The following is a 288,358-nucleotide window of genomic DNA, read 5'->3' on the forward strand; positions in this document are numbered from 1 at the left end:
TCTCTGAGCACCAGCACCACAGTTGGAAAGTTGTCATTTTTTGAACAAATCAGCAGATACAGGACTTCAACCCTTTTTGTGATATTACTGCATACCCTGTTCTCAAAAACATTTTTTCTCTTTGAGACAGGGACTCTCTATGTAAACAATGCTGACCTCAAACACAGTCCTCCTGCCTTTCTATGCATCACAATATTGGACCAAATGTCATATTCTTAAACCTTATATCTGTTCTTCTGAGAGCACCCAAGTTGAGTGGGTCCTCATTCGTTTTTCTTAATTGAATTGTGAGTTTGAAGGTGGGACTTCATAGGCTAGCAGTTGGTCCTTGTTGATTGGTGCCTAGCACTATACTGAACACTCATTAAAGCCTTGGAGAAGGAGCAAGCAAAGGGCAGTGTTGGGTTGTAGGCACACAGAAATGAGGAAGGCAAAGTCCCTGTCTTCCATGTCTATGGTCATGCAAGGAAGCTCATCACTTACTCTTGGGCTAAGTCCTAGTTCACTGGTCCATTATGACCACGTATGTCCCTGGATCTCTCTAATGAGAGATCCATTGAACAATGGTTTCACAGATACCATAATATCAGAGATGTATCCAATGAAAATGGTAGTCCATGGTACTCATGGGGGATGTCAGTGAGAGGTAGGTATTCTAAGGGCAAACAAATAGGTTGTTCCCTGTCACCCAAAGATAATTTGGCTCCATCTGGGAACCACTCTTTTCTCCTTAGATATTGGGAGTCTCTGCCTTTCACATTCAGTGCTTCAGACTCCACTGACGGCATTCTGAGCCTTCAGCTTCTTTACTTAATTAAAGAGAAGCGCAAAATCTCTGTTTTGGCATTCAACTTCATCTTCCTGCCAGGGGAGGCGGAGCTGCCTGAGAGTTTGGTGTGAACAGGGAGGGGAGCTTTTCTCTGGCAAAGTTCTACATGTTTTCTGTTCTCTGGACACAAAGTTTCCTGTTTAAAAAGGCCTGAAAGACTATCACAGTTGGGGACACAGTACTTGCTGAGCTCCCACTAAATCCAAGCTGTGATTAAATCCTTTCAGACTCTAAGGAAAATATTTTTAGAATAAAACCCTTTGGGAGTCATGTTAAATGCCAAGTACACTTTTTTCAGTAAACACTTGAACTTGACCCATCTTTCTGAGTCAGCTCATGCTCAGCTGTGTCCATCCTGAGGAAATTTGGGAGGCGATCTTCAAAGCTGAAAGTCTGGGTCAATTTCAGATACCTCCTGAAGATAAAGTATCTTGGTGAGTTGACTCATGGCGTGGCCAGTGCTTTTTGTTTATGTTGCTGTCTCTTCTTGATTAACTCCTTAAATAAAAGTCTCTTGCGTTATTGGTTTGAAATGGAAATCTACCATGGGAGTAAATTTACAGAGGAATTGACATCATGGTCCCTTTACCCCACCATCCTCTAAATGTAAAGCATCTAGAGAGGTGGAGTGGGGGTGAGCTGGGAGGCCATGGGTTTCTTGATCTTCCCCAGTTAACGGACAACACTGTTTCTTAAATCACAATAGTCTAAGATAGATTCTCATTTCTTGTTGTCTAGAAGCACAGACTTTCAAAACCCATTCACTGAACTTTACCACAAGCGAGGTGCTGTGATTGGTGGGGACTTGGGACGAAGCATTTAATTGTCCTGGGACATTTCTCTACCCTCCAGAAGCTTCTGGAAGGAGGATGGTTGAGATAGGTACACAGTTGGCACATGTTTCTTTTGGCCAGATCAGCTGTAGTGTCCTTGATGTCCAGGGCCACACAAATGGCAACTAGAAATCCTTTTTAATTCTAGATTTGGAACAATCGGTGGTGCATTTGATGGCAGGTAACAAAACATGAAAGAGAGCCATTCAAACAAAAGCTGGTACCTATTTTTCTCACAGTCTTAAAAGTGTGAAGATTTAGCAGCTCAGTGGTATCAGGCTCAATGCTTCTCTCATTCCTTTTTATTCTCAGGTCACAAGATGACTGTTGGAGTGCCAGACCTGGCATCTACACTGCAGGTAGAAAGGAATAGGGGAAATGCACACACCTTTATCTTTTTCTGGTCAGTGGGCTTCTGCTTATGTCTCATTGATCAGAACTGTCACATGGTTTCACGTAGTCCCATGTGAATCTGGAAAAGCCATAATTACGGCCATAGTCTTGTGAGCTCAGCTTTCTACTTTACCATCTTTTCTGAAGGTTTTTGTTTTTGTCTACTGAAGTCTGAATTTTTAGAAACCTGGCCAAATAGTTCTGTGGGCTAGATTGGAAGATAGCACTGCCTCATGCAGAATGAGGTTTCTGGGGTGCTCCTCGACTTTCATCCCTCAACAGAGATCCTCAGATTTGGCTCCCGAGCATGACTTCTCTTGGTGCAACTTCTTTTCCAATGGGAGCATTATTTTTGGAGGTTACGGGAGGCCCAGGATTTGCGGGAGGGATGAATCTGTTGTAAGACTAGATGTCTTTCCTTCCTACTGCAGTTTACCAGCCTTGGGGAGTGCAAACAGAGGAGACCAGGACAGGCTGGCATAGACATGGCTGAGTTCTTATTGAGTACCTCACTTGTGCATTTATGCTGGGACCAAAGGAAGGAAGGAAGGAAGAAGCAAAGGGGGGGGGGGAGGGAAGGAAGGATACAAGGAGAGGTAGAGGGAAGGAGAAAGGTATGGCAGAGGGAGCAAGGGAGGGAAAGAAGGGAAAGAAAACAAAGAAAAGATAAAGGAGGAGAGAGGAAGGGAGGGAAGGAGTGGGGGATTCAAGAAAGCCAAGACCTGTGAAGTATGCTACAGAGTGGCAAGTGGTGACTGGGTAACTGAGTCACCACGTGTGCTGTGGGAGCAGAGAAGAGACTCCCACGATGGCTAAGTGTGTTGACTGCAGGCAGATGAGTAGGAAGGAAGATGAGGACAATGCATGAGTCACAGAAACAAGGATGTCTTTTCTATTGTTCGTTCAGTCTTTCCATTCGTTCATCCATTTGTTCATTTTACAAATACAATATTATCTTTCCTTGGCTCCCTGCCTTGTGGGTAAAGACCTACCCTGTGACTATTCTGGGCCTTACCCCATATCTCAGGAAGACAAAGCTAACAGAATAACCCCAGTGGAACGCAAGGTTATGGAACATGTAGGGGAGGAGAGGTGGCGCTGAGTGGATGGAATCAGAGTCTTCTACCCTCTCCTGGGGGTCGTAGAAGGATGTACAGGGGAGTGGGGTGGAGAGATTTCAGCATACAGAGGGAGTGCATAGGCTCTCATGGAAAGGAATGACGAACAGTACGGAGTTGGGAAAGGATGGCCAGATGTGGGGAAAGGTGAATTCTTTGGGTAACCCGAGGAGGGGAGAGAATGATCAGATAGTGCAACAGTTGTGCTTTGGGCTTTATTTGGTGATTAAAAAAAAGTTCCTAACTTCTGCTAGGCTTAAAACAATCTTATGAAATGAGACTTTCCCCGTTTTGGTTCCCAAGAGAAAGAGAAAGAGACAGTTCCAGGAGCTGGACAGAGGCAGATGGGAGAGAGGGTTGGGGAATCAAAAACCCACGGTGTCAGGAGTGATCATGGAAGTCACATCCATGGCTGTTGGAGCTCAAGTGCACCAGGATGATCTTCTGGAAAGCACAGATGGGCCTCCGTTTATGTGAGACCCACGGTGTGGGATCAGCCAAGCAAGGAGCAAAAAGCATAGGTTGGCTAAGGATGGTCACATCTGTACTGACCATGTGCAACATTTTATGGTTGGCTTTATTTCCTAAGCAAACAATACAATGTAATCACCATTTACATACTGCTGGGTAGAGTAAGGATTCTAGCAATGACTTAAAGTAGACAGCAGGATGTGTGTATGCTCTATGCAAATGCTCTGCCATTTTATAGGAGAGACTTGACCATTTGTGGATATTGTGTCTGTGGGGAAGGGTTTGTTGAGCTGATCTCTTGCAGATACTGAGGGGATGACTGTATACACAATTTATCTGCATTCTTTTTTCTTTTTGCTTGAGGAAATGGGCAAAGATCAAAAGTGAAGCCCCCTTGAAATACTTGTGTATTGGTTGCAGGGAGATGAATAGGAAGAAAATGAGGACAATGCAAATGTTGGGGTGCAGGGTTATATTCATTTGAAACCTGAGGGTCAGAAAGTTTCAGTCTTTTGCCCAGAATTTTATGGCTGGTAAATGATAAAGCAGAGATCTAAACCAAGGCAGGCTATAATTCCTGCCATCACACTCTGCAAACCTCCCTATTAGATGAAAACATGTAATTATCAAAAACAATAAATTTTAGGGGACCTTGATATTGGCATCCCTTTTAGTATATTTAGTTATTAATATATTAGTATATTTAGTACATATATCCTAAAACTCATGAATTCTTCAAGCCTTACCAGTGGTGCTAAATTTCAGATTCTGTTGCCATATCTAAAGAGATGATATCAGTGGCAGTGAAGAGGCAGCATCACTTTCTTACTGGTGCGGGGACAATATAATCCAATCACACAATAGGGAAAGGAATATCAGTAGAGGCCATGGTGATTTAAAAATGCTTATAAACATATATCTGCTTAGTCCATCCAGAGCAGCAAATAATTTGCTCACAGGATTTCTGCAGCTTGGAACTCTTGTTTTTGTTTTTTTTTTTTTTTTGAGGTGTTGCTATTTGCTGGATTCAATTTAGGGTTTTAATGCTTGCTAGAGAAGAGCTCTACCACCTAAGGCCTGCCCCTCCCGGTGTCTTACTTTTTTAAAAATTTTATTTTATTGTAAAGATGCTGTACAGAGGGGTTACAGTTACATGAGTAAGGCAATGAGCACATTTCTTGACCCATGGCAACAATGACACCCACAAGACAATATATTGGAAATGAACTTCACAACTTCCGGTGGGTGGGGGAGGAAGTGGGAGGGAGGTGAGGGAGGAAAGGGATAGTGGGAGAACAACAAGGGAAGGGATAGCAATGCTTGACAAGAAATGCCTTGCTTTTTAAGTTTGTTTTGCCCAAGCCAGTCTTGAACTTTGATCCTCCTCTCTGTTTCCTGAGTAGCTGGGAGTATAGATATGCACCAATCTGCCTGGCTTCCAATTGGCTTCCAGAATGGAAAGTTGGCTCTGGGAGGCTCAAGCAGATCTAGAAATAGCTAAATGCTCAAAGGGACCATGCTGGAACAGTGCTTTTGCTGGGTATAAGTTGGGCTCAATCTCCCAACTGTTTCCAAGACACCAGATGTACAAAAAAAAACCAGTCTTGTCTCTCCCAGAGGAGTGCCACCAAGTAACCTCTGTCCTGCCACATGGAACAGATGATGAATCATGCAGGCTGAGCCCTACCCATGTTCCCAACTCACCAAATAGCAAGCTAAATAACACACTTGTATCAAGCCTCCAAGTTTGAGGATAGTTACTCAACATCTATAATTAGAACATAGCTTCCCACTATGCTCGATTTCCTCTTCTTACTATAGTAGTACTCCTCTTGGCAACATAGCTACCACCTTGAAATTTAGGAATTTAGCACCTTACCTTCATTCTGGCTCATTACTCTCTCCATGACCTCACATATGCATTATTGGAATAACAATAGCAAAAAACCCCAATCTACTGTTCAAATATACCTTTTCTTTCACTAATTATTGAAGCATCTCACTGCTTTGGGGGGAAAAATTATGGCATGGTTTTATATTTTCAGTCACTATAACTGACAATCTTCTGATGAATTTCTTGTCTACTGGGTGGTGGATAATGCCTACAGATTTATTTTTGTAACTTTCCAATAATGTTAGGTTATTAGTAGAGTCTGGTTCTGATTTTAAGACTTAGTCTTACTCACTTTGAAATTTAATCTCATCGTCTATTGCTTACTTTTTACTTACTGTTGTGTGCATGAGCATTGGGGGTAGAGTATGTAGTCTCAGACCTTGTGCACACACCTGTGGGCTAGCTGGGGGCTATAGAAAGGAAGAGTAACTCTTCAAAGATCCCATGGATAACCACTGTTGCATCTCTATTGGCCACTGTGGCATCTCTGTCTTTCCCTGACTGGCATGGGGCCATTTGGTGCTTCTCACCAAGTGCTGGCTATCTGGAGGTGGGCATGGGCTGGTGCCTTCTTGCCCTGGATAGAGTAATTTTCATTATATTCCACTCCTTATGAGAAGAAAACTTGCTGTCCTTTTGGATTCTCATGACATCCAATCACTGTGCAAGACCCTCCTATAGATCTACTTCATCAAGCTCTTTTGACTCAAAAGGGAATCTAGGCTGAGAAAGTAAAAGGCTACTTAGGGTGACCTATAGTCAAGAGTCTTGCCTTTCCTTTCTTGTGGTTTAGAGTTTATTCTCTACATCATATACGCATCTCCACAGTCTATCATTGTGCTGCTCAGAATTTCCTTCAGCCTCATTATATCTTCTTTCATATGTGGTAATCCAAAGTTTATGCAGTTTCCAAATACGGCCAAAGCTGGGTTTGGGATAAAAACAGAATGACTGTTTTTGACAGCAATTTTTGCTGATCTTTGACTTGGTTGGGAAAATGCTGGGGAGCTGGGTTAGAAAGGGATGTTGCCACTGTGGCTCTTGGGTTTTTTCATCAGGGCTATGATAAATAGATTATGAACTTTTATCTCACAAAAAGTTATAGATGACTTTTGTGGAAGATGCTTTTAAGGGAAAACTATAGTCATAAGATACTCCCTGAGAAGTACAGCTATCATTTCCTCAAGTGACTCATTACAATTTTAGATCATCTTAAAATTTATCAGCTTGTCATTTTATTATCTGCAAGACTTAGGAGTCATCCTCAAGGTTAGAGATTAGTTGATTAGTTTTAAGACTGAAATATTCCAGTAAGTCCTTTGTTTTCCATTTAAGATGTTTAAGTTGGTAACATCACTTAGCATAGTGCATTTTATCCTGGAATGCCAGGCTCATCATCGCTAAGATTATGGAGAGGTTGAATGTCAATCTCACATCCCTCTTAGTCTACCATGGGCAAGAGAATCTATCACTTCTTGTTGATATGGCAGACACTGCAGGTCTTCCTCTGTTGGTGTAGACAAGTGATAGTTTTGTTATCACCTGAAGTAAAAGCAAGAACTGGGATTCAGACAGATATCTCATGGAGCCAGCCATTTTGATCAGGCTGCATGAAACCTTCTGGAATTTTCCATCAGATAGAAAGTCTTCTTGCTGGACTCTGGTACCAGTCAGTGCTTTGGGATTCATTCTTAATGACTGGTCATTCATATCCTTCAGTAAACACTTTTAGAATGGAAAAATCTATTATTACCAAAAATTATTACCAAAGCCAAGAAGCTTAAGCAGATTGCTCTTCAGTGGAAGAATTGAACATGCTGGAGCATATTGTTAGCTGCCAGTGGTGTCAAGAAAACAGAATATGGTCAGTTTTGGAAGGTCTGTCCATTTCTTTGGTTGCAATACACAGACAAAATTTGCCTTTCCAGGATCCAAAGAGAGAGGGTCAGAATATGTGAAGAGCCTGTCCAGTGTCCCAGAAAGGACCTTACTTAGAGCCAGTGACTTTGTGAGACTGAAGCCATTAAGATCTTCCAGAGGCCTTGAACTGAGGTCAGGAACTCAGCTTTGGTAGCGTTCAGAGATGTCCAGGCTGCCAAAGATGGACACATCCTAGTCAAACTCAAGAGGCCACTGGATTCCACAGTGCCAAGTTGTCAAGTAGAACAGGGTTATCTCTTTCCATTGATGTAAGAAGGGGTCAGTTAGGCTTACAAAGGCATCATGGAGAGCATGAGATTAATGACCACCCCATGCGGGGCTTCATGGGATGGATGTCTAAGCAGTAGGATGCAGCCATTAAGAATGTGCTTCCTGGACCCAGTCTGCTCAGACAAAGGTTCTTTCCCCAATTCCATTGGTTGAGATTGAAGAGGAAATTCCCTTAACCTTTCTTCCTCCCTGTTTTCTTCCTCGATAAAACTGATATAATTTGATTGGACAAAGTTCTGAGAGATGATTAAATGAGTCATTACAAGCTAAGCATCTAGAACAATTGTGGGCATGGGGAAACAGAATGTTAGCTACCTTAACACCTGGATAATTTGCTGAGAGATTCACAGATTCTTGGAAAGTCACTTTATCATAAAGCCTGCTCCCTCTGGCATGCATGTATTGTCTTCACTATATTTTGATGTATCATGAGGCCCTTACCAGTTGCCAAGAAGATACTAGATCCATGCCTTCCAGAGCTACTTGCCAAATATGTCTATCCCTTGTAAATTTCTTGAACAAAGGTATTTGCTTTTAAAATAGTAAAAAATAAGGATCTAAGGCATAGATATAGGGGTTTCTATCTGGGATCTCATGCTCAGTGCTCAGAGATAGTTGAGTTAAACCAGACCTCACAGCCAGATCCCCCACAGAGACACCAACAACTTGGGCTTTGGGACCACATGACTTGACTTTCCTCCTTTGTTCTGTGAGCATGTTTCCTTTTCATCAGCTCTGGCTAGTCCACACACAGACCTCTACCTTCAGAGTGACCTGTCCTGTATCGAATTTACCTATTTTATATAGGTCTAAGTAACTTTAAAAGTCTCACTTTTAGTCCATTACTATTATAAGTTTCTTTACATATATATATGTATGTATGTTTCTTTCTCCCTCTCTCCTTCTCTCTCTCTGTCTGTATCTACATATATAATTTTGTTTTCATTTGTGCTTTGAAAGTTGAATTTTGTATTTTTAATTATTTTTTTGTGGCTATTGTTGGTCATGGGGCTTGAACTCAAGGCCTGAGCTTTTTTTGGTACAAGGCTAGTCCTAAACCACTTTGTGCCACAACACCACTTCCAGTTTTTTAGGTGATTAATTTGAGATGAGTTTTATGGACTCTCCTGCCCAGGTTGGCTTTGACTGTGTTCCTCAAATATCAGCCTACTGTTGGGTGCTGGTGGCTCACACCTGCAATCCTAGCTATTCAGGAGGCTGAGATCTGAGGATCGCAGTTCAAAGCCAGCCTGGGCAGGAAAGTCTGTGAGAGTCTTCCCTCCACTAAACCACTAGAAAACCAGAAGTGGTGCTGTGGCTCAAGCAGTAGAGAGCTTGCCTTGAGCTGAAGAGTGCAGGGACAGAGCCCTGGCCCAGAGTTCAAGCCTCACGACCGCCCCGCCCCCCCACCCCCCCCAAAAAAATCAACCTACTGAGTAGTTAGGATTACAGGTGTGAGCCATTAGTGCCCTACTGTGTTTTCTAATTTTGAGAAGGGTAAAAGAAGCATATATGCAGATTAAAAGAAGCAAAACTTTCCCCAGTCTCAAAGATTGAGAGCTTTGCTTCATAATCAGAATGTGTATTCAAGGGGCTTCCTATCTTTCATCTCACCGAACCATTTTAACACCATTTTGTTTTGGCTTTTAATGTCTTTATTGTAAAGGTGATGAACAGGGGCGTTACAGTTACATAATTAAGGTAATTGGTACCTTTCTTCTTAAACACTCTTATCCTAATCTCATTTTCTCCTGCTTGCTCCTCCCTATTCCTCTCTCCCCGACAAATTGTAAAGTTCATTTCCAACCTAGTGTGTAGTATCATTGTTGCATTAGTTCATCTTTTGTCCTACTGTCTCTGTGATTCCTTTTCCCTTCCACAGATTAGATAAACTTATATGCAAGACAAAGGATACAGAAAACTAAAGCAGAAAAAAACCAGAAATAGCTGCATACAGGACATAATAAGAACCTCTAGTTTCTAATTCTTGGAGTTCCTTTTGATACGCTTCGTTATCTATGGTCTTATGCATTTAGTGATTGGGCTATTGAGATCCCTTGCTAAGAATATCATAGACATATTCTAGTTATTACAAATGGGGGAAACCATGCAACCTGCACTTCTTTGGGCCTGGCTTGCCTTGCTTAATATAATTTTTTTCCAGGTCTTTCTATTTCCTTACAGATGGGGCAATGTCATTCTTTCTGATGGAAGCATAGGATTCCATTGGGAACACCATTTTAAAACAGAATTTTAAACAGAAAAAGGAAAATATTATTATTAGTTCAAAGATAGGAAATGGAAGTAGCCAATGTCTAATGTTACAAAAACTTGCAGCTAACTAAACCTTGAACCCAGGTCTTTGCCTCCTAAATTCAGGGGCTTCAACCTCTAATTCTGCAACCTCTTTCCATTTTTTTTTCATTTTAAATTTTACTTTAGTCTGTATTAGAATACTAACAACTAACCAAAACTTTTTTCACACCCAAGTTGCTTATTTGCCACTTTTGACTAGTTAGAATAGAGTGAAGAATTTGGAATGAAGCTCCTACACAGCTAAAATAGATGTGTTCAGTACTTATTGCTGATTTTCCCCACATTTAGTGACTTGAACAGTGGTGACCACTTGTTAGCTGGTGACTTGTGAAGGCTGGCAATTTTGGTAGGTTCTGGCTCAGGTCTTTCATGAGGTGCCACTGAAGCTGTCTGCTGGTGCTGCTGTCATCTGAAGACTCAGATGGAGAGATGAATGGGCTTCCATGGTGACACACAGCTAATACATTAGGGCTGGCTGTCAGCACAAGACCTTACTTCCTTACCACATACAGTGTCAGCATCTGCACAAGAGAGAAGATGCCTTATGCTGTGAGATCCTAAGTTCATGCAGGGGGGCTGCAGTGGGTTTTGAGACTCAGCCTTGAACGTTTCTCATTTCTGTAGTTGAGTTCTGGTTTAATAGTTTTATGTCCACATATATTAAGTAAGGACCATGTGGGCCAGTGGGAAGGGTCATCCTAGAGACTGATTTGATGACACCCCTGGATGTGAGGCAGTGTCATAGACCTGTTGTCCTATCCAGGCCCTGGTTTTGAGGGGGCTTCTTCTGTGGACTGCCCTCCCTTTATATGTCCTGCTTTCAGATGCGGGCTTTAGTTATACATCCTAACTAACACCGAAAGACCTACATGGACTCAGACCTTCGTCATAACCTCAATAAGTTTCTCGCAGAACCAAATCCTGACCGGCAATTCAATATAAATATGGGTATATCCAATGAGTGATGAATCACAAATGTACACATGCCTTCCCTCTCGCATTCACTACTGACTCCTGCTCATTGGAGAACTGGTGACATTGGCAGTTCTGCCATGTCTGACCCATCTCTCTTGTCTTTTTCTTTGGTAGACTTCAATGGGCTTCTGAATTCGACAGGATTCATTTGGTTTCATACTTCCCATTCAGTCGGTGCAGGAGTGCCCTTCTCTATTGCTTGAAGATCATCTTTACAAGGCTTCTTTATTTGAAGAGACCCTCTAGCCCTATTTCCAGTGCTTGAGATGTTTATGTTCTCCCTCACACACTTATTTACTTACTCATATTTACATTTATTAACTCATGACAGTGCACATACTCTTATCAGGAGGCCTGGGGATGGATTCCTTTGCTTTTATGGGTTATTTTCATCATGTGTCAAATACAACATGGCTTGAGGCAGGCTTTGCTCCATTAGCTTAGGTTCCCACAGTGCCTCCTGCCAAATGCCCTTCCACAAAGTATAGTGGAACCTGCGTGTAGCCAAGACCAATGGGATTTGAGAGGCAGTCAGCTCTCTTGTAGGTGAAGACGTTTCTGGGCTGGAACTGCCAGTTGGTCCCTGCATAGACCATTCCTGTTATCTTCTCTGCTGTTCCCTAGGTCCCACTGTCTCCTCATGTCAAGATTTCCAAAGGCTGTGGTGGTTTGTTTCTTTCCTGATTGTGTGATTTCCTCACCAAGGCAGAACCCTTTGGTATTCTACCTACCAGAAGCCTGTTTATCCTCTGATAACTTGTGTATCCGATTTCCTAATGCAGAGATTAAAATCAGCTCTTTTCAAAGGCAAAGTAACTGCTAGAAATAGATTGTCAGTAATATGGAAACCCAGGAAAAGTCTACAATGCAGAGCAAACGGAAATGTGGCTTTCTGGTAATAGTCAGACAAGGCAGGCTGTCCACATGTTTTGGTTAAGAAAAGCAACAGAGCTCAAGCAATCCCTGGGTTGTTCATCATCCTGCATTTCAGGATGTGCAGAGCATCTGCTTTTACCACATCCCATGCCACCAGAAAGATGATCCCCTCCACATGGGGATGGAGACGGGGCTATGCGACTATGATAGCTAGTGCTCTCTCATTTCTATGACCTTGGGGGGACGACACCCCAGAGTTCAGAGATGACATCTGCTTGTTCATTTGAGCTAGCTCAGAACTGCAGAGCTAGTTCTCGGCTAATCTACCAAAGAATGGGGGAGGAAACAAAATTTCAGGGCCATCCACATTTATCTTTTATTAACCTGATCATTTCTTGGGTGGTTATTAGTTTTTCCAATGTGCCTGCTATGATGGATGTTCTGCTATTGGGCCAAGGGAGGTGTGGTGGTACACACTTGGACTCTTAGCAACTTGGAAGGGAGAGATTGGGAGGGCTGTGGTTCAAGGTCACCACAGGCATAAAGTTAGTGAGACTTCATTTCAACCAAAAAGTTGGATATGATGGTGTATGCTTGGAATCCCAGCTAGTGGGAACAAATATAGGGGAAATCATGGTCCATGTTGGCCAGAGGTAAAAATCCTGAGGCTATATCTAACAAATGACCTAAAGCAAAAAGTTCGGGGGGAGAGATGGCTCAAGTGGAAGAGTGATTGCATAACATGTACAAACTATGAGTTCAAACTCTAGTACTGCCCCCCAAAAGTCTCCTACTGAGGTGATGATTTGGTGTGTATGTACATGCCTTCAGACCTGTGTGTCTGAAGTCACTCTCTTGCTCTTTACTTTGAGGATGATAAAGATTACCCGCATGCCTACCTGCTCTGATTTGCAGCTTTCCACACAGCCTCTGAGGCCATCTCTATTCTTTCTTGTTTTCTCTTGGTGCTGGGGATTGAATCCAGGGCCTTGCACATGCCAGGCAAGTGCTCTACCACTGAGCACAACCCCAACTCAGCCATGGTTATTCGAAGTTAAAATTTCCAGGACAGTTATTATTCAGGGATATTTTTTAAATGTCCCAGCTAACAGAGGACAGTCCTTTCATGTTATTTTAAGCTGCTGATCATTTGAAAGTAATATAATGCACAGAAATCCTAGAAAACATTCTATAGCCATGGTTGGCCTGGGCTTAGTGGCTGGCAGCTGGCTCTGCTACTACTTCCCTCCAGTACATTACCACATTCACCGTATGAGCTACAATGGAATACCAGCACCAACCTAACTTTATAAAGCCAATGTTGTAGGCTGAAGGGTTGGGTGGGTGGGGCCGGGCTCAGACTTTTGTTTCAGCCCTCTCTGAAGAACTGGGTCACAAGGGATCACATAATCCCTTACCTCTCCCTGCAGCCTACTTTCTAAATGCTCCAGTCACTTCCCAATACCACAACCCTGGGGACCAATCTTGAAGTGATTCCCTAAAAACCATCTGCAAACCCTGGCAGTCACACAGACTGAAGATGCCACATCTTCAGAATGAGTCACAGAGGGAAATGGGAGATATTTCAAAGGCAAGAGCCATGGCTGGGGGAGGGGTGGCACAGAGTGAGAGGCGTGGCTGCCTTTCCTTGACATTTGGTCTGCTTTGCCTTTCCCCCCAGTGTGTGCATGTGTTTATTTGTGCATAGTATATATATATATATATGCATATACATTTATTTATATATACCCAATTGTAAAAATTAAGTAATTCAAGCTTTGCTATAAAAATTAGACCTTTAGGATTGCTTACACAAAACTTTCAAGGTTTTTAAGCCAGAAGAATAGGAGGATATCTCTATCTCTATCTATCTATCTATCTATCTATCTATCTATCTATCTATCTATCTATCTATCTATCTATCTATCTATCTATCTATCTATCTATCTATGGAGAGAGAGAGGGGAGAGAGGGGGGGCATACATACACACATCTGCTGCTTTCAGGTGTCCTGGAATAGTGGGGCACTCGTCAGAAAACAAGAACTGGGGAAGCTAGAACAGCCAGACTTTATACGATCTTGGACACAGAAGTGTCATATTTACCCTGTCAGTTGTTTCGCTATCAGAACAGCCGTTTGCAAGGTTCCCCAGCACCTGGCTTGGTGTTGCTCAATGGCTCGTGGTTACAGTTACTTTTCACCTGTCCCACTATGAGCTGGGGATGACATGAGAATTGATTCTAGCCATTTGTAGGAGCTGTGGTCCCTGTGCTCTTCGAACACAATGTCCTAGTGAGGGCAGAGGGATAATTAGATTGCAGAGAGCATGCAATTTCAGCTTCTCAGAAGTCAAATGTTTCCGTCACTGTCCAACGTCACAACACTCAACATTTTTCTCTCCTTGAAATGGAGGGCTGAGTGGGCCTTTGTACTGAGTACTTTCTTCTTGGGTGTGTTTCCCTTGGATAGCATTCTACCCAGCAATGTCCTATATATAACCTCAAAGAGAAAGGGCTTGCTTTGGCTACTTGACTAAGGATTCACATTAGATTTAGTAACTTTCTGGTTCAACATTAAAAGAGTAATATTGCAAAATTTCTAATTTGTATGTTTTTTTATCTATGTTACTTTTGTTATCTTTTTCCTGAATCACAGTCAAAATATGCAGAGAGAATCAAAATGTACATATTTTTATACACAATCCCACTTCTTGTCAATGAACATTTGTATTAGTAATATTTTATTTGTGACAACTTATCTCAAAGTAGAGAGACAGAGAGAGAAAGAGAGAGAGAGAGGCAGATAATTATCCATAAAACTAAATCTGAGTAAGGTTTAGAAACAGAGCAACAGCTTCATGACTGGATCTATCTTATTTGGAGGCTTTGGGACCAGGTCTCTTTATATGGTGAGCAGATTGACCACTTGTAACTCAGGGTATACTTCATATTTTCACAACAACCCATGTGACAAAAAGAGAATCCTCCTTAATACTTCTAGCTGAAAGAGTCTGGGGAGGAGTCTGACATGTCCAGCAGGTGCCCTGGGCTCCTGTCTGGACCAGTGATGATAGTTGTAAATTGAGGAGTGACATGTCCTCACCTGTTTTAGTATAATTAAATTGAGGAGGCCCAAGTGACATGCTCTCATCTGTCCTATCTGTCTTTGTATTACAGTTTTCTTATTCCTAGCAATAGTGAGATTCACTATTCCTATTCACTATTCTGTTATACAGAAGAATTGTTTTCCATCCTTTGTGTGCTTGGTTTTTCTGGGGTCATTGCTGTACTAAAAGCTGAGTGTTTTGGCTTCTGCTGTTATATGCAGAAGGCTGACATCTGAGGATCATAGTTAAGCCAGACTGGGTAGACAAATCTATGAGACTCTAATTGCCAATGAATCATCCAAAAGCCAGAAGTTGGGCTGGAAAGGTGGCTCAGTGGTAGAGTGCTTGCCTTGTATGTATGAAGCCCTGGGTTCGTTTCCTCAGCACCACATAAACAGAAAAGCCTGAAAGTGGTGCTGTGCCTCAAGTGGTAGAGCACTAGCTGTGAGCTGAAGAGCTGAGGGATGGAGCCCAGGCCCAGAGTTCAGGCCCCACAACTGACAAAAAAAGCCAGAAGTGGAGGGAATGGCTCATGTGATAGAGCACCAGCCTTGAATGAAAAAAATCCAGTGGTTGCACAAGGCCTTGAGTTCAAACCCCAGTACTAGCACTTACATAGATAAATAAATAAATAAATAGCCTCTGTGGATATGTTATGTTCATGGATCCAAAGGGAACACTGACTTTTCACATTGCCATGGCAGGCTTGATGAAGGGCTTTCCAACATGGAGGCTGCGGGTAGCTGCTTCCTTTTCTCTTCAGAAACACAGGGTGAGATCACATGCAAGGCCCCACCTGGGTCAGAAAAGCCCTGAGGAGCTGGAATGATGCTGTTACTCCCTCAGGACTGTGCAGCCCCGGAGCATCATGAGGCAGCACTCACCGAAATCCCCCTTTTTGAGGGATTTTTTTGAAAGATAAGCTAAAAAGAGGATGAGGTGAATACTCTGAAAGCTTAATCATTGAAAGGCTTAATTTCACATATGTGACCTTTACATTGACTGTAGGTTCTAACTATGGTGCAGTGACTGAGACAGCTGGGGTCATTTGGTTCATGTCTCATGCAGGCTGGGGTTTACCTAGCACCATGACTGTTTGCTTGTTGGGTTGGATGTCTCCCATATAGCTTTTCTTGTAAGTCTGTTTTCAGATCCTCCTTAGGAAACTAGACCCTTTACAATCAACAGAACTTCACAATGCACAGCCTAAAATTTTGCTAAGGACAAAGATCTGACAGCTTTGTTGTCTTGAACAAAGGAGCTCCATCTCTGGATGGATCTTACAAGTCCTGTGCCCCTGTGGACTTGGGGACAAAGAGTCACTCCTGTGTTTTCAAACGTCCTTTGACCTCCTTTCAAGTGATATTGCCCTCTTTCCAAAGACACATAATCAATTTTCTCTTTCAAAAACAACTTTGAAGTTCAATTCCTGGAACCTGCCAAGGCCTTTCCTCCCCCGGCCTTGCAGAAATTATACCTAGTAATTACCAGCTCAGGCAAATAGTCAATAAGACCCCATCTCATAAAACAAATCAGACATGATTTTTTTTGCATATTATCCCAACTATGTGGGAAGCCACAGGATCATGAGCAAAGGTTATCAAGAGCAACACATGAGGTCCTGTTTGAAAAATAAATCAAAAGGGGATAGAATCATGGTTCAAGTGATAGAGTGCCCACCTATTAAGTCTGTCTACCAGGTAGAAGGCCCTGAGTTCAAATTCCAGTACTGCCAATTAAAACAACAACAACAACAAATCACAAGTACAGAGGGCCAAGCAGTGGTGCCTTAGGCCTGTAATTCTATCTACTCAGTCGGCTGATATTTGAGGATCAGGTTTGAATCCAGCCTGGACAGAAAAGTCTATGAGACTCTTATCTCCACTTAACTGCCAAAAAGCTTTCAGTTGAGCTATGGCTATAGAGCTCTAGCCTTGAGCAACAAAGCACAGGGACAGCACACAGGATCTGAGTTCAAGTCTCAGGACTGGTGCACCCACCCACCCACACCCACACACACACACACACACACACACACACACACACACACACAGAGGGAAAAGTGGTAGCTAGCCAGTAGGCATGCATTTTTAGAGACAATCACTTATTCTGGGAGGGAGGTACTGCTTTCTCTTTAAATAACTCCTAAGGTCTCTTCAAAGTTGGTTTTGATTTCAGTAAGATCTTCCAAAGAAACTTACAAAAGACTTAACAAAGTCATCCAATCACTCTAAATCACTCTTTTTAGGTGACTTAGTGTAATATTAAATTTTTCACCCAGCCACATCTTACCAGTTTTTTGAGCAGGTAATGTAGGACTTTGCCCTGAGCATGCTCAGAAATGTGTTCACTGCATATGCCAAGTCTTCCCTATACAAAAAGGCATTTGTTTCTCTGTTCACAGAGACATTGCTTGGTGAATAACAAACTTTATTACCAGCTCTGGGTTAAGCAAGGGTTAAGCCTATCACATTGTTACAAAGAAACTTCTCACTCTCAAAGCCTTTTTTTCCTTTATGGTGAAACCATAGATAAATAATCTTATTCATAAAATGAGTTCCACAGGAGAGAATTGAAAATGAGTTTAGCTAGGTGCTGGTGGCTCATATCTGTAATCCTAGCTACTCAAGAGGCTGAGACTTGGAGAATCCTAATTCAAAACCTGGCAAGAAAGTCTGTGAGATTCTTTTTTTTTTTAAAAAATATTTTTTTTGTTGTAAAGATACTGTACAGAGGGGTTACAGTTACACGAGTAAGGTAATGAGTACATTTCCTATAGAGCATTGTTACCCCCTCCTTTGTTTTTCCCCTACTATCCCTTCCCTCCCCTCCTCTCTAACTATGTTGTCAAAAATAGTATCTTGTACATCTCATTGTTACAATGGGTCAACCTGTATCCTTGTTTCAGCATTTTATTTCCCTTCCCCTCCACAAATTAGAAAAATGTATAACAAGATGCAGGGCACTGGAATCAAATACAGTGACAACAGGGGTTATACCATGGGGGAAGAACATACAAAAGAAACAAAAAAATCACATAGTGCATTAAAAACAACAGTGACAAAGCAAAAGCCTCTTGTGTTCCCATCTTGGGTTCATTTTGCTTAGTATCATCTTATATGGTCATATGTACATAGCTTTTGACCTTTTCTGCTTGTCTGGTAAGATTATCTGCGAGACTCTTATCTCCAATCAGCCACAAAAAAGCCAGAAGTGGAACTGTGGCTCAAGTGGTAGAGCACCAGCCTTCTGTAAAACAGCTTAAGGGACAGTGCCCAAGGGCTGACTTCAAGTCGTGGTATCTGCACTCCCCCTCCCCCCACCTGACTTTGAGGCTTTACAGAACACTAATTGCACTATCTTCCTTGAAGCTAACTGTAATGAGAAGGGTTCAGTCCTTTCCTGAGCTCATCATTTTCTTACAGGGAACCCAGAATTCAGTGCTCCCATCTGGTGGGGAGACACTGAAGGAGGTTAGAGGTATTCCGGGGGGTGGCTTTCTTGTCAGAGGTGATACTGATGCCGACCTGGCTAACATCAAACACAATCATGTCCTATGTCTTCTCTTCAGGGAATATCCTGGGTTTGGGTCCAAACCTCAGCCCTGAGGCATGACAAGAAGAGTGAAGAGATCAGCAAAAACATCTTGGAGACCAGAACTGACATTTAATAGCCCTGTGACTGCAACTGTTCTCCACGCTCTCACGGTGTCACATTACTCTTTTGTAAAATGGTTTATTGCACCCACATTGCATGATTATTGTGAGGTTTTTAAAATAAAAGTTAGAGAAGGCAACTGGGTTGGATGAATACCTTCATGAGCTCCAATCAAAATGAAGTTACTCATGCCAACATTTTCTTTTCGGTGGTTGTTAGTCTGTCCCTGCTTTGCCATGCAAGTAACTTTGAAATAACTGTATTCACTACCTTATGTGTGTAAGTGTAACCCTTCTGTACATCACTTTGTCAATAAAATTAAATTAAAAAAAGAAATAACTAACCTGCTTTTTTTGGTGCTCTCTTCTGGGTATAAAACTAGCCTACTCTGGCTGCCTTATTGGAATAGCCATTCTGTTTTGTGTAATACAATTACTTCATGGTAGATTAAAAACAAAAGCCAGGCACTGGTGGCTCATGTCTGCAATCTCAGCTTTTCAGGAGGGTGAGATCTGAGAACTGGTTCAAAGCCAGCTTGGAATTAGGCTTAGGTGGCTCACATCTGTAATCCTAGCTCTTTAGATGCTGAGATCTGAGGATGAAAGTTCCAAGCCAGCTCAAGCAGTTAATCAGCAAAAATCCAGAAATGGAGCTATGGTTGAAGCTGGAGAGCTCTAGCCTTATGTAGAAAAAAACTAAGGGAGAGCTTGAAGCTCTGCGATCAAGGCCTACTGCTACAAAAAGAACACAAAACAAAACAAAAAATAACACACACTAAAATCAATTTAAAATCTTAAATTTTAGTAACTTGACCTTTTGATAGAATAAAATAACACTGTCATTTATTGAGGCTCAGAAAGGTCAAGTGAGTTGCCTAAGGTCACATACCTAATAAGTTTGGGAAGAAACTAAATAGCAGACTTGAATCCTGGCCATGGAGATTCAAGTGGCTCTCGGCCTTCAATTCCAGCCCCGGTTCCCCAGCCAAGTGGCTCTATTGAGGGGTGAGGGGGTCACCACTCCATTATGGAAACTCTCCTGGTGCAACTACCAAGGTACTGAGCTTCAGAATCTCAGTCTGGGAATTGAGACTGTATAGTTACACAGCTGGTCAGTTGTCCAAGAGCCAACAAGAGGGGTGGTCAGCTGGGGCCTAGCAAGGCAGACAGGACCAGCATGCCCAGACTTTTCTCTCTTGTATAGAATTACAGTCAGCTATCACCCACAGAGGGATTGTTTTCACAATGTCCTCACAAGAAAAAATCCACTAGTGCTAAAGTCATGCATACAGTGTAGTGTTTGCATAAACCCTATACACAGCCTAGCATATTAAGTTCCCCTGATTCCTTGTAATGTACCATATAATGTTTTGTAAATAGTTGTACTGTTTAGAGATAATAACAAGTACATATGTGGTATAGTGTGTGTGTGTGTGTGTGTGTGTGAGGGGGGGGGGGGGAGGGGGGAGCAAGATACTTGGGATTGAACCTGGAGCCAAGTGCATGCTAAGCAAATGATCTATCAAGCCTCATTTTTTCTCTCAGTATTTTAAAAAATCTAATAGCGGTGAATCTTTGGATCTAGAATCTGTGTATTCAGAGTACCAATGTATAATATATGTAATGTAATGTATATATTTAAGAACATCATATACATTATGTACTTCCTGGCTCTCAGTATGTCCAATTTTACTCTTTATAGAAAGTTAGCTTACCCTGGTTATGCATTCAATAAGTCTACAAAGACTCATTTTTTTCTTTTTTGCTTTGCTTGTTCTGGGACTTGAATTTGATACCTCTGTGGCTCTTAGCCAGCTGCTCATGAATGGTATTCTACTGCTTAAGCCTCACCTCCAGCTCAGCTTTTTGATGGCTAGTTGAAATTGAATCTTACAGGTTTTCTTTCTGCCCAGGTTGACTTTGAGCCAAGATCCTCTAGATCTCAGCCTCCTGAGTAGCTAGGATTATAGGTATGAAGCACTGGTGCTCAGCTAATCTTGGTTAGTAGTAATAAATGGCAGTGCCATTTATTGAGGCTCAGAATGGTCAAATGATTTGCCTAAGGTCACATAAATAATACGTTTGGAAAGACAATAATAGTAAGTTTGGGAAGAATAAGTTTGGCAGATTTGATTCCTAGCTATGGAGATACATAGCTTCTCTAGGGGCCCTGCTCTCTTCATTACTAGGTAACTCTGTGACTCTACCCTTCTTCACGAGATCACTCCTGGACAGATGGCAATATTTCTTTTTAATTATTATGACTCTGCGTGAGAACAGTGTGGCCAGAAGCTTCTATCTTTCTGTCATTTTCTTTCTTGTATGACCTGGCAGCTTTAGTGATTCCTTTGTAGCTTGGCAAGCTCCCATCTGGAAATGGAGACTTCCTCTTTCATTTCACTCTCTGGGTGTAGGAAGGAGACCATGGCTACCAAATGGTTCCGAGTTGCATGCTGAAGCTCAGGGCCTGTCTCTCACTGCCAGCCAGCAAACACAGCCCATTGCTGGGGGCTCATTGCTAGAGGCATTGTTTAGGAACCAGACTCTAAGTGCATTGCCTGGGGGAAGACTTCAGGGCTCTGAACACTGGACTTCAGGAACTAGTAACGAGTACTCATATGGTCTTTCTCTTTATATGTTTCATCTGTAGTTGTTTGAATCTGCAGATGCAGAGGAAGATCATTGCTGCACAGATCTTGTTGGGATGGAGGACAGGATGAGCTAAGTCACATCCAGTCCTGGTACCATGGCAGACACACAGTGTGCCCTGCTATTGGATGACTGCTGTGATGTTTCCAATATTACCTTTCCTGGCATTGCTTCTAAATCCTGGCAGTGTGCCTGGATCTACAGTAGAAATTTAAAGCTGTTCCTCATGGTTCCATGTCTTTGGGGTGGGTGGCTGCTGTTGTGTGTATCATCTGCACTGATAGTTGATGCTCTTGAGCTCTGCCGTCAGTTCCACTGTACTGAAACTTCGAAGAATTCACATTTTCCTTTTAGAGATCTGCCGTCAGTCCCACTGAACTGAAACTTTGAAGAATTCACATTTTCCTTTTAGAGATCTTTTTTTTCTATCTCTTCCTCTTCTATTGCTCATAAGAGTAGATGATATTTATAAGGGGCTAATATCTCAGAGAACCTTTGTGTGTGTGTATGTGTGTGTGTGTGTGTGTGTGTGTGTGTGTGTATGTGTGTGCTTATGTTTGTGTATGGTACTGGTGTTTGAACTTAGGACCTCAAGCTTGCTCAGTTTGCTTGCTCAATCACTGGAGTCACACCTCCAGTCAGGATTTTTGCTATTTTTTGTTGTTGTTGATGGTCGTGGGGCTTGAACTCTGGAGGCCTGGGCACTGTCCCTCAGCTCTTCAGCTCAAGGCAAGCACTCTATCTCTTGAACCACAGCGCCATTTGAGCTTTTCTGGTGGTTTATTGGAGATAAGAGTCTCACGGACTTTCCTGCCCAGGCTGGCTTTAAACTGCGATCTTGATCCTCAGATCTCAGCCTTCTGAGTAGCTAGGATTACAGTGTGAGCCACCAGCACCTGTTTTTTTTTTTTTTTTTTTTTTTAATACACTTAAGGCCTGGGCTATATCTTGTAGCTCTTTTGTTCAAAGCTGGTGCTCTCTCACTTGAGCCATAGCTCTGCTTGAGTTTTTGCTGGTTAATTGGCGATAAGGGTCTCATGGAGTATTCTACTGTGGCTGGTTTAGAATTGCAGAGCTGGGCTGGGAAGTTGGCTCAGTGGTAGAGTGCTTGCCTCACATGCATGAGGCCCTGGGTTCGATTCCTCAGCACCACATAAGCAGAAAAAAGCTGGAAGTGGCACTGTGGCTCAAGTGGTAAAGCGCTAGCCTTGAGCTGAAGAGCTGAGGGACAGCGCCCAGGCCCAGAGTTCAGCCCCCACGACCGACCAAAAAAAAAAAAAGTGGTTAGAATTGCAGAGCTCCTCAGCTTCCTTGATAGCTAGGGTTACAGGCACCATTGGTGCCTGGAAATCACTAGTTACTTTGAAGAGAGATTCTTGTAGACTCTATCTTTCATTTTTGCCCAGTCTGGCTTCAAACAATAGTCCAGGTCCCAGCCACCTGAGTAGCTATGACAGACAGGAGGGCCCAGGTCCTGGACCAGACAATCATCCTATGAAGTGCTCATCCTTCTACCTCAACTTCCTAGCTACATGTGTGTCATACTCAGAGTGGCACAGGAGCTCACGGTATACATACTGATGCAGAAGGCTTTCCTGCACTGGATGGCAATTTACAAACAAAGAAGCTGGGTTGGGGGGGGATTAATAATTTTTTTTAACTTGCCAGCAAAATAGAAAAATACAGTGTACCTAGCTCTGGGAAATAACTACAATCTCCAAGGAAGGAATGGATTTTAAGGAAAAACCTACGGGTTGTGGGCTTCAGGGCTCCTTACTTCCCCTTGGTGCCAATTTCTGAGGTTGGACGAGTTGCTAACAAGCTATTTCCTAAGAAGCAGAGAGTCTGAGCGCTCAGCAGCAGCCCATAAAATGCTAATCTTGAACTATACAACCTGTAGGAAAGTGAGGAGGAAAAGACTAACAAAGCAGAGAAAAGCAAAACAGATTAATTAAATTTGAGCAATTGAACAAAGCAGGCTGGCTAGTGAAATGATTGAAATATCAAGCTAAAAACTTTGGCCATTAGCATGCTAGATGTCCCTTCCTGTAGCAATACTACTTTAAACTTGGGCCTTAGTAACTGCTTGCAAGGCCTGGCTTTGCTTTTTCCTCTGTGGTCTTCAAGTTGGCCTTCATTTGATCATCTATTCTGAATAATCACTCAGAACTATGGCATCCAGTAGATGCTCATGAATGAAGCCTATGTTCCCTACAGAGAGCCTGGCCTCAGACTCTGCTCCTATTCATCATTGCTCTTTCACGCATCAGGAAACTGAGGCACAGAAAAACTAAGAATGTTCCCAAGATTGCATGCATACCTCAGTCCAAGAAAACAGGCAGCACCGTTCGAAGAACTACACGAGAAGCAAGTCAGCTCCGAATACCTAGGGAATCTCCTTTCCCTTCCTTTCTCTACCTGAGCTGTGTATTTTCCAGTAGATGTTCGTTTTCAGCAGATGAAACTGAACTGTTAACTCAGGATCTCTGGAGTTTTCTCTTGTTTTCTTGTCATTCAGTTTGTGTCCCTGAGTTGCTACAGAATCCATCTTGGTTTTTTGAGCCCCCAAGCAAGGTGAAAGGAAACAAAACTATTCCAGAGAAGAGTTAGGTCTCTAGAGAGGGGGCGGCTGCTGCTTCTGGCTCACAGGTACCTGATAGGGATGAAGGCAGGGCCAAGCTATAGACAGCTCTTTCATGGTACTTGGCCCTTGCTTGTAGAGTGTATGGGACTCTCTGCAGAGTTGAGTGAGCAGTGAGCAGAAAGCCCTTGGTGTGACAGTTTTCTCCGGGGACCCTGGCTGGCTGCAGGCTGAGGGCCATTTGGCACAAGAGAATGCTGAGTCAAGGGAACAGAGAGCCATTGCTCAGAACTCAGAGCAAAGTATGACTCATGTCACCCTTTGGTTTTCTGTCAGGTATCCTGTTGGGCCCAGCATTCAGGACCAGCTCCACTTGCTACCTCCTTACTCCCAAACCCATCTCTTCTGTGAAGGTAGACATACTACCCTGAAGTGTGGGTTGTCTATCTACCCCCACAGCACAAGCCCCTCATAAAGGTACCCAGACTCCTGGGCAGGCAACTGACTGCAAACTGTACCTCCCTACTGCTGCTCTGCTGTGCTGTCTCCCCTCTGAGAGAAATACTTTTCTAGGTTACTATAAATGCATCAGTGAAGTCACCTATGAGCAATAGTCCAGCACTTTCTATTCGTTATCTCTGACATAAAGATGGCAGGCTCATAGTGATAGAGAAACAGTGACATCACTGTTGGGATATGGACTTAGTTTCCAGGAAACCTAAGCTCTATTCCAGCATGCCAGGCTTTCTGTTTGTTTGTTTGTTTGTTTTGACAACATGGTCTCATTACGTTCTCCAGACTAGTCTTGAACCTAGGCCTCACTCTCCTTTGTGATTACTGGCTTGCCCCTTTCAATGTGGCTCAGGATTCATTTGTATCCATATTGAAGCAAGAACCACATGATTCAGTATTGTATATAATTGCTTGTCTCTAATCATTGGGACTCCTTGCAGTAAGGTGAGCAAATTTAAACCTTATTACTGAATTTCTCCAGAGGCATTAGGCAAAGTCTATGTGGTACAGAGCAGGTGAAAAATCTGGGTTAGGCCAAGCATATACAGTAAGTAGGTGAACTGACCACAGAGAAGTGAATGACTCTTTTTCCCCATGGGTGCCTCTCCCACCTAGTCACAGAGCCTCATTTCATGGTCTAGAGGAGAGATCATGGGAGTAGAGAGAGGGGAACACTTAAAAAGAGGTTTAAGTTTCCACATAATCTAGATGTGTCATGCAGAGGCCCCAGAGGAAGGCTACCGAGACAGAGAAAAGCTGTGAACATGGGTGCTTTTTGGAGTGTTGTCAACTCTGAATTTCTCCTCTATGGCCTTCTCTCCTCTTGACGTTGTCCTGAGTGATGATTTGGCTGTTCAACAAGTCAGTGCGTCAACATTTCTTTCAACTTCCTTGACCATTGCATCTTACTGACTGCTATGCATCTGCTTCCTGAAGTGGAGGCTGAATCCCATCAAAGCCCAGGGGCCATTGTCCCAGCTTACTAACTAGTCTCCTCTCCTGTATCCTCAGGAAGAGTGCTCTTCTGAAGCACAGAGTCTTCTTTGGAGTACAGGAATAGTCACTCATTTTCAACACCAGGTCCTTGACTCTTACCCTGCAGCATGCGGCAGGGTTTGGGTGTTTGTTTGGGTGTTTAGGTGTTCTTCACTCCCCACGGCTCCTCCTCTTCAACCTGTGCTACCTTTGAGAAAGCACAGCAGAGTACAGACCGCAGGTGAGGGACAGGGACACCATGTAATAATCCTGGTAGAGTCCCAATTGGTAACATATTACTTGGACCACATTGTCTAGGTGCTTTCATGATAATCCAGGACATGGTGATTGAGCAATATGAGTCAAAGGCTGAGTGCCGTGTCCCTGGCAGGACATAAGAGGCCTTTTCAACCTTTCCCAGTGATTCCTTTCAGTTCTGTTTTGATGGTGGTGTCTTTTGCTATCCTAAGAGTCCCATTGGCAGCTTCCTTCTTGTGCATTGGGTGCACACTGATGGTTACCAATAGCCTGTGCCATCTCTTTTCCTTCTTGTCCTACTGCAAAGCTCTCCTTCAGTCATGGGCACGTCGTGGACTTGTTTGTTATCGTGTGGATCATGTGGTATATAATCTTGATTTTTTGTAATCAGAATTTTTTAGTATAATTTACAAACAAACACATTCCCTGTGAAAGTGTACAGTTGGATGAATTTTGGTAAAAAAATATATTCCTGAAACAACCACTGAGGGTCAAATAGAGGATATGTCCAACACCACCAGAGATTACCTCCTGCTCCTTCCCGGTCAGTTTCCCTCATCACTCCTGTGAAAACACTGGTCTGTTTTCTATGAAATTAGATTAGGTTCTCCTTGGAAGTTTCATATACATGTGTGGACTCCTTTTGGATTTAGCTTCTTTCATCCAGTGTAGGATGTTTTCAGATTTGTCTATGTGGTAGGTCATCTCATTCTAGATAAGAACTATGACAGTGTGAGTATGCCACTGTTGGCTTGCCAGCTTTCCTGAAGTTGGGTGCTTCTCTGTTTTTGGCTACAAGACAGCTCTTTAAGTTTTAGTCATTCTCACCCATCAGAATTGACAATTGTACTCTTTTTCCCCCTCCCCCCCCATATTTTGTACTTGAAGAGTTTTTTGGTATCCATTCCTGATTTAATGAGCACAATCTGAACATTACTTGGTCCTTACCCTCACTATAAGGTTACCTGAGATGGAAGGATTTTCCAGGCTACAGGCCTTTAGGTACTAAAACCAGGTTACTACCAAGAAAGTGGGTCACCCAGGAGATGTGGAGGCCAGCCCAAGCAATCAGTGTGACACTGTCACCAAAACAGCATTTGATTTCTTTACAACTGATTTTAACTTAGCCCATGGATCTCTACTTCTGCTTGTGGTGGGAAAATTCAGGATTTCTAGTTCAAGGTCATTCAAGCCCTTTCAATCTTACACGTGCTCACTTGGATTTAAACTAGGTTAACCTCTGCTTCCTTTCACCCTCCCTTCCTTTTCCTTATCCTTCCCTCCCCTCCCCTCCCCTTCCCTTTCCTTCCCTGATGTTTCTCACACAGGGACTTGCCCAATGAAGGCTGCAGTCCTGGCCACTGGGCATTGTGTTGCTGATTTCCCCATGTCCTGCCTTGTGCCAGGTCTCAAGTGTCATATGCTCTGAAGAGGTAGCCCAAGAACTTTTCAGGACCCTTCTGTAGCTTGCTGGGTAATTTAAACTCAGAAGCTTCTCTTAGATCCATTTCCTTAAATATCTACCCCCTTCATTCCCAGACTGCCCTTGGCTTTAGACAGTCCAAAGTCTTTATTGTGAAGTGACATTGTCCGAAGAGAAATGTACTCTTTACTCCACTTATGGAACTGTTACCCCTCTATACATCACTTTTATAACTATATATGTGTATATATAATAAAGAAAAAAGAAAAAAGAAACTGCAATCTGTGTTTGTTTGAGTCTATTGTGACTAGCCAACAGATGAGCAACTGAATATATAATTCGTAAGAAATATTGTTAGGCATTCAGAGATTTAGATAAGATACAATATTCCTTACAGATTTTCAACAGAAGGAAATCCTGATGGGTAATTTGAAGTTTTTTATTAAGTTAAAAAAATGTTTGTAGGGCACTTGCCAGACAGACGAATGGCACATGGCAAATATTTTCTGACTATAACAGAACTTTGGCTCTGGGTTCTAACCAAAGAGCTTGCCTTCATTGGCCTTGATTTCTTCATCATGACTAGAGGCTATTTATTCTGTGGAGTGGAGGTGAGGCTGGGAAGGAATGCCTCCTAGGGAAAATTGCTTTTGATAGAAGAGGAAGAATGCTGGGAGAGCCCAACCTTGGCCCTAAGCTGGCCTGTCAGAAACCCTTGGGTGTTCTGGGATCCTCAGCAACCACATGCCAATCTTATCTGGCCTGAATCACACATCCTCCCTTGTGGTCAGGCTGCCTGATTGATGTCCCTGCCTCCAGTAGGCTCAGCCAGCTTTGTGCTACTTCTCTAGATGAACTTCCAGCTCCTGTATTCTCTTAGCCTAGCCTCTCCCCCTTTAAAGTCAAACTTTAGATCCACCCCCCTCCCCAGCCCCCAACCCCCCGGCCCACCTGCCTTCCAAGATCTTCCTCCCCAGTGCCTGCTGACTCGGCTTCCACATGGCAGGCCACATTCCCATTCTCTGGGAACTATCACTGCAGGAAGGTTTTGTTGAGAAGCCAATACATCCACCACCATGTTGATTGTCAAAATTCAAATCTTAAAAGCCCTGCTTTTTAAATCTTCTATTTTCAACCAAAGTTGTATTTTTACAGAATACCTTTGTCTTTGTGTTGAAATTCTAGAGCATGTTCTTCAATGTGAAGATCAAACACCTAGATGTCTGCTGTATAGTTTATGCCATAAACCAGAGAGGTTCTAATTTCTGCTGCAGAGGAATGCACATCTGAGCCAGCATATAATACAAGAATGCTGGGGAACCCTAGCTAGATTCGGGGGAGCTGCAATGGAGTAGGGATGGGGGACTGGAACATGGAGGAACCTGTGCCTTTATTCTCAAGACAATATTATGGATGCTGTAAACTTCATGTTAAAAGTTACTTTAAGGGGCTGGGAAGGTGGCTCAGTGCTCAGAATGCTTGCCTCTCATGCCTGAGGCCCTGGGTTCGATTCCTCAGCACCACATAAGCAAAAAGAAAAAAGCCGGAAGTGGTGCTGTGGCTCAAGTGGTGGAGTGCTAGCCTTGAGCTAAAGAGCTGAGGGACAGCGCCCAGGCCCAGAGTTCAGGCCCCACGACTGGACCCCCTCCCCCCAAAAAAAAGTTACTTTAAAAAAGGTGGCGTATAGTAGGGTCACAGTTACATAAATCCAGTAAATAGTACATTTCTTTTTGGACAACGATACCCCTCCCCTTGCTTTCTCCCAATTTTCCCCTCCCATCTTCACCCACAAGTTGCATAGTTCATTTTCAATATAGTGGCTATGAGTACCACTGCTGCATTTGATCAGCCTTTGCCTCTCTATGTCTGTGGACCCTTTAGCCTTCTAACAACAGACAAATGGATAAATAAGACACAAAGAAAAGAAAACAAAAACAGCAACAAAGAACCTCATTTCAATTTCCTGGAGTTCATTTTGATAAGTATTATTTTATATGATCAGAGGCACATAGGTATTGTACCTTTATGTTCTTCCTCTTAGAGTATCCTCCATTGGTCTCACGGGGTGTGAATGCTGAGAATCCAGTATAATTTTCCATGTTCTTGTGTATTTTAAATCTAGCTTGCTTTCTTTGAGCTTGGCTCACCTCATTTAACATATTTGCCATCCATTTCCCTGCAGATAGCATAATATTATTCTTTCTAATGGCTGTGTAAAATTCTATTGTGTATAGGTACCATGAAAATAGATTTTAAAAATTGCATGTGTTGAACATGCACATACTATTTCTATGTCAGTTTCTCTATATGACATAACAGGTATTTATGCAGCATTTACATTGTATTAGGCATTATTAGCACTCTAGAGATGATTAAAATATACAGAAGGATGTGTTTAGCTTATTTTCAAATTGTATATCATTTCATATAAGGGACTTGAGCTTGTAATAAAATGGGTATTCTGAGGAGGTATTGGAAACAGTACTCATCAGGGGATGACTATACTACTATAAGTCTCTCTCTCTCTCTTTCTCTCTCTCTCTGTCTCTCTGTCTCTGTCTCTCTGTCTCTGTCTCTCTCTCTCTCTGTTATAAGCTACCCTTATAAAGCTAAGTATCTTCAAGGCCCAGCCTTGTTCAGCATTTATTTAAAAGAATTGTTAGCTAGGTAACTAATAATAATTGACAGTTTAAAGTTTTATGAAAGACTTTTAAAAGACATCAAAGGTGTGTGTGTGTGTATGTGTGTTTGTGTATTGTGCATTGTGTAATTTTTATTATTGCAAACTGTAATGGAGCCAGGGTGGGAATGGAACGCAGAAGTGGGGCCCAGAACCTCCGCTGCTGCTTATAAATACTGCTTAGAAGATATACTTCTACTATCCATATAGGACTTATTTCTGCAATGTTCTAGGTAGAACAAACTAGAAATAATATTACTGAGTTAATTGAAATGTGAGATATATCTCATTCAGTATTGACACTGTATCCTTCAAAAATGGTTTAAAATTTTGTATCTACAATTCCTGTGTCTCTTTTTATTTTTGATATATTTCCAAAAATTAGAGGGGAAAGAACACTTGCAAATTCATTTCATGAGGTCGTTATTGCTCTGACATTTGAACCAATCACATCCTAGAAAAAATAAAATAGAGATGTTTGTGAGTACAGAGAAAGAACCTCTGACTTCATCCATAAATATTTTTTAAAAAACCAAACCAAGCAGAACAGCAACATGACTAAATGGGAATTAAACATGCGAGGATTTTCAACATCTCCAAATCAATCACTATCATGCATTATATTGACTGAATAAAGGAAAAAATACATGATCATCTCTATTGATGCAAACAAAGCATTTCACAAATCCCAGCTTCCTTCCATGATTAAAAAAATGGCAGAGTAGGAATAGAAGAAAGTGAGCTCCCATGAAAACCCCAAATCTAATATTATCTTTAGTGACAGAATACAACAGCTTTGTCTCTTCTATCAGCAATGAGAGAAGGGTATTCTCACTACTTCTACTTAACATTGTACTGGAGGTTTTAGCCAGAGTAATCAAACAATATGCCTCCATCAGAAAGAATGACATTGCCCCATTTGCTAGGAAATGGAAAGGCCTGGAAAAAATTATATTAAGTGAAGTAAGCCAGGCCCAAAGAAACATAGGTCCCATGTTTTCCCTTATTTGCAATAGCTAGTTTATGTCTGAGTCAAGCAGAAAAGGTCAGATAAGGTGATGTTAGGGAAATGAACCCTAAGATATGTATTCAAATGTTTTTTTTTCTTCCATGCGATTGTTTCTAATGCATTTATAAGATTATTTCTTTGTTGCTATGTATGTCCCTCCCCCATAGTATAACCCCTGCTTTCACTGTATTTGATGTCGGTATAATTTGTGGAGGAGAAGGGGAAAAACAAATCATTTAAATAGGGATACAGGTGGACCCATTGCAACAATGAAATGTACAAGTCGTTATGTCGAAAAAGAACTTTACAACTTTGGTGGGGGGGGAAGTGGGGAGGATTGGGTGGGGGGGCGGAGGGAGGATAGGAAGGGATGGGAAGGGGAAACAAAGGAGGAGGCTGTAATGCTTGATAAGAAATGTACTCATTATCTTGCCCATCTAATTGTAACCCCTCTATACAGTATTTTCACAATAAAAATAAAATAAAAAAAAACAAAAAATCCTCCAAATAATCAAAAACAAAGTGCCAGATATTGGTGGCTTCTGCCTGTGATCCTAACTACTCAGGAGGCTGAGATTTAAGGATTGCAGTTTGAAGACAGATACGCAAGCCAATCTGTGAGATGCTTATATCCAATTAACAAGCAAAAATTTGGAAGTAGAGGTATGGCTCAAGTGGTAGAGCACTAGCCTTGGACAATGTCCAGGCCCTGAGTTTAATCCCCAGTACCAATACCAAAAGAAGAAGAAGAAAAAGAAGATGAAGAAAAGAAGGAGGAGGAGGAGGCAGAGGAACAGGAGCAGAAGGAGGAAGAAGAAGAAAACTATCACATTATCACTGTTCTTCAATGGTTTGTCTTGTAAATAGAAAATTGTAACTAAGTCATACATACAAAGAGAATATTAAAACTAATAAATCCATAAGGTTACAAGACACAAGACAAGGTTACAAGATTACAATGCAAAAATCACCTGCATTTTATATGCTAAAATAAAACATTAGGTGTCATCTAAGAAACTATTGTCTAATCCAAGATCACAAAGATTTATACCGATGATTTCTTCCAAGAGTTTTACTTGTGTTCATACATTTAGGTGTATTATTCCTTTTGAGTTAATTTTTGTATATTATCTAATGTAGAGATGTAAATTATTTCTTTGCATGTAGATATTCAGATTTCCAGCATCATATATAGACAAGTTTTTCTTTCCTCAATGAATTATCCTGGTACCCTTGTTAAAATCCATTCATAAGGCCTGGTAAAAAAAATTTTTTAAAGCTGAGGAATAGTGCTCAGGCCCTGAGTTCAAGCCCCAATACACACACACACACACACACACACACACACACACACACACACACACACACGAATCCATTGATGGCAAATCCAATTTTATTTTGTGACTTTTATCTTTATACTTTGTTTTTTGTTTGTATATGTTTACATATTCAAGGTATCACATGATCTTGAATTCTGTTGCTTTCTAATACGTTTTGAAATTGAGAGGTATCGGTCATTGAACTTTGTTCTATATTTATATTTTTTGGGATATTCAGAGTTTCTTTCCCTTCCATATGGCTTTAAGGATAAACTTCCAAATTTCTGAAATGAAAAGTACTTGTATTTTCATAAGGATTGAGATAATCTATAGATCAGTTTATGGAACATTGCTGTCTTTAAAAAATTACAGGTGGACCCATTGCAACAATGAGATGTACAAGTTGTTATGTCGAAAAATGAACTTTACAACTTTGGTGGGGGCGGGGAAGAAGGATGGGGGAGGGGTATGGGAAGGGATAGGAAGGGGAAACAAAAGAGGAGGCAACAATGCTTGATAAGAAATCTACTCATTATCTTGCCAATGTAATTGTAATGCCTCTGTACAGTATTTTCACAATAAAAAAAATTTAAGTCTTCTAATCCATGAACAGAACATGAATTGCCTTATAATCAATTCAGATCTCTAATTTTTCCCAATAACGTTTTATATCTTTAAGATTTTACAAATATTGTATCAAGTTTATTGCTAAGTATTTTGTTCTTTTTGATAAATGATTAGTAGAATTGTTTCATACAACAAAAGAAAAATAAGTCAATTTCACTTACTCAACATTTAAGACTTTACTGTTTGAATCATATTCTTAACAAGATACCAATGCAGCCAGTGGAATGGAACAAATTATTTGCTAGTTATACATTGAATAGAGAACTAGGATATAATATATTACAATATATTTATAAACAAACGATAAAAATAAAACCTAATTTAAAAGTAGGCTAGTAACCAGGTATTGGTGGCTCATGCCTGTAATTCTAGTGACTCAGGAGGCTGAGATTTGAGGACCTTGGTTTGAAGCCAGCCCCGGTGGGAAATCTGTGAGACTCTTACCTCCAATTAATCTAGCCTTAAGCAAAAAGTTGCTCAGGGACAATACCCAAGCCCAGAGTTCAAGCCCTAGGACCAGCAAAAAATAAAAGAAGAGGGGAGTCAAATAGAAATTTCGCCATAAAAAACATTCAAATGGATAACGAGCACATGCAAAGACAGTCAACATTAAGACATTAAGGAATTCAGTGAACAATATAAAAATGGAAATAATAAATGCTACTGCGAATTTAGAAAAATTGCAATACTCGTTCATTGGTGTCAGTAATGTAAAATAGTGTAGTCACTTTGTTTTGATTCATTTTTAACATGTTCAATACAGTGTTATAGTATGACTGAATAATTTCACTCCTACATATATATAAAAAAGTGTAAGTAAAAGAAAACAAGTATACCAATGTTCATACCAATGTTAATAATAATAGCTGAAAAGTGGAAAGTACTTAAGTGTCCTTAACTGATGAGTGGACAAAAAACTGTAATAGAATATTATTTGGCTAAGAAAGCAGTGAAACACTCTCAATACCTAGTACAGCATAAATGAACCTAGGAATTATTGTGCAGAGTAAGGAATGCCAGTCTAAAAGGCCATATGTCATATAATTCAATTTAGGCAATGAAGGTGTGTCTCAAGTGATAGAGCATTAGCCTTGAGCCGAAATAAAGCACGTAAGAGCATGAGGCACTGAGTTCAAGCCCTGTACTAGCACAAAACAAACAAACAAATATTCCATTTACATGAAACCTTTAGGATAAGAAAGTATTTCAGAGGCTGGAAGAAGAGGCAATGAGGAATGACTAATGACCATGTGGTTTATTAGGGGTGATGGAAATGTTCTGAAATTAGATTTCATGGTTCATAGAATATGTTAAGACTGGCTTCTAACAATTTTTATGTATGTACAGGGGTTTGAACTCAAGGCTTAGGTGTTGTCCCTTAGCATTTTTGCTCAAGGCTAGCGTCTTACCACTTGAGCCACAGCTCCACTTCTGACTTTTTTGGTGGTTAATTGGAGATGAGAATCTCACAAACTTTTCTGTCCAGGCTAACTTTGAGCCAGGATCCTCAGATCTCAGCCTCCTGAGTAGCCAGGATTACAGATGTGGGCACATTTTAGAGGTGCCCAGCATTTAACACTTTTAAAGGCAAGAATTTATAGTATATGAATGACATTTCATTAAAGGTAATTATTTATGAATTCTATTTCTACATATTCAGATTTTTAGAAAATTCTGAAGAATATGCTGAGTTACTTGAAACCAGCTGAGGGAGTTTGGGATGGAGATGTTGAATCATAGCCAGCAGTTTGCTTTCAAGTCTTTCAGATAAGAATCTTCTAATGTACAACATACCACAGCATCAACTCCCCAATGTTTTTAGGTATTTCCCTAAAAACCGTCGTTTTCATCAAAGCATAAGGATGAGGATTAACTGGAAATAACAACTCTTTCTGCACCCTTGGGTCAGGGATTTGGGAAATACCTTGCTGTAATGAGTAATCTGGCTTCATTCCAAGGAACATGGCTAGAGGACTTCCTACTCCCATTTAGGATGTCTAGGGCAAATTGGGCGCCAATGGTAGCTGGTTCCTCATGGTTGAGTCACAGAAACACCTTTGTTGCAGGCTTCTGGTACACAGCTGTAATGGCCTCAAGTTGTTTGCTTCCCTAGCCAGACTGTGGATTGTAGTAGCTCTACAGTTTTATTTATTTATTTATTTGTTTGTTTATTTTTGGTGCCAGTACTGGGGCTTAAACTCAGGATCATGTGGTCTTGCTTGGTTTCTTTTTCTGCTCATAGCTGACACTAGATCACTTGAATTATGTCTCTAGTTCTGGTATTTTGCTGGCTAAAGATGTGTCTCTTGGATTTATCTACCAAGACTGGCTTTGAATTGCAATCCTCAGATCTCAGCCCATTAAGCCAAAAACTCCTTTCTCATTGGCTCAGTGACTTGGATATGAAGCCTCCATGTCAGCCCATTTGTTTTTGGTTATTTGCCTGGATTGCTTTGGAAGTGCACCTATGAGAAGATGCAGTTATTCAGCCTTTAAAAAAGCCAAAATTTAGGCTACAGGGTGTTTTAGTTCAGTGCTTCTCAAATTGAGAATCATCGAACATTCCTTTCCTGATTATTCCAGGCTGGGGAATGTCATTCAGTAATACAGTGCTTGCCTAGCCTGTGAGCAAAGTCCTGGCTTTCATCCTTACCAATGCAAAATCAAATCAAATCAAACCAACCCCCAAACTTTAAGCCAGTCTCAGAATTATTTTCAGGGTACAGACTGTTGGATTTGATTTTCTAACTTAATAGATGTGTGCACCACCTCATATTTTCCTTAATTCCTGCTTTCTTCTTTCTTCCTTTTCTTTCTTTTTTTAAAGAAAAGGTTTAATCATTTTTATTTATTTATTTCTTGTTTATGTGGTACTGAGGAATTGAACCCAAGGCCTCATGCATACTAGGCAAACGCTCTACCACTAAGCCACATTCCTAGCTCTCATTCTCACCTTAATTTAATTTTTAAATTTCTTCTTCATTTGCTTCTTGTTTCTGTACATTTTCTTTACTAACTGTTTAACTTAAATGTTACTTCTGGATTGATGTTTTTCCACATGTGATCCATCTTGCTAGAAAAACTCAGGAGAAAACAATATTAATGGTATTTTTTTTCAGACATAGTTGAGTTTATCCGAAAGCCAAGAATACATAGCAATATGTCATAGATTAAATGAGATAGTTGTTCTTAGTCTTCAAACATCATTATTTTAGTTGCTATAAAAGCATTGGAATCAGAGTAAAATAGTTTCTTTCAAATGGTGTGATAATTCCAGTTATTCTTGCACAAAGTGTAAAGAAAGCAAAAAAAAAAAAAGTGTAAAGAAAGCATTTAGTTAATTTTGTGTTACCCTAACAAAATCTTTGAGATGGGTAGCATGAAGAAAAGAGGTTTATTTTGTTCACAGCTTTGGAGGTTGGGTCAAAAGGTCAAACAGCATGGTACCAGCCTGGTGAGAGTTCACCCTGGTTGTGTCACAGAATGATGGATGCCACCGTGTATGAGAAGGATCACCTAGTGAGACAGGAAGCCAGAGGCTGGGGTGGGACCAGTCTTCTCACTTTATTACACCTTCTTGTAAGAATTAATAAGAATTTCAACAGAAGTACATTTAAATTTCTTCTAAAATCAGTTCCCCTCATGATCTAATGACCTCCCAGGGGCTCCACCTCTTTTTGTTGTGTATGTGCCAATACAGGGGCTTGAACTTCATACTGTTGCTTAGTATTTTCACTCAAGGCTGGTGTTATATCATTGGAACCACACCTCCACACCTTATGGCTTTTGGTGGTTAACTGGAATTCAGAGTCTCTTCAGATTTGGCCTGCCCAGGCTGGCTTTAAACCTGAGTCTTCATATCTCTGGAGTGTTTAGGATTATAGGTCTGAACTAGCAGTGCCTGGCTTGGCTTTACTTCTGAATTAATGATTCCATTACCTTCCACCTACAGCTTCCAAGACAGGTGCCCTTAGGGAACAGATTCAACCATATCCAACTGCAGTGCAGAGGTCTTGGGTTCCTTGCATTTTCTTATTCAATTTGCTCTTGTAAAAGATTTCCTGGTGACAGAGTCTTACTACTCCGAGTCAAATCTCTTTCTTGTATTAATCCTTCAGGAGTATATGCCATTTACAGGGCTGCCTCTGTGAAGATGTTTGGAGACATTGAAGACAGGTGTTTGATCAGTCAGGTAAGAAACACCATATAGGACATAGGATGGTCTAGCTGAGAATGCTCAGATAATGTTAGAATTTCTTAGTGTTTTCTCCTAAGCAACCATGTTATAAAACGGGAGTTCTGTGTACAAAGAATAATTTCCTTTCAGGAACTACACTACAAGCTGGGTTTGGACGTCAGCCAGTTTTCTAAGTGAACACCAGTGACATTAGGAGCACCAGGATTCCTGGTTATAAGAATGAGAAAGCCATGCTCCCAGGGAACTGGAAGCTTTGAGCAAGTAGGCAAGGGACAGAGTACCTTCAGCCTTCTCTGAAAGGGGCATTGTGCACCCAGCCAGGCACTGACTAGCTTCCTGAGGACATCTAGTCCTGCTTGAAATGCCAAATTCTTCTACTGCCCCAGGAAAGTAAGCTTCATGGACTGACTCATACTTTAGAGTACACTTGCCTTGATCGGGTGTTTGGAAAGAAAATGCAAATTCTATGGAACTTTCTTCCTTTCTCTTTTGTTAGGTGTGGAGTGTGAACTTAGGGCCTGGGCACTGTCCATGAGCTCATTTGCTCAAAGCTAGAGCTCTATCAATCTGAGCCAGAGTACCACTTGCATTTCTTTCTTGGTGGTTAGTTGGAGATAAAGAGACTCAAGGGGACTTTTCAGCTGGGGCTGGCTTCCAAACTGTGATCCTCAGGTCTCAGCCTTCTGAGTAGCTAGGATTATAGACATGAGTCATCGGTGCCTGGAACTTTGTGATGACTTTTTATAGACAGAATCTAGAATAGAATTTTCCTTTTCCTTTTTAGATAGCTTATCTTCACCCTGGTGGTTGATTTGTTCCCCAAATGCTGAGCCAATCTGGATAGATAACCCTCCCATTTCCCAGAGCTGGAGAGTCTGAGGTGGTCTTGACTCAATGTGTACAGTTCCACCTAGTTTCAGTTTACTGATTCATTTAATGTATTTCTTAAGTACTTTTCTCTCTCTCTCTCTCTCTCTCTCTCTCTCTCTCTCTCTCTCTCTCTCTCTCTCTCTCTCTCTCTCTGTGTATGTATGTGCTAGTACTAGGGCTTAAACTTGGGGCACGGACACTGTTCCTCAGCTTTTTTACTCAGGCCTACCATCACTCTACCACTTGAGTCACAGCTCCATTTCCTGCTTTTTGGTGGTTAATTGGAGATAAGAGTATCATGCTCAGGCTGGCTTTGAACTACAATTGTCAGATTTCAGCCTCAGTAATAGCTTGGATAACAAGTGTGAGGCACTGGTGCCTGGCATTTCTCAAATATTTAAAATCGACTATTATTATTTTTTTTTGGGTCCAGTCATGGGGCCTGAACTCTGGGCCTGGGCGCTATCCCTCAGCTCTTCAGCTCAAGGCTAGCGCTCTACCACTCGAGACACAGCACCGCTTCCGGCTTTTTTCTTTCTGCTTATGTGGTGCTGAGGAATCAAACCCAGGGCCTCATGCATGCGAGGCAAGCGCTACCATTGAGCCACCTTCCCAGCCCTGCAACTAGTTTTTTTTTTTTTAGTATAAGAAGTTTTATCAGTTTATTATGCTAGTTCATGAGTATCATATTCTTTTTTTTATTATGAAAATACTGTACAGAGGGGTTACAATTATATGGGCAAGATAATGAGTAGATTTCTTATCAAGCATTGTAGCCTCCTCCTTTGTTTCCCCTTCCCATCCTCCCCCGCCCCCCCACCACCAAAGTTGTAAAGTTCGTTTTCGACATAACTTGTACATCTCATTGTTGCAATGGGTCCACCTGTATCCCTATTTAAATGATTTGTTTTTCCCCTTCCCCTCCACAAATTATACCAACATCAAATACAGAGAAAGCAGGGGTTATACTGTGGGGGAGGGACATACATAGCAAGAAAGAAATAATCTTATAAATGTCCGCAACTAGTTTTTTTAATAGCAACGATGGTTGTGCTAATGCTTTACAAAAGTAGAAATGTTTATGTGGACTTTTAGCTGGATTCTATTTTTTGTTTTAGCTCTGCCACTTAGCTCTGTGGCTTTGGCTGAGATCTCATTGAGATTATGAATCTCCATTTCCTTTACAGCAGAAATGAGATTAAACAGCTGTAACATGAGGGCTCAAATGAGAAAGGCCATGAGAAGGTCTTAACCACAAGAAGCCATTACAATTCAGCCCAGTTAAACAAGAAGCACAGGTCATTGAAGTCTTGTGCATTTCTGCCTTGGTTCCAAGAAGGCTAGAGAATGAGATATGTGTTTGAAATATGGTAATACAGTTAAATAATGGCCACACAATTCATTTAGCACCATGCTAGAACATTTTCTATGAAACCAACCACGTTGTCTGCTTTGTCATAGTAACTTAACCTGGGGGGTTAACATGAAATAATGGACTAGTATAGCTCCTCACTGAGAAGTTACTCTCAGAGATAATAGGATTTTTTCCGTCGGTCTGTACAGCTAACCAGTCTTCTATACAACATGGATTCAAATAATCTGCTAAAATGAAATAGAGTTTATATACAGAAATATGAATCCTGGTTAACCCAATGGACTTTCAGAAAAATCAAATTTTGTGAAAAATTTGTCTATTTTACTGCTGCTAATGGACAGTAGCTCAATTTCCAGTTTCATGCTATTAAATATAGAGCTGCTATAAATAGTCTTGAACATGTCTGTGGATAAACGCATTTCCCTTGGCTACAAACCTGGGAATGACAAGTCACAGGATCTACACGAATCTGCCGGTAGTAGATATTGCCACATGGTCTCTGAGAGATTGGATCCACATGGGCTCCTACCTGAAATGCTTCAGCGTTCTAGTTGTTAGACATTTTCACTAACATTTAGTATTTTCTCTCTTTTTCATTTTCACTCTTCTGGTAGATATATTTTGATACTTCGTTTAGGCTTGGATTCTATTTTCTTCATAGCAATAAAGTTTTGGAAGCATTTTAACTTCTTCAAATATTTATTGGTGTCATTTCAGTGTTCTTCTTTTAAAGTATCTATTCAATATTTTGTTCATATTTCTACTGAGTTATTTGGATTTTTCTTACTGATGTACAGGCATTTAAAATATATTCTGGCCAGGCACAGATGGCTCATGCCTGTAATCCTAGGTATTCAGGAGGTTGAGATTTGAAGATTGCTGAGATCTGAAGCCATAAGACTCTTATTTTTAATTAACCACTCAAAAACTGGAAGTAGCATCCTGGCTTAAGTGGTAGAGCACCAGCCTTGAGCACAAAGAGGCTCAGGGACAGCCCTCAGGTCTTGAGTTCAAGCCCTACAAACTGACATATATATACACACATACATATACATATATATACACATATATGTACACACACACACACACACACACACACACACACACACACACACACATATATCCTGATGAGCAGGTACCTGTGGTTCATGTTTGTAATCCTACCTACTCAGGAGACTAAGATTTGGAGATTGAAGTTTGAAGCTGCCCGAGGTAGGAAAGTCTGTGAGACTTATCTGAAATTAAGCATTAAGCAGCACAAAGCCAAAAGTCCAGGTGTAGCTCAATTGATATAGAGCCAACCTTGACTATAAAAGTCAAGCAAGAGCATGAGGCCCTGGGTTCAAGTCCTAGTATACTCTATCACTCTATCTATCACTCTATCACTCTATCACTCTATCTATCTATCTATCTATCTATTGTGGATAAGAATACTGCTGGCTGTATCTTATAAGCACTTTAATCAGTTCTGTTTTTTCTTTTCTTTCCCTTGATATCTGTGGGGTTGACTAGATCTTGATTTATCAATATTTTGTCATTTAAAGGATGGTATATTCTATATTATTTAACAAGTATCTATATCCATTTAACAAGTACTTCAAAGCTATGAAGATTTTCTTTAAAGGCTTTACTGTTTTAGCCTTTATATTTAGTTAGGGAGCCCATTAATAATTAATATTGTGGATATTGTGTATGGATGTTGTAGGCTGGGTGCTGTGATAGTAAGCGTGAAAACCACATTGGTATCTGGGTGCTGGTGGTTACAGCTGTAAAGCTAGCTACTCAGGAGGCTGTGATATGACGATTGTGGTTTGAAGCCAGCCCACTAGCAAACCAGAGGTAGAACTGTGGCTTAAAATAGTCGAGCACTAGCCTTGAACATAAAAAGCTCAGGGACAGCTCCTAGGTCTTGAGTTCAAGCCCCATGACCCACAAAAAAGAAAAAGAAAAAGAAAACCACATTGGTGTCCTTGTCCATCTCCTTCAGAGTTCTTAGGTAATCAAGTGCATTGTCAATTAGCTGCATTATTTTAAAGGGAAAATCTATTCTTATCAGTAAGTTTTAACAGCTGGATCCAACATTTTACATTTACCATTCTAGATACCATTAAAAACATGTGTGACTTTACAGGAAGAGGGCAAGATGCTAATAATAACAGGAGTTGGCACAAAATTGATTAGAATTCCTACGAATGTATTAGGGGGCCTCACAACTTCAGTGGAGGACAAGAAACTAGTGATATAATGAGAGAACTAGAATTAGAAATGGAGTCTGCAGATGTGACCAATGGCTGCCATCTCCTATAAAATTTCTACAGATGTAGAGTAGCTTCTTGTGGGGGAACAAAGAATGTGGTTTCTTTAGCTACCAATGTGGTTTTCATGAGGTGTGAGAATGAGATGTGCTCCTGGTGAAGATGTGGCTAATATTGGGGGAATGATCACAAAGGGTTTGAAATGTTGCATAAACCTAGTTGATAACGCAATGGCATTATCCAATTTTAAAGACGTTACACTTCCCAGAAAAATGTTATCTGGCAGCATCACATGCTGCACAGAAACATTTCATGAAAGAAAGAGTCAACAGTTGCAGCAAACCTCACTGTTGTCTTCTTTCAAGAAATTTCCAGACACTCCAACTTAAGCAACTGTTGTCCTGGTCAGCCAGCAGCCATTTTTATCCAGGCAAAGCCCTGATCCACAGAAGACTTACTGAAGCCTCAGATGATCATTGTGTTCTTTTTTTGTGTGTGCCAGTATTGAAGTTTGAACTCAAGACCTGGGTGGTGTCTCTGAGCTCTTTTTGCTCAAAGCTAGTGATCTACCCCCTGTGCCATAGCTTTACTTACAGCTTTTTTAGTGGTTAATTGGAGATAAGTATCCCACAGACGTTCCTGCCTAGGCTGGCTTCAAAGTATAATTCTCAGATCTCAGCCTCTTGAGTAGTTAGGATTATGGGTGTGAGCCAACCATATTCGACTTTTGGCATTCTTTTAGCAAAAAAATATTTATTTTACTTTTTTAGTTTTAGTACTGGGGCTTGAACTCAGGGCCTTGGCACTGTCCCTTAGCTTTTTTCACTCAAGGGTGCTGGTTGATCATTTTAACCACACATCCAGTTTCAGCCTTTTGAAAGGTAATTGGAGATTTAGAGTCTCACATAATTTTCCTTCCCCAGCTGGCTTTTAACTATAATCCTTCTTTGAAATATGAGTCTCTTGAGTAGCTAGCATTACAGATGTGAGCCACCAATTCCTAGTGCAGTAAAGCATTTGAAATGAAGATATATGCTTTTATAAGACATATGATATTACATATTTATTAGACTAAACGTAACTTTACATAGACCAGGATACCAAAAACATTAATGTGACTCACCTTATTGTAATTATCAACTAAAGTGGCAGTCTAAAACTGAACCCTTAATATTTCTGAGGCATGCTTGTACAACATGTTTGTTGAGTGAATTATTTTGTAGGTGTGCTATGCAGTAACCTTGTTAAAGTCACTTGTTAATTCCAGTCATTTGTGGGTACTTTTGAATATTCCAGAAATACAACCATACCATTTTGCAAATAAGAATATATTTAAAAGACATTTTTGCTGTATACACATTCTCTGTTAAAGTTAATTTTGGTTTCCTAGCTACGGATGAGAAGTCAGGTTAATCACTTTGTTATTTTCCCTGAATGTGATGTATCATTTTTCTCTAGCTTTTTTCAAGAAACTTCTTTTATCACTAGGTTTTAAGTTTGACTATCATGTTCTCAAATAGGATTTCTTTGCAGTTTATTTTGCATTGGATTTTTGAGTTTGTTAGATACGTAAATTATAGTTTCTTAGTTGGAGAAGTTTTCAGTCATTAGCTCTTTAACTACTTCTTTATTTCCCATCTTTCCAGTATTTCTGGTAACTTAATACTTTACAGGTTCCATCTTCCTTATTTCATCATCATCACCACCACCACCACCACTTACCGGATACCATGTTGACCATAGGAGCCTGTCAGAAAGTCCTCCTTTGAGAAACCTAAGACCAATGAATATTGAGGTTATCAGACTGAGGGATATTTTGAATATTATTTCTTCAAATTCTGCTTCCAATTTGTTCTTTCTTTTTCTTTGAGTATTAATTGTACACATATTAAACTTTTTGAGTCTTTCTCAAGTGTTTCTTGTGCTCTTTTCTATTTTTTAATCTCCATGCATTAGCTTTGATATTTTCTGTTATTTCTGAATCACTGTTAAACTATTAACTTATTAGCCTAATTTTTATTTCAAATATTCTGATTTTCAGCTCTAGAATGTGTATTGAATTACAATTTATAGATTCCCTTCGTTCCTTTGTTCCTTCATTCCTTCCTTCCTTCCTTTTTGTGTGTTTTGGTACTGAGGCTTTAACTCAGAGCCTGGGTGTTGTCTCTGAACATTTTTGCTCAGGCTAGCACTCTACCACTTGAGACACAGTTCCACTTCCAGGTTTTTTTTGTGGTCAATTGAAGGTGAATCTCATGGACTTTCTGGTCTAGGCTGGCTTCAAACTGCAGTCTTCAGACCTCAGCCTCCTGAGTAGCTGGAATTAATAGGCATGAGCCACTAGTGCCTGGCTTGGATTTCAATTCCTCAGTATCTTTCATGGATTTACTATTTAGTTTATATTTTTCTCCACCTTTTCCTGTGCTTAAATTTTTCTATTGCATAAGTTCTGAAAAATTGCGGAGACTCATATATACTATCCTGAGAGTCATAGCTTTTGGCATATTCAATTCCATAGTGATTAGGAATATGACAAATGTCTTGAGGAAAAACAGACTTTGTGCTTGAGGAAGGGCCTCATGCATGTTTTTGATCTGTAGCTACTTTAGGACTTCAGGAAGTTAACAGCATCTCCAGAGCTTTCAGTTGTCTTACCTTAGCTACCTATTCTACCTGAGAGCTCAGGAAATGCCTCATTTTGCAAACTAATCATAGATTTGAGATCTTTCCTTTGTCGAAGTAGCTACACATAGTCACTACAAGCCTTGCTCATTTCTCTCCCTAGCAGTGGCTCCTCTGTCTTGACCAAGCCCAGTTGTCATCTTGCATCCAAACTTGGTAATTGTCTACAAACATAAAACAAAGATTATAATTGTCAAAGCATTTTCTGATGCTTTCTTAATTGTGACTTCTTATATTTATTTATTTGTTTAATTATTGTGGCAAATTCTAGTATATCCGTTATTGCATTCTCCCCTAGAATTACAGCTTATTTAGACACTCATTTCTAAGTAATTATTCAGATCTATGTTTCTCTAGTTGTCTTTTTGTTTTACCTATTCATTCCCTCACTGATAAGTTATATAATATAGTAAGTTATACAATTCATTAATCTTCTTAATAGAAAGTATTGCTTTGTATACCTCACATGAACTCAAGAGGCCAGAGCACAAAAAAACATGTTTATAGTGGGACAAAATGAAGGAGGGGGTAAACATGGTTCCCAAAGAAATGTACTCATTACCTGACTTACGTGACTGTAACCCCTCTGTACATCACTTTTACAATAAAAAATTAGTTTCTTGGGGCTGGGAAGTTGGCTTAGTGGCAAAGCACTTGCTTTGCATGCATGAGGCCCTGGGTTCGATTCCTCAGCACCACATAAGCAAAAAGAAAAAAGCTGGAAGTGGCGTTGTGGCTCAAGTGGTAGAGCGCTAGCCTTGAGCTGAAGAGCTGAGGGACAGCGCCCAGGCCCAGAGTTCGGGCCCCACGACCGGACTCAAAAACAAATTAGTTTCTCTTAAAGTGGGGTTCTTGCTATTTAGCTCTGGGGGTTATCAACAAAGCAGGATTAGTAGCAGGAAAGTCAGAAGACTGACGTCAAAGCTAATGTTGAGAGGCTAGTGGCAGAGGTGCTCATGGTTCAACATATTTCTGTTCTCCTGTTTGATGACTATGATTGTTTTGTAGTCTGAGTAAACATGTCTTGCCAATAGAAATTTATTCAGGATCAAGTGAAATTTTGCTCGGATTATCTTTAAAAAATAAAACTTGGAGTCCAGAAAGAGTGAGATCTCAAAACTAAAAATTATCCTGGGATGTTAAAACAGAGCTACCATTCACAGTTACATAATTATTGGGCCAATATGAATGGATTTCTACTTTTGTTCATTAAGAATGACAAAGCTATACCAGTTCACCTAATGAGCTTGCCTGTGATTTAAAGATCCCAATGTGGAACCTTTGTGGAGATTTAGCCTCCGATAGCCCAAACTGTCCAAGGTGGGAGAGGAAGAAAGGAAGGGGTGGAAGTCAAGTGGACTAAAATGAGCAATAATTTTAAGGGATAGGAATGAAAATGCAACCAATCGAATTTGCTAAATTAAGAGAGCTAGCAAAAGTGCTTTTGGGAAAATCCTTGTTCAAAGAAGTGATGACATGGTTTTCTTCTGGTCAACATGGGTAAAAAACAGAAGATAACCCCAAGCTTCTATTTGTGGTGAAAGAGGTTGCCCCAAAGATGGCAGAAATGTGGAAAATGAACCCAATTTATCTGTCAGGAAAAGAAAATATCACTGGTTTATAAACTCTGAAGATTACTTGAAGATTTACTAAAGATTTTAAAAGATTTTAAACACAAGAAGACAAGAGAAGAGCATTGACAGCATTTAATTTTTAAAAAATGAATAGACACTTGAAAGTTAATCAGAGCTGGGCACAGGTGGCTCAATCCTGTCATCCAAGCTATTTAGGAGGCTGAAATCTGAGGATCATAGTTTGAAGCCAGCCTGGGCAGGAGAGCTCATGAGACTCATATCTCCAATTAACCACCAGAAAACTGGAAGTGATATGGCTCAAAGTGATAGAGTGCTATCCTGGAGCAAAAAGAAAAAAAGAAAACCCTCAGCAACAGTGCCCAGGCTCTGAGTTCAAGCCCTATGACCAACCAAAAACAACAACAAAACAAAAACATAAAATTAATCAGTGTAACAAATATGACCTTAAGTTAAAAAAATCACCCATGAGTTTGCAGTCCTTTGAAGATTACCCATTTCCCATTCCCTCTCATAGAGAGCTTCTCTCCTGGACACTAACATTTCCACTGCTCTATCTGCATGCATACAAAAATGTATTATCTTGTTTCTTTGGTTCTTTGGTTTTCAAAAAATATATTTTTTTAAAAATTATCTTTTAGTACAAAGGGATCCAAAAAGGGAAAGATGAAGTAAAACTCTCCCTCTGCAGATGACACGATCTTGTATTTAAAGAATCCCATGGACTCCACTCCCAAATTACTCAAGCTGATTCAAAACTTTGGCAAAGTAGCAGGGTATAACATTAACCCTAAAAAATCAATGGCTTTTCTGTATGCCAACAATGAGAAGAGTGTGGCTAAAATCAGGAAAGCAATTCCATTTGTAACAGCACCACAAAAAAATACCTAGGAATTAACCAAAGAAGTGAAGGTCCTCTATGATGAAAACTTTAAAAACCTGAAAAAGGAAATCAAAACAGAACATAGAAAGTGGCAAAACCTCCCATGCTCCTGGATTGGAAGGATCAACATCATGAAAATGGCAATACTTCCCAAGGCTATCTACAAATTCAATGCAATGCCTTTCAATATTCCAGCTGCATTCTTCAAGGAAATAGAAGAGGCAATCCAAAAATTCATATAGAACAATAAAAGACCCAGAATAGCAAAAACAATACTTAACAGAAAAAACAGGTCTGGAGGAATATCAATACCAAATTTTAAACTCTACTACAAAGCCATAGTAATCAAAACAGCTTGGTACTGGCACAAGAACAGACCTCAGGACCAATGGAATAGAATTGAAAATCCAGAAATGAACCTACAGACCTATAGCCATCTAATCTTCGATAAGGGAACTAAAAAAGTAGAATGGAAGAAAGACCGCCTCTTCAGTAAGTGGTGCTGGCAAAAATGGTTAATCACTTGTAGAAAACTAAAACTAGATCTTTATATATCACCCTGCACCAGAATTAACTCCAAATGGATCAAAGACCTTGGAGTCAAGCAGATACCCTGAAAACATTACAGGATGGAATGGAAGAAACCCTAGGTTTCCTTGGCACAGGCCAAAATTTTCTTAATAAAGACCCAGAAACACAACAAATCAAAGAAAGGTTGGACAAATGGACAAGGGTCTCATATCTAAAATATACCTGGAACTCAAAAAATTAAATCCTCCAACAACAAATCCTCAAAGATACAACAGCCCAATTAATAAGTGGGCTAAAGACTTAAAGAGAAGCTTCTCTTTAGAGGAAAAAAGGATGGCCAATAGACACATGAAGAAATGCTCAACCTCCCTAGCCATAAAAGAAATGCAAATCAAGACAACATTGAGATTCCACCTCACCCCAGTTAGAATGGCTAGAATCAAGAACTCTAATAACAACAGATGCTGGAGGGGATGTGGACAGAAGGGAACCTTACTGCATTGTTAGTGGGAATGTAAACTTGTTCAACCACTTTGGAAAGCAGTATGGAGGTTCCTCAAAAGACTTCACATAGAACTCCCCTATGACAGAGCAATCCCACTTTTGGGCATTTACCCAAATGTTTACAAACAAGACCACACTAAAGCTACCAGCACGACTATGTTTATTGAAGAATTATTTACCATAGCTAAGATATGGAATCAACCCAGATGCCCCTCAGTAGATGAATGGATCAAGAAGATGTGGTCTATATACACAATGGAATTCTATGCGCCCTTCATTCGTCTATCTCACGCTCCTTGGCCCCATCCTCCCCTCTTGTAAGTATTCATTTTCTGGTATCTATTTTGTCGGGCTTTCATGTAGTCTTTTAAAAGAATACTATTTGTGCTCTCCATAGAGCCTATTATTCATTTGTAACCCCTTGCTTACCACCCAGTGTGTTAATTTGTAGATTTATAGGCACATTCTAGCTACCACAAATGAGGGAAGTCAGGCAACCTATGTTTCTATGGGTCTTGCCTACTCTTATTAGAATTGTTTCCAAGTCTTTCTATCTCTTTACAGTATCATTCTTTCTGTTGAACCAGTAGGATTCCATTGTGTATATATACCACATTTTCTTAGTCCATCTGTCTGTTGAGGGATATTTGGATTGATTCCATATTTTGGCTAATGTAAATAATTCTCTAATGAACATGGTTGTGCTGATAGCTTTTGTGTGTCCTTGTTTGGGCTCTATTGGATAAATGCCCAAGAGTGGGATTGCTGGCTCATAGAGAAACTCTATGTTTAGTTTTTTGAAGAACCTCCATACTGCTTTCCAAAGTGGTTGGACAAGCTTGCATTTCTACAAACAGTATAATAAAGTTCCGTTTTGGCCACATCCCTGTCAGCATTTGTAATAATTCTTTTTCTTGATAATGGCTATTCTAACTGGGTAAGGTGGAATCTCGGTGTTGTTTTGATTTGCATTTCCTTTATGGCCAGAGATGTGTGTCTTTTGTCCATTTTTTGCTGCTTCTTTTTAGAAGTCTTTCACAATAAAAAAAAAACCTTATTAATTAAAAAAATAAAAGAAGTCTTTAAGTTGTTAGTCCATTTATTAGTTGGGTTGTAGTTTCTTTGAGGGTTTATTTTTGGGGGTTTAATTTTTTGGGCTCTAAGTATAGTTTGGATATTAGACCCTTGTCTGATATATAGCTGGTGGAATTTTTCTCCCATTCTGTGGGCTTTCTAATATTTTGTTAGCTATGTTTAAGTTTGATGCAATCTCTTTTATCCATTCTTTGATTTGTTGCAATTCTCTATCTTTTCTTAGAAAGTTTTGACCTGTACCTAGGTGTCCTAGTGTTTCCCCTACCCCTTCCTGTAATATTTTCATGGTTTCTGGTTCTTTGTTTTTATTAAAATGCTTCATCATTCTTGCATTTTTTATTTCACATTTTGCTTTTAAGAGGTTTTATATCAGTGAACTTTGATTTTACTGTTGCAACATGCTCAGTAGTGTGACTATATTATGACTGATGTGCCCACTCTCCTTCCACTCTATCTGATGACTTGTTTTCTATTATGGAAAATGTTTTCAAGTAGCCTTCTTGTGTTTGTCTCATAAAATGTTTATGTATGATGTTCTTAATATAAAGTATAAGATGAATCCTAGGATAGGAATGTTCAAATTGTGTACCAAAATGGTGGTTATATCACATCCAATAGTATGTGTTTGTTGCCAACATCTCCTTTATAAGACATTGAGTCTTTTTTTAAAATAACATTTTACTATCATATTCTCTTATTTTAAATAAATTTACCATCTTGGTTTTTATTCTAAAAGTTAAGAAGTTTTGTCATTGATCTATTTGAAATAGATTTTTTCAGCTGTGTGATATGATATAAGGAACTAATTCTATTTTCCCAGCATAAGCATACTAGTTCTCCCAAAATCCTTTACTGAACCCCTCATTTCCCTCTTCTATGTAGTATATGATGGTACTTGTCAGGATAGCAAACATTAAAAAGCCCTAGCAGCCAGACACTGGTGGCTCATGCCTGTAATCCTAGCTACTCAGGAGGTTGAGAGCTGAGGATTGCAGTTCAGAGCCAGCTCAAGAAGCAAAGGCCATGAGATTCTTATCTCAAATTAACTCACAGAAAACCAGAAGTGGCACTGTGGCTCAAGTGATAGAATGCTAGGGGAATGCTAGCCTTGAGAAAAGGGGCTCTGGGGCAGTGCCTAGGCCTTGGGTTCAAGACCCATGACCAAAAATAGAACAACAGTCCTCCCAAAGTCTGAAGTCTCAGTTACATAATAGAATAAACATGTATTGCTCACTCTTGCTAAGCATGATATTGGTGGCTGTCTTACAAAGGCAAATCTCTCAGATTCTCTGATTTAGACTACTTTCTTCATGGAGTCTGAAGTTAATTCAACATAGTAATTTAAGAGCGGTGTCTCCCATTTTCATCATTCTATCTCATCTCTCTCCACCCCAATCATTCCTGAAGTTACCTGGTTCCATTTTCACACATGTATATTAAATGTTATGACTTATGTATATTGAATACTGTAACTATATTCACCTACCCTACTTCTCTCCATTTATATGCCCTCCTCTTTGTTGGCAAGCCCAACAACATGTTTTAGTTTTCTGTTATTCATTGATTAAGCTATTAGTTAGTTGGTTGAAGGAGTTATACCATTGCAAACATCCCCTGCATATACCATACTTCAAACAATATATTCATATAAATAACGCATATGACCCTGTATATGTTTCTGTATATGTTTATTATATAGATCAAATTTCCACATGTAAGAAAAGCATACAATTTTTGTCTCTCTGAGCCCAGTTAACTCCATTTAACATACAGTTTTCCAGATCCATCCATTTTCCTGCAAATGACATAGTAGTATTCTTCCTGATGGATGAATAAAGTTTTGTTGCATGTATAAATCACATATTCCTGATTCATTCATCCTTTGTAGGGCATCTGGGATGTTTCCTTCCTTCCTTCTTTCCTTCATTTGTCCCTTCTTTCCTTCCTTGGCTTTTGTGCTCAAGATTGGAGCTCTAACATCGGAGCCATACCTTTTTGCTGGTTATCTGGAAATAAGAGTCTCTCAAAGTTTTCTGAATTTTTCTGGCTGTGCTGGGATGGTTTCAAACTAGAATCTTCAGCTCTCAGTTTCCTGTCTAGCTAGTATTATGGGCATGAGCCACTGGCTGCTGTCTGCGCATTGCTTTTTGAAAGAACAAAGGAAATCACACATAATAAATGCTAATTGCATATGCCAGGTACTCTTGTGATCTCTCAGTGATGTGTATGTGTGTATGTGTGTACCAGTACAGGGGCATGAAATCAGGGCGTAGGCCACTGTCCCTGAGCATTTTTGCTTAAGGCTGGTGCTCTACCACTTGAACCACACCTTTCCTCATGGCTTTTTCTGCATAATTGGAGATAGGAATCTTATAAGCTTTCCTGCCTGAGCTGTCTTTGAACCTCAATCTTGATGCTTTTATTTCAGTTTCTTGAGTAGTTAGGATGTGAGCCATCAGTACCGGTTCTCTTGTGAGTACTTTTTATGTATTATCACACAATTCTCCATAGCAGAGAGAAATTCATAAAAAAAAAAAAAAAGCATTTGTTATCATTTTGTGGATTAAAAACCTGAGGTCCAGAGAGGCTCTTGGGTGGTAAGAAGTCCGCTAAGCTGTTTACAGAGACCATCTGTGAAACTAGAGCTCAAGGCCTAGGCCCAGGATTGTATCATCACCTGACTTTTCTCAGCTTGGAAACTTCTATGGATTATTTAGTGTCATGCATCATTTCATGAAAGGGTGGCCAAGTGTGAGAATAGGGTGTAAACATATCTCCTGGGTCTCCTGACCCTATTCTTCCTTCCAGGTCAAGGACTTTTCTCTCTTGGCAATCAACAGGGTTGAGGATTATGAAAAGGCCTTGTTAAAAATAAGCATGTTAAAGGCCTCTGGGATGGATCAGGTAGCTTTAGGATCATCCAAAAGGATGGTTTGAAATTCAAATTTTCTGAAGGGGGCAGGAAGTGGAGGATGCAAGAATGATGTTGAGGTGACCTTTTTAAAGAAGAACTATTTGTTATGAAAGAACAACAATGTCTGAAATCCAGTAACTAGATAAACATACGGCCTCACAAGTCTTTTGTTAACTAACCATTGTGAAAAGCGAAAGAGATTTTCATTTCTGTGATTTCTATAATTGGAACCATGTTTTCAGTAAGTTGGAAAATGAATTTGTTTTCTTATAAAGTCTTCATTTTCAAGGGTAGAGGTAAATAGGCACGGAAATGCCATTTTCTTCTCTTTCCACCTGCCAAAGCATCTGATGATAATGCCATTCAAAATTAGGATAAGTAAAGCTATTTCAAAGCAACTTGACTGCAAAGTTCCCTGGACTGGATGCAATTGTATTTGTGGCCCCTTGTGTATTAGCTATAGAGGGAAAGGAACTCATGAGTTTCAGTGTGTAAGGACTGAGCCTTCATTTTCATATTTTATAGAAATATTTCATTCATACTTCTGGTAAAGTATTCAAGGGAAAAATAGAGAAAGAAAACAGCCCTATATTATTTTTATAGTTTTTTAATTGTTACATGAGCAAGGTACATTTCCTAACAAGCATTGTTGCCTCCTCCTTTGTTTTTCCCCTACCATCCCTTCCCTCCCACCTCCACAACTACAACCTCCCAGCCCCTCCCTCCCTCCCTCCCCCCCCCCGCCCCCCCCCCCCCCCCCCCCCCCCCCCGCTAAATTTAAAGTTTTGTACAACTCTTTGTTACAATGGGTCTACTTGTATATAAGCATTTTTGTTTTTTCCCTTCCCATCCCAAACTAGAGAAGTCAGCCCTATATTATTATTTTCTTTCCAAATCACTGTGAAAACTAGTAACATCTCTTCTAGCATATGGACTTTTCTCTGTCTTTTTTCTTTCTCTCCTTTATTTCTTTCTCTTTCTCTTTCGTTCCTTTCTCTCCCTCCCTCCCTCCCTCCCTCCCTTCCTTCCTTCCTTCCTTCCTTCCTTCCTTCCTTCCTTCCTTCCTTCCTTCCTTCCTTCCTTCCTTCCTTCCTTCCTTCCTTCCTTCCTTCCTTCCTTCTTTTCTTCTTCCTCCTGCCTACTCTCTCTCCCTTCTTTCCCTTTCTCCTTTCTTTGCTGGTTTGAACTCAGGGCCTGGTACTTGACTCACACCTCTCCCTGGCTTTCTTGTAGTTATTTTGGAGATGGAGTCTCATAGACTTTTCTGCCCAGTTGGGCTTTACATAGTGATCCTTCAGATCTTAGCCTCCTGAGTTGATAGGATTACAGGCATGAGCCAACAGTGCCTGGTTAAAATCTTCTTTCTTTTTAACCACTGGGAACAATTATAGGGAGTGAAGACTGCAAGAGGTGGAGGGATATGTCAGAAGAGAAGGTCACAGGCAGTGGCAGCTTTGGCCAAGTAATTTGTGACAGAGAAGAATTTGTTGCTGTCTATTTTTCACTGCTGGGGAGATGAACAACAGCCAGTAGAATCCTGAGCTAGCTTGTATGTTGTTGAATTCTTAATGTCATGGCACATGTACTCAATATGATGTTTATGAAAGCCATATTGAAATGTATAGAGCTGCTTATGATATGCTCTGTCAAAACAGTCAAAAGACAGTACATAGAGGAAAAAAGCAGGTAGAAATATTTTCATATGCTAACATTGAGGGATATTTTGTACTGATGCTGGTGCTGGAGCTCAGGGCCTGGGTGCTCTCCCTGAGTTTAAGATTGTGCTCTATCACTTGAGCTATAGCTCCAGTTGTGATTTTTTGGTAGTTAATGGGAGATAAGGGTTTCACAGATTTGCCTGTCGCAGGTAGGTTTGAACTGTAACTCTAAGATCTCAGCCTCCTGAGTAGCTAGGATTACAGGTCTTTGCCACTAGTGTGCACCTTCCCTTAGCTTTTGTGCTCAAGGCTTGTGTTCTATCACCTCAGTTTTGTCTGACCAGTCTGGCTTTGAGGTTTGATCCCCAGATCTCAGTTTCCTGAGTAGCTAGGATTACAGATGTGAACCACCAGAAACAATAGTGGTTATATTTTAATAACAATAAAGATATATTATGCTCATAAACTGATAGATTGAGTTGAAGCTTCTTGGCACAACTACTTAAAAGACAATTTAAAATATCTGTACTGGGCTGGGAAGGTGGCTTAGTGGTAGAGCTCTTGCCTTGCATGCATGAGGCCCTGGGTTCGATTCTTCAGCACCACATAAGCAAAAAGAAAAAAGCCAGAAGTGGTGCTGTGGCTCAAGTGGTAGAGCACTAGCCTTAAGCTGAAGAGCTGAGGGACAGCGCCCAGGCCCAGAGTTCGGGCCCCACGACTGGACCCCCCCCCAAAATATATCTGAACTATTCAGAACTTTTTGAATCTTTTCGCAAATTTAGCAATACCAGCTAATTTATATTAGAGAATGGCCAAAGAAAGAATCTCACTTAATGCAAGGTATAATGAAGGAGACACATTTATTGGGCTGTGACTCATATTCAGTGTCTGAAACATTATGATTACAGTTAATATATCATCTGATCTTATAAAAACAATAATTTCCTTTTTCTCTGAGAAGACCAAAAACAGCATCTGGAGTTCACAGAAATGGACAGCTAGGACTGTGGAAGAGTAAGAGAGGAAAGAAGTTGGAGTCCTTAACATCCAAATATAATTTAAGAATTGTCCATACAGCATGGCACTGGTTAGTGGCTCAGGCCTGTATCCTAGCTACTCAGGAAACTGAAAACTGAGGACTGATGTTTGAAGCCAGCCTGGGAAGGAAAGTCTGTGAGACTCTTATCTCAAATTAACCAGAAATGACAGTATGATCACCTTTAAAAGAGGTAAGGGAACAGCATCCAGGTCTGAGTACAAGTCCCAGTCCCTCCCCCTTCCCCCACACACAGAGGAATTGTCTAAATTGACCTCAGTTTCTTATTGCACAATGTGAAAGATGAGAACCTGATGTCCTTCCACACTGAATTACCCTGAGAACAAAACAAAAGAGCCCCAACAATGAACCTCAAAATTATAGGGCCTAGAAGAAAGAGGAGAAGCAATTCTGCTTATATCCATCCAAAAGGCTTTTGTTTGAGGGCCTTAAGGATGGGGAGACACACCACTCATTTCGCTTACAAGCTCTGTATTGTTACAAGGGACTTGGATCAATTGAACTTTCTAACCTATTTTCAGTTCTGTTGTTGAGGAGGGTAACTGGGCCTGAGCATAGCTTGATAGTTTCCAGGTATGCAGATTCCAATCCTTCCAGCCTTTTAGTTGGGGGACCAGAGCCTAGCTGGTCTTCTCTGGCTATTAGTAGCTGGAGTGGGCATCTTTCCCTGTAATGGAAATTACATGTCTACAAGGGCTGGTGAGCATACTCTTCCACCTGATTCACAGTTAGCATCTTAATCAATGAAGACCCTCAACATTTGTTTGGCTTTGTCTTCCAACTGTGCTTTTGCTTTTTTTGTGTGCCTAGATTTGTAGTTAGGAAATTAGGTCTGGGAAGCAAGAATGGATTTTTAGGTCTCTGTATTAAATTTCATTGTTAACATTTGGCTTGTGAGTCCATCCTTTGGGGATCCTGATTTGCTCAGGCAAGGACTGAAGTCCATTTTGTCTCCAAGTCCCTGGGATGCTTATGTTTGCTAGCTCTTAAATTTAGCAACTTATACCCTTCAGCTCCCTCTCCTGCCTCTGACTTGGCTTTAGGCTAGTCTCCTTTTTGCATTCATAATCTCCAGAAGCTTGAGTGTGATCTACATGTGCAACATTTAGTTCCTTTTGAAGATGTGCTCTTAAAAATTTGGGGAGGAGATGGGAAGGGATGGGAAGGGGAAACAAAGGAGGAGGCAACAATGTTTGATAAGAAATGTACTCATGACCTTGCCCATGTATGGTATTTTCACACATAAAAAAATATCGGGGGAGGGGTTCACATTCCAGTTTTGCTTTCTCACTTGTCTGTTTTCTGTTGTGCTTTGAAAGAGAAATGCTAACAGTTTACAACCTGATAGTCATAAAGCTCAGCATTGACTCTGGTGAGGGCTTCAGGCTGTATCACTTTGTGGTAGCAGCCATCAGGATGGAAGTGTATGCAGGAGACAACATATGGTGAGCCAGGAAACTAGAGACTTCCTCTTTTACAACTTCCTTTCAGCAGGTAAGTGAGGTCTAGTTAATCCTACTAGCTAGAACATTACTTAATCCTTTTGGAGGTCAGTAAGCCAATGACCCAGTCACCTTGTGCTAGGTTTGACATCATAAAGCCTCTTCCACCACTTACTATCACCATTCTCAGGACCAAGCTTTCAATATGTGAACTCTTGGGGGAGCATATCACATCTGAAATGTAACACTTTGAATTGCCTTGTCCATCTATCCCCTCTCCTTTCCTATATCCCCTGGCTCTGGTTTCTTCACAGCTGGAGGGTGACAATGACCATATCCATTGTCTGCTTGGCTACCTCTTTTCTGGGAGGAGAGGTCATCTGATCTAGGGACCAAATTACAGAGCCGGAGGCCTACAGCTAGAGTCCACTCTATCAATTGGCACAGAACATGTGCATTTCTGAATGTGTTCAACTCTTCTAATCATATAGCTAAAGTTGCTTACAGGACAGATATTTGTTCATGCTTTTGTGCATCTCTTGATTCATTAAGTTCAGTGTTCTGCCTGATACCCTCATCTAAAAACTCCATCAAACCAAAGACTGAATAAGCTTCCCTGGACTTGGTTTGTCTTTAATTAATACCTTTTTCTTCTTAGCAATTATGGCATCATTAATTGCTAAAATATTATCCTTGTAATAATTCATTTGGAATCTTTCCTGCTCCTTCTCATGTGCCTGTACAATCCCTCTTGCCCAGTATGACTGTGGAAGATGTCTGTTTGCAGGTAGGAAGGGTTAGATGTGTGTTTTCTTCTGAGGTTTGGTAGGAAGTTGGAAGATACTATGTGGTTTGGTAGATTGGGAGGGTCTCAAGGCTGGCCTGAATTGTTAATGTGTCATTGCCTAGAATAAAAGTGAAGTCAGCAGGCAGACAATCAAACCTAGTTCTCCCAGACTGTTCACAAAGTATATAGCATAGCCACTGGTTCTTTATAGAAAGGCAGAAGTTAAACTAACAGAATGTGTCACTGGCTGGTATTTTAAGAGAGCATCTAGATTAAATATAGAAAAGAGGCTTAGTGTGTGTGTGCGTGTGTGTGTGCGTGCGTGTGTGTGTGTGTGTGTGTGTGTGTGTGTGTGTGTGTGTGTGTGCTGGTACTGGGGCTTGAACTCAGAGACTTGAACACCTGAGTAATCATTTGGCTGGTGCTCTTAAACTCGAGCCATACCTTCACTTCTGGATTTTTGCTGGTTAACGGGAGATAAGAGTCTTACAGACTTTTTTTCCCCAGGCTGGCCTCAAACCTTGCTCCTCAGATCTCAGCTTCCCAAGTATCTAGGATTACATTCCATGCATACTTACAAATACATGTACACGTATGCTCACACACATATAGACACACATATACTGAACATGCCTCTTTGATATCCTTTCTCACCAATTTTGAGTACAGGAAGCACATGAATTATAATCACAATTAATACAATCTTAAATGCATATCAATTCTACATGTATTTTTTTTCAGGAAAAATATGTGAGCTACCTCCAACCTTTGATGTATAAAAACAGACATTCTAGACTTCTGTTTTAACACCAAAACTAAAGTTTTTAAACCAGAAGTTCTGTGCTTCGTCCGATGAATGTTTTGTATGCTAGCCATTAGAGTTTGGATGTTGTCCATTAACTTCCAGTATTGAATTTTGTTGCCACATAAGACTGTTTGTTTTTCATGAATTCTGTGGGGGAACAAGAAACTTGACAAAACCTAAGCAGTAGAAAGAGATAGATAAATAGTTGAGGGCATAGAGATGGACAGTTATGTATATATTTCTCATATTTTAATCAAACTCTGGCTGGACATGTTTCTCCTTGTTGAGATGTGGGAAAGGGGAAGCGAGAAGAAATTGTCTGGAGTTGAAAAGAGGTCCAGAGAAGTCCTTGAAATGCAGTTTCTCCTTCCCATAGTTCAGAAAAGACAACACATTAAACCGATTAGAGGAGATAACTGGGTAACAAACTCCTGTTTGAGGAGGCAGATACCTAGACTGTAAGCTCCTTGGAATCAAAGGCTGGGTCTTTCCAACCTCTGTGTCTTCTTTGGACTGTGCAAGTCAGAAGTATAGTATGAAGTATATGAAGTATACTTCATATGAAGTATGAAATCAGAAATATAGTATGGAGTGATGCATCATTCACCTTTCAAGTCATGGCTCCTGACCATAGTCTGGGAAGACCATCTTTGTTTCTGACAATGTTGCAGTTGTAACTGGAAACCACCAGAAGACGTTTGTCTGAAAACTGCAAGCTATTTCTGAGGGAAGCTTCTCCTCTGTCCTTTCTGGCCTCTTCTTGTCTCCTCGCAGCTTCCTTTTCTTTATGGGAAGGAACATCAAAACAGTGGGAAAAGAGAAAAGGAAAGAGAACAGGAGGAGAGTAGACAGGGAAGAAAGCGGGAAGTGGAAGAGAAGGAGGGAGTGAGAGAGGAAGGTGAGCGAGGTGGAGGGGGAAGAAGAGAAGAACAGAAGAGGGAAAAGAGAGGACTGAAGAGTGGACTGTAGAAAAGAAAGACAGAAAGGGAGAGGAGAGAAAAGGAGAAAGTAGTGTAAGAGAGAGGAGGAGCAGGGAGAACCAGAGACAGAAATAAGGCTAGCTGCATGTGCAGAGACAAAGGAAGTCAGACTCCTTTGGAACAGGTCCCTTCCTTCAGCTTCCATTGATCTTTGCTATGAGTATCAGAGCCCTTTTTTTCTTTTTTGGTCGTTAGTGGAGCCTGAATTCTGGGCCTGGGTGCTGTCCCTCATCTCTTCAGCTCAAGGCTAGCGCTCTACCACTTGAGCCACAGCACCATTTCTGGCTTTTTCTGCTTATGTGGTGCTGAGGAATTGAACCCAGGGCCTCATGCTTGTAAGGCAAACACTCTGCCACTGAGCCACCTTCCCAGCCCCTATATCAGAACACTTTTAATCTCAGATTATTCACACAGATGCACAAATAAACAAAACCAGAGAGAACATATTGGTTCTTGAAGTGTTCAGAGATAATCTGGGTTGAATCAGTCCAATCGCAACCCACATTTAGGGCACAAGCGGAAACTCTGCATTCACTCTGGCTGGACCATTTCTGGACGAGAAAGACCTCCATGCTAAGGATCTAGGCCTCCCAAGTGCCTGACCTTTTGCATCTTGGGAAAGAACGGTGGTTACCCTGATTGATTCAGATTCAGACGGGCTAGCGCTGAGTCAGCCCTTCCAAAGGCTCTGGGCTGCTGCACATCAAAGGGAGGGTAGAAAGTTTCATTCAACCTCAGAGGGGCTTATCAGAAATCTCTGAGGTTGGGTCTGAGTTATCTGTTGATTCACCAGGAACTAGAACCGAGCATTCACATCACAGAGAGCTAAAACTGCCAGGCAAATCATTGCAGCAACCTTGCCTTGAAATTCAGGACCATTTTGCTGCTTCTTCATAGTGTTGACAACCCCATCCATGGCTGAATCAGAGCATTTGCTCGCTCGATTTGAGGTTATTAATCTACCAGTTAATCACAGCTGCTTGGTCATTGCCTAGAATTGAAAGGCCTCCCTGACTCACCTTTTAGGAAGGACATCAAGAGGGAGTTAATGACTATTAGAAAATTACACAATTCCCAGATAGGTCGGCCCTGTTCTCATTTAAAACACCCTGGGACCCTAGGTAAGACTTGAAGAGCACAGCTGACTGACTACCCCTGTCTGCCAGGCAAAAGAATCTTCTGAAAGATATTTTAATCGTATCAGTTTCCTCATCTGTAAAACAAATCTGAAGATACATTTCCAGTAAGAATGCCTTGAGGCATAGATCAGTGCCTCCTCTTGCTGTCTCTGCTAGGATCTCAGAGGGAAGGCAAGTGTCTGGGCAAGGAGAGTCACCCAGGGTGCAGTAGGGGTGTGTTGGAATGAACACTCTGGAGGCTGGAAGACATGGGGAGGGCCAGAGAGCTGGTGGAATGTATGGTGAGTAGCTGGCTGGGGCCACATGCCCCAGGGTAAGGAGGGAAAGTGCTAGAAAAGGGAGCACAGAGCTAGCATTAAGAGCAAAGGTTTAGCGTGGATCTTGTAATTAGTGTGACAATCATTCCGGTACGTGTAAAGGCATTTTGGAAGCAACTGGAAATGTATGTCCCGAGGTCTAAGATTAGAAGTGGCCACCTTCTTCCCTGTGCTGTAGAGTTAGGATCCTGTAGATGATGACATGCTGGACTCTGCTCCACCATGGACAGTCAGAGACGTGGCTGTAATCAACATGAAGAGGAACTCCGACACCACCACCTCTCCTGGGAAAGCAGGCTGGTACATGTGGAAGCCCCTGGCTCTGGCTTTCATCTCCTCACGTCCTTCCTGCCTTCCACGCTTCTCTGGATCATCCTCCTGAGTAAAATGTGACCAGTTGGGCCACCCAACTCCAAGATGTCGAGAAGAGAGGCCTCTTGTGTTCTTGAGCATGTGGCAGGGATGGTAGGCACCATCAAGCAGAGAGCTGAGGCGAGGAATATGCACAGAATTGAATAAAGGGTCCTGTGACCAGCCTCCAGAGGGCTGATCTGAATAAAGATTGCTCTGGGACAGATTGGGTGATGACAGAGACGTGAAGGGAATGAGGCAGTACACATAATTGACTGGGCAGGAGCCTGGTGACAGGAACACTATTACAGGCTGGACACAGGTCAGCCAAAAGGTTAGGTTGAGGGCAAGGTCATACGATCAAGAGGCAGCTTCATGAAATGGGGGGGGGGCTTTTGTGCAACAAGGGTACTGGAGTTTCGTAAGGGATGACTGATTCTGGCTGTCCGCCCAGCTCTGAGTTTCCTGTTCATAGTTCTCCGGATGTGTCATTAGACCCAAGAGGCTCTGACACAGGCATCACCAGGAGTCCACTTTCTCTAGGATGTCTGAGAAGATGTGAACTCTCATTCTCGTGAGGCACGGAGAGCTTTTGTTTTTAATAACCAGCATTGAGTCAACAGGCTGCACTTGGGCAGAACATCGCTGCTGGATTATCTGGAGACTTTCCACGTCCTATGAGGCCAGCCATTTCCAAACACCCCAATGATGAGGAACAGAAATGGTGAGAGGCTAACGGTACATCAGGTTTTTTGTTTCTGCATTTTTCCCTCATTGTAGGGATGTGTTAACTTGTACTTGGATGAGGGGTGAAAAGAAACTGATAACAAATAATGCTGTTTGTTCAAACAAGGCTAAGTATTTCTTGGAGTTACATTTAACCTTAAGATGTGTGTCTGAGCCACACTGTGAGGTCATCTCTGATTACCATACTTTATTCTATGGAAGACTAACTAAAATATATATATAAGTTAAATTTTATAACTGTGTGTTATAGTTATGTTGACTTTTGGAGTGGTGAGGGCTATAAAGCAAAGGACATTAAAATAAGGTCCTTTTGCCAGGTGTGGGTGGTTCTTCATGCCTGTAAATCCTAGCTACTCAGAGGGTAGAGATCTGAGGATTGAGGTTCAAAGCCAGCCTGGACAAGAAAGTACCTGAGGCTTTTCTCTCCAATTAGCCAGAAGTGGAGCTCTGGCTCAAAATGGTAGAGTGCTATCCTTGAGCACAGTAGCTCAGAACAGTGCCCAGGCCCTGAGTTCAAGCCCTAGGTCCAGCACAAAAAAAGAAAACAAAGTAATTAAAAGTCCTTTCATAATTCTGTTGTGGATGTTAGAACCAAAACATCTCTTTCCTTAAAGCAGCAGGGCATAGTCTCACACAAAGCTTTACTGAAGGTACAGCATTCGTGGATTGCATTTAAAGTCATACTACATTGTGCTGACAAGTCTTCCTTAAAGGCAGGAGCTTATTTTTATTGTTGGAGGCTTTAACTGATGTTAGAGCTACTGCTGTGAGAGCTATGGAGAAGACTGTGCCCCCCTCTGTGGGGATTACAAAGAATGCCCCATGTTTCTTACTGGACACATTGGCCTCCATAGTTCTTTGTTAGTAGTATTGCTTTTTTTTTTTTTTGGTTAGTAGTATTGTTGCAGAAAAGAATAAAACAATGAGATAGGGTCAGAAAACCTGGGGGAAGGAAATAAAGAGAGGATAAACAGGAGAACAGCATGAAGTTTGTCATTCCATTCAATTTAATCTTACATAAATGCTACTTCTGCACTAGGCTTGTGAGTGTGGGAATCACTGGGTGGTAAGGATTCTTTACCATGTATAGCCAGAGACCAGTGGAGGTAGTGAGCCACAACATTGACTTAGGAAGGAGCTGGAGAACATTTAATATGTGCCAGCTGCCAAGGATTTATGTTCAGCATATAAATGTGTTGGTCTGTTAGGGAAAAGAAAGAAGATGAGAATTGTCCAGAAAGATCCAGGAGTATTTCCTGAGATGAACTTGATCTTCCTAATAGGGTGATGAGTTTTAAAAGATTCTGACAGGTTTTTTTTTTCTCAATGTAATGTACAGTTGTCAATCTTTTTCTATTAGCATATATAAATTGTACAACATAATGTGTTTCATTATGACATTTCATACATGTATACAATATACTTTGATCATATTTACTCTCCTGTTACTATCTCTTGTCTTTCTACCTTCTGCCACTAGTCCTTCCTCTATTCAAATAGTCCCCCTTCTGCTTTCATATCTGCTTTTTCTTTTAATCGATATTCTACACATGAAGAAAAACATATGATATTTGTCTTTCTGGATTATTTCATTTAACATAATGATCCCCAGCTCTAGACATTGTGCTACAAATCGCATAAGCTTATTCTTCATTATGGAATAATAGTACTCAATTGTGTGTGTGTGTGTGTGTGTGTGTGTGTGAGTGTGTGTGCACGTGCACGCGCGCACGAGTGCGTATATGTGACATTTTCTGCATCCATTCATCCGTTGGTGGGCACATGCTATGATTCCATAGCAAGGCTCTTGTGATTAATGCTGCTGTAAACATAGATATGCAGGCCTCTCTATTATGTTGACCTAGATAATTTTAGGTGTACCCAGGGATTGTAGAGTTAGATCATAAGATAGGTGTATTTTTGGTTTTCTGAGAAACCTCCAGACTGATAGCCATAGTAGTTGCACTAGTTTACATCCCTACCAGCAGTATCTGATGTTTTCTCCCCTCTCCACCCGCCCTCCGCCCCTTGACCCAGACATCTTCACAAGCATTTGTAGCTGTTTACTTCCTTGATGATAACCATTCTGTAAAACCTACAAGCCCCAGAGTCCATTAGTTGGAAGAAAATCTTTGTAGCTGTGTTTAAGGAATGTTGAACATGTGTTTTTAGGATGTCTTAAAAAAAATCTAGACCATGTGCTCATTGTCAAAAATAAAACCAAATGAATACATTCAGATGGTTTTAAAAGATGAAAAATAGCAAAACACTAGTGGCTCAGGCCAATAATCCTAGCCACGAAGGAGGCTGAGATCTAAAGTTCACAGATTGAAGCTAGCCTGGGCAGGAAGACTCTTTTCTCCCACCAAAAAGCCAGAAGTGGAGTTGTGGCTCACGTGATAGAGGGTCATCCTTGAGCAAAAAAGCTAAGGGACAGTGTCCAGGCCCTAAGTTCAAGCCTTCATACTGGCGTCAAAAAATAAAATCATAACTGCAAGGTAAACAATAGAGTTGAACATCTTTAATCTGAAAAACTCAAGGTCAAAGTGCTCCACACTGCACTTTAGACATTTGAGTTATGTTTAATTTGTAAAGTTTATGCAGATATTCCAGCATGCAAACAAGCAAGCAAAAACTCCAAAATCTGGTACAATTTTGATTTTAAGCATTTTCTCTCTTCTCTTTTCCCTCCTTTTATTTTCCGTTTCTTTCTTTCTCTCTTTCATTCATTGTAATCTTTCTATTAATTTACATATCTACCAGCACGGTATGAATACTATTTTCTAACATTCTCACCAACATTGTATTATATCATTACAATTTTTGTACTAGCCTGAATAATTGGCAATTAGTATTTTTAATTTTATTTTTAAGGAAACACTTCGTGAAATCTTCTGACTTCCTATTCTGTCCTTTTAGGTTCAATATTTTTAAAATCTTTTTTGGTTATCATCAAAGCTATTACTCACCTTTTACCGTAACTTGTGCCAACCTCATTTCTGAAGTCTGTGACCTTCTTTGAGGTTTCTCAATAAGTGTGCCAGAGTGGAGTGAATCAGATACTTTAACTCTGACTCTCCACTGAGGAGTCACATGGAAAAAAAAACCTCATCTTTATGTTTCTATCTTCTTTTTTAGTTATAAGATTTAGAAACTGGCACAATGGCTCACACTTGTATCACAGGTATTCAGGAAGCCAAGACAAAAGGAGAGTTCAAGGTCAGCATAAGTATCACAACAAGACTTTCTCAAAAAAAAAAAAAGAGCCAGGTGCTGGTGGCTCATGCCTGTAATCCTTGCTACTCTGGAGGTTGAAACCTGAGGATGGAAAATTTGAAGCCACAAATGGGAGTAATTTGGGCACACAAATGGGAGTAATTCTTATCACCAATTAAACACCAAAATGCTAGAAGCCGAGTTGTAGCTCAAGTGGTAAAGTGCCCAACTTGAATGAGAAAGCTAAGAGACAGTTTTCCCAAAACGTGTGTTCAAGGCCCAGTACCTGCACAAAAGTAAAATAAACTAAATGGAAAGAATACGTCTCCCATCAGTGCTGCAAACTGCACTTGTCATATGAGGGACTTTTCTTGAATACAAAAGGTAAAAAATGCAAAATGATGTTATTATTTTTTGCTGTTTAAAAAGTTGAATATACCTTATCCAAAATGCTTCTGACCAAAAGTATTTCAGATTTGACACTTTTTGGATTGTGAATATTTGCTTAGTTTATACTAGCTGAACACCCTGCCTCAGAGAACCCCAAATCTAACCTGCTCTAGAATTTGAAACTTTTATTCATGAAGACATAGCTTATATCATAGGAAAGAGATATTGTGTCTTGGACACCAACCCTCACCCATGGCTGTTCATGTCACGATCTCTTATGGAAAATACAGCAAAAAGTTCTTTCTCAAAAAGGTTCAGATTTGGGTTGGGAAGGTGGCTTAGTGGCAGAGTGATTGCCTAGCATGCATGAAGCCCTGGGTTCGATTCCTCAGTACCACATAAGCAGACAAAACCAGAAGTGATGTTGTGGCTCAAGTGGTACAGTGTTAGTCTTGAGCAAAAGAAGCTCAGAGACAGTGCCCAGGCCCTGAGTTCAAGTCCGAGGGCTGGCAAAAAAGGTACATAGTTCATAGCATTTTGGATTTCATATTTTCCTTATTTAAAAAAAATACTGTTATTATCTTTAATTATACAAAAGAGTTGCCATTCAACAAAACAGTTTATGAATGTAGTACATGTTGATCAATGTCATCCCTTTCAACATTCTCAACTACACTTCCCAAACTTCCCCTTCTCTTACTCTTCTAAATTTTATAGGATATGTTTGAGGGTTTTTTCTTTTGCCATTTAACAATGCAGTTTATGTATATGCTTTTTAGTCTATGTCATCCCTTCAACATTTTCTGATTAGTGACACTCAACCTGTTTAATTTTTTTTTTTTGTCTGTTGTGGGTCTCAAACTCAGGGCCTGAGTGCTATCTCTGAGCTTTATTTTGCTCAAAGCTAGTGCTGTACTACTTTGAGCCACAGCTCCACTTTTGATTTTCTCTTGTTTAATTGGAGATAAGAGTCTCCAATTGAACCATGATTCTCAGATCTCAGCCTCCTTTAGCTAGGATTACAGGCATGAGCCACCAGCACCCAGAAATAAGTCCTATGTATGCTTTGCCTCCCTAAAATATATTGTATATGAAAACCTACATGCTGAAATCTTGGTACTGTCTTCTAATTCTAAACTTGGAAATGTTCATTTGTTTCTCTGTGTATACATATGTGTGCACAGTGTGTATGCATGTATGATGACATTCGTATGCATGCATGATGACATTCATGTGCATGGGTGTATGAACCTGTATATGCATGTGTACACATGTAGAATGATAAACATGTGTGTATGCTGTGCTGTATGTGTACATGTTGCATATGTATGTATGTGTGTGCATATATGTATGTGTGACACAAACCTCTTGGTTCTCAGATTCAGCAATAGCCATATTTGGTATGAATCAAGCTAGTGAAGGAGGTGGGAGGGAAATTTGAGGTAAGCTGGGGATGGTGGCAAAGGTTGGAGGGCCTTTGGGGCCAGGTATGAGTTTGGATTTTACTGTGAATTTTAGACAGATTTCAGTCACAGTCTGGGAAGATGTAGTCAGAGTCTAAATATATTTACTTTATGGACTGTAACTGCTCCCAGGGAGATAACATGGGACTTTGCTATGTTTGCCCTAAGATATCTTAACAGAGATGACACTGTGTGAAGGCTGGCACCCAGGACATAATATTTCTTGCCTATGATACAAGCTCTGCCTAAATATGGCTCTGGAGTTACTCTACAAAGATACATTTTACTTTTCCCAGAAGTAACACTCATTTACAAAATATATTCTCATTAATTATCACATAGAAAGTCTGTGCTAAGCCCTAGGCTGTGTGCTGGTGATGGGGAGGAGAAGAAAAGATGGTGTTGAAAAACGAACTTTATAATTTAGGCAAGGGTGGGGGGGTGGGTTTGGAGGGAAGTGTAGTTGTGGAGGTGGGAGGGAAGGGATGGTAGGGGAAAAACAAAGGAGGAGGCAACAATGCTTGATAAGAAGTGTACTCATTACCTTGCTCATGTAACTGTAACCCCTCTGTACAGTATTTTCATAATAAAAAACATTTAAAAAATGAAGAAAATATCCGTGTACCTGTGGCCTACATCCACCCAGGAGGGTGAGATTTGAGGATCATGGTTCAAAGCCAGCACAAGAAGTATCTGTAAGACTCCTCCAATTAACCAGCAAAAACAAACAAATAAATAAAATAAAAAAGCCAGAAGTAGAGGTGTGTCTCAAGTGGTAAAGGCAGCTTTTAGTGAAGAAGCTGAGCCAGAATAGGAGGCCCTAAATTCATGCCCCAATACCAGCACAATTAAAAAGGTGTGTTATTTGTGTAGAATCTATGACTTTCCTCTATACATTTTAAATCAACTCTATATGACTTATAATGTTTTCAAATTTTTTTATTGTAAAGATACTATGCAGAGGGGTTACAGTTATATGAGTAAGGTAATAAGTACATTTCCTATCGAGTGATATATAATATTTTGCACAGAGTAAATGCAATATGAATAGCTATGATATTGTGTTATTTAAAGAATAATATCAACCTTTCTTTGATTTGTTGTGTTTCTGGGTCTCTATTCCAGATGCCCCTCAGTAGATGAATGGATCAAGAAAATGTGGTATATATACACAATGGAATTCTATGCCTCCATCAGAAAGAATGACATTGCCCCGTTTGTTAGGAAATGGAAAGACTTGGAAAAAATTATATTAAGTGAAGTAAGCCAGTCCCAAAGAAACATAGGTCCCATGGTTTCCCTTATTTGCAATAACTAGTATATGTCTGAGTCAAGCAGAAAAGGTCAGATAAGTTGATGTTAGGGAAATGAACTCCAAGATAGGGACACAAGTGGTTTTTTCTTTCTTTCATGCAATTGTTTCTAACATATTTATAAGATAATTTCTATGTTGCTTTGTATGTCCCTCCCCCACAGTATAACCCCTGCTTTCACTGTATTTGATGTCGGTATAATTTGTGGAGGGGAAGGGGAAAAACAAATCGTTTAAATAGGGATACAGGTGGATCCGTTGCAACAATGAGATGTACAAGTTGTTATGTCGAAAATGAACTTTACAACTTTGGTGCGGGGGTGGGGGGTGGGGGGATGGAGAGTGGGGGGGGCGGGGAGGATTGGGTGTGGGGGCAGGGGGGGAGGATGAGAAGGAAGGGATGGGAAGGGGAAACAAAGGAGGAGGCTACAATGCTTGATAAGAAATGTACTCATTATCTTGCCCATGTAATTGTAACCCCTCTGTACAGTATTTTCACAATAAAAAAAGAGTTCCATAACTGTATTAAAAAAGAATAATATCAAATATCTGTATGTGTCCAGTATGGATACAATTTCATATCTTTTGAATATTTTCAATCTGTAGTTGCTTGAAGCTATAGATGTAGAACTTGTGGATATAGAAGGTTGACTTCATTTTTTACAAGTCCAGAAATATATTTATAAAGTTGAAATATGTATATTTCAATTATATTCTATTTTAATTATATTTATTATATAATTTCATGGCTTTCAATTATAGTTGAACTGCAGACTTTTTAGGATTCAGAGATGATTATGCTTTGGCCTTCTTAGATCTGTATGCAATGAGCTGAATGTTTGTTGTCCTTGCTCCTCAAATTCATGTGCAAACCCCAATTCCAGTATGATGGCTAAGAGGAATGTTCTTTGGGGTGTAATTGTGCTGTGAGTGTGGAGACTTGTGAGTGGGATCAGCACAATTATTAGGAGAGGCTAGATAGTGAGCTAGCTTTCTTTTGGCTATATAGGGCTACCTTGAGCAGTCTTCCATCTGCAAACTGGATGTGGGTCCTCACCAGACACTGGGATCTTGAGGACTCAGCTTCCAGAACTCTGAGAGCACACCTTTGCTCTTTAAACCACCGGTTTATAGGATACTGTGTCCAGTCAGTCCATGATGCTGGTATGACTAGACTTAAAGAATGAATTCCTCAGTCTTCAGCAAGTTTTATGTGTATAGATTCCCAGAATCGCTAAGTGGATGAGTGATGACATTGCCATAGAACTAGGTGACAGCTCATTTGAGTCTTTTGGGGACATTTGACTTGTTTTATCATATGAGGGGTAATTACTAAACGTGAACACACTGATGAGTTGTCCCCTGTCTTTTCCTGTAATGATGCTGAACCTCTCAACGCTGAGTTAGATTTTCTTGTGTGAGGTCAGCATAGTTGCTTTTGATGACCAGAGCTGCTGAGGCATTTACACCAACATTCCAACACTGGCCATAAAACCAGCACATTCCAAAGCCATAATTAGATCTCTAGAGATTGATGTGCTTTCTCTCAGTCTATTCCCGGAGATACTGGGAGGGTGGAATTTGACTGGAAGTCCTGGGAAGACTATTCTTAGATTTTTTTTTTCTTACCTGCAATTTTATTAATTTCCCCTTGGTCTGTCTGGCTTTGGAAGAGGCTGATGAATAGCCACACGGTCTTATGTATTATCAGGCTCAGCATCTCTGCTTAAGCACCCACCTCACCTGGAAATTTCAGGACAAACCAGGATCAGATATCTATCTTAGGAGCTTTATAGACATTGCGTTTCTAGTACAGGTTTTGTTATTTTTAATGTAGTCCTAAGAAAGCTGAGTTAATATCCATTAAAAAATTCTTAGAGAGTTAATAGCCACTTTTTTTTGGTCATGGGGCTTGAACTCTGGGCTTGGGTGCTGTCCTTGCGCTTTCCAGCTCAAGGCGAGTGCTCTACGGCTTGAGCACTCTTATTGGACTCTTATTGGATATAAGAGTCTCACAGACTTTCCTGCCTGGGCTGACTTTGAACTGAGATCCTCAGATCTCAGCCTCGTGATTACAGCTGGGATTACAGGCATAAACCACTGGTGTCCGGCTTAATAGCCATTTTGAAAAGCTGAGATTTGAACATGATCTATTGAATCCCAAACATCTTTCTATGTCAATATGTTACAATGAAAGATGATCCAGGTACGCAAAACACTTTATGCAATGGTTCTTTATAACAATCAGATACTTCTTCATTTACAATAAGTTATGTCACAAGAAAATCACCATAAACTGAAAAGGCATTTAATTCACATAAGCTACAGAACATCATTTCTGAGCAGCATAGCACACCGGAGGGGGTCAGCTGGGTCCCCTTACGACTGTATCTTTTAATAGAAACTTTAGTTTGCTGCTGCTTTCCAACATTAAGAGTGTCCAGCAGTTTGGGGAAAAGAGTCAAAGTAACCCCACGTATAGTTTCTATTGAACAAGTATTACATTCTTACCATCATAAGGTCTGAAGGTCTTGATTGAATTGTTGTAAACCAGGAGCTATTCATAGTTGAGTAGTGACCTGGACTCTAAGTTTTTCAGAGTTTGTGCAGGAGGATTTTTACCACCTCTAAGAGATCTCATTGAAATTGGTACATGGCATTTTTTAATTTTTATTTTTATTGTGAAAATACTGTACAGAGGGGTTACAATTACATGGCAGGATAATGTGTACATTTCTTGTCAAGCATTGTAGCCTCCTCCTTTGTTTCCCCTTCCCATCCCTTCCCATCCTCCCCCCGCCCCCCCAACCCAATCCTTCTCCCCCCCAACCAAAGTTGTAAAGTTCGCTTTTCCACATAATGACTTGTACATATCATTGTTGCAATAGATCCACCTTTATCCTTATTTAAACGATTTGTTTTTTCCCTTCCCCTCCACAAATTATACCAACCTCAAATACAGTGAAAGCAGGGGTTATACCATGGGGGAGGGACATACAAAGCAACAAAGAAATAATCTTATAAATGTGTTAGAAACAATTACCTGAAAGAAAAAAAATATTTGAATACATATCTTAGGGTTCGTTTCCCTAACATCAACTTATCTGACCTTTTCTGCTTGACTCAGACATGTACTAGTTATTGCAAATAAGGGAAACCATGGGACCTAAATTTCTTTGGGCTTGGCTTACTTCACTTAATACAATTTTTTTTTCCAACGGCATTTTAAGCTAGTTTTTTTTTTAAAAGTATTACATGTGTTATTCTTTTAAGTCTTTGATACTGTTGATAAAACTTAAACCAAAATCAATACAAATGAATCAGCTCTAACAATAAAGTCCACCTTCAAGAATCAGGGCTCCGCTATTTCTTAGGAATAGTTTTCTATAGACGATGCTGGAAGTGGGTGGGAGAAACCTGATTTCACAAATAGCCTCATCTTATCTTAAACATGGAGATATGGAAAGCCATGTGCAACACTTCACAGGATTCTTTCCTGGAGAGAACATAGATGATTATAGTCAGCACTGATAGACTTCATATTGAAACTTGCTTGACTTCACAAACCTCATGTGAACTTTCCCTTGCTACCTCTTTGAATGAATTTCCCTCAAGGTTTAAGTATTTCTTCATACTAGCACTGTGGGTTCCTGGGCTGACTCATCAGGAGAAGGGGAGGTTACAGTTTTTGCTATTGTAATAAGGTGGGAAATTACATTCAGCATCACTCACCATGCCTCAAGAGATGATCAATCTCAAACAGAGTTATTTAACTGTGAGATAAGAATTCTAAACTTCTTTTTCACCAGTTGAAAAGTGAAAAAAAATTGGCAAGGCTGTATATAGTATATAGAAACCAGGCCCATAGGAGAGTAAATAATGTTGAACAGTGGTGGTAGTCAGGGGTTGAGGGGCTTCCATTGGGCTAGAACTGTTTGGTGGCTAGGTGGTAAATGATCATTTTCAAAGTAACCTTCTGGGTGTGAGTGAGGCTTTGGATCTGGACTCCCCCTGTAGCGCCTGGATCTGCAGGAATGTGTAGAGGCCAGGCATGATGTAATGGTGAATGCAGTTATATGCAAGTAGGATCCCATTCTGCTGACAATAATCACTCCCAGGCATTGCCAATCCTGCCCACATAGGGAGCCTTGAAAATACCGTGCCTAGACTCCCATCTCCAGGAGTTTGGTGCCTTAACTCTGGGTATAGCCTGGGCTTTCAAAATTCTCCAGAAAGATTATAGTGTGCAGCTAACGCTGTACAGCCAACACTGTACAATGTGGGCTAAGAACTATGGGTCCAGGAAGTAGGCAGCAAAAGCCAGTGAATTTCCCAACCAAACAAACTGGATAGATGAAGTCTGTCCAAAGTGATTGCCAAATCCTGACTGCAGGGGGGAATTTGTTGCTGGAAGTTACCGAAGGCCCTCTACCTCCCAAGTGCACTTTCAGTTTTCTAAAGAACTCTGGGCCTACATCATGTAAAATTAGCTACTTTAATTCATTTGGCAAATATTTAAACATCTGTTCCATTAAAGCAACAGTAAGTAAGAGACAGAACCCATGGTTAAACATTGAACTGCAGGATGGAGATAAGTGTAAGCAAAGCAAGCGTCTGTCTCTAAGGGCCATGGGACAAGGGTAGGAGGTGTGGGGAGGATGGGTGGAAACCCATATAAGAGGATGGCAAGTCCTAGATCCTCCTCAGGAGTAGGTGGTACAGTGCTTATCATTACCATGAGTCTTAGAGTGAGGGAGGAGAGGATGAGGATGAGATGGACGAGAAATGATGGTAAGTCTAGAGATAATTACATGTGCCAAAAACCAGCCAGAAGTTTGCAGGGACTGGGTATGTAAAATGCAGAAGAGCACCCAATGCCTCTGGCTCACACCTGTAACCTTAGCTACTCAGCAGGCTAAGATCTGAGAGTGGAAGTTCGAAGCCAGACTGGGAAAGGAAAAGTGTGTGAGACTCTTTTAGCTCCAATTTACCACCAACAAGCTGGCAGTAGAGCTGTGGCCAAAGTCGTAGAATGCCAGCCCTGAGTTCAAGCCTCAGAACTCTCTTTCTTTCTCTCTTTCTCTCTATTGCACACACACACACACACACACACACACACACACACACATTCACCAAGATCAAAGAGAGAAACTTGTCCCCAAGGGAAGTGTTAAGGGAGGTGGTGCATGGAGCTGTGTCTGGAAGGCTGTACTGAGAGGTCTGGGTTCTCTTTGGGAGGAAGTGGGGAACCCGAGAGTCAGGTTTTAGTTTTTCATGGGGAGGCATAGGATAAGTATGAAAGAGTTGGATTGTAAAGAAAGGAGGGGGCGGGGTGTCTCACTGTGTGGTTGCCCAGTGGAAAAGGTGTCTATGTAGGTCACAGCATTGCCACAAGCTCAGCTTTGCATTGACAAGGTAGGAGAGATGCAGCAAGATGGTCGCAGGGCCCCAGTATTCACTGCCTCGTTCACTGTTTTCCGATTTCTATCATTCCTTCCTCAACCACTGTCCCAAGAATCAAATTCTCTTTTATTTGCACATAATGTTGGTGTCACAATTACAAACAGCGAAACCCTGAAGACAGAAAGCAAAAATGTAGCTGTTGGGATGGTGAATGGTTATCATGGTAAGTACTCAATAATTTGGGGTGACGTTACCCTTCTTCAGTAAATTTGGTAGCTTTTTCTTAAAATTTTCTTTTCAAAATATTGAGCTAACATGCAAGGACTAACCACATTTTAGCACAAATGGCTGACGTATTTGCAGATGGCATTTCTGCATTAATTTGTTTGCATCTCAATGTTCTTTGAAGGCATTCTGAGAATTTTATTTATAAGAAAGGATGTGAGTGCTGCTAGCAACTGGGTCTCAAGGAGCAGTAGAGAGAGAGAGATGACTCCTCTACAGCTGAGATCATTTTCATTCTGATTTTAAATGATCGGAAAGAGCTTTGCAGAGTGTAAGAAATGTTAGAAGTTTCTTAGGCATATTCATGACAAGACTAATGTTTTCCTAGATAAACTTTTCTTGATAATAATTTCCCAGTGCCACTTTCTTCTGCTCCTGTGTTAATTCAAATCCCCCAGTGACAAGTGTATGGTTGACTTTAGAAGAATCTCATATAAATGAGGAAGGACAAAAAAATCACTTTGAAAAGGTGATGTTATCTGACCTTTTCTGCTTGCCTCAGACATATACTAGTTATTGCAAATAATGGAAACCATGGGACCTATGTTTCTTTGGGCCTGGCTTACTTCACTTAATATAATTTTTTCCAAGTCTTTCCATTTCCTAACAAATGGGCAATGTCATTCTTTCTGAAAAGGTGAGATAAGCTGATGTTAGAGGAATAAGCCCCAAGATAAATATTCAATTTTTTTCCTTTCATGCAATTGTTTCTAACATATTTACAAGATGATTTCTATGTTGCTTTGTATGTCTCTCCCCCACGATATAACCCATGCTTTCACTGTATTTGATGTTGGTATAATTTGTGGAGGGGAAGGGAAAAAAAACCAAATTGTTTAACTAGGGATACAGGTGGACCCATTGCAACAATGAGATGTACAAGTCGTTATGTCGAAAATGAACTTTACAACTTTGGTGGGGGTGGGGGGAAGGATCAGGTGCAGGGAGCGGGGGAGTATGGAAAGGGATGGGAAGGGGAAACAAAGAGGAGGCAACAATGCTTTATAAGAAATGTACTCGTGGGGCTGGGAGGTGGCTCAGTGGTAGAGTGCTTGGTTTGCATGCCTGAGGCCCTGGGTTCGATTCCTCAGCACCACATAAGCAAAAAGAAAAAAGCCAGAAGTGGTGCTGTGGCTCAAGTGGTAGAGTGCTAGCCTTGAGCTGAAGAGCTGAGGGACAACACCCAGGCTCAGAGTTCAGGCCCCATGACCGGACCCCCCCCCAAAAAAAAAAAAAGAAAGAAAGAAAAGGAGATATTAGCTGGGCACGGGTAGTTTACAACCTCTAATCTTAGCTGCTCAGTAGGCTGAGATCTGAATATGGGAATTCAAAGTCAGCCTGGACAGGAGAGTCCATGAAACCTTTTTTTTTCAATTAACCACCAAAAAGCCAGAAGTGGCACTGTGGCTCAAGTGGTAAAACATTAGCCTTAATCAAAAAAGCTTAAAGACAGTGCCCAGGCCCTGAGTTCAAGCTCCAGGACTGGTACACACACACAAAAGAAGTTGATGCTTCCTTACATTTGAATCTGAGATGCCTGACTGAGTAAGAAAGTAAACTGGAGAATGGTCTCAGTGTTCTTCCTCTAGGAAAGCTGTAGTTTTAATTACTTGATTTTGAATAGTAGGCAATACTGTCTCCTATCTACTCTTTTTAACATCACAATGTGCGGTTCTGAATGTGAAGATATCCTTACTCCAGCTAACACACACCTGAAATGGAAATACCATCTCTACCTGTCTTTGCCATGACCAAATAATAACTGCCCGAGGCTACTCTACACACCAGCTGCACAGTACTTCTTCTACCTCTATCTTTGCCATCCCCCCCAAACAAACACTGTACTCCCTGGAGCAGAGACAGACACTGAGGCTGATAAAGCTCACTTGGAAGAGTAAAGCTAGAGTCCATCTTGGCCTGAGTATCTGTGTGCATAGGAATTTGATCTTGTGTACGTCACAAAATAAAGTAGAAGCAAACTTCTCAAATTGTCAAAGAAAGGCCAGCATTGCTTTGTTGTGTTTGCGTTAGGATATTTGTCACAACTCTCCTTTGGCACGTTCTCCGTTTATTTATTTGAGTGATGTAAATGTATATCTATGTCTGTGCAGTGCCTGTAGGGAAGTGTAATATGGACTTCTCAGAAATGGCATTTGTGTCTGTGAAAATTACCCAGCAGAAAGTATTTACTCTCTCCAGGGTGCCAAACTCTTGAATTTCAAGAGTTGCCCTGCTTTAGTAAGACCTAGGAAAAGTGCCAAAGCCATTACCTCCTGGTAGTTTTCCACTAGTCCCCTGGTATGGTAGAATAGGTCTATAAGTTAGCATGACAAGAAACACACACACACACACACGCACACACACACACACAGATAAAATGCATAGTGGGTCTCTGTCTTGACTTTGTAGTTCAGAACTCCTAATGGACATAACCAGGTCACAAGAGGTACACCTTTGTTTTAAAAAGTGGCTTTTGGTGGATTCCTGGTTGAGAGCTGGTCACTGGAAAGATCAAGCTGTGATTAGAAACTTGTACCTTAGCCCCATCTTCTGGGAAGAAAAGTGTTAGTTAATAATTCATCATATCTAAGTGGGGAAGTTTCCTCAAACATCCCTGAAATGTAGGATTGGGGGAGTTCCGAGTTGCTGAACACATGCAGGGTGGGTCAGCCTACCTGGTATCATGGTTTTACATCCCTTCCCACAGAGCTGAATCCCTTTATCTGTCATCATACCCTTTACCATACCATTATTGTATAACAAGCAGATTAACACCATGCCCAGCTGTTCTAGCAAATGATGGGATGTGAGAAGAAGGTTGTAAGAACCTTGATGTCTGATGGTCAGAAGTACAGGTGACTCCCTGGCTGTTGCAGTTAGTTGCTATTTTTAGTGGGGGCTGGGGTGGAGGGCAGTCTTGTGGGACTTAGCCTGTGGGGCCTGTGCCAAGTTAGTGTCAGAATGGAATTGAATTGGAGGACACCCGGGTGGTGTCAGAGAATTGCATATCTGGCCACTGAAGCTTGTTGAGTGTGAGTATAGAGGAGGCAAAGTACTTGTGTCTATTTTACACACACACACATACACACATACATTTAGATACCAACTTTGCTAGGAGCAGAAAGTATTTATGGGATGGTGAGGATGAAAATTTTGTAGTAAACTTAAGGTGGGACCTTTCAATAATTGAAACATACCTTGTATGTAAGATGTAGTAAGCTCCTGACTGTACTTCACAAATATTCTTTTGTGCATGAATGGTTTTCCCTTTTAAAACACTTTGTGTTGCCTTGTGAAGTTGGGCTATTTACTGTGAAAGCCAAATAGCTTTTCCTTTTGTCTGGAGAAAATAAATCTTGTGTAGTCAATAGGTTATTGTTGCAAACTTAAGTGTGTGAGATTAACTTCTGGAGCACACAGTTACAGTAGGTAATTTAACATTTGTTTAAACACCACATATTGGGAAAGATGCGGAGTTCCTGGTGCCAGACCGCCTTCTCTGTCAAAGAGGGATTTAGCGAGAAGAGGCTTCATGGAAATTATAGAACAAGTCCAGGCCATTAGATCTTGACCACATAGGTACATTTCATTTTCCAGCTTTACTGAGATATGATTGACAAACAAAAAATGTGTTTACTTAGGTGTGTAATATAGATGCTTTAATATATACACTTGGGCCTTGTGAAATGAGCACTATAATAGAGCCAGTGGACACACGTATCACCTCATGCAATTACCTTCTCTTTTTTACTTTTGTGGACAGAACACTTAAGGCCAAGTGCACAATGCAATATTATTCATATAGTCACCAAGCTATATTAGATCTCCAGAATGCATTCATCTCATATCTGAAAAACAATATGGGGGCCCTTTGATCATCATTTTCCTGTCCCTGCCCAGCCCCTGGCAAACCCAGTTCTATTCTGTGAATCAGGCTCATGGTCATTAATCAAGTCAGAACTCTGCAATGGCCCTACTGGAAGCTTTGGACAGATAGTGTTGCCCTGGAACAGCTCAGTGCCAAAGCCTCCTGAAGTGCCCAACTACCACCTTGTATGATTAGATAATTAGATAAATAATTTCAGTGCTTTTTAGGCTCTATCAGCCTATAATTATCAGCACTCTTTTAAGTATTTTAGTACAATGACTTTGAGATTTGTGCTGTGTAAGCATCTCATATTTTTTTGTGTTATTATTATATATATTATATGATGTATATATTATATGTATGTTAACTTACACTAGTTTCACAGAGTGGATTTCATTTTTACATGGCCACATTGCATTCCAATTGCATATGTATTTTTGTGTGTTGCAGGAATGTATATATGGTGTTTGTTTCTGTGTTTGTTGTTGTATGTTATAGGTGTGTTTTAAGTATATGTGTGTTGTGCTTTTTGTTGCTATAAATTGTGTGCATTTCCTAGTGAATATGTATTGTGTGTATAGTATATGCTGTGTGTATGTTGTGTATGGGACATGTGTTACATAATGTGTACTGTGTGTATTCTTGGATTGCATGTGTTGTATATGTACAGAATATGTGCAGAATACCTTGTGTGTGTCCTTTGTATAAGTGTGTGTAATGTGTACAGTATGTAGTATGTTGTTTGTATTCTGTATGTTATGCCAGCATATGGAGTATTTGATGAATGTGTCTCTGTGTGTTGTAATGTGTATGTGCTGTAAGTATGTGTGTCTGTTGTATGTGTGTTGCACATGTTGCATGAGTTGTGAAGTATGTTTAGTTTGTGTGGGTTTGTTGCTTATATTGGGTAGAGTATATGAACTATGTGTATTGTATGCCTAGAGTATATTTTACTAGGCCCTTGGTAAATGTTTATCGAATGAAGGAGAGGACATGGTTTCTTCCTACATACATGTGTGCAGGAGTATGTGTCCTGGTTAGTTGTGGGTTTCTTCTGGGAGGTTAGGATGTATTCATTTTCCTGTTCCCTTAGCATTGTGGAAGGAGGAAGCATGCAGAAAGTGAAGACTTTGATTGGTTTCCAATACTGCCTGCTTTGTAGTATGTACCAAATACACATGTCTTATATTTAATAAGGTTTGTTTGGGAACAAGAATAAATGAGTCCCAACATGCCTTGATCTGGCCAATGTTTTTAGCCCAATGCATTTGTCATTGCCTGGCTCATAGTCGGTCTTGGTAAATTGCTGTGAAGGCTTTCCTTAACTTTGCTCCTCTTTGTATGAGTGTTGGTTTAGTGTCCTGCAGGGATTGTAAGGACGGTCCTGGCTAAGAGGCTGGCCCCTGCCTGGTGAACAGCCATCTCCTTTCTTTGTCTTCTGGCTATAGCCATCATGGATAACAGGTCTCACCAGGTAGTAGGCCTTAAGTTTTCCTGTGCTGGCAACCATTGCCCACAAATGGGAGGCTCTAGGCTTGGGCCTCAGGCTCCCCTCCAGACCCTCTAAGTGCCTTTTAACTTTCTCAGGACAGGGACTTTATCAGCTTGTCTCTCCCTGCTGGAGCCAAGTACAAGGAGTGCCACCTTCTCTGGGGAATGTTGTTTCACAGTCTCCTCCCGGAGTCAGTCTGGAAATGACTCTCCCCATGCAGTTTGATGGTGAAAGCTGAATCCTGTCTATTCTGTGTGCTTTTCCCACCATCTGTGGGTGGACTGTCATGGATGGGTATATGGAAGGCCTTCACTTTCCAGGCCTATTGTGTGCTTTAGGCTTCCTCCACGAAGTGTGTGTGTGTGTGTGTGTGTGTGTGTGTGTGTGTGTGTATGCATATGCATGTGCCAGTAATGGGATTTGAACTCAGGGATTTGTTCTGTGGTTGGCTTTTATGCTCAAGATTGATGCTCTATTACTAGAGCCGCAGATCCATTTCTGGCTTTTTGCTGGTTAATGGGAAAGAAGAGTCTCATAGACACTTCCCCTGACAGGCTTTGAATCACGATCCTCAGATCTCAGCCTCTTTAGGCACTTGGATTACAGGTGTGCTGGCATCTGGCAGTTAATAACCTTTGAAATGTAAAATGTAGTTTGGGAAATTAAAAAAAAACCATCCCTTTCCTAACAGCAAAGCCTCACCCATTTTATCACCTCATTTTGACAACTCTGATATTACAGTGCATCTTGCAATAGATGGTATATTCTTACTACATGGAAGCATTTTCTGTCCTATTGTACAAATTAAAATTAAGGACATTTTCATTTTAGACTGTTGTTCTTCTGAGGGTTAAATCCTCTAAACTAGACTTCAAAACTGAGCAATATCTTCTTTTTTTCCTAGCCAGTCGCAATTACATTTGAAAGTTTGTTTGTATTTTACTAGGAAAAGTAGTATGAAGCTTACTTTGAGAAGCAAGCTGAGTTTTCTTTTGCTGTATTGGGAATTGAACTCAGGACCTCTTACTCTACCACTTGAGCCACATCCCTAGAGCTTTCCAAGTTTGGATAGTTTTTCAGACAGGATCTTGAGCTTTTCCTGGGCCAGCCTCTGATTGCAATCCTCCTACCCTTTTCTTCTAAGTAGCTGGAACCACAGATGTATACCACTACACCTGGCTTGTTCTTGAGATATTCTTACTAACTTGGCCAAGGACTGCCCCATGTGGTCTACCTATCTCTGCCTCCTAGCTGGAATTAGAGACTTGTGCCACCATGTTTGGCCCTGAATTTTCTTATAAACACATTCTACTTTTCAAAATGAAGTATCTCTCTGGGCACTGGTGGCTCACACCTGTTATCCTACCTACTTGGGAGGCTGAGATCTGAGGATTGTGGTTCAAAGCCAGCCCAGGCAGGAAGGTCCATGAGATTTTTATTTCCAATTAACCAGCAGAAAACTGAAAGTGAATCTGTGGTTCAAAGTAGTAGGGTATTAACCTTGAGCAAAAGAGCTCAGGGACAGCACTCCGCTCTACCAGCACCCTCTCTCCCAAAATAAAATGAAGTATCTCTAGAGTTTTATGTTTAAGACAAATTGGTATAAACAAAGGAACATTTTCCATAAATATTAATGGAAATATTAATAGAAGCATTTTAGTATTCTATTAATAAGTTTTAGTATTTTATTAATAAATTAGTGAATGAAAAGGCTATAGAAAATAGCTCTAAATTATACCAATATAATAATCTTTATAAACAACAATAAAATGTTGGCATTTGAAATAATGTCTATTAGTACAAATCTATGAACATACAACAATCTGTAGTGAGTCTCAAGTAGGTCTTTCTTGGTTGATAGACTGAGACGGATGAGACCTAGGAAGACTTTGGAGAGAGAGATGGAAATAGGAGAGAGCAGACAAGAGGAACAAAATGGAAAGGAGAAAAGGTAGACATAAAGGGGCTGTAAGGTGAGACCACTGAAGTAATGCTTTATCCCAGACCCTTTCTCAAGGCAAAGAAAGACAGCACAAGGGATGACAGAGGGGCCTCCCTGTGGTTCTTAGGGCTGTTGGGTCAAGGGTCTGTCTATCAAATCTGCAGGGCCACTGGATGACTGTGTTTGGGGCTGGGATCAGCTGTGTCTGATCTCTTCCCTTGTAATGAAGTGGTCCACTCGTTCATCTAGCTGCACTCATGTACTCAGAGCAGCTACTCTATGCCTTATGCCAAGTGTACTTTTGTGGGGCCTTGGGTGTGGCAGTCTTGGAGACTGGTAACTCAGACTTCAGTGTGCTCTACTCCACGTCATTCAGACTCCACACTTAAGGGTAGGAAACACTTTACTCCAGGTCTTAAACCTTTGAAGAACCTTTGGCTTCTACCTACTTCAGAAGGATCCGGGTCAGGTAAAGTTCCTAAAGTAACATGTTATTGAGATGACAGGATACAAAGATGGCTGAGAGGACCAACTGGCTGTGGAAGAGTTGCAGCAGGGAAAAGAAACTATTGTTAAATGGAGGGGGTTGAAAAATATAGAAACCGAGTACAAAATTGAAAAATATTGAAAGCCAGTACAAAACCTTTTTTTCTTTCTACTTATTTATTTTTTAATTTATTTTTGGTGGTATTGTAGATTTGAACTCAGGTCTGTTCTTATTCTCGCTAGGAAGGTGATCTCACTTGAGTTATGCCTCAGTTCCTTTTTGCTTTTCAGATAGGATGCCATGCTATTTGCCTGGGCTAGCCTAGGACCATGATCTTCCTACCTTTGTTTCTTAAGCTATGATAAAAGGTGTGCCTGCTATTGGCCTAGCACTTAATGGGTCGTGTTAAACGACCTCTTCATTCATTCTCTAAGTATTTAAAATAGATCCACTATGTATTAGATTTTATTCAAACACAGAAATGAGCAAGAACAGACTAAATCTTACCCTCATGGAGCCCACATTCTGGGAGCAGAAATACTGAAGAAGATCCAGAAATAATATATGGAGTATGTTAGATGGTACATGTGTAATGAAGATGTTAGGTTGTGTGTGTTTGTGTGTATGTGTGTGTGTCTGCAAGCATGCACGTGTGCAACATTGGATGATGACTTCTAAAGCGACTTGGAATGCCTGTTTTGCAATGAGAGAGGATAATTTCTTTGGCAGAAGTGATTTGCATTTTGGTAGGATATGAGAACTGAGAAAGACATGTAGTTGTTAAGACAGGAAATGATTCAAGTTTGGACAAAAATTGAAATATGAAGAGAAACAGAACCACTTTGTCATGGCAATAATTAAATTTCTAAGTTTACGTAAAGAATGTTGTGAAATTTCTCATTGCACGCCAACCTTTCAATCAAGTCCTGAATTATCTTTGAGTAGTATTTGTTTTTCAGTTCCTGATAGTCCTTCACAATACTAAGTTCACTCCTGTCACACAGAGATCAAATGATTTATTCATTTCATACTTGTTTACTTTAGGCTTGAGGGTTTGTGCAGAAATACCCTGCTTTTACAATGTGGCTTGGCTGGTGTCATTAGAATAAAGAATTTACCAGTTGTAGTGCCTGGTATATTTTTTTTTTCAGCCAGTAATACTGGCCTGCTCATTACGAGAAAATTCACTATTCCAAAATGTTGTCACACTATGAGTTTACATCTAATAAAAGCTCCAGTAACACTCACTGTCTAGTGTATTATTCTTTAGTAAAAACACTTTCAGACAATTCTGCAGTTTCCTCAACAACTCTTTAGTTTAACTGGGTAGTCACTAGTGCATCCATTTCCTGGATTCAAAAAGCCTCAGTACTAGTGTACGGAAGATAATAATCATTATTACTGAGAGTGTCAGATCATAAGTAGTCTTTTAACAAATTAACTACTTCAGTCCTCACAACAACCGCAATAAGGTGGCAAATAGTATATATTTGTGCATTGCTTGATGATGGGAATATGTCTTAAGAACGATGTTCTTTGTATATTTTTTGTCTTTTTCCCCCCTGTCATACAGTGTGCTTACAAAAACTAAAAGGGCTATGATGTCAGTAAGAAATATAATCACTGAAACCACCTTGGTGTATGTGGTTCATCCCTGACCACAGTGCCACCGGAGAACACGTGACTACAATGTGATTTTTACCGTTGGAGAAACAGACTCTGTGAAAGAAGTTGAGTGACTTATTCAATACCCCAAGTTGGTACAAGGTAGAGTTGAAATCCTGGCTGAGGTAGTCAGGCTGTATTGTCTATGCTAATATCTACCTTGGTTCTAGAAAGTAAAACTCCAGCTGTTGAAGTTTGTACTTTACAATGATGCCACTAAGATAGCTGTGGTATAGAGGTGGGAATGGGAGAGATCATCAGCTTTGGAGAGTTCAATTCTTATTCCATTCTTTGGGTAATCTATAGACATGTTCCTTCAAGTATTTGGGATGCCGGTGTTTTCTGTATAACAAGAATAGCATACTGTTCATGGTACTCTGAGCATTCATGTCTAACTCATGATGAGGCACATGGTAGGTGCTTTGGGCATGGATCCAATGAATAGTTAAGAAAGATGTGTTTATGTAATTTGAAGATGTTACATGGAGTTGTTAACCTGGCAAGTCCACATTCCTTTGAGCTTTTCCAGGAGATAAGCTCAAAGTATCTTTAAATGCTACTTAAGAGCAGCTAAAATCTCAGCATGACTATGAAACTTTCTTATGGATGAGGCTTAAAGGGGCTGCTGTTCTATGAAGTAACATGTCAAAGTCTAGAGCATAGATGAGGCTGCTGGTGAAGAGGGAGACTGCCTCCTGACCTCTCAGTTTGCCCTTTGGCCTTTTACCTAGGAATATATTTCCGTGACCTACCCAGTAGTCTCTACAGGATTCCTTTATGCATAGTAGAAGTTCTCAGATTTTGCTCTAAAGACCCTTTCCATGCTGAACAACTATTGAGAATGTCAAAGAGCTTTAGCCTACATGATGAACTATACTGATATTAACAAATAGAAAATAAAACTAAGAAAATTATGGATCATTAAAAATACCAGTTAAACCTATTACCTGTTAATATAAATAACATATCTTTTATAAAACATAGTTTTAAAACAACAAAAATTAAGATATCAGCATTGTTTTACATAATTTACTAGTTCTGGAAGTTCTTTTGTATTTAGCTCATCAGAAGACAATTATAGACTCTTGTTTCTGCTTCTGACTTTGAGATACTATACATCATTTATATATATATGCTCTGGAAACCTCTATTGAACACTTCTGAAATAAAGTGACTAAGCAACATCATCTTTAAATTGTTGTGAAATGTTAAGTGAGGTAAGCCAAGATCAGAGAAATAAAAGGTGCATGTTCTCCCTGATTATGAGGAAGTTAAATCTAAAACCCATGAGGATGTGAGAAATTACACAGAATTGTAGATACTCACATACACTGAGACAAATGAGGATAGTCTTAGGAGAGAATCATAAAGGTGCTATACGCATATGTACATAAAATATGTTCTGAAACAAACTCCAAACATATGGAAACAAAAGACTTTTTTTTCTTTTTTGACATTGCAAAAATTCATTTATTTTTGTTTGTTCTTGTTTATATTAACCAATCTGTTACATAGAATAAGAATTGTAAACATCAGTCAACTATTATGTCCAAGTCACTTTTCTTTTTTTGTTATCTTTAAGTAATTGTACAAAGGAGTTGCCATTCAACAGAGCAGTGTTTGAATAGTGTGTCCTGATCAGTGTCACACAATTCAACATTCTCACTCATCCCTCCCAGACCAGCTCTTCCCTTACTTTTCTTAATTTTGTAGAATATGTATTGAATTCTTGACTTCATTCTCCCCAATTTCTCTTCATCTGTTCCTCTCCTCTTGACTCTACCCCACCCCTTTCAAGTATTCATTTCCTGGTGTTTATTTTTATTGAATTTTGTTTGTCTTTCCAAGGAATTGCGCTGAGTTCTCCCTTGAATCTATTTCAATGTATTGAATGGCTGAATGTATTTCAATCAATAAAATTGTATGCCACCCAATATATCTACTTATATATTTACAAACTAATTTTAGCTTCCACATATGAGAGAAAACATTCAAGCTTTGTTCCTCTGGACCTGACTTACTTCATTGAACATATTTTTTCCATGTCTTTCCATTTCTTTGCAAATTATGCAATAATATTCTTTCTAATGGGTGCCAAATCATCTTCCTTCCTTCCTTCCTTCCTTCCTTCCTCCCTCCCTCCCTCCCTCCCTCCCTCCCTTCCTTCCTTCCTTCCTTCCTTCCTTCCTTCCTTCCTTCCTTCCTTCCTTCCTTCCTTCCGTCTTTCCTTCCATCCTTCCGTCTTTCCTTCCATCCTTCCTCTCTCTCTCTCTGTCTCTCTCTGTGTCTCTATCTCTCTGTCTCTCTGTCTCTCTCTCTCACTCTGAGTCAGGCCTGGGCCTGGGCCTGGGTGCTGTCCCTCAGCTCTTCAGCTCAAGGCTAGCACTCTACCACTTGAGCCACAGTGCCACTTCTGGCTTTTTCTGCTTATGTGGTGCTAAGGAATCAAACACAGGGCTTCATGCATGCAAAGCAAGTACTCTATCACTGAGCCACCTTCCCAGCCCCTGTTTTTCTTTCTTTAAAAATTTATTTTATTTTATTGTAAAGGTGATGTACAGAGGAGTAATAGTTACATAAGTAAAGCAATGAGTACATTTCTTTTGAACAGTGTTACTCCCCCCTCCCCCCTTGACTCCTTTTCTCCCCAAGTTGTAAAGCTCATTTCCAACATAGTGTCTAGTGAATATCACTGTTACCTTGGTTTACCCTTGGTTCACCCTTTCTATGATTCCTCTTCCCTTCTCCAAATCAGATAAATTATACACAAGAGAAAGGTACAGAAATAAAGTACAAAAACAAAAACAGTTACAACAGGGAATAAACCAAGGAGCAGAGGAGAAAGAAAGAAAAAAGAACTGCAAACAGTACACTAGAAAAATCTCTTGTTTCCATTTCTTGGAGTTCATTTCAATAAGCATCATTTTATATGGTCATATGCACATAGCTATTGAGCTATTTTGATCCTCTGCTAAGAATATCCTAGACATATTCTAATTATTACCAATGAGGGAAACCATGCATTCTGTGTATCTTTGGATCTGACTTCCTTTGATTAATATAATTTTTTCCTGATGAATGGGGCAATGCCATTCATTCTGATGGAAGCATAGAATTCCATTGTGTGTGTGCATGTGTGTGTGTGTGTGTGTGTGTGTGTGTGTGTGTGTGTGTGTGTGTATCACATTTTCTTGGTCCATTCATCTTCTGTTTTTCTTTTTCTGAGCACTCTGCATTCTTTAACTTATACATGGTGTACTTACATGCACATCTGTGAGAGAGTAGGGGAAAGGCACAGAATCAGAAGAAAAAGTGCAGCAGTGGAACACACTGTGCAACTTGTGGGTAGAGAAGGGAGGGAGGGAATAGGAGAGAATGAGGGAACAGATGACACTATGCTAAAGGAAATATACTTGTTACCTGATGTATGTAAAGATAAACCTGCTGTATATCACCTCTAAACCAACAATAAAATAAAGAAAGTAAAGAAAAAATAAAGCCAGCCCGGGCAGAAAAATCTTAACAAATTCTTATGACAGTAGTTTTACTCTTGAGAAGTATCTGAAAGGGCCACTGGGATCTTCTCAAGAACTATTAATAGCGAATATCCTATCTTCTTTAATATTTTTAAAAATACTTTCTATTTTCAATTGTTCCTTGTGCATACATATGGAGCACAGAGTGATGTTTCAATATACATTCAAAAACAAATAATAATAAATCAAGATAGTTGACATATCTATCACCTCAGACATTTATCATTTCTTTGTATTGAGAACATTCAAGATTCATTTTAATAGCTTTTTTGTGTGTGTTAGTAGTAAGGCTTAAATGCAGGGCCTCTTGCTCTTGCTTTTTTTTTTTCACTCAATGCTGGTACTTTACCACTTGAGCCACAGCACCGCTTTAGTTTTTACTTGCTGGTTCATTGGAGGTAAGAGTCTCTAGGATCTGTCTGCCTCTGGCTTTAAACCAGGACCCTCAAATTTCAGCTTTCTGAGTAGCTAGGATTACAGGTGTGAGCCACCAGTTTCCAGCTCTTCCAGACATTTTGAAACATACAATTAGTTTTTGTCAACCATAGTTCTCCGATGATATAGACCATTAGAATCTTTTCTTCCTATTCAGTGTAACTGGGCACCCATTAACCCATCTTTCATCAAAACTTTTAGACTTGGCCGTCTTGGAGAAAATGGTTTTGGCACTTTGGACTTCAGCTGTTTTCTTCTCTCCCTTTCTCTTTCCTTTTTCTCTTCAGCCTCTCTCTCCCCACAGATGCTCTTTTGTTTTTTCTGCTCCTAATGGCAACCTTGGGAGTTTTATCTCTTGTATGGTCCTTGCTAACTATTCTCTCTGCATTTTGAACCTGATACCTGCCAGGCTGTTCTTACCTGACATCATTTACGTTTTTACTTCTTTCCTCTAAAGTCTTGCCTAATAGTGATTACTATTTGGTTATGTTTTGTAAAGATTCCAATAACTTTTGCTACCTAAATTTTTAAAAATCACATACGTAAATAATCTCAAGCATATTCACTGATCAATTTAGGAAACTGTCAGTAGCTTTCTGCAGTCAGCCAACTTTGAACAAAGGGATTGGCTTTACTTTCTCACCAGAAAGAACCAAACAACTGGACAAACTAAATGAAGCCAAGGTTTTATAAGATTTTAGAGTCTTGCAATAAAGGACTATGATTCCACAGAGACAAAAAAACACTCAATTGAGCCTCCAATTATCCCTGTTTAATGACATGTTTCCAGGCCATGGTACAGAGAAAAGTGTTTAAGGCATATCTCAGAAATCTTCTAGAACTGATGGGATGGATCTGAGAGCCATCACAGGTGGGGAAACCATTGCGGAGAAAGAGCACTTTAGAAACCTTCAAAGGATCCCACTTAGGAATATAGCTGAGAACCAACCTACACATGTATTTGGGAGAACCACGTAAGCCAGAAAGGGAACCACCCTAAAGTATTATAAGAAATAGTAGACAAAGCCTGCAACAACCTCTATTTCCACTAGCAAGGTTGACAAATGTCTAACTTATAGGCATTAGAGGACTCAGAAGGGCCAAGTTTCAGCAGTACAGAAAGCCATAACCTACATTGAATGCTGTTGTGGTTCTGCCTAGCAAGTCTTAAATGTAAGACCTAAAGAATCAAATTATTTCCCAAAGTAAAATGCATCCTAGGACACAAAAACATACCACATGCAACAAGTTAAAATCCACAGTGTGTCAGTACTGGTGTCTCACGCCTATAATCCTAGTTATTTCAGAGGCTGAGATCTGAGAATTGTGGTTCAAAGCCAATCTGGACAGGAAAGTCTGTGAGACTCTAATCTCCACTAAATTATTCAGCAGAAGCTAGAAGTAGTACTGTAGCTCTCGAGTTGTATAGCAGTAGCCTTGAGAAAAAAGAATCTCAGGGACAGCACCCAGGTCTTGAGTTGAACATCCAAAACTGAAACCACAGTAAGGAAAGAAGAAAGAAAGAAAGAAAGAAAGAAAGAAAGAAAGAAAGAAAGAAAGAAAGAAAGAAAGAAAGAAAGAAAGAAAGAAAGAAAGAAAGAAAGAAAGAAAGGAGGGAAGGAAGGAAAGAAAGAAGGAAGGAAGGAAGGATGGAAAGAAAAGAAAAGAAAAGATACATAGTGTTTGTAATCTAAACAAAAATGACCAAGTAAGTAAAGCAGCAGGAAAATAATGAAGAGAAAAAGCAGTCAATCAGAACTAATCAAGGACAAACACAGATGTTTAGATTAGTAGACAAGGACATTAAAACAGTTATCACAAATAGATTTTATATGCTTAAAGTGTTAAAAAATGCAAGATGAATAACATTTCTTCCCAGGGAAGTTATTGGGTCAGCAGTTTTTTTTTTTTTTAAAGAAAAGTTACAAACAAGGTTTTATACATCTTGCATTTCTCTACTTGAGTGATAAAGGAAAATACAAATTCTACCCAAGCTCTTCTGGAAAACTGAAGAGGATCTGGTCATTTTCAATTCATGTATGTCAATATTTCAACTCTGTGAGGTCAGCATCACCTAGATATCAAAAGCAGATAAGACATTCTAAGAAACTAAGAAAAAATATTTCTTATGAACACAGACAAAAAAATCCAAACCGAATGTCCTAGTAAATAAAAATCCAATAATGTACATAAAGGCAAATATAAAGTGACTGTTGAGTTGTTGCCAAGTGTCTGTCTCAAAGAAAGACCAGAGAAGCAGCTGGGTATCAAAACATCAGGGAAATGATTTCCGCATATGTCACATACCTGAGCCTCACCGGATTTTTCTTCTGCTCCTTTTAGAAGTAGTGGCCTATTCTTTACTCTCTCAAGCATTTTTTATTGTGATGATTTACTTCTTATGAATTTCCCTGTTTCTTAGAAAATCATTGAATAATAACACCAGAAATGGAACAGCTCAAGTGGTTATTAATAGGTAGTTGTAGCAGCACTCAAGTTGTTTGCATTCACTTATCAGTGGGCTGTTAGACTAGCTCTTTTCCTCAATAGTATATGTGAAGCTACATCGATTTGATCATCTCATGACTCTTGTTTATTTTGTTTACTGGTGAGACTGTTGTAACAATCTTCTGAAAGTCCTCTGTAATTGGACATCATTTGAAGTTGATGCTGGAGAGGAGATGATGGATGTTGTGGACAGAGAGAGTTGCTGTGCTGTTGACTTTATATAGTACAGGGTGGGCCATGGGGAGTCATGACACATTTCTGAGTGTGGTTATTATTTTAATTATCCATTATTTTGCTACAACTCACCTTCAAACTCCATAATTTAAAACAATGATGCATCATTATGTTTTATGTAGATTTTGGGTTGATGGGGGTATACCTGGGTCCTCATTTGGGGCCTCTCTTGTGGATCTCATCACATAGTGGGGAGTCTGGAGGAAGATGGCAGAGGAGAAGCTAGAGATAGAGGCTAGCTAGAGTTGACTGGCTTGAAATCCAAGATGACATATTCTCATGACTGGAATTGACTCTGAATGCCAGCTGAAGTGATGGGCTGGAGTACCTGCACCTGGCCTCTGTCCGGCTTGGGTGTTCCAACAGTATGGCAGTTGGAAGAGAGTAATATTTCTGAGTTGACATCTCTGGCCACTGGGGTTGAATGTCCTAAGAGACTTAGGAAGAACCTGAGAAGATTTCATACTTGGGCTCAAGAATTCTTCTATTGGCTGAAATTGGTTAAACAAGTTACCAGAGCTGTCTTAGGTGGAAGGAGAAGGAAATAAGACTTTATTTACATATAACAGGGAGACCAATGAAGCATGGCCCTTAAAGAGAGTTGTTTTTAATTTACTACAATGATCATATCAAAAGGAAATGCCAGATGCTGGTGGCTTATACATGTAATTCTAGCTACTTGGGGAGCTGAGATCTGAGGATTACTGATTGAAGCTAGCCTGAGCAGGAAAGTCTGTGAGACTCCTATCTCAATTTAGCCAACAAAAATATTAGCAATGGCACTGTGGTTCTAGTAATAGAATGCTGGCCTTGAGCAAAAAAGCTCAGGGACAGGGGCTAGCCCTGAGATCAAGCCCCATCTCTCTCTCTCACACACACATATGAAGAAATTTAGAAAGACAACAATGGTGTGGCGATCTAGAAGTACAGGGAAAAGGGGATTCAGTCTAATTGTGAATTTAAAGAAGGCCATTATCTTATTATATGTCTGACATGTGATTAAGCCCCAGAAATTTCAATGGGCTCTTCTTAGATCAGATGGGGAAAGCTGGGAAGGGCTGCCTTTCTGATGTCAATGGACACTTCAGTTATTGATGCAGTAAGTTTCATGTGTTAGTGAAATCATCCAACAGAAAACAGTATGAGAGAGACAGAGAGAGAGAGAGACCATCAATCTGGCTCTGTTAAGTATAGCAGTACTGAGAAGTTACCAGGTATATCAGATTTTGGAACTGACTATGTCCTTTCTGAGTTAATATGTGATGCAAACCAGGTGCATAAAACCTCTTTCAGTCCTTTGCCTTCACTGAGCAAGCTTAAAGCTGCAACAGAGTAAAAACCTGACCTGTCATGTCTGTCATCTTTTCCTGTTTATATAAAGGAGGTTAAGAAATGGTTCCCGACCTTGATTGTCTTCTTATGCTATGCTAAACTTGCTTATGAGCACTCAACTCTACTTCACTTGTGCCTTGTTGCTTGGTAAAGGGCTTAGAAACTCAAAGGACTCTGAATAGAAAGAGAATCATGGAAGTCCATGAACAACTGCTTAGAGAAAGAAAGAGTGCTGAGCCAATTAAAACTGAGAAGTTGTAATGATGGGAGAGCATGAGAGACGTAGGTAAGAAAGTGGCTGACACTTCGTGGATGGAAACTGGGTAAGAGGATCAGAAAAACTGGGCTGCACTAGGAAGTCCATCTGGGACAGTGGTTTTAAATCTATGCTGTGGTTTTGTGAGAGATTACTGGCAGCTCTATAAATAGCCAAAAATAGGTGTCACAAGTTTAGAACCACAGAGGTCTTGTCTATAAAAATACACATATTTTATTTCTTTAGCAGTTGAAGTTCACTTTATTTTCATATCATCTAGAAGCAGAAAAGAGCTAACAGATTCAGAGTTGATTTGTATACTCTGATTCCAGACTCAGTGTCTTTGGAGAATAATTACATATTGCATGCAGAATTCTTCCCTCCCCTTGTTTTTGTTCTAACCCACAAGTCTTTGTGGGCAGTGACGATGAAGGAGAAGGTGGTGAGTAAGGCTTGTCCTGTTGCCTAGGGTTAAATTGGGGACTATAGGTCATCCTGTGGTCTTACAAATTTCACCTGAGACCATGCTTGCCTGGTCAGCCTCAGCTGCAAAGGCTTCTGAGTATTGGTTGGCCTCCGGCCTCTTTCAGCCACCTTTGGAGGGTTCGATGACTCTTGATTGCTTTTACTGAACCTTAGGATCCACCAGTCCTTGTGAGACAGCTAGGCTTAGTCCCAAGCACCGCTCTGGCTGCTCAAGCCATACTGATCACAGTATTTTTTTTAATTAGTAAAATGGTAGTGCTAGAACTACTTTCTGAGAAGCCAAGCAATGTTTCTTTCTTCCAGGATTCTTGATTCGTTTCCTCCCTCAGAAGCAGGCCACAGTTTCTTTGAGTGATAGCAGAGAATGAGGATACTGAGCCACATGTCAAAGACTTGAAGTCCAAGGAACATCATCAGCCACCTCCCTCTGCTTCTCCCTTGGCTACCTGCTGGCTGACTGTGTTTTAGATAAGCAGCACACATTCTTCTGGACACCACAGTTTATGGAATATGCTTTATGGCCGAACTTCTCCCACATTTTGGCTTTATAAGCATAAAAATGTTTTCCTCTTTAAACTTTCAAGCTCAGTGTTTGTGTCTATGAAGGAAAATCCTTCAACACATTCTCCTATCACATGGACCATGGGAAATACTTTATGAGCACTGCTCACCATGATTTTATGGCATATGCATTTTTTAAAGTCTCTCCAAAGAGATTCCCAAGATCCCAGTAGCTTAGTGAGTGAGGAGAGGCTGAACATCTTCAGGAGACAAGGTCTCTTTTTAGGAAGGTCACCTGGGAGTAGCTGGGAGACAGTGAAGAATCCTGAATGATAAGCATTTCAGAGGCAGGCACCTTTCCTGGAAGGTAAGGTACTACTTCTGTTTCTCGTAAGTTGGATTACACTATCAGTGTACCAGCAATATGAGTGATAGATCATAAGCTGAAATACCTCAATGCCCTGGGGCATTGGTATAGTGTTGAAAACTGGCAGAGAATGATACAAAGGGTGACACTCCCCATACGATGTGAGACTTCACTTCAGAGGTGAAGTGAGACAGGTGCACACACACATTACTTGAGGCAAAGAAGCAAAGGAAATAAGTGCTCAGATCTGATTGAGGCAAAGGAGGGAGGTGGTGACCTCAGGGCCCCAGGTGAGATCTATATGATTAGTATAAAGAAGAGAGGTCTTCAACACTTAAAAAATGGAAAGCTATAGTCGAGTGCTGTTGACTCATGCCTGTAATCCTAGTTACTAAGGAGGCTGAGATCTGAGGATCACGGTTCAAAGCCAGCATGGGCAAGAGAGTCTGTGAGACTCCTATCTCTAAGTTACAATGAATAAGTTGGTAATGGAGCTGTGGCTCAAGTGGTAGAGCATTGGCCTTGAGCACAAAAGCTCAGGGACAGTACCCAGGCTCTGAGTTCAAGCCCCAGGCCTGGCACACACAAAAGAAGGAAAGCCAGAGGATGCCTATAGTCCCTGCTGCTACACAAGTGGCTGATGTAGGAGAATTTCTTGAGCCTAGCCTAGGCATCATAGAGAAACTCTGCGAGAGAGAGAGAGAGAGAGAGAGAGAGAGAGAGAGAGAGAGAGAGAGAGAGAGAGAGAGAGAGAGAGAGAGAGAAGCTGGGTGCGGGTGGCTCACACCTGTAATCCTAGCTACTCAAGAGGCAGAGATCCGAGGATCACAGTTCAAAGCCAGCTTGGGCAGGAAAAACTGTGAAACTCTTATCTCCAATAAATCACCAAAAAACCAGAAGTGGTGCTGTGGCACAAGTGGTAGAGCACTAGCTTTGAGCTGAAGAGCTCAGGGACAGCGCTCAGGGCCAGAGTTCAAGCCCCATGATGGACAAAAAAAAAGACAGTGTGAATTTTATTTCTATATCATTGCGCAAAGCAGTTTCACTTTTTACTTATAAATTGCTTACAACCCCCACAATACATAAAATCACAAGACAAAACATAGGGCTTCTGGGACCCTTCCACCAGTTTTAGTTTTCTTTAACAACTACTTGTGTGCATCTCCTGGAGTTGCTTTCAGGGAGAGGTTTCAAGATTCTTACTAAAGGAACCTGATCTTGGCTGCACAATGGAATCATCAGGAAGCTCTGTAAACACTGAAGTGGGTCCCCAGCCCAGAGATTTCTGATGGAACTAATGTGGACCTAGTGGCATCTAATCTTGCCAGTAGTTCTGACTGTAGACCGAGGTGTGAGAATGATCTCTTCATAGGGGAATACCAACAGATGGGATAGCTTTCATAATGTGTGACACAGCCAGATTTAAGGCTATTTCCCTGAGGAACAGGGAGGGACTGAAACCTTTAGAAACATAAACTAGAAATGAGAAAACCTTATCAAGCTTGGCCACAAGACAACTTGTATGGTAAGTTATTACTGCTCATTCTTTCATGTCTCCCACTTGCCCAAGAATCATACCAGAAACTGAGGCCTCAGTGTAGGTTACCCCAGTGCTAGAGTTTCTGAAGGGCCTATGAAAGATGAGGTAGAGAAACAAGCACTAGTCCAGTCAGGAAGGGATTCAGGAAGGGGCAGAACTGTGCAGACTGGAAGGAAGAAGCCATCATCCTTTACGTAGCGGTTCTTTGCAGGTGACATACATCTATGACCTGAAAAGAAACCAGTCCCTTGCTGGAGGCTCATACGATGAAAGGAGAAGGCCAGGTCTCTAGCTTAGGAGCTGTTGAGATGTCACTGGTATCACAATGTCCCCCATCCATTTTAGGCATGATGTTGCCAGGAACTCAGCTAGAAGGCTTTAGCCTTCCTTAGATATATTTCTTTCTGGGGACAAATTCATATCTGTATAGTGCTCTAGAGGAATTAAGTGGGTTTTTAAGTTTTAGAGCTTGTGACATCAAGATTGTGAGACACCTAAGTTGCTTGCTCCTTCCTTCCTTCCTTCCTTCCTTCCTTCCTTCCTTCCTTTCTTTCTTTCTTTCTTTCTTTCTTTCTTTCTTTCTTTCTTTCTTTCTTTCTTTCTTTCTTTCTTTCTTTCTTTCTTTCTTTTCTCTCTCTCTATCATCTTTAAGTAGTTATAGAAATGAGTTGTCATTCAACAAAGCTGAACTGCCTTTTCATCTAGTGAATAACAATAATAAATTTGACAGATGGCATTTGTGCAGGATGAAACAGGCACAAAAACAGTTTAAAAATGAAGAAACTGTACACTTACTTGCACATGTTAAATTGCAACCCTTTGTACAACGAGTGTGTGTGTGTGGTAGTGGTGGTGGTGGTAGTACTGGGGCTTGAACTCAAGGCCTGCATACTGCCCTTTAACTTTTTTGCTCAAGGTTGGCTCTCTGCCACTTGAGCCACAGCTCCACTTCAGGCTTTTTGCTGGTTAATTGGTGATAAGGGTCAGTTGGACTTTCCTGCCCCTGGCTGGACCCTGGAGAGGTTGTTCTGGGCACTACAGTATCCGTGTTCGCCTGGGAATCTGATGCCTGGCCTGAAGCCAACGCAGTTTAAGTGGTCACTGGTCAAGAAGGCTGGATGACCAGGGTTGTCTAGCGTTGTTACCCTGGAGGAGCCAGGCTGTGGTTTGGGAGCGCCCAGCTTCACAGCCTCTGCTGTTCCCGGGGAGGCGGGCATGGGACGGGCGGAGGCGAGGCGGGGGCACCGGGCCAGCTGGATCGCCGCCCAAGGATTGGCAAGGCCGCCTGTCCCCGCCCTCTCCCCGCCCCCGCGGCACTGGGCTGGAGTTGGAGTGGCGCCTGCAGTTCCAAGCCGCAAAGGCGGGCGCAGCTCCTGCGGGGCGCCCGGAGCCGGCTGGAGCGCACGGTATCAACCAGGAGGAGCCAGAGCAGGGCCAGTCCTGGACTGGAGGGAGGTCCTGGCCGTCCTGAGCGCCCCTCGATCGGCAGGAATGTGATCAACGTGTGCCTGTGCCCAGGAGCACCCACTTCTAGGCTCCCAGGGCTCAGCCTTGCCCAGCTCGGCCATATGGGCTTGAGGCTGTGATCCCACACTCTCGACTGGAACACCAGGGGCACGCCCAGGTAGGAGAAAACTGGACAGTTCCGGGGGTGGGGTGGGTGGGTGGGGCGACAGTGGCCTTGACACATACAAGTGTCCTAAGTTGCCCTTGGTTGTGAAAGTTTCCTGGGTACAGAGGTGATAAGGGGATCGTGGTTAGAATCCCACTGTCCCTGTCTCCGGCTGTGTCTGTGTCTCTGTCTTTGTCTCTGTCTCTCTGTCTCCACCCCCCTCCCCACAACTCCCCTCCTCTCTCTGTAGTAAACGTTATTCAGATTCTTTTAGGGAACTTGTTAGTATTTCCTGGAGTTTGTTCTAGGGGGCTAATAATGCTCCCTGTTTAAATTACTTCCAGACCTGGACAAGTTCAACTAGTTCAGGGTGTCCCTCTTGGGGCTTGAAGCTCAGAAGAGACAGTCTCTTTAACAAGATAAAAAAAATTAATGTTTTAAATACACTGCATAGGGTTAATTGACCTTTAAGAGAAAGGCTGATTCTGGGTGACAGAGTTACAAATAGGGAGTCCACCAAGAGGATACATGGTTTACAAGCATGGCAAAGCATAGCATGTTACAGTTTATAAGGCCCTTTATACATACTGCCTTTTATCCTCCCAGAAGTCCTGTGAGGAAGGGAGCAATGATCAACCTGGTTTTCCAGCCAGAGGAAGCTCAGGCTTAGCCAGGAGCTTTCCTTATTGGTGGACAGGAGCCCAGAAGGAGATGAAGACCCTTGGGGTTCAAACCTTGTTATGTCCCAACCAATCCTTGCCTCCCAGAACTTTCTCCTCTACTTGCCAGGAGGTTTAAGAGGCTACTTAAGAGTGTGTGCAGTCCCCACTCCTGCCAGGGGCGGGCCTCTGCAGGGTCTGCTGAGTCAAGGGATGGTATTAGTTCCATTCTGTGGTTTTAGCTCCACATCTGAGAGCTAAAGAAATCAATTGGTTCTTTGGAGAAAAGATGAGCCAAGATCCACTTGCCACTGGTATGTGGTGTCTGGGTCATCCTGGCTTAGTGCCAAGCTCCTGGGAGGGGAATTGTATGAATGGAACTCCATGACTGTGAGCTAGGGAAAGCCAGAGCAGTGCTGGGAACAATCTCTACCTCTCTCCTCACCTCACCTATTAAGCAACTGTTTGATATTTTATTTAACATTTCATATTCCTATCCTGTACTAAGTTTTGTCTAGGCAGAAACACAGTACTTTGACAATGAGATTTGATGGGAGAAAAAGGATGTTAGAAACTGAATTGGTTTTCAGTCTCTGGAAGAGCTGCCATTCTGTTGTATGAGAAATACTGTGGCTCACTATTTGGTGCCAAGAAAGAACAGTTGAGTTGAATTTTCGTATGACCAAGACATTACAAGACCGAACTTCCCATTTCTAATAGACTCTGCAGTGCCCTGTGTGTTGTAAAGCAACACTAAGATTCTTTATGGTCTGAAGTATGCCACATCTTTTGAGTAAATTGTTCGCCATTGTGAAACACTACTCAATATTAGGTTCCTTATTTATTAAACATATGCCTATTGAATGCCTAACAGGCATTTCAGTGCCATACACTGAAATATGTAAGACTCTGCTTATGTACTTGAGTTCTCTTGGCAAGTCGCAGGATATTGGAAGTCTTGCTTCATAAGGGGGTTCTTTGAAGTTGGCCTCTTGGCAAAGAGTAGGTATGGGTTGCCTGGAAGACTCTAGTCAACATCTCCAGAGGAAATTAAGGTCAATGGTCACAAATGAAGCTTAAAGAATAGTAAGAGTGGCCAGGCACTAGTGACTTATGCCTAGAATCCTAGCTATTCAGGAAGCTGAGATCTGAGGATTGTAGTTCACCAGAGCAGGCAGGAAAGTCCATGAGACTCTTATCTCCAAAGAATCAGCAAAACGATAGAAGTGAAGATGTAGCTCAAGTAATAGGGCATCAAATTTGAATGAAGAAAAGTAATGTGAGAGTGCTAGGCTTCAAATTCAAGCCACAATACTGGCATGAGCATGTGTGTATGACATGAGTGTAGAATAGCAGGAGTGCTTAGGTATTTGCCATGACTGGATTATTCCCCTGAGTTGGGGCATATTGAACACTTGTGGGGTACATGAAAGCGGTGAGTGTCTTTTATAGAGGGAACATATCATGAGTAAAAAGGACAAAATTGCACCATTGTCATGGAGCTGCTGTAGCATAGCATAGAACATGGGAGAGCACAGATTCTTATGCTATATGATGATTCCATTATGAACTTGCCTCTTTAGATGAGAGAGGTTGTCAAGGGCATCTGACTTGCTGGCTATAGCCAGAGCCCACAATGCTACCCATGTGTGGCTGTAAGTGGATGCTTGGCTTGCATTTTCCTCTCTCTGTGGTTGATAGGTGGGTTGGTGGTATGCGAGGGGGATCTTCAGTGTTGGTAGCTTTATTCTCCTCTGCCATGACCCTAGGAAATGCCGCCATAGGATTTTATCTGTACCTAGCACCACAGACCATTCAGAGAGGCCCCGGCACCAAGAGATCTCACCAAGTGTTGACAGAGGATGAAATTCTTCAAGGTCCCTTGTTTTGGTCCCTTGGATTGTGTGCTATCTCTTCCTTATACATGCACACATATGTGTGACAGGATAATGTTTCAACAAGGATTTATAAAATGCCATAAATTGGAAAGTGGGAAAAGTAAAAACAAAGAGGGTGAAATATGGTCTATTAGGATATTAAACCTTAGTTAGGGATGTAAGTCAGTAAGGCTTGATCTCTTTCTTTTTTTTTTTAGCTGTTTTTTTTTTTTATTGTGAAAATACCGTACAGAGGGTTTACAATTACACGGGCAAGGTAATGAGTACATTTCTTATCAAGCATTGTTGCCTTCTCCTTGTTTCCCCTTCCCATCCCTTCCCATCCCTGCCCCCCTCCCCCAGGACAAAGTTGTAAAGTTCATTTTTCGACATAGCGACTTGTACATCTCATTGTTGCAATGGGTCCACCTGTATCCCTATTTAAACCATTTGTTTTTTTCCCTTCCCCTCCACAAATTATACCAACATCAAATACAGTGAAAGCAGGGGTTATACCGTGGGGGAGGGACATACAAAGCAACAAAAAAAAATTATCTTACACATATGTTAGAAACAATCACAAGAAAGAAAAACCATTTGAATCCTTATCTTGGGGTTCATTTCGCCTAACATCAACTTATCTGACCTTTTCTGCTTAAGACTTGATCTCTAGCCCTGAAAAACAAACTAACATAACTCATGATGACCCAGATGAGGTGTAAAAATTGAAGGAAGGTAGTGTCCCAGCCCTGCCTGAATCTTGACATTGCCAGAGACTCTCTGAGACAGGCAGGCTTGGGTGTGGGACAGAAAAACTAGCATCTCTGGAGTATGTCAGGCATTTGTAAAGCCCCCAGACAGTGTTAGCATGATAACCAGGTTGGCAACACAAATATGCTTTCTTGCAGGCACTAGGAGGGAAGGAACCTGGGAGTGCTCAGCTGTTAATGTCTTCCAGTTGAAAGTGACATGCTTGGGAAAGATAGAAACATTCTTGATTCAAGTTAAAGTGGGAGCTTTCTCTTGGACACCCATAACCAGGGGGTGGAGAGCATGTTCTGGTATCTGGTATGATGTACACCAGGGCTCTAGAAGGTGAGGTCTAGGCAGCCTGTGCTCTGCACATCTGACCTCCCCTACCTGAGAGCAAGACATCTGAGAGGAAAGCAGTGACTCCAAAGGGATCTCGAGATACATAAGAAGTTCATGCTGTCATGTCCACAAGCCCTTTTCTCTTTACTACATATTTAGCCCCTTCCTGGAAATGTTTTTAAATGACATCCTGTCTACCAATCTGAGATGATATAATAAAACTTGTTCACAATATGATTTAAAAAGTCAACATAACATCTAGGTGCAAAGAAAAACAAAAAACAATTTGTATGAAAAGTCTGTAATTCATCTGGGTGCTGGTAGCTTACACCTGTAGTCCTAGCTACTCAGGAGGCTGAGATCTGGGGATTGTGATTCAAAGCCAGCCTGGACAGAAAAGCCGTGAGACTCTTATCTCCAATCAACTACCAGAAAACTGGAAATGGAGCTGTGGCTCAAAGTGGTAGAGGGTTGGCCTTGGGTTAAAAAGGTCAGGAACAGATCCTTGAACTCAGGCAGTGAGTTCAAGCCCCATGACTGACAAAAACAATTGTAATTCAGATGTAAATGGTTGGTCTGAGCCATCTGGAACCTAGTAAGGGGGACAGTGGTTTGTGTAGATGGACTACAGGATGGCCTGTGTATCCTGGAACAGATGGGGCAGTGGCTGTACAAATACTGCTAAAGATGATTCACTCTTGCTATGGTCTAAATAGGAGTCAAAGGCAAATCGACTCTCAATTGTAACCATAGTTGCATTTCTAAAATATTTAGTATGTGTGGAAATATGTTATAATATGTATTTTTGTATGCATATATCAGTACTAGGGCTTGCTATTTTACTCAAGGCTGGAATTCTACTACTTGAGCCATACCTCCACTTCTGGCTTTTCTGCTGGTTAGTTGGAGAAAAGAATCTCTTAGAATTTTCTCCTTGGTCTGGCATTGAATTCTGATCCTCAGATCTCAGCTTCCTAAGTATCTCAGATTATAGGCATGTGCCATTAGTGCTCAGCCTATGATATGTATTCTATATAAATGTGGAATAGAAGTAGTGGCTGGCTTGCACATATTCTATATATATTTCCTTCTTTCATGAAGGTCTGTGGGATCTATGGTGGCCATTTTAGGCAAGGAATGAGTCTCTACTGAATAGAACTTCCTTGCCTTATTACCGGTGTCCAGAACCATGGCTTTCAGCACTCACTGGGTGCATGATCATCCAAAGTGCCCCTTCCCTATATTTTGTGAAATGCTCTCTTTGAGACCAGACCCTTCCCTGCTAAGAACTGCTCCCTTGCCTGTATGACTCGGTAGTAAGTGGTCAGAGCACTCGTGCAAACTTGGGACCTGAAGTAGCAGGGCACTTGTAGGTAGCATAGAAGCTAGTAATCTGGGATGCTACTTAGGGTATGTTATTAAAGATAAAAGTGACGGTGGAAATTGAGGTGATGAGTACCATGTACATGTGGTGGAGAGACAAAAGGGCTTAGAGGAGTGATAGAAATGGTCTGGGTCTTGATGGAGTGATCCTGGTACATGTCTTCACTTATGAAATTGCTCATGTAAGTTTTGTGCATTTCCCTCTATAAGTGTTTTGCTTCAGTAAAAAATTACAGTAGAAAATTCACTATGAGAATCCTTGTGGTAGATGCCTAGTCCTTTGGGAGTGTCTTTAGGTCTCAGCTTGAGATTTTCAGCTCTTCTCACCTCACTAGAAGAGTCTGGAATATCTTCTGACAGTAACCATGTCTCTTTCTGCCTTGTTTTCCCCTTTAGGCTTTTGCTTGCTCATTGTTTTTTTTTTTTCCTTTTCTTTTGTTCTGCTGTTGCTGGGGATTGAACTCAGTACCTCAGCATGCTCTTTTAGCTTGTTTTGCTCAAGGTTGGCACTTTAATACTTGAGACACACTTCTACTTCTGGCTTTTTTGCTGGATCATTGGAGATAGTCTCACAGATTTTTTTTTTCTTCTGAAGCTCACTTCAAATCACAATCTTCAGACCTCAGCCTCCTGAGTGTCTAAGATGATAGGGGTGAGCCACCAGTGCTTGGCTTGCTGATCATTTTGTAAAGCTGTTTCTCCAGGGGTGGCCATATGCATGCTCACTTTGGCTTTTGGAATGTCTGTATGTGATAGTACATGTTTCTAATCTCTGCAGAGAGGAAAGATGTGAGAGCATGATGTGATTTTCTGCAGGCTTCTCTGATGGTTTCCTCTTTTTTCTCCCCCATCTTGATGCTAGACTCCACCTGGGGGGTGATACTTGAGGTTGTGTTGCTCGTCTGTCTTAACTTATGGATATGACTTGGTGGGACCTCATGCTTCCATTTCTTATTGTTGGGATTTAATGGAGATGCTTGTGGGCACTTTCTTAGGAGAGTGCTTCTTAGATTTTACCACTTAAGATACTAGTTGAGAAATGAAAATCAAAGAATCAAGGTAGTACCCCTGAGTAGCTTATCTTATGGAATATTTCTCTGATGTCTGTCTTTCATCCTGGACCAATGTCTCTATTTCATTCTGGACTGATCTTGAAGATTTTTTCCCCCCTTCCTATCTGATAACATAGCCATGCTTGTTCTAGCACAAAAATAATAACTCCCCCTGAAACTTTTTGGGTAAAATGGATGCCCTGGTAGAATTAACTCTGGATTCTGTGGAAGTTTTGGGATTCTCCTTGGGAATAAACGGATTTTGATATATGAAGCATGCACTTGTGTAAGCATAGAATTCTAAAGTGCTTTCTATAAGCATGTGGTTTGTGGCTTTGTAAGTTCCTTTTAGCCTTATCTCTCAAACTGACATTTTTGGTTTTAAGATTAGGTTATGTATTTTTCTTTTGAGACAGGCTCTTACTATGTTATCCATCCTAAGACAGAACTTACTAGAATCTCCCACCTCAATTTCCCTGGTGAATATGACATCTCACTTGGCTTTGAGGACTGTTTACTAGCTGTTTGAATCCTTATAATGGATAACAGGAGAAGACCCCAGCAATAAACCCCATGCCCCATATTTCCACTGGTTTTGAATAGATCATATAGGTTATGATATATTTCATATGCTGAATTGTGCTTAACTCTTGCTTTTCCCAAGGAGTCGGCCATAGTCACTTTTTAGTTATGAATAAATTAGTTGGAGCCTAATTCTGTCTTTCTGCATGACATTAAATCTAACACATATATGCGAATCAATGATTAAACTGTATTAAATAATGGTGTACGTGTATTTATTAGGCAGCACATGAAAATGTTGGTATGAAGTGAAATTTTAAAAGTAGGTACTAAAGTCTGAATGTGTCCCCCAAAGTGAAGGGGTTGAAAACCTAATGCCCAATGCAATAGTGGTAAGGGGGTGCTAGTGGGATCTGATTGGGTCATGAAGGCTTTGCTCTCATGAATGGATTCATAATGATATATTCACGTGTCCTTGTAGTGAGTTCATTATTGCAGCTGTGAGGTTGTCATGAAAATGAGCCCAACCCTCTCCTGCTCGCTCAGTCTCATTTTCCTTTGCCTTTCTACCTTCTTCCATGGATGACAGAGCATAAGGGCCTTCACCAGATGCTGGCACCATGCCCTTAAACTTCTCAGCTTCCAGAAGCGTGAGCTACACAAATTTTTGTACATGACAGATTGCCTAGTTATAGAGGCAAAACAAGGGCTAAATATGGTTGAGACTTTCTTCTAAGTTTCAAATTTGGAGATTGGTTCCTTCAGGAAGGGAGTGGGGGTGGAGGACTATCTCTTGCAGATTACTCACTGTTTGGGTTTCTTTTAAAGTTTGGCTTAAATTCAAACTGAGAACTTCCCTTAAACTCAAGCTCTATACTTTGGAGGCCTCTATTCTTCAATCCAGCCAGCCATGTCTCTTACCATGGTCAACAATCTGAGAAGCTCAAGAGGATATGTTCATTTGGAAATTGGCTGATCAGTGCCTCCCTCTTGACCATGCTTCAAATACCTGAGACCCCCCTGGAGTTTACAGGCTCCAATTCAGAGCTACACCGGGCTCTTTCCTGGGTCATCCCAACATTGGTTCCACTGTCTGTGGGCCTGCCTGGTTTGTGGGCATCCAGGCAAGACTGTGTGGAAGAAGATGGCTTGGATATTGACTTTTGTGCATATTTAGGGTCTCATAAGATTCAAGAAGCAGGAAGAAGGTTGTGGAGAGAAAATAGGAGGTGGAATAGTTAGAATCAGCATGAGCCAATGGGACAGCTCTTGGCTCGTTCTCCTGTGTGTGGGCAGCCAATCCTGTGTTCAAACACTGAGTAGCAGGTCACAGAATGAGTTGTTCCCAGTGCCTAATGCCTCTGCTTCCTATCTCCCTGGATGATCCCATACATCAGTATGTCTGACATCACCCAGAGTGTCTGATGTGTGCCATACCATCTTCAAGTGGCTTATGTTCTGGCACGCAATGTTGACAATGTGGGGGATTTCCTCAGGAACAAGATGAAAATTCCCCGAGCTCGTGTAAAATCCTTCATTAAGATGAAAGTATTTAATAGATGCAATGTGGTTACAAGCTAGGAAAAAAAAGCCTTTTCCTCTGTGCTCGGCTCTGAGGCTTGGGGAAAATGCCTGGGTCCTTGGGACAACAGCCATCATTAGCTGTCACTTTTCCTGTGCCTGGATAGGTCAAGGAAGGATTTGTTGGGTAAAGTCAGGCCTTCCTGGAAAAGAGGACTTTTGTTGGTGGCCCATATGTTCATTGTCAATTCTGGTTCACATTGTCTAGTTTTGTAATTTAGCTCATGTTCAAGTTTCTCATCTGGAGTCTAGCAAAGTCTTACTATGCAATACCTAACACTGAGGACTTCTTTATAGAGAGTAGAAGTTTATCTAGCTCACAGTTCTGGAGGCTGGATCAGATCGTTGCATCTGTTGAAGCTTTGGGAGAAAACTACAAGAAGAGCCCCTGTTCTTCAAGGGCCCTTGACCCATTCCTGTGAGAATCAATCCAGCACTGTGAGCACAGCATTTATCTCTTCACACCACCAGAGTTCAACATGGGATTAGAGGGTTCTAACCCAAATCAAAACATAGAAGTAGGCAACTCTTTTATGCCTCTAAGGTGTCTATTCCATCTGCTACTCTAGCTATGTTTTAGGAAAAAGGTATTTCTAGATACAGCGTGGTTAGCCAAGTGTAATGGGACTGTATGGGCCACCCCTTCAACTGGTAGAACTTAAAGGTATGATTCTCATACAAAGCCTGGGCAGTGAACAAACAAGGCTACCAGACCAGGAAGTGACAAGCCCTAGATTTTTGGTCACCTGAAGTCCCAGCTGTCTACTCCTTGGGCTGATCATCAGTATTGGTGCATCACTGAGACTCACTTGGAGGCTGTGTGTGGAGAGGAAGTGGGCAAGTCCAAATGGTTCATACTTCATGTCCCTAGCAAAGAAAAAGGGCTATAGTATGCTTCGGCTTGCTGATTTATTAGGTGAGTTCATTCTTTTTCTTTTCTTCAGCATTTATTTTGTGCAAGGAAGGTCATCTTTAAAATAACAGAGTAGACTAAATCTGTGACTTTTTTGTGGGTATTTTGTAAAGGTTTATTTTTGGATTTTACTCTAAAGCCTCCTCAAAAATCACAATGGACATGGATCAATTGCCTCTGACTAAGGGAAGTTTCATTTGCTCAGGATTTCCTCTGGAATTAACAGGTCTCAGTCTGTAGCTTTATTCCTGTTGTTGTCTTTCTCCTCACACTCATCCCCACCCCTAACTGAACATGAACCTTCGTTGTACCTTTTAAGTTAGACTCTGCTTTGTCTGGTGTGAGTCCTGGTTATCTCTAGACCCCAATGATTTTCTTTTGTATTCCTGTTCTCCATCCTATATGCCCATATTTAGCACCTGTCTGTTTTCCTTGCTTCCTATAATTCTGAGCAAAGTGTTCATGCTTGTGTGTATAACGCAAAGATGATGGATGGGTGAGTGGATGTATTCCTTCTCCCCGCCCCCTCCTTTCTCTCTTGATTATAATCTTTCTAACTGGGGTGTTGTCTTGATTTGCATTTCTTTTATGGATAGAGAAGTTGAGCATTTCTTCATGTGTCTATTGGCCATTCTTATTTCCTCTTCAGAGAAGTCTCTCTTTAAGTCTTTGGCCCACTTATTAATTGGGTGGTTCTTTCTTTTTTAAAAAAGATGTGGGGCTTGAACTCCAGGCCTGGGAGCTGTCCTTGAGCTCTTCAGCTCAAGGCTAGTGCCCTACCATTTGAGCCTGAGCCCACTTCTGGCTTTTTCTGCTTATGTGGTGTTGAGGAATCGAACCCAGGGCCTCATGCATGCAAGGCAAGCACTCTACCACTGAGCTACCTTTCCAGCCCCTCGGGTGGTTATTTCTTTGAGAATTTGTTGTTGGGGGATTTAGTTTTTTGAGTTCTAAGTATATTTTAGTTATGAGACCCTTGTTCATTGTATGGCTAGTGAAGATCTTCTCCCAATCCATGGGCTTTCTATTGATCTTACTTGCTGTCCTTTGCCATGCAGAAATTCTGCAATTCATGCAATCCCATTTGTCCAGCCTTTCTTTTATTTGTTGTGTTTCTGGGTCTCTATTAAGAAAATTTTGGCCTGTGCCAAGGAGACCTAGGGTTTCTCTTATTCTTTCCTGTAATATTTTCAGGGTGTCTGCTTTTATTTTGCCCTCTCCCATATTCTGTTTTTTTTTTGGGGGGGGTCCGGTCGTGGGGCCTGAACTCTGGGCCTGGGCGCTATCCCTCAGCTCTTCAGCTCAAGGTTAGCGCTCTACCACTTGAACAACAGTGGCACTTCCGGCTTTTTTCTTTTTGCTTATGTGGTGCTGAGGAATTGAACCCAGGGCCTCATGCTTGCAAGCGCTTTACCACTGAGCCACCTTCCCAGCCCCTTTCCCATATTCTTAGTGAGAAGTTCCTCATCCTACACAGATTGCACAGTGAGTGCAATACTATGTTCATTTTCAACATAGTGTCTTGTACATCTCATTGTTGCAATGGGTCCACCTGTATCCCTATTTAAACAATTTGTTTTTTTTCCTTTCCCCTCCCCAAATTATACCAACATCAAATATAGTACTGTTGTTTTTAATGTATTTATAATGTACCATCTGATTTTTTTTGTTTCTTTCATATGTTCCTCCTGCATGGCATAAACCCCTGTTTTCACTGTATTTGATGTTGGTGCCCTGCATCTTGTATATACATTTTTCTAATTTGGAGAGGGGAAGGGAAATAACAAAATGATGAAATAAGGATACAGGTTGACCCATTGTAACAATGAGATGCACAAGACACTATGTTGAAAATGAACATGGGGGGAGGGAGGGAGGAGTTGGGGATTTGGGGAGGGAAAGGATGTCAGGAGAAAAACAAAGGAGGAGGTAACAGTGCTGGATAGGAAATGTACTCATTACCCTACTCATATAACTGTAACCCCTCTGTACAGTATTTTTACAATAAAAATATATGTGGAAAAAGATAATAAAATATTAAAAATACAAAACAAAAAGAATATGGGAGAGGGGAGGTTAGCCTGCTTTCTGACCAGTCACCCTGGGGAAAACTCAGCATTGCTGGAGCTGAAGTGTGATTTACTTGTGCATTTGTGACTTGTCTCTCCTGCCTGTGAAGGATGGAGATACTGAGATTAGAGATTAGGATAGCTCAAACCTGTCTCCGGAATAGTACAGAGAAAATTACAGAGAAGCATGTTGGAGGGAAATTGGCACAAATGCTTACAGACAGGAGCCAGGACCAGAACCTGGGAAGGAATGGACCAAGATGGCAGCTGACTTCCATCCCAGAAGTCAAGAGGGAGGGGGGTGGCTCAGGTGTTGTAGCGTGATGGTGAGTGAAGGCTCCACGGCCTGGAATCCAGGAGGGCTGGTGGTTTGGGCAGCAGATTTCAGAGGAACAGTAAACAGAAAAGGAAGATCCGGGTGTGGTTTGGTGATGATGACAAGTAGAGATTGTGAATGTAAACAGTTTTTAAAGGAAGTTTCTGGAGTGAAAAAGAAAAGGAAATGTGAAACAGTGGGGAATAGAGAATCAACAATTTTCCTGGGGGCTGGGAAGGTGGCTCACGCGGTAGAGTGCTTGCTTACCTTGCATGCATGAGGCCCTGGGTTCGATTCCTCAGTACCATATAAGCATAAATAGCCAGAAGTGGCACTGTGGTTCAAGCCCTGGAGTGCTAGCCATGAGCTGAAGAGCTGAGGGACAGGGCCCAGGCCCAGAGTTCAGGCCCCATGACTGACAAAAAGAAACAAACAAAAAAATCCCAAAAAAGACAAAAACAAAAACAAAAAACAGTTTTCCTGGACCTTCTAGGACCTGGTCCTTCCTAGACCTCTTGTACATCTCTTCCCTCCTCTATTCCTCTGTTTCTTGGTGGCACTGTCTCTCTACAATTTACATCAGCTGCAGCCATTTCTGAAGCCTGTCCTGGAGACAGGCTTAGGACAGGAAGGCCTGGGATTCTACTCTGATTTTGTGCTGTGCTATAAGCCATATGCCTTTGATAGCTTGATGTGGTGCTGTGTCCTATTGTTTCAGTGTAAAGCGCATGGTAATTTGAGATTTAGTGTGTTTAGTCTAAGCAACATGCTTAGCATTGAGTTGGTTAGAGTGTTTTATTGAGAGTGTAATGAAAGGCTTATGTTTAGGCCTGTCAAGCCTTTTGTGTTACCAAGACCATGACTCAGACATGAAAAATTAGATTCCAAAATATTAAAAATCTTCCAAAACAAGTAATGGATGATGAGGTCTCTATAAGACACAGTGGTATGAGAAACACAGTCAGCTATGTACCAAAAAACTAAGCGAGAGTATAAGGCCCTCAGTTCAAGATTTGAAAAATGAAGATGTGGTAGTACCTTATTTCTGATTCTCATGTGCTCCAAGCTGTGATCTTCCTTGATAGTTTGAATCATCTCTGTGTCTGGCAAATGTCAGATAAATATGTTTAATCCAAATTAGTCTATGGTGGTCAAACTCTGCATTCTATACTCCTATGACTTGGGTTTCTAAAAGTGTCCTGCCCCGAAGGACTGCAGGACATCCATCTTTTAAACAACCAACTCATTTTTATGAGTATACAAAAACCTTCGTGTCCTTTCTTGGGGGTCTTAGAGATTGTGGGTGACCCCAGAGCTCTTCATTTATTCAGCCCTTTGTTGTTCTTCCTTCCCCAGGTAAACACACCCCCTAAATATGGTGAATCATTCCTGAGAAGCAGAGCCACTTCCTACAGGTCAAGACCTTCTCCAAGGTAACAGTGTTTTCCTGGCCTTTCCCCATTAATAAGTGAGGCCTTCCACCCTCAGCTTTAGATGCCTCTGTTATCTCTATGACAGTATTCAAGAAGTACTTCATATTTGCTGGCAATTTTTTTCTTTGGGGAAGCTCTGAAGCCTTATCAGGTTTTTATTTATTCATTTTGGTAGGACTGGAGTTTGAATTCAGGGCCTTGTACACGTTCATCCTGCTTGCTCGTCAGCTAGCACTCTATCACCTAGCACTTGAGTCATGCCTCCATACCTGCTTTTTCCTGGTTATGTAGGTGACAGAGTCCAGCAGACTTTTCTGCCTGGCTCATGTCAAATGTCTGTTTTCTAGATCTCAATGTCCTGAGTACACAGGATTACATGCATGAGGTGTGGGTGCTCTGATGGATTTCTTCTTATTTTTGCTTTTTGATTTACACACAATATTTGTACATATTTATGGGGTCCTTTGTAGCAATAGGACAGGATTATGCAGCAGTGAATTAGAGGACATGATGTTGAGTGAAATGACCAGTATAAGACATATGTCACATGAGCTCATTCATAATCGGAAACTCAAAACATGGATCTCTGAGAAGTGTAGGAATGTGGCTCCTAGATGCTAGGAAGGGAACTGGGGAGAAGATACAAGGAGGCGTTATCAGATACTTTGGGGGGCTGATGGTACTGGGGTATAAATTCAGGACCTCACACTTGCTATGCCAGTGTTCTACCACTTGAGCCACACCTCTAGTTCTTTTTCTTTTTTTTTTTGGGGGTCCGGTCGTGGGGCCTGAACTCTGGGCCTGGGCGCTGTCCCTCAGCTCTTCAGCTCAAGGCTAGCGCTCTACCACTTGAGCCACAGTGTCACTTCCGGCTTTTTTCTTTTTTCTTATGTGGTGCTGAGGAATCGAACCCAGGGCCTCATGCATGCAAGGCAAGTGCTCTGCCACTGAGCCACCTTCCCAGCCCCACACCTCTAGTTCTGTAATGGCTGGTTATTTTTGAGATTGCATCTCTTTTGTGAACTTGTTTTTGCCAGCACTAGTCTTAGAACTCCACTCTTCTGTTCTAAGCCTCCCAAGTAGCTAGGATCATGGACATGATCCCCAGCGTCCAGCCATCAGATTTCCTGACATCGCTAGAGTTATGTTCACCCGCGTTCCCAGGTTATCTGAGGAGTGCTGTAGCTGTAACTGTGAGGTGACAGCTCCCAGAGGGGTTGGAGCTGTCCTCCACTCATCCCAATCTTACTGTCCATTTCCACTGTTTGGTCTCACATTCAAACTGTGGATTTCTGCACAAGACTGCTGCTCCCAGCCCAGGACACCTGGGCCCTGTGGTAGGTAGTAGGTGACACCTTCTGATCATCCCTAAGCTGTCCTAGCCTGATCCTGCCTGACCCTGACCCCCATTAGAGAATTAGGTTGAGAGTCACTCTTCTTTGCCCCATATGGGTTTAGTTTTTTTTCCTGCTCACTGGACCAACCCTTGTCCTTCTCATCCATTCCTCCATGGCAATCTGCCTCCCCTCTCATCTCCAGTTAATATTCCACACAGGTGTCAAAACTCTCTATAAAAGAAAAGCCAGGCCCCAGTGACTCATGCCTGCAATCCTAGCTATTCACAAGGCTGAGATTCTCCCTGTGGATGCTTCTTGTCACAGTTTAACTCTCAACATGACCACTTCTCCTATAGCCAGTGAACTCCTTAAGCCAGGCCTGTGGCCATTACTTCCATTTACACTCCCAAGGCCTACACTAGACATTGAATATACAGTTGTTCAGTGAGGCAGTAAGCGAATACAAAAATAAATGTTTAACTGATATTATTTAACCAGAATTTCTACTTGTCTTTCTACTTGTCTGAGTGATTGATACTAACCAGCACGAAAGAGAGGCACTGTTTTAAGTCTAATGAATGAGTCAGCTCATCTATACTCACAGCAACAGTTAATGCCAGTCAATGCATGCGACCCATTTGGCCACATGGGAAACGGAGAAATAAAAACTGAACTTTACCTAACATGCTACTTGTGTGTAGGTACTTTTTTGTGCCAATACTGGGACTTGAATTCAAGGCTTCATGTCGCATAGCTTTTTCACTCAAGATTGGTACTCTACTATTTAAGCCACACTTCCCCTTACAACATACTGGTTAATTGGAGATAAAAGTCTCATAAATTTTCTGCTTTGAATGATAATCCTTAGAGGTCGGCCTCCTGAGTAGTTAGGATTACAGGCATGAACCACTAGCACTTAGCTATAGAAACTTTCTGATTTGTGCAACCTGTCCGCTACTGGGACTGCAAAGTCTGGCTTGGCTCCATTTTAGAATTTTTTTTTTTTTTTTTGGTCTGGTTGTGGGGCCTGAACTCTGGGCCTGGGCGCTGTCCCTCAGCTCTTCAGCTCAAGGCTAGCACTCTACCACTTGAGCCACAGCACCACTTCCGGCTTTTTTCTTTTTTGCTTATGTGGTACTGAGGAATTGAACCCAGGGCCTCATGCATGCAAGGCAAGCGCTCTACCACTGAGCCACCTTCCCAGCCCCATCTTAGAATTTTTGTGTCATTGAAGGGATCAGGAAGTTTTGCTTGCTTGCTTCCTTCTTTCCTCCCAGAGGTGGATATTGAGGCAAGATTTTGCTTAGATGGTATCAAACACATGGTCCTCTTGGCAACATGCTAGGTTTATATTGAAATATATTATTTTGATCGTATGGCCTTTTTTTTCCCAAGTAAGGTCCTAATTTCTGAAATAGCTTTGAACCTGAGTAGCTAGGATTATAGGTTCTAACCACTAGTGCCAGCCTGTGTTGATTTTTATTGCAAACACATTAGGTTTAGTTTTGAGTGCATTTTTTTCATTTCATTTTTTTTAATTGTGAGAATACCATACAGAGGGGTTACAATTACATGGGCAAGGTAATGAGTACATTTCTTATCAAGCATTGTAGCCTCCTCCTTTGTTTCCCCTTCCCATCCCATCCCTTCCCATCCCCCCCCCCCCCAGAGTTGTAAAGTTCATTTTTTTCTTTTTTTTCCTTCACATCCCTTCACAGCCTCCTCCCCCTGCCCCCCCACCCAATCCTCCCCCACCCCCCCACCAACATTGTAAAGTTCGTTTTCGACATGACAACTTGTACTTCTCATTGTTGCAACAGGTCCACCTGTATCCTTAAACGACTTGTTTTTTCCCCATCTCCTCCACAAATTATACCGACATCAAATATAGTGAAAACAGGGGTTATATTGCGGGGGAGGGACATACAAAGCAACAAAGAAATAATCTTATAAATGCATTAGAAACAAATGCATGAAAGAAAAAAACATTAAAATACATATCTAAGGGTTCATTTTCCTAACATCACATTATCTGACCTTTTCTGCTTGACTCATACATATACTAGATATTGCAAATAAGGGAAACCATGGGACCTATGTTTCTTTGGGCTTGGCTTACTTCACTTAATATAATTTTTTCCAAGTCTTTCCATTTCCTAACAAATGGGGCAATGTCATTCTTTCTGATGGAGGCATAGAATTCCATTGTGTATATATACCACATTTTCTTGATCCATTCATCTACTGAGGGGCATCTGGGTTGGTTCCATATCTTAGCTATGGTAAATAATGCTGCAATAAACATAGTTGTGCTGGTAGCTTTAGTGTGGTCTTGTTTGTAAACATTTGGGTAAATGCCCAAAAGTGGGATTGCTGGGTCATAGGGGAGCTCTATGTGGAGTCTTTTGAAGAACCTCCATACTGCTTTCCAAAGTGGTTGAACAAGTTTACACTCCCACCAACAATGAAGTAAGGTTGTAAAGTTCATTTTTTGACTTGTACATCTCATTGTTGCAATGGGTCCACCTGTATCCCTATTTAAATGATTTATTTTTTTCCCTTCTCCTCCACAAATTACACCAACATCAAATACAGTGAAAGCAGGGGTTATACTGTAGGGGAGGGACATACAAAGCAACAAAGAAATCATCTTATAAATATGTTAGAAACAAAACCCAGATGCCCCTCAGTAGATGAATGGATGAAGAAAATGTGGCATATATACACAATGGAATTCTATGCCTCCATCAGAAAAAATGACATTGCCCCATTTGTTAGGAAATGGAAAGACTTGGAAAAAAATCATATTAAATGAAGTAAGCCAGGTCCAAAGAAACATAGGTCCCATGGTTTCCCTTATTTGCAATAACTAATATATGTCTGAGACAAGCAGAAACAGTCAGATAAGTTGATGTTAGGCAAAATGAACCCCAAGATAAGGACTCAAATGTTTTTTCTTTCTTTTTCATTAAAAAAAATTGTTATTATAAAGGTGATGTACAGAGGGTTACCATTTCATAAATAAGGTAATGAATACATTTCTTTTTGCCACCCTTTTCTTTGTTTTTGCCTAGTTTTTCTCTCCTATCCCAGCTCACAAGTTGTATAGTTCAATTTCAACGTAGTGTCTACTGAGAACCACTGCTGCATTTGTTCACACTTTGTCCTCCATTGCTATGCCTCCCTTCCACCTCCAAATTGAGTGCATTATTTACCTTCTTTCCCTCTGATGTCCAGGCTCCCTTATGTCATATAACTGGGTAACAGCCCTTTCCCAGTTCAGTACTGATTCTGCCTCTGGGACCTGGACACAGATGTGGAATCAGAAAGATCTTAGAGGAAATAGCTACTTCCACTGCTGATTTTTTTTTCCAGAGTAGTTTTGGGGCAGAAGTAAAACCTGTTACCTGTGATTTTTTTTTAAACCATTAAAACAGGAAGTGTTTTGAGACCACTTGCCCCAGTGCTCACCTGTGCAGATGAACAAATTGAGACCCATGGAGGAGACATGTCCAAGATCACACTGCCTGGTGGTGGACACTATCAGCCACAGCCACACAATGATTAAGGCTCATGTGTCTACAATTAATTCAGAATTATACCTTGACATACATTCTATAAAAGCCTGTCTGGCATCTTCCCTTTCTTCTGACCTAGTAACCAAACAAGCCCAATCTTGTACCTAAGTGAACTGACAGCCAGGAGTGTTCATCTGATTTATTTCCTCATGTGAGTTGTTGATCACCCCAGGTGAGTGGCCAGGCAATCTGGAAGCATTTCACCTTTTTCTTTCCTTCCTGTTAGAAAGACTTGAAACACATCTTCATGCATCAGAGAAAGAGCAATTAGCCAGGCTACAGGTTCCAATGACTTCTCTCATATTTAATAATCTAAATAGAGTTTAAGGTAGGTACTAATGATACTACTAGCTTAGAGTGATTTGGGGGATGGCCAATTTATGTGAATCAAGTGTCAGATTTATAGGATATTTAAGGAATGTGGTTTTTCTTGAAGACTTGAGGCAGGCTTAGGCATAAAGTGAGGAATATGAATGGGTGTATCTGACAAGCTCAGAAAATCTCCTCCCCTGCTCTAGTGTTTGTTTTAAAAAATGTAACATTTTTATGCCTTTTAATATAATTTCTTAAATAGAACATCTTCACTCTGGAAAAGTTAAGAAACCATGGAACATTCCCCAATATAATAAAGGTATACATAATATGGTATAGAATGAGACAAGGATGTCCACTGTCTCCACTCCTCATATATATATAGTACTGGAATGCCTAGCCAGAATAAGGCAAGAGACAAACAAATAAGGGATACAAATAGAGAAAGAAGAACTAAAACTCTCCTTCTTTGCAGATGACATGATCCTTTATTTAAAGAACCCAATAGACTTCTCTCCCAAGTTACTTGTGGTGATCCAAAACTTTGGCAAAGTAGTAGGATATAATTAATGGCTTTTCTGTGTCCCAGCAATGATAAGAGTGAGGCTGAAATCAAGAAAGCAACTCCTTTTGTAATATACTAAAAAATACCTAGTTATTAACTTAACCAAAGAAGGACCTCTATCATGGAAACTAAAAATCTGAAAAAGGAAATTAAAGCAGACTTAAGGAAGTGGAAAACCCTCCCATGCTCCTGGATTAGGAGGATTAACATTGTGAAAATGGCAATACTGAAAAAGGCTAGCTACAAATTCAATGCAATACCCATGAATATCTCAACAACATTCTTTAATGAAATAGAAGAAACAATCGAAAAATTCACGTGGAATAATAGAAGACCCCAAATAGCATAAACAGGCCTTAGAAGGAAGAACAGTTCTGGAGGGAATATCAATACCAAACTTCAAACTCTATTATAAAGCTGTTGTTTTAAAAACAGCTTGGTACTGGCACAGGAACAGGCCTGAGACCAATGGAACAGAGTAATTGAAGACCCAGAAACGAACCTACAGGCCTATGGATACCTAATCTTTGATGAGGGACCCAAAAACACAGGATAGAAGAAAGACAGCCTGTTCAACACTAGCAGAATTGGCTATACATGTGTTGACAACTGAAGTAGATCCTTATATATCACCCTGTACCAGAATCAATTCCAAATGGATCAAAGACCTCAATGTAAGACCAGATACTCTGAAAATATTATAGGAAGGGATAGGGGAAACTCTAGGGCTCCTTGGCACAGGTTAAAACTTTGTAAATTAAGATCCAAAAACACAACAAATCAAAGAAAGGCTGGATAAATCAGATTACATTTAACTGCAGAGTTTCTGCAAGTCAAAAGACATAGCTAGCAAGATAAATAGAAAGCCCACAGATTGGGAGAAGAATAGTAGCTATGTACCAGACAAGGGCTTCATATCTAAAATATTTTTAAAGTTCAAAAACAAATCCTTGAAGAAACAATTCTAATGTGGGCCAATGTCTTAAAGAGAAACTTGTTCATAGAAGAAATAAGAATGGCCAAGAATCACATGAAGAAATGTTTAACAATTTTGGCCATAAAAGAAATGAAAATCAAAGCAACGTTGAGACTACACCTCAGTTAGAATGGCTATTATCAAGAAAACTGATAATAACAGTTGCTTTGGTGGGGAAGTGGCCAAAAGAAAATGCTACTACACTGTTAGTGAGAATGTAAACTTGTTCAACCACTCTGGAAAGCAATATGAAGTTTCCTCAAAAGACTTAAACATAGAGTTCCCCTATGACCCAGCAATCCTATTCTTGGGAATTTCCCCAAATGATCACAAACAAGGCCACAGCAAAGCTACCAGTGTAACCATGTTTATTGCAGCATTTTTTTTTAACCCTAGCTAAGATATGGAATCAACCCAGTAGACGAATGGATCAGGAAAATCTGGTATATATACACAATGGAATTCTGTGCTTCCATCAGAAAGAATGACCTTGTCTTATTCATAAGGAAATGGAATGATTGGGAAAAAAATTATATTAAGTGAAGTAAGCTAGACCCAAAGAAACATATGATGCATGGTTTCCCTCATTTGTAATAACTAGAATATGTTTAGGATATTCTTAGCAAAAGATCACAATAGCTCAATAGCCATGTGCCTATGACCATATAAAATGAAGCTTATCGAAATGAACTCCAAGAAATGGAAGCAAGAGGTTTTTGTAGTGCACTGTTTGCAATTACTTCTTTTCTCTTTCTTTCTTTTCCCTTTGGTTTATTCCCTGTTGTCACTTTTTTTGTTTCTTTTCTTTTTTTTTGGTCGATCATGGGGCTTGAACTCTGGGCTTGGGCACTGTCCTTGTGCTCTTCAGCTCAAGGCGAGCACTCTACTGCTTGAACCACAGCGCCACTTCTGGTTTTCTAGTGGTTTATTGGAGAAAGAGTCTTTTGGACTTTCCTGCCTGGGCTGGCTTTGAACGGTGATCCTCAGATCTGAGCCTCCTGAGTGGCTAGGATTACAGGCATGAGCCACCGGCACCCGCGCTTTTTAAAATTTCTGTACGCTTTCTCGTGCATATAATTTTAAATGATTTGAGGAAGGGAAGGGGAATCACAAAAATGGTGGGACAAGGGTGAACCAATGCATCAGTGATACTAGACACAATGTGGAAATGAACTTTACCACTTGGGGGAGGGGTGTTGGGGGAGGGAAGTGGAAATGAGGGAGCAGATAACACTGTTCCAAAAAATGTACTCACTATCATTCTTATGTAACTAACCTCTCTGTACATCATCTTTACAATAAAATAATAGAAAAATAAATAAAAATAGAACATCTTCCCAACTAGTTTTCAAATGATCATGTGAATCTGAAGATTAACTAAGACAACAGTCTTAGTTAAAATATTTTGTTGGCATATACTTACAGCTACAGATAAGAAAATAATCAAATTTAATTTGTGAAAATTAAGAAGCAGACTTTGAGCAAAGAATGATGTGGCTGACTGATGGTGGTTCACACCTGTTATACTAGTTATTATTCAGGAAGACACACACACACACACACACACACACACACACACACATACACACACACACAAACAAGTTTGCTCTGGTTGTCTATTGGGTCCAATAGCCCCGACGTTGAGTGGAAAGTATAACTATTTCTTTTGTTCATTGAGTTGATTCATTCCATGGGACTTTCCTAAGGGCTTCTAGAGTTCAAGTTCAGTACTAGATGCTCTGAGGACAGAGATAAGAAAGCCTTGGTTTCAATCCTCTGAGGTTTCCTGTCCTGGGGTCAGTGTAGGACAGTTCTTAGGGCCATGGTAGGCATACAGTTTGCTAGGAGACCCAGAGGAGAAAGCTAGGCTCAGGGAATGGAAGTCCCTGGGTAAGGGCTGATGGAAAGCTGGGGACTGAGACCTGATAGAGTATGACAGAAGCAGGTGAAAGATGGAGGGAATGAGACTGAGGTTGGAGCACATGGGGAAGTGAGGGCTGAACTCTGGCGTGCTCTGGGCAGGAGAGTGTCTAGAGAGGTAAGCCAGGGCCTAGCACAAAGGCCCCACATACTGTTCTAGAGAGCTGGGCCTTCTCCTGCTCAAAAAACACTTTTTTGAGCAGTTTATTTGATGAATACCAGCTTTCTAGATGAATTAGAAGACATATATCCATAGGTGTTGGGGGGGATTGATAAGGAACCTGTTGCTGTCATGAGTCCATGCAAGAGCCTGAGATACGTTGAGCTGTGATGTACCAGCCATGGCTGGGACTGAATGGGGTTTGGTGATCTAAGGAAACAGACTGCTTAGGTCTGGGGAGACAGAGGCCAGAGGTGGTGGAGCCCTCAGGATGCTAGGTCTTTATTTCTTTTGGATCACATCTAGTAGCTTTAGAAATAGCCTATACCTGTCATTAAGGGTGTGTGTGGGGGAACACCTAGGGGTTACGAATGCGTTTAGTGGGGCAAGAGAGAGTCTAGCTTTTTGCAGCCTATTAAAGGTCAGGTGCTTACAGGCCGTGAGTGAATTTGTGCAAAAGCACAATATAAGAGCTATAAGACTGGAACTTACTGCGTGTCACTGTAAGATCCCCAAAGAGGAAGGTTCAGAGACATAAAAAAGCAACAATGTACATTAACTTCATTTAGGTATGAGATGTTTAGAAAGGCAAGCAAAATAAAAGCAGTTTTTTTCTCTTTTGTGTTTGCTACTACTGTAGTGACTTCATTTTGTAGATAAGGAAGTGGGTGAGTTCTCCTTCTGGAATTGGTATTTTAGGCAAGTGCCTGATCTGGTTACGCTCCATGCCTGTCATATATGTGTCATTTAAGTAATTATCAGGACCTCTTTAATATGTAGCCCAGTCACCAACCATTATATGTTGGTGTGACCTTCAAAACCAGCACAGGGGAGAACACTGGAGTTTTTTTTTTTTTCTGATTTCCATTGTGAAAAGAGTCATACACGTTCATTATAGAACTTTTGGGGAAGTAAAAAAAAAACAGAGAAGGGAAAATACATAAGCATCAACCTAATTTTAAGATATTAAACATTTTTAAAAGTCAATCTTGACACATCCCTCTAATATAATTACATTATATTGTACAGGCAATTTAATATCTCCCACTATAAAATGAAGGCATGGCTTCGTAGTTGGCCTGCAGTAGGGGATGACTTTGGCAGGTGGGTCCTAGTAGCATGGCTCATGCCAGTGATATAGGCAGAAATTCCACAGAAGCAGAGGAAGCTCATTTGGGTCTAGCGGACAGTTTTTTCCTAATATTTGTGGGTGATTGGTTCCAGAATCCTATGGATAACAGATCTATGGATGTTCAAGCCCCCTGTAAAAGGTGGTGTGGGATTTCCATTTAACCTATGTACATAGTCCCATGTAAATGATCTCTAGATGAATTATAAGACCAAAAACCATATACATTCTATGTAAATAGTTGTTCTGTTGTATTGTCTAGGGAGTAATGGCAAGAAAATGCCTGTACATGTTCAGTAAGATTCATTTTTCCAGATATAGTAAAAATCTGATACAGTCTACTTTGGATGTAGACTTGATTTTGGAAGAATTTAAAAAGGATGCAAGACTCAGTTTATACTGGGATTTAAATCTTAAGTTGTTAAAGTTTGTCTGCAATGCCGTTAAACAATCTTTACCCTCCCTTCCCATTTTCTAACTAGAAGCCCAGCATCATTAACTCGATAATGCAGGGCTATTCCATCAGAGTGAGCATGGGTACAGATGGGCTGTCAGTGTCTGCCTTTAGAGACTTGCTAGAATAGTAACATGTTTCTCTCTTTCATCCTTCCACTTCTTCAGGAGAATATGAAAGTGTTACTCAGCCTTGCTTGCTTCATAATTCCACTGATTTCTTTGGAGGCTGGTAAGTTAAAATTTTCTTCTAACTAGGTCAATGGAGGGGATGGATGGGTGAGGTTGGGAGAGATGGAAGAGAAGGATGCAAGAGGTGACTTTGGTCAAGATGTATTCATGAACTGACTTGCTGAAGTGAAACCCCTTTGGATAGTTACTTAAGGACAATAAAATAAAACTAAACCTCCCTACTTCCTCCTGTGCTTGTCTGCTTAGAAAAACTATGAATCAGAATACATGCTATACCTTTTTTTAACATTTCCTATTGAGTCCCAAGACACAGAGTCTTCCGTTCCTTGAACTATGTAGCTTGAAGTTCTCTTCAATATCTGGCTTCTCCTGCTCTCACTGACATTGGGAAACTGAGGCCAGGGAGGGGAAGGACCTAGGCTTGGGTGGCTTAGTTTGGGGCTAGCATGCAGGTCTATATTTCTAGTGTCTAGTCTGGGCTTCTTACTACTTTACTGCTGATTGGACTGAGAAGGAAATTCAGGTTTTGTTTGGAGGAAGGTAAAGCAGTCTTTATGAACCCTAAACCAGAAACCTGCAACCAGAAACAATTATTTTCCTTTTCTATTGATTTTCTCCCCCCCCATTCTTTACTGTACATTTAGTTGGTACTTACTATATGCCAGATGTTGGAGATACAGCAGGAAATAATGTAGATAGAAATATCTGCCTGCAAGTAGGAAAGAGATCATCTCTTAGAAATGTCTTCCCATATGAGAGAAAATACATTAACTAAGTAATTATATTATGTGGATAAGCACTAGAAGAAAAAAATGGGAAGGAAAAATGTCATTTTTGGGGTTGGAGGAGACAGAAAGTTAGATTTTTGGTTATAGGGCCAAGAAAGGTGTCACTCAGAAGCTTTTTGGCTTGAACTATAACGAGATTAAGGAGGGGGTTCTCCAGACAGCAGGTTGGGGGTAGAAATATCCAGCATATGAAGAGGCCCTAAGACTAGCAGTACAAATGACAGGAAATAAGATACTTAGCAATGTGACAGATGAGAGAAGTTGTAAGAGATGAGTCTGTTCGATTAATATGGGGATGGTAGAGGGATTGACCAGTAAATCTGACTGAAGTAAGGAATTTGAATGTTCCGTAAGATCCCTCCACCATCCCCCATCAACCAAATAACCTCTCTTCAAAACAAGATCTGACTTCCATTTTAACAAGTTTCTCCTAATCCTATTTTGAGAACAAGTGCTAGTGAGGCAAAGACAGAAAGGTGCCATGTAAGATTGCAATGGGAAAATCCAGGCAAGTCACCATGGTGCCATTTTCTACAGGCTATGATGCTGGCTTTCCTCCTTCACAAGGGTGGCAGAGAGAAATGAGCGTTGATTTTTGGATTTATTGAGTACAGAGACAACAGGGATTTGCAGATGATTGGATGCAAGGTGGGAGGGAAGGGCATGTTAGATTCAGCTGTCCCTTGTGTGTCTAAATGATGATATTGTTAAGGCAGCATGAAGACTGACTCTGGTCTGAGTTGGAGGTAGAAAACAGGACACCTCAGCAAACTGCTGATTTGGGAACTATGAGACTGAAAGAGATCACTGAGTGTGACTAAGAAAAGATACTGTCAAGGATGAGTGCTGAGTCCTTCCAAGGATGTGAGTCAAGCTTCCATTAGCTGATAAAAGCCTGGTCTGGGATGTAGGAGCATCAGGTGAATATCTTTTTTTTTTCTGTCGGTCGTGGGCCTTGAACTCTGGGCCTGGGCACTATCCCCCAGCTCTTCAGCTCAAAGCAAGCACTCTACCACTTGAGCCACAGCGTCACTTCCAGTTTTGTGAGTGGTTTATTGAAGATAAGAATCTCACAGACTGCTGCCAGAGCTGGCTTTGAACAATGATCCTCAGATCTTAGACTCCTGAGTAGCTAGGATTACAGGCGTGAGCCACCTGCGCCCAGCTCAGGTGAATATCTTGTACTACAAGTGTAAAAAGTGTCTTAAGATTGGAGAATGATAATATGGACGTGTTAAATACAGATAGGTCTAGTGAGATCTGTCTGAGAACTGATTATTTGATTTAACAATGTAAAAGTCATGGAGCATCCTTTGTCAGAAATATTTCAGTAGAGTGAGGTAAGCTCAGATAACTAGAAAACATGTCTAGTTGGGTACTTTAATAGCTACTCCTTTATCTCTGCTATTGTTATTGCTATTCCTAGTAATTAAATATTTAGGAGTCCTCATTCTGACCAGGTACCACTCTTATTTCAGTGCTATTTGTAACGGTTTTGAGGGATAACTGAATAGAATAAAGCACACATTGTCAGGTGTAGAGTTTACGGTGTCCACATGAATCTACAATCCTAAAACCAAAATCATAATCAAGATACTCTAGTTTCTTTCAGATCTGAGCCACTTCTGGGTTTTGTTGGTTAATTTATGGTAAGTCTCTTGGATTCACCTGTTTCAGATGGTTTCAAACCTAGATCCTCAGATCTTAACCACCTGAGTAGCTAGGATTACACGTGTGAGCTGCACTGCCCAATTCTTTCAAACCCTTGACCATCCTTCTTTTCCATCTCTCCTCATCTCTAGGCATCACTGATTTGCTTCCAATCTTTGTAGTTTGTGTCCTCTAGAATTTTAAATCATTGTGCAATATGAGCTCTTTGGGAGGGGAGGGGTCTGATTCACTGTTAATTTTGTGATTTATTCATGTCATTTTACCTAATAATACTTGACTTATTTTGTTAGTAGTAATACATTTTATGAACATATCACCTTTGTTTATCCATTGATGGATATTGTGGCTATTTTTAGTTTTTGGCAATTGAAATAAAGGTGCTATTGCTTTAATTCTTTACAAATAGTTTTTCAGTAGGTTGGACATATTTATAGATGTTTCAGTCTTTATCTAGAAAATCTACTATCTGTATTCCTCTTGAACCATTTTTACTGGCAATCTTTTTCCCTCCTGTATATGAGACATACTTTCTATGTTTTGTAGTACTTTGTTGATTTGCAAACATTTTAGTTGCATTGCTGATTTCTGAATTGTGTAGTTGTTGCTTCTGTTCACTTGTTTAATGGATTTCCTGTACTAATCCCCAATATTTCCTGAACTCTGGGGTCACTGAAGTGATTACTTGATTAACTTAGTGGTCAACTAAGGATTGGCTAAATATTTCCTTAAATTTCTTACTGAATTTATTTTGTACTATTTGCTAAGGGCCTCCTATTTGTGTTTGGACCTTCAGCAGTTAGACTATTTATAACTTTGCCTTAGCCTTCATTTCCTGCTTGTGTGTGACCTCACAGTTGTTCAGAGGTGGGAAATTGGTGCATTTTCTGCTCTTGCCAGGGATGAGAACATCCCTGCATGTATGTGTGCTCTTCCTTGTTCCCTAGGAATGTGTCAGTGATTTTCAGATTCCCCTATGGGCTACTGTTCTTATTTGTTCCAACTGGTATTGGAGCCTTGGGGTGCTGTCATATTAAACATTTGGCACTGAGTTTCTTCAACAGACAACCTGGGATAGAGCTTTTCCTGTGGTGTACCAAATCAGGTCAATAACACCACCATTCTATGAATGTAATTTCTGGGAGCTATCAGGTGGGTAGAAAAGTGGCAGTGCTCTGGAAATGCTACTTTATGAAATGTTTTAAACTTATCTGATTCTTCAAGGCTGTTCTATTTCAAGACTATCCTGGAGCTGAGAGACAGGAAATGGGAGGAGTTTAATTTAGAAAGTCACAAACCCTACTGTGCTACTTTGATTTGGTGCAGTATGAATAGAAGCAGTCAGCAGAAAGTTTTGTTTGTTTTCGAAATAACTGATCTTCTGATTGCTCTCTTTGATTTCAAAAAAAATTTGCTAGTCTTTTTTGCTGCTTTTATGGAGGAATGATTGTGAAGACTGTCACTCTACCATTTTGGTGTCCTTTCAGTTTTTTAATCCTTAATTATTGATGCCTTTTTGTTGCGATTGTACATTTTTAAATTAGTTTTAAAATGTCTTACAAATAAAACATTTAATTTTGCATATTTCTATTGTACTCCACAATTTACTAATATTTTGTATGTCTTTTGTAATTTTGACATCGTTTTCATCATAGATAATAATGTTGGCGAATGAAAAACATTTGACTTTCTTTTCAATCTTGATACCAGTACAGTACAAACAAACAATCATTAGAGCAGGTACCTCATTCTGTGTCTGATCTGACTCATGTGATAGTGTCCTTCTTGATGCTCAGGCTGATTCCTTCTAGTTATATCTGTTGAGATTGTTATGCAGTTTTCTTCACATGTGCAATTGCATTGATTGTTATTTTTTTGATGACCCAACTTTGAATTTCTATGATATAGCTAAGTTCATCATGCATGATGTTTTCGGTTACATATTGTAGAATACAATTTGTTAAAATATTACAATGACATTTTGCATGTGTGCTTATGATGGAGATTGGTTTGTGATTTTCTTATAATAGTTTCAGTTTTGGTATCAGAATAATATTGCTCTTGAGGAATGAGAATTTGTGTAAAATTGAAATTATTTCTTTAACACATGTGGTGGGATATATCAGCAAATCCCTCCAAATAGGCTTGAAATGTATTTTGCTATAATGTTTTAACTACAATTCAAGTTCCTTAATAAACACAAGGGAATTCAGACTACTTCATTTTGAAAGAGCTGTGTCTGTGTCTTTCAAAAAATTCTCCCATCCTATTTACGTTTCTGAATTTATTGGCATAAAGTTTTCACAAGTGAGAAATATTACTTCTTTTTCTTGATTGTATAAGCTGTGGATTTATCAGTTTTATTGGAACTAGCTTCTGATATCTTTGGTTTTTCTATATTATTCTTCTGTTTCTTATTGCATTAATTTCTTCTTTAATCTACATTAAGTGCTATTTTATTAAGATATTTTTGTACCTTATAATGTCTCACATTTTAGGAAGCTCTTTGAATTGAGGAAAGATGCAGGCTAAGGGCTGAGTAATCCTTAAGTTGTAGATAGTTTGCATAGAACATGCTGTCCATGAGAATACTGCTTGATCCAGGTCTGCGTCCCTAACCCATCTCTTTACCCAATGCACTAAACCTGTATCACTCTTTCTGTAAATCAGTCCAAAGCCAGGTACCCAACAACTAGGACAGCTTCTCTGCCCAAACTCTGGCTTTTCTATGGGGGTCCCCCAACCACCTGTTCCTCCAAAAACATTGCTCTGGCTTAGGCTTTCTGCCCTCTCCTAACCAACCTGTCTGTGATGGGGAGCACTCCTTTCTGGAAATGTAGTTTTTAAAAAACTCTCTCAATGACATTGGCCTCTCTGCATCTTCATTCTGCTTACTGTCTCCTTTAATTTTTTCTACCTTTCCTAGTTTCCTAATATAAAATCATTATCAATTTGAAATGTTTTCTTTTCCTTTTATAAGAATTTGGTGTGTATCACTTCCTCTTCAAGCACTGCTTTTGTGGTATGTCACATATGTGTATTTTTTAAAAAGTATCTAGTACTCCTATTTTATTTTTAATTTAATTGTAAAGTTTTTATGTTTTTTTCTTTACCATTTGATGTGTGTTTTCTTTACCATTCAGGTAATAGTGCTTTCTGATCTTCCTTTTAGGTCCTTATTTGACTCGTGGTTTATTTAGAAATGTATAGTTTTCAAATGCATGAGGATTCTCAAATATCTTGTTACAGATTTCTAATTTCTTCTTGAATCATTATAAATTTATTGAATCCCGGATTATAGGAAAGGATATAGATATTACAGTAAAATTTTAAAGGGTTCTTTATATTATTGTTACTATTATTGTGTAAGTGTATGTGTGTGTATGTGTTTGTGTGTGTGTGTGTGTGTGTGTGTGTGTGTGTGTGCCAGTACAGTACTGAGGTTTGAGCCATGGCTTGGGCACTACCACTTAGTGTATTTACTCAAGGCTGGTGCTGTACCACCTAAGCCACAGCTTCACTTCCTTTAAAGCCTTCTTAGAATGTATATCTTACTATTGTTGGGTAAAATTTTTCTCTTAATCTCAATTCCACCAAACTGGCTGAATGCTTCTGTATCATTATATTTCTATGTAAAATTAAAAAAAATTAAAAATAGCATATATTAGTTGTATGGGGAGGTATTCACTGTAACATTTTTACACATGTAGGAATGTTTTCCAATCTCTTTCCTTTCTCCCAACAAGATCTTGTAACCCCTTATCATCTTCTTAAAGTAATGTCAATGGGTTTCATTGTTGTATTCTTCTTCACAGTATTATCAACTGTACTATGAATCTTTGTGAGTGGGTTTGGAAATATTTGATTGAAATTACACTTTTCTCTAGTTCTTGCAGTTTTGTCTCATGTATTCCTAAGCATTGTTGATATAAGTATCAACAGTGCTGTTGTATTCCTTTTGATGAGTGACTTCTTCATTATGAAATGACTACTTGCTCTCATAATATTCTTTAATATAATAAGTCACTCAAGCTATTTATTTATTTATTTATTTTTATGCTAGTACTGGAGATGAACTCAGGGTTTGGGCACTATCCTTTAGCTTTTTTGCTCAAGGCTGGCACTCTACCACTTGAGCCAAAGCTCCACTCCAGCATTTTGGTGCTTAATTGGAGATGAGACTCTCACAGACTTTCTTGTCTGTGGTTTGATCCTCAGATCTCAATTCTCTGGCTAGCTAGGATTACAGGTTTGAGACACCAGTATTCAGCCTTATTTATTTTTATTAAGTATTGGTAATAAGTAAATTGCCTGTGTTTATGGCATGCAACATGATGTTTTAGTTTGTGTACAGATTACAACACAGGTATCGAGCACAGGCTTTCTTTTGATTTGTGTTAGCATGATATACCTTTTTTCAGTTTATAACTGTGTATATGTATGTATATGTTAGATGCCATGGAGTTGGCTTTTTAAGCAATCTGATCATTTCTGCCTTTCAGAAACGGCAGTTAGATTATTTACACTGTAATGTTATGACAAATATACTTGGGCTTAGTGCTAAGATTTGGTTGTTTTGTTATCTATTTATCCATCAGTCCTGCTATTTGTCCTTTTTTTCTGCCCTTTAAATTGAGGATTTTAATGACTTATGTTGCCATCAGAGTTGCCTTATTAAATCACAATTATTATTCTATGCGTTTTGACATTATTGCTCTACGACATAGATACTCATCTTTAAGTTATCATTGTTTTTCTTCTGGGATACTACATAGTTTCTCCTAGCATATAAAATATCTGATATAATTTGTATCCATGTTTCCTTTCTTGAACTTTGCAGTGTTTGCTTCTTTTGTCTTGTTTAATTTGTTGTTGTTTTTTGCAGGTCCTAGGGCTTGAACTCTGGGCCTGGGCATTGTCCCTGAGCTCCTTTTTGTTCAAGTTTAGTGCTCTATTACTTGAGCTACAGCTCCACTACTGGTCTTTCTGGGTATTAATTAGAGATGAGAGTCTCATGGACTTTCCTACCCTGGCTGCCTTTGGACCTCGATACTCAAAGCTCAGTCTCCAGAGTAGCTAGGATTACAGGCATGAGTGAATGGTGTCTGACTCTTGCAGTGTATTTATTCCTTACATCTTTACCTGGTGCAAACGTATTACATGAAAAAAATGGAAGAACTAGGGATGGAAAACTTCAATATGGGTGAGTTGATGCAATATTAAGACCCAAAAGACACAATGAATCCCAAGTGAAGGAAACACAAAGGAAATTATGCAAAACACTCAATAATCAAACATGTAAAGTGTGTATTACTTTAAACATTTAGTTTCCTTTAAAGAGGCTTAAATAACTACCTATGTAGTTAACATTTTTATTTCTCATTCTTTGATCTAAATTGACTTTTATCTGATGATCTTTTCCTTCTTTCTGAAGGATTTCCTGCATCTTTTCTAGGAGTATAAGTCTACTGGTGATTAGATTACTTTCTAAAGCCTTTATAAATCAGCAAGCACATTTCCCTTCACCTTTTTCAATGGATGTAGAGTTTTAGCTTGTGATTTTGTTTGTTTCCTTTGCTTCTCTCACTGACTTGTGTTGTTTTTAGAAAGTAGGCTGCATATTGTTTGTCTTTGTTGTGTTATAAAAATTGTGTCTGTTTTCTCTGGCAGCTTAAAAGATTTTCTTTCTGTTTTAACAATTTGATTATTGAGTGTTTTGCCTAATTTCCATTTTGTTTCTTTTACTTGGGATTCATTGTGTCTTTTGGGCCTTAAGACTGCATCATCTCACCCATATTGAAGTTTTCCACCCATCGTTCTTCCATTTTTTCTGTTTTTATTACTTCTATAGCAATTCATATTACACTTTGATGCCTCTAGGGTATGTGTTCATTTTTCTTTTCTTTTTCTTCTTCTTCTTTTTTTTTTGGTCGGTCATGGGGCTTGAACTCTGGGCTATCCCTCAGCTCTTCAGGTCAAGGTGAACACTCTACCACTTGAGCCACAGCAACACTTCCAGTTTTCTAGTGGTTTATTAGAGATAAGAGTCTCACAGACTTTCCTTGCCTGGGCTGGCTTTGAACCATGATCTTCAGATCTCAGCCTCCTGAGTAGCTAAGATTACAGGTGTGAGCTGCCGGCGCCCGGTTGTGTTCATTTTTCTACCACATAAAGAATTAAGAGTCCTAGAAAACCAACAAGAACATGATAAAGGCAAAAAAAAAAGCCCCTAAACAGAGAATCCAAGAATCCTAAGAAGAACCCAGCTGGCACAGCCTGCAAGAAAGTGAATAACATGGCAGGAACTACCAAACACCTCTCAGTCTTAACTCTCAATATTATGGACTTAACTCTACAATTAAGTGAAAAACACTGTCTAGTTGGATCAAAAACCAAGATCCTTCTATTTGCTGCCTTCAAAGCTGGAATAAAATCTACCAAACAAACGGCCCCCATAAGCAGGCAGGAGTTGCAATCCTAATATCAGATTAAAATAGATTTCAAATTAAAATTAGGGAGAAGACATAAAGAAGGTCACTATATACTAATTAAGGGATCTCTCCTCCAGGAGGATATTACAATTCTAAATATCTATTCACCAAACAATAGAGCACTCAGATTTACCCAAGAAACACTACTTTGCCTAAAATCACACGTAGCTCCAAAGACATTAATTGTTGGGGACTTTACCACAACACTATCCATGCTGGATAGATTGACCCGGCAAAAACGCAACAGAGAAACCTCAGATCTAAACAACTGAATAGATCAACTAGATTTAACAGACATCTACCAAATATTTCACCCAGCAACATCAGAATACACATTCTTCTCAGCAGAACATGGAATATTCTCCAAAATAGACCACATTTTAGGTTATAAAGCAAATTTGCCCAAACTCAGAAACATTGAAATTATGCCCTGCATTCTCTCAGGCCACAAGGGAATAAAATTAGAACTTAACACCAAAAGCCACCAAAGAAAGTCCTGTAACACATAGAGGAGGAACAACACACTGTTGAACCAGCAGTGGGTCATGGAAGAGATTAGAAAGGAAATTCAAATGTTCATGATATTTAATGAAAAAGAACACACAAAATACCGGCTCCTCTGGGACACAGCAAAGGCAATACTCAGAGGCAAGTTTACAGCTCTGAGTTCTTACATCAACAAATTGCAGATCTGAAACCAACAATTTAATGAGGCACCTGAAGCTCCTTGTAAAAGAGCACAAGCTAACCCCAATACAGTAGATGAAAGCAAATGATTAAAATTAAACCATAATTAAGTGAATTAGAGTCCAAGAAAACATAGAAAGAATCAACAAAATAAAGAGTTGGTTCTTTGAAAAAATTAACAAAATTGACAGACCCTTAGCAAATCTTATCAGAAAAAGAACAGAACACAACCAAATAAACAAACTCAGAGATGAGACTGGAAACATCACCACAGAAACAACTAAGATTCAGAACATTATAAGGGAATACTTTCTCAAACCTTTATGCTAATAAGCTTGAGAATCAGGAAGAAACGGATGAATTTCTAGCAAATATTGACATGCCCAAACTAAACCAATATGAATTAAACCAACTTAACAGACCCATATCAGGCCTCAAAATACAAACAACAATAAAAGACCTCCCACCCAAGGACCAGATGAATTTATAGCTGAAATCTACAAGGCCTTTAAAGCAGAACTCACACCAATACTCTTCCAACTCTTCAATGAAATTGAAAGTGAAAGTCGACTACCAAACTCTTTCTATGAAGCCATCATAACCCTCATCTTAAAACCAGGCAGGGACTCATCAAATAAAGAGAACTATAGACCCTTTTCTTTGATTAACATCGATGCAAAACTTCTCAACAAAATTTTGGCCAATTGACTTCAACAACTCATAAAAAAAATCATACACAATGGCTAAACAGGATTCATTTTAGGGATGCAAAGCTGGTTCAATATACGCAAATCAATATAATTCATCAATCAATAAGAGCAAGGATAAGAGCCACATGATTATCTCAATAGATTCAGTAAAAGCATTTGACAAGATCAAAAATCCCTTTATGATGGAAGCTCAGGAAAAACTAGGAATCCATGGAACATTCCTCAATATAATAAAGGCTGTGTATGACAAACCTACAGCCAGCATTACTCTTAATGGTGAAAAGCTAAAGCCATTTCCTCTAAATTCAAGAACAAGACAAGAATGTCCACTCTCTTTACTTCTCTTCAATTTAGTATGAGAATGCCTAGCTACAGCAATAAGACAAGATGCAAACATAAAGGGGATCTAAATAGGGAAAGAAGAAGTAAAACTCTCCCTTTTTGCAGATGACACAATCTTGTATTTAAAGAACCCATGGACTCCACTCCCAAATTGAGCTGATCCAAAAACTTTGGCAAAGTAGCAGGGTCTAAAATTAGCCCTCAAAAATCAATGGCTTTTCTGCATGCCAACAATGAGAAAAGAGTGGCTGAACTCAGTAAAGCAACTCCTTTTATAATAGTCCCACAAAAAATAAAATGCTTAGGAGTTAACTAATGAAGTGAAGGGCCTCTACAATGAAAACTTTAAAAACCTGAAAAAGGAAATTAAAGCAGAAATAAGGAAGTGGGAAAAAACTCCCATGCTCCTGGATTATGAGGATCAACATGGTGAAAATGTCAATACTGCCAAAGGCTATCTACAAATTCAATGCGATACTTATCAATATTCAGTATCAATATCATTCTTCAATGAAATAGAAGGAGCAACTGAAAAATTCATATGGAACAATAAAAGACCCAAATAGCAAAAACAATCCTTAGCAGAAAGAACAGTGCTGAAGGAATATCAATACCAAATTTCAAACTCTACTACAAAGCCATAATAATCAAAACAGCCTGGTACTGGCACAAGAACAGACCTGACGACCAATGGAATAGAACTGAAGACCCAGAAATGAACCCACAGACCTATAGCTTCCTAATCTTTGATAAGAGAGCTAAAAATAGAATGGAAGAATGACAGAGTCTTCAGTAAATGGTGCAGGCAACATTGGTTAATCACTTGTAGAAAACTAAAGCTAGATCCTTGTATATCACCCTGCACCAGAATCAACTCCAAATGGATCAAAGACCTCAAAGTCAAAGCAGGTATCTTAAAAACATTACAGGAAGGAATAGGAAAAACCCTAGGTCTCCTTGGCACAGGCTGAAATTTTCTTAATAAAGACCCAGAAACACAACAAATCAAAGAAAGGTTGGACAAATGGGATTGCATGAAACTGCAGAGCTTCTGCATTGCAAAGGAAATAGTTAGCAAGATCAATAGAAAGCCCAAGGATTGGGAGAAGAACTTCACTAGCCATACAAGGGATAAGGGTCTCATATCTAAAATATACCTAGAACTCAAAAAATTAAATCCTCCAAAAATAAACCCTCAGAATTAAACCACCCCATCAACAGGTGGGCTAAAGACTTAAGGATAGTCTTCTCTGAAGAGGAAATATGAATGGCCAATAGACACATGAAGAAATGCTCAATTTTTCTAGCCATAAAAGAAATGCAAATCAAGACAACATTGAGATTTCACCTCACCCCAGTCAGAATGGCTATAATAAAAATCTAATAACAACAGATGCTGGAGGCAATGTGGCCAAAAGGGAACCCTACAGTTTTGTTGGTGGGAGTGTAAACTTGTTCAACCACTTTGGAAAGCAGTATGGAGGTCCCTCAAAAGACTCCACATAGAGCTCCCCTATGACCCAGCAATCCCACCTTTTTGCATTTACCCAAATGAAAACAAACAAGGCCTTACTAAAGTTACCAGCACAACTATGTTTACCATAGCTTAGATATGGAACCAGCCCAGATGCCTGGCTGGCTCTGAACCACAATCTCAGATCTCAGCCTCCTGAGTAGTTACAATTACAGGTATGAGTCAATGGCAGCCAGCTACTTTTGTGTTCTTAAAACATGTTCTTGACTATTGTTCTGACAGAATGGTGTTACTTGAAATTGATTCTATTCTTTAATAGACTCAGAAAAGGACAGAGTCTATGATGAATGTCTCCCCATCTGAATGAGTCTACACCATTTGGGGCACTCTATATGATGTGTCATGATTTTGATGGGTGTCTCTAGAGCCTTCTGGCTTTGGGGATAAGCAATGATTTGCAGTGTTGTGTGTACTCCAGGCTTACTCCTTATCATTCTTTGGTAATTCTCATTCTAGCCTTAGGCAATTTGCTAATGTTCTGATACTGATTGTACTTGTCTAGAAATGCAAGTGATCTATAAACCCTCTTGCTGTATAAGCAGATCCATTTCAGCATTTGCTAGCATCTACACAGAGTCCTGACTCTACTTCTCAACTTACAGATACTGACTAGCTTTCTGTAGTGTTTTGTCTCTTCAGTTTCAGCCTGGCAGGTATGTGAGAAGTAATTTTGGGCTATGAACAGGCTCCCCTTCTTCATTTCGCATCTTTGTGAGATCTCTGTCTTTTTGTTTCTTCATGTTTAATATGTTCAATAGCATTGTTCTATGTACTTTGTTTATTTTTCGATGTTTGTGTGGGGAGATTCTGTACTAAGTGGGTGTCTCTCTTCCTAAACTGTCATCATTTTTAAGAAAATGAAGAGTAAGAAATGTTAAGAGACTAGACAAATTGTGTGTAGCACACAGGTAATCCATGATACATCTGTAACTGAAAGCCAATTTTCCAGACTCCCAAGATGTGGCTGTTAATCATCAGCTTTTATGAACTGGTATATTTGGTCACTAACCTGTTTATAGATAGGTACTACAATAGGAAATGCTGGAACATTTTTTCATGAAAAGTACTCCCTTTTTCTCTCTTTAAAAGATAAATGTAAAGAACGTGAAGAATATATAATTTTCCTTGCATCTGCAAATGAAATCGATGTCCGTGCCTGTCCTCTTAACCCAAATGAAAACAAGGGCACCATAATTTGGTATAAAAATGATAGCACGACACCCATATCTACAGCACAAGATGACAGGATTCATCAGCAGAAAAATAAACTTTGGTTTGTTCCTGCGAAGGTAGAGGACTCAGGACATTACTATTGTGTAGTAAGGTAAGGAAGGAATTTATATATTACCAATGTGTCCTAAGTATATACAATAGTGAAAGATAAGATATTAATTTCCATAATTTTCCATTTTAGAAATTCAACTTACTGCCTCAAAATTAAAATAACTACTAGTATTTTGGAGAATGAGCCTGACTTGTGCTATAATTCACAAGTTATATTTACACAGAGACTGCATATTGCAGAAGACGGGAAACTTGTGTGCCCTCATTTGGATTTTTTTAAAGATGAAAATGAAGAGTTACCTCAAGTCCAGTGGTATAAGGTAATTTTGTTATTAACATAATATTTTACTTGTCCAGTAAATGACATTTTTTTGCATTGGATAGGCAAATGAATCTGCAAAAGTGGTTTTCAAATGGTTTCTTCTGTAGGGAGAAACAAAATATTGCATTGTAATATTGCATTCATTTTATTTGGAGCTTAACTGAGATGTTACTAGTATTTGTATTTAACTTAGTATAGATGAGAAAGTAGTAGTAGAAATAAAACATGTGTAAGGTGAAGACTGATAAAAATTTCAAATATTTAATTGATAACTGTTTATTGCAATATATGTAATTTGTAAGTGGGTTGATTAGCATCCTGTGGAACACTTCATGTTCCCCTTGATCCAGTGGAACTTAGAGAATCATCTTTTAGAAGTTAGGAAATACAAAAGAAATAAACTTAGCAAAGAAAGGAAACACGCCATTGACAAACTACAGCATTAGCAGTTTCATTGGACATGTGTTCTTGCAAAATAAATTTGTCTTCATTTGCCTTTGTAGTATAAGGCTCTGGGCATAAAAATCTTAGTAGTAAAGAACATAATTAACATTTTCTTTTTCAAGAAAAAATTATGATATCAAAACTGATTGAACCCAAGCAACCATTCAATTACTTTTTAATATTAGTTAACTAATGGGGAAGATGGAGTTTTTATTGGCAAATAGGGAGAACTAACCAATATTCAATATTTCTTTTCTTTATTTTTATTTAGGATTGCAAACCTCTACTTCTCGATAATAGTTTATTCATTGGAGTGAAAAATCAACTCATTGTGAAGAATGTCTCTGAGTACCATAGAGGGCATTATACTTGTCTTGTATCCTACACCTACTTGGGAAAGCAATACAATATTACCCGAGTAATTGAATTTTTTACTTTAGGTGAGTCATAGCCTAATTCTAGGAGTTTGGATCGTGGATTTTCCAAAGACCATGATTCTAATAGTGCTTTCACAGTCCAGAGTGAAGCTCAGTGACTCCACAAAGGTTCCCATGGTTCTGATTATTTTTGTTACTGCATACTATGTAAATATATTTCACTCCCATTTTAAATGTAATACCACTTAAATGGAGATGTCATGAGCTAACATTTTCCAAATGCTGCAGTAGGCTTCTTAGATGTGTCTAAACACGATTCTGCTGGACTGCTCTGGGGCTCTTTGGCTAGTGTAGGAGAAGGTTCTGAGATCCTGAACTTGAGATGTCTAAGGTCTGTCATCAAGAGCCTTTAGCATTAGATTAGGGGTATAGCTTAGATATGGAGCATTTGCATAGAATCCTTGAGCTTTTAGTTCAATTCTCAACACAGAAAATGGAGAGAAAAAAGAAGAATCTTTGCCATGAATGGGGTGGAAGACAATAGGCTGTGGCACAGATTTTGTTCCCAGAATCTAGCTCTGGTTCATTCTATGTTAGCTCCTTTACTTAATCTCTCTAAGTCTATTTCCCTCTTGATAAGATGGTACTACCTCCTAAAGTTGTTGGGAAGACTAGGGATCAGATATGCTCACCTGGTAGACATGTGCCTAATACAAAATAGTGCTTGGCACAAAGCAAGTGTGCAACTAATAGGTGCTTAGGAGTTATTCTTCATTTTTCTTGTCTGTATAATCATGGCTCATAGTTAAAACGATTTCTTAAGAAATGTACTTCCACAAATTGCCTAGATGGAAATGAACAGAAGATTTAATCTTTCTATTACTATCAATCTTAAGCAAGAAGAATTTAAGAATATTTTTACAAGGGTTGCTTATTAGTAATTATATTGGGGAAACTGTTATAAAAATTGGGACCATCCTAGGACAGGATAATCCCAAATATAGTTAATCCTATAAACAATTATTTTCTTCGGAGATTAATTTTATTGAATAAAAATGAATTTCTTACTTTGATCCCATAAGGATCGGTGAGTCTTAATGTTCAGTGGTCTTAATTTTATGGCTATTCTTGAGTTTCCAGCAACCTTCTCCTGATTATTGTTTACCGGTAGTTATTGTTACTATTTCTTTGCTTAAGACACAACATATAAAGCAATAGGTAGAATTCTAGGAAGAATTAGGCACTGAGAAATTCCACATAAATGTGGTGTAAACATTCTCTGTCAATCTCAATTGTATAAATAATACAGTTCACTCAGGGTTCCCAGCCCAGTGATACTTAGTGATATTTTGCTCTTTCTTGGACTCAAAAGTATTTATTGAATATATACTCTGTGTGAAGAACTCTTATATGTAGATCAATAAACAAAATGGAAATATTCTGTCTTTCTAGTGTTTAATTATTTATTTGCCTATACTGGAATATTAGTAGTACATTCAAATTCATTGATTGTCAATTACCTCTTGGTAACAGAGGAATACTGACTCTAAACTTTGGAGCCAGTAGTCTGAAGATGAGTCAAATTTATTTGTGAAGCCCTTCATAGTTTTCTGCTTATTTTAGTAAATTGTGTCAGATTGCTTGGCATTCAGCAATAACCACATTTCCTCTCTTTTGGGTCTAATGATTCAAAGTTACTAAACACAGTTCATTTTTCTGGCCAAAAAGGTACTTTTCCATAGCTACTGCTTTTTTTTTTTTTTTGTCTTGAGTGAAGTCCTTTTCAAAACAGCAGCAGGGTCCTGGTGGTGGTGATGGTGGTGGTGGTGGTGGTGGTAGTGTGTGTGTGTGTGTGTGTTTGTGAGAGAGAGAGAAAGAGAGAGAGAGCGTGAGAGAGTCATTCCTTTTGGCTCAAAGGGCCCCTTTTACTGTAGGTAAAACATTCTCTGGCTGCTTTCTACATTTGGTTCTTTCCTTCTCTTCTTCCCTCCTCTCTCATGCTCTTTGTCCTTTAAGTGCTCCAGAAACAATTTGGCCAGCTGTCATTTAGCATGTTGTGCAAGTGTGATTCTGACCCATAAGAGTCTGAGAAGTCCTGTGTTTGGGTTTTTTTTTTTCAGATGAAATCAAGCCCCATAGACCTGTGATTCTGAGTCCAGTGAACGAGACAAAAGAAGTGAACTTAGGTAAGTGAGTTCCAAACAGGAAATGCTGAAAACCTTATTTAGAACTGAAGATGAAGATAAATTATACATTTAATATATATAATCAAAGCCTTTACTGAATAAACCAGTATAGAGAGGGGATGTGGCACAGAGTATATTTTAACTTTCCCCCTCTGTGCTATCAGAAATTGAAACTAGGGCTTTCTGCATGATAGGCAAGCATTCTTATCACTTGAGCCATAGCCTCAGCCCATGACCGTCTGTCTGTCCTTCCTTCCTTCCTTCCTTCCTTCCTTCCTTCCTTTCCTTCCTTCCTTCCTTCCTTCCTTCCTTCCTTCCTTCCTTCCTTCCTTCCTTCCTTCCTTCCTTCCTTCCTTCCTTCCTTCCTTCCTTCCTTCCTTCCTTCCTTCCATGTTACCTCTTGTGGCAAAAATGTAGCCATATCTAATTTGCCTACTCCTACTTTGTTGAGGATACTCACTACCTACAAAAACACCAATTGAAGGCCAAGTTCAAGGAGCAAGAATGTAACTTATACTGCCACCGTATTTATCATCAGAATTAAGCTGTTAGGAAGAAGTAAGACTACAGATAAAAAAAATATGATAATTATGCTAGAAAAATATTTTTCCAAGTTAGTGAAAAAGTTTTGTTTCAAGAATACAGAATCATCTTTTTACACACTTGTGAGTATCCTGCTTGCCACCAGGGAGTCTGGAGTTTCATTTGTTTATAGGTGGAATGGTGAGGCAGGGAACATCTGCGATCCCCATGCTCCAAAAGCTGAGGCAGAGGGATTAAAAGTTCAAAGCCAGACTTTGAAAAACATCAAGAGGGAGGGAGCAAAGGAGGACATTGGGGGAAGGGGAGAGGAGAGAATAGAAAGGAGAGAGAAAAGGAAGAAGGGAGGGTAGAATATATTTAGCCTGAGTATAAATATTTAGATCAACAGAGAAAGTCCAAAATAAGAAAAACAACACATAAGACAATGAAAAAAAGACCTCATAAATCTAAAAGAAAATGTATATCAGTAGTCTTCTTGATTTGATGGTAGAAAGGACCTTTTAGAAGAAGATATATATATACAGTGGAAAATATGTTTTAAATATATAAATTTTGACCAAAGAGTAATGCATAGATACATATATACATAGATAGATGAATATACATAGATAGCCATATCTAAAAAGAGATATACATCAAAGAATTTTCATAAACAAAAGTAAAATGAAGGAAGGTTACCTGAGTTTTTTGGAGCATTGTCGGGGAATGTGGAGCACATTTCCCTATGATGGAGGAGTCCCTGCTGGTCGGGAAAGATAGTCTGAGATGGAGTTGGATCATGGACTAGGTGCTTTAGGAACAGTTCTTAAAAGAAAAGCCAGCTTATAAATATGTGGTAATTTAAAATGAGTCCAGACATGTGGATGTACTGGGAGTGGATCTCAGTGGAAGAAAATTACCAGTTTTATGTTGCTGGGTTTAATCCCCAGCACAACAAAAAGTAATAACATACCACACGTGCACACATGCATGTGCACACGCATGTGCACACACACACACACACACACATACACCAATAATTTAAAAATGTTGGTGAAAATTTATTTTATTGTATTCATGGACCTTCTTTGAGTTTTACTTCCTGGTTTAAATTCAAAGCAATGCTTCTGGACATAGATAAACCTTGCTGTATAAACAAGGCTGTTCATAGGGTATTAACCATAATAATGAGAAATTAAAAACAGAGTAGGCTTAACAATAGGAAAATCTAAATTAGAGTACATCTGTATTAAGAAATCCTAAGCAGCCACAAACCAGCCAGTTTGGGAGGAGTGACCATAGAGGCTGAAATTCCCAATTCACAGCCTGTTATAAAATAGGTAATAAAATTTCACAAAGTTTCATAGGTACATACAGAGAAGAGAAGGAAGAATACAGTTACAGTTACTAACAGTGCCTATCTGAGGAGGGTGATGTTAAGGACAAAGGTACTTTTTTTTTTCTCTTCACTTTTTTTCTATAATTCCGAATGTTATCTACTAGCCATTTAGTAATACAGATAGATCTGACTGAAAATTAATTCATCCCTTGATTAAAAATGCACTGCTTTGCAGGGTCTCACGTACAATTGATCTGTAATGCCACTGGTAAATCCAGTGATATAGTCAGCTGGAAGTGGAATGGGTCAGAAATCTTTTTCATTGATGACCCAGTTCTGGAGGAGGACTATCAATTGTAAGTACACCCATCAATGTTGATATCACATTTTATACCCCATTTTTAATCCCTTTATATAACAACCTTTAACTTAACATTGAGGTTACCTGGGAACTCATGATTCCTTACCTTTTGCTGCTTTTGTTGTTGTTGTTGTTTTGTGTGTGTGTGTGTGGGTGGTCCTGGGATTTGAACTCTGGGCCTGGGTGCTGTCCCTGAGCTTTATTAGTCAAGGCTAGTGCTCTAGCATTTGAGCTACAGCTCCATTTCTGGCTTTTTTTTTTTCCTTTTTGGTAGTTAATTGGCGATAAGAGTCTCGGGGGCTTTGCAGTCTGGGCTGGCTTTTCAACTGCAATTCTCAGATCTCAGCTTTCTGAGTAGCTAGTATTACAAGTGTGAGCCATTAGCCCTCTTTTTGGAGTTTGACTAAGTTAGCTAAACAAGATTTGCAAGATCTTGTACATTGTGGTGCAGATTCCAAATCATTTAGAAGCCTTTCTCTTAAATTCAGTAATGCATGGCGCAACATTCTAATAAATTCCCCTTCATATTTTTCCCCCCAGAGTTTGGGAGTTTTAATTTGTCCTAAAAGTTACTGACGAAAAAGGCATGCTAACATTCTTTCTTTTAATTTGTCATCCTTGTATGCTCATTTTCTCTGTATTGTTCCATTTTAATATATGTGCTGCCAAAGCAAAAACCTCTTTATGTTTTTTAAAACTAGTTTAGAAAATACTCATTAAGCAGGGTCAAGCACTAAGAACTGTAAAAAGCTTCTACTGTCTTCTGATGCATTGTGGCCTGTGGGATGAGGCTTCCATGTCCCCTTCTTCCCAGCCCTGGTGAAAGCCTTTGTCCTCTGCCTCAATCTACTCTTGTCTAATATATGCTTTTCTGTACTCCATGGAAGATAGATTGCTTGTCTTTGTAGTTTTCCTGTCTGTAGCTAATCAGTTTTACTAGTTTCGTGTTCCTGCAACTGACAGTAATCTCAGGCTATATAATTCAGTTGATATACCAGCTGTCTGATTGTTACGTTACTCTGTGAGTAGCGTAGGTAATTATTTCAACTGCAAGGTATGCAACAAATGCAGAAATAAACCAAACATAAAAATCTTATTCACGGGGCTGGGAAGGTGGCTCAGTGGTAGAGTGCTTGCCTTGCATGCATGAGGCCCCACGTTTGAGTCCTCAGCACCATATAAGCAGAAAAAGCTGGAAGTGGTGCTATGGCTCAAGTGGTAGAGTGCTAGCCTTGAGCTGAAGAGCTCAGGGGCAGTGCCCAGGCCCAGAGTTCAAGACCCAGGACCAACAACAACAAAAAATCTTATTCATAGTGGCTGCAACATCCCTGCCTAACTTTGTTGACCTTCTGTCTTTTGAACAGTGTGGAAAATCCTTCAGACAAAATAAAGAATACACTCATCACAATACTTAATATCTCAGAGGTCAAAAGTCAATTTTATTTATACCCATTCATCTGTGTGGCCAGGAACACAGACAAAATCAGTGAAGCATATATCCAATTTGTATATCCAGGTAAATACGAAACTAGTTATTTGAAGTGCAATTTTTGTTGTTGTAGTTTTTAGTCATTTCCATTCTTTTTTTATTTTTCTTTTCTTTTTTTAAGTAAGTTTTTTTTTATTGTGAAAATACTGTACAGAAGTGTTACAGTTACATGAGCAAGGTGGTGTTGTTTTAATATTTATTTTTAATAGGATTTCATAACCTAGAGTTTTCCAATATGACTTCCTCTCCCTGGAACATTCTTTCCTTCCTTGTCAGCTGGGAAACTTCTAATCCTTCTCAGATGAATTATCTGTTTTCAGTGGTATATTTTTCTATTCCATTGTTTACACTTAACCCAGTTAAGAACTCTGGTACTGTTTGTCCCAGTACAGTATCTGTTAGACTTAATTTCCTTGACTGTAAATTCTTTGATGGTAACAGCTTTTTATCATAGTACTTATTCTATTTCCACAGCTAATAATAATTGAAGTTTGCTACCTCATGGGCATGTAATAAATATTTTTAAGTAAATAACTTTATGAAGAATGCTTCAAAACCTAAATAGCTGCTTCAGAAAGGCAATTCCAGAAGTCAAGGTCATGAGTTGGTATGGTCAGGCAGTGTTGAAAATATTTGTGAAATATTTAAAAATAATCTGTGGGTGACATTGATCAAGACACTGTATTCATCATCTGATTTGATGAATAGAAACTCCTTTGTATAACTACTTAAAGATAATAAAATATTCAAAAAATAGAAAAATAAAAACAACCTGTAGTTGAATAGTCAAGATGTTCTTAACATAAGCTGGAAGATTTTATATTGAAGCAATCACGATCTTGTAATGAAGACTATAAATGTGAACTATCCATTGGACCAAGATTCTCATTGATTTTGACTTCTCCTTGTACTGTGAAGTGATCTATCTTTAGTATATTTTCTCTTATTGCATATGGTGGTATTTCGGTGGAAACTTAATAGAATGTGCCTTAGTTGTATAGCTTGTCCAGGTTAGATTGCTTTCTGTAGTTAATATCCATTAATAATTACAACAATGAATGAGCTAAAAACTATCTGAATGTTAGGCCAATTCCAAATATGTCTTTCCTGTGATGAAAGTAGAAAAGTTGCTGTGTTCAAAGTTTTAATTCCTTTTGGTTTTAATGCGTTTCCTCCTCTTTTCTGCTACAGTTCCTGATTTCAAGAACCACATAATTGGGATATTTGTCCCATTAACAGTTATGATTGTGTGCTCAGTATTCATCTATAAAATCTTCAAGGTTGACATTGTACTTTGGTACAGAGATTCTTGGTCCCATTTTCTCCACACAGAAGGTATAATTTTGTAGTCACACAACAAGTTCTCCTTGGAGATTTAGATGATGACTAAGAAAATGTTTACTGAAGATTTAGAATGAAAAATGCTGCAGATATAGGGTTGGTAGTTATTCTTAGACTTAATTATAGTTTTATAATTGACTTAACTAGACTGAATTTCAGTGTTTTCTAAGTTCAGTCTTCAGCATTCAAGCTGTAGGATAAACAGGACCTTGGAGCAGCTGTGTCTGAATTCAGTTACTTAGAATCCATTGATGGGGACATGCTCTGTGTAGATCACACCATGGCCAACTTCCAAGTGGAAGAAATGAATAGATTTTCACACATCAGGGGAAGTCTTTTTCTTTCGTTGAAACCAAATAAAATCCTACCACCTCAATACTATATAAAAGGCAGACTGAAATGTTTGAGGAAGAAAATAAGAATAAGGAGCTAAGGACATTTTAATACTGCATGTATGTGAGGTGGCCATTAATGCAAGAGAAGAATAGCTCATCGTATGAAAAGTTGGAAGAGTGAACATTGTAAAATGGTACCATACTTCAATTGTACACTGAATCAAAAAGATCAATATGTAACTGGGAAGCATATGTTTTTGATACTGACTTTATCAAATCATTTACTTTTCCTTTTGGTTCTAAATATGTGACATTTATTCTTTAGCTTCAGATGAGAAGATCTATGATGCATATATACTATACCCAAAGACGTTCACGGAAGGGTCCACCTCTAACTCAGATATGTTTGTGTTCAAAATATTGCCTGAGGTCTTGGAAAATCAGTTTGGATATAGACTGTTCATTTATGGAAGGGATGATTATGTTGGAGAAGGTATGGGATGGAGTAATGCACAAGAGTTAATAGGTTTATTGTTGTAAAAATGAATGTGTAAGTGTGCTATCTTTTTAGAAGACTGTAATGTAGGTATATGTATTTTACCATTTTAAACATTTCTTCATACTTTTGTATGTGTGAGGGGTATGTGTGTATGTGCTAGTACTAGGGCTTGAATTCGGAGCCTTAAGCTCTTGCTTGGCTTTTTTGCTTAAGGCTGTAGCTCTACCTCTTTAGCCATACCTCTACTTTTGGCATTTAGCTGATTAATTGGAGATAAGAGTCTCTTGGACTTTTCTGCTTAGATTGGTTTTGAACTCAAATCTCAGTCTCCTAAGTATCTAGGGTTACAGGAATAATCCACGGGCACACAGCCTAACTTTCATATTTATTAAATGCAAAGTATTTACTTCTGTTATAGTTGGATAGATCACTAATTAATGGATTTATATGTTTCAGAAAATATGACTAATTAGTGGTTATTAGTACAATAAAATAGCACAGATGAAATGACTTAAGTAGTTTTTAAAACTTTGACTGACATTTTCCTGCATTCTAAGTGGAATATTCAACTGTTGCAGGTCAATGTTTGATCTGATCTATAAAACAGGACAGACCTTTAAGCTCAATTAACACAAGAAAAAAGAAGCATGAGGAGGCATAGTAGATGGGGGGGAAGAATCTTGTGAGAACACGGTTCTGAAATTTGACTCATCACACTGTACTTCCTATTTTTCAGATACTATCGAGGTCACTAATGAAAACATAAAGAAAAGTAGAAGACTGATTATTGTTTTAGTGAGGGATGTGTCTGGCTTCAGCTGGCTGGGCCATTCGTCAGAGGAGCAAATAGTGATGTATAATGCTCTAATTGAAGATGGAATTAAAATTGTTCTGCTGGAGCTGGAGAAAATCGAAGACTACGAGAAAATGCCGGAATCCATTAGATTTATTAAGCAGAAACATGGGGCTATCCGCTGGTCAGGGGATTTGAGAGAGGGACCACAATCTTCAAAGTCCAGGTTTTGGAAAAAGGTCAGATACCACATGCCAGCTCAGAGGAGGTTGCCTTCATCCAAACACCAGTTATTATCTTTGACCTCTAAATCAGGCACTAAGGCGAGCTTGCAAAGTGAGGTTCACCTGCCTCTTGGGTAGCCTGGAGAAGCTGGGTGTTCCTGTTGTATGTACTGCAGGCTGGGCTGTTGCCTCCTGCTGACTTCTATAGTCATAAAATGTACCTGTCTGGTCCCTTGTCCCAAAGTAACCTGGAATCAGATAGTTAAGGGAACAAGACTTAGTGACAATAGCATGTCCAGGCAGTTCAGAGCAGAGGGCTTGGGATGGCCTTTAAAGGACAATAAAATGCTCTCTGAATGTTGGACCAGTTGAGAAAAGTCACTCGACAGTGATGAGAAGCTAAAAAGTGACGAGAAGATAAAGAGATGGCCACCATCTAGAGATGGCTTTATGAATTTGTTGAGAGCACAGAGGCAGAGCTGTGGCCATGTCTGGGGACATTGTAGGGTCAATGACCCGGGAGGGACTTTTCTGGGCAGCCTTGTGGGTACTGTAGACTGACACAGAGGAAGGGCACATTTTTCATTGGCTTGAGTTTGTCAGGTACATCCTCTGCCAGTGATCAGAGATTCCCAAGACCAAAATTTATTGGGTAAACTTCGAACACTGTCCTTTCATTGAGACAGAGATTCTCCAGGAATCCAGGGTGGCAAAAATCTCTTTATCTTCCTGTAGAACAGAATTTAAAAAGCAACAGTAGCAGGAACTGACCCACCTCTTCCTCCTTAAGTGTTTTCTTCCTGGAATGTCCATCCTGTTTTCCTTTATTCTGCATTTTACTTGATTCATTTGCTTCTTTGGAGACACAGATGGCTTTGCAATGGCTTCCTTCCTCCCCTCTATCATGTGCACAGCTTTCATAAAATGCTGCTTTCCTCATATCTTGCTCTTGCTGGAAAACCTCCAAGGGTCTCTCTTTTTCTGCTTAGGAACTAAATAAAGCCTGCGTCCCCCTCCCATGTGGAAGTTCCGACTCTAGTTCTCCCAATGTGATGTGTCCTCACAACCTTCCCTGTGCCATCCTGCTGTGTGTATTCTAGGTCAGCCTCCAGGGATTCTGTCTTGGCTGTATCTCCTACATCTGTCCTCTGACCTGAATTTCTTCTTGCATTCTCTCCAGTTGCAATCCAAAGTTGATGTCAATGCTGTAGTTGCCAAGGGCCTTTCCCTGAGAGATTCCACTCTCAAGCCTTAAATCTCTCCTGCCAGTCTATGGGTGCTGCCTATAAGTGACCACATTAGGAAGTAGCTCCTTCTCTGGTCTGAATCTATGCTGTCTCAGGAGAGGTGTTATTTGACTGTCCCTGACTGCCTTCCAGAAGCAGTGTGCACATGTGACAAAGATTGTGTAGTGCTTTACTATTTAAAAATGTTCTCAGATAATTATGTTTAATTTTTTGCAATAATGCTAATTCTAGATATAGAGAAAATTCCCTATTTTTTTTAAATACTCTCTTAACTCTGTTACATCTAAGACTTGAACCTGTATTTTCTGGCCACTAGTCCAATGCTAAAACTACTTGATTTTAGGTCAATAACTGTCTCTTCACTGCCTACTTGACAAGCATGTGAAAAGAAATGGTAGATTTTAATTTTCTAGGGGAGGAACTGAACCCATTTTTTATGTTAGAAACAAATTTGAGACTTTTCAAAGTGTTGGCATATATAAAAACTATGTTTGATTTTATGTAAATACATTTTAACTTGCATACATTCTTTCTACAAAATTAAATACTTCTTATCCAATTAAAAGTGACAGAAAAAAATTGGGGGAGGTATAGGAAAAAAATATTTTCTTAAATTTGAAGACAACCTTCAGGATCATTAGACTAAATCTTGAAATTTGCAAGACTGGGTTCATGAGCCATTTGTTGGGGGGACACAGGATGCTTCTAAAAGTTGTCTGAATGTGGATTGATCATTTGCTTTTCATATTTTGAGTATCTAACAGTATAGGTGAATACAAACGCTTATTTGGAAGGTCATTTTCCCATTAAAATGTTCAGAGCTGGACAAACACAGTTTAACATTTTGACCACCCCTTTTGTACCTGCTTTCTCCTGACTCTTCTTGCCTGAATACATTGGCAAGCATAGTATCAAGAAAGTGAGCTTAGAAAGAGTGGCAACATTGGCTAGTAAGAAGTACAAAAAGAATTACGAGTAGTGAGGCATCTGGAATTTAGGGAACAAAAGTAAAGGGAGAAACCTTAATTTGGCAAAAATCCCACACAGGAAAGTGGCAAGATGTTCCCTATCTCAGGGAAAGAATCCGGAAGAGGAAACTAAGCTCCTCGCCACTCCTTCAACTTCTCTAGACTGACTGTCCCAGTCCCCAATCTCTTTTTAAAGCTCTTCTTCTATATGATCCCTTTGATAGATGTCATTGAAAATGGTATTTATTTTTTTAATTAAAAGTCAACCTAAGTTTTGAAGAAGATTTGAAAATACAGCCAAGTATTTGATTACCAGTGGATAAACTGGCTTAACAGAATTTATATTTTCTCTCTCCTGCTTTCCTTTTGAAAAACTTTACTTTCAATGAAAGAGAAAGTATTGAGCCATTTTAAATGACATTTTTAATAACATGTTTGTACTAGTTAATGATGAAGGTTTTTTTTGGTTTTTTTTTTTACTAAGACTTACTTGTGTAATTCTGTAGCAGATGCCAGATATTTTTATATGGTAAACCACCAAATTGGTGTACAGCTTGTATCATTAATCAATAGACTGTACTTGTTTTCCAATAAAATTGTTAAAACTTCTGGCTCTTAAAGTCTGTTTCTTTGCCTGCCATCTCCACAGCCACCCCAAGGTGGTGAATAAAGTGAATAAAGTGTCCAAAATGTATGCTGCAAAGCTGGTAAATTCTAATGATCTCTGAGAACATTTGCACCTGTTACTCAGAGTCCCTTTGTTCTTATCTTCCAGTACTCTCAATGGGTAGAGCTGAGAGCCCCAGAGACTCCACAAGAAATGCTGCCTTCACCATCTACATGGCATGAGACCTTAGACAAATTATTGGGCTTCAGTTCCCTTACCTATTAAATGCACAATACACCTAATTCCTAGAATTACATGAGGTCGGAAAAATGGCAACTTTGTTAGTAGCTTTTCTATTAATATATTTGATTCTTTTGAGTCCTAATAGGACCTTCCAGTAGAGTGGATGTAGAGAAGTGGTAATCTAGAGGGGCTCTTAAGAATTAGAATTGGATGCTGAGACATTGGAATTAAACATGGAGATGTGTAGCACAGAAATGGATCCCTGCTCAGCTCTCCAATGCGCTCAAATGTGAAGGAATGCTTAGAGCTCTAAACATTGACAGCTTTGTCGGTTTTTATATAACAGATTGGTCATATTCCACAGCAATGCCTCACCAATCCCTCATGACACTAAAATGTAGATGCTAGAAAACTTATTTATTCAAAATTTCTCATCTAAAGGGTGTAGTCTTCTACCATGTTGTCATACTTTTACCAGTTAATTTTTTAAAGTTCATTTTTTAATCTCTATTAGAAAGTTCTGTTTTTCTCTTTATAAAATAACATTTCATGATTCAATACAAAATAGATTTTTCAGAGGTAGGGGGCCCTCTGGAGTGATTTTTTTTCTCCCAAGAACCCCATCTGATGGAAAAGCCCTGAGTCACAGATGCCTGAACTGTCACAAGATTACAGTTAGAGCAAGGCCCTGAGCTAGGTGTCCTGAACTCTGGTTTTGTCATTTGTAAAAGAGATCTTCAACACCACAAGGTCTTAATGTATGAAAAGCCCATACTTGGAGAGAATCTCAAAATGTATTTTCTTAATTTGACTTGATCATTTCAAGTAAAATGAAGTTTGTCTGCTTTCACTAAAATTAAATGCATAAATGAATCACTATGGGGGAAGAATTCTTAGGATAAGAAATATAGAGTACAGGGGGCTGGGAAGGTGGCTCAGTGGTAGAGCGCTTGCCTTGCATGCCTGAGGCCCTGGGTTCGATTCCTCAGTACCACATAAGCAAAAAGAAAAAAAGCCGGAAGTGGCACTGTGGCTCAAGTGGTAGAGTGCTAGCCTTGAGCTAAAGAGCTGAGGGACAGCACCCAGGCCCAGAGTTCAGGCCCCACGACTGGACTCCCCCCCCCCAAAAAAAAAGAAATATAGAGTACATATGAAAATGTGCATGGGTAAAATAATATTTATTTTATAAATTCAGAAAGAGAGAGACAGAGAGATGGAGACAGAGACAGATTATGGCGAAGAATGAGAGGAAAGAGATGGTACTGTTTAAAATGAATATTAACCCTTCAAAACAGAAACATGCTCTTCTTACCCTTTTACCACACTTGGCTCAGGTTTTTCTGAGGAAGGTTTGGTTGATTTACGTAAGTCTTGTATTGTTCATCTTAAATCTGAAGCCCAAATACCAACAGCAGTCTCTAAAGTTTGTAGCCATTAGACCAGTTGAACCTGTACAACTTGAATCTAGGCTTATAGGATCATGTTGACATCTCTGGCACTGTGCTCAACCAGCTGAGGGCAATATGTAATCACAGAGCGAAAGTGTATGAAGGCTGTTTATGTTAGGGCATTTGATCTGGAAGTGATCACAAATGTCATTTGGCTTATGCTTCCTGTTCTGAGAAAGGCTTCATTGATAACCATTTCACAGGGTTCATAGGTTTTCTTTTTATTCAGTGTGTTCCTGGGAATGAAATTTCTTAGATTTCTTTAGTGAGGGAGTATGTTCCCACAGGGAACCCATTTCTGCTTATGCATATGTGTCTAGTTCTGCCTTGGCTTGCACTCCATTTTCTCTCTTCAGCCATCTTATTTGCTTGGTCTTCGGCTGATGGCACTATTTAGGTAAACAATGTTTACAGGTGAGACTCTGGGTAGGCTCTTGATCTGGAGAAAGGGGTTATCTGAGAAAGCTTAGCAGCAGTAGGTTAGATTCCAGGCCATGATTATCACTATATTCTTTTAATAGACCCAGAGTGTCTTAATGAAGACACAGGTTGAGATTTTCTCTACCCCTATGGTGCATTCATATTTGGGAAAGGCTTCAGAATAAACTTGCTGAGTTAGTTTTAGTAAATGCCACCAAATCATTTGCCTAAGTGGCTATGACAACTTGCCTCCTACCAGCGGTATATGGAACCCATCCTTGTCCACATTTGGCATTGTTCAGTCTTCTTAATCGTAGCCATTTTGGTAGACTTTAGTGGTAAGGATAAGATTTTAAGGCTGGGATAATATCGGACTTTAGTAGTATGGATAACATTTAAAAGGATACCATTGTAGGCCAGGCACAGTAGCTCAGGCTTGTAGTCCCAGCCTCAAGGGAGGTGAGATTGAGAGGCTCATGATTTGAGGCCGGCTCAGGCAAAAAGTTAGGGAGACCCCATGTCAATCTATAGCTTGGTGTAGTGGAACATGCATATTATCCTTGCTATTCAGGAAGTGGAAATTGGAGGATCATAGCTTATGTTGGCCTAGGCAAAAAAAACGCAAGATTCTAACCCAAAAATAAGTAAAGCAAATCCAGGATGAGGGTGTGGCATATGTAGTAGAGCACATGTCTAGTAATATGGTCTGCTATGCATTCCTGCCCCCAGATAAAAGCTGGGTTTTTATAACACTGTGTCAGTGCAAATGAAGGTATTTCTGCTCCATTTTCTGTGGGAAGCTTTCTTCTGCTTCAGTGTGAGGTGCTACTGCTACTGGCCATGGCAAAGCTCATGTACAGTTACCCACCAACAACTTCTCTAAACAATTTCCTTTGAATTCTTCCTTCCTCTTTTTTATTAGTCAACGATGCTGTCCAGTTCCTGAGATTTATCAGGGTAATTAAGAACTTGCAGCACATGTCCTAATTTCCTGTTATCTTAAAGATTTTAAAATGATTAATTTGTATCACTTGTGTATATCAGTTGGGTTTAGAGTGATATCTCAATGCACACATATAGCATGGCTGGCCAAGTCCAAACTTCCTTTATCTGCCCCCCTCTCCCACACCCAGCAGTCTCCACTCTACACGTGGGTAGACATGAGAATACACTTCATCTTCCAATGGCTGGACACTCAAAGGGCTAGCTGACATGGGGAAAAAGTCTATTTCTTCAAGTAAGTCTCTTTAGGAGGGAGTCATTTCCCCCCCTAAAACATGATATTTAAGGTAACATGTGACAAATGAGGTTATTGTTATTATTTAAAATAAGAAAGAAAGTGATTTTTAGATGCTTCTCTCAAATTTTTAATAGGCTATTTTTGATGTTTGCCACACATAAAGTGTTAGAATCCCCAATACTTTTTTTTTTTTTTTTTGCAGTACTGGGATTTCAACTCAGGATCTTGTACTTACAAACACTTCACTACTTGTGCCACACCTCCAGACCTTTTATCATTGTTGTTATTATTTATTGCTTTGGTTATTTTTCAGCTAAAATCATGCTTTTCCTTCTTAGTGGTTTGTGGCTATAGTCTTCCACAGTACCTATCAAATGCTTTTTGTACAGCTGATATTATCGATGTGATGATCACACCTGGTTTATTGGCTGAAATGGGGGTTGGGGTTCTTAACTAGAACTGAGATTCTTTGCAGCTCTAACTTCTGCGCAGCTGAAATTACAGATATGAGCCACTGCACCCAGCTGAAAGGCTCAATGCTTTCTAATAGTGTCGACATTTGCAAACCACTGGCCAAATAGCATGATGCAACAGGTCAGTGCATACAATTCCCACCTTTACTCTCACAATTGCTTTTGCTTCTCAATTTCTTCTTCTTCTTCTTCTTCTTCTTCTTCTTCTTCTTCTTCTTCTTCTTCTTCTTCTTCTTCTTCTTCTTCTTCTTCTTCTTCTTCTTCTCTTCTTCTCTTCCTCTTCCTCTTCCTTCTTCTTCTTCTTCTTCTTCTTCTTCTTCTTCTTCTTCTTCTTCTTCTTCTTCTTCTTCTTCTTCTTCTTCTTCTTCTTCTTCTTCTCTTCTTCTCTTCCTCTTCCTTCTTCTTCTTCTTCTTTTTCTTCTTCTTCTTCTTCTTCTTCTTCTTCTTCTTCTTCTTCTTCTTCTTCTTCTTCTTCTTCTTCTTCTTCTTCTTCTTCTTCTTCTTCTTCTTCTTCTTCTTCTTCTTCTTCTTCTTCTTCTTCTTGTGAAAATACCGTACAGAGGGGTTACAATTACATGGGCAAGGTAGTGAGTACATTTCTTATCAAGCATTGTTGCCTCCTCCTTTGTTGCTTCCCGATTTCTATCCCAAGAACACCACCAGGAACAGTGATTTCGATTTATGTCTTTTCCTTCCTCCCAGCAGCAGTGTCTCTGGGGTTTCTCCTGCCCGCCTGGGCAACAGGTCTCTGTGGACATCCTTAGGATCAGTCAGGGCAGCAGAATCACCCTGGAGAGAGGTGTGCTTTCCCCAAGGCTCAGGTGTGACTCAGCCATTGAATAACCTTTCTTAGAAGCCGTATAGGGCGCCTTCCATACAGGGCGATTCAGGACAAGTCAAGACTGCTCAATTGGGATTCGGAAAGGAGTGAACGGTGAAGAACTAATCCGGTGAAGAGAGCTTCCTCTCACTTCCTCAACAGCGCTCAACAGTCAAGGTAGGACTGCCCGCCCTTGGCGGCAGGAAACACCCAGGCTTCAAAATGCCACGGGACGTTTCGGTTCCTGTCCGGTGTTCTGCTTTCCACCGGGACATCCTGCTCCCCCAGCCCCACTGGCAAGGTGGATGCTAACTAACCAGGATCTGCGGCTGAGTCAGGTGTGGGTGGGGCGCCAGCCTTGGGAAAGACTTGGAGGGAGCCAGAGATCAGGACTGCTGGGCGCGTCCCGGACCGGTTGGGCGACTTAGGGGTCCTGGCCAAGGTCCCTCAGGTCTGGTGGTCCTCGGTTTTCCTCCCTCCCTTCTCTGTCTCTCCCTTCCAGGTGGTCCTGGGCAGCAGTTCGGGGTGCATGGAATCACCATTCGGGAGGGGATCGGGGAGGCAGGCTGGGACTTGAGGGTTGCGCTGGGATGCTTGGCCAAGGCCCCCCTGGGAACACAGGACCCACTCAGCCTCGCTGCCAGGTGACAGAAAGGGGTGCCACCCGGTCCACCCCCCCCAGTCCCCGCCGCCTCCTAACCCTTACCCACCCGCCCCTCCACCCACAGCTCTCAGCTCCTTGGGTTCTAAGCGAAGGCGCGCGCAGGGAGCGAACAGGAGCTGGGAAGGGCCGGGTTTTGCGGAGCAGAAGATGGACAGCTCCCCATTCTGAAGGTGAGCCTGGGCCGGGATCCCTGAGACGCTTCTGGAGGGGAGGGCACGTTCATTTCTCCCTCCCTCTCCCATTGTCTCCTTTCTCCTCCGTAGCCTCAAATGGGGGTGCTGGCTTGGCTGCTCTGCGGGGGCGGTCTTCGCGCTTCCACTTGCCGGCGGAGCAGGAGCAGGTAAGTTCCCTGCGTCCTCCTGCGTACCCCGATCGCCATCCCCCTAGGAGGACTTTGGGGACATCCCAGTAGCCTCAAGACCTGCCCCGCCTGCCTCCAGCTTCCCCGTTGGCCAGGAGGAATTCTGAGGACCTGGCACAGCAAGTTCCAAACCCATGTTCTCTGATGCTCAGCCCCAAAGGTCCCTGGGAGCTGCTGGTGACTTTGGGAGGGGGGAAATTTCGGCAGCTATTCAAGTCAAAACCCGAGTTAAGATGGTTACATGGATGCTGTACTGCCTTTATCAAGGAAAAAAATGCCTTGATCTAGGATAAAGTGACGCTAGCTAGCTACAGGACAAATAGAAGAAAAACAACGCCGCTTGGTAGATAATAACTTTAAGGTTTTTTTCTTTTTTCTTTTCCTTCCTTCCTTCCTTTCTTCCTTCCTTCCTTCCCTCCTTCCTTCCTTCCTTCCTTTCTTCCTTCCTTCCTTCCCTCCTTCCTTCCTTCTCTCTCTTTCTTTCTCTCCTTCCTTCTTTCCTTCCTTCCTTCTTCCTTCTTTTCTTTCTCTTTCTCTCGTTTTCTTTCTTCTTTCTCTCTCCTTCCTTCCTTCTTTCCTTCCCTTCCTTCCTTCCTTCCTTCCTTCCTTCCTTCCTTCCTTCCTTCCTTCCTTCCTTCCTCTCTCTTTCTTTCTTTCTCTTTCTTTCTCTTCTCCCTCTCTCTCTTTCTTTCTTTCTATCTGTCTTTCTTTCTCTTTCCTTCCTTCCTCTTTCTTTCTTTCTTTCTTTCTTTCTTTCTGTCTGTCTGTCTGTCTGTCTGGCTTTCTCATTCCTTCCTTCCTCTTTCTTTCTTTCTTTGTCTTTCTTTCTTTCTTTCTGCCTGTCGTTCTTTCTCTTTCCTTCCTTCCTCTTTTCTTTCTTTCTTTCTGTCTGTCTGTCTTTCTCCTTCCTTCCTCTTTCTTCTTTCTGTCTTTCTTTCCTCTTTCTTTCTTTCTTTTTCTTTCTTTCTTTCTCTCTCTCTTTCTTTCTTTCTGTCTTTTTCTCTCTTTCTCTCTTCCTTTCTTTCTTCTCTCTTTCTCTCTTTCTTTCTCTCTCTCTCTTTCTCTTTCTTTCTTTCTCTCTCTTTCCTTCCTTCCTTCCTTCTTTCTTTCTTTCTTTCTTTCTTTCTTTCTTTCTTTCTTTCTTTCTTTCTTTCTTTCTTTCTTTCTTTCTTTCTTTCTTTCTTTCTTTCTTTCTTTCTTTCCACTTCTGGGGCTTGAATTCGGAGCCTAGACACTTTCCCCAAACTTTTATGCTTAAGGCTAGTGCTCCATCACATGAGCCAATGCTCCACTTCTGGCTGTTTAGGCAGTTCATTGGAGATAAGCTTCTCAGGTCTGGTCTGCCTTCAATCTGCAATTCTCAGCCTCCTGAGTTGCTAGGGTTAAAGGCATGAGCCATCAGCTCCCAGCTCATGGTTATTGGTTATCCTTATTTATTCATTTTATTTCTCCAGATATGTGTGAGGTTGCTAGAATGAGAAATGAGGTAATAGCTGTGGACCAGGCTTTTGCTTTCAATTGCACGAAACCTTCAATACCAAATGAGGAAGTACGTGTAACATGGTTTAATCCTAGAAAAAGTCAAGTCTCCAAAGACATACAACACAGAATTCACCAGGAACAAACATGGATTTTATTTCTTCCCTTGAAACTAGAGGACTCCGGGATCTACCAATGTATTATAAAGTAGGTCACTCACTTAAAATAGAATGAATTAATCTCTCTCTATTTATGTATCTTTAAGGAAATTGTTAATGAACCGAAAATGTGATGTGCTAAATAATATCATATGGCTTTATAATTGTTAAAAGATGACTCCCAGTGAATACATTTTAAAATACTCTGTGTGTGTGTGTGTGTGTGTGTGTGTGTGTGTGTGTGTGTGTATGTGTGTGGTATGCTGGTGCTGGGACTTGAACTCTGGGACTGGGCACTGTCCCTTACCTTTGTTGTTCAAGGCTAGCACTCTACTACTTGAATTACAGCTCTACTTTTGGCTTTTTGGTGCTTAACTGGGGATAAGAGTCTCATGACTTTCCTCAGGATTGCTTTGAACCTTGATCCTCAGATCTCAGCCTCCTGAGTTCCTTACCTCCTGAGTTGAGAGCCACTGATACCCAGCTAAAATACAGCATATTGGTAAGCCAGTTTTGGAACATGAATCTTTTCCTTTTGAAATGATGCTTTCATTGAAATTCACTTGCAAAGTATGTCTGTACTAATCTTATTGTTGGTTTCCTTCTTGAAATGCAAATGCTGTTGTAAAAGCCTAACCATGTAGGAATAAAACCCTTTCACCTTTTAAAGCAAGATATGGTTAGTATTGTTATTTTTAAATTTTTACTTTGAAATATTTTCAAATATACAAAAAAAAACTTGCAAAATGGTATGGGTGTCATGGCTCACAGCTGTAATCCTAATTACTTAGGAGGCCTAGATGGAGAGGATAGTAATTTAAGACAAGCCAGGACCAAAAAATTAATGAGACTCTATCAACTGAAAAAGCTGTGTGGTGGTATGCACCTATCAATCCAATTGCATCAGCAAACTTAACTAGGAATGATCAAAGTCTAGACTAGCCTACCCACCAAACCTGCAAAAAAAAAAAAATTTACAAAATGATGTAAAATTTCTCTGCCATTCTTTACCTAGATTTCCAGGTGTGTGTGTGTGTGTGTGTGTGTGTGTGTGTGTGTGTGTGTGTGCGTGTGTGTGTATGTGTGTGTGTGTGTGTGTGTGTGCGTGTGTGTATGCGTGTGTGTGTGTGTGTGTATGTGTGTGTGTGTGTGTGTGTGTGTGTGTGTGTGTGTGTGTGTGTGTACTGAGGTTTGAACTCCCCAGTGAGAGAACTCGCATTCCTCACTTGGTGTTTTCACTTATGGCTGGTGTCTTACTGCTTGAGCCACACCTTCACTTCTGGGTTTTGTTTTTGTTTTTGTTTTTTGGTGGTTAATTGGAGAAAATTGTTCTCACTATTTGTCTGCCCAGGCTTCAAACTGTGACTCTCAGATCTCGGCCTCCTGAGTAGCCAGGATTACAGGTGTGAGCTGTTAGCACCCAGATAGGTTTCCATTTTTAAGATGATTTCTCCACATTTTTCTTATGCTGTTTTCTCTTTATGGGTATATGAATGTTCATTATACACTACATTTTTTTTCTAAACTGTTTCAGTTGTTCTCATCCTTCCTCTTTTTAACATTTAAGATTTTAATATGTATTTCCCAGTAGCAAGAATATTGCCTTACATAATTACAGTGTAGTTAACAAATTCAGGAAATTAAACAGTCATACCACAGTTTCCTCTTTGTTTATATTTGCATCTTATCCATGACCACAATAGTGGCCTGTGTAGCTTTTTACTTTGCTGAATATGGTTCAGTACAGAATTATTCTTTGCATGTGGCTCACACTATTAAGAGTATCTTTTAATATAGAGCAGTTCTTTGATCTTTGTTTTTCATAGCATTGAGGGTCTTTTTTTTTACATTGACATTTTAAGGAGTACAAGGAAAATTCCTTTTTATTTATTTATTTATTTTATTGTGAAAATACTGTACAGAGGGGTTACAATTACATGGGCAAGATAATGAGTACATTTCTTATCAAGCATTGTAGCCTCCTCCTTTGTTTCCCCTTCCCATCCCTTCCCATCCTCTTCCCCACCCAATTCCCTCCCCCCCCCCTCAGAAAATTCCTTTTTATATTATAGCCTTCCTTTGTTTGTCAGGTATTTCTTCATGATTAGGTCTAGGTGTGGTTCTGTGCTAGAATACTAGGTATGTGCGTTATGTCCTCTGCAGATCAGTGGCACCACAGACTCTAGTGGACACTTTTCCCTCATAGGCCATGTTCATTTGGGTTACTTGATTAATGTATTGACAGTTTTTCTACTACGTAGATACAGGAGAGAATGTGTTGCATTCTGCTGAGTGATCACAGGATGCCTAATGTTTTGCTTGAAGTAAAGGGTTTGCACAGTGCTTTGGAAGTGATTTGAAAAGCTGTGATGAACTGAATTGCTTGAGTTTGTGACTGAGAGTTGACAGGTTTCAATCTGCTACTATCCCATAGGAATGCCAACAGTTGTTACAGAATACCCATGAACCTCACTGTTTTTATAAAACACTGGTGTGCCACTTCCAGAACGACTCTAGAAAATTTGTCAGATGAGTACCAACAAACACTCCATCTGGGAATATCTGGCAGTCTCATGTGCCACCTGAATTTCCCAGAGACTTTGCTCGTGGATTCAATAAAGTGGTATAAGGTAAAAAAATAAAAAACAACAACCTATTCTATTGATATTTTTGGTCTTCTTTATAAAATAGTCACATTTTTCTAGATTAAACTGAATCTTCAAGATAAATTTGGTAAGGGTATTTATGTGAGCTTGATAGATTTTCTATTCTTAGCTAATGACATTACCCTATTTATTATTACCTTAATATTACTGTGTTACTTATTTTACATTTCATGGTTCTGATGACTTTGTAATATTTTGTTATTGGTGCCCTCTACACTTCTCCATTTATCTTTCCAATTATTTTTTATTTATTGTTTGTTTGTTATCTTCAGGTAGTTGTACAAAGAGGTTTCAATTCAATAAACCAGTTTATAAGCACAACACATCTTGATCAATGCCACTATTCTTATTTTCAGGCTAGTCTATTCTTCTTTCTTTCCCCTCTAACATTAGTTTGCTAGAATGGCTCCTGTTTCATTGCAAGTGACTCAACAATCAAAATCACAGGAAATCATTCCCAAGAAAACATTGCTCTCATTTCTATTTCAAGTCTGCTCTGGACTTATCTTACCTTAACCAATAAAGTAGTTACCATGATCAGTTTCTCTTATTATCCCATTATGTAAAGCTATACAAACAGATAAAAATATATTCTCTAGTCTCTTCTTTTTAGTGCAATCTGAGTCTCTTGTGCTCATCTTTCTGCATCTTGGGTTTTCATGTGACACTCTCATTGACTGTGATGCTACATAGATGCAGAAGACCTAACCCTTGGCATAGAAGAGCTCAGAAAGCAATTTGATTTACTCTGCTTATTAGCACTTGCCATCATGGCCATCTGGATCATGAAGGTTCTCTTTGTGTGTGCATGTGCCAGTTTTGGCACTTGAATTCAAGGCCTGAGTGCTCTCCCTGAGCTATTTTGTTCAAAGCTGGCTCTCTACCACTTGAGCCACAGCCCAACTTCTGGATTTTTTTGGAGATAAGAGGCTTAGGGACTTTCCTGTTTGGGCTGACTTGGAAAGGGGATCCTTAGATCTCAGCCTCCTAAGTAGCTAGAATTACTGATATGAGCCACTAATGCCCAGCTATGAATTTTTTTTATGAATTTTCATCAATTGATCCCATTTTTTGACAATTGTTTTCATTAGCCCATGTTAGTTATAGAGGGGGTTTCAATATGATATTTCTATGCATACATATAATGAATGTATTCTGATCGTCTCCATCTCTCTTCCTCATCCTTTTTCCCCCCTTAGAACAATTTTGATAGATTCCTCTGTGTGTGTGTGTGTGTGTGTGTGTGTGTGTGTGTGTGTGTGTGTATCTCGTGTTCTCGCTTGGCTCTTTGGCTTAGGCTGGTGCTCAACCACTTGGGCCACACCTCCACTCCTGGCTTATTTTTACTGATTAATTGGAGATAAAAGTCTTTCCAATCTGTCCGCCCAGACTGGCTTAAAATGGACATTCTCAAGATCTCAGCCTCCTGAATAGTTTCAACAGGTTCCATTGTTGTAGAAAATACTTAGACGAGACCATATCCACCTTCTCCAATGGTCTTTGGCTCTCTTATGGGTATCCATCCCACAATAAGACATCCTGTTTTACTTTCCTGTAATTTTTTTCATCTTTTTTTATTTATATTAATTGGACTAAAGAGTTTCACCATCATGGTAATTCACATGTGTGCACATGATCATTAATCACATTAATCCTATGCATCACTCTCTCTCCCTTTGCTCCATAGTATTGAAATATAAATTATGAAGATCATATAAAATACTCACTGACAGCTGTTGAATAAGAGGGGTTAGAGGAGACAGGGCAAGTGATTCAGTACTCCTCCCTCCTCAAGTGGTGTTAGGATTATACAAATGCTTTACTTTTGATTGAGTGAGTTCTGGGAAGACTGTTTTCCAGTAAATTGAACATTTCATCAAAGGCTTCATCTACACTGGCATGTTGTATATAATTTCTTCTCTTTAATGTTTGCTTCTCTAGTGAGTCTCACCTTCATCTCTTATTACAATATATATCTGTTCTCTTCTTCTTTCTCCCTGTACCCATCCACCCCAAGTGGATACACACACGCATGTTAATGCACACACATGTGTATACACACATGCACATATATACAGAAAACCACACTTTAATTTTTGAGAAAATTGTCAGTTCTATTAGTATTTCCAAAGGGCCCCCTCTGCATTTGTATTCACTTAGGTTGTTTTTTTTTTTCCTTTGCAAGTACTTTGGAAATGTCTCCCCATGAATGTCCTCATATCTGTCTCTATGCATCTTTGCTTGTGCATTAAATGCATGTGATCACCACAAGCTCTAGAATTGCAAAATGGTAGAGATACTCTAAGGCATCTTACTTTATTTACTTTTTTGCCAAACCACTGTACAAATATTTGTATCCATTTGTTCTCTCATCAAGAATGTTCAAGATTTGCAACAACTGTGCATGACTGTACAATTGTAAGATTTAAGTTTAAAAAACCAGTTTAGTGAACATAAATGTTGCACTGTTATCTTAGTTTATCTCCCGAATTATTAATGAGATTGACATTTTTTTCTGCTTACTGACCATTTCTGAATCCCTTCCTTTCCATATATTTAGCCATTTTTTGTTTTTCTTTTTCTTATTATTTTCTGACTGGCTTAGAGATGTTTTTATAGTTCTATCTAGATTACAGATGGGTATGTACTAAACATCTTCTTTATTGAAGTCTAACATACACGTAGAAAGTACATAAATCTTAAGTGGACAAACTTTGATGAGCTGAGAGAGGAACGCATCTTTAATTACCCCTGTCATTATGGTGTAGTAATAAACATTACTACAACCTCCAAAACTTCACCCCTGCTATTCTGCAGAAACTACCAAAGATAACCACTCCTCTGATAGGCACTATCAGAGATCAGATTTGAGTGCTTGAACTTAATTTGAATATATTATGCATAGTATTGCATGTCTTATTTCTTTGCATCAATGGTAAACATGTGTAAATCATCCACATTTTGGCATGTATCTGTAGCTCATCCATTTTTGTTACTGTATAATATTGATTATTATTGTTGCTAGTTGTTTCCAGTTTTTGGATATTAGGGATTAAGCTTATATGGTTTATATCTTCTTGACTTAATTTTGGTAGGTTCAGAATGCCTACAAATGCATCTATTTCTACTTGGTGCTCTAGCATCCTTTTAAATTGAATTTTGGTTGCATTCTTCACATTTTGATATATTATGCTTTCATCAACCAATTCAAAATATACCAATTTTCAATGTAATTTCTTCTCTGACTATAGATAATTTTGGAAGATGGGTTAATTTGCCAATGCAGTGTGCTTTCCTTTTTAAACATAACTGTTGCTTGCATTATGGAAGTGAAAATATATATAATTTCAGTACTTAGAAATTTGTTGAGACTAGATTTATAGTATAGCATATAGTCAACTTTTGTAAATGCTCCTCAAAAGGTTTTGTAAATGTACTCAAAAGTACATTTATAAAATTAATTAATTAATCATTAATACTGAAATTTAAGCTTGTTAATTATGTTGTTTAATTATAGTGTTTCCATTTCTCAGTGTTACCTTTTAATCTAAACAAATTAAGCACAGTTACTTTGGAGTCCCCTGTCAACGATTTTGCTACTTGATTCTTCTGTCTTCTATCTTCTCTTTTGATCATTCTGGACATGTCAAAGACCTGCTCTTTCTCAGATTTGAATTTGATGGAATAAGTTCATTGAGTTCTATGGAACAAAAGTTCTTTGTGTTCTCTTTATGCTGTCTCTGCTGTCATTTAGACTTTATTTACCATTAGCTTAAGGCAATTGCATTGTAACTACTTAGTTACAAAGGGGTACCTAGTAGTACCCCTTTTTATTCTTTTCTGCCCAGTGCAAGAAGGTTTGTTCTCAAAACAAAGCAACACACACACACACACACACACACACACACACACACACACACACACACACACACTAACAAACAAATGATCTTTCTTACTTCTTAAATTTCAAGTATCCATTCTCTTTTTCTAGTTTTCTATGATTGGATTCCTTTACTTCCACCAATACTCAATGCTTCTTTGCCTGAATGCTCTAGGTTGATTAGTGTATCTGAAGCATTGCACATGCTCAATTAGCAGTGTTCTTCTGGGTTCCTAGAGTAAAAAGGAATTTATATGTTGGTTGCTATTATTATTTATATTTTAATTTCAAATCTTGATAATTTTGACATATAAAGTAAGTCTTGCAGAGGGTTTACATTCTGAAGCAACGTCCCAATGGATTAGAACTAATTGGGATTTTCAAGTAAAGACTTCCTAAGAAAGTGTTTTCCGAAGTCCAAGGACTCAGATTTCTTTATATCTGCATCCTGAAGGAGATATCATATTATCAAGTGTAATGCTTTTATCCACTTGACTCTTGAAGATAACTTAGCATCCAGTATAGGGAATATGTAGGATTTCTGGAATGTCATATTACATGTTGTAAGCAAACACTTGTTCTGGCACTAATTAATTGTTGAATTTCACCATGGAAGTAGTTTTACTCACACTGTTTTGGGTAAGAGAAAGAAATATGGTTCTACACTGTGGCTGGCAAGTGAGGACAAGGTACAATACTAAGTTTTGTACTAGTTATAGTTTTTATTTAATTGAGGGTTTTTTTAATGTGTACTTTATCTAATAGATTGGGAGCCTTCTGATGGCAGTAACTATATCTTATTCCTGCGTTGTGGAGGTCTCTCAAAGTGTTGATAAAGAGCAACAACTCAAATGTTTGGGTGCTGAAAAGGACTCCATTAGTCAAGCAGTCCCTCTGTAGAGTGGAGCTTCCAAAAGGACAAACAGGCCTGAGAAAGTTCAGAATTGGGCCCATGAAGTGAAGATGGTTAATATAAGAATGTCAGCTGCTGACAGAACAGAGGAATGTGAGACTATTCCTCTGGGTGGTTTCTGGATATAGCAAGAGACAAAGACATTCTCAAGACAACTCATTTGGGTGAGGCCTAGGTGACAGAAAAAGTTACATCACATTGCTCTCCATAGCTCAGCCCAGGTTTGTTTTCAATGTTAAGGTCTCCCTTGGAGAAGGGCAATTTCATCTGCGAGATAAGTGACATAATCATTATTCACCTGGGCTTGCAATATCTATCTTTCTACGCATGCATTATGTATATATGCATCTATCTATCAGTCTGTCTGTCTATCTATCTATCTATCTACCTCTCTATTGTTTATACATCTACCTATTTACTTTCTTTGATGGCAAATCTTGATTATCAACTTGACTGGAATGGGAAGTGCCAAGGAGACTAGGAGAAGATACCTGCGGGAGTATATGTGAGAATGTTTCCAGACAGAATTCATTAAGAGGGGAAGGCCTGCTTTGATGAAGGTGGTACCATCTCATAGGCTGGAGCCCCAGATGAATATAAGAGGTGCAAAAGAAGAAATCCAGCCTCTGTAGTTATTCTTTTGCCTCTGCTTCTTGGTTGCTGTGATCAGCTCTTTTCCTTGCCTTCCTTTAGATGAACTAAAATATCTGAAACCATGCACGTAATTCTTTTATCCCTTAAATTTGCACTGTCAGGGATTTTGTCACAGTGATGACAAACTAATTAGCATACTAACTACCCATCCATTCATCTATCTACCTGTCATCTCCAACCATCTAGCCCTTGCATGTGTGTATACACCCATCTATCCTTATATGTATGTATGTGTATATTATGTATGTATGTATAAATGAATTATATACTACCTATCATGTATGTTATCATGTGTCTTTTATCTCTATTTTCTATCTATCTACATATTATATCTATCTATCATTTACCTATTTCTATTGTCTTCTAGTTAGATTGTGAATAATCAAAAGTCTAAGCATAGTTTTCTTATTGCTAATCGAGAACACAACTAGTATTCCCAAATACTCATTAAATTTACTTATTTATTTTTGAATTTAGGGCTGTGAAGAGATTGAATCAATAGGGAAGCAGTTTGAACCTCGAGGGATGAGACTTTATGTGAACACTGTGTCTGAACAGGACAGTGGGAGTTATGCCTGCAAAGCTATATTGAATCATGCAGGGGCACAGTACACAGTTTTAAATAGCATCTCGGTGGACATCAGTAAGTATGTTCACATCTGTTGCTTAGTTTTCCTTTTGGCTTTTCATAAGCTGGCTGGCTTCAGGCTTTGAGCAATGGTGGTCTGGCTCTTGATTTTTCCAGAAGTGTATCACTAAAATATGATCATCTCAAATATGCTACTGTTAGAAAAAAAAAAAAGATAGGACAAATTAGGTCAAAGGGCATGGACAAGCATAGTTTTCCTATCCCCCAAACTCCTCAGATCAGAATACTTAACATTCTAATTTTAATTGTGAAAGTTAAGTGAGAATATAAATATAGGGTCACAGATAGAGGGTCTAATAAAGTGTAGGTGTTCAGCACATGATAGGTATTATTACTATTACTAATTTCCTTCAGCTATCATTTGTGAATACTTTGGTGGGCCATTCCAATGTTGGCCTCCCTTGACTTGAGCTCTGTAAACTTTAGGGTCTTTAGATATGGTTCTAGGGTAACTTCCTGTTAATGGGGTGTCAGTTCTCAACCTTGACCTGCATGTTTCTGTCAAATATATGCTCTGGGGATTTGAAAGCAGAATCTTAGAAGTTGAAGAAACCCTAAAAATAATTAAGTTGAGTCATCAAGCTTACAGAGGCCTAGGAGAAGACCAAATTATCAATGTTCACAAAGCTGACTGATTTAAAAAACAGGTTCCTGAATGCTCAAGTAAGCACTTTCTTTATTAAATGCACTGGACAAGGAATTGTTCTATGTTCTCTCTTTCCTTCCTTCCTTCCTTCCTTCCTTCCTTCCTTCCTTCCTTCCTTCCTTCCTTCCTTCCTTCCTTCCTTCTTCCTTCCTTCCTCCTTCCTTCCTTCCTTCCTTCCTTCCTCCTTCCTTCCTTCCTTCCTTCCTTCCTTCCTTCCTTCCTTCCTTCCTTCCTTCCTTCCTTCCTTCTTTCCTTCCTTCCTTCCTTCCTTCCTTTTCTCTCTCTCCCTCTCTCTTTCTTCCTCCCTCTCTCCTTCTCTCTCCCTTCTTTTTGTAATTGTTTTTAGTGGTAGTGGGGATTGAACTCAGGGCCTCACAGTCACTAGGCAGGCACTCTCCTGGTTGAGCCAGGCCTCTGGTCTCTTTTTTGTGTTGATTAATTTCAAGGGAGGTTTTCATTTTATACCAGGGGTGTCATAGGCTGTGATCCCACTACTTGTGTTTCCATATTGCTGGGCTTACAGGCACTTGCCACTGTGTCTAGCCACTGTGCTGGTAGCTAGGTCGCTGCCTTCACCTCTCGAGTAGCTAAAATTAGAGACTTGAGCTATCATACCAGACAGAGGGAAGCTTGTTTTTTTTTATTGTTTTCATTTAGAGGGAAAGAAAGAACAGTTAAATACTTCTTTGACTTGTATCTTCATGTTTATCACTAATTTCTAGAAAACCTCACCTAGCTAGTTCTTGATGCGTGGTTGCACTGAGTGATGTGTCTGTGCAGCATGCATGGTCTCTGCTTCCCTGATAGAGACCCGGATGCTAATCCAGGGTGCACCTTTTATTATGTACGTCCAGCAACTCACTGAATGCTAGCCCTTTCCTGCCCACTCACAAATAGCTTATGTGATTTAAGTGAGTTTTGTTAGCCTTTAATTTTAATTTACTTCATTAAGAGCCTCTTAGTGAAGAAGATAAGTTACATTAGATTTAATGCTGTCATGCAGACAAGGTGGGTTGGAGTGACACTGATGTTGGGAATCATGGTAGGTTGGGATCAGGTAGGACCCTAAAATCCAAACTGGGAACTATGGATTACACTTCAAGAACAATGATGAGCACTCAGAGGGGCTGAGAATTGGAGAGTAGTGTGGGTTGATCTTTGTTTCGGAAGCAGCAGGTAGGTGCTGCACACAGAATGTTTTGTACGGGCATAAGATAGGTGAGGAGCTAGGCAGAAGTGCAGGTGCCACGTCATACTGACATGGGTAACATGAAGAGGGAAAGCTCTGGTTGTACTCAAGGCATCTGCAGAGGCAAACTTGAGACCATGCATGCTGCACAGACATATCACTCAGGGCAACCACACATCAAGAACTAGTTAGGTGAGGTTTTCTAGAAATTAGTGGTAAACATGAAGGTACAAGTCAAAGAAGTATTTAACTGTTCTTTCTTTCCCTCTAAATGAAAACAATTAAAAAAAACTTGAATATAGGGAATGGAGAATAAGGTGGGTCAGGGTCTTTGCGTATATGCAATTGTTTGCATGGTGATGCTAGTCAGTGCAACAAGATAGCTTTGGGAGGGGAAGATCAACTAAGAGGTTGAAGGTGACATGCTTTTGAGACATCCAAAAGGAGTTGTAGAACAGGCCATGCCTATGTGAGTCTGCAGGCTAGAGGAAGGGCTAGAGGAGCTTAGATTTTGAAAGTCATTGGTCTTTACATGAAAATCAAAGATGTGATTGTGGATGAGATTATCTAGGGAAAGAGCAGAGATAAGAATGAGGGATAAGAAGTGAAGCCAGAGACAGAGACTAGGCAGTCATTGTTGGACTTGGTGATGGTGAGGAATGAAAAGCTATTGCCTAGAATGACTTCCAGGTTTTACATGAATGTGAACTAGGGGCTCATTGTCCATTAACTAGCTGGCACTAACTTCTTTTTGGATTTACTAAATTGGGTTGCTTTATAGAACCCACAAATATTATCATTACACAGGACATGTATTTCTGCATTTTTCCTAGTTTTCTTTTGTCTTACAACTTTTCCATCTCTCACCCCAAATATATAAAAAAGGTGTGGGACAAAGCAGGTGATTGATAAGTTTTGGTGAGCAAATAGAGAGGAAGAGTAGAGAAAGACTGAGGGGCAGAGAGGTGATCATGAAGGGAGAGGTGCTCATGGGATACTGGGGAGCAACAGAAGAGGAAAGGATGTAAAACAAATGTGGAACTTCAAGGTAGGAGGAGGGAGGAATGAAACCACACATCATGGTAAGTTAGGGTCATCATTTGTCTCTCCCTAGAACTTCAGCTAGAACTTTGTTTATGTGTGTTTGGATTGTTAAAGTAATAAGGTTCATTAGAGCAAGTTATTAGTTTACATTATTATCAAATACTATCACGGCTTAAGTAAATTCTTTTGGTAGCTCAATTTTGTCTTATTGAAGGTCTGTGACATGCTATCTTTCATTATACTACATTGAAGTACTTTGGATATATTGTATTTGGGGCTCATGGAACGTTATGTGGGTTTTATTTCTTAGCAGAAAGAATTGAAAATGGAGGAAGAATCCCTAAAATCATTTATCCAAAAAACAATTCCATTGAAGTGAAACTTGGTAAGTAAAGCCATTACAGTCATTGAAATTACCAGGGCCAAACTCAGAGAGGTACAAGTTTTCTAGTGACTATACAGAATCTCAGAGATGAAGAATAGCTCCCTCCCCACCCTGCCCCACCCCTGTCACCCAGCCACCAGATATACTCTTGAGAGCCATCAGATTAAAACCATGACAGCAGGTTTGGTATGTGGTTCTGGCCATAAACACTGTGGGTCTCAATAATCAGTATAAATATCGAAGCAATAGTGATAGAAATGTAAAAACAATTCTGAAATAAACTACTAATCAATAATGTTGGTCCAGAATTCTGGGTTATATTATGTAATAATGGGTTATACATTTAAGGAGCAGGAGAAATTACTTTGTTATGTTTCTTCACTTAGTTGGGAAAAGATTAAAAACATAAACTCCATTTGGGAGCACAACAAGGAAAAGAGGGCTCATTTTTTTTTCCTTTGGTACCAGACTTAAGGCTTGAATTCAGAGGCTGGGCACTGTCCATGAACATAGTTGCTCAAGCCTAGTGTTTTACCACTTGATCCACAGCCTCACTTCTGGCTTTTTGGGTGGTTAATTGGAGATAACAGTATCATGGGCTTTCTTGCCTGGGCTGTCTTTGAACTGCCATCCTTAGATCTCAGTCTCCCGAGTAGGTAAGATTACAAGTGGGAGCCACCAGTGTCTAACTTCAAATTATTATTGTTTTAAACTTAAAGTAAAATAAAAAAATAGAGTGAAAAACCCTAACATATTGAGGACCTTCTGAGAAAAAATTAGACTCTTAGACTCTATTAAAACATAGCTGGTCAGATAAATCATATATTAGAAACCATTATGATTTTATATATGTTTTTTAATGGCTTATGTTTGTCATAGTAGCTACTCAGAAAGCTGAGATCTGAGGATCAACGTTCAAAGGTAGCCTGAGCAGACAAATCTGAGAGACTCTTATTTCCAATTGACCAGCAAAAAGTCAGAAATGGAGGCCTGGCACAAGTGGTAGCATGCCAGCCTTGAGTCAAATCTAAGCAACAGCTCAAGAGCCTGGACTCAAGTCTCAGTACCAATACATTTGTTAAAGATACCTATTAAAAACTAATTGCATAAGTAGTTTATCACTTGCTTGACATACCACAAAAAACAGACTAGGGGATTTCAATCTATTAATAAGCTTTTTTTTTCTCTTTTACTTATTTTATTTCCACCTTTAAGTAGTTGTACAAAGGAGTTACCATTCAAAAAAAGCACATATGAATACAATGAATCTTGATCAGTATTCAGTCTGATATTAATCTTTTAAGGCCAAAATGTATTAAATGACAATCGGATCACTTTATGTGATTGCTTTGTTACAATACTTTATTACAATTTGTTTTTGCAAGGCTGGGGACTCAGAGCCTTGTATATGCTGAGCAAGTATCCCAGCACTAAACTTTATTTCCAGTTTCTCTCATACATAAAATTTTTATGTATCAAATAATAGTATTTCAAAATATAAAGCTGAAAGTTTCAGAAGTACTAGGTAATACAAATGACAATTGTTTTAATTGTATTGAGGAAATAGAAATCCAAGAGGATACACATATACTGGTAGCTCAAACCTATCATTGTAGCTACTCAGGAGACTGAAGTCTGAAGACAGAGGTTCAAAGTCAGCCCAGGTGGACAGGTATGAAAGGCTCTTGTCTCTGGTTCATCAGCAAAAAACTGAAGTAGAGGTATGGCTCAAGTGATAGAGCTCTAGCTTTCAGCAAAAAATCCAATCAAGAGCATGAGGCTCTGAATTCAAGTCACAGTACTGTTGAACACACACACACACACACACACACACACACACACACACGATTAAAATTGGCCACACACACACACACACAAACACACACACACACACACACACACACGATTAAAATTGGCCACACACACACACACACACACACACACACACACACACACACACACACACACACACATACGATTAAAATTGGCCCAAGAAGTATTTCTGGTAAACAAAGATATTTAGGACTCGACAGCAAGATGCATTTGTTTACCAGTTGTCTACCAATTTGAACCATTAAAAATGGGTAGAATTTCATTTAATGTTTTTTTTAATGTCTTTTTTTAAAATAAGTTTTTTATTGTGAAAATACTGTATAGAGTGGTTACAGTTACATGAGCAAGGTAATGAGTACATTTCCTTTTTTTTTCTTTTTTTATTGTGAAAATACTGTACAGAGGGGTTACAATTACATGGGCAAGATAATGAGTACATTTCTTATCAAGCATTGTAGCCTTCTCCTTTGTTTCCCCTTCCCATCCCTTCCCATCCTTCCCCCCACCAACCCTCCCCCCCACCAAAGTTGTAAAGTTCATTTTCGACATAATGACTTGTACCTCTCACTGTTGCAATGGGTCCACCTGTATCCCTAGTTAAACAATTTGTTTTTTCCCTTCCCCTCCACAAATTATACCAACATCATATACAGTGAAAGCAGGGGTTATACTGTGGGGGAGGGACATACAAAGCAACAAAGAAATCATCTTATAAATGTGTTAGAAACAATCGCATGAAAGAAAAAAAAACATTTGAATACATATCTTAGGGTTCATTTCCCTAACATCAACTTATCTGACCTTTTCTGCTTGACTCAGACATATACTAGTTATTGCAAATAAAGGAAACCATGGGACCTATGTTTCTTTGGGTCTGGCTTACTTCACTTACTTATCCAGCATTGTTGCCTCCTCCTTTGTTTTTCCCCTACCATCCTGTCCCCCCTACCTCCTCAACTACATTCCCCAACCCTCCTACCCCCACCTAAATTGTAAAGTTTGTTTTGCAGCATAGTGTCTTGTACATCTCATTGTTGCAGTGGGCCAATCTTATCCTAATTTAAACATTTTGTTTTTTCCCTTCCCCTCCCCAAATTATACCAACATCAAATACAGTGAAAATAGTGATTATACCATGGGGCAGGGACATACAAAGCAACAAAAAAAATCACATGGTTCCTTATAAATACGTTAGAAACAATAGCAAGGAAGAAAAAACCATTTGTGTCCTTATCTTGGGGTTCATTTCACTTAACATCATCTTATCTGAGCTTTTCTGCTTGTCCCAGACATATATACTAGTTATTGCAAATAAGGGAAACCATGGGACCTATGTTTCTTTGGGCCTGGCTTACTTCACTTACTGTAATTTTTTCCAAGTCTTTCCATTTCCTAACAAATGGGGCAATGTCATTCTTTCTGATGGAGGCATAGAATTCCATTGTGTATATATACCACATTTTCTTGATCCATTCATCTACTGAGGGGCATCTGGGTTGGTTCCATATCTTAGCTATGGTAAATAATGCTGCAATAAACATAGTTGTTTAGCATGATCTTGTTTGTGATCATTTGGGTAAATGCCCAAAAAGTGGGATTGCTGGGTAATAGGGGAGCTCTATGTGGAGTCTTTAGAGTGGAAAAAACAAATAGCCTCTTCCATAAATGGTGCTGGAAAAATTGGTTAATCACCTGTAGAAAACTAAAGCTAGATCCTTATATATCACCCTGAACCAGAATCAACTCCAAATAGATCAAAGACCTTGGAGTCAAAGCAGACACCCTGAAAACATTACAAGATGGAATAGGAGAAACCCTAGGTTTCCTTGGCACAGGCCGAAATTTTCTTTTTCTTTTTTTTTAATTTAATTTATTTTGTTGGTATTGGGGCTTAAACTCTGGGCTTGGGTGCTGTCCCTGCACTCTTCAGCTCAAGGCAAACGCTCCACCGCTTGAGCCACAGTGCCACTTCCGGTTTTCTAGTTTCATTGGAGATAAGAGTATCATGGGGCTGGGAAGGTGGCTCAGTGGTAGAGCGCTTGCCTTGCATGCATGAGGCCCTGGGTTCAATTCCTCAGCACCATATAAGCAAAAAGAAAAAAGCTGGAAGTGGCGCTGTGGCTCAAGTGGTAGAGCACTAGCCTTGAGCTGAAGAGCTGAGGGACAGCGCCCAAGCCCAGAGTTCAGGCCCCACAACCTGATCAAAAAAAAAAAAAAAAAAAAAGAGAGTCTCATGGACTTTCCTGCCTGGGCTGGCTTTGAACCGCTATCCTCAGATGTCAGCCTCCTGAGTAGTTAGGATTACAGGCGTGAGCCACCGGTGCCTGGCCCGAAATTTTCTTAATAGAGACCCAGAAACACAACAAATCAAAGAAAGGTTGGACAAATGGGATTGCATGAAGTTGCAGAGCTTCTGCATGGCAAAGGACATAGCTAGCAAGATCAATAGAAAGCCCACAGATTGGGAGAAGATCTTCACTAGCCATACAACAGACAAGGGTCTCATATCTAAAATATACCTGGAATTCAAAAAATTAAATCTCCCAACAACAAATCTCAAAGAAACAACTGCCCAATAAATAAGTGGGCTAAAGACTTACAGAGAAACTTCTCTGAATAGGAAAGAAGGATGGCCAATAGACACATGAAGAAATGCTCAACTTCTCTAGTCATAAAAGAAATGCAAATCAAAACAACATTGAGATACCACCTCACCCCAGTTAGAATGGCTATAATCAAGAACTCTAATAACAACAGATGCTGGAGGGAATGTGGACAGAAGGGAACCTTAGTGCATTGTTGGTGGGAGTGTAAACTTGTTAACCACTTTGGAAAGCAGTATGGAGTCACAAGACTCCACATTTAACGTTTCTGAGTTTGATTGCTCCAGGCTCCCGCCTCATTGTGGACTGCAATATAACAGATGTGAAGGAGAACACGAACCTGCGATGCTGGAAATTCAACAACAGTCTGGTGGATGATTACTACAATGACTCCAAGCGCGTTCAAGAAGGAGTTGAGTAGGTGTTTCTCTAAACCCAGCAAAAGTCGGTGCGGGGGGGGGGGGGGGGGGGGTAGGGAAAACACAAAGGAGGAGGTAACAGTACTCGATAGGAAATGGACTCATTACCTTGCTCAAGTAACTGTAACCCCTCTGTACAATATCTTTGCAATAAAAAAAGCATTTAATAAAGTTTCCCATCCTGTATAAAATTGCTGATATTACCCTCTGCCTTCTTGTTACTGCTCTTAGCTTTGTCTTTCGAAGATCCTTGTGTGCCCTTGCTTTAGGGAAGTGTGAGATATGCATGTTATTAATGATCCCAACTTAATTCTGGACATGTGGCAAAACGTGAAGCATGCCTTACTTCTCTCAATTGCTACTCAAGTCTAGGCTGCCCCATTTAGTCATATAAACAACCATAAACCTTCAAGGCTTAAACAGCAAAACTAGCCTAAGATGAGAGAGAAAGGTCACAGTTACTAGTAACTTGAGAGCAGAAAGAGCCTGACAAGGAAAACTGGGCAAAGCTTACCCCCCCCCCCCGCCCCGCCCTACACACACACACACACAGTCACTCTTCATTCAACTATCCAGAAGAAAACGCAAATCTGTATCTACATAATGCATAATGTAAACACTTATTTGTGCCACTGGATGAGGCATTCATAGGGTAAAAAGGATGGTCCAAAATGTTCTCCAGGACAGAGCATTTAGAATGATGATTATGAAGTTTTTTGGGTAAATAAGATTTGCATATTAATGATTGCCCCCCCTTTGTTTTTTTTTTTTTTTTTTACAGAACCAATGTTTCTTTTCCAGACCACAATTTTTACACAGTAAACATAACCTTCCTGGAAGTGAAGATGGAAGATTATGGCATACCTTTCATGTGTCATGCTGGAGTATCTGTCGCATACATTGTATTAAGGCTGCCAGGTAATTAATGCCTTATGTTTCAAATACTGTTTAGAGGGTACAAAGTGATAGCAAGGAAAGGCACATAAGAGAGATGGGATGTCACATGCTTGGCGTGGGGCAAGATGATGATATTAAATGCAGAACCCAGTGGTGATCGCTAGGAAGGAAACAGTGCAGCGTCAGACATGCACCTTAGAGTGCAGTTTATTATGTCAGGCTGGATTGCTCAACTTTGATAACTATTCACTTATGACTTTTATCTTCTAGTTTATTATACAGTAATTTGACATACAATGAAATGCTTATGTGTAATTTTGCCATGTGACTTTGCAAAAGTATCTCTAATTCTGATATTTGAGCAGGAGGTGTTCCAGCTCCAAGTGTGTACATAAATTGCACCTAACACTATACAGAACATTTCCTTTACGTCAGTACTGGGGCTTGAACTCAGGGCCTGGGCATTGTCCCTTAGTTGTGTCACTCAGTGCTGGCGCTGAACACTTGAGCCACAGTTCTAACTCCTGGAGTTTTGCTCGTTGGAGGAGATAAGAGTCTTATAGACTTTCCTGCTCTGGTTAGTTTTGAATGGTGATCCTCATAGTTCAGCTTCCCGAGTAGCTAGGATTATGGGCATGAGCACCTAGATTTGTACAGAGCATTTTGATTATTAATTGGAAGTAATAAGACAGAGTGGAGAATGGAAGGTGAAATCATAACCTTGTGAACCTCTTTAAATTCTGCATCGTATCAGGGGACTGCATGAAGTGCCTTGGAGATAGTTATGTGGTTTACCAAGGCAATCTTGGTTCTATTATTCTGTGTGTGTCTGTGTGTGGGGGGGGATATATGAAAAGAGAGAGAGGTTAGCTATATACTAGAGAGAAGGCATGAATCACCATGTAGGTATACTTCTCCAGAACCTAATATCAAGTGTAGTGGGTTATGCGTGAGTTAGCAGACATATTTTTCCTTCTGCTGGTATCAGGACTTGTGAGTGGCCATCTCTCTCTCAAGAGTAGCTAGAAATAGTGACATGTCCACACCAGCTTGTAGTTTACTGTGCACTCATTTTCTCCCTCTCTTCTGGGACTTGGAGGCTAAGTTCATGCCATATCCCAGCTGCGCCAACTGAGCATGAGCACACAGCACCTGTTAGTTACGTTCATTCTAGGCTCTGTGGACACTGTGGGCCATATCAGGTGGGAGGAGTCTCAGGCTCATCCTTTTCCTTTGCCTGTTTTTCCTCTGTTCACTGGCTTTCAGTTCACTGCACTACTTCCCCCTAGTTGCTCACGTGCACTCATCCTTTGGTGGCACCTTTTGGGATTCTTTCTACATTGTCATCTCTGTTGACCTTCTTTCCTCTGTGGCTTCACATATCATTTCAGTACAGGTAGAGAGAAACAAATTCCAAATCTCTACTCTCTTCACATGGCAGCTCTGTCTTGCCTAGTGTGGGTTGGGTGGAGGTATATCAGCTCAGGTTAGAAAGTTTGTCCTCTCAAACATCATGGTTCTCTTTCAGTTTTTCTCTTTGCTAATGGTACCCCTGTGTCTTCCAGGTAATTCAGACTCAAGATCTGGGGTCTGGTTGATCCTTTCCCCGTCTTCTTTTATGACAATGCCCAATGAACTCCTGAGTTCTATAGTCTTCCTCCACAGGACCTGCCTGTGTCATGTGCCCACTCCTCTCCATTCCACTAAATGGTGGAGCATTTTCAACTCAGATCTTTTAAGGTTCAGTTATCAGGTTCAGATAACTTGCCTCAAAATTTTTAGCTGTGTAGCCACAGAACTGATTCTCAACAACTCTGTGCCCAGGTTTCCTTATCTGTGTAGTGGGATTTTGATACTACCTTCCCTAGAGGACAGTTGTTAGGAATGAGTTGGATTTTCTTTCTAATTTTTAATTGTGTAGTGTCGCATACATAGGGGAAGAACAATAGACATATTTAGCACATAAAATTACCATATATCAAATGCATATAAAACCACCACCTAGGTGAAAAAAAAAGCATTATCAGATCTGAAGAGACCCCCCATATATTCTTACTGATTTAATATCTCTCTCTTATTTAGATAACTCCTTCTAACTTCCAGGAAAGTCATTTCTTTGCCTTTCCATTCTTGCTTTTAGCCCTAAAATTGCAATAAAGTATTGCCCTTTTTTGGGGATTTGAGAGACTTAGATGATATGATTTTTTTCTATGCTGTACCTCTTCTCTTTGCTGTTCTGGGGTGTGTTGGTGCACAGATGTTGTAGTGTGTAACTGTGGTCCATTCATTTTACATTGAGGACTGTTAATCCACTGAACAACTGGGTCACTCTTTATTCATTCTACAATAGTTACATGATCATTTGAGTGGCTTCCAGGTTGGGACTCTTAACAAATAATATATAAAAATTCCTTTGTATGTGTCTCCTGGTAGCATGTCAAAGTATCTCTTTATGCTATATAACCAAGAATAGAATGACCAAATGAGGGTCTGTCGTTAGCTTTCCTACAATGCCATATTATTATTCCCCAATTTATGCCCTGTCCCCAATAGTATATGAGGGAATCAAGTGAGATAATTTGCAATAATTTGGCAAAGATAATTTTAGGACTCACATTTAGTGAGTCTTAAAAACTTGCATTTTTTCATCTCTTTGCATTTACTGACTCTGGCCAAGATACTATAAATATATGGTACATGTATTACTATATACTATATATCTTCTAGTAATGGTGATTATATTTGTATCTCTAAGGATAGCTGTCATTCTGCCAGTCTTCTGCATGGGTATCAGTGCCACCTCTTTTGCCTGGGATGAAATTGACACACCTGGCTTGGAACTCAGGGCCTCCCCAATCTACCTCTTCCATTCATTTCCTGTCTCCTATGTTCCATGGAGAACAGAGTCAGATCAGAAATGAGGAATGGCCTTCTGTGGGCCTCATAGTTTTCTGTAGACAGCAAGGACAGAATGATTTTTCATCCATCGAACAGCAAAGAATCTTCAGGTGTCTCCTACACTTTGGCAATTCCCTGTCTTCTAGCAGACATGTAGTTTGCTTTAGGCCATCTACATTAGACACAGGGCCACCAGAGAAGAAAGAGGGAAAACTATAGGTCACTTTGGAGATTCCATGGAATCTGAAGTGGTCATAATTTGAATCTGCCTCAATCTGTAACCTTGAGAGCTTTATCTGGTAACCTATCCCAAAGCTGACTAATGGAGAGTTCTGATCTCTGAGTATTGACTAGCTGAAAATGCTATGTTCAGAAGAATTTTCGGGCCAATCTCGGCCTCAGAGGAACTAATGCTGTTATCTGTTGACACCTGTCTTTCATGTGGGAAGAAGAGGGATTATTTACCATTTTTTAAGCTGATTAAGAAGCTCTTTCTTGCTAAACTCATCTTGGCTCCTACCAACATGCCTCGCACAGTGCACATTGTTTTATTTGCATTGAGTACCTAGAAATATCACCCTCTTTTTTTAAAAAATAAGTTGTTATTGTAAAAATACTGTACAGAAGGGTTACAGTTACATGAGCAAGGTAATGAGTACATTTCTTATCAAGCACTGTTGCATCTTCCTTTGTGGTTACAGTTACATGAGCAAGGTAATGAGTACATTTCTTATCAAGCACTGTTGCCTCCTCCTTTGTTGTTCCCCTACCATCCCCTTCCACTTCCACAACTACTCTTCCCCCCACCCCGCACCCCAATAACACCCTCTTAAACCCAAGCTTACTGCTGGTATACTTGGCTGGCCACTTCTCCATGTGACTTCCTCATTTTTCTTGAAGACACCTCTAGGTTTGAATCATACTTGCTTTGTTTGAAGCTGGTTGACTAGAAAGTTGTTTATATTGGCTGTGTGCTTCTGTAATTTCTTTTGGTCACTTCTCTTTCTGTCATCTCAGGTGAAAGCTGCTGGTAGCCACATGATCTCAAGTGGTAAATAGCATTTTGGATAGGGGTATTCTTATTTGTATTTCAATGTATCTACTTCCTTTCACCTTATTCATTAATGTTCCAATTCTAATGAAACAGGGCAGATGGTATCGCTACTCCTCAACATAATAAATGATGAACTCCGGAATTTCAGAGCATCACTCCTGTCTATTTGCCAGGGGTTCTTTGAATCTCATAAATATTGTGGACATGGTCTTCCTGGCTTGGCTATTTGCAATACTAAAAAAAAAAATCTCTGAAATATACACACACGTTCCCCAGACACAACTACTATTCCAAAAGGAAAAGGTGGTGATATCACTCCCATAACACTGCCGGAGAGAAATAAAAGATGGAAGTAAGGGAGACTCCCTCTCATGGTTAGAAGAGAGAGGTTGCTGGGAGAGACCAGGACAGGACTGGGGCACCAGGGTGGGCAGCTGTCTCAACAGGCTGCACTGGACCTTGCCGGATGTATTTGTCTATAATTATGGATATCCCTATATGGAGATGAGTATTATATAAAATATACAAACAAGCCTGTCATCTATCTGTCTATTATCTATCCGATATCTATTATCTCTCTGTCTCTGTCTCCTCTCTTTCTCTCTCAGGTGGGGTATCAAGCAAATTTCCCATTGTTGGACTCAATCAGGCTGTACATCTAAGACAAGCAATAATACACATGAAGTCTTGAGCCTCAAGATATTTATAGTGTGGGCTGAGACAGATAGCAATAAGCTCCTAAGAGGATATATTAAAAAATGAGAGTACTCTGAGACTTCAGAAAAAAAAAAACACTTCTCACCTTTTCTTCTTTTCTCTTCTTCTTCTACCTCCTCCCCTATCCCACCTTCAAGTCCAGTTGGGAGGGCCAGAAAGAAGTGGCTGGTGAGGTGGAATCTAGAAAAAAAGAGGCTTTCTCTTCCTTTTCCCTGTTCCCTTTTCCATTCCTTCTTTCCTAGAGACTCCTTCTTGGGTAGCACAGATTTGAGCTGTGGCAAGGCTAGAGAGCTGCTTGGTTCCTCTTCTGGGTATGTGGGAGAGATGGCTGGGGACTCAGAAATCCAGAGGAACTGGTTTTGTTCTAGTCATCTCCTGCCCACCTCCGCCCTCACAGTTGTCCTGCAGCATGCTCCCTAGCAAAACTGGCCCTGTGCACCTTTTCTGGGAATGTCTCTCAAATAGGCACCCAGCCTTGACACTGATGACCTAAGAGTTCTGGGTGAGGGATTGACTCAATATCCACCTCATGGAGCTGGAGAGATGGCTTCTAAGGAGATAGTCGATGGTGCCTTCTAGAGAGGAGACTTAATACTGTTCAGACTTGAGGGACTTGAAAGCAGCCTAACAGGACTAAAATCAAGAGCCAGATCCTCTTCTGGAGAGCCTCCTGCTCACCACGTGGTTTCTGGACATGCAGCTTTGAAATCAGCTCATGTACAATGGGAGTCCTCTAATGTCCACCATCTGTAACCAGCACCCTGCAGAACTCTCCTCTCACAAGATCCCAAGAACCCACTTGATTCAAGCCTGTGTCTATTATGGAACTATCAAGAAATATTGAGACAGTATTCCCCTTGAGGACTAAAATATTTTAATCTAATGTTTCTAATGTGTTTTGTATACCTAAGGGATCTAATAGACCTTTTTGTGTTACTGAGATTTTTTTCCCTCTGTCATTTATAGCTCCAAATTTTCAAGCCTACTTGATAGGAGGGCTAGTCACCTTGGCAATTTTGGTTGTATCTGTTCTACTGATCTACAACAATTTTAAGATTGACCTGGTACTTTGGTATCGAAGTGCCTTCTATTCTCCGGGGGCCATCGAAGGTGAGTAAGTTTCACAAAACACGTCTCAAAATTGGCATCTGCTAAGCTGTATGGCCATTTGAAATGTACTTTGTCATGTTTGCTAAGCAGGACTGTCATGTTTATTGGCAATTCTGGCTGTGAGAATCTTTCCGGCACATCCTTAGGCTGCAAAGAAATGATTTTGTCCACGATCAGCATCTTTGTCAAATACAGCGTACAGGTTCTGGGGAAACAGTAGTGAAGCAGCAGGAGAAGGCTCCTCCTGGGCCCACTGCAGCTGTGTGAGAAGGTCTCCCATTCTTTGGTGCTTACACTAAGTGCTGTCTACCATGGCATGTTTTCAGAGAGAGGACAGAGAACAAGGACTACCTGGTTTTGTACCCAGAGGGACTTAAGTGTCCAGATCTATCACAGATGGAGAAAGAAGCGTCTGAACTTGAATTTTGAGTTCTCCATGTACTCTCTGTGTGAAATTAGAGAGACAGATAATTTCCTTCTATTTCCTAACCATAAGAAGGAAGAATGAAGAATGGAAGGCAGAGAACAAAGGGAGGGAAGAAAAAAAGGAACAGAAAATAGAGGGGAGGTGGGAGAGAAGGGAATGATGGGAGGGAGAGAAGGAAGGAATAAAGGAAGAAAAGAAGGAAACAATGAGGGATGGAGGGAAGAGAGGGAAAGAGGGGAAGGAGGGAAGGCGAGAAGGAAGGAAGAAAGAGGGAAAGAAAGGAGGGAAAGATGGAAGGAAGAATGACCAAATTTCCTTCACATGGTGCTGAAGGAGTCGCTGAGCTGAAGCTAAGAAAGAGGAACCTGTGGCACAGGGGCTCCATTGCTAGTGTCTGGAGGGGAAAACAAGCCCTGGTCATCATGCTCTGGGGCCTTAGTGGTGCCTGTGTCGTGCCAGCGCTATTTGATACACAAACACTGTAAGGGATAAACATTGATCACCATTGTGATGGTGATTTTCCTTTTGGATCTCAGAATGGACTTGATGTCCTAAAGGCTGCAAAAAGGAGAAATACATCTGTTTTAACATCCTCCATTTGCCTGAAAACTTTGAGGAGGAGTCCAAAAAAGTTTTTACACAGTTGATCAATGTGGAGAGGAGCAAATTTCTACCATCTTAGGTAGAGACTTGCTGACCAGAGAGAGGAGGAACTGCTACCAAAGCTTCCTTTCAGAGTTGCTAGAACACAGAAGTGCGTCTTCACTCCTGCTTGCCTATGAAGATCATAGCACCAATTATTGCCCACATTTGATAAAACAGGTGCTCTATCTTGAAATGTATTCCAAATTTAGTATAGAAATCAAAATTAATGTTAGGCATCAGTGGTTCATACCTGTAATCTTAGCTCCCAGGAAGCTGAGTACTATGCATTATGGTTTGAAGCTAGTCTGGCAAGAAAGTCTGTGAGACTCATTTCCAGTCAACCACCAAAAATTCTGGAAATGGTCAGGTGCTGGTAGCTCATGCCTGTAATCTTAGCTACACAGTAGGCTGAGATATGAGGATCACAATTCAATGCCAGTCCAGGCAGGAAAGTCTGTGAGACTCTTACCTCCAACTAACCAATAAGAAAACTGGAAGTAGAGCTATGGCTCCAAGTAGGAGAACATTAGACTTTAGCACAAAAGCTTAGGGACCGTGCTCAAGCCCTGAGTTCAAGTCCCATGACAAATTTAAAAAAAAAAAGAAAAAAATAGCTGGAAATAGAGCTGTGGCTCAGTGGTAGAGAGTCTTGCATGAAAAAGCTCAGGGATGACACCCAGGCCCTGAGCTGAAGCCCCAGAACTGGCAGGCAGGAAGGCAATCAGACAAGCACACACGCGCACGCGCGCGCACACACACACACACACACACACACACACACAAATTAGACTGGAGTCTATGTGGTTGTCATGTGCAAAGCTATGGCTTCCATCCTCAGCACAACCCTCATGCCCAACTCCCCCCCCCCCCCCCAACTCCCAAATTGGCAAGCCTTGAGCAACATAGAAATCCATGAAAGCCGCGGGGCTGACAAAATGCAGGTGCCCCCACCCGACATACTCATTAGCACCGTAGATGGTTAGGTGAGGTGTGTGCATTTCTGGTTCTGGCTGTGGTCATGGCAGAGGCCGCCCTTCCTAGACCTCTGTGACATCCCAGCTGCCCTGGCTGCCTCTGACAAAGTGATTGGCTCCCCACTGCTGATTTCTTCTGACATAGATAAGAGGAGTTTGATTGCATTCTGTTTCCTGACAAACAGGGGACTGTATTGCTTTACAGGCTCTTTCTGGAAGCTTAGGCTGCTCTGGCCCCTTGGTATTTGTCCCACTGACTCACTGGGACTCCCAGAATTGTGATTAAGGCTATGCAGAATCCCTGATGAAGCTGCCTGTCAGTGAGGTTGAGGTTAGCAGTGGGAAGGGGAGTAGTGACTCACCCAGCAGATAAGATTCAGGGAGCTCCGCCCACTGATGAGGCCAGCCACAGCACAGCTTCTGCCAGACATGTGCTGGCTGGCCTGAGGATCTCATCAGAAGACCTGACAGGCTTGTTTCCTGTTCTTTTTGTTGTTGTTTTTGCATTTTTCCCCCTTTAGTTTCCCTGAAGTGTATGTTTTGCTTGTGATGAAGGTTTCTAACCCTCAGTCCACAAGAACCACCCTGCAGTAAGTAGCTCTCTGAGTGTTGGCTTTAACCATGAGCCAGTGAAGAGACTCTGAGGTTATTCTCAGATTCCAGTTTATAACTTCTGAGGAAACTTGCTGATTTTCTGGGAACACAGCGTACTAAGTGGTCAGTGAAAAGAAGAATACAGGGAAGACATGTCCTTGGGATTAATCACTTGCTCAGAGGAGGTCAGTCACCCTTATGAGGTGAATGTAACTTGTGGTTTTAGTATGAGTCTGGTGGAAGCCAGGGTGTTCTGTTTCTTCAAGTCATAGGGATTTTTCTGAATTCACCCATCAGGTGTGCATGTGTGAGCCAGAACGGCAGGATCTGTACACACATCTATGCAAATGTGTGTCTCCTCTTACTCGAGGTAGCTTGACAAAACGAAAACAAGACACAAAGGGAAACACATGGAGAATGGTAAAATAAGTCAGGGTTCAGCAGAGCTAATGATACCTCTTAGTTGTTAAAGGCAAATTTGCTTTCAAAGTCAAAGCAAAGGCGGTTTATTATATGCTGGTCCTCAAGAATCCTTCAACTGCTTATGAGAACTTCTCGATTTTTCTGCGACTTATTTCCAAAGGATATGTTAAAGAGTCCTGATTTAAAAGGGTTTATTGTAAGGAATCTTGTCCACAATAATATTCTCATGGTACCTATGATGGTATGTTTTATGTGGCTTGTTTTCTAGTGTCTTCTATGCATGCCGGGATAAACACACCCACTCTCATGAAATTCAGTTTAAGGTACTTACATAAAGGTCAAATTGAACCTTTCAGATTTTTCTACAGCTCTGAGTTGATCAAGTCTGAAATGTAGCAATAGTACATTGAAAGAAAATGGAGAATCAAATAATCTTTTGACAATCTTTCAGACTGCCAAAAGTATTCAATTACACAATATTAGTTTACACAAATGTATTTTGTGTGTTTTTCATAAAATATATAACATGAATGCGTTCATCTATATATGCTAACAGGGATAGATAGAGAGCTTTAACATCACAGGCAGAGTTGAATCTCCTTGAAAATGGAAGAGCTTGGTCATGAGGAAACTGTAGTCACCTCCCCTTTCTAGAGAGTGGGCAGTGTGAGAGGTGGCTAGCATGGCCCAGTTTCCTCAGAACACTGTGTAGTGAGTTGAAATTTCTGAACATTTCTTAATGGAAAAGGTCATTGGGAGGTATCTAACCCATCCCCATTTACTGTTCTGTTACCTCCCTAGCTGCTATTCTAGCAACTGGTAGGAAGCTAGCTCAGCACCTCCTGGTTTAAAAGAATCACTCATCATACTTAGGAAATCTTTGGGCTAATAATGTGGATAAGCACGGTGGGCCTCTTTCAGGTCCAAGGCTTCAGCTGGACCACTGGAAATTGCCTTCGCCTAGTAACCTAACCTTTCTTCCCCAGGAGCCTCTCCTAGCAGTCAATCCAGGTGGCCTACTTTGGGCTTTCTCACATAAGCGCCTAGCTCTTCAGAGTGAGGGTTCCAAGAGTCAGAGAGTCAAAGCAAAGCCATGTTTTCTTGTGTTATCTACAGCTGGATTTCTACTGTCAATTCCAGTATATGGTTCTAGATTCAGTTACAGATGCCTACCTGATGTCAAAGGACTAGACATAAGCACATGTTGTCTCTTTGTGAGGATGTGGCAAAGTCTGAAAGACACGTAAGATCAGAAGCATTGCCCAGGAGGCCATGAATGGAGAATGTAGTCAGGGAGAGTTGCACATTGCTAAACAGGAGTGAGCTTTTTGAAGTTTCCTGCTTCCAGATTTTGTTTTGGCCTCATCATAGATGACGGTGAGCTCAGATTTAGATTAAAGCTGTGTGCTTTGGAGAAATTATTCTATCTTTGTTGGGTTCACCTGCCTTCTTAAACACTGAAAATTCACCTGTGTCCTTCACAGTTGCGATTGGGGGAGACAAAGCCGAGAGGGCTTGGCGCCATTACTGAACCTGACTCTTCAAAGTCAAAGGGCTGGCTGGGGGCCAGTAGCTTGTGCCTGTAATCACAGATACTTAGGAAGCTGAGAACTGGAAGACTGTGGTTCAAAGCTAGTCTGGAAGGAAGAGGCCATGAGCCTCTATCTCTAATAAACCAGCAAAAAAGATGAAAGCATGGTTCAAGTAGTAGAGGGCCAGCAATGAACAAAAAAGCAAAGTGAGAGCAGGAGACCTAGGATCAGCACAACAGATAAACAAACTAAAATAAAATGAATAAAATTAAAGCTGGGCACCGGTGGCTCACACCTGTAATCCTAGCTACTCAGGAAGCTGAGATCTGAGGATCGAGGTTCAATGCCAGCCCAGGAAGAAAAGTCTGTGAGACTCTGATCTCCAATAAACCACAAGAAAACCGGAAGTGGTGCTGTGGCTCCAGAAGTAGAGCGCTCGCCTTGAGCTGAAGAGCGCAGGGACAGCATCCAGGCCCAGAGTTCAAGCCCCACGACCACCACAAAAGGAAAAAAAAATGAATAAAATTAGGGAGCAGAAGCAAAAAAGCCAAAAGGCTCCAGCAACATCTTTTTTTTTGTCTGTCATGGGGCTTGAACTCTGGGCTTGGGCACTGTCCCTCAGCTCTTCAACTCAAGGCTAGTGCTCTACCACTTGAGCCACTGTGCCACTTCTGGTTTTCTGAGTGGTTTATTGGAGATAAGAGTCTCATGGACTTTCCTGCCCGGGCTGGCTTTGAACTGCAATCCTCAGATAGCCTCCTGAGTAAATAGGTGTGAGCCACCAGCACCAGGCTTACAGCAAAATTTTTTACTGTGTTGGTCAGTGAATTACAAATTCATCATTTGAAAATGGTGGCAACCCTTGCATTTTGGGAAGAAGACAGAAGAAGCTATATTTTCATGCAAAAGCTTAGGCAGAAGGCTGGTAATATAGCTCAGTGCTTGAGTACATGCCTAGCTGGGTTTAGTCCCCAGCATAGAGAGGAACAAAACATAATGGAAAAGCTTAGTCAGAAAAAAATGACCAAGGCATTGAGACTTTTTTCTATTTAGAGTTTTTTTGAAAGATGCAAAATTTTTTGCCCCAACTCTTCTATATATATTTTTCCAGCCAAGGGCTTGAACACTGGGCCTGGGTGCTATCCCTGAGCTTTTTTGCTAAAGGTTTCTGCTCTAACACTTAAACTACAGCTCCATTTCCAGCCCACAGACCTTTCTGCTTGGCTGGCTTCATACTGGGCTGGCTTCAAACTGGGATTCTCAGATTTCAGTCTCCTGAGTAGCTAGGATTACAGGCATGAGGAGAACCTTTGTCTTAGAAACTTGTCTGGTTTAGGAAAAGACAATATGGAACCTAAGCATGCAAAAGAGAGAACACTTAAGCAAAAGTGTGTGGTTTGTTTTTAGTCTGAGCCCGTGAAAGAAAAGCAATAGAGTGAGAGAAGAGATGCATCGGCTATAGTCAGGAGAAAGGAGTAGGAAAGCCTGATGTTGGTCATAGTTTAAAGATCAGGGAACACCTCATCTGGAGATGGACAGACCTCCATCCAGGGTGGACAAAACACCAGCCCAACAGATACTCCCTCAGAGACAAAAGGATAAACAATACCAAAATTTTCCATGGGAAAACTTAATTATTTCTAAAAAAGTAGAAAATGTGAGAACTTTCTGATATCTCTCTCTTTCCCTCCTCCCCCCCCACCTCCATTTTTTTTCTTTCTTTAAAAACCTTCCAGCTTTGGAAACTCAAATGTGAGACATTGAATTATAGATAGGAATGCATTCATTTTTTTTTTTTGAATTGGTAGTCCAGTTTGGTGATTTCAGACTTGGTGATTTCACAGAGGTTGTAATTGTTAGGGTTTTGGCCAACTCTACACCCAAAGCAATCGTTCCTTTAATATATGCTCTACATTCCCACTCAACAAAAAGCCGAATCTTCCCATGATTTAGAAACGCCCTGTCCCAGTGTGGATGCAGCCTCTTTGAGGAGTCTCTGTCAGATGACACTTCATTCAGATATTTGCCATGAACTGACTGAGACTTCTCTCTACAGGGGCCATATTGAAGGTACAGCAGGAAGGCTAAGTCCTGACCTCTCTTTCATGACAAGACGTGAGGAGGGGGCTGGGAAGGTGGCTCAGTGGTAGAGCGCTTGCCTTGCATGCATGAGGCCCTGGGTTCGATTCCTCAGCACCACATAAGCAAAAAGAAAAAAGCCGGAAGTGGCGCTGTGGCTCAAGTGGTAGAGCGCTAGCCTTGAGCTGAAGAGCTGAGGGACAGTGGCCAGGCCCAGAGTTCAGGCCCCATGACCGGACCAAAAACAAACAAAACATAAAACAAAAAAAAAGATGTGAGGCGGCAGAAAGAGTGTGTAAGCATGTGCACGATTGCATGTGCATGTGTGCATATAATGGTGCATGGATTTATATGTGCGTGTTTGCACAACTGCATGAGCATGTGTGTGAACATGTATATACATGAGTTTGCATGAATTACCATTATTCATGGAATGCCCAAGAAGAGACCTGAAGGTCAGCAGTGGTTGGTTTAAGAACTAATAAAATAGAAAAGGCAGCATAGATACAGGCTCTGTATACATTTTAACCAGAGTGCAGATGACAAAAACTGGAAGAATACAAAAGTGTCTACTTCACTTGCCAATGTTAGAACAACTCCTTTCTCCAAGTGTTTTTTTTTTAACGTAATAACCTCCCATGAAAAAGGGAAAAGGAATAGATCAGATGTCTTTTTGGCACGCATTAGGCTGGCTTTGAATTTCCAAGCAGCCTGGAGCTGGAAATCCCATGTTCTAGTGAAGGTTCACCTCTGGGCATTATACCCTCATTTCCCTGCCCCCAGTCCTGTTGAGGTTGCTGACCCATTCTCAGGACCCCAGACACAGCATCAGTGTTCCCTCTTCCACATCTGTGTTCAGCTGTTCCCTCTCACACCTGTTTACCCTGCACTCAGACTCTCACTTTTTTTCTGAACCCTTCCCAGCCTGACAGATCTAAGAGGTGTGCACATCCTTTGTGAATTGGTTTGGTGATGAGAGGGATGAGAGGGAATTGCCCTTCTTTCTGTCGATTATGTTAATTTAGCTGTTGTCATCTTGTGGTGCCTTAAGCTGCTTTATTTCCGTGTCTGTGAACAATTGATTGGTGTGGCTTGTTCATCGCTGCATTGTAAATATGTGCTCAGTCTTGTCATGGGGGTGTGTGATGTTGGGCTGGGTGCTCAGTACCACAGAGTATACTCAGTAGCTCATTTTCTCCATGGTGAATTTGCTGCTGGATCTAACTTTGGAGTGATTCAACCTATCTTTCGTGGTATAGTTGGGACCATGCTTCTTGCCCAGGACCTGCTAAGTTCTATCTCAGGCAGCAGGAACGAAGGCCTAGAGGACTTGGAATGGAAATAGGAATTTCAGGAATGATTCCACCTGTCCAGCCTCAGCTTTACTCCCCAGGGGTGGAGATGAGGCCACGCCCCTTCCCCCCATCTGTCAGAGGTCAGCTGCAGGAATGAGATGTAGTGACATGGCAGTGCCAAGTCCGTTAGAGGCATGCTCAGAAGTTACTGAACCCAAACCTAAAGGGCATCGTGGTAGCAAGTCAAGTGTCCATTTATTCACCTGAGGAAATGGCCTAGATTCATTCCACCAACTTGTTTCATTTCCTTTCCAGACAGGAAGCTGTATGATGCCTACGTCTTATATCCCAAGCCTCAGAGAGAAAGCCAGAGCCATGATGTGGACACACTGGTGTTGAAGTACCTGCCAGAGGTGCTGGAGAAGCAGTGTGGATACAAGCTATTTATATTTGGCAGGGATGAATTCCCTGGACAAGGTGTGTTTTAAGTGAGGTATAAGACAGCAAATGAATAAAGTAAGAGGCCGAGTGTGGTGGATCACATCTGTAATCCAGGCAGCAGGGAGGCAGAAGGAAGAAGATTGCAAGTTCAAGTTCAGCCTGAGATTTACTGTGATCTCCTCTCTGAAGAAAATAGAAGGTGTTTGGGGGAACCTGTTTCTTCCTTCACAGATGCCAGCTCGCTTTCCCTTCCTGAAGTTAGTCTGTGACCAGAGCCACCAGCCTCTATGTCCGGTGGTAGACCCATACTTTCTTCTTTGCTTAGGCTACAGCTCCATGCTGGGGATTCCTACCTGTGATGCTCTAGGTCTCACTTTGGAATAGGGATATGGCAATGACTGAAATGAAGCAAGTGCCCTGCCATGGACCATAAGTGCCATTTTGCATCCGTTGAAATATGCAAATAAAATCTTATTTAAAGGTGGTTTTAGAAAGCTTAACCCCACCAGCTTCGTTTCTACCTAAACAAAATGGAAAGTTTTCCTACACCTCTTCCAGCCAATAGGAGTATCTGTGCCTCTAGGGGATCCAGTCAGTCTTTACCTCAGGGTTGGTGTGTAAAACAGGAATGGGGAAGGTTCCCCGACTTAGCTCAGAGGACCAAACAGAGGAGACCAGCACGGCGCACGTCACTCATCACACTCAACAGGAAGCTGAGTTCCATTTCATACCCTGGACTGCACAATACAATGACTGAACACGCCTGTAATCCTAGCTACTCAGGAGATGGGGATCTAAGGATCAAAGATGGAAGCCAGCCCAGGCAGGAAAGCTCATGAGACACTTATCTCCAATTAAGCACCAAAAAACCCCCCAAAAACTGCAAGTAGAGTTGTGGCTCAGTGGTAGAGCGCTAGCCTTGAGCAGCAACAACAAAATGCTCAGTGACAGTGCCCAGGCCCTGAGTTCAAGCACCAGGATTAGCACACCCACACCCACACACACACACACACACACACACACACACACACACACACACACAAAACTGAACACTAAAATAACATATTTTCTACTCACTAGGAAATAGTATTCATTTGCTTATTCAACAAATATTTACCAAGTACCGCTGTATGTAAGGTTCTGCTGCCAGCACTAGAAATACAAAAATAAGCCAGCTAGACAAAGAACCTGTCCTTAAGAGGTGATCATGGTAAATACTCATATGTTATAGAATGTGATTGTAGGTCAATGAGTGCTTGTAGAGCTGAGGGCTTAGAGGGTTTTCCGCTTCCCTTCCCAGTTGGTACTGTATTATTCGGTTTAATAAATTAGTCATATAAATCCTGACTGTTCTAATAACTGTAGTAAACAAGAGAGGAGTATTAACACAAGGTTAACATAACACTTACTCAACCCCCATTCTTTTAAACTGTTTTTTTATCCAAAAAAGATATATTCATCATCTAATACATACCAGACTGTCATGAGACACACTTGTTGGATGAACAAAGAGATCTAGCCACAGACTACCAAAAAATGTGCTCCATGAGCATAGAAGGCCAGTTCTTCAGCAAAGCCAAGAGGACTTCATAGAGTAGTGACAAATATCTGTTCATCTCTTCTTGCCTCAGTCATGTTTATGTTAAGGTCCATTTCCCCAGGGGTCAATTCCACATTCTCGCTAGCACAATGATTCCGCTGCTTTCATCATGTGATCTTCTAAATCTTTTCTCTTTCCAGCTGTGGCCAATGTCATTGATGAGAATATCAAGCTGTGCCGGAGGCTGATGGTCATTTTAGCTCCAGAATCGCTGAGTTTGGGCCTATTAAAGAACTTGTCCGAAGAACAGATCGCTGTCTACAATGCCCTCATCCAGGATGGCATGAAGGTCATTCTGATCGAGCTGGGGGCCATTGAGGACTACAGTGTCATGCCTGAGTCAATCCAGTACATCCGACAAAAACATGGGGCCATCCAGTGGCGTGGGGACTTCTCAGAGAAGTCCCAGTGTGCCAAAACCAAGTTTTGGAAAAAAGTGAGGTACCATATGCCACCCAGAAGATGTCCCTCATCTTCTTCAGTGCAGCTGCAGAGCCAGGTCCCCTGCAGCCACAGGGGAGGGGACAAGGAACTTGTCACTTAGTGACCGACAGTTGGCCAAGGGCACCTCTCACTGGGGCTGCCTGTCCCTGGCTTATTGTTCTGTGCTTGTGAGAAGCTCTGTGTTTGTTCTTGTTTGTTTGATTGAATTACTTCCTTGGAGAAAGACAGGCCTTATTAAACAACCGAGTGGATCCTGAACACTCAGGGATACTAAGCATGGGACGGAGAGAGAAAGCTTCAGGATCCTGTAGGACTAGGTTGCAGAGGGCTGCAGCGGTGGAAGTTCACATATTAGAAAGCTTGGCCTTTGTGTCTGAGAAGGAAGTCTGAGGCCAGGAGAAGCTCATCGTAGTTTTCACCTGGGGCCTACAGAAGCTACTTTCAGACCACCCAGACCTGGGCTCCAGGCTTTAAAGGACTGTATAGGAATTCTCTTCCATTACCTTTTAGACAACTATATCCACTAGACTTCTGGAGAGCACTTGAGAATCAGTTATCACACGGAGGTGGTGTGATTCTAGTCCAAGAAAGCAAGCTTTTTAAAGTTTTATTGTTATTTTAAAAAATGCAGTGGGGTGTGAGCTCTGGGATTTCACACTTATGAGGCTGGCACTCTATGCTTGAGCCACCCTTGTAGCCCTTTGTTTGTGAGTTACTCTTGAGATAGGGTTTTGTCTTTTGTCTGAGCTTGCCTGGATTTCAGACCTGCTATTATGCTTTCCCTTGTAGCTGGGATGACAGGTGCATACCACCACATCCAGCTTTTTTCTTCCAAGATGTTAGTTTCCATCTTTTGGCCCTCTCTGGCCTCAAAGCACAATCCTCCTACTCTCAGCCTCCCAAGTAACTAGCATGAAGAATTCTGGTGGAGTGTGCTTCACTTAGCATTGTAAGCTTTTGGTTCACCACAATGCCTTCATTACAAGTCAGATTATGATATAACAGTTCACCGTATTTTTAAATATTGAAATTAGCATCAACTGTATCACTACTTTGCCAGAGCTTAACTTGAGGAAATGTGCTACAGTCTAACTTTGTTATACTGTGGTTGACACACCAAGATTTAGTAAGTGGCTTCTAATTTTGGAGGAGCAGAACAGGGTGACTGGCAAGAGTTGGGGTGAGAGGGAAAGGTAGGAAAACAGTGGTCCCCATGTTGAGGGAGATGGGGTGGATAGGTGAGGAGGAAATGGGGTTCTGCGGGCCTCTGGCCTCACTTGCAGGCAGTGGATGGTGCTGGGTGGATGTCCAGGGGCTCATCCCGTTTTCTTAAGAATTGATGCTCTAGGGTGACCCCGGGTCACACATTCGTTTATCATGGTCCTGAGGTCCTGCCTCTACACGGAGTCTTCCTTTATCTTCTTTAAAATTTTCTGTAAAAAATTTAATTGTGGTAAAATACATGGTCTGAACTTTTAGTGTCTTAGCAATATTTGAGTGAACAGTTCAGTTGCGCTGTGTTAGCCTAACTTCCTCCACCATAGGAGTCACGCCACTACCTTAGGCCTGGCTGTAGAGTGTGGCCTATCCTGAAATCTAGTGCCCAGTGAATAGTTCCTTGTGAATAGTTCCTCCTTACTCAGCCCCTGCTAATCCTGCTTCTACTTCCTGTCTCTGTTATCTAACTTGCAGGGGCCTCTGCTAAGTGGAATCAGATAGTATTTGTCTTTGGTTGTCTGGCTTATTTCAGCCTCGTTTTCTCCAGGTTTGTTCCTGATACTTGCCTTATCTCATTTTCTTCCCTAAGCAATCCCTCTCTCCCCTCTTCCTCTCTTTCCTGTTTGTTTTCCCTCCCTGAAGAGTGTAATGAGAGGAGAGCTGATGCTCTGCTTCCCATGTCCCTCACAGCCACAAATCACCAAGGTCTTCTAGCCCCATGTTGGCCATCTTTGTGTTTTTCAGTTGATCTCCCAATACAGAGAGAAACTCTATTCCCCATAGAGGATTTGCTGGTTGAAATACAATAATCTGCTACCCAACAGAGAAACGATCAGCAGTGATTGATGGATTTCCTTCTTCCATCTACTTCACCCTCTATGCGTCTTTTCTTTTCTTGGTTCATCCCTGGAGACTGTTGGGGATGCTAGGGTCGGGAGTTGGCTATTGGCATTGTCCTTCCTTGTCAGGGCCTGGCTTATGGAAATCATCTTCTTGAGCCCCTAGGTCCCACTTCTGCCTATTCGATCCCTGGGCAGTGCAGTCCAGATTTCCATGGTGTGTGGTCACCTGCTGGTGGTATATTCAGGATCTGAGGACTCTCTCCTCATTCTGGTTTGGGGCTCCTCCTTCCCTTTCTAGGCATTTGCCTCTGAAAACCCAGGGAGGCAGAAGCAGTGGCTGTCAGGTAAAGGGGGAGTCTTGGGGGGTCCTCTTTAATGGAGTTTTCTCATGCCTGTTGACCCAGGAGATAGATTCTCCAATGACTCCTCGGTTACTCCATTTATTCTGGTGCCACAGGATGTCAGTCAAGGATGTCAGCAAACAAAAACGCCAGCTTATCAGAGGAAAGGATTTCCTGAAAACTTCTTCTTTAGGGGAGACCAGCCCTGCTGAGTTCTTTAATTGGAATTTTATTCGTAACTCCAAAAGCTTCCCTCTCCCTAATATGTGTCTTAATTTTACTTTTGTTTCAAAAGTATTAAAGATGTATTGTTAAGATAATCATGATACTGGATTATGTCAGCACATTTGAATATCTTATTTTTATTAAAGCATAGTTGTGTCTGTGTAAAGTCTCCTTTTCTCAGAAAGACGGGGCAGCTTCCACGTTTGAACATGAAGCTGATGTACTTGAGATTGAATCTATTCTTATTATCAGGCCACTGTTCCCATTTGAGATTTGTAGAAATATAGACCTCTTTTTAAATTTTATTCGGGTTTATCAGTATCAAATAGTTTGACAAGGAGGTTTTATTTCAATGTGCCCATTAATGTACACAAAGGCTCTTGATCATGTCCACTCCTTCCATCCTTTTCCCTCTTCCCCTTCCCCTTCCTGAACCTAAGTAAGCATCATTGTTCCATTTTCACACACCTGCATAAAGTATTTGGACCATATTTTCCCTCCTCACCCTCTCCATCAACTCCCAAGTATCTACACTCCAGGCAGGATGCATTTCATCTATGTTAAAGTGCATGTTAATTGTTTATATGGGATTCATCATGGTATCTCACACATACATATATCTATACATATATGCATATATATACATATTTATGATCTATATTTTAATGATGGGTAAGTTTACTCTATACCATTAATTTCTGTCTTTCTAACAATGACTTCACTTTGAAACTTTGAGAAAAGCCATGGATAGCTCTCAAACAACCTATGTATATGTAAAATAGTGGCTGCCATTTCAGAAGGTTAATAGATTTGTTTTTTTTCTAGCTCTTTCTCATAGAGATCAGCAGGTCTCGGCTAAGGGCTCCTGCTCTGTCTTTTGTTTATGTTATAAGATATAATGCCAGGAAGTTGCAGGATTCTTGATTTTTGCCCAGATTGGTTTGGACTGCAGTCCTGTTGTGTTTCCCATTTAACTAGGATGTCAGGTGCGTGTCCCAACATCCAGTCATTTACTGATCAACATGAGATTTTTGTAAACTTTTTGGCCTGGGCTGGCTTTGAACTATGATCCTCCCAATCACTGCCTCTTGAGTGAGTAGCTATGAGATGATTACAGATGTGAACCACACCTCTCAGCTTTCCTGTTTGGTCTTGGTTGCAGGGGCTTATGGAGTATTAAAGAGCAGGCCTGAGAGGCAGGTATATGAAGATGGCTGGGTGCCAGCACTCACTTTCTGTTCTGCCCACTCTCCCAAGCAGTATCCCAGGGCAGAGGAGAACTGGGAGGTAATTGGCAGATGCTATTGACAATCGCATGCCTAGCTTGAGCCTTGCGAGAACGAGGTGGGGGTGGACAGCACTGGGTCATTCTCCCCCAGTCTTGATCCAGTTTCACCACCTCTCAAATGATGTCCAGTGATCCTAGTGACCCTCGCAGCTATGGTTCCAAAGAAGCTTCCAAAGAAGCTGTGCAGAGAAGTTCAGGTCCTGGAGGAGTTAACTTCTCAGCAGCACAACTGAGATGAAACTTGCCATTTTCCCCCATAGACTGTGCACTCTTGGTTTGGGGTGCTCATGGCAGAGACAAGCTTGCAGTAGCATGTGTACAGTGGGCTCCCCTTACTTGTGATTTCCCTTTGCTCGATTTGAGCTGTGTGTTAGGAAAATGGAGGAGAACAGAAAAGGAATAGGCCGGACTCGATCATCAACAGGTGAGGACTGTTTATTGAGGAACAGCGGGGGTGGGGGGCACAGACATTCGTGTGGATTTGGAGGTTGTGCCGGAGTGTTGGGACAGGAAGGAGCTGGGTTTTTATAGGAGGTCTGAGCAAGGAGGCAGAGGTTCATGAAAAAGTTACCAGGTCAACAAAGGTGGGGGCCTTTCAGTTGGGCCCACAATGGGATGTTTACAGCTGGGCTTAGGTGGATTACCATACCTGCACTTCACACAAGTTCACATGTACTTGGGATTTTGCCTGGTGTCTGTATGGGCCTGGGACTATAGGGTGAGGGTCAATCCTTCATATTCCATCTTTAGATACATAAAATGATCAGGCCAAGAAGGGAGAGGCAAGTCCTTCACTGTCCACCATCCACTGCATTTCAAAAATAGGCACTGGGAAACTCTAGATATCAAGACGTCATCAGTTGCACGATTACACGTCCTTCTGAACAGTTTATTGAAATCACAAAGTACTCCACCCAGGACACAAGCCAGCAAACCAAGAAATCCATGCCTGTAGTCTACCTACTTTTGAATCACTTAGTAGCCATCAAATCGTTACCGCAGTTCTGTAAAACGCTCTCTTAAACCATCATCCCACCATGTCCCCAGCTAAGAGCTGAGAGAGAACAAGAGAGATGGAGGGAGAGAGGGAAGGAGGGAGGGAGAGAGAGAAAGAGAGACAGAGAGACAGAGAGATAGAGACAGAGAGACAGAGACAGAGACAGAGAGACAGAGTCAGAGAGAGACAGAGAGACAGAGTCAGAGGAGACAGAGAGAGAGAGAGAGAGAGAGAGAAAGACACACACACACACACACACACACACACACACACACACACACATACACAGAGATCTTGGCAGATCCACCAGGCAGTGTGGAGTGAGGGGTTAGGGGTGTCACACAGTCCTGGGGGTGGGGCTGGGCACGGTTCCTTCCCTGGAAGCACTCTGCAGTGACTCAGATAGCTTCCTGCCCTGTCATCCCTGATCTTTGTTTCAACTTTTGATTCTGCTTTATATTGACAAACGTGCCTTCCATACTGGCTGGCTGGATGGATCCAGGGTGTGTTTGGAGAAATGGAGAAAGTGGAAAATTCCTTCCTCATTTCCTTAGAACAAGGGCTGTTCCACAGATCCCACAGGCTCACAGTTTAGAAAGGCCTACTTCAGGGGAGGTTGGCACTGAGAGCTATAGAAGGTGACATCTGAATTGTTGGGGGCCTCCCAGCTTAGAGGGGGGTCATTCTGGGAGCTCCGAGGACTGGTACCCCCACCCTTCCATGCCCTGGATGTCTCTGGGTAATGCTGCCACTAGCCTACAACTAACCCTGGTTTCCTATTTATGCCAGGTGAGGGCTGGCCCACCTGGAAACACCCAGCCCTGGCTCTTTTCCTTCATCTCCCTTTTTCTGAGTTCTGAGGGGCCACCCTGGACGTCGCGGCCTAACTTCTCTTGAAAGGTTGGTGTGGGAAGAATGGACCCACGGGGTGGACAGTCAAAGGGTGGGGATACAAGATGGAGGCCTCTCTAGTTTCCTGTGCAGGTGCCACTTCCTCCTACCTCAGCAGTGAGGGACAGAAGTGCACTTCTGTGCCCAGCAGAGACCTGCTGGATGCAGTAGTTTGGTTGGAGCATGCCTCATTTTACTGTACAAGCAACTCCTTTTTCCTGGCTGCAGTCTATTTCCTGTAGCAGGGTGGGGCTGGGCTGCGAATCCAGACACCCAGGTAAACTGGCTCTTACGGGGAGGGCAGCATCATGGTTGCTGTAAGCAGAGACCCAATGGAAAGCCTGTGCCTGGGTGTCTTTCCCCTATTTTTTCCACAATGAAGAATTAAACTGTGTTACCCTTATCAGACATCCCAGAAATAAGATTCTATTCTCCTCTGAGAAACAGAAATCAGTCTTACTTGTTTAGCATCCAGGTGAAAAACACTGGGATTTTGCTGTTGTTGTTGCTTTTAAATCAGTCATAGCAAATGAAACCTACCTCTTTTGTGACCAGGGTTTGAACTCAGGTCTCATACTTGTTCAGCTTGCTTACTCAGATGGTGCTCTCCTGCTTGAACCCTCCCTCCAACCTGAATTTTTTTGCTGATTATTTTTGAGATTAAATCTTGATAGCTTTAAAAAATTATATTTTTTATCATCTTTACATAGTTGTCCAAAGGGATTACAATTCAACATTTCAGTTTATGTCTCTTGACCAATATTCTCTCTTCCTAACATTTTTGCCCAGGGTATTCTCAAATGAAGATTCTCTGGATCTCAGCCTCCTGAGTAGCGAGGCTTACAGGTATGAGCTCCGGAACCCTAGCGAGAACTTGCTTCTACCAAAAGATCACCTGTCTACCTTCAAATGTATTTCACCTGAATTTTACTAGCCTGTGATTGTGATAGATCATGTACATCATCCATTTGGTGAATGGCTTGTTTCTGAGATGCTGACATGAGTTTTGGTGGATTTATTCCTGCTGCCCCTGACTTTCAGCCTGGGAAACCCAAGAGATCAAAGTTCTGCATCCTGATAGGGCTTATGGTCTCTAAACACCTCTGAGCTTCTCATTTCTCCTATTTCTCTTCCTTCTCTTTAATGCTGCCATTAAGTTTAATACCCTTTTCCACAACGATTCCAGGTAGCACCTTTGTGGGAATGAGAACATTTATGAGGAGGTGGGTTGGATGATTTTCCAGAACATCACAGTGTGGTCAGGTCACACGCCACATTTTTATATTTTCCCTGTCCTAGACCAAGGTATAAGCAAGGCATATTTAGGGGACAGAAGTCAGACCCCAGATTTTAGCTGAAGTGCTAGCTTTAACCATCACCGGTTTTCATGTTTTTTTAAAAAGATATAATAAATGTCTAGGAAGGGATGCATTTATTTTTCATCTTGTCTTCATGAAGAAGGAACTATTTCTTACTTTGTGCTTGTTCTAGTTTGTCTTGTTTAGTCTGATCTAGACTTTTAATAGGGTCAGGGCCCCATGTTTCATGTTTCAATAACCAACTGGTACATTTCCAGTGCTCTTTGAAAAAGCACAGCTCCCCAGCCTGCTGGGCATCCTAATCAATCATGATAGTTTGTTTCTTCATCAATATGACCTTATCAAGAACAGGCTCTGTTAGTGTCTGTCCTCTGGGTTAGTCATCTTCATTATTTTAGATGACCACAGAGTCATAGACGCCCTCCCACTAGCAAAGTCTTAAGTGAACATAATTTCCTGCTAGTAAAAAGAATGACATCAATAAGAAAAGACAGTAGTCCCGTGGGTGAAGAACTTGGAGGAGGAGAAACCATTTCCAATTACAAGACGAAGTAGAGGACTTGGCACTTGCTCACAGCACCACGGCGCCCTCTCGTGGCGATGGGAGAAATGCTTTGCCACTCTCTACTCAGCCCCCACTTATTGGCAAACGGCTGGACCTGCCCAGGTTAGCAGACTAGACCAGCGGTGTTGGTGTTGTGTATCTATTTGCATTAGGTCTGCGCTCAAAGTTAGGATTTTGAAAGTTGGGATTTTGAAACATTTCTGATGGTCAGATTAGGAACACTTAGTGTGCATCTGGTCATCATAATGATTGTTCTTATGCTAATATTTTACTACAATTGCTATTTTTATGTTTGTATTTTCTCTCTAAGAATGCAGATGATGAATTTGTACTTTGTTAATTTGTACTGGGCACTTGGAACTCTCCATGCCATGTACATGTGCAGGTGTCTCTGGGAGCAGTTTATCTGAGGATTCCCACTTGTCAGAAGAGGAAAGAGAAACGCAGTGTAGTGTCAGAGGAAGCTGTGAAGTTGGAGACCCTGGGTTCATACATCTGGTCTTTTGGGCATCAGTGTTCCATGTGTAGACCCTGGTGAAATAAAATGCCGTTAGAGGTGACCGTGGCGTCTAAACACTTTCAAAAGTGCTTTAATCCTTGGATTGGGACTGGTTATTCATGAAGCCCCGAGTTGTCTTAGGTAACAGATAATGTGCAGAACAGTTCCATCTTTTAAAAAGCTAGATTTTATTTAAAAATACCTGTTTATGGAGTTAAGAAGTGATAAATTATATTTTGGTTTGGTTTTAGACAAAAGAATAGAGTACAGGAGGATTGAGCTAAGAAGGAGACTGAATTCAGTTGAAACATTACTTGAAGCCATGAAAACAGAACAATGAAACCTTGAAATTGTGTGGAGAAGGATGAGAGGGAAAGGGAAAATGATAGAGGGGGTGAAATGGGTTGAAATGTGTGGAAAGGTCAAAATGAACTCTTCTTGTAAACAAATAGCACTTGGGCATTATTCAGAAGATTACCAATTAAGATACAGTAAAGCCTCTTGTACAACCATGTTCATTACAGCACTATTCATAGCCAAAATTTGAAAACAGCCAGATGCTCCTAATAGATGAATGGATCCAGAAAATGTGTATATACTCAGTGGAATTTTGTTCACCCATTAGGAAGAATGATAGTACATCATTGGCAAAGAAATGGACAGATCTGGAAAAAAAATCATGTTAAATGAAGTTAAGTCAGGCCCAGAAGAACAAAGAACAAATGGTTTCTCTCATAAGAGGAAATTAGAACTAATTTATAAATGTAAACACTTTAGGGTTGTATGTAAGTGCACAAAAATATATTAACTGAAATAAAGAATTTGCAGTAGAGAATTCAAATGGTATAAGTCCTTAGAAAAAATAACTAACATTCCAACCAAATGATTATAAGAAATAGGTACTTGAAAGGTGGGATGAAGCTGTGGGTAGAGCAAGACTAATGAAAAGAGGAAAGGGGAGGGGAGTTGGAGTCCTAAAATTTAATGCATATCCTACAATATTTAGAAAATTGAGGAAAAGGGTAGGGTTGGGAGGAATGGAAAGAATAATGAAAGTGGTGACATTAATGGGAATGCATTGTCTTCACAAGCTGATCTATTGAATGGTTACTCCTTTGTACAATTACTGAAAGATAATAAAAATATACAATCCTCCTTTATAACTAATATCAGCTCTACAAAGAATAGACTCATTTGATAAATAATTTTCAAATTTATATGAGCCAAATTAAGATATAAAACCACAGAACCCTGTAAAGTACAGATGTGTGATATATTGGATCAGAATAAAGGGACAAGAAAAGGTCAGCATATTTTGCTAAGCAACCATTAGTAAAACCAAAGGCCAGAACATATTGAGAAAATTAATATGGGGATTATTTAGGAAAGAGAAAGCCTGATATCCTTAAAGCCTCTTAGAAAAAAGGACAAAGAATTATGGATAGAGCATTCACAAAAAGGGCTAATTTATACAAATGTCAAGCGAACGAAAATGTGAATAATGTACAAGTGACCGCATACTGCTTACTACTGATACAGTCTACTGTAAATATCGGTATCTACTGTAAAAAGCCTAGCTTTTTATCATCTCATTCGTACTTTCAGTTATCTGAAGTTTTTGTTGTTGTTGGTTGTGGGGTTTGAACTCTAGGTCTGAGCTCTTTTGCTAAGGCTCTACCACTTTGAACCACAGTTCTACTTCCAGTTTTCTGGCAGTTAATTGGAGATAAGACTCTTATCTCCACAAACTTTCCTGCCCGGGCTGGCTTTGAACTATGATCCTCAAATCTCAGCCTCCTGAGTAGCTATAGTTACAGGTGTGAGCCATCAGAGCCTGGCTCGATACTCTATTTTAATTAATTAATTTTTATTACTAGTACTGAGCTTGAAGTCAAGGCCTTGTGTTCTTGCTTGGCTTTTCCACTCAAGGCTCTGTCTCTTCTGCTTGAGCCATAGCTCCATTTCCAGATGTTTACTGGAAATGGAGATTGCCCAGGCTGGCTTCAACCTGCCAATGCTAAGATCTAGGATTACGGACATTACCCATTAGCACAGGCCTTGTTTCTATTTTTAAAATAAAAAAATTAAGAAGTGGCGCTGTGGCTCAAGTGGTAGAGCCTCGCCTTGAGCTGAAGAGCACAGGGACAGTGCCCAAGCCCAGAGTTCAAGCCCCATGACCAACCAAAAATAAATAAATAAAAAATAAAAATTTAAATATGTGGGAGATTCATATACATAACGATTTCTAAATATACAATAGGTTTGGCAACCCTGCTCTGGGGATATGTATTAGTGTGCATTTCATGATCTTCTAGCATTACTACTATTTCTTAGGTGAGATTCACAGCATTGTTATTTTTCCAAAAAAAAGTATCCTTATGTCTCATGGTACTAGAATCCCTGAACCACTGAAGGATAAAATACTGTGATGTCTCAGATTAATGTGAAAATAATCCAGTGTTCCATTTGGTAAGGGACAAAAAGTGAAGGAGGGCTGGTGTGGAAAGGCAGGTTTTCAGGACCTGGGAGTGTTGAAACAAGATTGGCCATGCATAAGGGACATCAGCGTTTATAGTATTATTTCTTAGTATTTTTTTCTTATGTGTGTTTCACATGCTAATCACAAGACACACTTAGGAATACTGTTTAGACTGGGCACCCCATGGCCCAATCAAGTTGCTAGAGTAAAATGAATCATCTCATGAATATTTAGAGTGTCTCTGATTTTTTTCCAAAACATATTCATTGAGTAATTTTCCTTAGATAAATGACTGGAAATTGAATTTCCTTATTAAGACATTAGACATGCTTTCTTTCCTCCCAAATCCATCTTCAGAAACTTTTTACTAATTCTGACTTGAACCACTGTTGTTTGAAGAGACCAGGAGGTGCAGTATTCCCAGGTGCTGTTGTGAGGATCTACAGACTTAAGTCTGAGTTCCTGTTTTGGAATGTCAATGGGATTTGTCTGTTATGTGTATTTTGCATACATCAGGCAATGGTTAACCAGTAGGGAGGGATGCTTTGGGTCTGGAATGTACTAGTAATGCATTTGGGTATTTCAGGTTGCAGGTAGGAATTTCCAGACTCTCTGTTTTTCTAATGTCTCATACAAATGAGATTGCACATGCCCTGCACAGTGTCAGCAGAGTTCCTCAGGTTTTGGGATCCTTCTATTTAGGATCTTGTGAGGAAGATGAATCTGGGTGGTCAAAGAGAGGAAGATGGTAGCAGGATGTGGACTTCAGCAGATTTCCACAGGGAGGAGGAACTTCCTGTCAGGAAGCTTGAGATCCCATAAAGAACACTTGGGGTTTTGAGATACAGCTGGGCTTCCTTTTGATACCACTTGCTGTAATTTTATTTCACTTTTTTTTCTATACATAAACATTCTTGTGGCATTTCTAAAGTGCTTGGAAGTACTGAGGTTTGGCCTCATGCTTGCTAGGTAGGCACATTACCATTTGAGGCACATCCCAGTGCATTCTGCTTAAGTCATTTTTCAGGTAGGGCTCACACATTTACCCAGGTCAGCTTCAGCCCACTGGCTTCCCACCTCCCGAATAGCTGGAATGAGTAGTGTGCCTCCAGGCCTGGCCCTAGTTTGTAGGTCTAAGTAGGCACTCAGTCTCTGTCTATTGAAAGAAATCTTACAAAACCCAATAATTCACTGGAGCAGGCTCGGGACCAGGAGCAGGACATTTATTTCCAGCTATTCCTTGAGAATTGATTCATTTCCCATTCTTCTTTCTCTTTACTCTGGTTCAAGCCATACCACATAGCTGTCAAAATGCCCAGTAGGTGTTTTCACTAACTGGGAAATAATGACTTAGCCTGTGGACTCTGACAATTTCATCCTTCAGCTCCTAGGGCTCTCCCCACCAGGTAGCTAACATGATCTAGCTGGGATTCACTAGTCCAATTTCCACATCAAGTCCAAAACCTCTAAATCGTGGTGCAGCATGCAATTGTTCCATCTGTCCACGAGGGGGCACCCTGGCGTTTCCCAGTCTATCTCTAAAAAGATTCTAAGAGGGATATTTCACCTCAGTTTAACAGAAAGCAATGAAAGTGTGTGCTGCAAATTGGAAAATCCATTCTACATCCTTCTTTGGCTCAGAAACACACATAGAAATACCTCGAAGACGAGCTATCAAAGTAAGAAACGCGAGAAATGGAAAAAAATTCATTCAAACAGCAACCATCTTGTAAGACTGATGTGGCAAGTGGAATACAGGTGTTTCAGGGGAATGGCACAATTCCCCCCCCAGGACCATGCCTTCTCCCTCCCTGTAGAAGTGTCCATCCTGACACGTCAACTACATTTCATAGCTTTGCTGTTGCGTTTGGAATTTGAAGACTTATTTGATGTCTGTAGAATGCAGCACCAGTTCTTATTAACACTTGCATATATGATTCCCAGCTTTCATTGGTCAGCTGCCCTCTTGTGGTCAATAGGAATTGAGATCCTCCATGTAGACAAAATGGAAATGGCTGTAGGTATTTCCTGCAAATGTGTCCTCTCCCTCCTCTCTCCCCAGCCAGTTGGAGCAGGAGATGGAAGAGACATGTCTGCACCAATAACTGCCTGCAGTAGTGACCCATCCCTGTGTACCACAATTGTCTTAGTCGCTACCTGTGGGTTTCAGGAGAATGAATGGTGGCAACTTCATGTCTTTCAAGGAGCTCCTATCTGTTCAGTCCTTGGCAGAGGGGGCTCTTGGACAGATTGACTTTCCTTGGGCTGGCATGCAGCTGGTAGCTCACACCACATGAGGTGTTTGTGCCCAGGTGTGAGTGGGAGCATCTACCCCCACCATACCGCCCCCCCCACCCCATGTCCCTCCAGCCCCTCAGATGTGGCCCCTGTCATCTTCTACTACTTCTGTGATCTTGGGCAAACTACTTTGAACAGCCAAGCTTTGGCCTCTTCATCTGGAACGGGGTGGAATTGTCCCTCCTGTAGAGCTGCTGTGGAGATCAGATGTAGTTCATGTGAATATCTAACACAGGAGGCTCAGTACAAAGCCATTACGAAGGAAGACTGGATTTTCATAAAAAGATTTCCCCAACATCTTATTCTTTATTGAAGAAAAATGATTTGGAGAAAGATTTGTAAATGCAACATCTTGTGCATGTGGTGTGTGTGTGTGTGTGTGTGTGTGTGTGTAAGTGATGGTACTGGGTTTGAATATTGAGCAGTGGGCCTGGGTGCTGTCCCTTAGCTTTTCACTCAAGGCTGGTGCTTTACCAGTCTATGAGGCTAGAGTCTCATGGACTTCCCTGTTAGGGCTGGCTTCAAAGTATGACCCTCAGATCTAAGGCTCCTGATTAGCTAGGATTTTAGGTCTGAACCACTGGAACCCAGATTTAATAAATCATTTTGATGCAGTCAATCTACATTTTTCCAAAATAATCATGTAAGTTTCTCTACTTGAAAAAATAAAGAAATCAAAGAGCTTTACTAGGTTTGTGGCTCTGATGATAAATGTGTTTGAGGTGAGTTATAAAATGGCTCAGAAGCAACTTTTAATGTGTCTGTTGGTACAATGCAGCAAAATAAATTCTTTCTATCCTCAGGAAAGTTAAAGTTGAACCAGTGTTGACTTATCTCCCTGCCCCTACCACACTGCCTCTCCCTCCTGCACCTCTAGAAACAAAAGTCTTATTAAGGACAAGTGACTGCAGTAGCTCATGGCAGATGGAGTATGAACAGAGGCATCCTGGGAGCTGGGGGTGGGCTGGTGAGGAAGAGCATGCAAAGCAGGGACTGGAGGCTGCCCCTGGTCACTGGTTCACATGGTTCCGACGGTGGTAATCCACAAGGTGCTCTTTTATGCATGAGCCAAGGGAGAAAAGGGACAGCCCTAGTTTGATGTGAGGTGAGTATTTGATGTCATATGGTATATCTTATCTGTTCCAAAGAGAAACAGCCAGACTATGGGCATCAGCTAGTGGTGCTGACCATTTTTCTTGCTTCTACCTGGCAGTGCCAACATGCTGTGAATTGATCTCTACTCTTAATGTGTAGGGAATTTGCTTCCTAAGGTGTACTCTGCTCAAAGGTCATGGGACTTCTTAAAACACGCAAGACCTAATGGAAATTTCTTATATGGCTGAGGCACATACTCTGGTAACGTCACTTACTAATTATCCCCCACTTTTAGCCACATCTCAATGCACACAATTTAGTTTCCTCTTCAAATACCAGCCATGGTTCACACAGCTCACACAATTATACCTAAACCCATTGCTCAAGATTCTCCACTGTAGATACAGAACCCTGCTCCCCATGAGCAATGGGTCTTTGGAAACATTTTTGATCTTCCTTGAATCTCTGGATCCTGAGTGCATAGTAGTGCTGCTGTAGGAACAGCTGTCCAGTCTGCATTGGACAGAAGTAAAAATTCAACCCATCCCATCATTGCCAATTCCATGCTCTGGGCTAAGCCTCAGCTGGTCAGAAAAGGAAGCATATTTCTGTTTGGCTCAACGGTAGAGTGGGGGAAGGGAGGTGCCAAGATTTCCTCCTAAACTTCAGGGCATCCTTCCCCATCCAATCCACCTTTTCCAACTATGCCATGGATACCCATGGCATATCAGCAACACAGGGTGCACATTCTCATTAGGTCTGCAGCAGGTCATCCTCCTGGGACAACCTTCTTATCCTCCAATATTCCTTGATCAGATCCTAAGTGCATCCCTCTGTGGAACTCCCCTTGACGCTCACATCCCAGGACCTTTCAGGAGAGTGATGTGGTCTCTTCCTCCCACATGCGCTCCCACGGCTCCACAGCCACCCACCATGAGGATGTCACCAGGGCAGAGCTGATGCTAACATTTTTGCCCTTGAGTCTGCTGAATTGTGAGCAAAACAACCCTCCTTTATTGTAAAGCTACCCAGCCTCATGCATTTCATTACAGTAGTTAGAACACAGACTAATGAACAATGTCTGATTTAAAGGCTATTTAGAGGTCTTTAAAGTGTCATCTTTAGAAATCTTCAATTTAGAAAGCCAGAATACGGTCATTCTTTTCCCATGAGTAATAAATTCTGAATAGGATTGTGTCTTGATTGCTGAAAGGAGACTAAGGGGGTTGCTTTCTGGGACAGCTGTAAGACTTGTATGTTTTTTTATATGGACTTACGTACTGGAATTACCAGAGCATGGTAAATTACACCTTTTTGCTTCCCCACCTCTTCCTCTCTCTTTCTCTTAACCTTCTTTTCCTCCCTTCCTTCTTCCTTCTCTATTTCCTTCTTGCTTTTCTTCTTCCTCCATTTCCCCTCCCTCCTTCCTCTCTCCTTCCCCTTTACACTTCCTTTTCTCCCACCCTCTAGTTGTCTTCCTTTTCCTTCTTTCCCTTTTTTCTCCTTCCTTTCTTCCCACCTTCCTCTTTCTCTCCCTCTTCTCTTTCTTTCCTTTTCCTTCTTCCACATTGTTGCTAAAGACTTCTAAGATAGAGTAGAGAAACCTAACCAGATTCTGCTGGCAGCAAGTCTCCTTTCTTCCGGCTAGGAAGCCCTGATTGCACACCATCTTATCAAGATTCCCACGTGTGAATTCACACAGGATGAAAGCACGGTCATTTACTCATAGTTGTTCCTGAACAGAGGGTTGAATGTTTCACTCATTTGGCTTGCAGCTGTTGGCTTTATAAGAGCACGCATCTGCTTTGCAAAACTAAATACAAAAGCCAACACGAAAGTGCTTTGGAAGAGAAGCAAGAATTCCAAGCTACCCACTGCTGGGAGTTCAAAAGCACACGGCTGAAGATCTGAGCTGTCAGGAAAGGATGGGATGGGATCACTGATGCTGAAGATAAGCAGGGGTCAGAGGCGGGAACTGTTCTGAAGGTTATGTGGAACAATAAAACAAGAGCACTGAGCAAGGACCACTGTTGAACGCTAATTCAGTGTTGGAGCTCTCAATGGATGTCTTACTTATAGGCCCTTTTTATTATCTTTAACAAGTTGTAGAAAGGTGTTTCAATTCAGCATGAACATTTATGAGTGCAGTGCATCCTGATCAGTGTCACGCTTCCCTCATTCGTCCCCTGTCTATCCCAACTCCACCTGTCTCCTCAAGTTACCTATTCTTTGTGCCAATGTAGAACTTAGGACCTGGGCACTGTCCCTGAGCTGTTTTTTTTTTTTTTTTAATTGTGAAACTACCATGCAGAGGGGTTACAATTACATGAGCAAGGTAATAAGTACATTTCTTATCAAACATTGCTGTTTTGTTGTTGTTGTTGTTTTTTGATCAAGAGTAGTGCTCTACCACTTCTGGCTTTCTGGTGGTTAATTGGAGATAAGTGTCTCATGGACTTTCATGTTCAGGCTGGCTTCGAACCGCGATCCATAGATCTCAGCCTCCTGAGTAATTAGGCTTACAGGTGTTAGCCACCAGCACCTGGAGAGTATACTTTAAACTTGTTTCGTGCTTTCAGTGTCTTTATTTTTCTGACAGATAATTGAAATCTGACTAAGGGACAGGACTATAAGTAGTCCTAGTACTACAACCAACTTTTATATTTAACAAGTATTTTGAGCCTACAAGTACTTGGAAACTACTTTTTGCTAAAATATACTGACTCTCCACTTGGATCCACGAGACAACTAAAAGCAGGATAAAAGCCAGACTCCGTTTTGCTTTTCTCCCTCAATTTGAGTTAGACTGCTCATAGACATGTGTTTAACTATTCACAGAGGCATGTCATTCACTCAAAGGGTCCCTCTCTCTCTCTCTCTTTCTCTCTCTCTCTGTCTCTTTCTCTCTCTCTCAACTCTCTTCAAGGATGAAGGCACAGATATGAGATTAACAAACATCTCACTATCAGCTTTTACAATGTCTTTTTCCATTCCTCCAAAAGTGTGCCTGATGGAGTGAAGTCACTGATATAAACTTTCTGTTACCTTGGATTCCAAACTTAGCAGACACATCACCCCATAATAAGAAGCGGGAACCATATTCTCATGGGGACTGATTTTCCTCTCCAGAGATAAAGACTTCTTCAGTCTACCCAAAGGACCAGATAAGACCAGATATGATCAACTGGACCAGTTTGATCATACCTCTAACCCTTCCTTCCTCAATTCCTTCTCTACTTATGTGCATTGAAAAAAAAAAAAGGCGAAATGCTTAATTTCCATCTTTTCCAAGTGGTCATCCTCATTAAAACCTTTCCTGCCTTTCATTATTATTTGTTTGTTTCTTTTGGGATGAATGACAGACATGGTAGAACCTCCACTATCAGAAGATCAAGAAACTGGATCTGGGTCTAAGGTTTCAAATTTGAATTTACCCTGAGCCAGAAATAAGGAAAATGTAAGATAATAAAATACACTGCATTGCCCAACGAAGTGCCATTTTCAATCTAAACAACTTTGTTTCATAAGATTTCTTCCTTTCACGTAACTTCCATAAGATATAGAAGAACAAGGAGGGTGTGACACGGGTGAAAGAGAACTGGGCAATGTGACCTTGTCTCTGGCCTGAGTCGGATGGTGGAAAATGGGGTGGGAAGGGACCAAGTGAGGAAAGCACTAATCATGGAGTTCCATGAGGATGGGCATGAATCCTTTGGCGACAGGGATATGTCCTGAGAAATGCATGGTTGGCTAAATTTCAGTCCCGTGTGACTGTCATAGACCATTCGAGAAACCCAAATGGTACAGTCTCCCTTTATAGCATTGCCACTGTCAGACATACAGTTTGACATGCATGACGAGGCAGTGGAAGTCTGTAGGATAGTTTGACATGCATGACGAGGCAGTGGAAGTCTGTAGGATAGTTTGACATGCATGACGAGGCAGTGGAAGTCTGTAGGATAGTTTTCTAGACTGAAGGTGGTGTAACAAGAGCACACTGTCTCCTAGAGTCAGGGCTGCATGTGGATTCTATTGTTCACTCACATCAGGAGTTAGACAAAACTGATAACAAATAGAATGAACTGATTCCAGTTGGTCCAGCCTGGCAGGGCAGTGAATGTGTTCTTTGGAAGACACAAAGCATGGTATTTATAGGAGGATCATTCATACAGGAAAAAGAGCCAAGGAACAAATGAATGTAGATTCAGCCCAGTTTTTGGCCAGAGTTACCTGATAGGTTGAAGTTCTGTCTTTGTGACTCCTGTTGAACTTCTCTCAGTGCAAGAGCAGGGCTTTCTGGGAGTTATTTCAGCCCCCTCCTCAGCATGGGATGGGAAACAGCTGAACAGGAAGGCTTAGCATGAAAATGGAATATACACACACACACACACACACACACACACACACACACACACACACACACACACACATATTGTACTGGTCCTGGAGTTTGAACTCAGGGCCTAGGTGCTGTTTCTGAGCTTTTCTGCTTAAAGATAGTACTCTACCCCTTGAACCACAGCTCCAGTTACAGCTTTTTTAAAAAAATTAGTTAATTGGAGCTAGTCTTATGGACTTTCCTGCACTGGTAAGTTTTGAACCAATCTCAAATCTCAGCCTCCTGAGCAGCTAGAATTACAAGTGTGAGCCATTGGCACCCAGTGGAAAATGGAAATTTAAGGGGTTGGAAAACTCCTCTTTTTTAAATTCTTTTTGGTGATACTGGGGTTTGAACTCAAGAACTAGCTGAGCTAATGGTATATTTTTGGATTTTAAGAGAAGTGGGATAAGAGGTGGAGAGGGAGAGGAATGGAGGTAAGGAAGGGATCAGACAAGATGAGAGAGAGAGACAGAGACAGAGAGAATATGTAGGTCCTTGAAAAGGGACTAGATTAAGGAAGACTTAGGGTCTTTTATTCGTATATGTGTCAAATAGTTTTCTGATTATATATACATGAAAAACTTAGAGAAAGGTAGAAGAGAACGAAAGTTTTAAGCCTACAATTTTAGAACATTGCCATAAACACTTGATATTTTTATGCATTATAATGTATTAACATTATTCTACTTGTCTCAACATTTTTCTTACTTTTTGTTTATTCATTAGTTTCTTGACTTCTTTGGCATTATAATCTGAATTTTTTTTTTTTTTTTTGGTCCTAGGGCCTGAATTCTGGGTCTGGGCACTGTCCCTCAGCTCTTCAGCTCAAGGCTAGCGCTCTGCCACTTGAGCCACAGCGCCACTTCCGGCTTTTTTCTGCTTATGTGGTGCTGAGGAATTGAACCCAGGGCCTCATGCATGCGAGGCAAGCACTCTACCACTGAGCCAACTTCCCAGCCCTGAATTGTTTTTGATTTACATATTAATTTACAACATAATGTCTTTATAAAACACAATATTTTTCCCACCTAATATTTCATTAATGTTTCTTAATATAATTTAATTCTTTTTTTTCTTCATACAGATTTGGGTTAAGATTCTTTGAGTTTCTTCTCAAGAAATATGTGGTTGTCATTGTTATAATTTTTTCCTAATAGCTAATTTCTAGTTATAGAATACTATTTTTTGTACTTTTATTTTGTAACTCTCAAATTATTAGCTTTAATATTTTAACAGGTTCAATTGTTTTTTCACATAGATGATCATAACTAAAAAAAGTCCTTACATTTTCTTTCCATAATTTATGACATTATTTTGGTTGCCTGATTGTTAGAATGTCTCCATTTTGCTTAATATGAACGAGAGGGCTATGTCTTTAAGGTATTATAGGTTGCTGTGACTGGTGTTTTAAAATATTTTAACTTATTATAATTTAAATTGTTTTAAATTTAGTCAACTAGGCTTAGTTTTCTAAAAGTTGGCTATAAATCAGGGTATGTACTGAGTTTTGTCATGAATCTTTGATATTGACTCAGGTACTTATTCTTTCTTCCATTAACCACCTGAAGGGATGAATGATCTTTCCATGCCTGAGTACACAGTATACTCATACTTAAGAACGTATTTCATTTACCTAGCTTTCATTTATATTTGCAAGTAAAATTGACATTTACACCCCATCTTATAGAAATAACACTGGAAGTGAGTTGTGAAGTTCTCTTTATACAATAGGGTCTGAAAATACAGATGTAAGCTGCTGTTTCTTCTTTAGAGGTGTGACTACTTGGCCATGAAACAGATTTTCTGACTTAGGCATCATTTTGTTGGAGTCTCTCAAATTATGTTTTTTAATATTTCATTTGTTAATTGCTTTGGATATTTTGTTTCTTTAGTAATTAATAATTCTTTAGAAATTGTGCATATATTACAATTTTCAAATGAGTTGTTATTGTGAGATATAAAATAACTGTTTCTTTATTTTTAATAAGTATTTTTATTGTGAAAATACCATACAGAGGGGTTACAATTACATGAGCAAGGTAATGAGTACATTTCTTATCAAGCATTGTTGCCTCCTCCTTTGTTTTTCTCCTACCATCCCTGCCCTTCCACCTCCACAACTACACCCCCCTCTGCCCTGCCAAAGTTGTAAAGTTCATTTTTCGACATAACATCTTGTACATCTCATTGTTGTAATGGGTCCACCTGTATCCCTATTTAAACAATTTGTTTTTTTCCCTTCCCCTCCCTAAATTATACCAACATCAAATACAGTGAAAACAGGGGTTTTAAAGCATTTAATGCCCTAAATGTAAACATTATTGCTATTGCTTGGTTTCGAATATTATTTACTTTTGCTTTTACTTTTCCTTCTTATGTTTTAACCAGCTGAAGGGCTCCATTTTTGTCTTTACATTCTATTCTCCTTGTATTTATCAATATAGTATTTGCTAAATATCCAATCAATTTCTTTAAGAAACTTAAGCCCTTTTGCCTCGTTTTTTCAGGTTTATTTGTGATTGATCTCTCCACCATGTTCCCAAGGTAAGTACTTAATTACTCCATTAAAATCCTTTATTTTTTTAAATTTTATTTTATTGTAAAGATGCTGTACAGAGGGATTACAGTTACATGGGTAAGGCAATGAGTGCATTACTTGATGATCATTGTTACCTTCTCCCTTGTTGTACAGTTGGCTTCATTCTAGAAGTTTATTATGTGAGTTTCTTCTTTCTGTTACAGGATTAATACTGGGACATTTAAAATATAATTTTTAAGTTTCAATTTCTATTTTAAGCAATGTTCTTTTTTCCTGCTATTTCCTTGAAATTGGATATGTTTGTTAATTATTTCCAGCCTTATTGATTGCATCATGCTCTGAGAACAGATTGTTTACCAATTATAATATAAAGTTAATTAATCTCTTGTGAATTTCTGTGGTTGTAATTTTTTTGGCTTCAGAAGCAAAAATGATAATTTTCCTATTTCCACTCTAATATCTAATTTGCCTATTCTCCAATTACTTTTTCTCATCAATTGTTAAGTCTATAGAACTTGGTTGAGCATGACAGTAACACAGGTCAGAAATGGAGATACAAAGCCTTTGCAGAAGTCAAATGCAACTGGGAGCTTCCCTTCTGACCTCTCTACTCCCCTCACGACTCAAGAGAGCAAAGGAATTGTCACCCCAGAGATGTTGTATGCTCTGAATTTGAGCTACAGACCCACATATTAGGATCTGTCATAAGCACGGGTGTTTGGAATAGCAGGGAGCTTCAAATTCTTTAGTAAAAGAGTCAAGAAGAACATGACAGAGGTGTATAAGTGTTAAGGAGATGATGTGCCCCAACAAAATAAAGCTGTCCCTAGAGGAGAACCCCAGAATGTCATAGAGAAGGGGGGCATTGTCTGGGAGCTACAGTTTACATTGTGGCCTCCTTGAATGCACCTCCAGCCACCAGCTGTCATGTCCCTTTAGGAAGGTGTTCACTTTCATACCCCAAAACAATTTCTACTCTTGTCTCCTTTCTTTGAATCTATCTTTCTAAGGAAGATGCTATCAGTAATTCAAAGGTGATACGATTTTCAAAATGAGTTTCCTCGCTTACATCATGGTGAAGTCTTCTGTCATTTAAGATGACTGTACCCTAGACATACATTCAGGTTCAGTTTTAGAATGAGCATTGCTCTAAATCCCACTGCCTGACATTAGCTCTACTGCAGGCTATAGCAATTTGGAGAATAGAGATGACTGAGATGCAGATCTCAATGAGTGAATGGTGTCTGAATGGTACCACTTTAACCTATTGTTTTCTGGCCTGTAAAAGATGATAAGCTTACTGTGGAAGTATTTCAGGATAAACACAAAGGAGCCTAGGCACTACAAACTCACACAATAACTCTTGTTCTTCTTTCTAGCAGGACTGAACTTCTCAGGAGGCTGGTGAAAATTTATTCCTTCTCCAGTCTTTGTCTTCACTCGGGGTAATGACTCATTGTTAACATTTTCCTCTTTTGCCTTTGCACCCGCCCTTCCTGCCCCCAACCAGGGCAAAGCTCTCCTAGAACAATGGTTTTCTTCCAAGGTGACCATACTCCAGGGATGTGGGCATACTTGGCAATGTGTGGAAGCCTTGCTCACTGAATGGACTGGGGAAGGATGCACTGGCTCTTAGTGAGTAGGAGTCAGAGCACTGCTAAACTCTTTCCAATGTGTGGGACAGCTGCAATTAACCAAGAAAGCCCAGGCTGCTCTCTCAATTGTGCTGATGGGATGATGGCTACCCGAGGTGATGGGGAAGGGGGCCTTTGAACCACCTGGAGAGTTTCCCTGGGTGTTTCTGATGAGCTCTCTTTCTGGTTTAACCTGTCTTAGAGCAGGATAAGATCATCTGTTTGAACAAATGCTTTTAAAGGCCACTTTATGCTTTGGTCTGAAAACTGGACCCCAAGGAGAATAGCTCCCACTGTTTTTTTTTTTTAACTATTCCCTCTTCACACTCTGATTTTTAGGGCAGTCTCCTGCTGCAAGAGTAATGACATGAAATTGGACAAAGCCTCGGGCTTGTTTCCTGGGGTGTGAGGTGCTTCATGAGATGGACCCGTTCTGTAAGTTCTTTCCCTTCCTCTATTCTGAACACTTGAGGATTGGAGGTATGCTGGGCTCAGCCTCAGAATCTGATGAATAACTAAGGAAAATAACTCTTCATTTCACAACTGGGAATATAGGGCAGACTTAGCGGCAGGCAGGAAGACTTTCAAAACCACATGCAGTGTTATTTCCAGAGAGTAGCAAATAACTGAGTGAAAAACTTTTATTTCCTTCCTGAGAAAGTTTCCTTTCTCAGAAAAAAAAAACTGTGAAAATCACTTTTTCTTGTAAAGTGGTAACAAAATACAGCAGTTGGTCACAACTGTCAATTCAGCTGCTCTCCAGCAAACACGGTATCTTAGGCAGGATCCATCAGCCCCTCTCTGTTCCCCCCCATCTCTCTCGCACACAGAAACACACACATCAACACACAATGACACATCACACACAAGACTGTATTTTACTTCAACCTGAAATAAGTGTCACATCTATAGTCCTAGCTACTTAGGAGGCTGAGATCTGTGGATCACAGTTTGAAGCCAGCCTGGGCAGGAAAATCTATAAGATGCTTGTCTCCAATTAAACAGCAAAAATCTAGAAGCAGGGGTATGGTTCATGTGGTAGAGCACCAGGCAAAAAGCGAAGGGATAGCACCAACATCCTGAGTTCAAGTCCCAGTAATGGCACAAGAAAAATATAAAAATAAACTAATTAATTACAAACATAAAGATCTTGATTCAAGAGTATCATTATAGTCAGGAGATTACTACTAGAAAGTATTTTAATTTGCAACTGGACTTTTTTTGTTGTTATTGTTGCTTGTGGAGCCTGGACTCTGGGCCTGGGCGCTGTCCCTCAGCTCTTCAGCTCAAGGCTAGTGCTCTACCACTATGAGCCACAGTGCCACTTCTGACTTTTTCTGCTTATGTGGTGCTGAGGAATCGAACCCAGAACCTCATGCATGTGAGGCAAGCACTGTACCACTGAGCTACCTTCCCAGCCCAATTTGCAACTGCACTTTTTCCCCTTTAAAATAATAGTTATTTAAGTTAGACAAGAGAAGTTTATTTTTGCTTAAAGTACCTGTTTTTACTGGGAGAGAATGAGGGAAGGAATGATATTGTTCAAAAAGAAATGTATTCTTTATCTGATTAACGTAACTACAAACCCTTTGCATATCACCTTTAAAATAACAATATTTTTTTTTAGAGAAAAGGAACAAAATAAATTACCCATTTTGTACCTTTCACCCGCGCCTCTGCATGGTTCTCGATGGAAAGTTTACATTTTCCTCCTCATTTCCTGGTGTGAATAGACTTTAAAAGTATTCAAGTTTAAGAATGAAACAAATAGTTATGAATTGATTTTCTAAATGTAGTTTCCCTAAGGACTGGAAGAAAGTTGACCATTCTTTCCATTTACATTCTTAGTCTGCAAAGTAAGAATGGGATTTCAAACATCTATACTGAGTTCTCTTAAAACCATGAGCAATGACTGCTTCAGTCCCCTCTAAGCACATCACTTCATTTTCTCTCATCTTTTGAACACTTCTTAAATCTTTTTTTGCCGGCAGAATGCATACCATCTTCCAGATCATTTCCAGAGCTGAAGTTCTGTGACAGGACAACACCTCTGTAGAAGACAGTGACATCGGTGAATCACTGATGGAATTGTGAGGTTCGTATCATGATTCTGAGGGCCAGCTTTGTCACAGGTATTTGTTACAGGTATCAGAAACCTTCCATCAATCCCTAACACCTGATGCTGCCATTCTACTCCAATTATGGGTAAAATAGAAAAAAAGTGGTACCACTACTGTCATTATTTCCTAATTAGTATGGTACAATTGTTGGTAATATGGAAATGATTTGAAGCATATGGAAGGATACAGGTTGGTTATACACAAATACGTTCTTTATATAAGACTTCAGCATTTGTGGATTTTAGTACCTGCCAGGAATTCTGGGACCAGTCCTGCATGGACATGGAGAGACAATTGTAATGATAATAATTTAGTTATGATAATATTGAGTTCAGAATTATAGGAAAAAGTTAAAAAAAGGAAATCAGGTAATGTCTAAAGTATTGTAGTACAGACATCCAACACTATGTGGTATGGCATTAAAATAATAACTTTATGTAAAAATATTTAATCATGGAAAATGCTCTTGATACACTCATGGAAGGTGGATAATAATCTCTTTTTGTTATAAACCATATGCATGATCTAACAAGTATAAAGTTATAAAGCACAATGATGATAAAGTAACCATCATCTCTGAGTGTGATTTTGATTTCTGTTCTTTTTGTTTATCTATGTTTATCTAAGGTCACTGTGTATTAGTGCTTAAATTAGGATTATTTAAATATATTTTCTAATTTGACTCCTTCCAGATACACCTCCAAGTTGAACTGAGTACAATCCAACATAAATGAAAGACTCTTTGTTTATTGTAAAGTCTTAGAGCCAGAGTTATAGATTGTTGCTTTTGGAAGGTCTTTTAAATAGCAAGTGGACCACATTTTTTTCTTCACAACGAAATCATGCCTTGTCTTGTACAATTTTTACTACTTAAATTCTTCTGTGAGTTCTGTCTTTGTTTTCCTGACAGAACTTAAGCTTAAGATCCAGGTTTGGCAGAGCGTTGTTTAAATCAGTAAACACGAAGGGGCTCCACTTTGTATCCTGCCCTGAGAACACCCAAAGCAAATGAGAGGAGAATGGTCTTAATAAAAATTGCGGTCCAAACCAAAAGGACCCATGCTTTATAAATGTATTATCTGGATGTAGAAGTCAAGGGAAGTTCCAAGCAGGAGAGATGCACAGAGTCTTCTCCAATCAAGGGATATTGGAGGATGAGAAGTTTTTCCCAGGTGAGAACAGCAAGATGACCTCCTGCAGACACACTGAGAACGTCCACCCTGTATTCTACACCCAGGGCATATTTGGAAAAGTGGATTGGGCCTGAGTGCTAAGTATGGGGAAGGATGCACTGAAGTTTAGGAAGAAATCTTGGCACCTCTCACTCTATCTTTGGGTGAAACAAAAATATGCTTCTTTTTCTGACCAGATTCAGGCTTAGCCCAGAGCATGGAATTGACCATGACTGGAGGATGGGTTGGATTTTCACTTCTATGTGATATAGAGCACAGCCTGGATAAGTGTTTCTATCAGGATCCAGAGGTTCAAGAAAGGCCAGTTATGTTTGAAAAGTCCCATTGCTCATAAGGAGCAATGTTCTGCATCTATTCTTCTAAAGAGAAGAATACTGAGCAATGGGTTTGGACATAGTTCTCTGGGCTGTGTGATCCTTTGCTGGTATTTGAAAAAGAAACTAAATTGAGAACGCAAAGATCAGGGCAAACATGGAGCATGATTAGGAGGTTATGGTTAAGGTCCTGGTGAAGGTGATGAGCTAGTAATGATGAATAAGGACGGCAGTGCACCAGTTGGATGTATAATGTGTAGGTAGCATAGTTGAATTTGCAAATGTAGTGAGGTGAGGAGGAATGAGGGGAAGAACATGATGGGACCAGAATTCACTCACCAGTGCTTTGACTCAACGGAATCTTTGAGAAATGAGAATCCATGGACAGTGCAGTGAACCCTTTGTGGGTTTGTGTGTGTGACACCTTAAATTCAGGGCCTGGGTCCTGTCTCTGAGAAGTTTTTGCTCAAGGTTCTGTCACTTGAGCCACAGCTCCATTTCCAGTTTTTTGGTAGTTAATTGGAGATAAGAGACTTACAGACCATTCTGCCTGAGCTGGCTTCAAACTGCAATCCTCAGACCTCAGTCTTCTAAGTAGTTAGGATTACAGGCATGAGCTGCCAGCACCCAGCATGCCCTGGTTTTGGAAGTATGCCAGAAGAATCAGTTCTCAAAGGAATCAGTAATGTGACCTGAGAAGAGCCATCAGAGTAATGAGAAGAACGAATGGAGTGGGGTGCCATGAAAACTGGGAGTGGGGTGTTAGGGAGGTCAGGAGTAGAGGGTCAGGGAGGAAGTAGTCACAGTGTCAGAGGGTGCCACTGGAAAACTGATGAGAACAGAGTAGATTCCATGACAAGTTAGTTGGGAGGTGTTCCGTTATCTTCAGTGAGTAGTTGAGTGCAACCTCAGAAGTCAGACCTTCAGACTCTGAATGCTAGGTAGGTAGGTATGTGGTTGGAGTTGTTGAAAGCTGGAACATAGTTTCGTGGTGAGAACCTGAGCAAGGAAGCTAGGAAAGCAGTTTCATAGCTGCTGATAGTGAAGACAATGACTGATTTAGGAATAGGGAGGGACTTAGAACCTCCTGAGAGTTCGATGTGGGTAGTTGAGAGAGACAGACGCTAAAGGGAAGACATAGCATCCTCTTTTAAAGGGGAAGACTGCACAGGGGATGGAGACGCAGAGGCGAGGCCTATTGCACATGTGGAGGGATGCAGACAAGTCTTTTTCAAAGAGGAGGAGTAAAAGGACAGGGAGAAGATGGTGAAGACTTTGGACGTGTTGGGTTGGGAAAGAGAGGTTGTGATGGTCTCCATTTCCTCAGCGGCTAGGAAAGGCGACTTAGAAGCTCGTGGCAAAGGACTTGACAATGAAATATCAGATGTGTGGCAAACGTTTCATCTGATAGGATACCATGGGAATGGAAAGGAAGTAAACATTGGGGAAGGAGAGGGCTGGTCAGCAGTCCTTCCACTGCAGTTGGATAACGAGTCTGTGAGGAGAGCCATTCTCTTATCTTGCTCATGATTCTGTTTCCATTATACCTCCATCATGGAACTTGGTCTTGCTCAGAGCAGATGCTCCCAAACTATTTACATAATAAGTACATTCTCTGGTTAAAGTTGATCAGTTAAGGACCACTGGCATTTACTTAGCAGCCATTATAGGCAACAGGATTAGGGAAGAGGGAGGCATAGGTACAAATAAAGCCCTCCCCTATCTGGGCATAGATATTAGTTAACCTCCCTCTGAAGGTCAAAAGAGTTCACAAGCCATTTCCTGTCTATCACCCGCCTCTTCAGTTGGCAGTTTCCTTTCTTCCTGGCTGCTTATCAAGATGTGAATAATCAAACATATACATAGATGATTTCTGTTGGAGACAGGCATTACTTGGTCAGTAAAGGTTACTTGGGTTGGGTAGAACATGAACAGTGACCTACTATTAGGTTGATAAAAATGTGAAGCCATGGGCTGGGAAGGTGGTTCAGTGGTAGAGTGCTTGCCTTGCATGCATGAGGCCCTGGGTTCGATTCCTCAGCACCACATAAGCAGAAAAAGCCGGAAGTGTTGCTACGGCTCAAGCGGTAGAGTGCTAGCCTTGAGCTAAAGAGCTGAGGGACAGCGCCCAGGCCCAGAGTTCAGGCTCCACAACCGACCAAAAAAAAAAAAAAAAAAAGTGAAACCATCTACAGCCCATCTTGGGATCAGTCTTCATTTGGGGGTGTAATTCTTTCCTTTTGACTCTCTTCTTTGAAAATAATTGGTTTGTTCTTTTAGCATTTTGTTCACCTTTCATTTCTATCTTGTAGTTTCATATGATGTGTTCTCTTTGTCCTCATCACCTCTTCCTGCACTTCGTTCCCATTTATCTCCTGGGCTTTGAAATGTGAACATCCAACACTATCATCTTGCTGGAATCTGGCATTACTGCCTTTAGCTTCTGATTAGGACATCTGTTCTGGCCACACCAATGTGGCTGATGTTCTTCTGAGCCCACGTGACATGAAAACTCATGAATCACATGGCTAGTCAGGAGTGTTCCCACTGCTACTGTTTCCCTAAGCTCCAGTATACATTTTCAAGACCCCTTTGGGGGGATAATTTTCTTATTGAATATCTTGGGAAGACCTTATAAAAGGAATTGCATGATTTTCTCAATAGATAAGGTCAGGCTGTCTTTCCAGCTGTTTCTAAGATGGCTCCTCCATTTATCCATCCCTCAGTCTTCTCTATTTTTTTTTTTTCTGAATTCTTCCTTCTTGGCATAGCCTGGAGACTGAATTTTACAATTCATCCTTTTAGATGAGACAAAGGAAGAATTGTTTTCTAATTCTTTTTTTTCCTGAAAAGTAGAATAAGAAAAAGGCATATCTATTATGTAATCCACAAGTGATAGTGTCAAACATGGACTGATATCTACTTGAATCACTCAGTGTTTGAGGTCAGAGAGACTTGCATTTTTAATAAGGAGATTGGTGACTTTCCAACAAGATAGGAGCTCATTATTTGGCCTTAGTACATTCTCTGTATGAACTTTTTCTTCTCTTGATGTCCCCAAGGTATCAGGCTAGAGAGAAACGATTCACCCCAGTGGTGAAGCCATCATGTTCCTGTGGTGCTGCTGGTGATGAGAACCTGGATGATTTGATGAAAAAAAGGTATGTGGTGTGACTTAACCACTGACATGAAGGATGGTTGGGGTGCTGTATTAGTGGAAACTCAAAGCTTTCAAAAGTCATGTGCTGCCTCTCCTGAGGACAGAGTTGAAACCCACATCCCTCTCTATATGAGGCAAGAATGCAGACTCTTAACAATTGCTGGTTTCCCTGCCACAAAGAAAGCTGGAGATAGGAGAGGCCTATACTTGACCTGGTGGCTAGTGGCATAGAGTCCCCATCTATATTAGTTTGCTGAGGGGAGGGGGGCACTGTAACAAAATACCATAGCCTGGTTGGCTTCAACAACAGAGATGCTTTTATTCATGTTTGAGGGGGTTGGAAGTGTAAGATTAAGTCATTGCTGAGCTTCTGATATTTTTGAGAGAAAGATCTGTTACAGGCTTCTCTCCTTGGCTTGCAGATGACTACCTTCTCATTTTGTCCTCAGTAGCCTTTCTAGTGTCAGAAGGGCACTAATTAGATTGAAATTTAGGCCCATCTCTATACAGAAGCCTCCCCATGGTCCTGAGTGGATATATTCTAAAAGTATATATAGTACTTATTCCCATATATACTTTTTTCCCTCTATCCATCAGGACTTGGAATTGTATAACCTCAGGGAGAGCTAGATTGCTTGCTTGCTTGCTTCTTTCTTTGTTTCTCTTTGTCTTTCTCTCTTTCTTTTTCTTCTTTCCTTCTTTCTTTCTTTCTTTCTTTCTTTCTTTCTTTCTTTCTTTCTTTCTTTCTTTCTTTCTTTCTTTCTTTCTTTCTTTCTTTCTTTCTCTCTTTCTCTCTTTCTTTCTTTCTTTCTCTTTCTCTTTCTTTCTTTTTCTTTCTTTCTTCTCTTTCTTTCTGTCCTGGGGCTTGAACTCAGGGCCTGGGTTTTTTCCTTGAGCTTTTGTGTTCAAGATAGGGCTTTACTACTTGGGCCACATTTCCACTCCCAACTTCTCCAGGTTAATTGTGAATAAGAGTCTCACAGAGTTTCCTACACTGTTTTCCTGGCTTTGAACCATGATTCTCAGATCTCATCTTCCTGAGTGACTTGTATTATAGGCATGAATTACCAGTTCCTGGAAAAACCTAAAGGTCTTTTAAAGCCTGAAAAATTATTTGTCTGACTTTATCAAGACAGCTACAAGTGGGATACAAAATTAAATTTAGGAGCTGTTTCAAAGCAACATGAATTTATACTGAGTGAATCATAATGATAATAAGAGTTTTGAGGGGCAAGCAATGGCCATTCATTATGGGTAGACAAGATACATTCGAATACATAACATGTGACACAGGTATGCTCCTTTTCAGCTTCCTAAGACCCATCTTTATTATATTGCTGTGACTCCGAAGACAGGTTGGCAGTGCATATATTGTTAAGCTAGAGCACGGTAGTGCAATTACAGCAATCCAGTGATGGGGAGATGAGAAAAGATGAAATGATTCCTCATAATGTTGATGACCTTGCCTCTGATGATGACAACAATGCTGTTGACTTCTTTGTCGACACATATCTTTTATTGAACATAAACTTTTATCTGCATGCTCACCATCACAAAAACCGAATCTCAGATGATGAGTCAGGAAACTTAGCACGTAGAATAGACTTTAAGAGTGATACAAACATTGGATATATTCCAAATCCAAAATTCAGTGTTAGAATAGCCATCAAGGAAAAAGAATAATGATACTGGACACACACACACACACACACACACACACACACACACACACACACACACACACACATTCTGAAAGGTTATTAAAACTAAAGGATTGTGACATACTATAAATGGTGCCTACAAAGAAAAGTTGATGCAGTGCGTCAATCTTCCAAAGAGAAATGGATGAATGATTATTATTTTCATAGAACTCCAAGGCAAACCCATGTACCTAGCTTGTGATCATGTATAGGAGTATAGAAGTACCGGACAAGGGCAGTCTGGAGCATCATTACAGCCCAAAACATGCTAAACTCAATAAATCAGACCGGACAAGGGCAGTCTGGAGCATCATTACAGCCCAAAACATGCTAAACTCAATAAATCAGGAGCCAATTGTTGATGGAAATGCAAACTTGTTCAACCACTTTGGAAAGCAGTTTGTAGGTTCCTCAAAAAACTCCACATAGAGCTCCCCTATGACCCAGCAATCCCACTTTGGGCCTTTACCCAAACGTTCACAAACAAGGGTATACTAAAGCTACCAGCACAACTACTGCAGCATTATTCTCCATAGCTAAGATATGGAACCAACCCAGATGCCCCTCAGTAGATGAATGGATCAAGAAAATATGAGATATATATATATAATATAATATACACATACACAGTGGAATTCTATGCCTCCATCAGAAAGAATGACATTGCCCCATTTGTGAGGAAATGGAAAGATTTGGAAAAAATTATACTAAGTGAAGTAAGCCAGGCCCAAAGAAACATAGGTCCCATGGTTTCCCTTATTTGCAATAACTGTTTATGTCTAAGACAAGCAGAAAAGTCAAAAGCTATGCACATATGACCATATAAGATGATGTTAAATGAAATGAACCCCAAGACAGGGACACAAGTGTTGTGTTTTTTTTTCTTGCTATTGTTTTTCATGTACTTATACCCTGATTTTTTTTTTGTTTGTTTCTTTGGTATGTTCCTCCCCCATAGTATAACCCATTTTCACTGTATTTGATTCCAGTGCCCTGCATCTTGTATATACACTTTTCTAATTTAGGGAGGGGAAGATACAAAACAAAATGCTTAAATAGGGATATAAGTTGATCCATTATAACAACGGGATGTAGAAGACACTATGTTTAAAATGAACTTTACAACTTGGGGCGGGGGAGTAGTTGGGGAGGTAGGAAGGAAGGGGTGGTGGGAAAAAACAAAAGAGGAGGCAACAATGCTTGATAGGAAATGTACTCATTACCTTACTCATGTAACTGCAATCCTTCTGTACAATATTTTTACAATAAAAAACGTATTAAAAAAAATAAATCAGGAGCCAAATAAGTCTGGATAAAAATCAACAGTCTTCTAGGGAATTGGGAATCACAAATGCTTTCACTAGGCTTCGTTGTGATAGACACTATGTTATTCAAATGTATTACACAGTGTGACAACTGTAAAGAAGCATGCAAAGAGTGTATGGTGACTGCTGTATAGTTGTTAGTACTAAAGTAAAATTGTTTTACCTCCATCATTTGCCTTGAGCTGGCTGGGCTGATCTGATGACCCTTCTTATCCCCCTTTGAGCCAGTCATTGGGGAATATAATATCCACTCCCTCCTAGCTCCAATTCTGTACATTACCCTGCTCTTTTAACATTCTGGGCACAACAGATTTCATTTCTGTTGCCGATCCTTCTACCCTCAAGAGAATCCTTCCTAATTTCTATGGATATCACTTTCTTTCTTTGGCCAAACCTGCTGGATCTCAAATTCCTATTACCACCTTCCATGTTAGCTGGTCACCTTTCCAATCCTCTGAGAAAATAGATAAAATAGTATGAATATCTGCTTATCTGCTCACAGAGGTTGGTTCAGTTCTTCCCCCATCTCATGTAACTGAATATCCTCATAGGTTTTCATGTGTATTCCATTTCTTCTATAAAAAAATATTTGGTCTCCTGCTGCCAATTGTCATCCAGATTTTCGTCCATTTCTTTCTTCCCTTTATAGTAAAATTCCCTGAAATAATTCTATGTGCTCATTGTCATTAATGCCTTTTCTTCTGCTCTTTCTTAAGTCTATTAATACAGATTTTACAACTACCATTCAACAAACATTGGGTTCTCAAGGCATATATGTTGAAAAATCCAATAATTTGCTCCAAATTCATAGGAATGTCTTTCTTACTTACTTGGCTTCCAGATTCCATATACTCCTGGTTGCTCTTTTCCTCCTGTAAAACTTCTTAATCTAAGTGGGCCCTATGCTTATTCTTGTTTGTTTCTTTATCTTCATGATCTCATCTAGTTCCATGAACTGGGATTTTAGGTAGAGTACTGAAATGAGTTAATACTTGGGTTCGAAAGTGCTAAAGAATAAAAATGCTAAAGAGGACCGTTAGTGCTCGAGGTCTCCCTTCATTTCCAAATAGTATCAGGTCCCTCTGAAACATCCACTGTTCCTTACTCACCCATTCCAGTATTGCCTTATTTTATCTCTTCATTCATTTCCTCTCCTTTGTTGCCTTTGGGACTAACATTTGTATTGGGCTTTCTGGAATTTTTAATAGGTTGACTTATTCTGCACATTGTTTACTGAACCATCTATTATGTGAGGAAATAATAGTAAACATAGTAAATGCATTTCTGGATCCATGTAGCTCATAGTATAGAAAATGCATTTCACATGTGTGAAGAGTTTCCCAACCCACTGTGTGATGGGAACATACAAAAATGGAACGAGAACATACAAAAAGTATGGGACTAGAGAGTTCCGGAGGAAGTTATTCAGAAGGAACCTTCTGAATTAGACACGAGGTGCTGTGAAGCTAGGAAGAAGGTAGAATCTTTGCTCTGACATTGTTAATAGCCCCCTTTCATTCCTAAATTCTTAGTATTTCTCATAACTCCTTTTGTGTGCATCAGTACTAGGTCATTAACCCAGGGCTTTGCACTCTCTCTTGGCGCCTTCCATTCCATACTTTTATTCTATCATTTAAACCACACCTCCACCTCTGGTTTTGTGCTAGTTAATTGGAGATTAGAGTCTCTCAGACTTTTCTGGGCTGTCTCCAAACTGATCTTTGCAGATCTTGGCCTCCTGCGTAGCTAGGATTTGAGGCATGAGCCATCAATCCCTGGCCTATAGCTTTATCCCAGACCTGATTCCTCTCTGAAGAAGTGATGTTTTCCCTGGGTGCTGCTGCCTCTCTGCTGCTTTTTAATGACTATTTTAGAGAGGGCAGTAATCATTTCATTGCAATTTTCAAATAGCCAAGCTCACTAGACTTGACTCAGTTATTTTACTTGTAATGTTAATTTCCAATCCTTAAATTCTCTCCAGGCTATCCTACATAACTCTGCAGTCACTTTGGGTCAGATCATTAGTGATTGTACTTATTATTAAGAGAAACTTCTATGCCCTTCTCATCCTTGGCCTCTGAATTGTATTTGCCATTACAAACAACCCTCCATATCTACAATGTTCCACATCTGCAGATCCAATCAACCAGGGTTCAAAATATTCAAAGACAAGAATTCTTTTTCTACAGAACACAGAACACTTTTTCTTATATAACAACTATATGTATTGTGTTGATCATAATTATTAGAGATGAATTAAGGCATATCAGAGGATGTTTATAGGTTCTATACTCGTGCTCTGTCATTTCACATAAGAGATTTGGGAATGCACAAATGTTGGTACCTGGAGCATCCTGGAAGATCCCTAAGGATTCAGGAATAAAGCTAGTTACCACCACTTCCTTGTCAAAGTACTCTCCATTTTTCTGTCCATCTTTCTCATTTTGCTTTACCACAGTGGCAGTGCTTTTGTGTTCCTTTGTGAGAGCTTTTCTCTTCTTGTCTATTAGAAATTAATAATTCATTCTTATAGTTCATGCTGTCTGAACAAATCACCTCAATCATTATCAAGTAGATTAGTCAGATTATTGTGCTGGACCAAAATGCCTCACACAAACAACTTTCAAGAGGAAAGATTTACTTTGGCTCACACTTTCAGAGTTCAGTCCATGATCACCTGGCTGCTTTCTCTGAGCCTTTGATGAGACACAGCATCATGGCAGCAGGAACAGGTGGAGAAGAAGGCTGTTCACCTCATGGAAGATAGCAAGGAGAGAAAGAAAGAGAAGACAAGAGAGGAGAGAGGGAGAGAAGAAGACACAGAGACAGAGACAGACAGACAGACAGAAAGAATATCTGTGCTCTGGTTTTCTCCTTCCCACTTATTACATCTGTGTCCTTAACCTATGGGGTGGTTCCATTGATATCTACATCTTCCTTTCTTCAAAGGCCTACACAGACACACTCTGAAGCATACTTAACTCATTTTCTATATACTTCTCAATCACATCAAGTTGCTAACCAAAATTAACCACCTTAAACCCATTCCTTATCAACTTGCCACCCAGATTTCTTTAAGCATTCCTTAAACATTCAATACCTGTCCTTAAAAGTCTATTGTCCCTCTCATAACATGAAATGTACTCACTCCATTTCCAAGAGTTTCTGTAGTCTTAACAATTTTCTGTGTTTTTGTTTTTTTTCCAGTTGTGGGGCCTGAACTCTGGGCCACTGTCCCTCAGTTCTTCGGCTCAAGGCTAGTGCTCTACTATTGAACCACAGTGCTACTTCTGGCATTTTCTGCTTATATGGTGATGAGGAATCAAACCCAGGGCCTCATGCATGCAAGGCATGCACTCTACCGCTGAGCCACCTTCCCAGCCCAGTCTTAACAGTTTTAACATTATTCAAAAGTCAAAACTCCATGACTCTTTTGAAACTTAAGTCAGCCCTTAACTATGGGCTAATGTAAAATAAAAAAGAAAGCTGCATCCAAAATACAGTGGCTGGGGTTAATATTCCCATTCTAAAAGTTGGAAATAAGAAAATATCAAGGAAGGGTAGACCAAACAAAGCCAAACCCAACAGGAAAAACACTGTGGCTAAATATGCTACAGCTTCATCCAGTCTAGCTGCATATCTGGCATCTGAGGCATGATGTGAGCTCTAAACAGCTCCATCCCTTTGGGCTTGCCATTTGCGGCCCACATGGCCTCTCTCCTGGGCTGACTCCACTCATTGTCTCTGCCTTTCTTCAGCAGACATTCCACATTCCTGGAATTTCCAAGATCCCAGCGTTTTCCTTGCAACTCAGGCTCTACATTTACAGATTCCCACATTGCCCTCTCAAAGTCTGCCTGTGGACACTGTAACCCTGTGAAAAATTGTCCATCATCCCAGATTCTCCTCTGAAATCTAAGTGAAACTCTGCTTGACTCCATAACTATTGCACACTTCCTACCAGCAAACTTAGACTCACAAGGTAATGCTGAGACCTGCTGCCAGCTTGAGCAGTAACCAGATCCCCATGGACCACAGCTCCAACAGTCTGTGAGTATCTAGGTAGCTGCATATAGCAAACACTCTGTAAAGCAGAGTCTTTGAGATGAGTCAAAACCTTTACAACTTGATCTTATTATCAGTGCGGTCTAACTAATTCCTGAGATTTCCTCAAGTCATTTTTCTTTTTGTTCAGGTAAAAAGTACTAATCTCTTTTTTTTAATGATTTTTTTTATCGTAAAAATACTGTACAGAGGGGTTACAGTTACAGGAGTAAGATAATGAGTACATTTCCTCTTGAGCATTGTTACCTCCTCCTTTGTTTTTCCCTTACTATCCCTTTCCTCCCCACCTCCCCAATTCCTTAGCCCCTCCCCAAGTTGTAAAGTTCATTTTCAACATAGTGTCTTGTGCATCTCATTGTTACAATGGGTCCACCTGTATCCTTATTTCAGCATTTTGTTATTTCCCTTCCCCTCCCCAAATTAGGAAAATGTATGTACAGGATGCAGGGCACCGAAATCAAATACAGTGAAAATAGGGGTTATACCCTGGGGGAAGAACATACAAAGAAACAAAAAAAATCAATGCATTTTAAATACATTAAAAGCAAGCAAGAAAAAAACCCAGTTGTGTTTCTATCTTGGGGTTCATTTCACTTAACATCATCTTATATGGTCATATGTACATAGCTTTTGAACTTTTCTGCTTATCCTAGACTTACACTAGTTATTGCAAGTAAGGAAAACCATGGGACCTATGTTCCTTTGGGCCTGGCTTACTTCACTTAATGTAATTTTTTCCAAGTCTTTTCATTTCCTAACAAATGGGGCAGTGTCATTCTTTCTGATGGAGGCGTAGAATTCCATTATATATATATAATGGAATATATAATATATATAATTCCATATATATATGTCACATTTTCTTGATCCATTCATCTACTGAGGGGCATCTGGGTTGGTTCCATGTCTTAGCTATGGTAAATAATGCTGTGATAAACATAGTTGAGCTGGTAGCTTTAGTATAGCCTTGTTTGTGATCATTTGGGTAAATGCCCAGAAGTGGGATTGTTGGATCATAGGGGAGCTCTATGTGGAGTCTTTTGAGAAACCTCCATACTACTTTCCAAAGTGGGTGAACAAGTTTACATTCCCACCAACAATGTAGTAGGGTTCCCTTCTGGCCACATCCCCTCCAGCATCTGTTGTTATTAGATTTTTTTTTTATAAGAGACCTCTCACCCAAGAAAAGCCCAGGACCAGATGGATTTACAGTGGAATTCTACAAGTCCTTCAAAGGAGAACTCACACCAATACTCCTCCAACTCTTCAATGAAATTGAAAGTGAAAGTTCACTACCAAACTCTTTCTATGAAGCCATCATAACCCTCATCCCAAAACCAGGCAGGGACTCATCAAAGAAAGAGAACTATAAACCCATTTCTTTGGTGAACATCGATGCAAAACTTCTCAATGAAATTATGGCCAATTGGCTTCAACAACTCATAAAAAAAAATCATACACCATGATCAAACAGGATTCATTTCAGGGATGCAAAGCTGGTTCAATATATGCAAATCAATTAATATAATTCATTACATCAACAAGGGCAAGGATAAGAACCACATGGTTATCTCAATAGATGCAGAAAAAGCATTTGACAAGATCTAACACCCCTTTATGATGAAGACTCTGGAAAAACTAGGAATTCGTGGAACATTCCTCAATATAATAAATGATGTATATAACAAGCCTACAGTCAGCATTATACTTAATGGTGATTTCTTTTTAATGGTAACAACAGCCACACTTTCCTTGATGAAAATTGTTCCTTTTCTGACCACACTGCATGCTTTTCAAGTCCTCCTGCTCTTCTTTTTGCTCCTAATTCTAACTGTTAATCTGGCTAAAAGCAGCAAACAATACCCATTTCCTAACCTGAATGATGAGCTATCATGAACTTTTCTCCAGCACGTTAACTTAACTTTTTTTTTATTTATTTAAATTCACTCTGACTCAAAGTCTCAGGACAAAGAGAAAATGTAGACAATTTTTTTTTGTGTGCCAGAATGTAATGTAAATGCTATTTTCCCATTTGATGCCTCGTGAGTGTGACCTTCATTGTTTAATTCTAGTTGGCATTTGGTCTTCTCACTTTCTCAGGAATCACCTAAGGCTCCAGTTGCTGAGTATGAGCTTTCTCTGGTTACCATCCTCAGACATTTCCAAATTCTTTGCATCCATTTCATCATCTTCAGGACGAAGTTGGGTCATAGCAATAGCTTCACTTCTCTGGTACTGATTTTCTGAATTAGTTACTTTTTTTTGCTGTTATGTCCAAAATACCTGACATAAACAATTGGAAGGGGGAAAAGTTTATCTTGGCTCACAGTCTCAAGTTCTCCATTGTCTCTGCATTTCTGGTCCTGTAAGGAGGAAAAACATCTTGGTGGTTGGAGGAAGCTGTTTACTTCATGGTGGACTGGAGAGAATGCTTGTGTTGTAGTTTTCTTTTAGTTTTATTTCAAAGTCTTGGCCCCAGATTTTGTAATGCTGTATGTTTAGTCTTTGTGTTTATTGTTCATTTCTCATCAGCCTTTTGAGTGGGTCTCTCTGGATATAAGGTAACGAAGTCAGCAGTGTTAGCAGTAACAAAATTCTCCTGTTCCACCCATGTGCCTTGTGATTTAAGTTTGGGACCCCCAGACTTTGAAATGGTGTCCCTACGTTCAGGGTAGAGCTTTCCTACCTTCTAAGATAATTCTTTCTTAAACTTTCTTTGGATACAGGCAGAGGCATGCTTTCCTAATTTTCTATGCATTTTTCAATCTAATCAAGTTGACAATCCATATTAACCGTGACTTTAACTATAACCACATACTTGCAAATCCCAAATAATGAGTATGTAATTTATCTGGCATGTTTTTAAGATCTTGATATTAAGACACACTTCCCAAACAGCATATCTGAAGTTGGGCTTATCATGACTTTTCCCTTCCCTGACAAATCTTCCTGCATTTGGTATCTCTGGGAGTGATTCTTCACTTCTCACCCTGATTGACAGTTGCTCTGCTTCCTGCTGCTTTTTCTCTTCCAATGAAAAACAACTTAATAAAGCCAAGAAAGATATTTTATTTACTGTTTCCTTTTTAAATTCTGGTATTTACTTTGTGAATTCTAGTCTATCCCACTACTTGGTAGGACTGTTGCAGAAATCTGCCCACTGGTATCCCAATCTCTTTGTTGCCTCCAGTCATCTAGGTTGTGACTGTAAGAATCTAAGACTTAATTGGTTCTTGTAACTAGCTGGGATTAAGCTTAGGGTGTATTTTTTTCTACAGAGAGAAATGAAGACTGTCCTTTATTTCTTTCTTCATTCTCTTCTTCTACAAAACTTCCTACTAAGCACAATTCCTTAGTCCTTAAATATTCTGAGTTTTGCCAGAGACAAAAACTTCATAATGCCATGGATTTGACTTCTCTCAGATACATGGAACGTCACATTAGGATAAAATTTTAATGTATTTCTCTTAGTTTTAGATAATCTACTTTTACAGGATGGTGAGGCAAGTAATTTAAAATGCTGGGGTTTTACATAGGAGATGCTGTTGTGCAGATTTCTATCTTCCTGTTTTCCAGCATACGGTTTTCTTCATACATCTATATTTGAAGGTGTACGGATCTTCCTTCCTTACTTCTTTGTATCTTTCTTTCTTCTTTCTTCCTTTCTCTTTTCTCTTTCTCTCTCTTTCTGTCATCTTTTCTCTGTACTTTGTTATATTTCATGTTTTTATTCATTGATATTGGTGGCATTTGAGTTTTAAGCTAAGCCTCATGCTTGCTAGGTAGGCACTCTACTATTGAGTCATTCCTCCAGCCCCTGTAGTTTATTGAAACATGGGAAATACCTCATAAACTGTCACAGTGTTGAATAAGAGTGTGTTATTATTTTAAAATGGCCTGTGTGCAAAGGCCCAAAAACTGCTGACCTAGGTAACTCTGAGGATTTTTGTCATTTCTAGAAACAGACTGACATTTTGTTTCCCAAACCATTTCTGTTCTATGCTACCTTGCCAAGCATATATGCTTGCTTTGTGATGCCTTATCAATTTCTGCAGAGGCTGTCAGTACATCTCTTGACATGTAAAGTTTTAGAGAGTGGGAAGCTTATTTGTGACCTAATATAATATGTCCATCTATCTCTGTCTCTGTTCGGGACTCCTGGGAATCACTTAAACATAAGTCACACAGGTGGAACAACAGAATTCCATTACTGCTATTGTTGCTAACTTGTTCATGCTCTACTTCTTTATCTATATCCAGAGGAACCCACCCAAAAAGTTGGTGAGAAATGAACAATAAACACAAAGCCTAAGCAGGCAGTATTACCTTAAGAGCAGGTGTTAAGAGTGTAGTTGATTAGGTGTTCAGTTCCTATGTGATTCCTACCTCTCTATGCCTCAGTTTTCTGCATACAAAATGATACAATATCATAATCTCAAGGCTTTTTTAGTACTTGAAGAGGCTAATATGTAAGCTTGGTTTATGGCCTGCATAGCATGCTCTCAATGAGTGACAACTATTATGGTTTGAATCGTAACAAACACAATATCCCTAACAAACATAATGTCTTGCTTTCCTACCCCAGCATATTTCACTCAGATGCTGTGGAGCTGACTATTTGTTAGACTACTATATGTGAAAATACTGTCTTTGATTATAAAATGAATGCTACCTTTTGGATCTCTATTGAGTTCTCCAAGTATAACAGAAGAGACAATATATCTGGTTCTTTGGGAGGTGCATTCACCAGTTGTGAATCTTCTCAACCTTCCACGGAAGGCTCTACATGGTTGTATAGGAAAATAAACTTAGCCTTCTGAAGCCCTGACAATTGAATATTCTGTAGGGAACTGACAGTGAAAGAGAAAAAAAGGCATACCATCTTACTAAAATTATGGGGGTTTCCATTTGAAGACAAGGAAACTGAGGTTTAGGTTAGAGAAACTGAGCAAGCTGAGTGCTCTGCTTGTGCCTTACGGATTCAATCCTGTAACCTGGGACCCTTGCCTGAAGATCTTGACCCACAACAACTGGGTGTGTTCAACGCATATGTCAAGACTCTTTTTTTTCAGTCTCTGTGGCTGTGAAACCCATCTGAAGAACTAAAAAAAAAACCCTAGCCTAACCACCGTATCCCCAGATCTTTCTAAATGGTCATAACCTCCTGTTAGAGCTTGAAGTAGGGTTTTCCCAGATACATGATTTGTGAAGATCATCCTCAAGTCCAGGAAAAAACTTTCTGCCTGGGTGGCCATTCCAGGCCACTCTTGGCTCTCATATCATCCTCTTCATTGTTTTGAGGAACAAAAGTCTTTCTTGAACTAGCAAGTATTAGGTTCAATGCCTCTACCTTCCTCTTCTGTGAAAGAAAATGTGCCTGTCTTTAAATAAAAACCTTTTCCCCTAAGAAAGCTCCTCTTCTGTAACTTCAACATCCACACATCCTCTTTCATTTAAAAATCAAAAGTCAAAAATTATATGCCTGCACCAATTCTGACCACAGGCCTGAATTAAAACCACTTCTTCTGTGTGTACAGATCAGTAGCAAATATGAAAATACTTTTATTGAGGCTTTGTTTTCTTACTCTTGACCCCTCAAAGATAGCTGACCTGCTATGTAATAAGGCTACATATCTGTCCTGTGATTAAAACAAACAAACAAACAAAACCCAACCACCTCTAGTGGCAGTCTACAGGATGGTTTACCAAAATTATGCAATTAATGATTCAGAGTTAACCTAAGGCTACTAAGCAGAAAGTCTTTCTCCCCAGAGTGTTCTTGTTTGAAGGCAGGAGGAGGTGGTCTCCCCAAATGTAAGTCCTTCCTTTAGAAAAAGGAAAAGAACGGGCATATCTCACCTAGGGTGGCCATTATACACTTCCTGCCACCTTGTTGCAAATACCAGAGCAAATGCTTATACACACATCCCGGTATTGTTTGTAATTATTCCTAGCTGAGAATCAGAATAAAGAGGGGAAAACTCAGTGAGTTTCTTCCTAATTTCTTATAGGCTGGGTTGGACAGCAGGCTAAAGAAGTGAGGTACTTAAAGACCTCTTATCCCACTGTATTTGAAGTATGTGGACTCATGCTGAAATAGAAGAAAAGACTTCTAAATGAATTCGTAGGGATTTACTTACCCTGAGCTCAGGAGTCCAGCTATCCATATAAATCAGAGCATTTGTGTCTTCAGATAAGACTATGTCTTTCAGATGTCACTTTTGTCACTTACCTGGCACTGTTTTGGCTGACATAGTATACATTAAAAAATATTCTTATTGATATTATAAGGGTGATGTACAGAGGGGTTACAGTTACATAAGTCAGGTAATGAGTACATTTCTTTTGGGATAGTGTTACCCCTACCCTTGCTCTCTCCCAGTTTTTCCCTCCTATCTCCACTCATAAGTTACATAATTCATTTTCAACATAGTGTCCAGTGAGTATCACTGCTGCATTTGTTCACCCTTTGTCTCTTCATTTTTGTGCCTCCTCCCTATGCTCCCAAGGATATATAAATGAATAAACTGAACAAAAGGAAAGAAAACAAAAACAGCCAAAAGGAAAAACCTCGTTTCCTTTTCCTGGAGTTCATTTTGATATATTATTTTGTATCATCAGATGTACATAGACATTGTGCCTTTCTGTTCCTCCCCTAAAAGTATCCTTCTTTGTTCTCACTGTATGTGAATGCCTAGGGAGCTGTGTAATTTATTATGTACCAATATTCTAGATCTAGCTTCTGCATATGAGTGAAAACATGCACCATTTGTCTCTCTGAGCTTGGCTTACTTCACTTAACATGATTTGTTCTAGGTCCATCCATTTCCCTGCACATGACACAATATTATTCTTTCTAATAGCTGTATAAAATTCCGCTGTATATAGCTACCACATTTTTTGATCCACTCATATTGTAGCACATACTATGTGTTTTACAGGACTGGTTAAAACAAATGGACTTCAGTAAAGCAGAGGGGACGTTTTACATTCAGTATGTGGTAAGCTTCATGCCATAATCACACTCTGGATGAAATATTTCATCCAAATGTGATATAAATCAGAACTTGAGGACACAGAGCCACAAAGGTCTCCACAAAACTAACAAGATGGTCTCCTTTTCCTTGTATTTCCTCTGTGTATGCTCTTTCCTCTAGGCAGACTGGGTTCTTCCCATAGCCTTTGGATCCCATAGCATGGATCTGGAATCTACTGGATCCCAGGCTCTAAGAACATACAGTTAAATCTTCATTCATGGATTCTGTCTTTGCAAGTATACAAGAAGTATTTGTAACTTCAAAATCAATAGAAGTCTGTGGTCATGAAGGGATATGCCCTGAGTAACAAAAATTTGAATCAACCAATATGTGCTGCCTCCATTCAGGTCAAATGTGTCCCTTTGCTTTTTAGTTTCAGCTTTAATACAGAAAATAAGTATCCCTTGAGTGGTCCATTCATTTTTACTTCATTTGCATTTGTGTGCTGCTTCTTGATGATTTCACTGTTGAAAAATAGTCTCATGTGTAGCAATTCAATGCTGTCTTGTGGTGCAAAGTACAAGAGGGCTGAAATGTACCTCTCCAAGAAAATCAAATGTGTTAGGTAGTTTTCATTTGAACATGAGTTATGACACATCAACAATACATAGTTAAAATGGGGTATTTGAACAGAAGCACACAAATAACAAAGTTATATATATTGAGAAGTCAGTGGAAATATGATCAGGAGTTCACAGTATCCTAATCCTATTCACTCATGGAGTAAAATAAACTTTGTAGGGCTCTGGTCACAATGAACCATAATGATGCCAAGGGAATTAAAAACTCCTCTGGTTGCGAATCAGAATAAAGGAGTGATGGTAAAATACTTTGGATCTTTGGTTTGAATTCAAGGTGAATTCACCTGCAGCCTTAAGTTATCCTTGACATTTTAACAAGGGAAGAAGATATAAACTGGCAAGTTTTTGATGGAATTGGGATATAATTATATTACCATTTAGGCTTCTTTTTCTATTTCTGTTTGTCTGTTTGGATATTCTAATAGAGCATATTTTGAGATAAGAAGCATATTAAGCTATTAATTTTGAGCCTCAGTTGCAGAAATGTATTTGCCTCTTGTGTTGGTTTATTGTTGAACCATTTGACCATTAAACCTGGCTTTTTCTCCCCTGGGACAAAGGTATATTAAAGGCTTTTCTTCAGAACAGCCCCAAAGCCCAGGGGCAAGACTTCTTCAATCAACTACTGATCTCTTCTCACAAGGAGGTCCACAGGATTGACTATTAAGCCCTATGAGATGATAGAAGGTACTTTATCTCCTCTTCATCTGTGTCCTGACAGGTGCTTCTGTTACTGATGAGACAGGATAGGTTCTAATAGATGTCTTATTGAATAGATGAAGGAATTACCTTGAAATTCTGACTCATTCTAGTCTTCCTTTCCCTTCTCCTTTCCTTAGCTCACTCCCTGTGGGTACAGGTTTTACTTGTGCATAGAATGTTGTGAATATATCAGGGCTTCTGGTTCCAAGACTTATATTTAAGTGGGGAAAGAGGAGGTACTTTTTTCCCCTTCCAATCCAACTCTAACATGAAAGTTGATTGTGCATTTTCCTTGACAGCAGATGCCTTGTGTATCAACGCCTTGTGTTCAATAGCTAGAACTCAAAAATAATTGGTACCTTGACCAAGACAGAGTATGGGGTTATGCAGAAGAATGACATCAAGAAATGACTATGATGTTGGTCCAAAGCATCCAAAGCAGAGAGAGAAGTTCAAATTCAAGCTACACATGATTGAATTCTTGAAGTTATCTGAACTGCAGAGGCAATGGGAAGCCTCAAAGTTCTAGTTTCTTTTCTTTTCTTCAAATCAGCATCTGGTTTAGTATCCCAGTGATATCTGAAAAATATATTTAATGCTGGAGAAAGAGAAGACAATATGAGTTGTGGCTCAACTTCCATGGCTTGAAAAGGGGTTGACAGGGGGACTTCCTCTGAAGGAGCAAATGGAGCAAAGCCGTCTCCAGGTGGAAGTTCAGTGAGCGAAGCCATCTTGTAGAACTTCAGGGGCTTGCACTAGAGCTGCTTCTATTGGCAGGCTCACTGAATATGGGACAGAGGTCATTTCCAGATCGTCCATTTTAGGAAAGAGGGAGCTTTTCAATGACAAGGACCACACTGGATATTCAGTTTGCTCACAACCTCAGAGACAGCTAATGTGAAGGGCTGAAGGTCAACTTAAAGTCAAATGATAGAAGTCAAATGATAGAGTTTTTCCATATGAAAGTAAATGATGCCCATACTTAAGACCTGCACATAATTTGATTCTAACTTGGCTTCAATAGATCCATGAGGAGCTCAAAACCTTAACCTATTAATTTCAGAATGCCTTTTTTAAAAGTAAAAAGCCTATTTATTTTTTACCATCTGTCTCTTTCAGTTATGTTTTTCATTATTGTTCTGTAGTTGTGCAAAGGAGATACCATCCAACAAATCAGTTTATAAGTACAATGCATCTTGGTCAACATCACCTCTTTCATTATTTTCCTTCACGCCTTCCAACCCAACTCCTCCCCTCAATTTTCCTACTTTCATAGAATATGTGTTGAATATTGTGACTGTATTCCCCCTTCCAGCTCCCATTGATAAGAAAAATCTCAGTTCCAGGCTAGCCTGAGAAAAAAAATGTTTGCAAGACTCCTTTTCAATTGAAAAAAAAGATAGGCGTGGCTGGATAAATAGAGGAATATACTCCAGGCTGATCAGGGAAAAAAAATGAGACCCTATGTCAAAAATAACCAGTACAAAAAGTTGTGGCTCAAGTGGTAGAGTGTCTGCCCAGCAAGGATTAAACCCCGAGTTCAAACTTCAGCACTTACAAATAAACAAAGAGCAAACCCCAATGACCCCATCTTTTTTTAGGCATCTGTGTCTTATGATTTGTACTACACATATTTCTCAAAGAACACTGGGACATTTAGAGGTAGCTGGAGCTTCAGAATCTTCCTGAATATGGTACTCTAGGAAATATGGCTAAACTATCAACACGTTGCCCTAATAGTCATTCTTTATTTTCTGTAGTCTTTGTTTTTCACCATCCTGTCACATTGTCACATGGTAAGATCTTCAGAAGGTCACTGAAAAATTACTAGGTGGGCTCCTGAGTATAACATGGATATGGGTTATTGCTGTGTTCATGGAGATTGCTGGAAATGCAGTAGAGCATCAGAGGCTGGCCTGGGCATGAGCCTAGGAGAGGAAGGAGAGCTGGGTGAATACAGGAAGCAGAACAGTGGTGAAAAGTAGATGACGTCAAAATTTTAGATATAGGGAACTTGAAATAGAGAAGAACAATGGCAAAGGGAAAAATTCAATTTGGTATTGTTATGTTAACTTGCTAGTTTCAGCAAGAAACTCATTTGCACACAGCTTTCAAAACAGCTGGAAATCTGCTCAAGCAGAGGAGGAGATACCTGGGATGAGAAGTGCACTTGGAGGCTATCTACCAGGTAGGTGTGAGATCCCCAGGTGGGTGAGGCTGTGGAGGAGAGGGCTGGGCTGGAGAGAGTGGACACAGTGCCCCCACGGAGTCATAAAGGTGTCCCACAGGTGGAGGATAGGTGGAGGACAGTAATCGGCAAATGAAACTGGAAAATTTCTTACAAGATATGTGGTTACAGCAGCATATAAAATGGAAAACTCAAGTTACATCTTCAGTTGGACACAGAGTGATTAAAAGGGCAAAATCAGTAGAGGAAAGAGTTCTAGCCAATCGCTCACTGGATTTGGCCACCTTGGAGGTCATTGGTTATCATAGAATGGAAGACTTAAATCTTTCCCTATTTCCCTTTCAGACAAGCTTCTCCCACGTTAACTATTTCCAAACTAATTCAATTATTCTTTCCACCCACCACACCAGGCAAGTTCTGGTCCTCATCCTCTGTTCCACGGCTTAGCAAGAAGCATGCCCCTCTGCTCTGTCACACAAGCTGAGAAGCTAACAGTTGATCTTACCACTTCTCTTTTTCTCTCATGTCACTTTTATCAGAAAGTCCTGATTATTTCTTATGTACCTTTTTTCTAGCTCTGCTGTCACCACCTTAGTGCAAGATACTTTCATTTATTCTAAGGCAGTAACTTTCTTAGTGATTTTGTGATTTTGCTGTTTCAAACACTGCCCTCAAGTTCTCTGTTGCTTTTCCAATTGACTTAATGAGATCTGGATTCCATTCGCTTGAACCTGGCTGAATTTGGTATTGCATTGGCTAAAGAAGTACCATATGTTACTCAGGCTTGAACTCCAGGCCAGAGGGTTGTCTCTTAGCTTTTCTACCTACCGAAGGCTGACACTCTTATCACTTGAGCCACAGGTTCGCTTTTGGCTCTTTGGTGGCTAGATGGAGATTAATTCTCTTGAATTTTTCTTCCCAAGTTGGCTTTGACACATGATCCTCAGATGTCAGTCTCCTACATTGATAGGATTACAGGTATAAACTCCTGGCACTCAGCTAGAGGAGCATTGTTGTTTGTTCTTACTTTTCTAGGAATAGGGGGATTGAAGACTGGAACATGCTTGTCGTTAAGGGGGAAGAGTCTAATGGAGAAAGCAGAGATGCAATGGTAGGTGGTATAAGATTCTGAGATGAGAGAAGGGTAGGTTGGAAGAAGTGTTATTCTTTAATCTGAGAAGAAAAGAGAGAATAAGCAAAGACAAGCAGATAATGAGTTGAAAACTGCAATGATATGTGTATTTTTGTTATCTCAGTAGAAAAGGATACATCATATGAGTAGGGGTGTGACTGGGGGCTCAAGTAGAGTGGCAGAAAAGTGATGTTGGATTGGGGCAGGGATTTGATAGGCAGAGCATTGGGGGAGGAAGAGAATTGAGACTCAGGCTGGTTAGGAAGGCAGGAGAGGCAATCAAGACTACCTTTGTGATCAGGACTGACTAAAAGAGAGACTGCAGTGTCCAGAAGAGAGAAGTACAAGCAGGGAAGCATGCTGAAGAGCAGCTGAGGGCTTATGGTGGGTTCAGGGAAATTACCCCCAAGCTTAGGGAAGGATCAACCTTCCTTTCTGCTTTAGTTCTGCACAGGGGCTCTGCCACCCCGAGTCTAGGATACCAAGTCCCTGTGCCAGCTGACACTGATTCCAGGAACAAGAGGACTGAGCCTACCAATTAACTAGTGTCAGATTTGATGAACAGAAAAAGTTTACCTTCAAAGCTTTCTTGAAAATAATGTTACAGCTTGAAAGTCAGAAACCTCCTTAGCTCATGCTTTGGGTATGTATCTAACAGGCCTGTTATCTCCCTGGAAATTAAATACATATAGAGTTAGGGAGAGTTACAAAGCAGAGGTTTGTGGAATCTTCCTCCTTACAGATAGTCCCAGATGACTCTGATGAATGGGGTTTCAGAATTTCATAACTGCTCTAGCAACCCATTCCATTCATACCTCTCTTATCTAGAAATTGGGCAAGAAGACCAATGTGTACCCTACAGCTATTCATACTAGAATGTGAATATGACAAGATTCTGTTTAGACTATAGTGTTGTGTCACATTTCAGTGGGGACACCACCTGAACACAAAGGAATGCTAGACATTTTGGGGACTGCCAGTATGTCTTTCAAGGTCCTCTCGAATCACGTCCCATGAGAAAGAAAGGCATTTGAGAAACAGCCAATGTCCTATATGTTAGGGATAAGTATTTATCCCTCTCTTTCTGTGTCTATACTGGGGCTTGAATTCAGGGCCTCCATGCTGACCATTAGCTCATTTTCTCAAGGCTATCTCTCTACCATTTGAAACACACCTCAACTTACAGCTTGAATTTTTTTTTTAGTTTTTAAATTTTTATTGTAAAGATGCTGTACAGAGGGATTACAGTTACATGAGTAAGGTAAGGAGTACATTTCTTATTGAGCATTGTTATCCCCTCCTTTATTTTTCTCCTACTATCCCTTCCCTTCTTCCCCCCTCCAAACTTTGAAGTTGTAAAGTTCATTTCCAACATAGTGTCTTTTGAGTATCATTGTCACAATGGGTCATCTTGTGTCCTTGTTTCAGCATTTTGTTATTCCTCTTTCCCTCCCCAAATTGGATACATGTGTAACAAGATGCAGGGTACCAAAATAAAATACAGTGACAACAAGGGATATATCATAGGGGGAAGAACATACAAAAGAAACAAAAATTCACATAGTACATTAAAAAAACAACAACAAATAAAGACCTCTTGTGTCCATATCTTGAGGTTCATTTTGTTTAGCATCATCTTATTTGGTCATATGTATATACCTTTTGAGCTTTTCTGCTCATCTGATAAGATTATCCTAGACATATACTAATCATTGCAAATAAGAAAAGGCATGAGACCTATATTTCTTTGGGTCTGACTTACTTCACTTAATAAGATTTTTTTCCAAGTCTTTCCATTTCCTAAAAAATGGGGTGGTGTTATTCTTTCAGATGGAAGCATAGAATTCCGTTGTGTGAGCCATTCATCTACTGAGGGGCATTTGGGTTAGTTCCATATCTTAACTATGGTGAATAATGCTATGATAAACATAGCTATGCTGGTAGCTTTAGTATGGCCTTCTTTGTGATCATTTAGGTAAATACACAAAAGTGGGATTGCTGGATCATAGGGAAGTTCTATGTGGAGTCTTTTGAAGAACTTCCAAACTGCTTTCCAGAGTGGCTGAACAAGTTTACACTCCCACCAACAATGAAGTAAGGTTCCCTTCTGTCCACATCCCCTCTAGCATCTGTTGTTACTAGAATTCTTGATTTTTGCCATTCTAACTGGTGTGAGGTGGAATCTCAATGTTGCTTTTATTTGCACTTCTTTTATGGCTAGAGAAGTTCAGCATTTCTTCATTAGTCTATTGGCCATTCTTCTTTCCTCTTCAGAGAAGTCTTTAGCCCACCTATGAATGGAGTGGTTGTTACTTTGAGGATTTGTTTTTGGAAGATTAATTTTTTGAGTTCTAAGTATATTTTACATTTGAGACCCTTGTCCGTTGTATGTCTAGTGAAGATCTCCTCATCCGTGAGATTTCTATTTTGATCTTGCTAGCTATGTCCTTTGCCATCTAGAAGCTCTACAGTTTCATGCAATCCCATTTGTCCAAACTTTCTTTGATTTGTTGTTATTTGGGTCTTTATTAAGAAAATTTCGGCCTGTGCCAAGGAGCCCTAGAGTTTCTTTTATTCCTTCCTGTAATGTTTTCAGGGTGTCTGCTTTGACTCTGAGGTCTTTGATCCATTTGGAGTTGATTCTGGTGCAGGGTGATATATAAGGATCTAACTTTAGTTTTCTACAGGTGTTTAACAAATTTTGCCAGCACCGTTTACTGAAGAGGCTGTCTTTCTTCCATTCTAGTTTTTGGCTCCCTTATTGAAGATTAGGTGGCTATAGGTCTGTGGGTTCATATATGTGTCTTCAGTTCTATTCCAGTTTCATGGACTTTTCTGTCTGGGCTGGCTTTAAACCTCAATCCTCAGAGTAGCGAGGATTACAAGCAGAAGCCACCAGTGTCTGTCTTTGAAATATTTTCTTGAACAACAAGAGTTTATATTGGTTAATGCTTCCCTATTACTCCCATTACTTAAAATACCAACGTCATTTCTTTATTTAGAATTCTTTGACCAATCTTGTCAGTGATCTAGGAACCACGCCTTATGACTCTCTGTCTGGTGTGTAGGCTGCTACTTCTTATCCATAAGGCATTTTCTGCTTCTTAGAAGATCATAGTTTCAAAATTTGTAACTTTGTAGCTAAATCTGTAAGAGGTACGTGCATTCATGGTGAGAATGAACATTTTGTTTTCATCAGAAAGATAGTGCACTCGGGGGTTGTGCCAGCAAGTTTCATCAGCTTTGAAAAGAATGAGACAGAAACTAGAAGAAGGAAGAGTGGGTAGAGAGGGAACCCTTAAGACAAGCCTGAAAGGAAGAGAGGAAAAAAATGCACCAAGTGAGCATTAGGCGAGGAGAAAGGAAGGGAGAATGAGGTAAGATGATTCCTAGATAGCAAGTATAGTTTGGAAGCCCCAGAACTATAAATGGCTTCATTACTTCTTAAGAGAGAGTAGTTACAAAGGATGTGTTATATGGGAAGTGGATGTTGTCACTATGACAAATAAGTGACACTCTCGCATGACACCCTCAGAAAGCTGGCTCCTGTCTATGGATGGCGTGAGCTTCTTTTGTAGGCTACATTGTCACAGTAGATCCTGTTGCTGAAACCTATTGAGCATATACTCAGCAGAACAGGTATGCAAACTCACCACATCTACTGCAAACACTCCTCGGTAGGACCAGTAGGGACTGAGTGAAAGGAACAAAGGGATCAGGTGTAGTACAGCTTCACTGTAAATACTGGTGAATTTGTTCATCTCTGTATCTAAGTGGTAAGAACTGGGCCAAACCTTATGTCCACAATAGCTCTGTCAGATGACTTTTTCCTTTTTGCAATATTTTTGTGATCTTAAAGTAGTTGTACAAGGGTGTTGCCATTCATGGACGCAGTTTATGAATGATCAAGTGCGTCTTGATCAATGTCACTCCTTTCAACATACTCACTCACCCCTCCCAACCTACCCCTTCCTTTACTTATCTTAATTTTAGGTTATGTATTGAACCTTTGCCATTTAACAAAGACGCTTGTGTACGTAATGCATCTTGATGTGTGTCCTCACTGCAACATCTTCACCCCACTTCGAAACACCCCTTCCCTCGTCTTTCTCAATCCTGTGGTGATGAATTCTTGCCTGCATCTTCCTCTTTACCCCCTTCCTCCTTCCACCCCTCTCCCTGTGGCCCCAACCTTCCCCTCTTATAAGTACCTATATTTTATCCGATGACTTTGACGTGCTCCTTCTGGGAGCACTGGGGAGCAGTGTTAGGGGCAACCCTTTACCATGTATGGCTATGTTTTCATTTTAAAATCAATAGTCAATCTGTCAAAGTTAGAAATCCAATTTTCTGAACATCAGATTAAAGATAATGGTATGCGGCCCGAATGCACAGGCTGACACATGCTACCCCAGAGGTAAAGATTGGGAGGCCCTGAAGTTTTAACATAGTTCAGGAGAAAAGGTGAGTGAGACCTCCTCTCCTCTAAGGATTGAATGATAGGGTCTGAAAAGATTCTTCTGTTACATAATGGCTGTTCCTAAGGTTTGTCGAATGGGGAATGAGAAGTCATGAAGAAAAAGAAGAGAAAATAGAAGATTCAGAAACAGTGTTAGTTAGGAAATAGTGTTAGTTAGTTAGGAAGTGGAGCTGTGGCTCAAATGGTAGAGCGCTAGCCTTAAGCAATGGCCCAGGCCTAGAGTTCAAGCCCCATGACCGACCAAAAAAAAAAAAAAAAAAAAGAATCCACAGAAATAGTTTTAATTGTCCATCAAAGATTGGCTTAACCTTTCTCTTGACCTAGCACAGGTAACTGGGGAGGAGGATGTGTACATTTCCTGGACAAACCACATGACATATAGTTTGTCTCAATCAGCATCTCTCAATCATTGTACCTATGTGATGACTTTCCCATTACTCAGGGCTGAATAAAAAGGAGACTGAGAAATAGAGTGGTTTTTAACACCATGTCAGCTCATTGGTCTCTGGTGTAAGAGATACAAAATAACAAGTGCTCTGGGAGGGGAGATGATGGGTCTACTTTATGTAGTCTCTCACATTGCTGGCTCTTTCTACCTGTTGTCCTGCTATTCTCTGGAGGGTTGGGGTAGGATGATGTTCATCCTCACTTTGGTTGAAGCTAGCTTGCCAGCTTCCTCCCAGAGGAGAATTTACACGGTTTCTGCCAGGCTTGCAATAGAATTACTGGTTGTGTGTAGTATAGAAGTTAGCCACGAACCTTGGCATTTCTTTTATAGGCAGTATACAAGTTTCTATAGAAATATTCAAACTTTTATTCTATTTTAAGTTAGGAAAATGGTTTAGTATTGGAGACAGCAAAACACTGTATCACACAATAATATACAGTCCAAAAGTGTTTGACTGTTTCAACTACATGATTATGTTCACAATGAGGACAGAAGAATCAGAAAAAAAGCAACTTTGATCTAAACAGCAAAGCACAAACCCCCAAAGTTTAACTAATATGTTGAAAGAAACTGGTTACTTCTAAATCTAATTAGCTTATTGTGTAACTGCACAATACAGAATAAAAAGTGAAACTTACCACTGTATTTTAAGACAAAATTCTTTTTTATATGTTTTATATGTACAGAGGGGTTAGAGTTACATGAGTAAGATAATGAGTACATTTCCTATTGAGCATTGTTACCTCCTTCTTTGCTTTCCCCTACCATCCCTTTCCTCCCCACTTCTCCACATCCTCCACACATAGTGTCTTGTACATCTCATTGTTACAATGGGTCAACCTGTATCCTTATTTCAGCATTTTGTTATTTCCCTTCCCCTCCCCAAATTAGGAAAATGTATATACAAGATTCAGGGCACCAACATCAAATACAGTGAAAACAGGGTTTATACCACGGGGGAGGAACATACAAGAGAAACAAAAAAAAACCACATAGTACATTTTAAATACAATAAAAACAATAGCAAAACAGAAAAAAAAGCACTTGTGACCCTATCTTGGGGCTCATTTAGCAACATCTTATATGGTTACTTGTACATAGCTTTTGAACTTTTCTGCTTGTCCTAGACATATACTAGTTATTGCAAATAAGGTAAACTATGGGAACTATGTTTTTAAGAAAAAATTCTAATGCTAGATATAAACAAAGGGAAAAAAAGAAATCAAACCAAGTTTTAATTCTCAAAAGAACTTTCTTTCAATTAACCAGAAATTAAAATTGAAATCAGTTATTGTTAGGTGGCCCACAAGTGGTAAGCTATGGAAATCTCCGTTTTTTAAATCTACAGTATAAAAGGTTCCACTGGTAAAAAATGCATAAGTACAATCAGTTGCAGAAATAAGAAAGCCTGCAATTTTTTTTGCTCAAATTCCATTAAACAACAAAATCCAAATGAATCAATAAAACAGAAATTCTCAAATCATCTTACAGTTTCCACTAGGTTAATTAACTTTGGCTTTTCTCAGACAATAATTAAAAACTACTTTGTAGTTTTTTTGTAATTCTAAACAAAATGATATTATTAACCTACAAACAACAATTTTCACAGTATAAAAACACAAATACAGTTTTTGTATGACATTATTCAGAAAGTTACTGAAACTGCAGTTTTTTTTGTGAAATTTGTGACATTTAATATTTAATTAAGTTTTTTATCTAAAAATACCGTATAGAGGGTTTACAATTACATGAGCAAGGTAATGAATACATTTCTTATCAAGCATTGTTGTCTCCTCCTTTGTTTCCCCTTACCATCCCTTCTTCCCCCAGCGGCCCCCTTTCCCCCTCACCTCCCTGCAACGCCAAAGTTGTAAAGTTCATTTTTCGACATAACATCTTGTACATCTCATTGTTGCAATGGGTCCACCTGTATCCCTATTTAAACAATTTATTTTTTTCCCTTTCCCCTCCCCAAATTATACCAACATCAAATAAAGTGAAAACAGGGGTTATACCATGGGCAAGGGACATACAAAGCAACACAAAAATCACCTTATAAATACCTTAGGAACAATAGCAAGAAAGAAAAAACAGTTGTATCCTTATCTTGGGGTTCATTTTACCTAACATCAACTTGTCTGACCATTTCTGCTTATTTCAGACATATACTAGTTATTGCAAATAAGGGAAACCATGGGACCTATGTTTCTTTGGGCCTGGCTTACTTCACTTAATATAATTTTTTCCATTTCCTAACAAATGGGGCAATGTCATTCTTTCTGATGGAGGTATAGAATTCCATTGTGTATATATACCCCATTTTCTTTTTTTTTTTTAATTTAATTTTATTTTATTTTATTTGTGAACATACTGTACAGAGGAGTTACAGTTACATGGGCAGGATAATGCTTACATTTCTTACCAAGCATTGCAGCCTCCTTTGTTTACCCTTCACATCCCTTCCCAGCCTCCCCCCTCCCCCCCTAATCCCAATCCTTCTCCTTCCCCCCCCCCCCCGTCCCCCCCCTCGCACCAACGTTGTAAAGCTCGTTTTGGACATGACAACTTGTACTTCTCATGGTTGCAACAGGTCCACCTGTATCCTTAAACAACTGGTTTTTCCCCATCTCCTCCACAAGTTATACTGACATCAAATATAGTAAAAGCAGGGGTTATACTGTGGGGGAGGGACATACAAAGCAACAAAGAGATAATCTTATAAATGCATTAGAAACACATGCATGAAAGAAAAAAACATTAAAATACACATCTAAGGGTTCATTTTCCTGACATCACATTATCTGACCTTTTCTGCTTGACTCATACGTATACTAGATATTACAAATAAGGGAAACCATGGGACCTACGTTTCTTTGGGCCTGGCTTACTTCACTTAATATAATTTTTTCCAAGTTTTTCCATTTCCTAACAAATGGGGCAATGTCATTCTTTCTGATGGAGGCATAGAATTCCATTGTGTATATATACCACATTTTCTTGATCCATTCATCTACTGAGGGGCATCTGGGTTGGTTCCATATCTTAGCTATGGTAAATAATGCTGCAATAAACATAGTTGTGCTGGTAGCTTTAGTGTGGTCTTGTTTGTAAACATTAGGGTAAATGCCCAAAAGTGGGATTGCTGGGTCATAGGGGAGCTCTATGTGAAGTCTTTTGAGGAACCTCCATACTGCTTTCCAAAGTGATATACCCCATTTTCTTGATCCATTCATCTACTGAGGGGCATCTGGGTTGGTTCCATATCTAGCTATGGTAAATAATGCTGCAATAAGTATCGTTGTGCTGGTAGCTTTAACATGGTCTTGTTTGTGATCATTTGGGTAAATTCTCAAAAGTGGGATTGCTAGGTCATAGGGGAACTCTATGTGGAGTATTTTGAGGAACTTCCATACTAATTTCCAAAGTGGTTGAATAAGTTTACACTCCCACCAACAATGCGGTAAAGTTCCCTTCTGTCCACATCCCCTCCAGCATCTGTTGTTATTAGAGTTCTTGATTATAGCCATTCTAACTGGGATGAGGTGGTATCTCAGTGTTGTTTTGATTTGCATTTCTTTTATGGCTAGGGAGGTTGAGCATTTCTTCGTGTGTCTATTGGCCATCCTTCTTTCCTCTTCAGAGAAGTTTCTCTTTAAGTCTTTAGCCCACTTATTTATTGAGCAGTTGTTTCTTTGGAGATTTGTTGTTGGAGGATTTAATTTTTTGAGTTCCAGGTATATTTTAAATATGAGACCCTTGTCTGTTGTATGGCTAGTGAAGATCTTCTTCCAATCTGTAGGCTTTCTATTGATCTTGCTAGTTATGTCCTTTGCCATGCAGAAGCTCTGCAACTTCATGCAATCCCATTTGTCCAACCTTTCTTTGATTTGTTGTGTTTCTGGGTCTCTATTAAGAAAATTTTGGCCTGTGCCAAGGAGACCTAGGGTTTCTCCTATTCTGTCCTGTAATGTTTTCAGGGTGTCTGGCTTTGACTCCAAGGTCTTTGATCCATTTGGAGTTGATTTTGGTACAGAGTGATATATAAGGATCTAGCTTTAGTTTTCTACAAGTGATTAACCAATTTTGCCAGCCATTTACTGAAGAGGCTGACTTTCTTTTATCCTATTTTTTTAGCTTTTTTTTTTTTTTTTTTTTTTTTATCGAAGATTAGATGGCTATAGGTCTGTAGGTTCCTTTCTGGGTTTTCGATTCTATTCCATTGGTCCTCAGATCTTTTCTGTGCCAGTACCAAGCTGTTTTGATTACTATGGCTTTGTAGTAGAGTTTGAAATTTGGTATTGATATTCCTCCAGCACTGTTCTTTCTGTTAAGGATCAATTTTCCTATTCGGGGTCTTTTATTATTACATATGAATTTTTGGATTGCCTCTTCTATTTCATTGAAGAATGAGGTTGGAATATTGATAGGTATTGCACTGAATTTGTAGATAGCTTTGAGGAGTGTTGCCATTTTTACGATGTTTATCCTTCCAATCTAGGAGCATGGTAGGTTTTTTCCACTTCCTAAGTTCTGTTTTGATTTCCTTTCTCAGGCTTTTAAAGTTTCCTAAGTATTTTATTTTTTGTGGGGCTATTACAAATGGAGTTGCTTTCCTGATTTCAGCTGTGCTCTTCTCATTGTTGGCATACAGAAAAGCCATTGATTTTTGAGGGTTAATTTTATACCCTGCTACTTTGCCAAAGTTTTGAATCAGCTCAAGTAATTTGGGAGTGGAGTCCATGGGATTCTTTAAATACAAGATCATGTCATTTGCTTAGAGGGAGAGTTTTAGTTCATCTTTGGATCCCCTTTATGTTTGCATTTTGTTTTATTGCTGTAGCTAGGCATTCTAATACTACATTGAAGAGAAGTGGAGAGAGTAGACATCCTTGTCTCTTTCCTGAGTTAAGAAGGAATGGCTTTAGTTTTTCACCATTAAGTATAATGCTGCCTGTAGGTTTGTCATATACAGTCTTTATTGTATTGAGCAATATTCCATGGATTCTACAGTTTTTAGGATTTTATTTTTGTTTTCAAATTTACACTTAAGATAATAAAAACAGAAACAGTAAAATGATTCCAGATTAGCACAAACCAAAGAGCTATAACCCCTATGGTGAAAGAAAGAGGACCTTGTTATGACTTTGAGGACTGCCATTTTACCACAACTCTATCGTATAGTTTAAAAATGACTACTTCTACCCTTGATTTTTTAAAAAAGCAGTTTCATTGTGTTTTGTCTTCTGGCACAGGCCCTTTGCACCCTTGAAACCTTTTCCTTTTGATATTAAAGATAAAAGAACAATTTGTCTCTGAGGAGGGTTATTTTTCTAATAATGAAACATGCAAAAACCAAACAAAACAATTAGAACAAAAACATTTCCACCCTATATGTACTGTGCTATCTTGGTTGCCTACAAAATTCCGAGGCTCAAGTAGAAGTACCCACCCTGAACCTATCAGCTGTACTTAGGTTTTCTCTCAGGGAGATGCAGATGAGTTAAGAGGGGAGTTTGCTTCAGTGAAAAATATGAGAAAAGAGTTTTTGAGATCTATGTAATTGATAAATGGCTACATTTGATTGCTAATTTTGTGTTTCTGTGGATGTATCTACACACCACCATCTAATACGTATATAAGAGACACATGTGAGATCACTGTTGTTATTAAGCTGAGTGCTGCAGGAAGTACAAAATAGCCCTCAGTAGTAAACATGTGTGAGGATAGTACAAATCATTTCATTAGAAGTACATTGCTATAGGAAAGAAACTTTTTATATTTTCATCATTAGAGGCTAATCCTTTTCATCCCAAGGCTATCACATCCACACTTATTAAACCAAACAGGGTCTGGCTTACTTCACTTAATATAATTTTTTCCATTTCCCAACAAATGGGATGGTGCCATTCTTTCTGATGGAGGTATAGAATTCCATTGTGTGTGTGTGTGTGTGTGTGTGTGTGTGTGTGTGTGTGTGTGTGTGTGTGTGTGTGTGTTTATCGCATTTTCTTGATCCATTAATCTACTGAGGGGCATTTGGGTTGGTTCCATATCTTAGCTATGGTAAATAATGCTGCAATCAACATAGTTGTGCTGGTAGCTTTAGTATGGTCTTGTTTGTGATCATTTGAGTAAATTCTCAAAGGTGGGATTGCTGGGTCATAGGGGAGCTCTATGTGGAGTCTTTTGAGGAACCTCTTACTGCTTTCCAAAGTGGCTGAACAACTTTACACTCCAACCATCCCTGGTTTCCTTTATTTGCAATAATCTTACCATGTAAGCAGAAAAGGTCAAAAGCTATGTACATATGACCATATAAGATGATGTTAAGCAAAATGAACCCCAAGATATGGACCCAAGTTGTTTTTTCTTCGTTGCTGTTGTTTTTAATGTACTATGTGATTTTTTTTGTTTCTTTTGTATGTTCTTCCCCCAACGGTATAACCCTTGTTGTCAGTGTATTTGATTCCAGCGCCCTGCATCTTATATAATTTGGGGGAGGGGAAGGGAAATAACAAAAAACAAACAAACAAAATACCAAACATGGTGGGTAAGTAGGAAAAGAGATCTGAGACCAAGATGCCTCCAGGACCTGCTCTCAGGAAAGCCAGAGTTGCTGTTATGGCTGTAGATATCCCCGTAAGGTTCCTCAACTGTTCACACAAAATCAGAGTCATGTCACACTGTAAAAAGTGGCTAAGAATTTGGCCAGTAACTGTGGTGAAGGATCAAGCTCTATTTATATGGCCAGTCCCTACATATGCTCAATTAAACTAGAAAACTCAAAAGACAAGAAAAGGACCAAGAAAGAACTTCTCACTCCAGACACCATATGACACCATATTATTCAGCTGTACCCATTGGGGTCAGAATCCGCATCCCAATGGCTGACTGAACAGTTAGTAGTATTTAGTAAAAAAATAAAATTTCTCAAAAAGACTATTCCCTGCTATAGAAGTCATTTACCTACAAGGTATATGAAAAATACCATTAAACAGAATCTCAGAAAGCTACCTACTGCCCCACAGGGTTTGTCCAGTGTTGCATCCACCTCGACCAGCAAGGAAGACACGACCCAGGATTCTTCTCAAAGCAGTTTATTCAGGAACCTTGATTATTAGCTTCTTCCTCGCCCCGCACCCGCACTCCGGTTACAAGCCTCCTGGATGGCCAATCCCGAGGTGCCACGTGGCATATACCAATAGGGTTGCAAACACGGAAGTAAGCCAGTAGCCAAGCCATAGCCATATAAGGAGTTGTTTTTCACAGAGAGCACTCACCATCGGGAAGGCGGAAGGCGGAAGCCAGCGCCATCTTTGGCTTGGCCGTGCCATGCGGCCGCGCCATCTTTGGCCGGCTCCCGCAGCTCTCCACAGCTCCCCCTTTTTGTTTTATTAAGCGACAGGTAAGAGTAGAGATTGAGCCTCTGTGTAAAACATTAATGAGAGGACCTTGCACTGGTCTTCGCCTGAGGGGCGCCTTCCCCAGTGACGACCAGGCCTGTCCAATGCCTTTTTTGCAGAGGTGGGATCTTGGGCATCAACCCACTTGCAACCCAACATGCTCTTCTTGAGCTCACGCCAGGAATTGATTCCCATGTGCAGTGCGTTTGCCCAAGTGCAGTGCGTTTGCCTTACACCCTGTGCTATTCCGTTAACGTGGCAAGCCACGCGTGGGGGGACTGTCCGGCCTCAATGGCAGTGAAAGCCTGGACCACCATAGCCATACTCCTGCGCTGCGAGCTCCTAATCCGGCATATGCACCACAGGCACAGCAAGATCACCAACGCCAGGATACCGATAAGGGAGCCTATTCCCGCCCACTCCTTCAAATGATCCACAGCTGTCAAAATCCAGGAAATATCTTGTAATAGGGCATCATCCATCCGGGTGGAGTTTACCGCGACAATGGCCAATCATAGCTGCAACATCAATTGGTCGAATTCTCCCATCCAGTTGCCTAAAAGATAACTTGACAGTTGTTTAGACAAATTTGCTGCCTGAGTATAGTTATAGTACTGAATAGCAGTAATACAAAGCCCTTCATATTTCTGAATACATCCCAGCTGAGCCAACTGCCACATGATATCAACCTGTTCCTGCACAAGATCAATCCTTTGATTTAACAGCATCAGTCCTCCTTTTAATTGTGCAATGGCCACTTGTTGTAAATCCAGAGCTCTGGCTGTAGTAGCGGACAGGTTATTTAGAGTCTGAGCCGTCTGCACAGTATGCGACATGGCGACAGCGGCAGCCGTCGCACCTGCAGCAGCTACAGCTATAGCAGTTACAATGGCCGCAGTGATGCCAAAATCTCTCTTATGTCTAAACAAGGTTACAGCTTGAGAAGCATCTACTGGCACAGGCACCCAATGCGGAATGCGTGTAACTATGGCTAACAGATACTGAGAACTCCAGCAGGTAGCATAATAGCAGGTTTCATTAATGCAAGCACACACATCATCTGAGCATATAGAGATGTTGTTAATTACCAAAAACACAAAAGGGGAAACCACACACGTTAGCAAAGCGGCCTTGTCCTAAGAGCATATCTCTGTCCCAAGCCGGGTTTCCGTTTACTTGATTGATGGCTGCCTGTTCACTACAAAATTCCAGCATAAATGCCCTCCAATCCAAGTACTGGCCTGGACTCAAACATGCCCGTGCTAGGCTTGCCCAATCAGAGGGAGTCATGCAGTATCTCTTTATAGCCTCCACTTGAGCTATGGTAAAAGAGGCTGTAATCCCATACGTCCGAACAGATTCAGCCAGGGACTTAATTACTTTAAATTCTAGAGGCTCATGAAATCTCTGTTGATTACCGTCTTGAAAAACTGGGAAGGCGAGTTCTGCTCGGGCAGTCCGCCAAGTATCCGGGCAAAACGTATGCCCATTGGCTCCATGTTGATATGGAGGAGGACCTAAGGGGACTTGACCGGAAGTTCCTTTTACATCATCTAAAGGGGCCTGACCAAAAGTTCTTTCCACATCCTCATTAAGCACAGGTTGGCTTAGCTTATGTTTTCCCTTTTTTATACGACTCCTTTTCATCTGTTGAATAAGTGCTCTCACTTCTTCCTCCTCTAGCTCACTGGAACTTTCTCTTTCCGATTTCAGCTCAGACAGATCTGGGTATAGTTGCCCCCTTTTGTCCTGTTTACTGTCTCCCTTTTCACTGATCGCCTTCTCTGACCTCTCCTCCTGTAACTGCTCCAGTGCTGACTGTCCATTTTCTATAATCTCACAGCAGCACTGGTCCTCCAGGCAGCCCCTTATCAGTTTCCAAATGGTGCGGACTCCTGCCTTTAATGTGCCCTGTTCATAGGCAAAGTCCAAATCCCTCCCTAATTTTTCCCACGAGGCTACTGTAAGGCTCCCGTACACTATGAACCAAGGAGCTACAATGTTGCATTCTTCAAGGAAACTCTGTAAAACACCCTTCTTAAACTTTAGTCCTTTTGAGCGTAGGAGCTCATTCAGGGCCAGAAAAATTGGATGAGACGTTGCGGCGCCCATCTTAGTTATAAAAATTTTATCTTCTTTTACTCCCTTTTTTATTTTTTATATTTATATTCTTACTTTCACTTTAGGCCTTTATTTTTTCCCGGGTTTCCGCTCTCTCTTTATCTACAGAGAAGAGCCCCGTATTATGCCCGCTTTAATCGCGGATTCCCACTTACCTGGGAACTTACCGGTGCACCACCCTGACTGCCAAGAGTTCTGGATCCCTTGTGGAGTTAGTTCCCCGTACGGGCCACCCCTTGTCGCATCCACCTCGACCAGCAAGGAAGACACGACCCAGGATTCTTCTCAAAGCAGTTTATTCAGGAACCTTGATTATTAGCTTCTTCCTCGCCCCGCACCCGCACTCCGGTTATAAGCCTCCTGGATGGCCAATCCCGAGGTGCCACGTGGCATATACCAATAGGGTCGCAAACATGGAAGTAAGCCAGTAGCCAAGCCATAGCCATATAAGGAGTTGTTTTTCACAGAGAGCACTCGCCATCGGGAAGGCGGAAGGCGGAAGCCAGCGCCATCTTTGGCTTGGCCGTGCCATGCGGCCGCGCCATCTTTGGCCGGCTCCCGCAGCTCTCCACAGTCCAGTAAACTGTTCTTAATTTAAACTTGAGTAGAGCATAGAATATCAGGAATTCAAATTCCAGCAGCACACTAGGAAGTTAAAAAAAAAAAATATCAGAAATAAAAAAGTTGGATAGGGGGAAAAAAAAACCTTAGAGTGTTTTCCTCTCTTCAAATTCATCTTTTGGAATTGTTTTGTTTTGTTCTTTCCTTTCTGAATTTCAATTAAAGGGCAAAACAGTAATAAGCTTATAAGTGGGGGGAAAAATCCAAGTTAGTAACACCCCTAAATAAACCGAAGTATAGACAGTATAAAAAGTTACCAACATTCCAGATAGCTCTGGGTAGAAAGGGTTAAAGTTCACAACTTTCTCACCTTAGAGGTTTCAATGTATTATGAAGAAAATACATTGTGAGGTTGTCTTCACAGCATTGATGTGCAGTGGTTAAAAAAGTGAGACATGGGGCTGGGAAGGTAGCTCAGTGATAGAGCACTTGCCTTGCATGCCTGAGGCCCTGGGTTCGATTCCTCAGCACCACATAAGCAAAAAGAAAAAAGCCAGAAGTGGCGCTGTGGCTCAAGTGGTAGAGTGCTAGCCTTGAGCTGAAGAGTTGAGGGACAGCGCCCAGGCCCAGAGTTCAGGCCCCACGACCGGACCCCCCCCCCCAAAAAAAAAAAGTGAGACATGGGCACTTATACAATGTCTTACCAAAAACATCATAGAGAAGTAACAATAACAATTTCAGGCAACAAGACCACAGAATAGCAAGTTCACAAACTTTTAACCTTTTTAAAAAATATTAGGCATTTATGCAAAATTCATAACGAAATATCCATGTTATCAAATTACTTCTCATATGAAACACATTGAAGCTGTAGGAAGGAAGTACTTTGGAATTTGACACTATATATTTTCACTTTTTTTCTTTGAAAGAAAGGAAAAAAATCACATTTTGATGAACACAAACACATCTAAATAGTACACAAAAATTGACATCAGTGCTTCACAAGCCAACACAAAGCTTATTCTGGAATAGGTTTTTGGTTTTTTTCCTCACATAAAATTATTTTTGAGCTGAGTGCCAGTGGCTCACGCCTGTAATCCTAGCTACTCAGGAGGCTGAGATCTGAGGATCATGGTTCAAAACCAACCCAGGCAGGAAAGGCTGTGAGACTCTTTTCTCCAATAAACCACTAGAAAACTGGAAGTGGTGCTATGGTTCAAGTGGTAGAGCGCTCGCCTTGAGCTGAAGAGCTGAGGGACAGTGCCCAGGCCCAGAGTTCAAGCCCCATGACTGACAAAAAAATTATTTTTAAGCAAACAACTTTTTTTTGAAATTCTTTATTGTCTTAAGTAAACCAATTCTAAGCTTGTCTTATCGACAAAGACCATTAAGAACGTACATCTCATGAGGAAACCACAACTTAATTCACTTAGAATCACCAACATAACACAGATTTCCTTTCTCCTATACACTGAAAGAGCATAAAGCAGTATAGGTAATTTTATGTGTATTAAACAATAGATTGTCTAACAGTGAGTCAGTTTAGCAAAAGGTGACACAAATATTTGCCCCAAACAGGGCAAATATTTTTCTTATACTAATCTTATACTAATCTACAATAAGTGGTTCTCTCTATATATGATATATATAACTTATATATATAAGATATATACATATCTTCTAAGATAGTTGTAAGGTATGTGTATCTTATATGTATATGTGTATCTTATACATATCTTACAAGATATGTATGTATCTTATATATAAAATATGTATATCATATATATGTTATATATATATATTAATGAGAAAGTGAAGCACCTAAAATGGCCTTATTAAAAAACTTGCACTGCCTGAAGAATGTAAAAACTACAGACCTCTAGAGACTTAAAATCAGTTTTTTTTTTCTCAAACTGTTTTTGGAAGTAGTCTATTAGAAACCAATATGCGTCCCTGGACACATATTGCTATGGTTACCAGTGACCAGGAAGAATGCCAGAACTTTTATTCTTTTATTTAAACTTTTGATTCTTGCATGGTGTTAGTATTAGGTTTAATTACAGAGGCAGAACTTATCTTTGATTTAGCAGAGTGTGGATTTTACACACTAGGATTGGAGTGGGCATGGAGAAGTGATTTCATCTTTAAATAAATGTTTCTTTAATATTTTGACATAAAGAAATCTAGTTATATTTTCATATTAGCTATTCATTCTTCATTCTATTCTATCATTTTCTTATTTCTCCTATGGAGGAAGTATGCATATTTACTAATTTAACCAGTATGATCTATGCTCCAATAGTTAGTTGAAGATAATATCTTTAAAATTGTAAAGAAAACTAGCAGGTATGAAGGCTTTACTATTTGTGGACCTTGCTACCTTGTCACACTGTTATTTTATTCATACCAATCAAAATTTCTTGATATACCCTTTTAATTGGTGTGGATTATATAGAATTTAGGGGATTTCCCTAACGATTAGACTGTATTCTCCTAGGTGGTCTTGTAATAGTGGTCCTGGAAGAGTAATGGATTAAATGAAAAGCCAATTGTATTGAGTGAAGATCTCTGCTTATGTCTGAGCCTGCCTTTGAGTTCGTCATCAACTGTCTACTATTTACTAGCTGATATTCTGAGAGCTGTGTGGTATTGGACATATTCTACCCTATTGTCAGGTTTTGGGACTTGGGCGTGGATATTCTTTCAATTGTCCTTTGTTCAGAATTTCTAATTTTTTATTCTCTCAGTTAGGTGACTTTTGCCCTGAATTTTAGACCCATGCTGACTGATACCATCCACTCTACCAAGAAGCTTATCTGATGGTACTTTAGTTGACTTTTGAAAAATACAATATTGCCTTCTGGCAGACTTTTTGGAACAATGTTCAAAGTTGGCTTGTTTTTCATAATTGGGCTTTTGCACGGCGTGTGCTAGGAGCTGTACTGAGAGGCTTAGGCTCCCAGTGAATGGCACTAGGTTGAAGGGGTTTTGGGGATGGAGACCCAGGATTTCTTTGATTTCACCCCACAGCCAACTAGACAGCCCAGGGGGAAAAAACTCATTAACTCAGAAGCTGAATATTAAAAATATATCCCATTTTCACCAATTTGGTAGATTAAAAATATAGTGATTTTTAAAACAGAAGTTCATGAGTGTATGTGTGTGTGTGTGTGTGTGTGTGTGTGTATGTTATGTGTATGTGCTAGTACTGGGGCTTGAACTCAGGACCTCACACTCTGGCTTGGTTTCTTTGCTGAAGGCTTCACTCTATCTTTTAAGCCACAGTTCCATTTCTGGCTTTTTGGTGGTTAGTTGGAGATAAGAATCTCAGGGACTTTTCTGCTCAAGTTGGCCTTGAACCTCCTCAAATCTCAGCCTCTTGAGTAGCGAGGATTAAGGTATAAGCCTCCAGCATTTGGCTTTTTTTACATTTATTTATTAGTCATTTTTCCTTTTCTTTGGTAAATGATAGATTTATTGTTTAAGTCCTTTCTAAATTGACTGGAAAGGTATTCTAATATTGAGGAGATTACCCTCACATACCCTGCGCTTTCATATGTGTTCTAATTTGTCCAAGGATTTATTTGAAATATAGGGGGAAATAGTTAGTCTTCTTCAGAGTCTTAGAATTGGGGAATAATTCTATAGCTAAGATTTTATTGGCATACAAATTTAAGAATATTTTGTGTTAACTCAGCTACAGAATAAATGCAGTGTGTGTGTGTGTGTGTGTGTGTGTGTGTGTGTGTGTGTGTGTGTGTGTGTGTGTGGTGGCATAGACCTGTTATCCAGTGATAAGAGTAAACACAAATAGGAGTATTACAATCCTAGCTCTTCTGGGCATAAAGTAAAAATTTATCTCAAAAATAGCCAACAGAGGTAATTAAAAAAAAACCAAACATCAGTACAAAAAGTTACTGAGGTGGTTCAGATGGCAAAGTGCTTAGCTAGGATGTACAAGGTCCTGAGTTCCACTCACAGCATTGTAAATAATGAAAAAAATCTGGGATGACCTTTTCTTTTCAGTATTTTTGACTTTTTTTTGGGGGGGGGGTCCAGTTGAGGTCCCTGAACTCTGGGCCTGGGCGCTGTCCCTCAGCTCTTCAGCTCAAGGCTAGCACTCTACCACTTGAGCCACAGCGCCACTTCTGGCTTTTTTCTCTTGGCTTATATTGTGCTGAGGAATCGAACCCCGGACCTCAGGCATAGCAAGGCAAGCGCTCTACCACTGAGCCACCTTCCCAGCCCCTCTTTTCAGTATTTTTAACAGCTTGATCCACTGTCCTTTCAGTTTTTTTTTCTGATAAAAAATCTAATATCATTTCTGACTTGAGTTTTTGATGACACTGTTCAAAAGGAAACGTACTCGTTACCTGACATGTAACTGCAACCCCTCTGTGTATCACCTTTACAATAAAATCTGAAAAAGTTTTCTCCGTATGATTGTAAATTTTTCTTCATCAATATTGTTGGTCGTGGGGGCTGAACTCTGGATCTGGGCGCTGTCCCTCAGCTTTTCAGCTCAAGGCTAGTGCTCTACCACTGGAGCCACAGAACCACTTCTGGTTTTTTTCCACTTAATGTGGTACTGAGGAATTGAATTCAGGGCCTCATGCATACAAGGTAAGCACTCTACCACTGAGCCACCTTCCCAGCCCCTATTACTATCACTATTTTTAATGCTTGAGTTCACCGAATTTTTTGACTTAGAGATTTTATCATCTCTACTCAAATTTGTAAGGGGTTGGTCTTTATTTCTTCAAATAACTTTTTTCTGTCCTTTATCTTATTCCTTTCTCTCCTTCAGAAACTTCAATTACAATATTTTAGATGACTTGCATTTCCTCACAACTTACTATGCTCTGGATTCTCTTGTCCTTTTGCTTTTTGTGTTTTACTTTGTGCTCATAGCTACATACATCTTCTAGGTAAATATAGATGTGTGGGTAGATAGATGGTAGATAGACGGATAGATAGAATCATCTATTCATCATTAGCCATACATCTATCCATGCAAGCATAAAGATGATCCCTGGGCATAAAGTAAAAACTTATCTCAAAAATAGCCATTCAGTTCCATTCAGTTTACAATTTTTAGAATTCACAGAGGTTGCAAAAGTGACTCACATTCAGTAGGAATCATGTTTTAAATTTGAGGCTTTGACCTATTAGTTGGCCAGTGTCATGCTGTATGTACTTTTGCTGGAGAATGGTAGAAAGCACAGTTCTTAGTCAGTTACAAGATCATGTGAACAAACAAAAATATAGTGAATGTGGTTGAGGAACTCTCATGTTCAGCAGGCTGGTTGTAATAAATGCAATTTTGATTTATTTCAATTAAAAGTAGGTATTCAAGACAACAGCCAATCCAAAGTTAAGGATCATCTGTAATATATACCCAAAATATGTTCTTAGACCTTGGCTTGCCTTGTTTATGGTATATTTAGATGTAAAAAGATAGTTGACATTTTTCCATTGACTACTACCTTTATCATTGTGCTTACAAAGGCAATATTACCCCCATCTTATTACAAAATATATTTAATTCCAGTAATTTTCCAGTCTATTGTTTTTATTTTTATATTTAAACCTCAAATCCATTTGGAATTTAACCTTTTCATTGATTTTCCGTTTTATATTGCTTAAAGTGTCAATAAGCTTAGATTAAACTTCTGTAATGCATAGATTAAATCTAAAATATTCTTAACACTGTTTATCTAAGTAGTATTTTCCTCCCAAACTTGATATACTAACTTTTAATCTTGTGATGCTTTTAGTAATGAAGGGGTATGGCTCCCAGATTTTTATTCTGCTCTGTTTTGTTGCCTGTCTCTTCTTATGAATGCTCCGTAGTGTTTTAATTCCTGAAACTTTATTCCACATCTGTAGACCTAAGTGAAAATATCCAGAAGGAGAGATCATCACTCCTGTATACTGTTATAGAAGGAGAGATCATCACTCCTGTATACTTTTATAGTGTTTTTGAGTTTTGTGACTAGTCTCGAGTTTTCTTTGATCAACTTCCCAGAAAAGCAATTCAAATATTGGACAACATGCAGTCTCCACCTTATAGTCCTTGTGCTCATATCCCAACTGACTAGCAGTATGGATCAGAGTATTTATTCACTTCTATTAGCTCAATAATCTTGTCTAAGCTTTGCCATCTTGTCTATACCATGGATTACTAATAGTTCTCATGGGCATGTGACAACTTCATTTTGCCTTTTTGGTTGTTGCTAATGAGTGTCACACTCAGGATGTTTCAGATGTGAGGCAACCTTGCTACCACTTGAACATTACACCAGCTCCAGTTTTGCTATATTTTTTTTCTCTGAATTAATTTTAGAATTATTTTTATCAAATTCCAAAGAAAATATTTAAAATGCATTATTTACTAGGATCATGATAGTACTTGTTCATTTATTTTTCTGTCTCTAAGCAAATTATTTCTATTGCATGTACAATCTAATATTTGTACATGTTTCTATGTACATCATGCAAGTAACAAATACTATTAGAAATAGAAATGACAGGAAATACATGAGCATGTTAGAAGATCTCTGAGTATTAGGGTATGAGAGGTTTTTTGCTTATCAGTCGTAGGACTTGAACTCAGGGCCTGGGTACTGTCCCTGAGCTCTTCTGCTCAAGGCTAGTGCTCTATCTCTTTGATCCACAGTGCCACTTCCAGTTTTCTGGTGGTTATTTAGAGATAAGAGTCTCATGGACTTTCTTGCCCAGGCTGGCTTTGAACTACAATCCTCAGACCTCTGCCTCCTGAGTAGATAGGATGCTAGATGCTAGCCACCAGCACCCAGCATAAATAATTGATTTTTAACTGACTGTCACTTGACTGTTCTAATACTTGGTTTTTCATGCATAAGGAAGTATCTGTTAGATATCGTGTGAAACGTATTACACAAGTACATTGGCAAATAAACTGTTGTTTTTAAATAGATGTGTCATCAACTATGGAAAGCTGATTTCATGAGAATTGGACAGGATCTTGGAACAAAAGAATTTTAATTGGATGACTAAATTGATTTCCTGAAAATGCCTGTTCTTTCTGTAACCATCTCTTGTCTCCACAATTCTCTTTCTTTCCTAACTTTAAATTTTCTTGGAATACTTCTAGGTTTCTAGGTTTTAGGAAGACAACACCATGAAGAAACATATTCAACTTATATTTGAATAGACATAAAGAATGGGAACATGGCTTGTGGATCAACCTTGCTTCTCTTGCTATGACAAGGGCAGATGCAGCAAGTATGTTCAGGATACGAGAGAAAAAAAGCTGCCCACAAAGGAAGCACTGGCAACATACCCTACAGATCAGATTTTCTTTTTGAGCTGTTACTGGGGTAAAAGGCCAAATGTTGGGGATTTCAGTATCTAAAGGTGGTACATACAGCAGGAGGAATCTCATCCAAAGGGTTTTGGTGGAGAAGATAAGAATTAGCCAACAGCTTGACTACAATTGCACGAAGGGCTTACAAGTGTGGAAACCCTCCTTGATTTCACTTTATTTCTTGCCCCTCAGGAACTGTGTGAAGTAGTAAATGTTCGTTGTGTAAGCTGCTGAAGCTCAGAGTCATTTGTTATGTTACAACAGAAAACTAATCATTGCTACTATACAAACCTGTAACTACTCTTCTTGTATAGAGTTACAAGGATGTAGAAGATGGGGTACTTGCTAGCATGAAATGACCATGCTCCTACTCACTTTCCTTTGTAGCATTGGGATCTCTTTAAAAAACGCTGGGAATTTCAGCTTTATTCTTTTTCTTCAGGCCCCTGGCATCTGGGGTCAGGAAGCGCTTCTACTGGAGCTCTGAGCTCGCTACTTATCAGTGGGACTTCCGCTCTTAGAGATTGTTAAAAGAACTTCTTGTCTAATCTAATCAGATAAATTGTTTTTCCCTTCTACTTGTTTTTTTCTACATAGTCATCAGATCCTTATCCTTTTCATCAGAAGGAAGCACACTTATTTTGCATTGGAAAGCAACATTTTATCTTAGTGCCCTCAACATTGGCAGTCATCTGGGAGTCAGTGTGGTGTAGCACTAGTACATGAGAGACCTCATGGAAATAAGTCTCTATGGAGAGTGAGGGGCCATACAGGTGCTGATCTTCAGACAATGGGCAGACATATAGATGTGCCCTATGGTATTTGCTGAATACAGTAACCTGGGTTAGCAGCTGTTTTCTTTCAAGGCTTGAAATATATCCTTCCATGCACTTCTTGCTTTAAGAGTTTTTTTTGTGGAGAAATCTGCTGTTGTTCTGAGGGATTTGCCTTTCTATTTGACTTAGATCTTCTCTCCTGTAGCTATCAATATTCTTTTCTTGTCCTGTGTACTTAATATGTTAGCTATACTGTGATGTGGAGAGGTTCTTTTCAGTTTATGATTCTAAAAGCGGTACATCTTTCTGGTCTTAATGATTTCACATTCTTCTCAGCAGTTATCCATCCTTTTGGAGGGAGGAGGCTGGGGAAAATCATGTTGTCTGTGAGACCTGAACTCGGCTCTCAGTCTCAACCAGTAACAGCTTCCACATAGGCAGGATGTAGAGGCTAAGCACTCTACCAAAGATGGTCTTGAAGGTCTATTTCTGCAACAATGCTCAGTCCCTAAGACCAGCCCTCATCGGAGAGGTTGTGGCCACTGGGCTCTATGGCTGACACTGCCCAAGCATCCCATTGCGTAAACTTCTCCGCAGAGAATGTCAGACTCTCTCTCATGACTGTCTCTCATGTGGACATTAGGCTCCTCGAGTTATAATTTTCCTTGTTTTCAGTTCTCTTATTAGCTGAGTATCAAAAAATAGGCCTCCCTCTTAAGAAGACACTTGGCTATCTATAGCAGTACAAGGTATGATGAGCAACAGGATGTCTTTCTTTCCGAATGTTTGCCTACCAAGCAGAAGTGTTCACTCTCACATCAAATCTTCATGTTGAGTTTGATATTTGCGGAAGGTATGGGTTGATCCTGAAGCTCATTTGTCACTGGACTGCTTGGCTTACCTGGTGGTTGTGGTTTTCAACTTCTTCCTCTCCTCTCTCCTGCGTCTCATGGACCTAGGATTTGGAACTTTAGACTCTTTCCAATTGTCTTTGTTCCCTTTTCCTTTCACTGTGCTTTTTCCGCTGTCTAGTCACCTCTTTTGTGATTCCCAATGTGTTTCCTCTTTTTCTCTTTCAGAATTTAGTCCTTCCTAACTCTCCTTACTCATGGAGTCTAGCAGAGAAAGCCGCTAATCCATTCTCTCAACCTGCTGCACCCTTGGATTTTTTCAAGACCTTGGTTATCACAAAAGTTTTAGTTTAACCCCCATGTTGGCAGATTTTTGAAATGCTACTTCTTCCCTTTTTGTTTCTGTGGTCTTAAGTTCCTTGAGGTGAGGAATGAGTCTCATCCTCTGCACATCTCTAACAGAGTTGGGCACAGAGCTGGGCTTACAATGTTGGGCATTTAGTTTCTTGCTCAGATGTATTTTTTTCTAGTTCTCTAGAAGGGCGCATAAATGATAGATGAGCTTGTAGCAAAGCATGCTTCATATAAAGACTGCCTGGTACAATTATGCTATTTTCATTGTTTATATTTTCATACATTATATATCATATCCATCCAAAAATTAGGTAAGAAGGTGATTTGGCTCCAATAGTAGAACTGGATTCTTGATACAAATACAAAAGAAAAGACAAGGAAAATGAAGGCTAACCTTTACCCAAGACTTGATTATTACTTCACATAGATTATTACTTGACATACGGTACGTGTTATTAAGTGTTCCATCTTTTCAAATAAGGTTTGAAGGTTTCTTTATTTTCCACATAGTTGTGCTAAACAGAATATGTGATAATGTAGAAAACCATTAATACTCATGACTACAAATGACTCCTTACATAGTATTCAGGTAGTACTGAAAACAATATCCTTTGCACACAGACTGAGAGAAGTTAGAAAAGCCGCCCACACTCACCCAACTGGTAAGAGACAAACCAGATTGTAGCTAACGCTCATGCTCACTTTTCTGTATTGGAGGTTATTGGCAGATGGTACATTTTGATTATTCAAAAGCCACCAACATTTAGAAAAAACTTGCCTAGATTGCTACATTTGATTTACTTAGAATTCTAATATTTGTAACACATTTCCATAAATTCTATTATAGGCCTTTAAAACAAGCTTTTGGAGGCATATAGAAAGAGTCCAGTTATAAGGGATTTATATTCTGGTTTTACTGTGTGCAGGCCATTCCTTGCATATGGCAATTCACTTCTCTGAGCCCCCTGTCAGTCTGAGAATTGAATGGGATTCCATGGGCCGAATCAGTGCACACAGAAGCTAGCAGAAACCTAAGTACCTGATAGGTGGCAAAAGTACTTAAAGCTGGGCACTGGTAGCTCATGGCTGTAAATCCTAAGTACTCATCTGAGGATCCCTGTTCAAAGTCAGCTCAGGCACACAAATCTGAGAGATTTTATATCTAATCAATAAGTTAAAAGCCAGAAATGGCAATGTTGCTCAAGTGATAAAGCAGCAGTCTTGAGCAAAAAGTCTAAGCAAAAATGTGAGGTTCTAAGTTAAAGTTCTAGTACTCTCTCTCTGTCTCCACTCTCTCTCTCTGTCTCTCTCTGTCTCTGTCTCTCTCTCTCTCTCTCTCACACACACACACACACAAAGAATACTTAAACCCTCTCACAGAGGCACCAAAAGTAACTATAGAAATGTGTGATTGTGCTCTTAAAGACGAAAATGTGGAGACCTTACAGTTAGCTACCTACTCCCTAAAGGCATCAAGGGACCTGGACTGGTATCCAAGGAAGGTAATGTAGTTAAGATAAAATATAGCCATCTATGGAGATAAGGTTAAATTTGGAGATGAGCCTCACCAAAGAGCTTTTGAATGCAGGAGAAAGAACATTGTGAAAATTGTAATAATATTTGTCAGTTTTAGCCTATCAGTTACTGAGTTCCTGTTTCTTAACTGATAAGGAAACAGAGATGTTATTCAGAGAGTGTGGCTGTCATATTTTGCATAAGGCTATTAGAGCAATTGGCTTTTAGGGTTGATAAATTTGACTGGGTAGGAGTTGAAGAAGAAAGATACCAAGTCCTACTGGCTGATGGTAAGTAGTTTTGGGGTTATTTTTCCAAAAGTCTGTTGATTTCAAAGGGAATAAGATCTTCAAATATACATTTAGGCTAAACATAACAATTTTTCTCAGTTTTGTTTGAGAAAATAGTATGGTCAAGAAGAAAATCAAGATTGATTAAGATTACTTGAAGTCTTATTTGGTGTAGTATATTGGGAAAAAATCTCACCAATAGAAAAAAAGATGGGAACCTTGGAGAAGATATCTAGAATGCTCAAATCCAGAAAAAAGTCTTTCTGGAATCCACTGAAATCCCAAAGAAGCATCCATGCAGATGGTGAAAAAGATGGGGAGATGTAATGAAGCTGTTGACCAGGAGAGAGAGGCCTGTGGAGTGGGAAGTGGGGGTGCAGACCATCAGTTAAGAATGAACTATAGGAATGTGTGAGAGGTCATTGAATAGGTGTAGAGTTGAGAGGACATTGAAGGGTGCTGGAGATCCAGTCTGTGTGGATGATTATGGATTGAATCACTGAGTAAATCCTTCATCCTTGGTGTGTGCTTTGACTGTTTAGGCCACAACTCTGTTATTTACCCCTCTAAAGACTGTGTAGGCCGGGCGCCGGTGGCTCATGCTAGCTATTCAGGAGGCTGAGATCTGAGGATCATGGTTCAAAGCCAGTCCAGGCAGGAAAGTCCATGAGACTCTTATCTCCACTGGAAGTGGTGCTGTGCCTCAAGTGGTAGAGTGCTCTCCTGGAGCTGAAGAACTGAGGGACAGCGCCTAAGCCCAGAGTTTAGCCCCTATGACTGACAAAAAAAAAAAAAGATTGTCTAGCTATGCGTATTGAACCAAACATAACAGAGCTGTCCTCAAAGTCTTAGTCATTGAGGGTCAGTCCCTTTTTCCTTCAGGGATAAAGAATTGGGAAGTGCTCTTCTCTACAGCTGTAGCTGCTGATCCAGAGGCCAACCTGTTGATGTGCCCCTAAGGTCTAACCTCAGCATTGTTATCCCATTTTGACTTTTCCTTGATAGCATTTGAGACAGGACACTCTAGACTTCACGCAGATCTGCATTTAACCCCTGCTCTTCTACTTGACTCTAGCCTATCTAACTTTGTAAATTCTTTGTCTCTTTACTATTAAACCATCATATTGCTGGGTGCTGGTGACTTGTACTTGAAATCCTAGCTACTCAGGAGGCTGAGGCCTCAGGATCTCAGTTTAAAGCCATCTTGGGCAAAAAGTCCATAAGATTCTTATCTCCAATTAACTAGCAAAAAGTTGGAAATGGAACTTTGGCTCAAATGGTGGGGTGACAGCCTTCAGCAGAAAAGTGAAAAGGAGAGTGCTCAGGTTCTGAGTTCAAGACCTGGTATTATGAAAGTCTGTATTTCTCTGGTTATTCCTCAACTTTTCACATTTTTCTCTGGGAGTACAGAAGCAAATAACTGCAAAGAAGAGGACCTCAAAGATTTTGAGAAGGCTTCAGTAGAGGTGATATTGAAATTGTGTGTGGGGGGGGGGGGGGAAGGAAGGGAGAGAGAGAAAGAGAGAGAGAAAGAGAGAATATATGCAATAGGGCCTTAGTGCAGGATGCAAGGTAAAGCCCTCTAATCTCTTTGTTGGAACAAAATTTAGCAACAACCAAGAATCTATGAGAAAAGGAAAGAACTAGATCATAAATAGGGACTGAGTACTGGACACAGAATGAAGAATGAAGTCATGGTAGGTATGTGGGAAAAGTGTGGTGAGTCTCCAACTTGTTTGGGACACATTTGTCTTTAGTCTACTTGTTATGACCTAGCATCACCAATAGTAATCATTCTCTAAAACTGGTATGTGCCAGACTTGGAGCACATATTTTTAATATACCATTCTTAGGATATTTTACAGAAGGTTGGGAAGAAATCAAGATTGGATTGGCTTACTATAGTGTATTCCATTATCATAAGTGATATGACTGAGGGTGGGGCACATGTGTTGTTGGATTGAGTCTTCAGGTCTGGCTCTGCAACCAAATATGTCTGAGCCCCAGTTGGGAGGGGACAGTGTCCTGATAGAAACACACAGAATGGCAATGATGTCCAAATATAATCAGCTGTGCATTCTCTCAACTTATTTCTTTTCTTGAGCAAGGCTATGATAGATTCTGAGTTGTAGCATTTGCAAAGGATTTTCCTTCCTTCCTTCCTTCCTTCCTTCCTTCCTTCCTTCCTTCCTTCCTTCCTTCCTTCCTTCTTTCCTTTTTCTCTCTTTCCCCCTCTTTTTCCCTCCTCTCTCTTTCCCCTTCCTTCCTTCCTTCCTTTCTCTTTCTTTCTTTATTTCCTTCTTTCTTTTTTCTTTCTTTCTTTCTCTTTCTGCCTTCCTTCCTTCCTTCCTTCTTTACTTTCTCTCTTTCTTTCTTTCCTTTCTTCCTTTCTTTCCTTCTTCCTTTCCTTGCTTCTTTCTTCTCTTCTTCTTTCTTTCTTTCCTTCCTTCTTTCTTCTCTTCTTTCCTCCTTCCTTCCTTCCTTTCTTCTTTTCTTTTCTTTTCTTTCTTTCCTCTACCACTAGCATCTGGAACTGTCAATTGCTTTGTTTCTTTGTAAATCTCAGATCATCCCAGATGTAGATGCCAACAGTCACTTCAAAGATGCCACACAAATTATGCATTAAAAGAATTATCTCATAAATGATTCCACATGTAAATTGAATACTCATTTAAAAATGTGATCTACGTTTAGTTTTCTAAAGGTTGTATTTTCTCACACAAGAGCCTTTTTTTGTTTTGTAGCCACACAAAAGACTTTTTTTGTTCTGTTTTTGTCAGTCATGGGGCTTGAACTCTAGGCCTGGGCTCTGTCCCTCAGTTCTTCAGCTCAAGGCGAGTGCTCTACCATTGGAGCCACAGTGCTCATTTTTCTGGTAGTTCGTTGGAGGTAAGACTCTCAGACTTTCTTGCTTGGGCTGGCTTTGAACCATGATCCTCAGATCTCAGCCTCCTGAGTAGCTAGGATTACAGGTGTGAGCCACCAGCGACAGGCCTTCAAGAGACTTAATACTAAGGTTGGCTCCTCCTTTACCTAGAAGGAGTGTTTGGGGCAAATTATCAGTAATCATGGGGCTTTTGATTTCTCTTGTCCTCATGTAGGTTTATTGACAAACAGATAGATGGTTTGTGTCTCCAATCTGTGATGTAAACCTATGGCCTATTTACCCACCTCTTTTTTTCTACTTCCATTTTTATAATGAAAATATTCTGTTTTGAAAAGTAAATTTTATTGTTAAGGTGATATACAGAGGGGTTTCAATTATATATGTAAGGTAATGAGTGTATTTCTTGTTGAACATTGTTACCCCTCGCAAGTTGTAAAATTCATTTCTAACATATTGTCTTGGAAGTATCGCTGTTGCATATTCTTAAATTGGCATTCTTATAAGCAAAAGAATTTAATACAGGAAACATGTATGTGGAGAAAAAAATTAATCTTCAGGCTGTTACAATAGATTATTCATTGCTTATTAGTCAAAATGTGTTCATTGAGGAACTACTGTGTTCCTTAGATCTGAGGAACAAACAGAAGATATACAAAGTGCCGAAGTCAAGTATTCTGCTTGTCAGATGGTTGGAAGCAACATAGAAAAAATACTGAGCTGGGTAAGGATGATCTGGAACCCATAGTTTGTTGATTGGAGAGAGGACAGCAGCCATCACTGAGAGGGTAGCAAGTTTTAAGGAGGTGAGACAGTGAGCCACACTGATGCCTGATGAGAAGAAAAGTCAAAAGTGAAGAAACAGTGGATTCAAAAGCTCTAGCGTGAAAGCCGGGGACCTGTGGCTCATACCTAAATCCTAGTTACTGAGGATTGAAGTTCAAAGCCAGCGAGGCCTGGAAAGTCCTTGAGATCTTACATTTCTACTAACAAAGCAGGGAGTGGGGCTGTGGCTACGTGGTAGAGCTCTAGCCTTGAGCAGAAGAAGCTCAGGGAAGAACCCAGGCCCTGAGTTCAAGACTCATGACTGACACACAAAAAAATAAAAGTTTAGGTGGCACAAACTTGAGTGGTCAAGGAATGGGAAGAGAAATGTCCATGTGTTATGGACTGAGTGTGGGAGGCATAGAACACATGAGTCACAGAGGTGAGGGACAGCAGACCATGGAGAGTCTTCTCCTCTATGACAAGTAATTTGACCTTCACTGGGTCAGGTGGTTTAATACAGAAGTAGTTAGTAACACTGATACTATTACAGTGCCATGATAGTCCTAACTAATCATTAAGAAAGGTTTAATGTAAGGGAACAAGAACAGTAGTGCACCTTTATCTTCCCGAATACACCCCAAGACTCCTGGTTGATTAAAACTGCCACTAAGTACTGAATCACACAAGTACTGTTTTTATTTCGTGTATGAACTTATCAAAGATAAAGTTTAATTTATCAATTAGGCAGAGTTTAGTAGGTGATTAACAGTGATAACTAAAAATTAAACAATTATAATGCTGTACTGTAATAAAAGTTATAGGAATGTAGTCTCTCTTGGGCTAAACAAGGGATGATTCATATCTAGAAAAAAACAGTGCAAAGATTCAGTCATGATATTCAGACATTACACAATGTAAAACATATGAATTGTTTCTTTCTGGGATTTTCCATTTAATCTCTTTTTGTTTTTTAGAAAACAGGTCTGGAGACAGAGCTTAGTGTAAGAGTGTTTGCCTTAAAATCAAGAACTCTAACAACAACAGATGCTGGAGGGGATGTGGACAGAAAGGAACCTTACTTCATTGTTGGTGGGAATGTAAACTTGTTCAACCACTTTGGAAAGCAGTATGGAGGTTCCTCAAAAGACTTCACATAGAGCTCCCCTATGACCCAGCAATCCCACTTTTGGGCATTTACCCTAATGTTTACAAACAAGACCACACTAAAGCTACCAGCACAACTATGTTTATTGCAGCATTATTTACCATAGCTAAGATATGGAACCAACCCAGATGCCCCTCAGTAGATGAATGGATCAAGAAAATGTGGTATATATACACAATGGAATTCTATGCCTCCATCAGAAAGAATGACATTGCCCCATTTGTTAGGAAATGGAAAGGCTTGGAAAAAATTATGTTAAGTGAAGTAAGCCAGGCCCAAAGAAACGTAGGTCCCATGGTTTCCCTTATTTGTAATATCTAGTATATGTATGAGTCAAGCGGAAAAGGTCAGATAATGTGATGTCAGGAAAATGAACCCTTAGATGTGTATTTTAATGTTTTTTTTCTTTCATGCATGTGTTTCTAACACATTTATAAGATTATCTCTTTGTTGCTTTGTATGTCCCTCCTCCACAGTATAACCCCTGCTTTCACTATATTTGATGTCAGTATAACTTGTGGAGGAGATGGGGAAAAACCAGTTGTTTAAGGATACAGGTGGACCTGTTGCAACAATGAGAAGTACAAGTTGTCATGTCCAAAATGAGCTTTACAATGTTGGTGCGGGGGGGGGGGGGGGGGGGGGGGGGGGAGGAAGGAGAAGGATTGGGATTAGGGGGGGAGGGGGGAGGCTGGGAAGGGATGTGAAGGATAAACAAAGGAGGAGGCTGCAATGCTTGGTAAGAAATGTACGCATTATCCTGCCCATGTAACTGTAACTCCTCTGTACAGTATGTTCACAAATAAAATTAAATTAAATTTAAAAAAAAAAAAAAAAAAAAAGAGTGTTTGCCTTGCAAGCACAAGGACTTTAGTTTAAGCCCCAGTACTTCTAAATGAATGAATGAATGAATGATATTTTTAGTCAGTAGTGAAACCTGGGAAAGAAAACTGCCTGATAAAGGGGTTAAGGAAAACAGTAGTGTGTTAATCAATGTTTCCAAAGTGGATTCAAATTACCTAATAGTATTTACTAAACAACTATTCTAAGATAAAATTGTTTAAAATAAGCAAACGTGATGAGTAAACTCAGCATGCTCTGTCTTCTTAATCACCATACAAAAAAAAGGTCTCCAGGATTGTGTATGTGCTGGTCCTGGGACTTGAACTCACAGCCTGGGCACTGTCCCTGAGCTTTTTTGCTCAAGCCTAGCACTCTACCACTTGAAATACAGCTCCACTCTAGGGTTTTCTTGATTATTAATGGGAGATTAAGAGTCGTGGATTTTCCTTCCTGGACTGGCTTTGAGTCTGGATCCTCAGATCTCAGTCTCCTATGTAGGATTATAGAAATGAGCTACTGGCACCAGGACCAATTAAAATCTCTAGGAGGGACTGTTCTGTAGAATATATTTTGAAAACAGAAATAGTCACAAATATATTTCAGTTGTTTGCTGAGTACCAACATGTAGCTTAGGGTCAATTCTTTCTATGAATGAATACATAGACTTTGATGGACAAATTTTTTTTCTTCTTTGAGGTTAAGTAAGTGATTACATAAATTTCACAAAATTCACAGTATTGTGGGATAGTGATACTTGTTAAAGTCACAAACACATTTTAGCCTTCATGAGGTGCATTGTCATTATCATGGTCTATAAAGTTTATGGTTTCTACAAACTTTGACACTACAGATAATTTTTCCAAATTGAGTGATTGATTGATGGGCCAATTTTTAAAAATGTAAATATTGTCAATGAGCATAATACTTAGAAGACAGTTCAAAAGGAAAGAAAGATCTGCTAAAAGTAGCCTCTATATTTAAATACACTTGACAAGAGACTGATAAGAATATATGTGGCATGGATTTATGATTTTCAAATATTTATTAACCACTTACTATGTAAAAGCCCAAATACTTACAAATCTTTTGGCTTTTATTTTGTGTCTTTGTTTTTCTTTAGTTTATTTTTTAAAAAATTTTATTCATTCTATCTATTCAACTATCGAATCTATCATCTATTATTTTTTGTCTAATCTCACTGAATAGCCCAAGCTGACCTGAGAGTTACTGTCCTCCCTCCTCAGCATCCTGAGTGCTGGAATTACACATGTGCTACCATACTTGGCTCTTTTTTCTTTCCTTTCCTCCTTTCCTTTTGAAAGAACTTTTCCAGAAGACTCGAGTATGGCACAGTGGCCAAGCACAGGATTTGCACATCTGAGGCCCTAGATGCAATTTCCAGCACCACAAAACAAAACAAAACAAAAAAGCAAACATCTTTTTCTTTTAAGTCCTCCAAAACAAAACCAAAAATTTTTTACAAGACACCAGTGGGTTGTCTTGCGTTATTTTCTTTCGCCTCATGAAGAAAAATATTGCCTACATCAAGATGCAGGCATTTCTTGAGTCAGAAATTTCTTCATGCCTGCATCAAGATACATAATTTTCCTCTGATGAAAAACCGCTGTGGTTTCCCTCCAGATGGGCAAAAGCTAAAGTTCTCTAGACTCACAGGATCTGGCCTCTAGGGCTTTCTGACTTCAGCTCAGCATCTCCACCATCATTTCTCCTCCGTGGCATGAAAAGTCTCTGCATTGGGGAATCCCACAGGGTCCATCCCTCCCCCTTGGGGTCTGCTTCTGTTACTTCTCATTGGCTGATTGGTCCCCTGTTGTGTATCTGGCCTGAAATTATCCTCCTCCACCTGGCCTTGTTCTGTCCCTTTCTTTCTTTTTCTGTTTAAACGTTTTACCCTCTAGAATCTTTTCATAAATATTTTGTCCTTATTTCTTTATTGTCTTCTCCTGTAAGGACATGAATGCTATGAGGGCAGGTGCCTTTGCTTCTGTTTGGTGCATTTCTGTAATCACATGATCTGAAACCCTGGTTGGTTGGCTTCTAAGAGGCCTTCTCTGGATTCTGGGTTCAACATTTTGCTCTTAACAGCCCAGTTGGAGCCAGGCGCCTGTGGCTCATGCCTGTAATCCTAGTTACTCTGGAGGCTGAGTATCACTGAGGATTCCAGTTCAAAGCCAGCCTGGCCATAAAAGTCCCCATGAGACTAAGACTCTTATCTACAATTAGCCACTGAAAAACTGGAAGTGGAGCTGTGGCTCAAAATGGTAGCACACTCACCTTGAGCAAAAGAGCTCAGGACCAGAGCCCAGGCCCTGAACTCAAGACCCACAACTGACAAAAAAAAAAAAGTCTAGCTGATGCAGAGTTGGTGTGTTTGACTCCGTTGATGTTTAACATGCAAGTATTTACTTTTCAATGAATTACTAGGTCCATTTGATCCTCTAAATACCCTTCATTTTCCTCTCTGAGTAATGAAACTACAGGTTTATACCTAGTACTTCTGCAGTGATTGGCGTTTATTTTCCCTACTCATGAGCATCTTACAACTTTCAGCTGGGCTCATTTTAGCTACAAGTGTATGGAGGCAATGAATTTGTGTGTGTATGTGCCAGTCCTGGGTCTTGAGCTCAGGGCCGGGGTGCTATCCCTGAGCATCTTTGATCATTAGCTTCTCTATCATTAGAACCACAATTCCACTTCTGGCTTTTTTGGTGCTTAATGAGATAAGAGTCTTTCCTGTCTGGGCTAGCTTTGAACTTTGATCCTGAGAACTCAGCCTCACGAGGAGCTAGGATTACAGCCATAAGCCATTGGCTCCAGACTGAGACAATGGTTCATTTCAGTTTAGGGTTTATAACTGGAGACATGACACTACACAGTCCCAAGAATTGCACAAAATAGCCACCCTCTATATGATGTTTCTGACTCATGCAATGTTCTATTTCTATTACTCTCTCAACAGAATAACTATTTGATGTAATTATACTTCAAGTGACAAACATGAATTGACTGCGAGGAGCAGAATGTGGTAGAAGCACTAGGTAGACCTGGATGGCCCTGGATGGCCAAATCTATCTGTCAAATCAATCAGATTATTGAGGAATCATGTGTCTGCTTTCCTTTGTATCTTCCAAAGAAATTACAGATAGCATATAAATTATCTGGTTCACAGAAATGTCAGTAATGAGAACAAATAAATATCTCTAGTTTTCAATGACAAAAATGAAGACTATAAAGGAAGTTAAATTGCTCTTAGATGATCAAAGTAAAAAATTATCTTCTGTGATTTCCAAAGTTACAAACACAGTCTGAAGTCAAAGAACTCAAATCTGATTAGTGTTGTCATTAAAACATGTTATATTAATGGTAACAAAGCAACTCATATGATGTTGAGGGCTGCTAAATCTGGAATATACTAGCCAAGCTAGAAGTTAAAAAGAGTTCATGACACAGTCTTGATACTGATTCCAAAAGGCAGGGAATTCAGATAGGCTTTCTATATTGAAATGTTGAAGCAAAATTCATTTTTCGCATGTGGCCTGTCAGTTCTTTAAGCCTTAGGTGATTGGATGAAACTCATGTATGCTATGGAGACAGGATAATCTTTCTCCTTATCAGTGCCTTTGTGATGTTTCTATTATGTACTTCAAACATTATCTTAGTCCTCACCAAAGAAACTAGAACTAAGTTCAACTCCTTGCTCATAATTTTAAGTAGCAAAATTGAAATAAATGTAGAGGAAAGTTTACCTAAAACTTTTGAGAAGAAAAAGAAAACACGGTAAACAAAATTACTCATAGGACAACTTATTCTTGGAATTATTTTTTTAAACAATCTAAAATGTCTCATTTATTATAAGAAGCTTGACAAGCAAATATTGGCAAGACCTCCAGTAGACACATCACATAGTGTGACAGATTCCTGAAATGTGTTTGGGTCTCTTGACTTTAATGACATGATCTGCTTATTGTATGGGAGAATATGGGTTTCTAGTCTTTTTTTTCCCTAGAAGTACTGGGTTTGAACTTAGAGACTTGCACTTGGTAGGTAGGTGTTCTACAACCTAACCACACCTGAAAACCTTTTTGCTTTCAAGTTTTTCAAATACACTCTTACATTTTCCCCTCCCTGGCTAGCTTGGACAACAATATTCCAATGTATCCTTCCCACATAGCTCAGATGACAGGTATGTACCAGCATGAAGGCTTTTGATTGGTTTTAAAGGGATCTTTTTGTCCAGATCAGCCTTGGCTCTCAATCCTCCTGATCACAGTCTGTGTAGCAAGGATTACAGATATGTAACCACCATGTCTGGTTAACTTTCTAAGTTTTTATATTTTACTTTGGTTTTGAGAAGTAACTAATGTCAATTGATGTATTTACTTTAAATGCTCACTTGAATGAGATTTGACAAGTATATTACTATGGAATCAATATCCCAAACAGAACTGAACACACCTCTTTTTCTCAGAATATATCCCTCTCCATTCATGTATATGAAATCCAACAGTTTATAAATGATTATATATATATATATATGTATATATATATATATATACATATATATATATATATATATATATATATGCATGTATTTTTTCTGTGTCTGGATTCTTTGGCCTGACATAAAGTTTGGAGAAGAGAGGTTATTTTTTATTTTTAAATTCACAATTACAGAACATGCTGTTTTTAGTTTTATTATGTGGTTCCTCTCTTTTTAAAAAAATTCTGAGCAGTTTACATTTCCTTTTTTCCTCCATTTTCCTGTTGATAGACTTTTGGGTTCTTTAATTGGTGGTGGGGGATTCTTTTCAACATTATTTCTTTGTGTTTTTGGACATGTGATTTAACTCACTTGAGTAAATACTAGGAGTGGAATTATTGCATCATAGTAGAGATGTTCTTTAACTTTCTGTCTCATTTTAGCTTATTAAAATATAATCCATACCAAAATATGCACATTTTAAGCATAATGTTCGACAACTTTTGCCAATGTGCAGCCTACGAAACCATCATGTCTATGACGATATCATCTTGTATTAATTTTTTTCTCTGATGTTCCTTATAGATAATTGACCCATCTCATCTTTCATCTTAGTTAATTCATAGCTTTATGAATTTGAAATATTCCATAAATGAGATAGTACAGAACACATTTTTTAGAACTTGACTTTTTTCATTCACTGTTACATTTCTCATATGAATTCAAATTATGTGAATCTTTTCCTTTTGTGGATAATAAAGTCTTTTTCTTTTATTGGTGATAATAGAATTCAGGGCCTTGTAATTTCTAGGCTGGCGCTTTCCCAATTGACCCATATCTCCAACCCTTTTGGCTTTAGTTATTTTTGGGACAGATCCTCATATTTTCCTGGAGCTAGACTGGACAATAATTCTCTTATTTATGTTTTCTATGTAGCTAGGATGAAGGTACACACCATCACTCCACTTCCAACTATTGGTTGAGATGAGTCTTACTAACTTTTCTCTTGGGATGGTCTTAAATCATGATCTTCTTGATCTCAACTTCAAGAGTAGGTGGGCCTATAGGCGTGACCATGACCAGCTAGTTCTTTCTTTTAGAAAATCCTGAGTAATATTACACTGTATAAAGGAAGAGTATTTATCGATGTGCATATTGATGAACTTTGGTATCATTTTCAATATGCAGCCATTCTAAAGTAAGCTGCAACAAACTGGTGCGCATGGTTTTTTGTGTGCACAGTTTCTGTTTCTTTTATAATAATCCTTAGGAGAAGAATTTCTAAGTCATATGGTAAATATTTTATTAGAACCTGGCAAATTGTTTCTGATCATTGTATTATATTACAATACTCCCAGTAATCCAGTATAAATGTTCTAGTTACTACATCCTTGGTAGTGACAGTACCAATTATTTAAATTTTCCTTAATGATTGATAACTTAAGATCTTTTCCACATGCTTCCCACTGATATGTCTTTTTTTCTGAAGGCTCAGTTCAGGTTTTTTCTTATTAAAAATATTCAAAACAAATATTTTGTCATATGAATGACAATATATAACCTTATCTGAATGTTTCATGTTTCAGTGGTAATAGTACAGTTTTAAGAAGACTAAAAATATGGTCTAACATCTTTATGAGTAATTTAGCAATTACAGATATGTGAATTGTATTTGTTTAAAACTCAGTTAGCCTATTGAAATTATGCTGTCTCTTGAAAAGCAGAAGTGCTTAATTTTTATGACATTCAAATTATTCATCTTTCACGATTGGTGATTTTTGTATCTGATTTAAAAATATTTTTCCTGCTCTAAGTTATGAAGACATTCTTATGTGTCATATGATCAATTTTGATTGTGTTTTTTGTTTGATGTGAGGTAGAGATTCTTTTATTTTTAATTTAATTTTATTATTATTAAGGTGTTGTGCAGAGGGGCTACCATTTGTCAGGTGATCCGTACATTTCTTTTTTTTATTGTGAAAATACTGTACAGAGGGGTTACAATTACATGGGCAAGATAATGAGTACATTTCTTATCAAGCATTGTTGCCTCCTTCTTGTTTCCCCTTCCCATTCCTTCCCAGCCTCCCCCTGCCCCCTATCCTCCCCCCCTCCAGCACCAAAGTTGTAAAGTTCGTTTTCATCATAACCAATTGTACATCTCATTGTTGCAATGGGTCCACCTGTATCCCTATTTAAAAGATTTGTTTTTCCCCTTCCCTTCCACAAATTATACCGACATCAAATACAGTGAAAGCAGGGGTTATACCATGGGGGAGGGACATACAAACCAACAAAGAAATAATCTTATAAATGTGTTAGAAACAATCGCATGAAAGAAAAAAAACATTTGAATACATATCTTAGGATTCATTTTCCTAACATCAACTTATCTGATCTTTTCTGCTTGACTCAGACATATACTAGATATTGCAAATAAGGGAAACCATGGGACCTATGTTTCTTTGGGCCTGGCTTACTTCACTTAATATAATTTTTTCCAAGTTTTTCCATTTCCTAACAAATGGGGCAATGACATTCTTTCTGATGGAGACATAGAATTCCATTGTGTATATATACCACATTTTCTTGATCCATTCATCTACTGAGGGGCATCTGGGTTGGTTCCATGTCTTAGCTATAGTAAATAATGCTGCAATAAACATAGTTGTGCTGGTAGCTTTAGTGTGGTCTTGTTTGTTAACATTTGGGTAAATGCCTAAAAGTGGGATTGCTGGGTCATAGGGGAGCTCTATGTGGAGTCTTTTGAGGAACCTCCATACTGCTTTCCAAAGTAGTTGAACAAGTTTACACTCCCACCAACAATGCAGTAAGGTTTCCTTCTGTCCACATCCCCTCCAGCATCTGTTGTTATTATAGTTCTTGATTTTAGCCATTCTAACTGGGGTAAGGTGGTATCTTTGTGTTGTTTTGATTTGCATTTCTTTTATGGCTAGGGAGGTTGAGCATTTCTTCGTGTGTCTATTGGCCATCCTTCTTTCCTCTTGAAAGAAGTTTCTCTGTAAATCTTTAGCCCACTTATTTATTGGGCAGTTGTTTCTTTGAGGATTTGTTGTTGGGGGATTTAATTTTTTGAGTTCCAGGTATATTTTCGATATGAGACCGTTGTCCGATGTATGGTTAGTGAAGATCTTCTCCCAATCCGTGGGCTTTCTATTGATCTTGCTAGCTATGTCCTTTGCCATGCATAAGCTCTGCAATTTCATGCAATTCCATTTGTCCAACCTTTCTTTGATTTGTTGTGTTTTTGGGTCTCTATTAAGAAAATTTCGGCCTCTGCCAAGGAGACCTAGGGTTTCTCCTATTCCATCCTGTAATGTTTTCAGAGTTTCAGCTTTGACTCTGAGGTCTTTGATCCATTTGGAGTTGATTCTGGTGCAGGGTGATATATAAGGATCTAGCCTTAGTTTTGTATAAGTAGTTAACCAATTTTGCCAGCACCATTTACTGAAGAGGCTCTCTTTCTTCCATTCTATGTTTTTAGCTCCCTTATCGAAGATTAGATGGCTGTAGGTTCCTTTCTGGGTTTTCAATTCTATTCCATTGGTCCTGAGGTCTGTTCTTGTGCCAGTACCAAGCTGTTTTGATTACTATGGCTTTGTAGTAGAGTTTGAAATTTGGTATTGATATTCCTCCAGCACTGTTCTTTCTGTTGAGGATCGTTTTTGCTATTTGGGTGTTTTATTGTTCCATATGAATTTGTGGATTGCCTCTTCTATTTCCTTGAAGAATGAGGTTGGACTAATGATAGGTATCACATTGAATTTGTAGATAGCCTTGGGAAGTATTGCCATTTTCACAATGTTGATCTTTCCAATCAAGGAGCATAGGAGTTTTTGCCACTTTCTAAGTTCTGTTTTGATTTCCTTTTTCAAGATTTTAAAGTTTTCATCATAGAGGTCCTTCACTTCTTTGGTTAAGTTAATTCTTAGGTATTTTATTTTTGTGGGTCTATTACAAATGGAGTTGCTTTCCTAATTTCAGCCACACTTTTCTCATTGTTGGCATACAGAAAAGCCACTGATTTTTGGGAGTTAATTTTATAACCTGCTACTTTGCCAAATTTTGAATCACCTTGAGTAATTTTGGAGTGGAGTCTGTGGAATTCTTTAAATATAAGATCATGTCATCTGCAAAGAGGGAGAGTTTTACTTCTTCTTTTCCTTTTTCGATCCCATTTGTGTTTGCATCTTGTCTTATTGCTGTAACTAGGCATTCTAACACTAGATTGAAGAGAAGTGGAGAGAGTGGACATCCTTGTCTCATTCCTGAGTTAAGAGGAAATGGCTTTAGTTTTTCACCATTAAGTATAATGCTGGCTGTAGGTTTCTTATATACAGCCTTTATTGTATTGAGGAATGTTCCATGGATTCCTAATTTTTCTAGAACCTTCATCATAAAGGGGTGGTTGATCCTGTCAAGTGATTTGTCTGCATCTATTGAGACAGCCATGTGGTTCTTATCCTTGCTCCTATTGATGTGATGAATTGTATTAATTGATTTGCATATATTGAACCAGCTTTGCATCCCTGAAATGAATCCAGTTTGATCGTGGTGTATGAGTTTTTGGATGAATTGTTGAAGTCGATTGGCCAAAATTTTGTTGAGAAGTTTTGCATCAATGTTCATCAAAGAAATGGGTCTAGAGTTCTCTTTCTTTGATGAGTCCCTGCCTGGTTTTGGTATAAGGGTTATGATGGTTTCATAGAATGAGTTTGGTAGTGAACTTTCTCTTTCAATTTCATTGAAGAGTTGGAGGAGTATTGGTGTGAGCTCTGCTTTGAAAGCCTTGTAGAATTCCGCTGTAAAACCATCTAGTCCTGGGCTTTTCTTAGATGGGAGGTCTCTTATTGCTGTTTCTATTTCAATGCTTGATATGGGTCTGTTAAGATGGCTTAACTCATCTTGGTTTAGTGTCGGCATGTCAATATTTGCTAGGAAAAGGTCCATTTCTTCCAAGTTCTCAAACTTCTTAGCATAAAGTTTTGCGAAGTATTCCCTTATAATGTTCTGAATCTTGGTTGTTTCTGTGGTGATGTTTCCATTCCCATCTCTGAGTTTATTTATTTGGGTGTGTTTTATTCTTTTTCTGATAAGATTTGCTAAGGGTCTGTCAATTTTCTTAATTTTTTCGAAGAACCAACTCTTTGTTTTGTTTTTTCTTTCTATGGCTTTTTTTAAAATTCTAATTCATTTAATTCTGATTTAATTTTAATTATTTATTTTTATCTACTGGATTGGGGTTTATCTTGCTGCCCTTTTTCAAGGAGGTTCAGATGTCTCATTAAATTGTTGGTTTCAGATTTCTCCCAATTTGTTGATGTAGGAACTCAGAGCTATAAACTTGCCTCTGAGTACTGCCTTTGCTATGTCCCAGAGGAGCTGGTAATTTGTGCGTTCATTTTTGTTGAATATCATGAACATTTGAATTTCCTTTCTAATCTCTTCCATGACCCACTCGTGATTCAGCAGTGTGTTGTTCAGCCTCCATGTGTTACAGGACTTTATTTGGTGACTTTTGGTGTTGAGTTCTAATTTTATTCCCTTGTGGTTTGAGAGAATGCAAAGTATAACTTCAATGTTTTTGAATTTGGCCAAGTTTGCTTTGTGGCCTAAAATGTGGTCTATTTTGGAAAATGTTCCATGTGCTGCTGAGAAAAACGTGTATTCTGATGCTGCTGGGTGAAATATTTTGTAGATGTCTATTAAATCTAGTTGATCTATGCAGTTGTTTAGATCTGCGGTTTCTCTGTTGAGTTTTTGTCGAGTTGATCTATCTAGTGGGGAAAGTGGTGTGTTAAAGTTCCCAGTAATTAATGTCTTTGGATCTATGTGGGATTTGAGGGAAATATATTTCTTTTTTGGACAATGTCACTCCTTCCTTTGCTTACCCCCAGTTTCCCCCTCTGATTTCTGCTCACAAGTTACATAGTTGATTTTCCACATAGAGTTATTACTGATACATATAGTCTTCGGAAACTCATATAGGCCCCTTTAGCAAGCATCAGTTTACTGAACACGGTTAGATCTTTGTGGGGCCTCTTTATGCTAACACCACACTGTTACTTTAAGTTGTAAGTATAATTTCTCCAACTTTGTTCTGGTTCTCTTAGACAGTGTTTTAGATAGTCTCTGCTTTAATTTTGCATTTGAATTTTACAATCACCATAGAAACATTCTGCTGCTGAAATCCTCTAGACAAAAAAGATATACCTAAACCAATGTGAAAGGCATGCCTATCACAGAAAGAGAGTAAGGAATGATTATGTGAGACATCATATCATGAGCATTTAACCTCAAAGTCTCAGTTATGCCTTGGTCTTTTCACATTTACAAACATGTGAAAATACTGACCATTTCTCTCATACCCAACACTCTCATTTTTCTCTGTCAATCCTCAATCCACAGAGATTTCCTTCTGGATTTCCTGATGTTTATTCTCTTCTTTGTGGAATTGCCCACAACTTCCCATGCGATTTTCAAGGGCAATTTACATAAGAAAAAAAAAGAAATGACATTTCAAAAGAGAGGTTTAAAAATCATAGCAATATCTGGGTATCAAAGTGACAACTATAATCTTGGCACTTAGGAGGCCAAGGAAGGAGGAAGATGGGTTCGAAACCAGACTGGGTTGTATAGTGAGACCCTGTTTCCCAACAAACCAACCAACCAACCAACCAACCAACCAACAAACAAACATGCTGGTTGCTGGTGGTTATGCCTATAATCTGAGCTGACACAAAGGTGGATGTCTGAAGCCATCCTGGGCAGAAATCTGTGAGACTCCATCTCCAGAATAAGCAGGAAAAATCTGTGTAGAGCCATGGCTTCAGTGTTATTGTGCCAGGCTAGCAAGCTTGAGGTCCTGAGATCAAGCCCTCATACTAGTCAAAACAAACAGCATAATAACAATGCTTTGTTCTTGTTTGGCCTTATACATGTACCAGTTGCTTCTGAATTTTGGCAGAGGTAGGAAGAGGGAGAGAAGGAAGAATCACATCTGGAGCAGTTCTGATTGAGTGGTCCTAGAGTGTAGCATAGAATCCAGGAGATAGTACTTTTCCTATGAGCCAGGCTACCAAACACCACATGTTCTATTACTGATGGATGTAGGTACTACATACGCTTTTGTTAAGAAAAGAGAAGGATCACAACTAAAGAGATCTTTAATTAAATGAAGGGAAAATGTTCTGTCCTTTGCTTGTCTTGTGAGAATAACTAGCCCATGAAAAATGCATCTAAGTTTACTGTGAGGATGGCAGGCATGGTGTAATCCAGGCAATGTGGGAGGCAAAAATCGGATCTCATTTAAAAGCTAGCCCAGGCAAAGAAAGGGAGCAAGACTTCATCACAACTGACATTCCAAGTGTAGTAGGGCACACCTATAATCCTAACTCTGGAGGAGCAATGGGTAAGAGGGTCACGGTTGGGGTCTGGACAGGGGAAGGGAAGGATGTGAAAAATAATTGAAAAAAATCTGAATATCTGAAAAAAAGTTTATCTGAAAAACAAATACATAAAGTCCAAGAAGTGTGGCTCAACTGAGAGAGTACCTATGTAATAAGTACAAGATCCTTGCATTCAAATTCTATGCTGCCAAAGAAGAAAAAAAATGTTTAATGTCACCAAACATCCTTGGCTTCTGAGATGTGTTAATGGTAAGAACAGGACAAAAGTGGCCAGTTCAGAAATATTAACACATTCACAGCTTCCCTCTGACAATGCCAAGCCAAAGGAACAAGCTTTGCATAATATCCTTTATGACACAGCGTATTTAAATACTACAGACCAAAGCCGATGGTAAGGAAATGGTTAGTCAATTTAATTTACTTTTTAATGGAAATGTCAGAGGAGTAGATTAGAAATTAAACTCCCCTAATGTAAACTCCCCTAATCAGGGGAGTAGGGCCAAATTAGGTTAGATTTTATTAGATAACATTTTTATTATTTTTGTAAGTTTTTTATTGTGAAAATACTGTACAGAGGAGGGGTAACAGTTACATTAGCAGGGTAATGAATACATTTCTTATCAAGCATTGTTGCCTCCTCCTTTGTTTTTACCCTACCATCCCTTCCTTCCCATCTCCTTAACTATACTCCCCCCACCACCTAAATTGTAACGTTCGTTTTTCAAGTGTCTTGTACATCTCATTGTTACAATGGGTCCACCTGTAACCCTATTCAAACATTTGTTTTTCTTCTCCCCTCCCCAAATTATACCGATATCAAATACAGTGAAAACAGGGTTATACCGTGGGGGAGGAACATACAACAAAAAAATCACATGGTACCTTAGAAATATGTTAGAAACAATAGCAAGAAAGAAAACAACTACTTGTGTCCCTATCTTGGGGTTCATTTCGCTTAACATCATCTTATCTGGTCATATGTATATAGCTTTTGACCTTTTCTGCTTGTCCCAGACATATACTAGTTATTGCAAATAAGGGAAACCATGGGCGCTATGTTCTTTGGGCCTGGCTTACTTCACTTAATATAATTTTGTTTTGCTAAGGGAATTGTTAGAGTCTGAAAAGAGGGTGTTCTCCAGAGAAATGGGCATAGCTTGTCATGCACGTCCTAGTGCTGACTTAGCAGCTCCCTGGGCAAATGAGAGATGTCAAAAATGGCCCCAGATACAATGGGAGGGCAGGATAGGAAGGAGGCTGGGAGGGAAGATGCTGTAGGAAATTAGCTAGAAAAGTGGGCCCAGAATTCCTTATGGGCAGCACCCCACTTCTGGTTTTTCATAGCTGACAGCAGTTGATCTGGTGATTAATTGTGGTTGGCACCAATCTGGGTTCAGATTCTGACTCGGCCACTCAGCTTTAGCAGCTTACATAATTTCTGTGGCTCAGTGTCATTATCTATACAGTGGGGTTAATGATATCAGTGTCTTATCATTGTGTGATATTGAGAGTGAAGAAGTGATAGAGAAGAGACATTTAAAACTGTATAGGCTGGAGAGGAAGTTCTCAGCAGTTATTGTCCTATTATTGTGCTGCTTTGGAGCTGGTTCTTGCATCTTTCCTGTCCATGGTCATTTAGAATTAATTTGAGTTTATGCATAATAAACTCATAAGATCAATTTTACCATTCACATTTGTTTTAATGGTGTCCAAAAGCTGAGGTTCTAGTTTTCTTTGTCTCTCCTTTGGTGAGAAAATTTTTTCTCTTTCCCTTTCTCCCTTTCTCTCTCTCTCTTTTCTTTCTTCCCTTCTCTCTTCTTTCTGTTTCTCTTTCACTTTTCTCTCTTTCTTTCTCTTTCATTCTCTCCTCTGTCTGTCTCTGACTCTCTATTTCTGTGTGTGTGTGCCGGTCCTGGGGTTTGAACTCAGGGCCTGGGTGCTATATCTGAAGTATTTTGCTCAAGGCTAGTGCTCTTCTTCTTTATCCATAGCTCCCATTTCTGGCTGTTGGGATGCTTAATTGGAGAAAAGAGTCTAAGGACTTTCTTTCCTGGGCTGGCTTCCAACTCTATCCTTGAATCCCAGCCTCCTTAGTAACTAGGATTACAAGTGTGAGCTGCTGGCACTTGCCTGGAAATTTCTTATTCACAGTCTCCCTCTACTTGTCTGAAGTCATCAGTAGCAATGGTTCATGTCTATAATCATAGCTACTTGGGAGGCTGGCATCTTAGCATTACAATTCAAAGCTGACCCATTCAGGAAAGTCAATGAGACTTGTCTCCAATTAACCATCAAAAATCCAGAAGTAGAGTGTTAACCACTAGACAGTATGTTGAAAATGAACTATACAATTTGTGGGTAGGGATAGGAGGGAAAAAACTAGAAGAGAGGGAGGGAAAGGGTGACATTGTTCAAAAAGAAATACACTCTTTATCTGGCTTATGTAACTGTAATCCCTCTGTACATCATCTTAACAATAACATTAAAAATGCAAATGAATTACACATAAAACTTCAAGCCAGAAAAAGGAAAAAAAAGGCTGATAGTCTTAGTGGGATTAAGATCAGGAGCTGGCTCTTGTTTGGGGATGAGTAGGCATCACATTCTGCACTACAGACAGAACATTTCCAAGAACTCTTGGTGTCCTGATAACTTGTCCTTCACTTCCTGCATCTTTGTTGAAATTAGCCACACCAAAGAGGCCTTCTTGAGTTCTGTCAGCGAAAAGAGAAGTTGGAGATCATCTGGCAGGATAACTGAAAGGTCCCATGATATCAAGATCATTTGGAGCCAGCAGTGTTCAAATATCAAGGAGCGAGACATCAAGTATTGTTTATTATTCAGTTTGAGTAGAAAAGACAAAAACAGAGGGAAATGATTTAAGTTGTTCCTCTGAAAGGGGTTAGACAATGTCTTACATTTAAATATTTATGTAGCAAGCTCAAGAATTTCTACTACATGATACATGAGTATTTTTTTAATAAGTCATGGATCCCACGTGGGTAGGATGGCGAATTGGAAGATGACATTGGAGATTTAAAACAGAAGAGGGAGTGTATTTTCCAGTTCCAGTTCCAAGGACCGGCAACAAAGGCAAGAACTATTTTTGGTTCAGTCATTGATTCCAGCCTTATTTTCTCTGTCTTTCCTTGTGGGTAAGCAATCAGTAATTATCTTAGGGTTGGAATAAGAGAAGTATCAGTGATTCATATTTAAGATACATGCTTTCTTGAAGATAGTTATGTATTTGTATTTCTATGTTGGTTTGATCCCTCTTCTATTGGTTTTAGAACAAAGGTTTAGTAAAAGAGTCTTTTAATGAAAAGGAAAAAAAAGATGTAATTATTTACAGACATTCATGAATTCTTAACCTTTGGTGACTCTAGGGATGAAGCTCTGGCAGGGACAGTTTTGATGTGAGGAAAAGTCTCAGAGAAATATTTGGCTAATGCTTTGATTCTCATTTTTTCTTTGCTTCATGGTTTGGTGATGATTTTTTTCCTTTTTAGTTTGGTAATGATTTATTTTCATGCATGCTTAGGTGTAAGCTAACATACATGTGCATGCTGTAACCAGCCTGTGGTTGTTGCCTTTTCTGGAGTCTGAAACTTTAGGTTTTAAAATTTCAGAAATGAAAGTGCATCTCTCTCTCTCTCTCTCTCTCTCTTTCTCTCTCTCTTTTTCTCTCTCTCTCTCTCTCTCGTACTACTAATACTTGGGCTTAAACTCAGGGCCTGCGCACTGTATATTAGCTATTTTGTTTAAGGCTAGCACTTTACCACTTGAGCCACAGTGACTTTGCAGTGGTTAATTGGAAAAAAATGTCTTGAAGTTTTTCCTTCCCAGGCTAGCTTTGATCTGTGGTCCTCAGATTTCAAATCTTCTGAGTTGGTAGGGTTATAGACATGAGCCGTCAATTCCTACCCAGATTTTTCATCTTAAGTTAGCTTCTTTGAGAATACAAGACTGGTAAAACATAATTGTGAAACAGTGCTTTTGTTGTGAGGACTGTATCCCATCTCCAGTCTCAAGTAGGAATAATGCAGTAGTGTATGTCTCAAACCTGCTGCTGTGTATATATGTACATAATAATTAAGTGTTGATTGATTCTCCTGGGTGGTCTTGAGTAAGTAAAAAATCACGGCCAAATAAATATTTTGCTTGTGATTTTGTTTGATTTATTTTTCAGGAGAGACACTAACACCATTTCCAGTTTTACGTCTTAGGCAGCAACGTCAACCTCAGAGAGGAGCTCTTCCCTATCAGTGTCAATGGTTCATTTGACATCTCAGCAACCACTTGCCAACGCTTGTTCTTGATCCATAAAGTATGGGACTTGGGATCTTGACAATTCTAGCGATTCTCGTATGTTTCACCACAGCGGCTAAGAGTAGTAAGTATTACTTTTCAATTTAAATTCATGAAATAATTCCAAGAACATCTGCTTTGTTTTCAACTCTTAGCTTCCAGTTAGAAACTGCCAAGTTCCCAAATTGAAACTCTCTGGATTGCCATCTGGATTTTTTTTTTAACTGAAAGTTTATTGTTTTGTCCTTCATCCCAAATCTATTGGAAGGAACTCTCCACAAAAAATGCATATGATAACTTTAAATTTATAATACATTACAACTTTATATTTACATATTCAAACATATCAAATACATTCTGTGGCCTGTACATAGGAAATAATAGAGGTGTTTATTGAGTGACAATGAATTGTTCAGCTAGACTTAGCTACTTTCCCCTTGGAGTAGAATTGGGATTTAGAGCTAAATTAATTTAGTAATCTGTGTACTCTGTGGAACAACTCATAAAATAGGTTAATTGTTTATCCTTTCTCAAAGTATCATGATATATTACTCATTTAAAATTTTATTCCTAGGGGGCTGGGAAGGTGACTCAGTGGTAGAGCCCTTGCCTTGCATACATGAGGCCCTGGGTTCAATTCCTCAGCACTACATAAGCAAAAAGAAAAAAGCCGGAAGTGAAGCTGTGGCTCAAGTGGTAGAGTGCTAGCCTTGAGCTGAAGAGCTGAGGGACAGCGCCCAGGCCCAGAGTTCAAACCCCACGACTGGATCCCCCCCCCCCAAAATATTCCTAGATGAAATATCAAAAAGCATACGACTCATGATCTTTCCATATGATAATTTCAGGATTGTATTTGTATTTTGTATTTGCAGGTAAGCCATTCTGGGGTCTGGAAAATGAGGCTTTAATTGTGAAGTGTCCAAAAAATAGAGATTTCCCTGACCCTGTGGACTGGTATTACTTAAAAACAAATGAAAGTATTCCCACACAGAAAAGAAATCGTGTCTTTGCTTCAGAAGATCGTCTTAAGTTTCTGCCTGCCAAAGTGGATGATTCTGGCATTTATTCGTGCATTATCCGAAGGTATTTTCACCATACTCTTCAATCGAACTATCTTCAAAATCAATAACATAGACATCTGACCATTGAGTTCTATGGTGGGGAAAATTGGGTTAGATCCAAAACCTTAGTGGTAGGCTACAGCAGCTTCTGTGCACAAAACACTCAGCCTGTATAGACATTCTGACCTAATTTGATTTCCTGCCTTTATTTAATACTCATAAAGCATCAGATAAACTACATAGAAAGGGAAACTGGGTATTCTTTAGTGCAGAGGTTCTGAGGCCAGGCAGTTTAAAATTCATGGTCTGATTGTCACTAGTTCTAGCAAGTTATTTCTGTACCTTTCAGTTTCTTCATCTGTCTAATACATACCATAATACAATCCATCTCAAAATATTGCTGTAAGAGGTTATAGGCATGTATACACAAACATCGCAATGAAAGTGTGGTATATGCAAGGGAGAATTCCAATAGTGTAATTCATTTGAGCAACTAGCTTATAGTCTAACAAAATAGTTACCAGGACTCTGGAAGTTAAGGGTGCAGAGATGGGGTTGGGAGTGAGATCATGGAGAAGGGAGTAGATGAATGAAGAGAAAGGGTGGGTGACTACAACCATAGTATTTAATGTGCACGTGTGGAAAAAGAACTAGGAAAATGGAGGGGATGGCTGGGATTAGAGGAGATGGGAAAGAATGAAGAAAGGGGTGACACTGATCAAGATACATTATATTCACGAGCTGACATCTTGAATTGAAATTCCTTTTTTATAACTAAAGCTAACAGTATTTTTTTTAAGAATGCTATGAGAAGAAAATGAAGGGACCCATGACAAATTCTTACCTCCATGAAAAGTACTAGTAAGCATTTAATAAACACTGGTAATCTTTTAGAATTAGAAGCAAGCTTTAGAACAGACATAGTGAATGAAGAATAAGGGTTATGTTTTATCTCAAGGGTAACAAAAATGTAGTTGAATCCTGAGATTTTTGAGGAGGCTACAGTGCTTGATAAGAAATGTACTCATTATCTTGCCCATGTAATTGTAACCCCTCTGTACAGTACTTTCACAATAAAAAAAGAAAAAAGCACCATAAGTTTTCTTGAAAAGAAAAAAAAGCAACATAAGTAACTCTTTAATTACCTGCCTTATTTTAATAGTCCTACCTTCAATAAGACTGGCTATGTGAATGTCACCATATATAAAAAGCAACCAGACTGCAACATTCCAGATCACTTGATGTACACAACCGTTTCTGGCTCAGAAAAATACGCCAGAATACACTGTCCTACAATTGACATGTACAATTGGACAGTGCCTATTGAGTGGTTTAAGGTAAGTGGAAATTTGGAAAGAAATAGATAACATTTGTAAAATTGAAAAGTGAAAAATGACTGATGTGGGAATGTAATTTTTTATTTCAGAATTGTAAAGCTCTTCAAGGATCAAGGTACAAGACACACATGTCATCTTTGGTCATTGACAATGCGCGACGTGAGGATGAAGGTGATTATACATGTAAATTTGTACACTCTGAGAATGGAGTCAATTATAGTGTGACAGCAACCAGATTATTCACAGTTAAAGGTAAGCCACTGACCTTTATACAAGAGTGGATTTAAGCAAAGAGGAAGAAGAAATTATTGAGTTTTTATGGCCAAGTTTCCTTCACTCTATTCCCCTCCATCAACTCCCTCCTGATTCCTTCTCCATATTCTGTAGTATTACAGGAATTCCCTGATACATCAAGACCTAAAAACGTCCAGGAAGAGATCATATTACTTATTGAAAAGGGATTTGGTTTTAGGATCACTTAGTAATGAACATACAGGAAGCTAGTCATTTATACAAAATGATGCATTGTTTGTATATCCACACCTATCCTCATTTTTACCTATACCTGTACTCATTCCCAGATGACTTATCATACCTAAAACAATGTAAATTCTCTATAGGTAGTTGTTATACTAAATTGTTTGGGAAACAATGGCAAGAAAAAAAAGTCTATGCATATTTATCACATAAGCAATCTTTTCTTAACATTTTTGGTCCACATTTGGTTGAATTTGTAACTTTGGGGTCCACAGATACAGAAGGTTTAGTGTGATAAGGTAAACTGTTGGATACAGATATAGTGGATTAGTTTTCAGTCCTGAAATGATTTTGATATCTTCAATGATGTCAAATACTTATTTCAAATTCTTTCCAAATGTATTTTAAGTCTTACAAAAGCCCATTTTGGGGGAAGACTTCACCTTCATACCTTATCAGAAACAATTTTTCATAGTCTCCTTAGCACAGATTGATGCATAGGTGCAGATCAAGTAGAAACTTTCTAAGTGGAGATTTTCTTAGGGTCAAAGCAATACTGGAGACAAGTTTTTGTCCGAAAGTTTTCAATTGTCCCATTGTTATAAAATAAGCATCACCAAAACATATTTCTCTTCATCCCTCTCACTATTAAGCATCAACCCCTGCAATAGTTCTTGATCACACTACCCCAATAAAAATTAGCATCAATTAATTTAATGGGTTAATGCAACATTTGTGTTAATGACATAGAAAAGGATTAAAAAGTCAGAGAGCATCATGGTATTACCAGCAAATGTATTACATGAAATTTTTTATTTGTGCATATTACTAAATATTATTGTCAAAATTTTGAGAATTATTGTTAGTATATGAAAATATGATTTGTTTGATCACATCATACTCTCTTAATGCTTATATTCTCCTTTTTTGTTTTTAATTTAAAGTTAATCAAGGATTTTCTAAGTTACCAGTAATCAAGGCTCCTCGGCACAATGAAACCAAGGAAGTGGAAATTGGTAAGAAAATGCTTTTTTACTTGGTTCTTCCTCCTGACCCCTGGTCTAGATTCCCCTAGATCAGATATTTAGGATGGGGGACCTGGAGGCCTATGGCAAATGGCAGAGTGGCAACACCTGGTTCAAGTACTTGCTAACATTAGGAACTCATCAGAGCCACATACAGTCCTTACATTTGCATTGCACTTCGGAATTCAAGGTGCCCCGTGTATCCAGCTCACTTTATTGTTATGTCCATCCTCTGGGTAGATGTGTCCACTTTGCTTTGGAGGAAACTTAAGCTCAGAGTTGTTCAAGGGCATGCCCAAGTCATGGATATCCAAAGTCATGGATAAGAGAGAGGGGGCTAAAATGAACAAAATGACAGACTTTCTGGCTCTTTCTATTTCTGTCTTTCTGGGTTGTCATTGGAAGCAGGATGCAGTGAGAAGGGCTTCTTCTGTGAAACAAGCATCCTCATGCTCTTCTTGTGCCTCTGTCCTGGTCCATCTGTAGCCATTCATGCTTCCATACAACCTCATGTCACATGGTATCACTCTGATGGCAGTGCTTTTCATACTCTGCCCTACTTCTGCCCATGTTGTTTTTCCTCCTCCTCTCTCAAGACTGCACTCAAATAGCACCACTGCCATGCGATTTCTCTCTATTCACCCTTCTCTGCCAGAGCATCACATCCAAGACTCCTTAGTCATCTCAAGTCCAGAACACTATTTTGATGTGTAGAGTGACAGCCATGCTCCCTGCAACTTTTTCCTCTCTCCAATGATACATCATTAGCCTTTCTTTGTGCCCCAAACCTCTCTTTATACCATTGTCACCTCCCAGAGGTTCCTCAAACTGGAATATGATGCCCAATTCTTATCAAAGCTCCTCATAGGAACCTAGGATTGGGGAAGGGATAACCCAATGAATGCAAATGCGTGGTCAACAAGCAACTCTTCTGATGCTTTTAATTCTACAAGGAAGAAGTCTCAAGTTCAAGGAGTTGGGATGGAGTGCTGGAGAGTACTCTTTTTGAATACTTACAAGTTTGAGGTGATCACTAAATGGTAGCTGATGGAAAGAGAAAGACAATTCAGTGGGAGGAGAAAGTCATTGAAGGGACCAGTGAAGATTTTCCCTGACGTGAGGGGTAGGTGGGTGGGTGGGGAAAGCTGTGATTCTAACTTAACAGTGAGTGAAATGAAAATGGGGATGAGGAGACATAGAGTAGACGAAAAGCATGCACCAAATAGATGGAGTGCTACAGGTAAGAAAGGAAATCAGAAAGAATTGCAGAACTCCGAAGGTGTCCCCTGAACTTTTCTCACACTCCGTGCAATTAACTGCCGCTTGTTGATGAATTTCTTTAACTCTTCATCTAGGAAAACCAATAAATGTGACCTGCACTGCTTGCTTTGGGAAAGGCAAGCAGGCTGTGGCTCTTGTCCTGTGGCAGATCAACCGACGCAAAGTTCAGAGCTTGGGTGAAGCAAGAATTCAAGAGGAGGAAGGTCAAAATGAAAGGTAATTTTTTGTGGAAGTTAAACCATTTCTGTCCCTTCTGTCACTTTGCACATGCCAAGGAAACAGTCAAAGTAACATGCTTACTTTCTCAGTTCTAGCAATGACCTAACTTGTCTAAACAAGTTTTTGAAGATAACTAAAGTGAGGGAAGAAGATTTGTCCCGGGAG

General features: G+C 40.0%; 3 protein-coding genes and 1 pseudogene across 4 annotated transcripts in view; 3 read left to right on the forward strand and 1 right to left on the reverse strand.

The window, feature by feature from the left end:
• The first annotated feature begins 60,743 nt into the window (after positions 1 to 60,743).
• Il1r1 (interleukin 1 receptor type 1) lies at positions 60,744 to 145,304 on the forward strand. 2 transcript variants are annotated; one of them, XM_042695451.1, is made up of 12 exons: positions 60,744 to 60,872; positions 108,046 to 108,122; positions 118,721 to 118,784; positions 132,054 to 132,288; positions 132,379 to 132,568; positions 133,286 to 133,454; positions 135,512 to 135,577; positions 137,674 to 137,794; positions 139,164 to 139,315; positions 140,480 to 140,623; positions 141,290 to 141,457; positions 142,200 to 145,304. In XM_042695451.1, exons 3-12 carry the CDS (start codon positions 118,727 to 118,729, stop codon positions 142,616 to 142,618), a joined length of 1,722 nt encoding a protein of 573 aa, XP_042551385.1. In that variant the 5' UTR covers positions 60,744 to 60,872; positions 108,046 to 108,122; positions 118,721 to 118,726; the 3' UTR covers positions 142,619 to 145,304. The 2 variants fall into 2 exon arrangements, with proteins under 2 accessions (XP_042551385.1, XP_042551384.1); XM_042695450.1 differs by lacking the exon at positions 60,744 to 60,872 and adding an exon at positions 94,985 to 95,237.
• LOC122121393 lies at positions 138,380 to 138,473 on the reverse strand (annotated as a pseudogene).
• A 5,011-nt stretch (positions 145,305 to 150,315) lies between the features above and the next one.
• Positions 150,316 to 186,719, forward strand: Il1rl2 (interleukin 1 receptor like 2). Its single transcript, XM_042695366.1, has 12 exons — positions 150,316 to 150,397; positions 150,675 to 150,780; positions 150,874 to 150,950; positions 152,426 to 152,657; positions 155,043 to 155,238; positions 161,199 to 161,364; positions 164,560 to 164,634; positions 169,358 to 169,487; positions 170,271 to 170,407; positions 176,022 to 176,165; positions 184,450 to 184,611; positions 186,316 to 186,719. Exons 4-12 carry the CDS (start codon positions 152,428 to 152,430, stop codon positions 186,717 to 186,719), a joined length of 1,644 nt encoding a protein of 547 aa, XP_042551300.1. The 5' UTR covers positions 150,316 to 150,397; positions 150,675 to 150,780; positions 150,874 to 150,950; positions 152,426 to 152,427.
• Positions 186,720 to 282,814: 96,095 nt separating this feature from the next.
• Positions 282,815 to 288,358, forward strand: part of Il1rl1 (interleukin 1 receptor like 1) — a 5,830-nt gene continuing 286 nt past the window's right edge. The window contains exons 1-7 of the mRNA XM_042695508.1: positions 282,815 to 282,878; positions 283,666 to 283,876; positions 285,017 to 285,191; positions 285,281 to 285,443; positions 286,613 to 286,684; positions 288,049 to 288,190; positions 288,283 to 288,358. The exon at positions 288,283 to 288,358 is cut by the window's right edge and continues 286 nt beyond it. Of these exons, the coding sequence (XP_042551442.1) occupies positions 282,815 to 282,878; positions 283,666 to 283,876; positions 285,017 to 285,191; positions 285,281 to 285,443; positions 286,613 to 286,684; positions 288,049 to 288,190; positions 288,283 to 288,358 (903 nt within the window). The remainder of the gene's footprint in view (positions 282,879 to 283,665; positions 283,877 to 285,016; positions 285,192 to 285,280; positions 285,444 to 286,612; positions 286,685 to 288,048; positions 288,191 to 288,282) is intronic.

Source organism: Dipodomys spectabilis, unplaced genomic scaffold (assembly GCF_019054845.1).
Source record: "Dipodomys spectabilis isolate Male_0828 unplaced genomic scaffold, ASM1905484v1 ptg000187l, whole genome shotgun sequence".
Taxonomy (NCBI): domain Eukaryota; kingdom Metazoa; phylum Chordata; class Mammalia; order Rodentia; family Heteromyidae; genus Dipodomys; species Dipodomys spectabilis.

Excerpts from the sequence above, each read along its gene's own strand:
- Il1r1 (XM_042695451.1), top strand. The coding sequence starts at position 118,727 with ATGAAAGTGTTACTCAGCCTTGCTTGCTTCATAATTCCACTGATTTCT. Across the intron at positions 132,289-132,378 it reads CATTACTATTGTGTAGTAAG|AAATTCAACTTACTGCCTCA; the intron begins GTAAGGAAGGAA and ends TTTCCATTTTAG. Across the intron at positions 137,795-139,163 it reads CTGGAGGAGGACTATCAATT|TGTGGAAAATCCTTCAGACA; the intron begins GTAAGTACACCC and ends TCTTTTGAACAG.
- Il1rl2 (XM_042695366.1), top strand. The coding sequence starts at position 152,428 with ATGTGTGAGGTTGCTAGAATGAGAAATGAGGTAATAGCTGTGGACCAG. Across the intron at positions 170,408-176,021 it reads CATTGTATTAAGGCTGCCAG|CTCCAAATTTTCAAGCCTAC; the intron begins GTAATTAATGCC and ends TGTCATTTATAG. Across the intron at positions 176,166-184,449 it reads TTCTCCGGGGGCCATCGAAG|ACAGGAAGCTGTATGATGCC; the intron begins GTGAGTAAGTTT and ends TTTCCTTTCCAG.